At 43.6% G+C, this 239,023-nt stretch overlaps 3 protein-coding genes across 3 annotated transcripts; all 3 read left to right on the top strand.

The window, feature by feature from the left end:
• Positions 1-4,641: 4,641 nt before the first annotated feature.
• On the top strand, positions 4,642-154,390 carry KIAA1671 (KIAA1671 ortholog). The gene is made up of 13 exons (XM_030583015.1): positions 4,642-4,709; positions 35,184-35,327; positions 35,871-37,659; positions 39,267-39,360; positions 41,445-44,699; positions 45,625-45,747; positions 124,915-125,033; positions 141,970-142,225; positions 144,125-144,299; positions 148,515-148,639; positions 149,386-149,516; positions 149,671-149,753; positions 150,624-154,390. The coding sequence occupies exons 3-12, from the start codon at positions 35,924-35,926 to the stop codon at positions 149,747-149,749; spliced, it is 6,093 nt and encodes a 2,030-aa protein (XP_030438875.1). The 5' UTR covers positions 4,642-4,709; positions 35,184-35,327; positions 35,871-35,923; the 3' UTR covers positions 149,750-149,753; positions 150,624-154,390.
• A 5,117-nt stretch (positions 154,391-159,507) lies between these two features.
• On the top strand, positions 159,508-168,049 carry CRYBB3 (crystallin beta B3). Its single transcript, XM_030583017.1, has 6 exons — positions 159,508-159,542; positions 160,414-160,493; positions 162,930-163,048; positions 164,583-164,715; positions 165,531-165,673; positions 167,872-168,049. The coding sequence occupies exons 2-6, from the start codon at positions 160,419-160,421 to the stop codon at positions 168,035-168,037; spliced, it is 636 nt and encodes a 211-aa protein (XP_030438877.1). The 5' UTR covers positions 159,508-159,542; positions 160,414-160,418; the 3' UTR covers positions 168,038-168,049.
• Positions 168,050-173,155: 5,106 nt separating this feature from the next.
• CRYBB2 (crystallin beta B2) lies at positions 173,156-182,717 on the top strand. Its single transcript, XM_030582979.1, has 6 exons — positions 173,156-173,255; positions 174,732-174,800; positions 176,875-176,993; positions 180,778-180,910; positions 181,527-181,669; positions 182,386-182,717. Exons 2-6 carry the CDS (start codon positions 174,747-174,749, stop codon positions 182,552-182,554), a joined length of 618 nt encoding a protein of 205 aa, XP_030438839.1. The 5' UTR covers positions 173,156-173,255; positions 174,732-174,746; the 3' UTR covers positions 182,555-182,717.
• The last annotated feature ends 56,306 nt before the right edge of the window (positions 182,718-239,023 follow it).

The raw sequence follows: 239,023 nt of genomic DNA, 5'->3' as shown, positions 1-239,023 counted from the left end.
CAGTGAGATACCTAGCAATCCAAAACCCTAGTGTAGATAAGCCCTAAGTGAAAATATACTAATACAAATGGAAGAAATGGGAAATTGATAGTAATGAATTAAATCAGAAGCTAGGAATTGTAGAAAATTGATAATAGAAACTAAGGGATACAAGGAGAAATCTGTTGGCAGCAGAGTTAAAGACAAGGAGTTTTTAAAGTTTATTAGAAACAAATGGAATCTAACAATGGTATTGGTCCATTACTAGATAGAAATGTGGAATCATCAATAATGCAGAAAAGGCCAAAGTGTTCAATAAATATTTCTACTCCATATTTGGGAAAAAACGGATGATGTAGTCATGTCATATGATAACACTCTTTCCACTCAGCTGGTATCTCAGGAGGATGTTAAACAGCAACTACTAAAGTTAGATATTTTAAAATCAGCAGGTCCAAATAACTTGCATCCAAAAGCTTTAAAACAGCTGGCTGAAAAGCTCACTGGACCATGAATACTGGTTTTCAATAATTCTTGGAACACTGGGGATGTTCCAGAAGACTGGAAGACAGGTGATGCTGTGCTAATATTTAAAAAGAATAAATAGATGATCTGGGTAATTATAGTATTGTCAGTCTGATATCAGTCCCAGGAAAGATAATGGAGAGACTGATACAGGACTTGATTAATAAAGAATTATGGAGAGTAATAAAGTTAATGCCAATCAACATGGGTTTATGGAAAATAGACTTGATATCTATTTTTGATGAAACTACAAGTTTGTGTCATCTTTGAACTGTATCAAGGATTTTATGTTTTCTTCCAGTGTCACTGATACAAATGTTAAATAGCATAGAACAAAGAACTGGGTAGAAATATTTATTGAACACTTTGGCCTTTTCTGCATTATTATTGATTATTCCACATTTCTGTGTCCAGTTCTGGTGTCCACAATTCAAGATGGATACTGATAAATTGGAGCAGGGTCCGAGAAAAGCCACAGGAGTGATTAAAGGATTAGAAAACCTGCCTTATAGTGATATCCAGGACCTTATTTTTTAATTGTAACAAAGAAATTAGGGGGTGACTTGATTACAATTTGTATGTTCTTACATGGGGAACAAATACTTGATAAGTACTTGATGAGTGCTTCAATCTAGCAGACAAATTTTACACCTTATTCCCAGTCTGAATTTGTCTAACTTCAACTGCCAGCCACTGAATCATGTATATTGAGGGTAATTAACCACTGGAACAATTTACCAAGGGTCACGGTGGATTCTTCAGCACTGGTAACTTTTAAACCAAGATTGGATGTTTTTCTAAAAGATCTGTTCTAGGAATTATTTTGGGAAAGTTCTCTGGCCTGTGTTATATGGGAGGACAAATCAGATGATCACAACGGTCCAATCTGGTCTTTGAATCTAGTGTAATTCAGATCTGTATTTGGCCCAGTCACTGACAGGGCAGTACTTGGATCTATGGCATCTGCAATTAACCTATTTCTCCACTGCAGGGCACTAATACACTACATGAGATAAACAAGACTGGAGGAACAGATCTTTGTTGAAATAGTGTTTGATACTCCGTCACAGTTCATGTTGTCATTTTACAAGTTCATTTTGTGTGATCTCTCTTCAGGCTGTAAAGTCTGACAAAGTTGATAAAAAACCCAACAACCTGAAAACACTCATAATTTTTTGGATCTTATGTGTGGTTATTATGACATCAGAAACAAAAGTTAATTTATCAGTAAAAGGACAGGAACTAGCAGTGCCAATGATACATTGGTACATCCTAAACTGCTAAGACATGTTCTTTATTTTGATGGTAAATTCTGTATTATTTTTAAAAACCAGAAATGCACAGATTAATTAGTTCTATTATTTGTATAAGGGGTAACGTTCTCCTGAGTTGTATAGAACTTGCATATAATTGCATTGAGATTTCTGGTGAAATCATAAACCAAGGGTGCAAAGTTCAAGTGTCTGTGTCCGTTGCATGTTGCAGTATCTGCTTGCTATTGTGGTCGCCACTCTGGTATGGAATTACAGCTTTAATTTATGTACACAGGATGGGACTCAATATTTACCATGATCCAGGAATTTCAGTTAATTCCTATGAATCAAATACTCATTCCTAAAGAGGAGGGATTTATGTAAGGAGCTGGGGTACCATGAGGGGAAGGAATCCTTTTCCATATGCCACACAATGACAGTGGAACTTTGCTCTACATGAGCGACTGCACTCCACCCATGGAAGGTAGGCAAATGCTGGTGGCACTCCAGCCTGGCTCCAAAACCTCTGGGAACTGGCTCCAGCTTTGCTCATTCATGTACAAAGTAATCAGATCCTCTGAGGCAGACACCTGAACAATAATGTGATGATTTAGTTATTAACTACACCACTCCAACTGTGCTCAGGGCCCCACTGTGGTAGGTGCTGTACATACATATAGTAAAAGACAACACTTCCTGAAAGAGTCAATAATCTGAGGAGTCAAGACAGAAAGTAGTATTATCCCTATGTTACAAATAGGGAACTGAGGCACACAGAAAACCCGTGGCAGAGATGGGAGGTGAAGCGTGATCTCCTGAGGCTGAGACAAGTGCTTTAACCATAACAGCAGCCTTCCTTGTTGGGATTTAATCTGTGATTACTTGGAGTGAACCTTGCATAACACTTCAGGGTCTTGCCAGGACTTGGGATCTTCACCTTTCCACCAAAACACCAGAGCATCTCTGCAGCTGCCATTTTCCTTTGAATACAACAATGGAATATAGAGCTAAATAACACATGTGGAGGATATGTCATCCTCCGTGTTCTGAAACATTGACAGCGTGGAAGGTTAGTGACAAGCCCAAATTCTATTGTTACTATGATGTGACTTTTGTTGACATCAAAGGCATCTCACAGGAGCAAATGAGGGATGAATTTGCCTCAATGTCTTTGCTTTATGTTGGTACTCTAACAGTATAGGTACAGAGCTGTCTTGCTGAGACAAAAGGCTAACATGTCTCACTGGCCTTTCAATAGCATGCCTCTAGATCTTGAAGGTTGGACTCTCCCTTTATCTCCACATCTCAGTGCAGACATTTTCTGTTTACAGTGACTCATGACCCTATGAGTGTCACTCTGCCTCATTGCTACTTTGGACTCACCTTTTATAGAGCACCACACCTTCCTTAATGGCAGTGTCATATTTCCACCACTCCAACATTGGGTGAAATTAAAAGCTTCAGAGGGGCAGAGAAGAGCGTCATAGACACTCCTAGGGGGTATCTGAATTATTCTGGTCTGAATCCCCATGTGTGCATTCTGATTTGGGAATAACAGTGTCTTTGTTGGGTTTAATTTATACAGCTTTAAAGAGCCAGACTCCCCTGCCAGTTGTTCCTCTGCCGTTTGAGTTATGTTGGAAAGGCCTCTGTACTATAATTTGTACCACGTTATCGTAAGTGCTGCAGTGAAGGTTGCCGAAAGGTCCCTCATAAATAAAAGGCGTCACTGTAACTGATAAAGTGGGTATTCACCCAGGGCCGGCTCACTGTTTTTGCCACCCCAAGCAGCGCGCCGAATTGCTGCTGTGGACAATGGAGACAATCCGTGTGCCGTTAGGGTGGCACACGCATTTCTGCGGCGGCAACAATTCGGCGGCAGCGTCTGTCTTCAGCTGGAAGACAGAAGCTGCGCTGCCGTGGATAGCTGAACATAGAAGTTGCTGCCGAACTGCCGCCGCCGCGGAAACGCGCGTGCCGCCCTAAAGGCACACGGACTGCCCCCGCCAGCTGCGGCGGTAATTGGGCACGCTGCTTGGGGGCAAAACCACACAGACTGCCACCCCAGGCACCTGCTTGGAATGGTAGTGGCTGGAGCTGGCTCTGTATTCACCCACGAAAGCTTATGCTCCAATACTTCTGTTAGTCTAAAGTGCCACAGGACTCTCTGTCGCTTTTTACTGTGTCAAATATTCACCCGTCGGGGCTGAGGCTGCAAAACCTTGTACGCAGCATGGAACAAAACCAGCTGGCAAGCCATCAGGGCTGGGCTCTCCAGGCCTGGCTTCGGGTTTGTACAGCCCCGAGCGCGCCCTGAGCCCTGCAGTGTCCAGCTGAAACCAGACCCCCAAAACAGTAACTCCCAGCAAAGACCCAGCCCCCAGAACAGGCCCCTCAGCGTGGGCGCTTCCCCGGGGCACTGTCACAGCGTGTGCAGTGGGGGTGCTGCGAGCCATCACACCAAACCAGGGGGACCAGATGCCCCGATTCTGGGGTCTTTTTTCTTGTATAGGCTCCTATGACCCCCCCCCCCGATTTGTCACATGTGCTGTCTGGTCACCCCACGCCGCGCTGTGACCCCGGATACGATGGAAACCACGTGGCGCCAGGGGGTGCAGCAGCCCCGCCCCACACCAGGCCCCTTGAGCCAGGCAGGTCGGGGGGGACCAGCCCCCTCCCCCCTGGGCTACAGGGGGAGGGGCGCTGCCCCGCCCCGCCCCCTCCGCGGCCAAGCCCCGCCCGCCGCCGGGTGTCCGCCGGGCCCGCGGTCACCATGGTAACAGAGGCGCGTCCCTCGGTTCCTCCCGTGGGGCAGGCAGCAGGTTGGGCTGCGCGCGGGCGGGGCGGGCTCTCGGCTCCCTCCCCCCTGCGCGGCAGCAGGTTAGGCTGCGCTGTGCGCCCGCGGGAGGAGGCGCCGCGCTGGGCAGAGGAGCCCGCACACGCAGGAGGCAGGTGGGGGCTCCGCGGGGGGGCTGGGCCCTTCGGGGCTTGGACCCGCTGAGACTCGCTCTGGGGGGAGGGGCCGAGCTGTCTCAGCTCCCGCCCCCCGATGGCGCCATGGACCGGACCCCCACGGGACCCCGCCCCGCACAGGGCCGGGCACCCTGCCCCCCTGCCCCACTGACCCCCCTCCCCAGGGGCACCCTGCCCCCCCGCCCCACTGACCCCCCCTCCCCAGGGGTACCCTGCCCCCCAGATCTCTGCTCCCCAGGGGCACCCTGCCCCCCAGATCTCTGCTCCCCAGGGGCACCCTGCCCCCCCGCCTCACTGACCCTCCTCCCCAGGGGCACCCTGCCCCCCAGATCTCTGCTCCCCAGGGGCACCCTGCCCCACTGACCCCCTCCCCAGGGGCACCCTGCCCCCCCGCCTCACTGACCCCCCTCCCCAGGGGCACCCTGCCCCCCCGCCTCACTGACCCCCCTCCCCAGGGGTACCCTGCCCCCCAGATCTCTGCTCCCCAGGGGCACCCTGCCCCCCCGCCTCACTGACCCCCCTCCCCAGGGGCACCCTGCCCCCCAGATCTCTGCTCCCCAGGGGCACCCTGCCCCCTGCCTCACTGACCCCCCTCCCCAGGGGCACCCTGCCCCCCAGATCTCTGCTCCCCAGGGGCACCCTGCCCCCCCGCCTCACTGACCCTCCTCCCCAGGGGCACCCTGCCCCCCAGATCTCTGCTCCCCAGGGGCACCCTGCCCCCCTGCCCCACTGACCCCCTCCCCAGGGGCACCCTGCCCCCCCGCCTCACTGACCCCCCTCCCCAGGGGTACCCTGCCCCCCAGATCTCTGCTCCCCAGGGGCACCCTGCCCCCCCGCCTCACTGACCCTCCTCCCCAGGGGCACCCTGCCCCCCCGCCTCACTGACCCCCCTCCCCAGGGGCACCCTGCCCCCCAGATCTCTGCTCCCCAGGGGCACCCTGCCCCCCCGCCCCACTGACCCCCCTCCCCAGGGGCACCCTGCCCCCCCGCCTCACTGACCCTCCTCCCCAGGGGTACCCTGCCCCCCAGATCTCTGCTCCCCAGGGGTACCCTGCCCCCCAGATCTCTGCTCCCCAGGGGCACCCTGCCCCCCCTGCCTCACTGACCCCCCTCCCCAGGGGCACCCTGCCCCCCTGCCTCACTGACCCCCCTCCCCAGGGGCACCCTGTCCCCCCGCCTCACTGACCCTCCTCCCCAGGGGTACCCTGCCCCCCAGATCTCTGCTCCCCAGGGGTACCCTGCCCCCCAGATCTCTGCTCCCCAGGGGCACCCTGCCCCCCCGCCTCACTGACCCCCCTCCCCAGGGGCACCCTGCCCCCCCGTCTCACTGATCCTCCTCCCCAGGGGCACCCTGCCCCCCCGCCTCACTGACCCCCCTCCCCAGGGGCACCCTGCCCCCCAGATCTCTGCTCGCCCTGCCCCCCCGCCTCACTGACCCCCCTCCCCAGGGGCACCCTGCCCCCCAGATCTCTGCTCCCCAGGGGCACCCTGCCCCCCCGCCTCACTGACCCCCCTCCCCAGGGGCACCCTGCCCCCCCGCCTCACTGACCCCCCTCCCCAGGGGCACCCTGCCCCCCAGGTCTCTGCTCCCCCCTGCCCCCCCGCCTCACTGACCCTGCCCCCCAGATCTCTGCTCCCCTGGGGCACCCTGCCCCCCTGCTTCACTGACCCTCCTCCCCAGGGGCACCCTGCCCCCCAGATCTCTGCTCCCCAGGGGCACCCTGCCCCCTGCCTCACTGACCCTCCTCCCCAGGGGCACCCTGCCCCCTGCTTCACTGACCCCCCTCCCTGGAGGCACCCTGACCCCCCCCCCCGGCAGATCTCTCATCCTCAGGGGCACCCTGTCCGGGCACCCTGCCCTGCCCCCATCTCTCTGAGCCCCTCTGCCCCACCCAGGGGCCCCCTGCCCTCATTGTTTACCCTCCCTCGCCTCTCAAAAATTGCCTGGCCGTGCCCTGGGCCTCCCATGCATCCCTTCCGAGTCCCCTCGCTCTAGACAAGGCGCCTCGCTCAGGCCAGGGGGCTGTAGCAGCGCTGAGCACCCTAGCTGCAAAGGGGGCGGTGGGTACTCAGCACGTCTGAAAGTCGGGCTGCTAACTCTGGATTTAGGGGCCCAACTTCAGGTCCTCGAGTTTGAAAATGTTGGTCGGGGACTTGTTCCCAAAGTTAGATGACAGCTTCCCAGTGGGTCTGAGCTCTGCTCAGCTGGTGCTTGTAAATCGCTTTGAAGCTGTACAGCTTCTGTAGAAATCCTGAAGAGCTTTGTGTCTTTCTCTAACATTCGTGATTTGTTAAACTGATACACTGGTAACTTCTCATGCATAAAGTATTTGCATAAAGATTTATAAACTGGCTGCTTCCAGATATTTTTCTTCCCTTGTTTTGTTGTTGTTTTGGTGGTTGTTAGGGTCTTCTTTTCTGTGGGAATAATGCATCCCTTTTAATGGGATTAAACACTAAAGCTGTTCGGAAAAGTGTAACAATCTATAGTGGTAGCTACAGATTAGACTCCTACTCCCCCCTTTTCCCCTCACTGTTCCTATTTCTTTTCCCCTCATTAGTTACCTGTCAACAGGACAAGTAATTGCCTAATCTGAATATCAGCTGGGTATCTGGGTTTACATTGTTCTAACACTGGTGTGGTTTTGTTTTGTTTCCTTGCTAAAAATAAAAATTACTAAGGAAAATGTTAATGCTATAACTTCCTTCTCTACTACCTGTGTCATTCCACAGTATTTAAATCTTATTAAAGTCTCATGGGATAATTAAGAGACTGACATCCATAATTTGTTGTATAGCACTTGAGATGATTAGACTTGGTTGGACTACATTTTTAATGTCATTGTTTATTCTCTTTATTTGTAAATTTGGTGTAACCGGAAACAAGTGCAGGGCTTCATGATTCCAGTGCACTGTGGATGCAAATAGCTTGGTTTTGGCTAAATTGGTCCATGTATTTGCAATTTTAGCAGTGCTAAATTGAAATTGTAAAGGATCTGGAAGGATAGAAAAGATTTATATTTTGTCATTATTTGGTGCATCTAATATAATATACATTTATTTTATACCAGAATTGGAAAAACATGGAATAATTCATATGTGACTACAAGGACATTGTATAGCTAGGTTTATGCTGTACTTGAGCATAAGTAATCTGTTAAAAAGATCACATGGGGTCTAATCCTACTGCCATGAAGTCAGTGAAGGGCCTGCAATTGATTTTAGTGGGAGGCAAATCAGTATCTGGGTATTCTAAAGCTGCAAATTAAACATACCTGTTAAGGTGGAAGTCCAAGTCTGTGAATCCACTTTTTTCCCTGCATTATTTCTGTTCAGTTTTAGTAATGTGCCTGTGTGGATTTCATTGCAGGACTGTTACTATACTTTCTTTTTCTGAGAAGCTAAGTAATTAAATCGTGTAAACATGAGTATTGATTTGATATTTATTTCTGATGCATCATCTATGTAACTTTGACTTTTCAATATGGAGTGGAATTAAGGAAAATTGTGTTTGGCAGCATACCATCTGCCAATCTATGCCATCATGTAATGTGGTAACCAATGTGTATTCTTTTGGATTTGATTCTTCAAAGCATAATGATATAAATCTGTTGAAGATAATCAGCTGCATGTGACAATGTAAAATGTTGGGATCATGCTAAAGTAACTCTAACATATGGCTATTGATCTTCTGTCAAAACAGACTTTTTCTGTGGCCACTGTAGGCAATTTTCGTGGCAAGCAGAGGAGGTAAACAATGTTACCAGGGTAACTGTGAAGTTAGATCAGCTGCCTCAAACACACCTTTTTTACAGGAATGGATATTGTTGGTTTTTTTCCCCTTCAGAATAGATGTTTTTTCTTTATGCCATAAGACAGGGAGGTTCACACCTTTTTAAAGCAGAGTAGTTAAGATTGTTTTTCTACAGTATCCTGGGACATAGTAAAGAAGTAGACAACACAGGGAAGAAATTGCCTGATTAAAAAGATGGGAAAGTCAACTGGTAACATAATCCAGTTATTTTTCTACAATTTCTCTAAGAACTGATACTGGTTATGGTAAAACAATATTACAGGATTTGTTTTAGTGTATATTGAACTAAAATAGAAACATAAGTTGTAAAACTTTACTTATCTGGAATAAGTTAGTTGACAAAATTGCTTTTTAGACAGAAAATGTAACCTGTGACAATTGTAGGCAAAAATAGTTTTTAGAATGGGTGTTTTAAAAATGGTTTTGCCCTTCCAGAGTTCACTATGAATTAAAATTTTGTAAAGCTTGGTTCCCTACTCAAATACTTAAGGTTATCAAGTCTGTTTTCCTCTGTGGTTACCTGAGTTTACTGATTGAAGTAAATGTTTTTCCTGCTGCTCCTAGTATTAGCTATAGTAATTTACTATTGCATTCATCACATTTTTTCTTCCTGCTAAGAATATTCCAGCTACTACAGATAATATTGTCCACAACCTTCACTTTTCCATTTGTGTTATAAAAGAAGTGCAGAAGAGAGTGACTGATTTTTTATAGTTTCATTTTATTCTAGATTATTGGGGAAAATCCTGGATAGCATTATGAATAACATCATAGAAAATATTTTTTTAAAATCTACAATTCATGGGAGAGGAGCAATCAGCATACCACCTCATTTTTTATTTATAGTATATGTTTAGTAGTGATTAAAGGTCCTTGCCTGTTTGGCAACCCTGAAGACTGTAGTCCTTCCACATGATAGATACAGGCCAGAGAGTTGCCATACCTATTTCTCTCATCCTGCCTGATCTGGGCCTTCACAATAAGCTAGGTACCAACAATCCGGAAAAATCAGACCTGTAATTCTGCACAAATGGAACTCCTGTGTTGAAAGCAATATTGAAAGCTGTGTGTGTACAGGGCACAGACATTTTTACCTCTGTCAGCTATGTCTAACCCTGAAATGGGAGTTAACTCTATATGCTTGGCAGAGGGATAGCTCAGTGGTTTGAGCATTGGCCTGCTAAACCTAGCATTGTGAGTTCAATCTTTGAGGGGGCCATTTAGGGATCAGGGGGAAAAAAACCCCGAAACAAACCACCACACTGTCAGGCATAGTACTTGGTCCTGCTAGTGAAGGCAGGGGGCTGGACTCAATGACCTTTCAAGTTCCCTTCCAGCTCTATGAGATAAATATACCTCCATATATGCTTATTCTGTCCTTGGCATTTCTGTTGAAAATGCTGAAAATTATATCATCTTTTGGGATAGCTTGTTTTTTTTTTTTTTTCTGGAATAGGTGTTGTCTAAAGCTTCCAGTTCTGATTTGCCAATAACTATTCTGCAAGGAAGAATGCTATATAGAAAGGACAGTTCTTGAAAAATGTGCAAGATACCTATTAGCCAAAGGGTTATACACTACAGACGGATACGAAAAATGAGGTGCAGGAGTCTACCAGCAACCTCTAGATGGAATGTAGGTGAGAAGTCCAGGTCTCTCATCTCCCCTGCTGCTGGTAGGGCTCTGGGATTCCTGCCTGGGTGATTTCATGGACTCTGCTCCATCTGGCATATCAGCCTGGCTAGCAGATAAATTTGAACCCCATTTCTCCTCCCTGTCCTTTCACATCAGCTTGGCTGCTGAAAAGGAGCAAGGAACTTTCTCTCCCCACCCCCCAAGCCTCTTAGCTGCTGCAGTTGGGCATCATCGCTGATTTACATTTTTCTCAAGCTTTTTGTGTGGTCATTGCTCATGAATAACTTCATTGCTGCATCTTCTGGTAGCTTTCAGAAGCATCATTAGAGTAAAACTAATATGATTCTTGGCAATTTTCCTGTGGCTCATGGGTTTCTAAATAGTAATCATGAAACTTACCAGAGTTTTGATAATTTGTCTGTTAGGGATGCTTGGGAAAGCTGAGCGAGATTAAAGGCACTAAAGCTTTCTGAAGACTGAGAAATACAGTACTGTATAGTCATAGCAGAAAGTTTTTCTTTGAGCATAAGGGTTAGAATAGCATTTTTTCTAATACAGATCCCGGAGAAATTGATAGATTAGCCCTGCTCGCAAAGGAATGTTTTCCATTGGCAAAGTGAATTTTTCAGGTCAATGGAAGTCACACATTGTTTGTTAACTCTTTAAAATGTCATAAATGTCATTAGTGTGCAATAATGTAACTTTAAAATCATAGAATCATAGACTTTAAGGTCAGAAGGGACTATTATGATCATCTAGTCTGACTTCCTGCATGATGCAGGCCACAGAATCTCACCCACCCACTTCTGTATCAGACTTGTGTCTGAGCCATTGAAGTCCTCAAATCATGGTTTAAAGACTTGAAGGTGCAGAGAACCTTCCAGCAAGTGACCTATGCCCCACTCTGCAGAGGAAGGCAAAAACCGCCCAGAGCTTCTGCCAATCTGCTCTGGAGGAAGATTCCTTCCCGACCCCAAATATGGTGATCAGCTAAACCTTGAGCATGTGAGAAAGACTCACCATCCAGACACCCAGGAAAGAATTCTCTGTAGTAACTCAGATCCCACCTAATCTAACATTCCATCACAAACCATTGGGCATATTTACCACTAGTAGTCAAAAACTAATTAATTGCCAAAATTAGGCTATCCCATTATACCATCCCCTCCATAGAATTTTCATTCAGTTTATCTCAAATGCCATTGTTCTTTCCTTATTTTCAAGATGTCTTTTTATGTAGAACAGAGTTTCCTGCAGTGGGGTCTGAGAATAGACTTCTTTTGCTCACTTATGCAGGTTACATTCTTAAACCCAGAGTTTGCAAAGACTTATGCAAGTGCTTCAGTTTATGCACTTTGAGTAGTCACAATGAAGTTAATGTGTATGTAAGACTTTGCAGGATTGGGGCCATAAGAACTCATGGGCCTGGCCTGGAGTGTCTTGTCAAGATGGGTACTTTTCTCGTGTACTTTCAAGAAGCTATTGTAGAAATTGTACTTGTATTTTGCTATCTAAGGAGAACTCCTCAATTGGTGTAAATTGCTGTAGATCCACTGAAGTTCAGGAAGCTAAGACAATTTACACTGGCTGAGGATGAGACTCCTGCTGCCTGTTTCTATCATTTTTTGTTAAAAATGATTAGCTAATAACTGAAACTGTAAATCGGGTAAATACTAGTTTCCTTCTCTCCATAATTAAAATGGAATATCAAGGTAATGTTACAAGTAATTCAGAGATGTAGTGTAAATGTTTACAACAAGTTGGCAGTGTCTTTTTTTCACTTCTATAGTACTGTAAATGTACTTGATGCTTTATGAATGAATAGAGATACTTCCTGTTCTACCTGTCAGGGTGGATTTGATTTAAATCGTGGATTTAAATCACTCATCAGGAAGACTCGATTTAATCATGGATTTCTACATAAAAGTGCATTCTTGTTGTTTGTTATAACCTTAATACATATTCTTCACAACTCAGTGGTAGATTTAGGTTTCATTTTTAGAAGGTACACACTATATATTTTTAAGTGATTTATTTTGAAAACTTTTCAGATTAGTTATACAGCTTTATCAGAAAATGAATGATTGGTTATTTCATTTACCAAAGATAATTAAAGCAGATATTTATGCAGTCACTGGGAGGTGAACTATCTCCAATTCAATAGGTTAATCATTAATATTTGGAGAATTTTCTTACCATGCTGTATTAGGAGGAGAACATCACCAGGCAGACTTTTAAATTGTTTTATTTAACTAAAACAACAATGTTATATATTCTGGATTTTTTTCTTCAACAGCAAACATATATTTTAACAAAACAAGCATATGAATTTTTGAGTTTAGTTAAACATTCAAGTTTAGCATTCAAGTTTGTTTTGTTAAAATTGTTTTAAACTAAAATAGTTAAATGAAATATTTAAAAAAACAAACAAAAATTAAATAGACTGTGTCAGCCAGGTCAACATTAGAAACTTAAAATATTGGCGTCTGCAGCTAACTCAATCATCTTCACCTTCATTTTCCTGTTTGTTCATAATCTGGAAAAGAAAAACAAGCTTTTTCTGCTTTTTCAGGTCTCAAATGATTTCTCAGTTTGGAATTAATTAGTGCAGAGGAAGCTACTGCTGTTAAAAGTGAGATTATCACTTCAACAGTCTCTGAATCCAAGTGCTTAAGTGACTTCCACCAGTTCACTGGTGTGACTTTCTTTAAAACATCATCAGTAAACATATATTTCTTGAATGGTTCACCCTTAGGTTTGAAGTTTATGATAGTTGGCATTATGGAAGGATGATCCATGTCATAGCTAACCCTTTTTCTTCAGTAGTTAAGGTTTGACCCTGGTACCAAGTATTGAGAATATTTGCAAGAAAATGAGCTGGAGATAGTGTTTAAGATCTCATTCAGTTCCTTGCAAATTTCAACAGCATCTGCAATAAAACAGCTATTTCCCTGCATTTTGTTCAAGGCTACAGAAATAGGTTTCAGGGTACTCAGCATGTGTTCAACATTTCTCTTAAACCCAATGTTGAGAACTGTGGCTGTGACAGGGCCATCTATTTTTCACAATTTTATTCACAAACTGTCATCAAATTAGGCCAGTTCTTGATATAATGTTCAAAACCGTCCACTGCTGAGTTCCATCACATGTCTTGTGGGAGAGTTAGTTTGGTTCCTCCCACTTTTTTCAGAGCAGCTGCTGCAATGTGGTTGTTATGGAAGTATTTTGCAATTTCAGCATTAACCTATATTTCTGGAACACTGAAGTCTTTGGTTAGGAGGTGCATCAAATGAGCACTGCAACCGTATTTTATTAGCTTGGGACTCTCTTCTAAATTTCTTATCTTGAATACATTTGCAGCATTATCTGTGACCAAGTTGCGTACAAGATATGTTTTTTTTTCCACAGTTTGTTGTAGCTTTTACTGCTATTTCTTGTAAGTATTGTGCTATGTATGCATTTGTTACTGTCTACTCTTAAATTGATTTCCTGGGGTGGATATATAATTTGTTGGCTTGGTGTTTAATTGTTAAATAATAAACTACTGCCAGGAGAACTTATTTAAACCCTACTTTGAATCAGACAAATCTTCACAGAATGAAAGCAGAGTGTATTCAAAGGTCAGTTTGTAGATGCATGAATGAGAAGTAAAACTGCTTGGAAGTGCAAGCCCAGACATGAAGCTCTTGGTGATAGGCTGTGATTGCAGTCTTCGTTGTTACTTTTGTTTTGACACATGAGAGTGACCACACTCTGAGAATGTTGTAATATCTTGGATATTTGTTTTATATATAAGGACAATACAAAACCATGCTGTGGAAAAGCCACAAAAATCATGGATTTTTTTCTGTTGTGTCTGAGATCTAAGCTTTTTTTAATTTAAATGAAGATTCTAGCCTCTCTTGTTGCAAAGATGGTCTTCATGGTGTAAACTAGTGCATGGTTATCTTGAGTTGCAGTCAGAGAAACTGAAACAATAGCTTCAAGAGAGCTCTGAACTTCCCTCAACAACTAATTCAAATTAATCTTGAATCCTAATTGTTAACCACTTAATTGCAGGACGATGTGCGGGATACATGTGCAGATGCAGATAGATGTATATGCTGTTTCTGTTCTGTGCAGCTGGATATGCTAACTCGTCCTGCAATTTTATAAGAAATAGCTGCTGGCTCAGCACTTTCCCATTCTAGTATCAGTGAAGGAAGTTACATGAGCATGGATAGCTGGCTCTGATTTGGGTTTGGTTGCAGATGGCACATGCTCACTAGAAGAGTCAGTTGATTCAAAGTGGTGGAGAGGGAGCGGATCCCCTTAATACGTTTAACCTTTTATACAGGTTTAGAGGATACCACATACTTGGAGAGTGACCCATTGAATCCTATACTGGACTAGTAACAAACCAAATATCTAAACACTTTCTTTTGGAATGTTTCAACAGTGAATAGCAAAACAAAGTGGGGGCCTAACTGAAGTTAGTTGTTAGCTGTAACATTTCATGATGCAGCCAGGTAAGATCTGTCAGTATGACCTCAAAATCTGGTCACCAGGAGAACGTTGTTATATTTAATAGCTGAGGTGGATCTACTGGCCTAGTTTCAAATGACTCAGCCTATTATGAACTTCATGAAATGCATTTCTGTGAAAGAGGAATACAGGATTCAGTTAACTCCTCAAATCCAGTTTGCTGATCTGATTGCTTTAGACTGAGTTCTGCTTGGGCTAAACATTTGTGATACTGGAAGCTAAACTTCTAAAAGTGACTCCCTAAATTGTCTTGAGTAGTTTTAAAGGGATACTGGCAAGTTGAATAATTAAAAAAAATCCAGTTTCTGTTAGAAGACTCCTTAAATAACAGTTCTGAAGATTTTTTAAACTTCTTTGAAACTGAATTTTAACACGGGCTTTTCTGCTTTTCTTGTGATCTTTCTAAGGATCTTTTCAGCAGAGGAAACCTAACTGATCATAGGGGTGAAACTGATTAGACACAGTGATGTCAGATGCACAAACTAGGGGAAAGTATCAAAGTATGTTTCATATAATGGTTTCAGTTACAGTAATCTGAGGTGATACTTGCTAACATAATAGGTACACTATTTTCTCATATGTTAATTTTTTTTCCAAGTTGACACTGTCCCTTTTACAGTTTGAACTTGTGACCCCATGGGTAGAAACATGATCCTGTGCTGTTGAAAAGCTGGGATTCCCTGTGCCCCAGTAATACATAGCATTAATTATTTTATCAGGCAGCTGACAAGATATGGGACCTTACAATTCCAATTAACTGATTTACAGAAAAGCTACTTTAGATAGTTTATAGAGATTGTTATGCTGATGATGAGAAACCTGGCTTGTGGGATGCATATGACAAATATAATCATGTATCTGATTCCTTAAAAAAATCTTTAAAAGTATATGTATAAACAGTTTTTATTGGTATTGTTAGGAATGACATGCATAACTCACTTGGAGCTTTGATTCTAATTTCTTTTGATCATAATACAAAATTTACATTATTCTCTATAGTACATTCTCATGATCTGAAACTATTAAACAGCTAAATAACCTAGAATCCCCTCTATTGCTATTTTAAATTTATGTTAAGGTTGGGAAATTATGTTGAACATTAGTCAGTTTTTTAACCTGTCTGGAGTGTTTGTTTTAAAATGGTAGTTTGTGTCTTATGTACTGTGCATAAATCACTTTCCTCATGTGCATTGTACACTTTAATTAGGTGAGCTTCTATACATTATTTTATAACAAGCATATTAGTGTCAATTCTGTGATTATATAGGAAAAATTAGATACTCAAAAGATTCCAGAGAATTGTTTGTCTGACATAATCCAGGTTAATTTTTATAGATGTGTTTTTTGTTGATACATGCACCTAGCCATATGGGTGAAATCCTGGCTCCAACTGAAGCGATAGCAAAATTCGGATTGATTTCAGTGGACCAGGATTTCACTTGTGATATCTGTTATCAGGAGCAAGTTCAAATTTTTCATTTTTGGCTCATGATAAATCTATAATGAATTTCTCAAACCAGATACATTGAAGACTGAAAATTTCTTACACTTTGAAACAAGTTACTATATTAATTGTCTTGATTTATAATAAATTTGTTACAGCACATAGAAAAAGATTTGAAACTATAAATTTCAGAAGCTTAATCATTTGACTGGATGCATGAAACTATCAGTCTTCAGGTGTAGAAAAATGAGCATATGTTAGATGAATTACTGTAAGCATTTCATGCGTGTTACAGTTTCTGTATACCTCTCCTGCTTGTGTTCACTGCAGAGTTAATTAAAGTTACAATTTGAATGTTGCCCCTCACTTGAGTCCTGTCCGTTCACACAAACTCATAACTCGAGTGTGGTGGCGCTTTTTACTTGAGTTAGTTGGTCTGCCAGAGGGTATAGGCTATATAGCTTGAGTTTTCACAACACAAATGCTAATGCTTTCACTCTGTGCAGCTTGAGTTGGCTTGTCTACACATGAAAGTTAATCCAGAATAAGGTAGGGCATGACTTTAAAGCATATTAACAATTCCTGATTAACTCCATGTGTGAACACGCTTATTCCGAAATAAAATGCTTTGTTCCGAATTAGTTTAATCAACTTCCAAAGTGGATTAAGCTAATTCGGAATAAGAAACTTTTATTGTGGGATAAGAGTGTCCACACATGGAGTCAAAGAGGAATATATCCCCTTGTGGAGAAGTCCTTATTTTGCACTGCTTTTACTCAAGCTGCTTTTACTCAAGCTAGGCCAGTGGTAGGCAAGCTATGGTATGCGTGCTGAAGGCGGCACGCGAGCTGATTTTCAGTGGCACTCACACTGTCCAGGTCCTGGCCACCAGTCCAGGGGGCTCTACATTTTGATTTAATTTTAAATGAAGCTTCTTAAACATTTTAAAAATCTTATTTACTTTACATACGACAATAGTTTAGTTATATATCATAGACTTGTAGAAAGAGACCTTCTAAAAATGTTAAATTGTATTACCGGCATGCGAAACCTTAAATTAGAGTGAATAAATGAAGACTCGGCACACCACTTCTGAAAGGTTGCCAACCCCTGAACTAGGCTAATCAGGAGGAGTTAACGTGAGTGTAAATAACTTTGCATTGAAGACATAGCCATTGGGTAGAAAAGAGAAGTGTATATAAGAAATCAGCAGTAGAGGATTCATTTGGTTTTAACTCTTGGTTAAACAATAACAGAAGTGATATACCACTGTGACGATGCGGTTCTGGCGGGACCCAGCTGAGAGTGCCAATTCAGGACCAATTGCTCAAACAGGGCAGGCACAGCCCAAGGCTGGGGTTTTTCCACCTCTAAGGCAAACCAAACTAGCCAGACAAATATCAGAGGGTAGCCGTGTTAGTCTGGATCTGTAAAAGCAGCAAAGAATCCTGTGGCACCTTATAGACTAACAGACGTTTTGGAGCATGAGCTTTCGTGGGTGAATACCCACTTCCTCAGATGCATCTGAGGAAGTGGGTATTCACCCACGAAAGCTCATGCTCCAAAACGTCTGTTAGTCTATAAGGTGCCACAGGATTCTTGGCTGCTTTAGCCAGACAAAGATGACTTCAATTTCACCCCACTGGCTAACCACAAGTCTCACAAGCAATTTCCTTAGACACTCCAGTCTCCCAGTGTCACCACCAGTGCCACCAGTCCTGGGGATGAATGGTTATGAAAACCAACACCCCAGTAAAAGAAAAAGGTTCTCTCGATCCCAAAGGACCAAGCCCCAGACCCAGGTCAATATACACATCAGATCTTACCCACAAATCACGCTGTTGCCAATCCTTTAGAATCTAAAATCTACAGGTTTATTCATAAAAGGAAAAAGATAGAAATGAGAGCTAGAATTGGTTAAATGGAATCAATTACATACAGTAATGGCAAAGTTCTTAGTTCAGACTTGTAGCAGTGATGGAGTAAACTGCAGGTTCAAATCAAGTCTCTGGAGTACATCCCCAGCTGGGATGGGTCATTCAGTCCTTTGTGCAGAGCTTCTGTTTGTAGCAAAGTCCCTCCAGAGGTAAGAAGCAGGATTGAAGACAAAATGGAGATGAGGCCTCCGCCTTATATAGGCTTTTCCAGGTGTAAGAACACTCCTTTGTTCCTGCTGTGGAAAATTACAGCAAAATGGAGTTTGTAGTCACATGGGCCAGTTTCTGCACACCCTGCTGAGTCACAAGGCGTATCTGCCTCCTCTCGATGGGACAATTGTGTAGGTGATGGTCCTTAATGGGCCATCAAGCAGGCTAAACAGAGCTGACACCAACTTGTCTGGGATCTTTCCCAGTAACACAACTCAAGTTTGAAATACAGACAGCATACAGCCAAAATTCATAACTTCAACTACCAAAATGATACAGACAGCATAATCATAACCAGCAACCCATAACCTGGTCTTAGACACCTTATATGACCCCCTTTACATAGGATTTGGTGCCACGACAGGACCTTGGTAGCAACCCATGTTCTATATGGTCCCAGTTTATATCAATAACATCACAACCACATATGCTGCAATCCCTAGATCCAGATAGGCTACATGAGAGGTGAATGGCCAATCTTAATGCATTATCCTGTTTATTATCTGTTTAGGTATGAACTTAAAAAGAAACTTTTGCTTTTTAAATAGCTTGGCAGTTTTACATCTATCATGGAAATGTTATCTAGAAATAGCTTTCTAATATAAAAACCTCCTAGCTGCTGAGGATGAAGACTTGCCACTGTTTTGGCAAGACACATCAAAAATATATGAACATTTGAGTGTGCCGCAGCATTTAACACATGAATTGTACTTTCATTGATGCAAGCAAAGCTGCTGCTGCACACAAAGGAAACTCTTCTTGTGTGATTACTTTTTCACAATGGCTGCTTTTCTAGTCCCAGTGTTGATCAATTGTTTGCTTCTGTGCATTTCAACAAGGGGTCTTGGTTTGTATTCAGATCCACAATCTATTTCTGTTTTTGTAGATAATTGCTTCATTCCATCATGAGATGCAAATCTGAAAATATAAACTTATTCAGTTCTCAGGAATTTAAATGCCACTGTGTGTTTAGTGTCTTCAAGTTTTTTGTTAATCATCTTTCTAGTAGTGGTAATGAGTTCAAACTTTAACTGGGAATAAAGTCTCTATAGGTATTTTTACAAGTCAGTTTTTAGTGTTAATAGCTTTCAAAGGGGGGGCATAAATTGGGGCAAAATTTAGGAGGGATGTTTGTATGCCTCACACTAAGGGCTTGTCTACACTGGCACTTCACAGTGCCACAGCTTTCTTGCTCAGGGTAGACAGTGCACCACCGCTGGGAGCTTTGCCCCTCGTGGAGGTGGGGTTTTTTAGAGCACTGGGAGACCTCTCTCCCAGCGCTCTGCTGTGACCACACGACCCACGTTAAAGCGCGGCCACGGCAGCGCTTTAACATTACAAGTGTAGACTAGCCCTAAGTCAACAAAACAAGTCTTTAGAAGGATACGGCTGTCTCATTCTTAATAAATGCATTTGCAGCTGCCAATCTGTAATACATTTTACACGTGGTCTGAACTTTTGGCTAATGTAGCTAAATTTGATTTTCATGGGAACCTTCACATTTCTTCATGGAACAAAATGGACACAGATTTTGTTTTATAATTGCCTTTCATGCTCAGTCTACAGCCCAGATGGCTTGCTCTTTTCCTGGTGGATTTTACAAGAAATGCCATTTTTATGTGCTGTCAAATAACAGAACCTGGATCGTGTTAATCCTTGTTGGATATTTAATATAAATGGAGTCTTGCCGTAGGTTTCTATTAGCATTCTATTTGAGATACATTCACTAATGCCATCCTCTTCTTGCAGCACACACACTGATATATATATGAATCTTTCCTTGCTGTCATGGAGTCCCGGGCGATGCTCTGGAACTACTCCCCACCAAGCCAGTCAGGACTTTGGGGAGCCTCCTCTCCCTTGGAGCAGACTTGTTCACGGCAAGAAGCTCACATGTCTTCACCTCCTGGGTCTCTCCTTGGAGCATTCAGCATCCTCTGCCCCTCCGTGCGCTTCCCACAGCGAGTCCACCCCAGCGGGGTCCTGGGGAAGCCACCGGGTTCTGCACCCCCACTTTGCAGTCAGACGTGACTCTCAGCCAGCCAGTAAAACAGAGGTTTATTCGATGACAGGAACAGGGTCTAAAACAGAGCTTGTAGATACAGCGAACCGGACCCCTCGGCTGGGTCCATTCTGGGGGGCAGTGAGCCAGACCCCCAGGTCTCCCTTCCACCCTTGACCCCAGCCAGCTCCAGACTAACAACCCCTCCCAGCCCCTCCTCTCTCCTCAGCCCCTTTCCTGGGCCAGGAGGTCACCTGATCCCTTTGTCTCCAACACCTTCAGCTGGCACCTTTGCAGAGGAGGGGCCCAGGCCATCAGTTGCTAGGAGACAGAGTGCCAGGCATTTAGGTGCACTGGCCCTTTGCTCTGCCAGATACTTAAGAACTGCCATGGGGACACTGAGGCACCAACACAGTATTCAGAGAAAACATTAAGAACTTTCCCAGTTCGTCACACTTGCATATTACATTCAGCCTGACAGCAACAGTCACCACAAAGAATAATAGACATATTTAATGCCTTGTATGTAAACTGATGATGATATAACACACACACATTTTTATTTTACCATATTACACACGCAGAGTGTTTGTTTGACTTTGGAGGTTGGGTGGAGTCATAGAATACTTAGCTTAATATTAAATGTATATAATTTAAGAGGCTTAACAGATTAATAACAAGATGCATGTTCGTTGTATTTAAAGGTCGCTGCCCACTCCTCAGCATTCGCAGCATGTAAGTGACAGGAGTTTAAATGAATTTATCTGATTATAGTAGAACTGCAGTGTGGTTGTTACGCTTCTAAATGGAATTTTGCTTAGGAGAAAAGTGATCTTTATTCACCAAAGGTGGTGGAACGGGTTTTGCACCCAACTGACTTATTCACACTAAACTTGACTGGGCAGTGGATGTTTTTCTTGCCCTAACACTCTTCTTCAGCCTCCCCAAACCACAAGTTTCAACACAGGAGGGAACATGGTTCTGTCAATGACAGGCCAGCTTTGCAAATGCTGCTTGGTTTTGTCTGAATGATACCTTTACAAGAATGTCAGGGAAATAGGCTTGTGTGTGGTGAGCACTATGCTAATGCTGTTGTTGCACTTACCTGAGTTGCTCTTCCCTTTGCTTCTGCTGCGCTTGCAGATTCTATTTGACCCTCTGTTCCAGACTGGGAGCATTTAGGATTGGTTTCCGACAGGTGTGGAAGAACGTTCAGCAGTAAGAAACCTGCTTGTGTACTGTGTGGCAGCGGTATTTTCTTGAGGGCTGGATAAGGCAATGCTCAAATCTTGGTCAGCCAAAAGGCACTCTGTAGGGCCAAAGGGATCTTCAGGTGTTTGCTATCTAATGAAAGGACATTGATCGCTTTGTGTTGCATCAGCATCCGATCTGATTAAGCACCTGCGTAAAAGTGTACAACTGTAAGTTGAAGTGTATCAACAAAGTCTAGCTTCAGTGTGTTTAAATTAAAAGTTTCTAAATTAAATACCATTGAAGTCTGTTTATCAGAATTTCAGCTAACTGAAAATCCTGATTATCTGAACGAGCAGTGTGTTTCCCATGCTCATTTGTGTAATCAGTGTTTTTAGCCCCTTAGGGTGGAGAGAGGAAGGGGGAGTAACTGCAAGAGACAGGAGCCTCTCTAGTGCTGCTTGGGTGGAGGGAGCTGGAAGGAAGATGGGAGCTGGGAGAGGCCCAGGGCAGCTGGGGTTGACTCGCTCCAGAGCATATACTATCCCTGCTTCCTGCTGCCTGTGCCCAGCTGCTGCTCCCGCTGGGAACTCTGCTGTAGGACAACCATGCTACCTGACTCCAGCTCTGCCCTGGGCTCCCGGAAGCTCTGGCCCCTGCGCTCTAGCTGCAGTGTCCTTGTCTCTGAGTCCTGATGGGTGCCCTGAAGCCGGGGAGCCGAAGCTCCCTCCCCCTGCTTCCATATCCAAACCAGAGGATAGATTCTTCCAGGCAGAGTACTGAGTACTATGAAACTGTGCTTGAGAATTGCCCTAGACAAGCTATAGCTATTTGCCCCTTCTCATGTTCCCTGAGAAGATATCATAATATCTTCCCATACATAAAAGATGAGGAAAGTATTGGGTTTTTGTCCCTTGATGCCACTGTGTGTGATCATACCCTAATGCCCAGGCTGTTGTTAGCAGCTGCCTCACCCTGTCTCTCCATCTCCACCCTGACAGTCAACGTGTCTTATGGTATTTTCAAAACAAACCTAGGAAGAACACTCTCAGCCTGATCCCAGAGAGAAAATCAGCGTATCCATTCCTGGATAGAGAAAAGTTTCCTATTTCTATACTCACTGCCCTTCCAGGATATGATAAACACCAGACAGAAATTGGATTAAGCAGAATGAAAAGAAGTATCTTCATTCATGGTAAATCAGTTTGGTGGGCTGGGGATCCACCTCTTTGCATCTGGAAACAACAAAGCACCTTTGGCCTCTCCATATGTCATCAGGTCTCTGGATATGAGGTGATGGATGCTCTCTTGCAAAGATGGACGAGATTTTGATTTGCCTTCCCACTTTTTCCACCTCTTCTCAGGAATAATACAGAGCAGGAAGGAAAGAGTGCCAGTGATACTGCTGATGTCTGTCTGGCTGAAGAGGATGTGGTTCTCAGGCCTGATTGACGTGGTCCTTTCAATGTGCCTACCTTACAGAGGTGGTCTGTTATTGCAGAAAACCAATTCTCCATCTAGCATGAGACAAATTGAAAATAGATACTTGGATGAAGTAATTATCATTCTCATTGTCCTAGTAAGAAGTCAACAAATAGAAGTTACTGGCTGAAGGAAAGTCCATATTTTAACTGCCACGTTAAAGAAGTGGAACATAGCTTTGAATCCTGCAGGATGGCTCTAGTGTGGGTGTAAGAGAATGGCCAAGGAGAGTGGTCAAATCTCTGTGCTATAATGTTCTCAGAAGGTTCAAGAAAAGGATGTTTTGTATGAGCCCCAATGTTAAAAGTATTCCTAGGGCAGCTACTCTGATTCCAGCTTTCCAGGGTAGCATAGAACACAGACTGAGAACCTTATTTTGGTTTTGACAGCACTACCCAGATGTAGCTCCTCTGGTAGGTGTCTTCATTTTTTCCTGTCCACTGAAGCTTCCTGATAACTATCTTAAATCAGTCAAGTTTATGAAGTTTGGAAATTTCTTAGATGACACTCAGCATTGTACTCTTAATTCAGACAAGTAGTCCTCACAGCTTTCTGAGCATTCATTCCCTAAGTAAAAATTTAAGAATAATTCTTCTTTGGTTGTGCATCACATTTCAGTCCTAAGGAGCATTGACAATCACAGGACAGAGAAATCATGTCTCCTGTAATGAGATCTGCCATGTGGCCGTCAGTGCATAAATTCACCAAATTGTACATATTGGTCATCCAATCTTTAGCCATTTTTCAGCTGAAGTAGTCTTCTTGCTTCAGCGCTCAGGTGAAGGAGGATGTATAATGTTCCTTATTCTGTATGCTCACATTTAAGGATGACTTGCTTCCCTACCTGGAGGCACATTGTAATGAATCTGTGGACCTTAGTACATTGAAAAATAGGAACATTATCTATGGCCATGTCTACATCTAAAATTTTGCAGCGCTGGTTGTTACAGCTGTATTAGTACAGCTGTATAGGGCCAGCGCTGCAGAGTGGCCACACTTACAGCAACCAGCGCTGCAAGTGGTGTTAGATGTGGCCACACTGCAGCGCTGTTGGGCGGCTTCAAGGGGGGGTCGGGGAACGCGAGAGCAAACCGGGAAAGGAGACCAGCTTCGCCGCGGTTTGCTCTCGCGTTCCCCGAACCACCCTGCAAACCGCAGGGAAGGAGACCTGCTTGCTTGGGGTTCGGGGAATGAGAGAGCAAACCGGGAAAGGAGACCAGCTTCGCCGCGGTTTGCTCTCGCGTTCCCGGAGCCACCCAGCAAACCGCAGGGAAGGAGACCTGCTTGCTCGGGGTTCCGGGAACGAGAGAGCAAACCGGGAAAGGAGACCAGCTTCGCCGCGGTTTGCTCTCGCGTTCCCGGAGCCACCCAGCAAACCGCAGGGAAGGAGACCTGCTTGCTCGGGGTTCTGGGAACGAGAGAGCAAACCAGGAAAGGAGACCAGCTTCGCCGCGGTTTGCTCTCGCGTTCCCGGAGCCACCCAGCAAACCGCAGGGAAGGAGACCTGCTTGCTCGGGGTTCCGGGAACGAGAGAGCAAACCGGGAAAGGAGACCAGCTTCGCCGCGGTTTGCTCTCGCGTTCCCCAAACCACCCTGCAAACCGCAGGGAAGGAGACCTGCTTGCTCGGGATTCTGGGAACGAGAGAGCAAACCGGGAAAGGAGACCAGCTTGATTACCAGAGGCTTCCTCCTTCCACGGAGGTCAAGAAAAGCGCTGGTAAGTGTCTACATTGGATTACCAGCGCTGGATCCTCTACACCCGAGACAAAACGGGAGTACGGCCAGCGCTGCAAACAGGGAGTTGCAGCGCTGGTGGTGCCCTGCAGATGTGTACACCTTCAAAGTTGCAGCGCTGTAACTCCCTCACCAGCGCTGCAACTTTCTGATGTAGACAAGCCCTATGCAAACCTGAAAAGTTCCATTCTTGAAGTAATGAAGTCTACACACATCTTGTCAAGCCTGAAGAGAAATGGATCATCCAGGATAGAGATGGAAATTGACATTCAAAGATTCAAGTTTATTCCATTAGGAGGAAATTATCCTCATACTTTGAAGTAAGAGAAATAGTTGTTCTCTTTCCTCGAAGTACAGTTAACAATCTGTAATGTAGGAAAGTGGGATGGAATTATTCTGGGTCTGGAAGCTGTTCCAATTGGAGGGAATGTCAGGAGATAGCGTATTCTCATCCTGCATGTGACATTGCAGGTCTGGTTCTGCCTCCATGCTGCAAACAAGCTAGTGTATGTATTATAACTGATCTGTGGACCTTAACGGTACAAAGACATTTTCAGGGAAACACAGAAAAATTTTCCTATTTAAAACAATCTTTAAGTAGCAAACACAGAAAGAGAAAAGAAGATTATGGAAACCACTACAGATACTGTGCTAAATTGCTCCATGGAAGTCAAATAGCAGTTGGAAAAAACTTGAGGAGACAAACTAGATGAAGCTTAAAGGAAGGCACCATCAGAAATCATAACTTGAGTCTATGCATGAAATAATTATGGAGGAGAAAATGAGATGGTGGAAGAATATGACCTCTATGACAGGGTAGCATGCTTCTCCTCATGCTTGGGAGGAAATCCCCCTAAACATTCCCAAAGCTACCTTATTGTCTTCCTTCCACCCTGTCCTCAAAACTCTCTTTTGCCATGGTGGCTACAAAAAACTTGACAATGTTTAGGCTGCTGGTGTGCTTTACACCCCTAGCTATCGTGCTGACCAGTGTTGTCTCATGGTTTCCTTGTACTCTCTGTTGGTCTGTTTGTATTTGACTCTTGTTGTTATACTTAACTTGTAAGCGATTTGGGGCAGGGACCATCTTTTTCTCTATTTGTACAGCACCTGGCACAATAGGGTTCTCAGCCAGTGCTAGAGCTTAGGCTGTATGATAATACAAATAATAACACAGGGAAAATGTCTGTGGTGCCCTTTCAGTCTAGTTAACTACAGCAGGTGTTTTGCTTTTGAAGAGAACAGAGCAGGAATGATTTAAAAATGAACAGAAGAATGATCATGATCAGGAAGCAGGCTCTGAATAGGAGCCTTTATAGAGAGAGAAGTAAGTAATCTTGATGGATGAGTGCAGAATCTGGCCTGAAATATCTGTGACTCTAACTAGGAGAATGTAATGATTGGTATGCTGTCTCCTGGATGCTCGGGTAGGATGTGTGACAGGAGTAGAAAACTCAGGATTTACAGTTGAGATTATATTCCAATTGTTTGTGCAGGAATAAACTAGATTAGTAAAGGCAGTTTCTGTAGGATGATTTCAAGGATCTCTAAAGAATCTCTAAACATGAGTGATCTTTTCAGAGATCTTTTCATTGCCAAGCAAGATTGAAGACTGGAGATGACCGATGTTAGAGAGCAACAAATTGATGTGCTGGTTGTATAGGGGATAGGACTTTGGTTTCATAGAACACTATGTAATATCTTTGCTGAGTATTGGAGATGTTAATCTGCTCATTTAGGAAGAGTACCAGATTCTTCATTTTAAGACTGGGAGGCCTTGCTAGGCAGGCTTTAAACTAGTTAGGATGGGGTGAGGGGAGTTTTCTGTTCAACAACAACAAACCCTGACAAAAAAGACACACTGTAAACTGAAAGTATAATACAAGGCAGCAGCTGGAATTATGCAACTCAAAAAGGAGACAAATAGTGGTATAGTAAAACCTGTATAAACTAATTGAAGGATTATGGGAAATAAGAAATAGAAGTGAAACTAAATAATGGAGATTTGTAAAATTAAATCTGTTGGGATGATTTTTATAAATGGAATGTCAGCATTGATGGTGAAATCTACATGGGACAGACAGATACAGTGGGAGGAGACACTTGCATTTTTTTTGTATTATTTCATAAATGATTTCCCCCAACTTTCTAATCTTTTTTGTCTCTTAACTCTCTTGATTTGTGGATGCCCTTTTACAAGCTGTCTAAAGTATGTATTGTTTAATTACCTGTTTGGCTCATATATGCCTTTTAAGGAAAGAAAAGCTTCTCTCTCTCTCTCTCGCTCACACACACACACACACACATACACACACACACACACACACTCTCTCTCTCGGTCCAGTAAAAGATATTATCTCCCCCACCTTGTCTATCTAATATCCTGAGACCAACATGGCTACACCATTAGTGCATATTTGAAGGAAAGAGTTTGTTCTGAAGTTTAGTGTTTTTCCTTTAAATTAACTACAAATGTTTTCTTCAACAAATATTTAGTAGCTGTGATAAGCCTGGTGTAGCATAGTGGTCTCCAGATTGTGATTAATTTTACAGGCTTGATCAGATGTGCTGCACAACCTGTGTATTTAAAATGGAATATCATACTTAATTTTAAATGTTGTTGCGTTTCTGGGTCTAAGTTGGGCATTTAATGTTGCTTAGCTGTAGTGCTTTGTAGTTTTAATGTTACCTATTTAGCTATTTTACCTTTATAACTGTGGATTAGAACATTTAAATGATTAATATCCTGGGTATTAATATGTAAAGTGTGAGGGTTTATTTGGGTAAGACTCTAGTTTCATAACGATAAGTCTAGTGGAACATACACACACACAAAATGTGAATATCTGAGTGATAGTTATAAATTTGCACAGGCAGTAGCAGGGACAGATTTACAAGTGCTTGTAAAAGCTACTATTAATAGAACTGGCATGCTGTTTAACAAGACAATAATCTTGTTTTCCAGTGAGGGGAAACCTGAGGGTGGAGTAGTTCATCCTTGTAAAACTGTACCCCGCCCTTTTATTGCTGGCAAGTTCCACATAGACATATGAGAAAAATAGAGGAAAACTGAAGCTTTCAAATTGTAGAAATACTTGGAAAAATTATTAGCAAACAATATTTAGCTGGCTGCCAGTGTTTTGTGGGATTTGAAATGTGACTCTTTTTTTATAACAACCTGTTATTATATTTTTATATGTGTGGTTATATTGAACTTGGTGTTGTTGCTATACATCTGCCTTTGGGACAATCCAGGTTTTATTTATTCGTGAGCTCATTACTAGGTGCTACTACTTTGTAGGTAAAGATTTTTGGAAATGTTTTAAAATTAAGGCCAGTGCAAGAGTTACTTAATTAGCCCAATTTTTACCAGGGGAGAGATCAGAACAGCTGATAATGCCAATTTTAGTATAACTGATGTATCCTATTTCGGTGAATGAGTAATGTAATAACAACATGATTCAGGCTCAAAACTAAGTAGAAAATAATTTATATGTTTACTGACTTCATTTGAATTGCCTGATTTAACTTAATTTGTGGAATGTTTATTTTGTCTGATTGCACTAATAATTTAGGTCACATGTTGTAATAGGTTCACATTTATGGCTTTAAAATTGTCCACACATTCTTAGATTGATCTGTCTTTTGTGTCTTTCACACATCTATGGCGATTGGGCTAAATGAGAATAAACTGACCAGAACCCATCAGCAATTTGCAGGAAGTGATGTAGAAAGCAGTAAAAGGATGAGTTGCCTAAATAGAATGAGATCCTGGAGACAATATTTTTAGCATTTGCTGTCTTTAAAGTGCATGAAGAAGAAAACAACTGCTACTTGAAGAATGCTTAAGATTAATGTGTATTTAATGGTACAAGCAGCAAAGAATCCTGTGGCACCTTATAGACTAACAGACGTTTTGGAGCATGAGCTTTCGTGGGTGAATACCCACTTCCTCAGATGCAAGTGATACTTAATGGTACAAATCTTTCATAGAAATAATGAAAAAAATCTATTTCATGTTTTGTCTTTGCTCATTTGTTATGTTTGTTTTCATCAGATTAGCTTTAATGGTTACTCAGTTCTGAGAAGCTTTTTACTTTTGTCCCTTTTCATTTTGAAATATTTTCTATTATAGGAGTGACCTCCTTTCCCTGGGATTGTTATTTGATCACTCTTTCCACATCAGATCCTTACAAAAATAAGCAGGACTTATATCTGCCCTTAAATGCAGAGGCAGAATAAACCTTATACTGCTTAGAATTCCTTGTATTAAGTGCCTACTTATTCAGAAATAAGGCAGGCAGCTGGCAATAACCATATCATTCATGATGGAAAAATTCTTGTGTAGTCTTATGTTCCTATTGCCCACCAGCTGGGCACAGCGTTCCCACTAACGTAAATGAGAGTTATGTGTGAAGAGTGGTTAATATATGGCATGCCAAATGCACTTTCCTCATAATACTTCCTATGGTGCAAGGCCTTGATATGGCCCAAAGGCAGAGCTTGTAGTGTGCCAGTACATAGGTTGCCAAAACTGCTGTTGTGAGAGAATAACTGTATTTTTATTTCTAATAAGCTATGCTAAAGTGCATTTTTGAAGATAAGTTACTAATATGAAAGCATCTTACACACTGTACATTAAATCATCTAAGAGCTAGATTTATTACAGTTGCAGGTTAATTGTTTGGTTGCATTTTAATTTGTGCATCATAAAACAGTTTATAATCTGAATTCTGCCAGGATTCAGACTTCAGTTTCTTGTGTGTTTAGTGTTAACAGTTTGCATTTCCTGGCTTTGTGTTTGCTTTGGACTGGTGCTTGATAGTTGTGACAAGGGGATTAAAAAGTCACCAGAAAGAAGCAGGAACTTGAACGTGGAAGTGGAGGGTAAATATTCTGTAAAAGTTTCCTGCTTCCTGCAGCTCCCGTTGTCTGGGAACGGCAAACCGCGGCCACTGGGAGCTGCGGGCAGTTGTGCAAGTGTAAACAAATACTCTGGTGGCCCACCAGTGGATTACCTTGATGAGCTGCAGGTTGCTCATCACTGAGCTAGATAGCTTGTGGAGAGCTGTATAGTTCATGGAGGGCAATAAAGCCTTGCGAACCAAGTAAGATATTTCAAAATTAAGAAATAAACTTCAGTAAGAATCTTCTGTTTACATATATAGCAGTTTTTATTAAAAAAAATCACATGCCTGATAAACAGCTGTTGATCATGTTGCTTCTAAGCATAGGTGCCTTTTTCAACAGCTGTTTCTCATTTTTTCTAAAAATGTTTTGTACTAAGCCAAGTATCCCATCTGAGTAATAAGAATGTCAAGCCTTGGAAATTGACTTGGCTAGATGAGGTTTATTGGCTTACACAAAGATCATGTTCTTCAGCATAAAGGGAACAAAAATAATCAGAGGAGCGAAATCACAGTGTAAGAATGTTGGCCAGGAACTAGACCTAAACAACAATCAGGAGCACTATGTTCTGCATGTGTGTTCCCTTCCAATCCACCTCTCCATGTGTTCTGGTGAGGATAAGGTACTAGTCCTTTTAAGAAGCGGTAACCACCCTCACTCCCAAATAAAATACCCAGTGTATTATATATGCAATTCAGCATACATCAAACTATCAAATTGAGAGAGAGCACTGTAAAAAGACCTTTTAATGTCATACTTGGAATATTCTTTTTCAAGTTCACCCTTATTTAGGAAATTATTACCACTAAATTAACTTTAAATAATTCTGTTGGTCTTCACATAATTTTTTCAACATTTACATGTTGGAGACATATTGGTCAGACTTGGACTGTGTTTGTTAGAAAAAAGAACATGGATGATTTCACTGAGATCTGTAAGATCCTGAAAGGAACAGATTGATTCTGATAAGCTGCTTGAGATAGTTACTATTTTGAAAGCAAGAGGTCATGGACTCATCTTGAGGAAGGGACTAGCATAGCATATAAATAGTTTAGGCAGAATTTCCTCATACACAAGTATCAGAGGGGGTAGCCGTGTTAGTCTGGATCAGTAAAAAGCGGCATAGACAAGCTGGTTGGAATAGGAAACAAACTGCCAAAGTTATCGGAGTAAACTAACTTGGCTGAGAGCTGAAGACGTGTGTGGAATAGTAGGAAGTGCTGGATATAGATACAATTGGATTTTTGAGACACAATTTAAAACTGGATATATTTTATTTCCTAGTTCTCTATACTTTTTTTCCTTTCTATGTGCCCTACTTAGAGGTGTTATCTTGGTTCTTTTATCAAGTGCTAGGGATGAAACTTATCAAGTCATGGCTGAATGTGCTGTCATTTTATACGAGAGAGATCAAGTTCTTAAAGGAGGAGATTATCTCAGAATCTCACTGATATCAATGTGAAGGATTGCTACAGATCAAGGGTAGAATATGGACTTGATGTACTAGCTAAACTTTAAACTGTCATTATTTATTACATGTTCTGTACTTTGACATATTCAGCTTTACACAGTGAGAAAATGTTTTCTCCATTAGGACCAGTGTTATTTCAGCCCTATGTTTCCCTTCCTTCACAACCTTGCTTTTCTTCTTGTCCCTGTCTGTTTGCATGTGTCCTCTTTAGTTCCTTCGGCACTTTATCCACTGCAGCAACTCCATCCTTGTCCCCCTTCAACCACTGTCCTGGTGCGTGATGAAATGTCTAATGCTGTCATTTCAAGTGGTGTTACTGGATTTTTGAGTTAACACTCAAATGAAGTTAATGTGGGTAGAAGAGTTCACAGCTCTCTGTCATGGTTTCAGATTGTCTGCAGACTCAGGAAGGCAATGTTTTTTATTTACACTTCTTTTGTTACTCATTTTGCTTACACAACATTTTCAAGAGTTGCTTTGCCAAAAAAAGCATTGCATTCTGCAGAATCTAAAAATACCACATGGGTCACAAAAATATACAAAATGTGTTGTTGACTGACACCTTTGCTGTAGATACTGTCTGACTGTTGACGAAAGAGAGACAGAGAGACGACTTCACTGATGCCACTTTGTGCAGCTGGCAAGAGTCACTTTGCAGACACCTTCTGAAGAGGCAGCATTTGATGGTCTTAAGAGGAACCTAGAATTTGCAGTGACTAAATATGAACCTGCCGGCTTTGATCTGCTAAGAATGTTTAAATACACAGCTTAAAATGTCTTTAATATAAATAGAAAATGTATAGGTTACATGGTGCTACTAAAAACATTCCCATTTACTGCTGATGGCTATGTGTGTCCGCTTCACTAGCTGTAGAGTTGCCTTGTTAAGAGATAACTTGGAAATAATACTCAAGCCAGTGGTTCCCAGTCTGTGCTCCCTCCATGGGTTATGCAGGGTCTGACCCTAGAGCCAGGGCCGGAACACACCAGATGGCATTTTGGCACTTTTGCCGGACGGGGGATGTCATTTTTCTCTCAGAATGGCATGCTCCATACATTGTGTGAGAGAGGTCGTGCTGCAGGGACATCCCCACGCTGGCAGGGGTGGGGATGTTCTGGTAGTGCTGGAAATGATAGGGTCCAGCACACTTAGTAAGGTGCCAAAGGGATCCTGGGGAAAGAAGTTTGGGAATCACTGGTTAGGCTATGTCTACACCACAAGCACTACAGCAGCAGAGCTGCAATGCTGCAGCTACGCCTCTGTAGTGCTTGGAGCTTAGATGCTCCCTTTGTTGATGGAAGGGGTTTTACAATGATGTAGTTAATCCACCTCTTCCATCCACCTAGCTGGGTCCATGGTGGGGGCTCGCTGTCCGCCACCCTCACTCACTTTCACTGGGCTGGGGCAGGGAGTTGCGGTGTGGGCTCTGGGCTGGGGCTGAGGAGTTTGAAGTGTTGGAGGAGGCTTCAGGCTGAGCCTGGGGCAGGGGGTTAGGGTGCAGGAGGGAGTGCAGGGTGTGGGCTCTGGGAGGGATTTTGGGTGCAGGAAGGGGCTCAGGGCTAGGGCAGGGAGTTGGGGTGCAGGAGGGGGTGTGGGGTCTGGGAGGGAGTTTGGGTGTGGGAGGGGGCTTCGGGCTGGGATTTAGGGTTCAGGGGGAGTGAGGGCTCTGGCTGGGGGTTTGGGTTCTGGGTTGACAGGCATGTGGGCTCTGGGAGGGATTGGGGTACAGGAGGGGGCTCAGGGCTGGGGAAGGAGGTTGGGGTGTGGGAGGGGGTGAGAGATGCGGGCTTATATCAGGTGGCTCCCAGAAGCGACCAGCATGTCAGGCTCCTAGGCTTGGGGGCAGACATATGGTGCTGCATGCCACTCCCACCTGCAGGCACCGCCCCCACAGCTCTTATTGGCCACCATTCCTGGCCAAGGCGAGCAGCAGAGTCAGCATTCGGGGAAGGGGTAGTGCACAGAGACCCCCTGGCCGCCCCTGCACCTAGGAGCTGCTGCCAGATATGCTGGTTCATTCCTGGAGCCGTGCAGAGCTGGGGCAGGGAGGGAGCCTGCCTTAGCCCTGCTGCGCCAGCAACCGGACTTTGGCCTATTAAAATCTCCTGGATGGTTTTCAATAGCTACTGAGAGATTGAGGCTGATTCTGGGAGACTCCTAGCCAATCTGGGAGGGTTGGCAACCATAACTATGGCTCTCGGAGAGCAAAATTTTTCACAGCCCTGAGCAATGTAGATAGGTTGATAGCGTTTTTGAGAGTTATCTGGGCTTTAGTTATAGTAAAGTCACATTTTGATAAAAATTTGCCTTTTGAGGAAGAGCGCTCGCTTTTGTCACAGAAATGAGATTTATAATAGAAAGTAAATCGCTATAATGAGATGAGTGCAAAGCCCAATGTTTAATCCAAGGTTGAGAAAACAAACAACAGTGATAATCTGCAAACACTCATTGGAATTGGGTCTTGGTCCAGCTTTAACCCAACATCCATCCTTATGTGGTCACCACACTATTCCTATTGGTTCTCTTTGTTTCATATACTTAAAGCTTTAAAATATTGATGATAAAATAAAATATTCTTGCTTTTTACGTTCTACTGTAATTTTCAGCTTCAGTTATTGAAATCAATGAATTATTTTAAATAAATTGGAAAATTGAATCTTGTGTATTTAAGCAGAAGTCAGCTTGTTAAATTGGAAAGCTGAAGTTTTTGACTGAGGGTATGTCTACGCTAGAACTGTAAGTTGACCTACATTAGCTGACTTACAGCCACTGCAGTAATTACTGATGGTGCATGTCCACAATACCCTACTTTGGTTGGAAGTGCATGTCCTCACCAGGAGCGCTTCCACTGACCAAGAGGGGCAGTGTGGGAAGCTGAGAGCATGGTGTCTCAGCTCTGCTGGCAGCTCCCTACCAGGAGACTGGCTGCACCACAGGCTCCTCCTCCCTCTACTCCCCATTACCCATCAGGATGTGGGGAAGCTGCCCTGGGCTTCTCGTCTCCCTGTTTCCCACCGGAAATTGGGGGGAAGCTGCTCGAGGCTTCTTGCCTCCCCGTTCCCCAATGGGAACCAGTCAGCCTTGTCAATTTCATGGCTCCCTGAGCAGTTAAATTGACAAGGCTGCCTGGCTCCCAGGAGAGAAGGTGGGGTGGGGTGGAGGGACCCTCTGGGCTTCTCACCCTGGCTTCCAGCTGGGAGCAGGGTCCTGCTGGCCAGACTTCTTTCCTAGACTTCTTTCCTGGGCGTCTTGCCCCAGCTCCTAGCCAGGAGGAGGGTCCAGCTGCTCAGCTGTCCAGGAGAGGGCGGTGCAGCTGGGCTTGGCTTCCCAGCTCTCTTGTCAATTTCAGGGCAGGAGCCTGCCATGAAAGTGACAAGACAGGATTTAAGTAACACAGTGTCTACATAGACACTTCCCCCCCTAACTACACCGACACAAGCCTTATGCCGCTCTTGGAGGTGGAGTTATATGTTGATGTAGTAGGGCACTTAAGGCTTGTCTACATTACCAGCTGGATCGATAAGCAACGATCCAGTGGGGGTCGATTTATCACATCTAGTCTTTGGGGGAGGGATAGCTTAGTGGTTTGAGCATTGGCCTGCTAAACCCAGGGTTGTGAGTTCAATCCTGGAGGGGGCCATTTGGGGACTGGTCCTGCTTTGAGCAGGGGGTTGGACTAGATGATCTCCTGAGGTCCCTTCCAATACTAATAATAATCTATGATCTATGACTGCGAAGTGCTCTCCTGTTGACTCCGGCATTCCACCGGGGGAAGAGGCACAGGTGGAGTCGATAGGAGAGCACTTACCACAGTGAAGATACCACAGTAAGTAGATATGGGTACGTTGACTTCAGCTACATTATTCATGTAGCTGAAGTTGCATAACTTAGATCGATTCGCCCCCCTCTCCCCAATGTAGAGCAGGCCGTACATCAAATGGAGGAAGGCTGTAATGTAGACACTGACATAATTAAGTGGATGTAAGTTGCCTTACATGAACCTAACTGTGTAGTGTAGACCTGCCCTGAATGTACAGTATATATGCTTGCACAATATATACTCTGCCACACTAGATTCTGAATGTCCTCTGTTTATTCACAGGTCAGGTGTAGTACAGATCACTGAAGTGATTATATATGTCCATGTACTTCATGAGAGCTAAGGAAACTACTCTTCAGAATGAAAAGTGTTTCAGTTTACATGCTTCTTCAGTTACATATCTATAAGCAGACAATGCAAACTAGGGTAAGTGCTATCAAAACTTGCGGGCTTTGATGTAGAAAACATTTACTTCATATATTTTAATTGTTAGTTCTCTTAACTAGTAACAGCCAAATAAAATTTTAAGACTCTGTTCACTCTTGTGCTCGCTATCTTTTCTTTATGTTAAATATTCATTTCCATGCTAAGAAAATAAGGGTTGAGGCTGTGATATTGGAATGCAGTTCCTTTTCAATCAAGTTTCCTGATGTTAATAGTGCTGTCTGGCTGCCCTATTAGGATTAGCACTATGTTCTCTGATTTTTAGGATATCAGTTACATTACATTCTCCCTACTGTCTGAAAGCAGTTCATTTGATGTATGATGCATACTGTAAACTAGATAACTGAAGTGCCCAAATATTTAGAAATTAAAATTTAAAATTCTAACATATTTAATATTTAAAATTTAAAATTCTATTTAAAATTATTATTCTATTTATAATTCTGAATTAGAATTTGAGTGAATTTCTAGTTTGCTGTCCATGCTGACTGCATATATTAATGCTTACGTTTGCTTTTTTTATAGCTTGTTCTTCCTAATTGGATTTTTCCAGTTCTGTTGGATGTTTAACTATAGCTATGGCAACAAGAGTAGAGACCAACTCTGCTCTAGCATCCTTAACAATACCTGACTTAAATGAAATTACAAGAGAGGATAAAACACAACGCACATACATCAAACCTCTCTTGGATGCAAGTAATAAGGCTGGTCAACCTTCTAATCTTTCGACACCAATAATTCTTGAAGAAAAAAACAAATTTGGGAGCACTTGGAGACCAGCAACTATGCCTACTCCCGGATCAAGACCAAGGCTTTCTCCAAAGCCATTTTCTAAGGAGAAACCTTCAGATACTTTTGCGAATGTGAAACCTCCTGTTACTGCTCTCAAATCAAGTAACTTTGTGCCCAAGTTCTCTGTGCATGGACAGCCTACTGAAGACATGACATCTGCTAAGGTGTCAAGTGAAGATGTCCCTCTATTAGTAGATCAAAAACTAATTGAAAATGAAAGTAAAGGCAACAATGAATTAGTCACAAGTGTGGCCTTTTATTCCAGTCCCAGTAGAAATACTGTGATTCTTTTTGAAACAGCTAGCACTGAGAAATCCAAGGTAAATTTAGCACAAGGTAAAATATCTGATGAGCACAGAACACTTGGCACTATACAGACAAAAGAGTGGCAAGGTAATGCAAAGCCTGAGATGATATCTCAGCCATCAGTGACTTCCAGAAAACCTGAAGGTGGTCTGCACAGGCAAATATCTTTTTCATCAGAGCCCAAACCAGTCTCTTGGAATCCTCACCAATCTGGTGAAAAAAAACACACATGTGAAGATCCAATAGGTGAGAGAACCAATGATGTTGCAAAATATACCAACAGCGAAGTTGGCTTATTAACTGAAGTGCAACGAAAGCTAAAACAGAGACCTGTATCTGCTGTTTTTCTGGAATCATTAAAAGATCAAAAGCGTAGCAATTTGGAAGTCTCTGAAGAAAAATCTCCTACAGAGAAATCATGGGTTAGAAAACCAAGGCCTTTGTCCATGGATCTAACGGCCAAATTTGAAAATAAAGACCTTTCTCTGTGCAAGAAAACGTGTCCATCTGATGAGATTAAGGAGAATGTACCAGTAATTCACTTCACTGACATAGGCTATCAAGAACAGTCTGAAATGAGGTCTAAAACTGAAGAAATAGATTTGAATAAAGGTGATCCCCCTAAATCAAATTTGAAATGTAACAATCAGGACATTGACTTTCTTGATGTTAAAAACAAATGTAGTGAGCAAAACCAGAAAGTCTTTCCAGAAGATTTAGACCCATCGAGCCCAAATTATACGAAAGACTTGATACGGATCTCTGCAAAAGATAAAAAATTCCTTTGGGAACCTAAACAGAAATCTAAAGATGAACAAAATGAGAAAAAAATGGACAGTGTAACTAACTTAGATGGATCAGAAAAAAACAAGGAGATGGCTAATAACAAAAGCAACACAATTAAAGAGATGGAAATACTAGATCAAAAGGAAACTTCCAGAGTTTTAGCCAGTGAAAACTCTACAGATTCCTCAAAAAAAGAAAACAAGACCTTGAGGGGAAGCGTTAAAAAAAATATTTGTTTGTTTGCTGGCTCAGAAAGCAGCACTACTCCAACAGATACCGAGCCTCTCCTGGCAGTCACTGAGAGGGAAAACAGAAATGTGAACATCCAACAGAGAATCAGAGAACTGACAACAGAAAATACAGATGTTAAGCCAGGAAGCCTATGCAGATCACTCAAGTCACGACCACTTTCTGCAGACTTAACAAAGAAGTAAGTTACAGAAGAGACGTTTAATACTTTACTCTTTTCAAGTTTTCAATTAGTACAAATAAAACAAGGCAGATATCACAGTTCCTCACTTGTAATCTTCAAACATAATTTTTGTTTCCAAAGATTCAAAATATAACCTGAGTTTTCTTTTGTTTATTGAGCTCTTTTCACTTCCATTGTGTTAGTCTTACTATTTTCTTTTAGAAGTATTTTGAAAATAAAATAAATAATTTTTTGCATTTGGCACAAATTAGGGTAGACCTTTATCAGTGTCGCCTCAGTGACACTATATACTGTCAAGTTTTGCGCCAGATTGGAATTTTATTTCACCTTCATATCAAGGTTCATAGATCCGTGATTCTGCATCTTTTTCTGGAGGAAGCGGGGAAGCAGCTGAGACCTGTTACTAGTAGGGCAGGGCTTAAGTGCCCTCCAACTGATGTTTTGCCTGTTTAGAGCAGGTGGACACTGCAGAGATCTGTGGTGTAGAATACTATTTGAAATAATAAAAATAATAATAATCGTAAAGGAAACAGGGGTGTAGAGTTTTAGAAGGACATAGCAATCCCAGTTTGGCGTAGACTTTATTTTGATGAATCCGGGTACCTTTCTTCTTACTGATGAGGCCTACTTCTTTGTTGCATGGCTCTTTACATCAGGTCAGGCATTCCTCTAAGAAGTGGAAGTTAAAACTCTATAGATCTTGCTTTGCTCTCCTAAATAGAGTGCTTGTAATATTTTTGAGAGATAATATCTTAGTGGCTTTATATGCTCAAATTTTCAAGTGCTACAGTTTAACAAATAGAAATTTGAAGTACATATTCCAAGGTAAAATTTTCTTTCCAGCATAAAGTTGGATTTTTGATGATTACTGATTTGTTTTTATGTGGGGAAGTGCACTAGGGTTGGGGATGGTGTGGCGAAGTCAACACAGCTGAACCCAAGGCCAAAATCACAAAGCAATACCGGTCGAATGGTCCAGATTCTCTACAAGACAAAATGAAGTGGTTCAAATAGTCTGAGAAAAGGGCAGTATTAGGCACAAATACTTGATGTAATCAGTGCAGCATAAACTGGGGTAATTGAGGAAATCTGCCCAGGCCCAGGCTATTCACTCAGAAAATGCAAACATTGGAGACTGTCTAATTTTTCTGAAGAACTTGGTCCCCAAAGACTGCAGTGATGAGTGTGGGATAAGAGCTTGAACCAAATAGAATTTAACGTAACAGTAAAGTTTATGCAAGAGACAGTGGGAACTTCAACCCATTTTTCAGTAGTCTGCTAACTAAATTATGTCCTAAATTCTAGATCATTTTTTCCCAAGATAGAAAATAAACTATATCTAGCTTGTTAACTGTAGAGAAGGTTTGGGCTTTGTCTGCCAATAGTTCAGGCACACTTAAGCCATTGAATCAAGATAAGATTTGTGCTGTGAAATAATATGTTTTCTCCATTAGCATGTATAAGAAATTAATTGGAGCATTTTAAAATTATATGAAAAGAAATATGTCAAATATTGTACGTTTGAAAAATATGCATATTGGGCAACTAACTAAAGTTGTTTAATGTCATCTGTACTTAAAAGAAATAACAAATTTTTGCAACAGGTTTTCAAGCCCAGCATCAACCAATGAAATTAAACGAGAGAAGCCTACTGAATTGAATAGTGATGTTCCTAGTGAAACACAAGAAAATCAAAAGGTAAGAAAGTGGCACTAACAGACTTGGTCTTCCAAGCAGAATTGTATTTATAGTTTATATAGCACTATGCTGTGTCACATATGGCTATAGAACGCAACGAGTTAGAAACTGCCATTGTGAGTATTCAAAATAGCATAATCTTAATAGGCTTACCTTGGTAATTCCGTCTTTAGGCCACCCTTGTAATATACAGAAATCATGTACATGTTTGGTTAATATGTTTATGTGCAAAACTATAGACAATGACAATAGCCTTACACATATTAACTTCTTATGAAACTTCTGAAGTATCCTATATTAATTCAAGCTTTTATAATATATCATTATATTAAACATGTTTTGCATTTTCTACCAACTCCTCCTGTAACATTTAATTCTAGTGGTCTATGACAACACAGTGCTACATAAAGAATCTGTGGTGTCTTATTCTGGCCTCTTTTAAAAATTGATGAATATATACAATAACTTAGTTTCTAAGCATACTACTTAAGTTGTGCAAAATATAACTTTTTTGCTTAAAACTATAAAAACATTGTGTATATGAAGATTTAATATTGTTATTTTAGGCATCTTTTTCCTGAGTCCCTTGATGTTTGGGCATGGATCTTTTTTCTTCTTCTCTTATTTGGTCCTGGTTACAGCACAGTACTACTTTAAAGAAAAACACCAGTTTGATATAAGAGTCTAATGAGTTAATTTTGAAGAGGAGTAATTGAACAATGAACAAAAAATCCAAACTTTACTTTTCTATAACTTTTTTGGTTAATGGGAAGCTACTCTCTTCACAAGTTGACCTAAAGTAGGACTGAATAAATTTGCTTTGTCAATTAGAAAACTCAGGAAATCAGAAAGTTTAAAAGATTTATAAATAAGTTCCTCAGTATTAATTTTTTATTGAACTAAAAGTCATTGAACTAAAACTTTTTTTAAAAGGTTAACTGAAAATTTGAGAACTAATTATTTTCAATGCTTTCATAGGGCAGAAAGGCTTATTCTATTTATCATCGTGTACTTCCACAGTGAAAATTACTAAAATATTGCCTTTATTGCAATGATAACAGATACAATCACTGAATGTAGATACTGGAAGTGTCAGAGCTCCCTAAAATTGTTTTGAAAATATACATGTGCATCCCCAAATCTGTTTAACTAACTTAGTTTTTCTTTAACACTATTCCTCTTCTAACAGTGGCTCAAGTTGTGAAATGTGCTCAGAATTGCTTGCCTCCCGCAGCCAGTAGTAGCTGTTCTTCATTATTTCCTCAAACTGCAATTCCTGATTATTTTGTATTTTATTCATAGCCATTAGTAAAGTGCTCTTTGCCATAGTATCTGTCTCTCTCAAACAAGAATGAATTAATCCTTGCCACACCTTGGTGAGAGAATTATTATTTCCCTTTTTAAAAAGAAAAATTAAGGCACAGAAAGGTTGTGTGATTTGACCATGGTTACACAGGAAGTCAGTGGCAGACTTGAGGATGGAAGCCAGATCTCCTGAGTCCTATCTCGGTTGCTGAGGTAGACCATCTTTCTTTCTCCTTATTTCTTTCTACTAGCAAGTTCTGACTATCATTCATGAGCCTTCCATCCCTTACTGGTCTATACCCAAGATTCCTGAGGTCTCTTGCATGGCAGTATGGAGTACTAATCATTTATTCATTTAGCTGGCCAGTAATACTATTTCTTTTGGGAAAAGCTGGCTTTTACGATATATGGTATAAATATTTATATTCTACTGTATCTTGTGTGGCAGTGCCTTTTCTGGAGTATAACTTGACTTCAAGTAATCACTACAGATTAAAATTACCATGAAAGTCTGAATCCAGGAATTCTTCATGCGTTTAATTTTAATTTGTTATATTAAAAACAATTAAATGGTAAAAGAGTCTGATGTAAAGAAGGCTTATCCTGGGGTTTGCAAGTTTACCTTACACCAATATTTGAATCTGTTTGTTAGTTTGCTTAGGGAATTGTGTGTGTGTGTGTGTGTACTAGATACATAAATACATACTAGGTAGTACGATGTTGCAGTTCATCTATTTTTTTTTTAATCAACTTCTAACTTTTGAATTTTTTTGTTTAAGAGTAAGGAGATGAAGCCTCCTCCTGGAACAGATTGTACTGAGACCTGTGCTATTGGGAATCAGTGGAAACCACAACAGACTGTAAAAACAGCAGAGAAAGTTGGTCATATCGAAAGAAAAGGAAGCTTTCTGAGAGACAGGCAAAATTTCTCTTTGCTGGGTGAAAACTCTGTGTCAGCCACAAATAACTTTGAAAAAAAATTAAAATCCACCACTCCTGCAGAAAAGACACATTTAAAAACTGTCCGAGCCACCATGTTTGACCACAATGTCCAGAGGCATAATGTTGCTGCTGGTCACCCTGTAGTTGATCCTACTCGAAAGCTGACTAATGAATTTGAAGGCAAATATGATGTTGTGACTTTACTAGGCCATAATAGAAGATCTGGGATGGAAAAAGAATTACAAGAGAAAACTAGTTCAAAGAGAGAGGATCACAGTCAGTCTGATGTATCAGGATATGTAGCGGATGCAGAAAAACGTGGAAAAACAATTTATCTAAATGACGACAAGAAAATTGCTCATGCAGTTCCAGTGGAAAAATATTCTTCATGTGCGAAATGTGAAAAACCCACTCCTAAGCATGTAGAGGACTCTCTAATTTACCAACGAATAGAGCCAAGATATGAAATCCTTCAGACTTTTGGTAAAAGAGCACTTAGTGAAGCTATTACAGTAATTCCTGAAGATAAGGCTGTGACACTCAGAACTAGAAAATCTTCTGTGAAAGAGAAGAGAAAACCTGATGGGAACGTCTTACATGCTGATGAGCTGTGTGGGCTAGATAATAAAACTGACCCATTGAAAGAAGGTAGTTTTATTTCAGAAACTAAAGACATGTTGGAAACTTCTACCAAAAAGTTTACTTTTAAGGAACCTAAAGATACCTTCAACAGCAAATGTACTTTCCATGAACAGATAACCGAGTACAATAAAAATCAGAGCCAACTGGTATTTATAACTGAGAAATCATCTTATGCTACAAACAAGAGTAAGGATTTGGGGACAGCAAATGAAAAAATTGCACAACTGCATCCTGAAATGCAAAAAGAAAAGAATGAAATCTCTTGCACAGATAAAACAGAGAGCTCTAACATGACCAAATACTTTTCTGAGAGAGCTGGTATAAAACCAGTTAGGATAGATGGCTATGAATCCAGAGCTGACTTGGGCCAAGATGTTATTTCAGCCAGTGCCAATAAACATGGGAGTCAGATTTCAGTGCTTGGATATAGCCAATTGTATAAACCCTCCATGGACCAGCATCCTAGCACAGAAGTAATAACTGCTGATAAAGAGAAATCCAGAGTTTTGGGATTAAGGAAATATCCAGACTCAAACTGTGTAAGAAAAGATTTAGGCTTAGATGTTGCAGCCCATGAAAATGAGAGAGACAAACTCAGATTAGTAGAACCAGAAGACAAAGTCAGAAGAACCAGTAGTAGTGTTTCTGACCTTAAAATTTCAGAAAGATGGCGAAGGAAGACCTTGCCTCAGGACTCTAGCAAGCTAGAAGAAGTTGGCCCACTAACTCTAGAAAGTATTAAAAGGCTGAGTAGAATAGATTCATTGCAATTTGATGAAGGTGCAATAAAGAAAAAAAGTAAAAGAAGCAAAGATGGGATAGAATCAAAGGAGGTGAACCAAACAGTTTCAGTCAGTCCTGATGATTATTTGAAGAAGCAAGTTTCTCCTTTTGAACCAAAGGCAACCTATTTTGCAGTTACGTATCAAATTCCTGGTAAAAAAGAAAAAAGCTCTGTAAGTACTGTTAATGCAAATGAAAATAACCAAATTACTACAGTAGTTGAAAGTGCACCAGTTAATCTGAACTCTTGTTCTTCCAGAAGGTCCAAGCCTACATCCCAGCAATCCTATAAAAATGTACCGAGTACACATTGTAAAGATAAGTCCCTAGAGGAATGTGTTAACAAGCATTGGGCTAAAGAGGAAGAACAAGGTATTCTAAGTTTAAAAAAAGTATATCCAGTGCTTGGAGAGGATGATAATAGGAGGTCTTGTGAGAGAGGGCTGGATCATGCTAAAGAGAAAATTATAGATGTTGATTCTTTCCTCTTAAAACAGGGCCTGAAAAATACTATTCAAACTGATCTTAAAGGTAGTGGAGGAAAAGTCTCCTCATACCATGAGGCAAAATCCATGCAACACTTCAGGCATTCACACAACAACAGTGAACTATTTACACAAAAGAAGTTTGGGGAAGACAGTCACGATGCGTTCAGAGTAAAGACTGAAGATAGGTATAGATCTAGAGTTCTTGATATTGATGCTCTTATGGCAGAATATAGAGACGACTGCATAAAGGCCAGTGACATTCAAGAAAAAAAGGATGACCAGTTCTCTGAAGATCAGAGTATGTTTTATTGGGAGAAGTCAAAGTACAAAAAGAATGTGGCTGATAAAATTCCACACAGCTATAACTGGAAAGATTGGAAGAACTTGGATCAATCTGCTAGTATCACTAAACAAGGTATCTGTGCAGAAGAACACCGCAGGCCTGAGAATTTAACTCTACATGAAAACAGCAAAGAGAAACTGGAGTCCTGTAGCCAAGAATGGAATAAGCAAAAGTCCAAAGACAGAAAATTCAGTCCTCCCCATTGGGGAAAGCCTAGTTCACTTTCAGATAAACTTATAAATTCACCCGCTGACTCTGTTGGTACCAGAAAAATGACATTTATTATTGATGAGGATCAAGAGAACAATTTAACATCTAGGCTCCAAAGTGCAAAGTACACAAATAACAAGGTACAGCCTGCATATCCTATTAGTGTGGACCAAAAACTGGAAGTCAGTTTAACTTCTAATTTCTCCGCTGATAGTGGTGATAGTGGCGATGGCTTATTACAGAAGAAATTGTTCACAAAACAGCAGTTCACAGAGATGTCTGTGGATGATGACTGGCACAAAAATATAATGAGGATCTCTGTAAATAAGAACGAAGAGAATGTAAACAAAAACTCACATGAGAGTGACTTTTCCAATATGAAGAGCAAAGCTGAGTGGAATGACTATATATCTGATTTTGGAAATGCACTATCAGATTTAAAACGATCATACTCAGAAAAGAGCCGTCCTGCTAAAGCAAGAGGCAGTATGTCTCTGATGCAGGAAGCAAAGGAAAGAAGGGACCAGCACCAATTCAGGCAAAGCTTCCCTTTGGAAAATGAAGAAAACAGACTGAAAAAGAGGAGTGCATATCAACAAGAATCTTTCGCCCATGAAAATAAAAAGGTATTTACAAGGCAGTATTTGTTAGAGCACCTCTCATACCTGTGAAAGTGGTGAAGATATTTTGTCATGATTGCTTTCAATCTTGCTGCTTAGAGCCAGATGCTTAGCTGGTGTAAATCAGCTTTGCTCTGTAGATATTGGTACCGGTGTAAGTGTATGCCAGGTGAGGATTTGGCTTTTTGATTCTTCTTTCTTTCTCTTTAATTTCAAAAATCATAGTATTACTCCTTACAGGGAATATCTCCTTTAAGAGCCAATACTGTAGTAGATATGTAGTATTCTTTAAAAGTGGCAAATTACTTACTAACAATTTTAAACTACAGCTTTCTTTTGATGTAGAAGTATTGTTTACAAAATGAATTCTTAATGCTGTAGGCACTATTTGTTAAATCTTTATAGTCACAGCTTTATAAGTCAATAAATATAATGTGTTTTGAATCGGCATCTCAACTGGGCTGGGGTTTTTGCTTCAGTGAAGGGGAAAACTTTTTGTATAGATGAGTTGGTACTTTCCCTCCCATAGTCTCCTTTCCAGCTACTGCTTTTGTGGTCTATTCTCTAAGTGCTGGCAGAGGGAAACCTACTAAGGGTTCTCCTAACAAAAAGGAATTGATGTGCATCACATGCCCAGGCAGGAGTGCTGGAACTGGGTGTGCTGGGAGTACAGCAGCACCCGCTGGCTTGAAGTGGTTTTCATGATATACGGGGTTTACAGTTTTGTTCAATGGCTTTCAGCATCCCCACTATACAAATTGTTCCAATGTCACTGTGCCCATGGAAATGTTGCATAAATAAAGTTTTTCTGCTTCAGTTAGCCTGCCTTGTTTTGTCTGCTTTGTGAACCAACTTTGAGCTTTTATGCAGTTCTCATATTTGAAGTAAACAAACATTTTAAGTGGTATTTTTATGTACTCTTTTGAAACAGGACTCTGAAAAAGAATGGACCAAGCAGCATTCTGACAGATCAGGTGGGAAAGACTTGACTGTAGTTCCTATCCAGAGAAGAAGCCATATCTTTTATAAAGACCGAAGAGCACATAACTGGATGGTAGGCTATTGTTTCTTTGCATATTCCATTCATCATCAGTTGTCTTTTTTTTTGTGACATTGAAATACCAGCTACTCAATGTATCAGGACTTCACAGCAGTAGGAGCAAATACACTTGTAACTTCCAGTGCAAAATTTTACATCAGGGTAATGTTGTTTTTCCCATGGGGTATCTTACTGCTTTCACGTTTGTGTTAAATCATGCAATGTATGTAAAGTGCATAATTAAGTCCTTTCTAGATTTTAAAGGAGGGACACTTGGCAACTTTTACACCAATTTCTCATAAAACCTTGGATTATTTAAAAGTAAATGGATTTTTAAATTTTTTTCACCAGTTACTCTTTGTCCCTGTTTGCCTTTTACTTCTCAGCATGGACAATGAAAATCAGTTAAGTAACTTTCACTTTTGTTTGTAGCCCATTGTAATTTCACATTTTCAGTGATACAATATTGGTTTTTAAGCACCACAGTGATGTTTTTGTTCAAAACTTTTGTTGAAATTTTAAAAACAAAAGTTGTGGAAACATTTCTGTTCTTAGGTTTTTGAAACCTGTTTTTACAAAATTAATTTTTGGATCATGTTGAAGTTGAGTGTCCATTTAAAATAAAACGTTTGCATATAATGCTATGAATTTAAAATTATTGTAAAGTACATATAATGTAACGTAAAGTATCCGTGTTCATTTGTCAACCAACTCAAGAGCATGTTTTTAAGGACTACAGTGATGGGAGGAGTTTGAAGTAAGAAAGAAAATGAAAAATTAGAATACAGCAAGAAGAAAGTGCACAATGTAAAAATCCAGATAACTGCTAAATTTCTATTTCCATTGCTTCATAAATTATTGTTTTTACCAGTAAGTGACTCCTGCATTATTTTTAACATCATACAACAACTAACCCTCTAAACAGCAATGACTTATTTATTTATTTATTTATTTATTTATTTATTTATTTATTTATTTATTTATTTATAACAAACATGCTTCTTCCAGAAGTTTGACACTTGACTATCTTTTTAAATTATAACTGGCTAAAAAAAGTTGAGATGTTCTGCCTAAGGACATAACTGTGCAGTGTTTTGTTTGGCAAATGAACAGTGTGGGTTCCCATGTGCTCAGATACATCTTGCACCTATCTGCCTTTCTTGAATCATTTTCTGCAACCCTGTTGTGGGGACTTATCTACCTGCAGAACTAAGTAAAATGCCAGCTGACATGCAAAAATTAGAAATTCTGTCTTGCTAAGGTGATGAAAATAGTTTTTAATTTTGAAATTCCTCTACGTCTACTTACTCTGAACTTTGCTTTTTAATCATACCAGATGTTTAGAATTGTCCTTCATAGTTTCTTATTGTATATTAAGAATATGTTCTTTTATGTCTTTCCCTCCCTGATTCTTGATAAATTTAATTTAAAATGTCATGGAAGTTAAAAATACCCATGTTTAATAACTGGAACAAAAACAGATTGCTTTTTAAAATGAGACACTCTTTTGAAATCTGGATTAAGAAAATTAGAAATGATGTACATATGGGTACATGGTACTCAGATTCTCCATGTGGCTAGTATTTGATGTTCTCATTATTCCTGTTAAGCTTCCCAGTGTACACAAGGCCACCCACTGCCTCTTAGTACAACAAATGCAGGATCCATCAAGAAGACTGTAAATCTATCTGATTTCACCATTTTTAGGGAGCTTAACCCTCTAACTATTCTTGGTCTCTGTTATATTCTGCAAAATCATCATGCAGCCCTTAATCGTTTTTTGTATGCAGTGCTGAAACCTTTTTTTATAAAATTTAAGATCTGTTCAGTTTTTCCTTTGACTTTGGAAGTCCCTTCAGCTTCTAGCTTAGTTTCTACCTGATCAAATTGGAATTCCAGGTTATTTACATATGGGTGAAATTCACCCCATGCAGGTGGCCAGCTCAAGGCCGATATACTGTTCAAATCCTATTTAAGGCAATACCAGGATCTGAGAACTTCTGCAATAGGCTATAACCTCTGGCTGGGGTACTGAAGTAGGTGGGTAAGATTCTGTGGCCCGCAGTGTGCAGGAAGTCAAACTAGGTAACCATAATGGTCCCTTCTGGCCTTAAAGTCTGTGAGTCCAAGTTTTCTGTAGGCCTTGTGCTGGCCCTTTGCAGAGAGTTGAGTTTCATCCATATGATACCAGATTATAAAATTTTAAGCATAGGGTTGCAGTTGTGCTGGGGACGTTACCAAAATGTCAGTTTCAGAGAACAGTTCCTGAAAAAAATTGGTGTGTCCTTGTCCCATTGCTCAATCAATTTTGTGTGTTTCTCCTAATGAAAATGATTGTTCTTACATGTTTTTGCTTGACATCTTTGTTAATCTTTGTCTTAATTAAGCTGATTCACCTTTTTCCTTGTTTTTAATGTGGTATTCTTGTAATAAGATCTGTTTTAAGGGTGAAATTCTTTCTTGTCCCCCCACCAAGCCAAAGTAAACAAGCTGTTTGTCAAGATCTAAGTGCAAGTTTTGGGGGTGAATCTCCTCCTCATCTCTCCAGCTCCCAGCACCACTACTTTAGGGGCAGGCCACAGGCTAAAGCCCTTCTCTGTGCACATGATGTTGAAGGTGATCAACTACTGAATTCAGATAACAGTGGATCCAGCATCCTTCCTTTGCTCGTAAATTCAGTGCTGCTTTCTGTAGCCTACGTGCAGCTGGCACAGAAGCAACTACTGTGGCATGTAGGAGTAGCAGAGACTTGTGTTGGGATTGTTCAAGTATCTGATATCTTCTGAAATTTCTGGCTTTATGTCAGTCTCTCCGGGAGTGAGGTTTTTTACTATTCGGCTCCACCCAGAGAAGTGGTTTTAAGATCACTTTGCAGCATTACATTCTTGCCAAGTGAGCAAAAGTAGCCTTTTGATACCAAGATTGCTCTTTAAATTAAGATTATAAAAGGTATAATAAAATGTAATTACTTAGTTTATGAACTGTGATCTTGTCTACATTTCTCTTTAATGAAAAGTTGCTCATTGCAATTAAAGAGGGGAAATTTCTTGGTTAGACACATTTTGCAATTTCAGATGTCCTGGATTTTCTGTTAATAAAAATCTTAGATTTTCAAACAGTTTACTTTTCTTGAACCACATGCTATTTCTTTTTCTTCTAAGAATGTGCCTTTGCTCTGAGAAATGACTCAGTAAACATGGTATAATGAGTTCATGTTTGTTCTCAATTCCATATTAAATGTGATTAGTTCACAAACTGATTTCTAATCACCAGCCCTGCAAACTCAACATGTGATCTGAAAATGAAGCAGAGTTATTCCCTACTTGTGCTTAATTGCCTATTAGTAAAGGTTGTGCAGGCCAAATTCCACCCTAAGTGACACCTGCAAAATCCCAATGTCCTCAGTAGGCTTGCACAAGTGTAACCAATCAGAACTTAGTAAAGAATTCTGATACACAACAAGCAAAAGTCTACACAGTCTCTTATCTGTCTTGGGTCTTCAGGGCTAACAGAGTACAAACTGATTTTGGTTTTGAAGTAAGGTATAACTCAACTCTCCAGAAGCTGATCTGTTGAGTAGAGGTTCTTTTTACATTTCAGAGTAGAACTCTGCTTTAAATAATCGTATTCAGAGAATTGTAAGGACAGACCACCACCACTTCTAAAATAAGGTCTGAAAATGTTTAGTTTAATTTTTTTTTTTTGCATAAATCATCTAGACTACTAGTTGTGTCAGGAGTCACAACTGACTAAAGAATGTTTCTCCATAGTCTTACAGGGCCAAATTGTAAGTTCCTCTCTCAAGTAACCTCCCATTTAAATCAGTAGGAGTTTGTATGCTGGGCTGGTAAGGACTTCTGGGGGCCAAATCCCCAGAATATATGTTATCTGGAAATAGCATCTTAGGGTATGTTTACACTGCAGTTAGACACCTTTGGGGGGCTCACGTTAAGAGGCTGTTTAACTGTGGTGTAGATGTTCGGGCTTAGGCTGAAGCCCAGGCTCTGGGACTCTGTGAGGTGGGAGGGTCCCAGAGCTCTGGCTGAAGACTGAGCCCGAATATCTACACCACAATTAAACAGTTCTTAAACTTGAACGGGCTGGCACAGGTCAGCTGTGGGTTTTTAATTGCAGTGTAGGTATACCCATAAGGATCCTGATTACATTGTGAGGAAGGAGAAAGGTACACTTGTTCACATCCATCAGAATGGTACTTTACTTATTCGAGTATCGGGGTGGCCGCGTAAGTCTGTATCCACAGAAACAAGAAGGAGTCCAGTGACACCTTAAAGACTAACAGATTTATTTGGGCATAAGCTTTCATGGGTAAAAAACCCACTTCTTCAGATGCATCCTGTCTGTGTTGTAAAAGGCAAGCATCACTATGAACACATTGCTGGTTTGAGATACTGAATTACTTATTCAATGCAATGTGTTCGTAGTGATGCTTGCCTTTTACAACACAAACTCAAAAGCCCTTGGAATCTTTTCCCCATAAATTTCAGATGTTCCACTATAGTCTGATAAGAAAGGATTGGAAAAGTTTATAAATAACAGAGAACCCCTTGCTTGCTTTTTAAAAAAAGATAATTGAATACAACACTGGAGCTTGAAAAATAGTCTTAATTATTGAACTTGTATAGTGTCCCCTTACTGTGAAAACATTTTGCTGAGTAACTGCAAATGATGTATTGAAAAATATAAATAGCTTTTAATTCATTAAGGCAATAGACACGTGCCTTTTTGAGAAAAAGAAAGTCTGTCTCATGACCCTCTCTTTTATAATCGCATGTTTGCGTACCTACACTTTGAGGTAAAGATGTGAGGAGATCCAGGCTTTCAAAGTTATACCAAAGTTATACTTACATAGGTAAAACATGAACAAAAGCTGCTATCATTTGATATTGTGAACCATACCTGTCATCGGAAGATTAGAGCCCAGTATTCATTGGTCCTGTTTGTATAATGCCCCCCCATGTGGTGACTAAATGCATCACATCCATTCTAAGATCCTAGTTTCTTTGTGTAATTACTGGCAATGCAATGCATAGCTATGGATCACAGGGAGCTGTTTGACTTTTTTTGACCACTGAGGCAACTAAAAATCATTATCTGGATTCTTTCATGTTGTATTTTTAGTGAAGAGAAAAAGCCAAACTAAATTACTTCTAATTATGTCTTTGAAAAGGAACTTTTTAATATGAACTCCAGAAAACTAGAAAATCAAGTCTTAAATATTACAATGTGAGTCTCAAACTGAACTTTATAGAATGGGCAAGGAAGCGTCTTCAGTAATTGCTTTAGGCACTGCTTTTGAGAAGGGGGTTGAGAAGATGGTAGCTGGTATCTTAAAATGATGAGAGGTGTGGAAGGGATGGTTAGGAGGAAAGATTGCTAGGATTTTGGAAATATATATATTTAAACAAAAGCATAGGGCAAATTTTGGGCCTGCTAACCTTGGTAGCATCCTAATAGCCTTACCATTTAAACTCTTAAAACATTGGTTTTTCGGCGTAATTGGGTGAAATATAATGGTCTGTGTCAGACTAGATGGTGTACTGGTCTCTTTTAGCATTAACATTTATGAATACATTGTACATGGTTTTCACGACATTCTGCTACTGCTGCTTGAACTTGAGGAGCTTTCACTTATCTATACTAATTCGACTTCTGGACCCTCCTGAAATGAGAATCTGCAAAGGTTTTTTGTTGTACGTTAGTTTTGAACTGCAATGAATAACACAATCTCTCCAGGGTTTGTGTGTGAACCTTTTTCATCATGTCACCTCAGGCTCAAGTGCTGAGCAAATAGGTCTGCTAACTTTGTTGATAGTAACTTCTTTCTTGTTTTACTTAGCATTTCCATGTGTCTTTTCTCTCTGTGTTTTTTCAGATACTTCTCAAAACATTATTCAAGCTATAATTTTAATCTAAATCAGCTCTAGCTTCTACATTTATGGTTAGAAAGCTGTGGAATTTTTATTTGTTGATATATACATATAATGGAAAATTATTTTGTTAAAGATATTGCTGGTTACTTTTGTCTTAATTGTTTTTTTGAGTTTTTACTAGAATATATTGCTCAAATAAAGGGTGACTCTGAAGCAAAGTAATCTAATTTATGGTTCCTCTTCTCATTTGTAGTGTAAGAGGAGTAGTTTGTCTGTATTTAGAGTTTAATTTCAGCTTTGCATGTAACATAATCATTGGCAAAACAGTTAGTTGTAATCAGTGTAACTTTTGTATCTGCCTACAAATTAAGGGAAGTGATTCATGCAGGAAATTATTACTATTTAAAAAAGATTTTGTTTGTTAGAACTTCCATACTATTAAAAATAGGGAATTACAACAATGGTCCGAGTTCTACTGTTTTAATATGGAGGTGGATATTACCACATCTGAGGTAGAAGCCATACTTGAACAGCTTAATGGGACAAAATCAGAGGGCCCAGACAATCTTCATCCGAAAATATTAAAGGAACTGGCGCATGAAATTGCAAGCCCGTTAGTGAGAATTTTTAATGAATTGGTAAACTCAGGGGTTGTACCGTACGACTGGAGAATTGCTAACGTAGTTCCTATCTTTAAAAAAGGGAGAAAGAGTGATCCGAGTAACTATAGGCCTGTTAGTTTGACATCTGTAGTATGTAAGGTCTTGGAAAAAATTTTGAAGGAGAAAGTAGTTAAGGACATTGAGGTCAATGGTAATTGGGACAAATTACAACATGGTTTTACTAAAGGTAGATCGTGCCAAACCAACCTGATCTCCTTCTTTGAGAAGGTGACAGATTATTTAGACAAAGGAAATGCGGTAGACCTAATTTACCTCGATTTCAGTAAGGCATTTGACACGGTTCCATATGCGGAATTATTAGTCAAATTGGAGAAGATGGGGATCAATATGAAAATTGAAAGGTGGATAAGGAACTGGTTAAAGGGGAGACTACAACGGGTCGTACTGAAGGGTGAACTGTCAGGTTGGAAGGAGGTTACTAGTGGAGTTCCTCAAGGATCGGTTTTGGGACCAATCTTATTTAACCTTTTTATTACTGACCTTGGCACAAAAAGTGGGAATGTGCTAGTAAAGTTTGCGGATGACACGAAGCTGGGGAGTATTGCTAACACGGAGAAGGACCGGGATATCATACAGGAAGATCTGGATGACCTTGTAAACTGGAGTAATAGTAATAGGATGAAATTTAATAGTGAAAAGTGCAAGGTCATGCACTTAGGGATTAATAATAAGAATTTTAGATATACATTGGGGATGTATCAGTTGGAAGCAACAGAGGAGGAGAAGGACCTTGGGGTATTGGTAGATCACAGGATGACTATGAGCCGCCAATGTGATATAGCCGTTAAAAAAGCTAATGCGGTTTTAGGATGCATCAAGCGAGGTATTTCCAGCAAAGATAAGGAGGTGTTAGTACCGTTATATAAGGCGCTGGTGAGACCCCACCTGAAATACTGTGTGCTGTTCTGGTGTCCCATGTTTAAGAAGGATGAATTCAAACTAGAACAGGTTCAGAGAAGGGCTACTAGGACGATCCGAGGAATGGAAAACCTGTCATATGAAAGGAGACTCAAAGAGCTTGGCTTGTTTAGTCTCGCCAAAAGAAGGCTGAGGGGGGACATGCTTGCTCTTTATAAATATATCAGAGGGATTAATATTAGGGAGGGAGAGGAATTATTTAAGCTTAGTACCAATGTAGATACAAGAACAAATGAGTATAAACTGGACACTAGGAAGTTTAGACTTGAAATTAGACAAAGGTTTCTAACCATTAGAGGAGTGAAGTTCTGGAACAGCTTTCCAAGGGCAGTAGTGGGGGAAAAAGACATATCTGGCTTTAAGATTAAGCTTGATAAGTTTATGGAAGGGATGGTATGATGGGATAGCCTAATTTTGGCATTTGATCTTTGATTATCAGCAGATAAGTATGCCCAGTGGTCGGTGATGGGCTGTTGGATGGGATGGGATCTGAGTTACTGCAGAGAATTCTTTTCTGAGTGCTGGCTGGTGAGTCTTGCCCACATGCTCAGGGTTTAGCTGATCGTCATATTTGGGGTCGGGAAGGAATTTTCCTCCGGGGCAGATTGGCAGAGGCCCTGGAGGTTTTTCACCTTCCTCTGCAGCGTGGGGCCTGGGTTGCTTGCTGGTAGATTCTCTGCAGCTTGAGGTCTTCAAACCAATTTTGAGGATTTCAATAACTCAGTCCTGGGTTAGGGGTTGTTATAAAAGTGGATGGGTAGGGTTCTGTGGCCTGCCTTGTGCAGGAGATCAGACTAGATGCTCATATTGGTTCCTTCTGACCTATGAGTCTATGATTCCGGTCAGTTCATGACTTTTTTAAACTAGCTGACCCATCCCTACCTATATATTATAGTCTCAAGTAAGTGATTTCTTTAATCATTTTACTTTGGACATCAGTTTTATTGGCAAGGGACTGTAAAACCAACTATCAATTAGATAATAAAAATATAACAAGAATTCAAAGAATGACTACATATGGCCAGCCTTATTACCACTCTAGACTCCACCCAGAGCCTGCTTCTGTTTTTACAAGCACACTGAATCTAGTAGAGTTTTGGGGAATGTACTTGGGGAAGAGGGTATACATTTTGGAAATGGAATAGATGCCCTCATAGTTCAAGTTGTCATGGATATTCCTTCCAGTTCTAGTCCTAGCCACTAAAGTTCTCTCCTGTGTCCCCACTAGGGGAGTCATTTCTCCCTCCCCTTATTGTACCAGGTGTTTAACTTCAGATCTCTAGTCTCTCTTAACTGCCATTTTTCTCTCTCAGAGTGCTTGGGACCAAATGCATTTTGGATGCAGCAAGCGCAACACCTTGGGCTAAAAGAGCAGTTTGCATCAGTCTTGCAAAATCAGAAAAATTTACCAGCTCTGCCACAAAAATGTCTTTGTTTGTTCTTATGATGGTAATGAAAAAACTGGTGATATTTTACTAACCCATCCAAAAATCAAAGTGTCTGAAGCAAATAAGTGAGTAGACATTTGCCAGGCTGTCTAATACCACTCTGTGATCTCTCAACTCCACCTAGGGTGACCAGACAGGGGGTGGGAGGTAATAGGAGCCTATATAAGAAAAAGACCCAAAAATCAGAACTGTCCCTATAAAATCAGGACATCTGGCCACCCTAACTCCACCTCTCTGGATAATGAAGGAGCTTCAGTAACTCCGTTTGAAGAGGGCTTTGAAGGAAGTGTAAAGCGGAGCTGGGGGAATCCCTTCTCATGTAGGCTCCTGTCGGTTGGTTCCTCTCCCTACTTTAAAAAAGGGCATAAGACAGATATGTAGAAAATTTGTTGGGAATTAATTGCTCCTGCTCTATCTGTTCTCTGACTTCTCAGTTAAGTGGGGAGAAATGTGCTTACCTTTTACTCTTGCATTTCTAGGACTAGTGACTGAAAATGCTGATTAATAACTTCTAGGATCCAATCTTTTTTTTCCCTTTTTTGGTAGCTTTGGTTTACTGATGCTGGCAGTGATCCAGCAGTATGTAAAAGGATACATTGTGGAATCTGAGTGCCAATTTTCTCACTCAAAGGCGCATTTTTTAATATTAAAACCATGGTCTTCTCTTACCTGCATCTCATACAGCACAGGGAAAAGAAGGTCAGTTAGCAATCCAAACCACTACTGTGGCATTAATAGCATTGTATAACCTGAGCCTCTTAAACAGCATACTTTTAGTTTTTTCCCTTCAAAATAAAGTTTTTATTCTTGTGAGGAGCAATCCAAACTACTATTACTAATTCTAGGCTAAGGCTTGTGCTGTGAGTTAAATATATCAGAAAGTTCGAGCAGTTAGATGCTAATAACAAATGGTGAGTCATCTGACTTCAGTAGCTCAGCTGCTGCTTTAAAGTAGATACTACGCTTGTTAAAGGCACAGTGCTCCGTACCGTACTTTATATCCTGTTAAGCAGACCTTGTAAATTATTCAGGTTGCCTTTAATGTGTTTGGTCTGCTTTTAAGTTCTATTAGAGGAAGGGAAGCCTCACTCTCAGAGAAAACAGAAACCAACAAAGATGGTGTTGCAGTAACTATGTGATTTGAAAGAATGGAGTACTATTACTGTCCAAGTTCGTTAAAGTCGCTTCGGTATCTGTGGGTGAGTGGATTCTTTAGTTTGAACGTTTGGTGCTTAGTTTGACATTTTAATTTAATTTCCAAAAACTTCCCCTACAAATACTAAACTGTAGAGAACAGTTACTTTCCAGTCTGTCTGAAAAGTAACATTTCATGTTCTGGGAGACATCTCTGTTTATTTTATTTGAAAATGTGGTTTCTTAATTGGAAATTAAAGGATAAAATAAGACATTATATGCACTTCTAATGATTCTGCAAATGCTTTAATAACTGGATTTTACCTCTTGTTTATGTCTAATATTGAAATTATCAATGAACATAGTTTTGCTAATTGAATATTCATAAACATTCCTCTCTGCTTACTTAAAAGCTGTCTCTAAACTCCTTAAAAATATTGCTTTCAAAAACATTTTTTAGCTGCCAAGCATGGCCACTGCCCAATATTTAAACATTATGGTATGGCCGGTGCTGCTGGGTGTAGAATTGCACTTGACCATTGTATTTTAACAGGTTTCTTCCCTGTGAAGTCATTAAAGCCTAAATTCACTTTCTTGCTCTCATTAAACACCTATTCAATAAAATTTTAATAGGCTGTTTTTACTGTGGTATTCTACTTGCCCTAAATGGCTGCTTTTGCTCTTTGATTCTAACTGTTAATTGTTTTACCCTTTTACAAGTTTGAAAGTGTTTTGAATAAAAGGAGTTAATTATTGAGATAAGCCTGTTACTCAATTTCAAAGAAATGCAAATTCTAACATAACATTGAGGCTTTTTTTTAACTTATTCCAATATATTATCAAACAGACTGGTATGTTTAATCAAAGTTAGTCCCTGAAAGAATCACCTTTTTCATTTGTTTTTATAGATTAGTATACGTGGCACTGTCTTCATTAACCTAATGATGTTTTCAGCTGTAGGATCTAAATATGTTAATAAAGATGCTGATCTGTTAAACCGCTGAATGTTTGTTGCTTATTGAGTTAAACTTTGTTTAGAAATAGGCAGCAGAAAATTTGCTTCCCTCATTTAAGGTGTAATTCAGCAATCCCTTTTATATATGCCGAGTAGTAGTTGCCCACATGAGTAGCTGAGTGGGGACTACCTTTTGTAAGAAAGTGCTTTGCAACTCAATAAGGAAGTAAGGATGGCAAAAATGGACCTTTTCTGTGCGAAGCATTAATTGCAAGCTTGTTTCTGATAGGCATTGCTACACAATACAGCATTCAGACCTTCAAATATTTCTTTGGTTGAGTTGTTCAGTTGTATAATTATAGATTCTTAAAAATCAAACATTCTTTAAATTGCATGCTTAAAAAAGTTGGACGACTATAATAGGCTTTTGGAAGTAGGTGGATATCATGTATAGTTATCATTTCTGGCAAGCTAATAGATTTGTATGAATGGCTTTGCTTTGCAAATGTGTGGTGCGTGTCTCAAAATAGGGAAATAAATCTGATTTTTGGATAATCCAAATTATCCAATAATATGCTTTCATAATATGTAACCTTAGTTTGCAGTAAACCAGACCTCCATTGTATTTTCAGGATATGTCTGTGTTACCATAGATATCATGCATTATTTGTTATATATATTTTGATAGTTTATTACATTATACTCTATTAAGAACAGATATTTGATTTTTTTAAGCAAGTTTAATGTAATGTGTTTTAAGCTGATGTTTTATCAGAAAGGTCTTCCTCCTATGTAGTTTTACACACATTAATCATACAACTCTCTACACCTAGAGATGTTTTTGATTATTACTAAACATCTAATGCAGATCATGATAATTTCTCACAGTTCTTCTGCTGATGTTACAGGTGAAGGCTACTAAAGAAATAATGTGTCAGTTCTCTTTGTATATAATCAAGAGTAACTGAAGATGTCTGAATTAGTTGTCAAGCTTTTTATAGAGTTATTTAATCCATTTTAGGGAACTGATATAACTTATTCATAAGGTGACCTACTTTAAGAAGTCATAACTTTTTTATTTTTGTAATCCTTGTATAATCACATTTTTTAAAAGGTACAATCTAAGAGTTACTTGCAGTTTCTCCCAGTGCATGTGTGTATTTGGTGTAATTACTTCTGGTTAGTGGTAGAATCATCATAAATGAGTGTTCTAGGGAAGTAACAATCGTGAAATTCAGTGGGTCTAATCACTGCCTTCCTTCCCTTTTGCCATCTAACAGGAAGTTTAATTTTTAGTTATTGTTTTGGTGATGTGTGGGAAAGCTGTCAGGAATGCATTTTACATTTTTCCTGAATGTAGCGATGTCCAGGGTCACTTGGAGTACTTGGAGGAATGATTGGTGGGCCAGCCATCAAGGAATTGTTTCCAAATATACTCATGAATGTAGTAAGGTTGACAAATCTAGGTTCCTGAGAAACATAGCTGATGTGGGAGGTGGTGATCCAAAAGAGAAACATTCTCTTAAGTAAAGTAAAACCTGCTTAAGAGACCACCTCTGGAGACCACCTGTCATGAGTGACTATTTTCAGAGGCCATGGAATACCACTGCTCTCTGGTATGCACACCTTTGAAGAGAAGACCACCTCTGACAAGTGACTATTTTTCTAACTCCCATGAGTGTTTGCTCTTGGCAGGTTTCACTATACCTTAGTCCAAATCCATGTAGAGTGTTGGAGATTAAAACATGAAGTTGAGTTGGCACTCAACATGGGGCCAGTGTAGTGATTCGAGCATGTGCTCTTGACCTGTATAACTTAGGCATCGTCTATACTACAAACTTATGTTGGTATAACTACGTCACTCGGGGAGTGGATTTTCCATATTTAAACTATCTTGTTTAAACTATCCATCTTGATAAACAAAATGAATTCTATAATACTTGGGGGGGGGGGCGGGAGAGATGAAGTATAACCAAGAGTGTGTTCTGACCACCGGACCTTACAGTAATTTTCTTTTTTAAACCTTTATGTTAAGGTCTCTTCTTCAGATAGTCCCAAAGGGAGAGTCAGCTGGCTAAGGTGCATGCTTACACTGCATGTTACAATGACAGCATCTTGATACGTTAAAGAAATAAAGCTACCCAAGAGTCATTGTTCTAAAACCATAATATAGAAAAGTGCAACCCTTGTAAAATGCCATCTCTAATAGCTACGGCGACAGAGATTGCAGGTATTACTACTACTGGTATGTGTTATAAGACTAACTAAGCTGCTTTTTCATTATAGGAGGTCCACCTACATCCCTACATGTCTGTTCTCCACGCTGCTGATCTACATGTATCTGTCTCTCTCCTACCTGTCTTTTCTCTCATGTCACCCTGTCTCTTCACTTGATTTGGAAACCATTTTATCCATGCTTTAAGAAAATATCAGCTCAGCTCTATGGCAAATTCATGACCTAGCAACAGCCGTGGTATACGTATCCATAATGAGCCTCCCAAAGCATGCAATTGATCCCTTCCCCCACTAAATTTGAAGAGAAGGCTTCTCATTCCTGTAGGGATGTCTTTTTTTGTGTACATATTTACTGGCCCGACTTTGTACATGTTCCGATATTTAGATCACACTTCAAAATTAAGGTGTTCATTTGGGCTGCCTGCTGAATTTGTGGATCATTCTCCCTGTATTTGTAGCTGGTACAGTATAGAGCATATTGCCTCTGCTTAAACCTAACCTGGAATTCTCCTACAAGAGAGACAGTGTCTCTCCCTATACACAGCTGCTACCCTTGTGAGCAGAAGTCTTCCTCTGGACCTTTTTTGGTACATAAGAGAGTTGTTGGCTGAGTGTTGTCTGAGAGCCTCTTGACTTTGGAATTCACTCTCTTGTCCCTGTCCCCAACTTGTCCAGAATAGTATGAATTTGTTGACCTTCTGGGCACACTGCCTACCACATCTCTTTAAAAACCTGGGTTTTGGGAGGGGGGCAGCATTGTAAGAATTTTAAGGGTGGGGGAGATTTTATTCTTCATTTTTTTCTTGCTGGCTTATGGTTTCCTGTGTGTGCGGTTTTATTATTGTTAGCTGTACTTTTGATGGCAGGGTGACTGAAGAGATAGGAGACTCACGTTTAAGTCTAATATAAAATTATCAATATCCATATAGCAAGGAAGTATCACTGGCATTAGTAAGACAGTAGTGCCAACAGAGGTAAGCTTTCCCTCACCTAAATATGATTAAATGAAGCACTGTCATGCAGACTCAATTTTAGGAGCTGTTTAATGGCACCTGACTTTAATTTGTGTAAAATCCCTCTTCCAGCACTTAACTAGTGATTTAAAGGTGATGTGGAAGGAAGCGGAATCTTTGGAAGACATCCGAGTCATTGCTAAAAATAAAAATAGATTTTTCTGTAGAATTTAATTATTAAGCAAAACCATTTTCTGATTAGTACACAAGAGAGCGCTGTTACACTACAATAACTAATGTCATTGCTGGCAGGGTTCCACTCCTTGGAGAATTTTAATTGGAGAATTTGCATAAGTAAAAATGGAGGATCAAGCCTTTTTGCTATAATTGGGAACAATATTAAGTATAATTTCCTGTACACTTTTTGTATAAGATACAGCAAATGTGAGAGTTTTGTGTAACTCAGTGACAATTTTTACATTGAATAAGATAAATGTAAACTAGAGATGAGGAGAAAGTGTGTGTGTCTTTGTTTCTTTTTCTTTTTTCAATGTTCTAGGATTGGAAAACAAAACAAATTAAGAGCACACTTCTTATCCTGAAACAAATTTAAAAAAATGAATTATTTAACCTGATTTCAATATCTGTGTAACTTGATTTCCTCAGCTAAGACTTTGATCTAAACTTGTTTTGACTCTTTTTCTGCTTTCCCAGGCTGCTGTCTGTGCCATTAATGCTGGGAGACGGCCAAGTTCCCACTATTGTTTCTATTCTCTCAGCAAATTTGTGACTTGTTAATACAGCCAGTACATGTTTACTGTATGAAAGGAAATGGCATTTTAGAGAGCTACTTGAGTGTGGTGAAAGTAGTTCTTTGTATTAGACTCTCCTCAAAATATGACAAAAGTTCATAACGTAATGCAAAGTAGCCCTGAAAATGTAACTTCAGCCAGATCCTGGAGCCTTGAGTGAAGTTTGCAGAAGCAGGCTGGTTTATAAATAAATGAGACTGCACTTTTCACAAGACATGACAGATGTTAATAAATGTAAGATATATTCCTGTAGCTTGCTTATATAAAATTACAATTCATAATAGGTAACCAAGTACTAAACAAATTTTGTAAATACAGAATAGACATTAATGCAGCTGCATCTGAAGTAGCACATAGTATCTATTTCGTACTGCTTAACACGACTGCCTTAGAGTTGAGGAAAGGAAATAAAACGTATCCAACTGAAAATACTGGAAGAATTTCAGTAAGCAGAATAGCCTTCTAAACTGATACTGGGCCTAGACATCAGAGCAAACTATGTACTTATCCTAAAAGACACAAACTTAGTCATTTTTGAAAATGTTATCAATCTACCCCAGCCGGACGTTTTTTTCCATATGAGTCTTTCTTTAAAACATTTGTAATTATAAAACTTTCCCCAGCAATGGTGAGCATTTCGTGGGCAGAGGCTGTACATGTGTATGAGAGAGTGATACCAAATTCTTCAGCCAGATGGCGATAAAAAGTCCCACTTCTCATCTTGATATCAAGGAAGGTTTAATGCTTCTTAAATAATGCAGTTTAAAAGTGTTTTTGTTTTTTTTTTTGGCTGACTGGTTTTCAGTAATTATGTCCAAACCATCACATAACATAGCTTGTTCCAATAAAATGTACAAGATTATCTTTATCCTTCACTGCTTGAGGTTAAGCCATGATTGTGTCATAGAAATAAACACGAATTGTCAATCTTCCTTGAGGAAAGGGTAGGCTGTTTTCCAATACATTTACTATATGCACTCTGGTGCGGGTTTGCAATATGATAAACAACCAGTAGTTAAAGCTGGGCAATAAATTGTTTGAAATTTCCCTTTGAATCTGTAATTCTGTTGCTCCATGGAAAACAATTATTTGAAATAGATGGGAGGATTATGCAGGTTTCATGAGTTGTACTGGCTTTTTTTATCCGTTATTCAAGCTATAACTCTATCTGTCCAAAGGCCTGTTTAATACTTTGATGTATACCTGTGTAGGCCAGGTCCTGGCCTCAACAACATCTGCTTATCTTTCTACAGTAAGGAATCCCTTGGCATAGGGGAATTTCCAGTTGTTGTAGGGTGGACCCAGTGACTTCCAAACCACCTGCTCGCTACTTGTATTGACTGTTTATGTGGTAAAATCAGCAGTTATTTGTTTAACAGTGCATACTAACACAACAAAACACTTCAGGGCAGGAAGTGATAACCTAGATAAATCAAAACGACATGATGGAATTGTAGGGAAGCAGAGTGTAATAGTCCAAACTGGAATTTTCCCTGGATGCCAGATTTAACATCCCTTCAATTGCAAAAAAAAAAAAAAAATTGTCAAGGGATTTTTAATGACTGTTACTACATGGGCCTGAATTAGCAATAATACTTGACTCATATCAATCAACTTGAGATGATGCTACTATACTTTGAATTCCTGTCCTTCTTTAGCTTATTGAGATGGTTTGACCTTGAGCCTCTCTGTATAGCAAATCATTTTAGTAGTTTCTCCTTTTGTCTTTGTAGTTTTAAACAGAAGTAATTTATACTGCTGTTTTGTCTTTTCATTCATCATTAGCCTTTCTTGAGATGGAGGAGGAAGAGGATTGTTAATCTTAGTTCCACGTTCTGCCCTCCAAAAAACCTGCTCAGCCCCTGTTGTAATCGAGAATACTTTCGTGTAGCCAAGGGCAGAATTTGGCCTTCAGCATTCCTTTGTATAGGTTCCTTATGCAAATAGTTCTTTCAATGCCTGTAAATCTTGTATTGTATTTCTTGATGACGTGTGTTGATGATCTCAACCTGTGAGTTTTTTATAATTTCCAGCGTAGTCTCTTTATGCTGAATCAAGATGCATTAATGCAGTGTGCATTTTCTGAATAATACAAAAGGAAGACCTTGAAAATGTTCAGATCTGATTGTTTTTTCTCTTTGCAGCTTCCGACTCACTATTGTGAGGAGAGATTGGATTTACCAAAGCAAAGTACTAATATAAAAAACTCCTACCTACACAAACAGCAATAAAAACACTTGCAGATCTCTGAAACAACGTATTTCAAAATGTGAATCTAATGCTGGAGCTCTTAAATAGAAACTTTTCTGAAATTGTCCTCTGTTGCATTTACAGATCTGACATTTAAAGGAAATAAGGCCCAAAGTATCTGCTCACTAGTCTTTCTTTTGGTAATTTGCAGTGGATGCCATGCAATGATCTCACCAAGCAGGGCAATAATAAAACGGAAGTGGAACTCCTTCTGTGAAATTAGGATAACTCTAACTTAATAGAAATCTGAAAGCAAATGCAAACCCTGCTCTTCCACAGACTCCCTATATGAGTTTGGGCAAGTCACTTAGTATCTCTGTGCCTCGGTTCCCATCTGGGGATAATACCACTTTCCAAACTTGCAGGATTTTGTGACAATAAATAAATAAATTGCAAGGAGCTCAGATACTATGGTGATGGAGGCTTTTATTTTGTCTTAATTGAAATATTGTCATTTCCTTCAGATAACAAATTCACTTGACATCAGCTGTCCATATATATGCAATTTCCCTTGTTCTCCCTTTTTGATATTTGGATTTTCTCTTTTCCTTTTTCTCTCCTTTATAATAAACAGTAATAAGTCACCCAGACCAGATGGGATTCACCTAAGGGTTCTGAAGGAACTCAAATGTGAAATTGCTGGACTACTAACTGTAGTCTGTAACCTGTCATGTAAATCAGCTTCTGCACCAAATGACTAGAGGATAGCTAATGTGATGCCAATTTTTAAAAAGGGCTCCAGAGGGGACCCTGGCAATTACATTACGGGAGGCCTGACTTCAGTACTGGGCAAACTGGTTGAAACTATAGTAAAGAACAAAATTGTCAGACACATAGATTAACATAATTTGTTGGGAAATAGTCAACATGGTTTTTGTAAAGGGAAATCGTGCCTTGCCAATCTACTAGAATTCTTTGAGGGGGTCAACAAGCATGTGGACAAGAGGAATCCAGTGAATATAGTGTATTTAGATTTTCAGAAAGCCTTTGACAAGGTCCTTCACTAGAGGCTCTTAAGCAAAGTAAGCTGTCATGGGATAAGAAGGAAAGTTCTCTCATGGATTGGTAACTGGTTAAAAGATCAGAAACAAAGGGTAGGAATAAATGGTCAGTTTTCAGAATGGAGAGAGGTAAATAGTGGTGTCCCCCAGGGGCATGTATTGGGCCTAGTCCTATTTAACATATTAATAAATGATCTGGAAAAAGGGGTAATCAGTGAGGTGGCAAAATGTGCAGATGATACAAAACTGCTCATGATAGGTAAGTTCCAGGCAGACTGCGAAGATCTACAAAAGGATCTCTTAAAACTGGGTGACTGGGCAACAAAATGGCAGATGAAATTCAATGTTGATAAATGCAAAGTTAATGCACATTGGAAAACATAATCCCAACTATACATATAAAATGATGGAGTCTAAATTAGCTGTTACCACTCAAGAAAGAGATCTTGGAGTCATTGTGAATAGTTCTCTGAAAACATCCACTCAAATTTGCAGCGGCAGTCAAAAAACCGAACAGAATGTTAGGAGTCATTAAGAAAGGGATAGATAATAAGACAGAAAATATCATATTGCCTCTGTATAAATCCATGGTACGACCACATCTTGAATACTGTGTGCAGATGTGGTTGCCCCATCTCAAAAAAGATATATTGGACTTGGAAAAGGTTCCGAAACGGGCAACAAAAATTATTAGGGATATGAAATGGCTTTCATGTGAAGAGAGATTAATAAGATTGGACTTTTCAGCGTGGAAAAGAGACAACTAAGGGAGGATATGATAGAGGTCTATAAAATCATGACTGATGTGAAGAAAGTAAATAAGGAAGTGTATTTACTCCTTCACATAACACAAGAACGAGGGGTCACCAAATGAAATTAATAGGCAGCAGGTTGAAAACAAAGTTTTTTTTCCCACACAATTCACAGTCAACCTGTGGAACTCCTTGCCAGAGGATGTTGTGAAGGCCAAGACTATAACAGGGTTCAAAAAAGAACTAGATACATTCATGGAGGATAGGTCCATCAATGGCTGTTAGCCAGGATTGGCACCGATGGTGTCCCTAGCTTCTGTTTGCCAGAAACTGGGAATGGGCGACAGGGGATGGATCACTTGATGATTACGTGTTTTGTTCATTCCCTCAGGGGCACCTGGCATTGGCCACTGTTGGAAGACAGGGTGCTGGGCTAGATGGACCTTTGGTCTGACCCAGTATGGCCGTTCCTACATTCTTGTTATTACTATTGCATTTAAAAGTTTGTGAGGTTCCCCAATATACAAATAAGGCTGCTTGGTGCCTGCCTCAGAGCTTACATTTGAAATGAAGGCCGGATGCAACAAAACAGTAGAGGAATGTTTGAAGAGAGACAGGTTGACAGTGATAAGATTATGTGGATGCTGAGCAAAGACTTGTGGATGCTATAGTGGAGCAGAAATTTGAAAAGCTAACCTTTTTTTAAGTGCAAGTAGAAATAAATGCCATTGTCTCCTTCTTTTATTTTCTGTCTTTATATTTTGTAGTGTTCACATGTGTGCCAGATATGCTTCACAGAAACACTAAGACAAATCTTGGCCTCAAAGATCTCATAATTTAAACAATAGAATTAAATGAGGTTACAACATACATCAGGAAGGGTGGTGGTTGCTGGGTGGGGGTGGAGCAGAAGGCAGAGTTGCAGATCACAAAATACAGAACAAAGTGTGTGACAGCCAGAGACAGAGTATTCACAGTTGAGGGACTCCTGCTATGGAATGAACTTCCAGAGAAGATTAGATGAATCCAGAGTCTGACTGTCTTTAGGAAATGTTACAAAACTTTCCTTTTTGATAAAGCTTTTCTACCATGACCCAAATGACATTCACATTATCAGCTTTCACCTTTATTTGTTTTGCCAAAGTAAACAAATCATACCTAGAGTTAAGATAGAAATGTTTTCCAAAAATTCCATATTTTTGACATAAGTAGCCTTCCTTTATAAATGTTTACTGAAAGACACAACATTGAATGTTTTATCAAATAATACTTCATATGACAACGGCTTCCCCTTAGAATATCACATGCACAGAAATGAAACTAGATTGGAAAACCGTTTCAGAAAGTTTTGAAAAGAAAGTAGAAAAATGCTCAGGCAACAGGTTTTTTAAAAGAAAATTTTCTCATCTGTTTACAGAAATTCAATATGTAACTAAATAACAAGAAGAATGTTCTCGGATTTGTTCCCAGCCAGTTGTCAAACATCTTTGATTTCGTTTGTGCCAGCCCTTCAGTCAGGAGACCATATAACTGGTTGTGCTTTCAGGCTAGGAAATACTTTACAACTAGGTGGTTTTGCTTCCTGTTCCCAGAGACTGAGTCTAAAAATTCTCAAGTGAATTTAGTGCTGTGGTGAAGTGTTGAATTGCCAGCCGAACACTGAAATTCTGTAGTGTCGATGTACTTTGGTAACAGTTTGTCAATTAGTGTTGGTGATGGTGGATTGTTTTTGTGATGTGGACAACTTCCTGCTAAGCATTAGACTCAGATGAACCCATTTCATGTATGCTGACATGCATTTCATTAGCAACTAGGGGAGGCGGGGTGGGGAGGAAGGAGATGATTGCAGGACCCATTGTCTGACCTTTGTTTCTTGGCTAGTCCTTTTGTGAGTGTGTAACTGTAGAGGTGCACTTGTAAAATAGGAAGATGGTGATGCGTAACATTCTCTGGCTGCACATCGTTGGATCATTTTATTTTTTTTTGTAAAGATGGGGGAGGTCAGGGAGAGAAAAGTAGAAGCTCTTCAAATGTAGAAGCAGTTCTGGTGCTTGTCCATTGGAGGTCCTTTTTCACTTTTAATATTTTAACTCTTTATATTCGTAACTGTTAATCCTACTGTGACTGGTAGTGATTCTCATTGTGAGCTGAGGAGCGTTGCTGTTTTCTGTTCTTTTCTTTCCTTAATTACTATTGTCTTGCCACTCCTTGTTCCTTCTCTTATCCTCTAATTTCCAGCTGATAACCCTGTAAATATGCCTAATCACAGCGAGATATGGCAGCCAAATCTTGGGGGGTGACCACAGGAACACTGTGTTCAAAGTCACCAATGTCTGCCTTGCATTGCTCCCTGTAGTGGGGAGTTTGCTTGATGCTTTTCTTTGGCCTTGGCTACACTCACACTTTACAGCGCTGCAACTGGGGTGTGAAAAAACACCGCCCTGAGCGCTGCAAGATACAGCGCTGTAAAGCGTCAGTGTAATCAGGGCAGCAGCGCTGGGAGCGCGGCTCCCAGTGCTGCACGCTACACCCGTAAGGGATGTGGTTTACATGCAGCGCTGGGAGAGCTCTCTCCCAGCGCTGCAGCTCTGACTACATTCACACTTCGGCAGCGCTTTGAAATTCCAAATGTAGCCATACCCTTTTTTGCCTCTAGTAGGGAACTCTTCCTCTTTTGCCCCACCTCCCTCTGCTTTTTTTACACATAAATGGAACACAGTCTCAACCCACATTAAGGAGACTTCTTTGGAACTCTATCTCTTCTCCCAAAAGTAACAATTTAGTGGCCACGGTGCAAAGGATAAAACCCTCCTTCCCCTTTCACTGTACCTGAGGAATTGTGTTGATTTGGGACATTCTCCATTTCTGCCTACCCTGGGAGCAAATGATACTTGGTATTCAAATGATCTTTCCCATGTACAGAGCCGGCCTTACGGGGTAAGTAACCACCAAGGGCACTGTGGTCCCCACTCCACCTGCTGCTGTTCCATCTGTTGAGCGGCCGCCCGGTGCTTGGGGAGCAGTACTTAAAGGGTGCCAAAAGCCAGAGCGCCATTTTCCCTAAGGCAGGCCCTGTACTGTGGTGTGCTACAGAATGCCCAGTGATGGCTACGGCTAATGCCCCTAAAGTTTGGTTAATGACAGCTCCAGTCCTTATCCCATCTCCTGATGCTGGTGCCTGGTCTGAGGTGGTATTTTGTATGTGGACAAATATCTTGCCTAATAAGAACTGGACCACTTCTGATGAACAGTTAACAATCTGATGTCCTGGTTTGGGTTTGAATTGATGGTTATGAAAAGAAATATCTTGTAAGTTATTACAAATCATGTGAGCCATCAGATCCCAAATTAGTGTTCCTACACTATGATAATTCATTATATAGGATTTTATTGCTATTACGATACATTTTCCCTCAAGTGTTAGACGAAAATGCATTCTGGTAATCTGGGCAAACATTTTAAAGTATTTGAGTGTAAGCTAATGTGTACATTTTTTTAAATATAAGCCATTTCCTGTACCTTTTGAAAAGCTTTATCATCACTCTAAACTCCATTACATTCTTTTTGGGATGATAATACCTAGGGAGTATTATTGTAGTCCTCCAAATAACTATTAAAAAAAAGACCTGTAATTAGAAAGAGCTAGTTTTTTTTATATAATATTTCTCCACCTTTTCTTTTTAGCTATTTATTTGTATGAATGTGTACATGTGCAAGATTCCTAAACATTGATTCATAACTTGTTGCCAACACTCACTCTCCTAATCCACTGATCACTTAGATGCTTGCTGTAGAATATAACAATAAAAACAAACCACATGGGGGAGGATAACCAAAGCCATCAGTGGAACCTGCTGCCTCTGTTTTGTAACTGAGTGCAAAAAAAAAAAAATTGTAGGTGCATTAGTGCAGTGTATTCAGCCTCTCCCCCCCCCCGCCCCCACATTTTCAGGACAGTAAACTGGATTTAATATGTCCCAAATGGACATAATTGAAAACTAAACCCAAAAATCTAAAATCGTCAATAGGAAACTAAATAGAAATCGAAAACAAGCATTCTGTTTAAACATTACCAGAGATAACCACTATTTCAGTTTACACAAGAGATTCCATTGCAGGGAGGTGCTGAACAAAGTCCTTGCACTCGAATTCTGACCTGAAAACACCACTACTGTTCTTCTCCTCGGCCTTTCTTGAACAGGCGTTGTCACTTGTTTTATGTGGCAATTGTAGACAAGGAGATAGATAAAAATAATTTGATATGTGTCCTATTTTGTTGTATATATTTAGTGTTTGTTGCATTACAGAAAAGATCCCCTAGCTTTTGGCTGTGCTGAACTCTGTGGATTCCTTCTTGGTGTCTAAATGAACGAGGTAGTGTAAACAACTGAAGATAGGACAAACACAGGGAGAAAGACCACAGTGATAATTAGTCTAGATAGGAGGGTAAGTGAAACTGCTCTTCTTTTCTTTCAGTATAACCTGGTACACTGCAAAGGAGTCAGAATTCTGTTTGGAAAAAGAAAATAGACAAGTACAGATGCCTGAAAATGCAGGATCACAAGCAATATTTCCAGTATGTTTTAATTGCTTGGGCCTAAGTGTAGCACTTGGGCTAACTTTAACATCAAGCAAACTCAGGGTTGTGTCGGGGAAATTGACCACCAGTCAGTTGAGTTGATCAGACAGCCTGAGGCTCCTTTATTGATTAATCATAGATTACAAGCATATATGCAGGGAGAGACGACAGGACCTCTAGCAAGAGGGAAGTCGCTCTACCTTACAGCAATAATACCTGGGGTTATAAAGCTTAAAACCGCAAATTACCATATGAGCTTATACATCCGAGGATACCATATTTGGTTAATACAATTACATTTTTTAACCATCTGCAAAAACTTTTACCATTACTATACTGGTTATGAGCTAATCTGCAAGCCTGCTTTTTGCAACTTCCCCTTTATACGGGTTTTTTGTTAATGTCAGGACTTTGACACTTGGTTTTCGCCTACTTGCAGTGTCAGCAGCTATGTTTTTTAAGCAAATTTGAGGAACTTGGGCTCAAACTGCATGTTCAGCCAAGTTTATTAGAGGTTAATTTTCTGTGTGCATAAGCTGCTTAATAAACTATAGTAGCCTAGCAGTTGTTAGTTCATTTGGCAGTAATGGATGGGGTTTTTAAGGGACTTTATGTCAGTTTGACCCCTTATAGCAGCATTTTGTGTTTTAGCAGCATTAAGTAACATATTAGTAGTGTATGATATAGTTAAATCAGAAAGTGAGCCTCAGGAGGGTTAGTATAAAATTAATGTTTTTACTTTGCTATATATGTTAGTGTGATTGAGGCCTAAGGCCTTGATATGATTATTAACTTGATTAAGATCCGGCCTTTGGGCCTGGGGTTGGCTTTTTTTATTAATCCCCTTCTTTGTTTGCTGCTACTGGGCTTTCCTCAGCAGCAAACACTTTATTGAAATTTTTTTATCAGTTGAAACTTTTAACGGAGCAGGTACTTGCAGAAAGTACTGCTTCATGGCGAGGTAAAACCTTTGTTTATTCTATCAGTGAGTCATCTTAAAAAATCATGAAAGCACATCAGACTTACATTGTTAGCCATGGAGAGAACTTCTGTAATTCTACAAAGTGCCTAGTTTCCAATAATGACATGGGATTAGACCCAACAGTTGGAGACATTTATATTACTGGCATCTATAGCCTGGTAAAAACATGGTGTACTTAGCAGCAAAGAATCCTGTGGCACCTTGTAGACTAACAGAGGTTTTGGAGCATGAGCTTTCGCAGGTGAATACCTACTTCGTCAGATGCATTGTAAGGCTGCAGTGATCTGACAAAGTAGGTATTCACCCACGAAAGCTCATGCTCCAAAACCTCTGTTAGTCTATAAGGTGCCACAGGATTCTTTGGTGCTTTTACAGATTCAGACTAAGGGCTTGTCTACATCAGAAAGTTGCAGCGCTGGTGAGGGAGTTACAGCGCTGCAACTTTGAAGGTGTACACATCTGCAGGGCATCACCAGCGCTGCAACTCCCTGTTTGCAGCGCTGGCCGTACTCCCGTTTTGTCTCGGGTGTAGAGGATCCAGCGCTGGTGATCCAGCGCTGGTAATCCAATGTAGACACTTACCAGCGCTTTTCTTGACCTCCGTGGAAGGAGGAAGCCTCTGGTAATCAAGCTGATCTCCTTTCCCGGTTTGCTCTCTCGTTCCCGGAACCCCGAGCAAGCAGGTCAGGAGAACCGCTTGCTCGGCGATTCGGGGAACGAGAGAGCAAACCGGGAAAGGAGACCAGCTTTGCCGCGGTTTGCTCTCGCGTTCCCGGAGCCACCCTGCAAACCGCAGGGAAGGAGACCTGCTTGCTCGGGGTTCCGGGAACGAGAGAGCAAACCGCGGCGAAGCTGGTCTCCTTTCCCGGTTTGCTCTCCCGTTCCCCGAACCCCCCCTTGAAGCCGCCCAACAGCGCTGCAGTGTGGCCACATCTAACACCACTTGCAGCGCTGGTTGCTGTAAGTGTGGCCACTCTGCAGCGCTGGCCCTATACAGCTGTACTAATACAGCTGTAACTACCAGCGCTGCAAAATTTTAGATGTAGACATGGCCTAACACAGCAACCCCTCTGATACATGGTGTACTTACTTAGCTTGGCCAAAACAGCTTCCCCTAACCTAGAGGTTTCTGAGACTTCTTCGCAGTGGTCCTGATTTTTGTAGCCTGTCAGGTTGAGGAAAAAACAGAGCATTGGAATTAGCAAGAGACATAATAATTCTAAAAACCCTGAATAATACATCTGATATAGAAGAAAACCATCGCATGTTGACGACAGGCCCTCATTATATTACATTAACCTAGTTTTGTTCAGATTTTTTTTTAAAGCAATTTAGGCCTTTTGGTGTGGACTGAAAAATGGAACTCTTGAACGATATTTCTCCGGCAGTTCTTTCAGTTTTGCAGGTTTCACTGCTGTGAAAGGATATGTGTGCACATGTGGGGTGAGCATTCGTGGTCAGACAGGTATGAGGAACAAGAAATAAAAATGAGGCTGTGAAAGGGAAAGGAGATCTATTCACACATTTCAGACCATTTGAAAGTTTCTAAAATATTTGGAGTCTTATTTCATTTGTCAGAATACTGAGTAATTTTTAATTCATATAACGACTTAGAGTGGCAAATATTAACATTATGGGCTGTTATATGTTGTTGTTGTTGTTAATAAATCTAACCTGGGACAACTGTCAACAGTATTAACAGTTCCTTTATAAATGCAGAGTTCAAAATATCTTGTAGACATGGAAGAGCAGGAGGTCAGACTAGATGATCATAATGGTCCCTTCTGACCTTAAAATCTAAATAAAGTCTATGAGAGTGCCAAAAATAAGGGGCACCTCAGAATATCTTCACTTAAGGATTTGTTGCATACGTAACAAACTGGCTATAGTGTGCCAAATGCAAAGTGAACCAGGAGCTGTGCTGCAAAGTCTGGCACAGTGTTCTAATTGTTTTTAAATAGTCAGCAGTGTCAAAAGCAGCTGGTTAAACTAAGTACCATTACTAATTAAAGAGAACCAGAATCAGTGTGGAATGCAAGATCACTGCAGCCTTACAAGGGCAGATTTAGGTCTTGAACAGTTTCTGGAGCCAGAATGTAATGTAGTCAAAGAAACAAACAGAGCCAAGATGGCAGTGGTCTTTGCCAATATTTCAGCAAAAAATTAAGGTTTGGAGACTGGCTGATACCTTGGAAAATTCTTAAACAGTAGATAGATAATTAATAGTAAATTAATTGTTTAGCCATTGCTGTTTACCTAATTAGAGAGCTGATGGTGAAATTCTGGGTCATGACCGGGCAAACAGCAGGGGAATGGTTTTAGTTCTGACTTTACCCTTACACGTGCTACAGAAGCTGAGTATCTGAGTTCCGCCAGCCACTGAGGTTTTATATTTTTGGTATGTTTCATCGCAGGCTGTGCTGTATGCAAGCCTATTCTAATCTGACCTTCCAACTCTGTGTAAACATTAACATAATTGCCCATATTTGAAGGCGTGCAAGAACTGAGAGTTGAAAGCAGCTTTTGGAAAAATGTAATTCAAATATCTAGAATTTTGTTTGCACAGTGGGCAGAAAAAGTGGGGATTGTTATTTCTTTGCACACAGTTGTATTTGTGAGTTGTAGGTGGAATAAATGTTAATAAAAGAAAAAGGGGTATCCAACAATGTCTAAATAATATAGTCATTTGCACTACTGTGCTAATTAATCATACTCTGCTATTTAGCAGTGCATGTTCATGGAAAATGTTTTCTGGAATTGCAGACCCTTGACAAATCCAGGGTGACTTCAGCATGAGATAATCATCTTGTGCAGTACTACTTGTTGTGTTGGAACAACTCCTTACTTAGCTAAAGAGACTTCTGTACTGAAATGTTTGGAGGCTGGAAACTTGACATTCTCAGAAGATTTATAGAGTGGCAAGCATTGTACTTCACAGAAAAAGCTTTAGAGAAAGCTTGTGTAGATTGACCAAAGGGAAAGTAAACAAAGCATGCATGTAACCAAAACAATGGCTTTAATTGAGTTGGGAAGCACACATAAGGAGTTGCTAACACAAGATATTTTGGTAAGCCCTGAAACAGTAAAAACAAGTTAACATTTCTCTTCTATGTTCAGAAGATCCCTTCAGTATCAACACACTTTTATGGTATGCCATTCTCATAATTAATTCTATATATTATTAGCTTTACTGCGAAGATGTTTTCCGTCTTCTCTTACATTCTATTTTTAATATTGACCGGTGTGCTTCTTGCACATATGATGTATTTGCTTGGTTCAATGTTTTTCGTAACTTAAAAACATGAATAGTTCCCTACAATTCCAGTATGGTAAATCACAGCTTTCAAAATCCTCTTCATTTATATCTTTGAAGCTTTGTTGCATTTTGGTTGGCTGTTGTTGTGGAGTTCTTTCAAGATCAGTTGCATCTTTTTGCTAACTACAATGAGAGGGGAAAGCAATCCACATAGGAAGGTAAACACTGCCAGGATCAGTCCTGACACTGGCAGTGGCAAGTGTCGAAGGCGTTATGCTTCCACTCCATATAGTGCAGTGTAAGTTAGATGTCACTAGAATGCTCTAACCAGCATCATATTTACCCAGATACTGAAATACTCCTGCATCTGATCTGCCTGCATTAGTCCTCATTACTTATTTTTACTGGTAAAGATGAACATGCTGCTGGGAGTGAGACTGAGACCATGAATTAAACTCCAAATCATGCATTTAATTTTAAATTTAAACACAAGCATTGAGTACACTTTGTGCTCCATCTGCTGCTTGAGATTGAATTCATTTTTTCCCTCATCTTTAAAGTAGCAATAAGATACTGCTTCTACTTTAGTTTTACAGACTATTTCCACAGTTTGAAAACACCACTCTATTAAAAGACTGCCATTTCATTCTCACCGTATGTGTTTGCTTATAGATAGGAATAGATTCTTTTGTACACCAACTATTTTTAATTAAGGCTAATACGCTCGTACACATTCTCATATGTAATGATGATAGCATGAGTTATGGAAGTGTCCTGAAATAGATAAATATGACCCCGTTGTGTTCTGTGCATAAAACATTGATGAAGATAATACATTTTTATATAAACTAGAACAAAAGAGGTTCTCTGATTTTTGTTTCTAGAGAGAATCTTGTAAAATTGTTTCTACCATAATGAAAGCAGTGGAAACACCTGATACTCAAAGGAAATATGTTGAGCTTTTATGAGCTTGTACAGTACTTGCAGTTAGCTAGTAAGGTACAAGCACTAACCTGGATGTTTCTTCCCCACCAGTGAGGATGTCCTCCTGAGAATGTCCAGGGAAATTAAAGTATATTACAAATGGATAGTTAACAACACATTTTAATTATTTGAGTGAGGTGATTCACTGCAATAATTTTAATTTAACCCTGTTATTTGAGTTTGGTGTATCTTGATCATTTTAAAGCTTATTTAATAGTAATTATACAGACCTAAACACTACCAGCTGTGCAGCTAACAGACAAAATGAATTCTAGAGTATTGGAAACAGTTACATATATGCTTTAAAGCAGAGGTTCTCACTCAACCTTTTTCATTCTGAGGCCACTGCCTACATGCCATAAAAACTCCAAGGCCCATCTGTGCCACAACAACTGGTTTTCTGCATATAGAAGCTAGGGCCAGCAAGCAAGGCAGTTGCCTGGGGCCCCATTCCACAAGGGCCCCTGTGAAGCTAAATTGTTCAGGCTTTGGCCTCAGCCTCTGGGTGGGAGGGCTCAGGGCCCCAGACTTCAGATCCATGCAGTGGGGCTTTGGCTTTCTGCCATGGGCCCCAGTGTATCTAACACTGGCCATGGTTGGTGGACCCCCTAGAACCTACTTTCGCCCCCTCGGGGGCCCCAGACCTCTGGTTGAGAACCACTGCTTTAAAGGACTTTTTATAGACAGTTATAGAAGCTTCAGTTGCTTGTTCTGGGACTACTTCCTGTCAACACCTAGGTGTTTGATTAAGGCATTTACCTAGTTTTGCTTCCATTAATTACATTCTGGTAATAATTAGTTCTTGCATATGTGGGAGTAGTACACTATTATGTCTAGTAATGTGTTTATATGTGTGAAATTCCCCAGGGTGCAATGTGGACTGCTGTGTCCCCTTAACTCTTTAGGCTTTGATGCCTTGAACACTGCTTTGCTGGTGAACAGAAATCCCTCCATGTAAACTCACTCTCAGCGGAATATACAGAATCATAGAATATCAGGGTTGGAAGGGACCTCAGGAGGTCATCTAGTGCATCCCACTGCTCAAAGCAGGACTAATCCCCAGACAGATTTTTGCCTCAGGTCCCTAAATGGCCCCCTCAAGGATTGAACTCATAACCCTGAGTTTAGCAAGCCAATGCCTCAAACCACTGAGCTTTGCCATCCATGAATTACATATAGGGCGACACCAGCATACCCCCAGTCCAAGTGTTGCTGCCCCAGAAATGTGCAATCTACACTGTTCAGTGTCCTCCTGGACAGTGTAAGCTCATAGTCATGTCATTGCAACAATGGATAGTGGTTGTGCACCAGGCTTTTTGACCTAAGTAGAGATTCCTAAGAACTTCAACCAAAACACACGGCTTTAGATAAAACAATAAAACAAATTCATTAACAGGAGAAAGATAAATTTTAAGTGATTACAAATGATAAGACATAAAATTCAGAATTGGTTAAAAAGAAATAAAAGGAAAAATACGCAAGCTAATTCCTTAACTTTACTAAGGCTAATAGATTTAAAAGCAGGAAAGTAGTTTTTCTCACCAAAAGCCTAGTGCAGCCTGTTCTGGCTGGAAAACTCCCCTAGTTCAATAATGCTGCTTTTGTTTTTCAAGTGATATCGTGGCTATGAGTAGAAATGGAGGAGGAGCGGTGATGTGGAGGTGTGTCTCTTATTTTTATACTCTCCTCCTTTTTATGAGGGTTACTCTATCCCATGGTGCAGACTAACAGCCTCCCGTGTACGTGAGGTTTGAAGTGTTTCTGGGTTGAAATGTAAATTATTTATTTATACTTTCTACCCCATTGGTGGTTTGCCTGTTAAGCAAGGTAATGGCTCTTTAGCATCTTCTTGGCATGCCAGTGTGTCTTTGTCTGTGAGAAAATGGTTTGTGGGCATTACCCAGAACTAAGACATGTTTCAATAATAACCATATAGCAAAATCTCATAATTTTACATGCAGTGATGTTACATTTCAACAGGATAGTAATAATCAGCAGATTATGAGTTTTCAAATGATATCTCACAAAGCACACTTTGTACAAAGCATATCAAAACCATATAAAAGTGGTGAATATGGGATACAGGGTGTCACAATATGACACAGTTAAAGGATTCTAAATTCAGTGTTGCAGATAGACTCAAATCGGTAATGGCACTGGTTTCTAAGGACAAATGAAGTAAAATATGCATAATAGCTTAATTTTTAAAGCGTTAATATAAAACAGAATGGACCAGATTCGCTCACACAGGCAGCAGAAAGGGGCAACAGCCTGGCCACAAATGGTCAGCAGAGTTCCTCTGGCAAAGGGAGTCTCTCTGCTGGAAACTACTGAGCTGGATCTCAGTCTGTGCACCTGCCTCCTTCCCTACACTGGCAAAGATGGCTTGTCAGGGGCTTTGTGTAATTCAGCAGCGCTATGCCTGTCCTCCATTGGAGTATTGATCACTAAGTACCCTGTGTCAGTAATACAACATGGAGGTGCCCAACTGCAGTTTTAAGTTAGTTCAAAAATTCTAGCAGAACTTCAGAATTGGGGAGTTGAAGGTGTAATCAGCTCCCTGATGGGGGCTCCACTTTCCTGCACCACATAAGAGTTCTGAGGAGAGAAATTTGTCCAATATTCACCACACATTTGTACTTTAGCATTTAGACTAAACTGAATGTATAGTAATAGTGTAAGGTTCCTGCATTGTGTACAATTTACATAGTGTTGATAGTACTAAATTTTTACTGCCATAATTAAAAACTGTTTTACTTCTTACTTTCGAAATGGCAGTAATACATGTTAGTCCCTAACACTTGTGTGTGCAGTTTAAAAAGAAAATCCCAAACTTTTGGTTAGACAAAGTGTACGTACACATGTCATTTGTTTTAAAGAAAAAGCTATGTAAATATAAGAACGTTCTTTCTCTATAGGTTGAATTGTCTTTCAAAACGCAGAAATAGTATTAGACCTCTATGATGAGAACGTACTTTAAAAAACACAAACAACCCCCCCAATATTTGCTGTGTTAAGGGATGGTCTCCATGATGTGAGGGGTTTACTTTTGCTAACACAATTTCATTTTGGTTGCATCCTAAAAGTAATCAGTGTTTATGACTGGCTTTGGGAAGTCCGAGATGTAAAATATGTTAAGTGCAATAACAATGTAAGTTACTAATTATATCAGTATTAGAGTTAAGTAATAATTCTCAGTTTATACTGAGCAATGACCCTCAGACATAGAACTTTTCACTACTCTTGTGAAACCTGTACACTTACAAATATAAACTATTGCCTTCAGGAGGAATGTAAGGAGATTAGTCACACAGTAACCATAACTTTATTACTCTTCCATGCAAACCATTGTAGGAATAGCCTTGGCATCCACACAACCATGCAATTCTAGGCTCTCTTAGGGTGGCTAAATGACTAGAGTAGTGAAGTTTTTTTTCTAAAATACATGGCTGAAAAAAAAATTTAAAAGGAAGGCTGGAAGGGAAGAGACCAAGGAAAGCATATACTGCACTAAAAGGAATGAAGAATCAGCTTTTCCTGGTAGACAGAAACACTTTATTTGTAAAAGGCACCAATCACTTAGTCCTGATGCTGTCTTTATTTGCCTTTCATGCTTATGATCTAAAGTTTGATATTAGGTCCTTTATCTAATATTAAAATCATAATCTAAAATCTTAACTGATTCCTGGCAAGATGTGTACTATTGTATTACCTTATTGTATGCAAAGACAATGGAAATCCACATGGCAACACCCACTTTTCCTTTTCTGAAATTTAAAATAATCTCTAATTCTTAATGTGTTCTAAAGCTTGAACAAAATATGCGTAAAAGCAGTTGTTCTTAAAATGACTAAGATTATGTTAAGATTTTCGAATATCTTTCTTGTTAGTTAATGAAGCTCTTTCACAGAGTGATACTAGTTCAGAATATAGAAATGAAATAAAAATTCAGCCCCAAATAAGGCTGTATTATTAAGTCATTCTTCCTGGTTAACTAGGAAAGGCAGGTAAAAGAATGATTTTTGTAGTACTGATTGTCACATAGTCATGCACTAGATAGGGTAGATTTGATTTAAATCATGATTTAAATCACTACTCAGGAAGACTCGATTTAATCATGGTTTTCTGCATAAAAGTGCATTCTTGTTGGTTGTTATAGTCTTAATATATATTCTTCACAACTCAGAGATAGATCTGGTTTCATTTTTAGAAGGTACACACTATACATTTTTAAACAGTGATTTATTTTGAAAACTTTTCATATGAGTTTTACAGTTATATCAGAGAATAAATTATTGGTTATTTCATTTACTATAGGTAATTGAAGCGGATATTTATGAAGTCATTGGGAGGTGAACTATCTCCAATTCAACAGGCTAAACATTAATATTTGGAGCATTTTCTTCCCATGCTGCATTAGGAGGAGAACATCACCAGACAGACATTTAAATTGTTTTATGTGACTAAAACAACAATGTTAAGTATTCTGTTTTTTTCCCTTCAACAGCCAACATATAATATTTTAACAAAAAAGCATATGCCCCTCGCTTCTCACATTTATTTCCAGACTTCTTCTCCTTGTCCAGATCTATTCCGCCCCCAACAATCTTCTGTTCACTGAACTTTTTGAAACTTTGCACTTTTAGAGAGAGGTAAGGGATTGATTCTGTGTACACAAATTTGCAGAGGGACAAAAGAGTTGAGGTCTGTTATTTCTCACCTCTATTTATTTATTTTAAAACATTTTTGCTGTTAACAAGCATGTTACCTCTGGAGACACAAATCCACAGTTTGAGAACGGCAAAACTAAGCATCTCTGATGGTATCTTCTAGACTGAGCACTGAGTGCCATTGTGTAGATAGAAATATTAACCTAAATAATCTATACCAAAGCCCCTGGAACCCCATAAAATTGGGTCCCTAATCCATGAACTATTGGAACTCATTTACAAAACTTTTCTTAAACATTACATGAATATACTGTCTCATACTATAGAATTAGAATTTATAATCCCTATTCCATGATGAGATATCTTTGAGCTATAATACATCTTAATTAAAACGATCTTCAGATAGGTTTTTTCCTCAAAAAGCATTTTATTAAAAAAAAATCCGATTTAAATAAAAAATACTATCCCACTGTGCAACTGGCCACAGAGTGCTTTGGGAAGGGTTTGCAATGCCTCATGGGGCAGGTATAGCGTCATATGATGCAGGTTTCTCCTCCCATCCTTCCAGGGGCATCCAAGTAGATTGTCAGCTGTTTTTCAATTGAAGGGGGAACAGGGGGAAGGAGAGTGGTGTGTCTGGGATGGGGGAGACAGCAGACTGACTGATCTATCCTGAGGCAGGGTGAGAGAGACACCTTCCCACCCCTACATCAGCCCCTGACTCTGCTTGGCACATTGGTCTCTCCTGAAGCAGCCCGCTCTGCCTGCCTGCTTATGGTCCTGTGACTGGTTCTGTGATTCCCTCTGAGTTCTCCCACAGCCTTCTCATCTGCCGGGAGCAGCATCGCTCTGGGAGCTCTCCATGCTGAGGAATGTCAAAGCATTGCAGCAGTCCCGTCCCTCCCCCTCTCTGCCTCCCTGCAGCAGCAGTCTGCCTGCCGCTGTGCTCCTGTGCAGGGCACAACAGGAGCCTTCCCCGCTGATTTTCTCTTTATTCTCCCCAACTGAGCAGCACGCTCAGCTGTCAGATACTTCCAGGAACTTTAAAAGGGGAGGGGTGCATGCCAGCAGAGTGGTCATGGCAGGCATGGTGGGATACTGGGGGAAGCCAGTTATGTCGACAAAACAAACAGCAGAGTCTTCACTGACGCTTTGGGGCAAAAAGCTTAATGCCTCTTGTTGAGGTGGTTTTGTTTTGTCGGCAAAACAGCAGAGTTTTGTCACCAAAAGTAGCTTTGTAGTGTGTATACCTCCCCTGTTTTGTCGGCAAAAGGCAATTTTTGCCGACAAAACTTTGTAGTGTAAACAAGGTCTTAGTTTAGTTGTTGTTGAGTGATAATGTATTGTGAAAATCCCCATGACTGTACAGGTTTAAGACTAGAAACAGGTTGACGTGGCTGGATCCAAGTGACATGTTGAAATGCAGTCCCAATAATACGTATTTTGAAGAAGGAGAAATCCTATTTCCCCCAAAAAGTCACATTGATTCCTTTTGTGGAATTGTGTTGTGTTTTTGTTTGTTTGTTACACATTCCTCAAAGAAAGGTCGAAATAATATTTTTTTATAATTGTGAAACAGCCTGCTGGAAGCCGTGTCAGGAAAATATACAGAAGCTGCTTGTTTGTCAGTTAAATATGCATGTCATAATCTTCCTGGAAGGACTGCACCAGAGAGAGAGAGAGAGAGAGAGAGATTAAATAAAATGCTAGTTTGTGGTAGAAACAGAAAACAAGGAAACTTTAAAATTAATACACATTCCTTGTTTTAATACTTGCATCTTTCCTTTACATGGTGAATTACAGTTATGGTCTTAACTTTGAAGCCCTTGGACATGTAGTTTGTTAGTTTAATAGAACCTTAGTATTCCTTATACATAGTTATTTCTACAGTTCTTTTGAACTGATTATTCCGGAATTTCCATCCTGAGCAATAAACATTTAACTTCCCAAAGTTACATGCTGTTATTGTTGATTGTGAAAATCTGACACAAATAAACCATTACATGGACAAATTTGGGATATTTCACATACATTTGACATGGTTAGCAAAACTTGTCCCCTGTACTCTTACTGGTCTTCCAATTTTTTTCTGGAAATACAATGAAAATTAGTACACACATGACACCCTTCCTCAAACATCCAAAGGCTCTGCTGTCCTAAAGGTCACTAGATTTTTGTTTTGGTAGTTCTTGTTTTGTTTGAAAGTAGAATCTAGAGTTTCCTTGAACTGCATTTTCTAACATCTTGGAATTGATGACCTTTAAATCCTATCAGAACTAGTGTACCTCCTTTGATGTCAGGAGTTTTGAGAATCTTCAAAAATATATATGGGGACGTCAAGTGGGGAAACTTACTAAAAACTAGTATCGACTGCTAGCCATCTAAGAATAGCCGTGTCTAAGAACAGAAATTTGTGTAACACTTAACTGAACTAAACTCAAAACATGATTTCTCATCTAATTCATGTAGAAAACTATAAACCGAATAGATCTTTGAAGCTTTTCTTTGATACTGTGGGTTAATCATTATCTGTTATGAATGTTTCATATTATAAGAATGGTCATTTAAGCAAAAAGTAATTTTTTAAATTTGTGAACAAAAATAGTGTGTGGCAAATACTCCAGAATTCTTAAGATTTATAGTTCTTGCATTTATAATGTGATCTCTGTTTACAGTTTTCTGCTGCTAGGCTGCTGCATTTTAATGTACGGTAGTGTCTCTGGCAGCTTACTAAAATATCCATTCACTGAACTGTTGCTATCGCAGTTCTAGGGAAGGGTTAAAATCTGTAAGTACACGTGACATATGCAAACTATGAATCATTCCAGTAGATCTGTTCAACTCTCCTGCCTGCCCAGGCAGCAGGCAGATGCTGTTCCCTTGGTTGCCATGGCAATCCTGCCTGTACTATAATAAAGCCCAGCCCAGATCCTTCCTTAGGCAGACCTCTGCGGCTGTTTCACCTAGCTCATTGTTTTTTTCTCTAGAGGAGGAGGAGGAGGAGAGAAAGGGAAGGAACCAAGTGACTAGAATAGGATACCAAAGGCAACAGTTTTTCATCTGCTTATAGCCTCTTGAGCCTTATTCAGGGAGAATTCAGAGCATGGCAGGCTCTTGATTTGTAAGATTCAGATGGGCTTGCAGGCAGCTGTGCTAGCCAACGACATCTTCAAGAGTGTATTTCCTAGTGGTATAGAGAGAGGAGCGAAAGTGTGTAGCGACTTGTGATGGAGTGGAGAAAGTCTCTCTGCTGACTACTTGTACAGCAGTTTATCTTTCCCTGCTACATTCCTCTGTTCTGAAGCCCCTTCTAAGTGGAGAGCTGATGTCATCCAGAAGATCTCTTGGCAGGCTCTGAGCAACCAGCAAGTCCAGTCTTGAAGGCAGCAGACTTAATACAGTTCCCCTTCAGCTTCATTTTGCCTAACTATCTTGGGATTTATGTGCCTCCGGAAATGAAAATCTCCTAACATCGTTCTGAGGATTATGTGTGACCTGTGAGAAGGGGATTCTGTGATCACTGATACCTGCTTCATAGTAAAAGACCGGGATTTATTGGTCAGAAGACTGTATCACTTTGTCCAGTGAATGGATTGTATGAAAGCATCACAGATCGGTGAAACATACTGTTACCTGAAAACCTGCCAGGCCAGAAGAATAAGATTCCTTCTAGAATTCTAATATTAAAAATATACCTATATCTTGGCTTTAAAAGGAGCTGTGTTTTTTCCTGTTCTGCAGTGAGAAAGTAAGAGAACAATTCTATGCTTGTAAATAGACAAACTGTTTTCAAGTAACTATTTTCAGAAGTTAAACCTTAATTTTCTTTTGTTTACATGCTTGATACATTTAATTTTTATTTTGGTGAGGTTCTTTGGTAATTGGAAATCTGATTTGTAAGTAAGAAGAAATTCCATTTTATTTCTTTTTATTTGGGAAATACCAACCTCCACCACACATACCTTCTGTTATTTAAAAATACTGACGTCTAGTGCTATTTATTTACACTAGACTCTGTTGAAAAAATTTTTATAGCCTTTTTTTTGCAAAACAAACAGCTCTGTAAGGAGTATAGAGAATTAAAAAGAATAAATTGACATTGAATATTGATCGCCTCCTTTTTTTTCCCCCCTGGAACAATGGATTACCTTGGAGACAAACTAACAGTGGCACAAACTCACATGACCCAGTGGATGGGGACAGTGCGTAGATCCTTACAGGAGGCACTAAATTTAGTCACAACTGCAGTTGCTCATGAACGGACTAGCGGGGAGGGTGGAAGCAGAACTCCCTTCAAGCGAACCTCCTCCTTCAGGCATTTTGCATCCCGGAGCAGAGAATCATTTAGAAGGTTTTCAGTGCGGAGTCAGCAGAGATTCTCCTCCCTGAGGAAGAGGCAAGCCAGTTCAGAGCCACCAGATCTTGTAAGCAATGCCCCCTTTTTAGTTCTCCGAAGGTAGATAACTTACGATAAAAATGAAGGAAGTTTTTTCACTGCAGCATCTTGGCCGGGAACACTGATCTGTGTCATATCAGCTTTTCAGTTTAAAAATATGTTCCAAAACACTTGTAATGCTTTGGGCTTTTTCTGTAGTGCAAATAGAAATTTCCATTAACTCTTATTGGTCAAAGTTAATTTACGCAAGTTTCTGACAAAAACTAACTTTGGTGTTCTCTTAAAACATAGGACAAAGGTCTAGTCTGTAGTTGGCAGAAGTTAGTCTGAAGCTGCTTTGTATTTCGTATGCAGATTGGGAACACATTTGCCCAATGTAACTTCTTACTTAATGTGTACATTTGTTCTTTTCATTTTTAATAACAATGTTTTAGGTGAAATAATGTAGACTGGTAAAAAGAATCAAGGTGCTGTCACCTTGCAGCTAATAGTAAACCTATACTATTGTCCAATAAGGGACTAAAAGCTTGTCTATTCTTACATGATAATTAACATTTAGTATTATGAAATACAGAATGTGGGACCCACACTGGAATCTGCGGGGCATAATTTAATGAGAGCATGTGAGAATGATCTGTCTTGCTCTCCATACAGTTTGACTTTGGGCCATGTGGAACCATTTTTTGATTAAATGTCTTTTTCTTTTTGGGACTTATCTTCAGAAAATGCCCACTTTCTTGTTAAATAGCCAGCATGACAAGGTGATAAGAGAAATGCATACTGCATAGGGAAGAGCTTTTTATGCATATGAGGGGTAAGAATTCCCCAGGTCAATAAAAGCTCAATTTGAGGACAGTCTGAAGTGGTATGGGATTAGGGATCCTGCTCTTGCTCCTGCCTAGCAGATTTCTGCCAGGCTTAGCTGACAAATCACCATAAAATGTTTGGGCAAAAGTTAAACCTCTGTAGTTCATAATCTGTATCTATGCATTGTAAAGCCATAGAGTTTCAGATAGTTCCAACTGCTGTTTTCCTAGTGAACTAAAAGGAAAGGTAGTAAACCCTGCTAATTCTGGGTATGTCTGCACTACCAAATTAGGTCAAATTTATAGAAGTCATTTTTTTTTAGAAATTGTTTTTATACAGTTGGTTGTGTGTCCCCCCACACAAAATGCTCTAAGTTCATTAAGTTGGCGGACTGCGTCCACAGTACCGAAACTAGTGTCGACTTCTGGAGTGTTGCACTGTGGGTAGCTATCCCACAGTTCCTGCAGTCTCCGCTGCCCATTGGAATTCTGGGTTGAGATCCCAATGCCTGATGGGGCAAAAATGGTGTCGCGGGTAGTTCTGGGTAAATGTTGTCAGCCCCCCCCCCCCCGGTGAAAGCAATGGCAGACCATTGTTTTGCGCTTTTTTTCCTGGGTTATCTGAGCAGACGCCATACCATGGCAAGCATGGAGCCCGCTCAGCTCACCGTCACCATACATCTCCCAGGTGCTGGCAGATGTGGGACTGCATTGCTACACAGCAGCTGCTCATTGCCTTTTGGCAGCAGACAGTGCATTACGATTGGTAGCCGTCGTCGTATTCCTGGGTGCTCTTTTAGCCAACCTCGGTGAGGTCAGTCGGGGCAGACATGGGAGTGACCCATCGAGGTCATTTCCATCTTCTGCCAAGCACCCAGGAGATGATGATGGCTAGCAATCGTACTGCACCGTCTTCTGGCGAGCAGCCAGGAGATGATGATGGCTAGCAATCGTAATGCAACATCTTCTGACGAGCACCCAGGAGATGACTATGGCTAGCAGTTGTACTGCACTGTCTGCTGCCAGCCTAAGATGTAAAAGATAGATGGAGTGGATCAAAACAAGAAATTGACCTGGCAATGTGCACATCATGCTGATGAGCTCTGCATGGTCATCTGTGCTGATCAGCTCGCCACGCTGGCCAAACAGGAAATGAAATTCAAAAGTTTGCAGGCCTTTTCCTGTCTACCTGGCCAATGCATCTGAGCTGAGAGTGCTGTCCAGAGCGGTCACAATGGAGCACTCTGGGATAGCTCCTGGAGGCCAATACCATCGAATTGCGTCCACGCTACCCCAGATTTGACCCAGCAAGACCGATTTCAGCGCTGATCCCCTTGTCGGAGGTGGAGTAAAGAAATCGATTTAAAGAGCCCTTTAAGTTGAAAAAAAGGGCTTCATCGTGTAGACAGGTCCAGGCTTAAATCGAGGTAATGCTGCTAAATTCGACCTACAATCGTAGTTTAGACCACGTCTCTGATTGTTAAATGAGCGAAGTCTCTTTTAAACAATTATTTCATTGGGAAGGAATTTAATAAATGGCTACAAACATTTAAAGAATAGTTCAACAAATTTTAAAGCAAACTTCTGATTTAGGGCTTCCTTTTGCACTATTGAAAGCAAGGGAGTTTTCCCTGGATTTCAGTGGGAGCAGGATCAAGCCCTTCATTTCTAGTACCTAGATAAACTGTGAGTGGCCCTATTGTGAACTGGTTCAGAATTTTTTTTTTTTAGAAAGCAATATGCTTTCCTAAAGCCTAGAGGCATGGATAGATTTGATGGAGGCTAATTAGGATTTGTTCATTGTGTGCTTTATGTAAATCATGCATTCCTCAGAAAGGTATGGCATCTGCACACACAATCCTGCTAATATTTCATCAGCAATAAAACCTACAACACTTTATTGGACTGACTTGTTTATTTACTGTTTGGCAACTAAGCTAAAGAAACTGAAAAAGATGTGTTGTCAAAGAAGCACAAAAGCAGGAAAGAGGCAAGTTTAATTGGAAAGAAATGTAATGGGGGGAGGGGGGATGGAAGCACCTCATGGGAAATTGTGACACTACGCAATTAGAATTGTCAAAATGAAAAACAATTTTAAATTATCATGCAAAAGTGCTACAAATAGATGGATTCAGAAATAGAAAGAAATGGAGGCTGCCTCTTGCTTAACGGGTCATTTAGAAGTAACAGCAAAACTTCCCATGGCTTACAGCATAGAACATCTTCAAAGGTAGGGTGGCCTTTGAACTTACTGCTCATGCAGGCACCAGAGCCGCTTTAGGTCTGAATCCTGCAAACGTTTATGCATGTGTTTAACTTTAAGCATGTGTTTAACTTTAAGCATGTGAGTAGTTTAACTGAAATAACATCAGTATTTTCCAAAGTTAAACATTTCAGTGGTTCAGTTTAACCAAAATAGCCTAGGGATATAGGAACTTAGAATTACTGTAGAAGCTTCGTTTTATTTGTTGTCCTAAATCAATTTTAAACAAGAAAAGTCCCTACATAATGGAGTTTATATTCAGTATGATTCAGTATCTGGCAGTACTTTCACAGAAATTTTACCTTTCTCTCTGGGGCTGATATTGGGGTTTGTTTTAATAACTCCATGGAATCACTAATAGATTTTTATTAAATACCAGTGTAGTTGAAACAGTGTGTAATCCATCATAAATGGGTTGGCTGTTAATCATTTTTACAATGGTAGTGTAAGTTTGCTCTTGATACTTTTTGTAGGATGCTTTCAAATGAATGTGAAGATAACCTTTTGCTTACTAGTTTGGGAGCTAGGTGTCCACTAGCGAACGCCACCTAATTATTTCTAGGTGGAGTTGGATTCTTGTGTTCCACTGCAGTACAGTACTGGTTGAATGCTTAGTGTTGTACAAGACAGGAAGGAACTTGCAAAACTCAAGGTGAACTACGCAGCTGAAATTACAGTTGATCTAAGCATACTGAATGCCCCCCAAAGTATTTGGATGAAGTGGAAGTGGAAGACAGTTCAGTAATAATTTTTAACTTAAAAATAATGTATCCACTCCTTCCTTTTGTACCAACCCCTTCTATGAAACTCTCTGGACCTTCCTCACAGGATACCTATTCAAATAGATTACAGATCATTAGGAGATGACAGGCTGATTTGTGAAATGAACACGTGTGTTTCTTCTTGCGATGTGAGTTGCTTCGTGGTATCATTTTGAGAAATTTTAATATTTAAAGGGATTGGCAACCTTATGGCCCGTGGCGCGCCAGGGTAAGCACCCTGGCACGCTGGGCCGGTTTGTTTACCTGTCGCGTCCGCAGGTTTGGCTGATCACAGCTTCCACTGGCTGCGGTTCACTGTCCCAGGCCAATGGGGGTGGCGGGAGGCGGCAGCTAGCACATCCCTCGCCCCACGTGGTTTCCCATTGCCCCCATTGGCCTGAAGCGGCGAACCACAGCCAATGGGAGCCGTGATTGGCCAAACCTGCAGACGCGGCAGGTAAACAAACCAGCCCGTCTCCCTGGTGAGCCGCATGCCAAAGGTTGCCGATCCCTGACTTAGTGCGTCAGACTGTGTGCTTCTATTTCGTCGTTTTATTTTGCCATATTTGTCAATTATTTTATACTGAAATCAGTGATTTCTCTTTTATCTCCTATGGAACCCTGCAGCCGTGTTTTTCATGCGGAGTTTGTAACTATACTTCCATGGCCACAGATTAATGTAACAAACACTGCATGATGGGCCACATCCTCCCCAGCCATTGGGCAGCTTCACAATGCTCCAATGGTCTAATTTAAGGTTATTTGTCTCTTAAAAGATTTTCTAGCCTAGGGCAATGCACCGGTGAGGCAGTCTTAGTATTTCCTGTACTTGCCCTTTCGTGCAGCTAGTGCAGGCTATGTGGCCTAACCCTAACCTGGCACGGAGAAATCCCAGAATCAGGGAGTGGAAAGGTGACTTAAAATAACCTTCACCTACTTGGACCTTGGACCCCATGCTTCAGTTCTTGGCTTCAGCTGAGGATCAGGGCCAGTAAGTTCTTTCTTGATCTTGCAGAAGCAGATACTGGGCTGTGAGGGGGAATAACTAGAGTAAAATCTCAGGGAATAGATGCCATGATAGATCAACAAAATTGTTTTTGGTGTAAATGTTAGGTTCTTTTATTGTGAAATCTCCTTCCCGCTCTTTGGTGCTCTTTTCTTTGTTTACATCTCTTCAACATTTCAGATTTTAGTAATTTTGGCATCACTAACTTCCTGACATGAGTCAAAATCTTGACATTCTTTGCTGCCTCTAGCAGCTTGGTGGGGAGGTTCAACTACAGATTCCTCAGGAAGGAAGTCTGGAAGGAAATGGCTCATTCAAAATCTAGTTTTTTAGTTTACATGAGGGTACAAGACCTTATACAGAGCACATTGTGAGTCCAATTTGCACTTTACAGCAATCACTTCTAATCTCAAAATATTATCATTTCAGGCCTTTATTTCTAAAATAAAAACCAGAGGAATAGATGACCTCATGTCAGACCACTATTGGATAGCACGAACTTGAATCATCAGAATCTATATATAGATTTATTTATTTATTTTTATTTGGGGTGGGTGGGTGTGTGAATTGTTGTTTGTGTCAGGTCAGTCAAGTGATATAAGGCTCCCAAATACATTTTTAATTTATTATTTATATTACCATAGTGCCATAGGTGCCTCAGGCATGGAGCAGGACCCTGTTGTGTTAGACGCTGTTCAGTCACAGAACAAAAAGATGGCCTCTAAATTCCAGTCTAAGAATCCTTAAGTCTCTGTACATTTGTCATACCAAAGAGCTAGTTTATACTAAGCTATAAACAATGCAAACCACAATGCAAGATAATGATTGTAAATATACTGTTTTGGCTTTATTCAGCAGAAAGCATTTTTAAGACATTTGAGAGACGTTTTTTTCCTGTTGTACTTCTACTGTTCCACATTTAATTTTGCCGCTGAGAGTTTACATTATCCTGTGATTTGCCATGGTTTCATCCAAAGTCAAAACTATATTGGCTATGCCATATTTTATACCTCCATTATTCCTTTCCCATAAAACCTGCTGCCTCTGCCACATCTATAATTTGGTCTTTGCTTATAACAAAAGCAGCAGTCACAGGTGTATTTTTTCCTTTCTTTCCAAGCCTCTCCCACTTTGGGGGGAACACACTGGGTTGTCTATTGGGTGTTGTGAAGGCCTATACTATAACAGGGTTCGAAGGGAAGCTAGATAGGTCCATCAGTGACTATTAGCCAGGATGGGCAGAAATGGTGTCCCTAGCCTCTGTTTGCCAGAAGCTGGGATTGGGTGACAGGGCATGGATCACTTGATGTTAACCTATCTGTTCATTCCCTTTGGGGCACCTGTCAGAGGACAGGACACTAGGCTCGATGAACCATTGGTCTGACCTGGTTTGGCCATTCTTATGTTCTTAAAAATCTTGGAGGAAATGCTGACGATGTTCCTGGGCCTAAACTATGTTGCTTATGAAATGCTCCTGGGAATGTCGAAAGACACTTCCCACTTTGCAGGGATAAACAAAGCTGAGCTCCCAAAACACAGTGTAAACAAGAAGTATCTCGATTAGATCTCTCTTCTTGAACTGCATTATCTTAATTTTATATGAGATAATTTTCAAACAAAAAATAGAAGCTGCAAAACTTGGATCTTATTGTTTTGTTAATGAAGTGATTTTTATCTGTAGACATAAAATTACCCACGAGTTAACGATAATCAGCTAGTTAATTTCCTATAAGCATGATGGTAATAATAAAATGACAACTCTGTGTGTGTGTGTGTGTGTGTGTGTAAATTAAATTTTATGTATATATGTTTTGTTGGCTTGGCTGCAGATCCTGGCAAAAGTGAATAGAATTGCACTTCAGTGGCTACCTTTCCTCCCTGAGAGGTTCTGAAGATAGGTGTTGGTCTTACCTGCCCCACTGGCTCTCATATAGTGTGCCACCTTCTCGCTCAATGTGTACGTGAAGTCAGAAGGGGAGACTGAGGGTGATTTAGATTCCATTGAGAGATTTGTTGTTACTCAGTTCTTAATTTTATTTTTTTTTTAACATCCATACATTGCAGTTTCTCTGCTTTTCCCAGTACTTGGCTCAAAGTGAGACTTGAATGACAGCAAGTTTGGCTGCTGCTATGTTTGTATTAATATGTGGAAACATCTTGAGGTTTTTGCAAGGATTATACTCCCTCAGGTTAACAGTCTACAGATGCTTGTTCAACACCAACTGCTCTTAAATTTTTAGACTGTTGTGGTGACTAAGAAGCACTTTAGTTAACTAACTGTGTCTCTCTCAGCAGTTTATGGCTGGGTGCATTTCAAGATGTCTGTGGTCTTGTGGTTTGTATCCAGACAACCTTTACAGAGACTGATTAGTATCCCTCCATGCCACCTCAGAATTTGATTTACTGTTGGGCTTGAGCCAGCAGTTCTTAGACATGGGTCAGGGTATTCTTGAAAGTGACACTTCTCTGGAATTTGGTGTTCTCCTTGGTATGTCAAAGGCAGATTTTGTTGACCCTTCAGAACGCTGTATAAAGCACATCTTTTTACCTCTGTCTCCTGCCTTAGGAAAGGATAATGGTGGGATATAAATATATAAAAAAAATATGGAAATATACCTATCTCCTAGAACTGGAAGGGACCCTGAAAAGTCATTGAGTCCAGCCCCCTTCCTTCACTAGCAGGACCAAGTACTGATTTTGCCCCAGAGCCTTAAGGGGCTCCCTCAAGGATTGAACTCACAACCCTGGGTTTAGCAGGTCAATACTCAAATTGCTGAGTTATCCCCCCCCCCCCCCAAGATGTTTTTGAAGAAGTTCAGTTTATCTGACAGTGGCCCGTATGTTTTGTTAAATGTGTATGTTACCTTTGCCTTAGTTATATTTTAGCCGTATCTCCTCTGTTCCTTCACACAGTTCTTCCGTTCTGCTCCTGGGATCGTTCCTTTTTACTTAGAATTGATGTGGTCACATGCCAACTTTCTTTGTTTGAATTTAATGCTAGTGAAGTTCAGGACAGTGCTGGAAATGGAAGCCTTTCATTCATACACAGAAATAGGGTTGTTTCAAGACTTCCCCAAACAGCACTGCTAATTAATCTCAACCCTGCCCTTTAAGGACTGCCAGTAAGGGTTAATATGGTTCAGTTTCTGTCATCTGAGATTGTCTTCGTGGAGACCTATTACGTACTAGGAATTAGGTTTAGGCCAGAAATAATTTTCACATACACCAGTGAACATTCATAGATTTTGAGGCCAGAAAGGACCAGTGTGATCATCTAATCTGACCTCCTGTGGAATATAAATCATGAAACTTCTCCAAAATAATTCCTAGAACAGATCTTGTACAAAAACATCCAATCTTGAAAGTGAAAATTGTCAGTGATGGAGAATCCACACTCTGGATAGTATCTGCTTTCATATGTTACTGATCTGAGCAGAGTTTGTGTGGGTGACTTTAAAGTGAAGGCTCATACTTCATTACAAAACTCATGAGCAATCCAGTCATCCTGTGATAGACTTTGTTCAAAAATGGGCGCTGGATCTGTAAACATGTATGTGCTCTTGAATGAATGGTCATATTCTGGCCATGGATGGTCACTGGGCCAAGAGAAAACTGACATCTGTTATGTTCTTCTGTTGGATTTTTTCTTTTTCAGGAAGCCCTTTAATTACAAAATGGATGCCATTATAATTCTATTTAATTATTCCCTGACTCTTCTCCTGTATTATAAAACTCCATGGATTTTTAATTTCTGAGTTGCTATTCCAATTAACCTTCAAAATGTAATGCTTCAAATTGTTTTCTCCCCCCGATTTATAATTGAAATACTCTAGGCATCACACACAGCAGATGAGGTCTGAATGCTCACCATGAGCACCTGGATTTAGTATATTAATTTTATAATACTTTTTGTATGGAGATACAGTGGAAAAACTAGGTTTTGGAGAAAACACTACTATAGAGTTGGGGTTACTTCATGAAAATGTAGCAAGAAAATAATAGATTTTAAAATTAAAACAGAGGTAAGTGTGGAGCCAAGGTGTGTGTAACTACTAGAAATATTTCTAGGCTACTAACTTCATAAGATGCAACTGTGGCCCATGTTATCTTCTAGTTACTGCAGTATCTTTCCTAGCTACCTCTGCCAAACTTTTTGAGATTGAAGCATTAGAAAAAAAAATGTATTTATCAAATGTTAAATACATTCTTTGTGAAATCTTTATAGAATATGTGTTTAGAGACACTTCATACATTTGTTTACAATGTGAAAAAGCCTTTTAGCTCTCAAAGTGCTTAATTTTTTTTATAATTAACAGGTGGATGTATACATTTGTGAAAATGGCAAGTTCAACTAACTATTAAACATATTCCCAAAATATTGTTGAGTGGGAGCGACTGAGGCGTTTGCTGTAGTGGTGCAGTTTAAGTTGCTTCCATTTACATAAGTATTTATCATGGCCATAAAGTCACCCTTTAGTCAGACATGGGCTCCTTTTGAAACCTCAGAGTGCCAAAGAGAGCATTTGTATGTATTCTGTTTGGCTGAGAAGAATTAAATGCCTAACTCATTTTTTTCTTTTTCTATTAGTAGCTCAAAACATTCTAAACTTGTAAGATGCATGTGTGACAGGATCCCTGGGGTGCAGCCTCGGACTATGGGACTGCTGTGCCCCTTTATCTCTCCAGCCTGGGCGCTCTCTCTCAACTCTTTGCTAGTGACAAGCAGCAAACCCCTCCAGGCACTCTTATCACTCAGCATAACCGCATGTGGAGCCCCACATCCAGCTAGACTGCATGAATGCTCCCCGAGCCACTCATGAATCACACAGAGAAAGGCACCAGCTGAATCCCCCCAGTTTCCAGCACTGTACCTCAGGAATATACCATCTTTCACTGCTCAATTTATTAATTGGTTAACCACTTCATCAATGGAAAGTGCAAACCTTTGCAAACCTGAGCAAGCACCTTTATCAAACACGTCAGGCAAACTTACTGGTAAAGATAAACAGTTAAACAAATTTATTGACTACAGAAGATAGATTTCAGGTGATAATACATGATAGAAAAAAGTCAGAGTTAGTTACCAAAATAAATAAAATATAAGCACGCAGTCTAAACTCTCAACCCTATTAGACTGGGCAACATCTAGATGAAGCAGTTTTTTTCACTCCGCTGAATATTGCCGTTCATAGTACACAGATTTCACCCTTGAAACCTGGGCCAGTCTTCTCTGTTGGAGTCTTAAGTCTTCTCAGTGTCCTTGTTGCTTGCAGCATAGTTGGGGACAGGAGAAAGGTGAGGCATGGGCCCCATATCCTGTTTTAAACCCTCAGTCCACGTGCTTGGAGAACTCAAGTCCAGGCATGTCTGGGGGCATTGCTGAGTCCCCAGGTGAGGCTGAGAAGTTTATTCTTCCTGGTGTGGCCTCATGCAGGTGAGTCTCTGCATTGTAGCTCCCTTGCTGGACAATGGCTGTTGATGGGTTATTTGACACCGCACCCGGGCGTTGGTTACTTTCCTTGCTGTTGTCTCTGGGGGGCTAATATCTGGATGATTCCCCAACATACAGCATGTTTTAGTGACAACCATATAACGCAATCTCATAACTTCATATGCACTGACGATGTACTTATTTAGATAGAGCAATGACTTTCAGCTGATCATAATCTTTTCCCTGATACCGCAATGGAATGCTTTATATGCAATATCACAGTTAGTTATATACAGATGAGGAAATGGGGGTTACAAGATGCTCCCCAGGGCTGGCTGTAGGCACCAGTGTTCCAAATATGTGCTAGAGGCAGCACGCCTGCCCTTTGGAGGCGGCACTTTTTCAAGGGGCGGCACTCCATTGTGTGTTTTATTTTTTTTGCTTTGGGGGGGGCAAAAAAACCTAAAGCTGGCTCTGATGCTCCCCCAAAATATAGTATGTCACAGCATGTATCTGACTTCATGCAGTGGAATATGAAAAGGGACACTTCAGACAACTGCATATTAGAAAAAGATTCAAACTGGGTATTTTAAGTCTGGCCCGAAAGTGGCACAGGTGTACTGGGTGTGCTCCCAGCCCTGGGAAAGGCCCTCATTGTGCTCCAGCTTCCTCTGATTAGCAATGATGATAATGGAGGCAGTAAGAAGAGAGGTGGAAATTTCAACCTCCATGTCTGGAAAAAATCAACTTAGACTGGAAATTTATTCTTCCCTCTCCTCCGCTTTAAAAAAAAAAAAAGTTGTAAGTGGAGCACCATCTCCTCCTCTTTCTGTATAAAGTCTGCGTGGCACCATGGTGCTCTTAGTGCTGAGCTAGTGGATAGGTAGGAATATCACTGTTGTGGCAGCATCTGTAGAGAAGATGCATGACATAGGTCTCAGGAACGTACTGTAATCCCAGTGATGTGCACTGCGAAGTTTGGAGCATGTATGAACCATGCATGCTCTATTCCCTTTGAGTAGGGAATACTCATTAAATACATGGTTTGTTTTTAAAGAGCCATTAGCCTAGTGTTCTGTACTGAGTGACTAGAATGAGGTACGTCAGCTTGCTATGATTTAACACAAGGGAGCACTGAATTGGACGCTTTTATGTCTTCTACAGTGAAACTCTGTTTCATTTGCCGATTTACCTTTTTTTTGGGGGGGGGGGGAAAGATGCAAACTGCCTAATAAAAACAAATTGTCTTAAATTATTTATTCTGTGCATAATTACTTTATTAGGAATTATTGCTCACCTATAGTAAATATATCTGCTTACAATATTGTTTTTAATGAATTTTTATATACCAATAAAATATTCACGCAAAGAACAGTAATGAATCATTCTTGAGTTTAAAATATTTTTTGCAATAATTGACAAAAGTGGAACTTAATTTCTAAATTTGCAGAGAAACATTGCAAAGCAAAGAGGATAGCACCGCTGTAGAAAGTATGCTTTTTAGAATGAGTCAGTTGTGTGTCCTTTCTATGAAAATAAATGGACCTTAACAATGACAAATACATTTTGTCGAGTTTAATTAATGGGTGACAGGAGCCAATACGCAAGCAGTTCATGGTTTTTCATTGTTAATAACGTCTTTCTTCTGTTTATCAGGCCATGAACATAGCTTATGTAAAGTAGGACCATAAGAAAAGTAGTACCCAGGATTTCTTTTTATTAGTCTTTCTACCTCTGTTGATTGGAAGAATCAATTGGAAAACGTTTTGATTCTGTTTTTTTGAGAGCAAGCAAGCCTAGGATAGTGTTCTTAGTAATTTTAATAGGTTATTGTTACAGCATAAACATCTAATGACACTCGAACAATGAAATGTCTTTAGACTTAGTTATTAGTTAGGCTTATTTCTCTCATATTTTGAAAAAAAGCAGACAATTATGTACAATTAGCTGGGAGACCTAAACAAGGTGAATTAAATAGAAACATTAGTTGAAATACATTTTATTCTGACTGCAGTAATATTTTTGTACTGAAAATAATTTTTTCTTCTTAGTTTCGTTGAATATTTGTGCATATTACATCTGCTTATATCCTCTGCATTACTTTTGACATTCTTTCTATTTCCTCAACTTTGTGTACCTTTAGAATTTCTTTCAAGATGCTGGATTTTTATGTGTGTGTAATTTTGAAAGGAAGAACATACAGTTTATGGAATCTAAGTATTTGCTAATTAGTGTCGAGAACTTTCACTTATCACACACTTGTCAAACTTAATCCTATTTTAAGCATAAAGAGATGTCTGTCAGGAAAAAAGTGTGATCACTTAGTGTGTTTAGCTTTGTATTTGAATCATTAAGGGAAAACTCCATAACTTGAAGGTGTTGCTCCCAAACATGGGTCCTTAATGCAAGTAAACATATTTCCTTCCTAATGTTACAGTATAAAATAAGCCTGCTTAATCCAGTGAAGAGAGTGAGGGGAGTCTGTTCTCTTCTTTATGCCTACTCCAATTAGTGTTAATGAGAGCTGCACGTGCACATTTCTGGGAGAATAGACCTCTGAGTCTTTTGTGAAGGAATAATACAGTGCTATTTTGTTTGAGTTCTTTGAGATGGACACTGGTGCCTGCCCAATGCCACACAGCTCTAATCCTGCTGGGCTAGTGTTTTTCCTTCACATATGTATTTCTCCCATCCTCTACCCAGTAATGAGAGTTAGGAACTTCTGGGAGGTTGTTACTGTAACTTCTAGAGTAAATTCTCTGGGGTAAGTGATAAGACTTTTTTCAACTGAGGTGTGTTCACCTTTGGAATGCACTCCCTCTTAGAGTTTGGTAGAATACTAGTACATTAATAATACTATCACTTGTATTGTGGTAGCACATAAAGGTCCCAGTTGGGGATCAGCACCCATTGTGCTAGGCATTACACATGTTGAATGACTCATTTTTTGTTTTTTTCCTGGTTTTAGGTAATTAATGTGACTTTGACAGGGCTTCTTGCTATCTAAGATACCGGTCAACATGAATAAAAGTAACAGAATCTGTCAAAAGAATGTATCTTTGCACCAGCACTTACATACTAAAAATTGTTTTTATAATTCCGTTCGGAACTTCCTTTAATGTTTCTTCTTCTTATTATTATTATTATGTGGCATCTTCATAAGTGGAGGTTTGCAACCATGGAAGCCCATTCTGTACAACCCTCTGCTAATCTCTTTGTGGATGAACAATCCTTCTGCTCCACCCAGGATATCACATTGTCCATCCAATATCTTCTTTTTCTGCCTCACGTTCTGCCATCAACTTTCCTTTCCAGTGCCCATAAACATACATCACCTGCTGAAACTCTTAAAATGTACCCTGCAAGTTTACTCTTTCATTTCATAAGATCTCTAACTAGCATTTGCTAAGTTCCAGTCATCACCAGTACATTTAATTACTTATGTAATCTGTGCATAATATTTTCAGAATTATTCTATAACACCATAATTTAAGGAGCTTTCTTTTTTATCGATTATTTGAATGTCCATGTTTCACAGCTGTAATTTAACAGAGACCAAATAGTTTTTAAAAGTCAAAATTTAACCTTCAGATTTATGTCCCATCTCATCAAGTGTTTATTCTTCCCCTTGCTATATGGCTGTGGTGTTCATTGGAATTTTGCATGTTTTTCCTAGTGTCCTTGCATAAGACCATAGCTTTTGTCTTGTCCATATTTTTTGCCATATTCATATATTATTTCCACTAACTTCATCAGGCCTTCTGAATTAGCCAGTAGCACTGTGTTTGCTGCATAGCAAATGTTATTCACCCATTTACCATTCATCTTTAATGTTTAAAACTAGTAAAACATTAATGTTTTGAAATGCAGGTGAGCTCATGGCCTCTTCAGAGAATGAACAAATGTACCAAATTAGTAAAGCTACATATAGTGCATTAATTTACTCTAAACTCCATGCAGCGGCCACTCTAAAACTATCCAGTGTAGACTTGATGAAATTGTAAGAGATAATGCTGCCTAGAAGATCAGACTAATGCACACAAGCCAAATTTTGGTAAAGTTAAGTAACAGAATACGAATTCTTTAGAAATAATATAACTGTTGAAAAAACAAACTCAATTCTATACTGAAACATTTACCAAAGGTTGCTCTTGCTTTGTGTGTGCTGCCTTTTATTTATGGTGCCTTAAGAAATCCCAGTAATTCTGTGCTATTTAAAGTGATAATTTCCCCAGAGACAGCTACTTCCTCCCATTGCAAAGAATTGTGATTAAATTGTAGAGGAACAGTCTGCAAAAGTATTGAAGATGCAGTTAATGGAGGATAATAAATCTGTCTTAGTTTGTGGTGTTTAAACAACAATAAGATCCCCCTCTCCAATATACTTGCTGTATCTATATTTAATAAAGATCTTTACTGTCCTGGGATGAAAAGTAAAACTGATTTCTAGCACCGGACTATTAAATTCTCTCATGTGTCAAACATTTACTCTTGCTCTATTTTCCTATCCATAATTGATTTGGGGAAATATTCGAATGCTATGCTCATTTGGTTTAGACAGGTGTTTTTTATTTTATTTTATTTTATTTTTTAAGAATTGGTTTCTATTTCCTCATCACTCTCAGTACCACTCTCTACTTCTGTCTCTAGCGCTGCACTGAAATCACTTGATTTTTCTGTTAAATTGTAGGGCGTTTTCTCGGCAGGGCTAAGCAACTCCTTTTTCAGGGTATGCCTGTTGAAGACAGACAGTCTGTGTGAAGCGTTTGAAATTCATACTGATGTGGAGAGGTTCATAATACACAAATATAAGCAAATGAATAAAAAAAAAGTTGATCATACACAAATATAAGCATAATTGAAAATGTTTTAATTGGGTCCGATTCCACGTAGTTAACTAGATTTTTTATTAAACCTGAGTTCCCATGGAGTCATTTGGCCAGATCCTCTGCTGTAGCCAAGATAAGCTTGGCCCAGTAGCCAACTCCCTGATTCTCTTATTGGCCCTGATGCAGGTTAGAGCAGCAGACTCTCAAGGAGCTCTCTGCTAGCTGTGCTTAGACCAGACCTAGGAGGAAATTGGCATAGAAAAAACAGGGCTACACAGACTAGGGATTCCCCAACACAAGGGAATGCTCAGCAAAGGAAGTGCAGGTAGTTTCCACTCTGTCCATTGTAAATGGAGTGTGTGGTGGTGGGTGGAGTGGAGAATCTGCCTCACTGTTCCTGAAGGCCTCAACAGTGTTGAGCACTTTGCAGGATCGTGCCCAAATTAGAAAGGCAGTGTGGTCTAGTGGAGAAGGCACTGAACTGGGAATCAGAAAATCTGGATTCTCTGATTGATCTGCTCTTAACTGCTGTTTGAACTTGGATAAATCACTGAACTTGTCTGTTTGGATTGTAAGCTCTTTGGGGCAGAGATTCTCTCTCCTTTATGTATTTACACTGGCTAGGACAGTGGGGCATTGATCGCAGCTGGGGCCTCTAGGCACTGCTTTAATACAAATAACTAACACAGTGAAGTTTGTTAACAAAGGTGTTGTTTAGGGCTGTGGCACAGCTTGGTATTTCAGTTAAGGTGTAAATGTTCCTACCCTGGCAATACAGTATCCAGAGGTTCCCTTGCACTCAGTCATTTCACTGCGACTTGACTCTGTGCTGCAGTAACCGGTAGAAAGTTAATTTGAAGTAAAAAACTGGAACTACAGTTGATTGCACCTTTCGGTCTGGGATAAGAGCAATCTTGATCGTTCTGTATCCCTCCCAATTTCACTACACATTCCAGCTGTGATAAAGAAGACATTATAATCAAACAATGTAGCTAGTTGATGTGGTAAGAACATTGCCCAGTGAACACTTGTGTTATACTGTGAACTGTTGTAATGTTGCAAGGATATTGACAGAAGATCTGTAAGCCACTCAAGCTTTCTGTAATACTGTAGGTAGCTTTTCAATGGCTGATGTACTATGCTTTATTTGACAGTCACACCATTAAAATAAGTTGATAGGAATTAAAATGGAAAACATTTTTAAACAAAATGAATGATAGACCTTAAATGGCTGAAAGCAATAAAATGAAAGTCAAGGCTGATAATATTTAACTCACTATCTTATTTAGGTAGTCTTAGAAATCATGGCACATTGTATTGTAGAACACTTGTATATAACCCTTAACAATATTAATTTCAATTGGATTTGTTAGGAAATACAGTGCTCAAGCACAATACATTTTATCCTGCTTAAAGTTGGCTTTCATATTAACAAGGTTTTAGGAAGATTAATAAACAGCTTGATGGGGTGTACATTTTTGTTTAAAATCCAAAGGAGCAACACCACTAATAGTACAATGGTTTGAGACCATTTGATTTAAAATGTCCTATGGCACCTTATAGACTAACAGACGTTTTGGAGCATGAGCTTTCATGGGTGAATAACCACTTCGTCAGATACATGCATCTGACGAAGTGGGTATTCACCCACGAAAGCTCATGCTCCAATACGTCTGTTAGTCTATAAGGTGCCACAGGACTCTTCGCTGCTTTTACAGATCCAGACTAACACGGCTACCCCTCTGATATTTGATATAAAATGTTCAGTTAGAGCATATATCCCACACAATAAAATTAAACCATTCCGTGTTTTAAAGGGACACTAATGCAAATAAAAGCTCTTGCAATGAAGAGTAGCTACAGTGTATGTTCGTTGTCTAGCTTTCGCATCTGGGCCGTTTCCCCTGAATTCAGTTAATTAGTTGGCAGACCCCAGAAGGTTTTGCTAAGTAGTCAGACTTCTCTGTCTGACCAAGCTTCTTTCTGATCAATTCTGGGTCATCCAGTGCTTGCATGTCATCTCTTCAAGAGGTAGCCTTCTCCCTCCCTCTTTAGAACCTGTTCTACCTTCCCTCCCTCCTCCCCACTTCTTCTCAGAAAAGGGGATCTAGCAACCCCAGGGGCCCATTGTTTTTAGTAATTTAAAGTTTCAGCAGCACTGAGATCACCTCTGACTGACTGAAATATTTCAGTTTATGTTTTGGGGTTGGGGGAAGGTTTAGGGTTCTTTACTTTACTCAGGCCAGGTAGCCCCAACTGCTGACTTCTAAACATTTTATCTTACACTCAAGTCATTTTGACCTATTGGCAGAGACAAAAATTGTGACACCATTGCCATTTTGCCGGTAAATATAAGACTACCGTACTTGGATTTTACTGTGCCTTCTTTATGAAAAAATATCAGAATTCAGGTTCGTGCCTGAGTCTGTGCTATAACTCATCACAGTATGATTTGAAAAGACTGAGAAGCTAAACCAGTTACCCCTAAAAATAACTCCCATGATTTATAAAGGAAATATTGGCAGATTTTTAACACTAGCAATTCTACTGGTTATCATATGCCAGTGGGCGGAGAGAAAAAATGTGTATGGCTCTGACAGTCTTTTGGTTGCATAGCAACAATGGAACTGTAGTGGTTGATATTATAATTTGTCAGAATACTTTACACCATGGGACTTGGCTGATATTCAGTTGCATGTGGAAAAATTAACTCTTTACAGTTTTAGGGGTACTTAAATATAATAATACATCTCTTTAGGGTTTGCAATAGTTCTACACAAATATATAAAAATAAATAAAACTAAATCTTTATATTCTAAGACAGAGGCATGGGCAATTTTTATATGCCAATATTTTCACATGTTCATATCCCAAAAGTGCTCCTGAAAAGGCAGTTCCCATTTACCGCTTTAAAACTTCTGTTTCTCTGAAGTTTAACTACATCTCAGTAGGGGACTGAGTTGAGTGGAAAATTTTACAGTACTAAATCAATCTGTGTTTATTTCAATCTTTTTTGGTGGTGATGGCGGAGAGGGTCTGAATACAGCAAGTCTTTAAGTTGTTATGGGGTGTGATTTAAATTGTTTTTGTCATTGGTCTTGGTGTTTGTTTTGTTTAAAATTACGTTATTGTGCCAGCCTACTAAATCTTTAATCTGTGTCAGATTTTAATCACACCTAATGTTTTGTCTACAGTCAACCACCTCTTGAAAATTGACCTTGCCAGCAGGTAGGGGATCTTGGGGGACAACTACTGCACTGGTGGGGTGCAAAATAAACTTTATTAAGAAAATGCAAAAACAGGGAAAATTCAATAGTGAGGGGTATGGGGTTTGTTAAGGTAGACAATTGGGGAGGGGTTTCTTTTAGTAAATAGTATAGGGGGTTTCAATAGTGGGGTACAATACAGTTGGTAACCAATTAACACTGAAGTATAAACGTAACAGGTAGCTAACAATTTCTGTGTAAAGGGTGTGTCACAGCAGCATATAACCAACTAACAGTTATGGGTAAAATGTGTTAAATAACCAACAACTCTAGGTAAAAATGTGTCACAGTGGTGTAAATGTAAAATGTGAGGTGTGTCAGAGAGAAAAAGGGTAACCAATGGGGTTTTATGCTAGACTTCAGTAATACAGTCGAGGTTGGCAGCAGTAGGAGCGGGGTGAACACATGGGGGAAGGGATTAACAGAGAGAGAGAGAGAAAGGCAATGGTAGAGGAATGAGGTTGGGGGATGGGGGAAGAGGAGCACGTGGTGGAGCAGAGACCAAAGGCAGAGGTGCTGCGGAGGGAGATTTAAACTCAGGGAGACACAGAGAGCAGACAGGCTACAAGTTTAAACAGCAGAGAAACTGCAACGAGTGACTAGGGAGCTCGGGGGGAGACACGGGAAAGCTGGGGAGGGGGTTAGGGCAGCGGGAAGACAAACTTAACCACAATTATACAGAACACAACAAAATCTTATTTATGATCTAACTTAACCAAGACTACACAAATTAGCAAGTAACAGAACACAATGCAACTATTCTTTTTTAAATCTAACTTACAGAGCACAATACAAACAATTCTTTAAACCTAACTTAACCACAGCTGTACAAAATGAAATTTCAACTTATCTAGACTAAGAACCTGATTCTAATAGGTGCACCTTACACTATGCCGATTCTTTGATCGGGAGGGGGAGCAGTTCCAGAGGGCAGAGTGGTGTGTGCCCAGGGTACAGCCTCCGGGGCGTGGGGTGGTGGCTGGAGCAGTGGGGCGGCTGCAAGCCGGCGGCCCAGGATACAGTCCAGGAAGGCACAGCTTAGCAGTGGCACAGGCTTGTTTTTAGCAGCAAAGGTGCTTCGGAGCAAGAAACAGATTACAGATACAGACCAAGGAGTTAGCTTGGGTCTGTCTGCTGGGGAAACAAGGCCAGCAGCTAGGACAGGGGGAGTCTGCGAGAGGGAGTTCTTACCAATCCCCAGGACAGCAGCAAGCACAGAGGCAGGAACAGCAGTAGCATCGGAGGATGGAGAGAGGACTCGATTCACTTACATAATCAGGAGATCTCCAGGCACAAATTCGTTGTTCGTGGGAGGGGAGTTTAAAAACAGGGGTACGCTCAAAAACAAACGAGAGCGGGGAGAGGGCCCCCCAAAGACCCCTGGCTGATCAGACCAGGTGGCAAAGCAAGGACCTTCTCCGAGGTCTGATCAATAAATGTCCGGCTTTAAAAGCAAACTTAGGCAGTTTCCCACCAGTACTTTTGATTGGCTCCTCTTGATACAGGGGAGGAGAGTGTCTGTTACAGCTATCTCCCTACTCCATTTTGTTTCTTACAGCTGTCCCCATACTCCATTTTGTTTTTGTTCTCCTCCTGTGGCCGCCCCTCCCTGGCTGTTAAGTTGTTTACCAGGGCCACTGCCCTTCTCAAAGGGATGGCCACTTGTGCTGCGTGCTAGGTGGGACCACTGCCCTGTTCAAAGGGTTGGTCCTGTTATCACCTTGTTAAACCTGGGCTTTGTGTACGGTAGGCAATGTCCAGAGCTGCAAGACCTAATGTGTTTTTAAGATCCTGGGCATGAGTCATAGGCCTTATGTGCTTTTGAGTCCTGAGGTGTGAACTCACACCTGTTGTTCAGGACTCTGCCCAGACACATCTCTGTGCTCACCTGCAGTTTTTCCCTGTGTCTCCTCCCCTGTGACAGAGGGAACCTACCAGGATTACTGGCGGGAAACTGCCTGAGTCTGCCTTTAAAAACAGGCATTTTAAAAACAAACATCAGAAAGGTTCCTGCATTGCTGCTTGGTCTGATCAGCCAGGGGTTCTGGGGGGTCCTTTCTCCACTCTCATTTTATTTTTGAGTGTACCCCCGTTTTTTAAACCCCCCCCCACAAAGAACCAATTGCTGCCTGAGAGATCTCCTGATTATTGAGACCGTACCGAGCCCTCCTTGCTTCTTCTGATGTTGTTGCTGCTTCTGCCTTTGCTGCTACCTTAGGGACTGGTAAGAATCCCTCTGTGAAACTTTCTATACTTTTATTTTATTATTTTAGTTGCTGGCTCTGTTTCCCCAGCACACAGACTCAAGCTAAACCTTGGTCTGTGTCTTAAAAGCTCTCTTAAACTCCACGGCGTTTTGCTGCTAAAAATAAGTCTGTGCCGCCGCTAAGCTCTGCTCCTGTGGGCTTTGCTTCGGGGCTCACTGCTTTCAGCCATATCCACTGCTGCAGCCACCATCCCTTGGCTTCCTTGGGAGCTGTATCCTGGGCACATACTACTCTGCCCTCTATGACTTCCCCATAGCATAAGGTGCACCATAGGTTTTGCTTTTTAGTTTAATAAGTCATAGTTTGCTAAGATTGTAGCGCTTGTAAGTTTCACCTGCCTTGCTATAGTTGCTGTTTTGTTGCTCCGTATAGTTGCTTGTTATAGTTTGCTAAGAATTGTGATATTTGTTGTTTTGCCTAGTCGTTGGTTAAGATAGATTTTAAAAGAGGCATTGCCTGGTCGTATTCTGTACCTGTTTTGTTACTTTGTACAAACTGCTTGTCATTTTATATAAATTTTATTAAGTTAGACGATAGATAAGGTTTTTGCTGTTTGAATTCGTCTTCCCGCTGTCCCTATCTCTCCCTGAACTTTCCCATGTCTGTTTTTCCCCCGCTCCAAATCTCCCCCTCTGTGTAATTCCCCGTGTCTCCCTGTTGTAACCCCTTGCTGCTTCTCCCCCTGTGTAACTTCCCAAACCCTTTGCCACTTCTCTCCTTTTTTTGTGTGTGTCCCTCCAGCCCTTCCTTACACCTCTCTGCTGCCTCTCCCTGTATCCCCTGTGTTGTGCCCCTGCTTCTCCGCTGCCCCTCCCCTACCTAAGATCGCCATCACACTGCTCCGTTTGTCTTCACTCCGCTGCTCTGCAACTTCCCTGAAGTGCTCTCCACTGCTGCAACCTGTTTCTTCCCTCAGCCGTCTCCCCCATTCTCCACGTGCCTTCCCATCGCTTGCACGTTCAGCGCCCTCCCCTCTTGCTGCTCCCAGACTCCCCTTTAGTGCTCTCCAGCTGCTCTTGTCTCCCGTATGTCCAGCCTGCAGGCTCCTGAAGACTGCTCTGGGCTTCACCCTGCAGGGCTTCAGAGTCTCTCGCTGCTTGCAGCTGCACTCTCCTCTCATCAGTTGCCACTGATCGTTCACTCCCCTCCCCACTCCTGTTTCTTGACTCAGCCTTTAGGTACACTCTTGCAGATTAGCTATTACAACCTCACAAATTAAGTCATTAATTTTCTTCTATGCTGTTACATTGCATAATTTCACTTATCACTCATATTGTATCATTGCACTGTGATTCACATTTTACTTGTGGTTATAACACCCCATTGGTCGCCTCCACTTTTCTGATATACTTTGTATTTGCATTGATGCCACTGTGTTACATTGTGTATATATAGCTATTAACCACTTAATACATTCTATCTGAGATTGTTGACCATTTCATACAGAAGCTACCATTTTACTTTGCATTTCTTTTTGGTACATTTTGCATTCCACACTGTATCTAGAGTTTGTTCCTATATAAAGTTGAGTTGCTTATTGACTGTACTGTATCCCATTGTGCTGAACCCTACTTACTGCACCCCACTGTTAGAACTCCCTACACTGTTCAATCAGAAGAACCCCCTCATCATTGTCTTTTGTAAACACCCTATACACTCCATCCCATCGTATTTCATTGTTAAATTCCCACCACTTCCTTTTTCCTTTAATAAAGAAATTAATTGGCACCCCACCTGTGTGGTAATTGCTCCCCAAGTTCCCATATACCGGTGGGCAGGGACAGAGAAAAGGCAGGGAAAGGCTGCAGGTAAGCATAGGCATGCCTGGGCATGTTCTGAGCCACAGGTATGACTCATATGCTTAATTAGTTGGCCACTTCAGGTCTTGCATTTCTGGGCAGCGCCCCCCACACCGAACCCAGGTCTGAACAAAGGAGCCAAACAAAGAAGCAAGAAGCCCCCTCCCTAGGCAGAGCAATGGCTCCAGTTAGTCTGTACAAGCCATTCCTATGAATAGGGCTGTGACTTTAGTTAGCACAATGGCCTGGAGGGGCGGCCACACAGGACAAACAGAAAGGAGAAGGGAAAAAGGAATGCAGCAGGGGGACAGCTGTAACAGACAAACATGAATAATGTGTTGTAGGAGTGAAAAGGACACTGCAGTTTTTTAAATATAGTTTCCTGATTTATTTGTTTTTCCTGGTTTGTAAAATGCTTGTAAGACTTGAAAAGTTACCATGCAAATAGAAGAGGTCAGCCTGGCCAGGAAAATGCTACCTCTTCCTGAGTACCTAGTGCTGTGGGAGCCAATATGGAAGCCTTTAACCTTTGTCATCAGTGAGGTCAGCAAGAATATGCACGGTTCTGGAATTATTTATCTGTTGCTGCAGTGTTGGGGGTGTGGTGCAGAGTGTGAGTGTATGTGTGCGCATGTCTGTGTGCAGAGTGGGAGGGGAGCTTGCATACATGTGGTATGTTGCCCTAGATCGGCCACTATTTTTCAAATTAAATTTTAACACTGGATTGTTGGATTTTCTTGCCAGATCTCTAGGAAACAATTATAACAGTGGTGTTAAATTATGATAAATTCCTTGTGCACAGTACTAGCCCCTCAAATAGTGAATATATTTAAGTCATAGAATTTCTGATTCCTTGAGGGTTTGACCTTCAGCCTGCTGCATATATCTTTAGTGTGTATGTACAAAATTATCTGGATTTTAATGTCTAATATTGATTGTAAGGCCCCTCTCTTTTACACAGCTATAGTCTTATCATTTCAACTAATAGTTCTGCTACTGATCCAAAACTACAATTACATCTCAGTACTAAATAACGCACTGGCTCATTCTGTATCCCCCTCTTCTCCTCCTACCAACTCCAGAGGTAAATTAACAAAGAGATTAAAGCCTTAATGGATCACCATGGAAAATTCATGGGTGTTTGTGTACATAGAGTGGCCAGCAAAAGTGTGTGCTAGAATGTTTAACAACTGGACTTTTCAAGAGATGGTAAAGGGAAATGAACTTTGCTCCCATTGAACACCTGTGTTACTATTCTGTGATTCTCAAGGATCCTGCAGTACTTCCTTTTGTGTATGGCTAATGAAGCTTCTTCCTGATCACATACTGAGCAAGACAGATTCAAGTATGCACTCAACTGGTGCAAGATTGTGGTGGAGTTTGCCTTTGGAAAAATGAAAATAAGGTGACCATTCAGTGACTAATGTGACAAGTATCATATCTGCTGCGTTTTGCATAAGAAAGTAAAGAGGAAGCTTTTACTTTCAGTGAACAGTGGCCTATGGGAGCTATGCACAACCAACCAACCAAACACTGCTTGGCATCAGACGCATAAATGAAAAGGATTTGTTGAGGAAAAGGCAACACAGCTTTTGTAAAGGGAAATCATGCCTCACCAATCTATTAAAGTTCAGTAACTGGTTAAAAGATAGGAAACAAAAGGTAGGAATAAATGATTAGTTTTCAGAATGGAGAGAGGTAAATAGTGGTGTCCCCCAGGAGTCTGTAGTGGGACCAGTACTGGTCAATATATTCCTAAATGATCTGGAAAAAGTGGTAAACAGTGAGGGGGCAAAATTTGCAGATGATGCAAAACTACTCAAGATCGTTAAGTCCAAAGCAGACTGTGAAGAGTTACAAAGAGATCTCTCAAAACTGGGTGGCAGGGCAACAAAATGGCAGATGAAATTCAATGTTGATAAATGCGAAGTAATGCACATGGAAAACATGATCCCCACAATAGTTCTCTGAAAACATCCACTCAATGTGCAGCAGCAGTCAAAAAAGCAAACAATGTGGGGAACCATTAAGAAAGGAATAGATAATAAAACAGGAAATATCATAATGCCTATATAAATCTATGGTACATCCACCTCTTGAATACTGCATGCAGATATATTGGAATTGGAAGAGGTACAGAAAAGGGCAACAAAAATGATTGGAGTATGGAACAGCTTCCATACGAGGAAAGATTAATAAGACTGGGACTTTTCAGCTTGGAAAGAAATGACTGAGGGGGGATATGATAGAGGTCTATAAAATCATGGCTGGTATGGAGAAAGTAAATAAGGAAGTGTTATTTACTCCTTCTCATAACACAAGTGCTAGGGGTCATCCAATGAAATTAAAAGGCAGCAGGTTTAAAACCAACAAAAAAGAAAGAACTTCTTCACACAGTGCACAGTCAACCTGTGAAACTCTTTGCCAGAGAATGTTGTGAAGGCAAACATTATAACAAGATTAAAAAAGAGCTGGATAAATTCATGGAGGACAGGTCCATTAATGGCTATTAGCCAGGATGGACAGGGATGGTGTTATTAGCCTCTGTTTGCCAGAAGCTAGGAGTGGGTGACAGGGACTGGATCACTTGATGATTCCCTGTTCTGTTCATTGCCTCTGGGGCACCTGGCACTGGCCACTGTTGGAAGACAGGCTACTGGGCTAGATGGACCATTGGTCTGACCCAGTCTGTCTGGTCTTACGTTATATTTTTAAGTGGTGTGCTGCACAAATTAGAGATGTTCTACATACACATTTTAAACTGTTGGTGGGGTACTGAATCTGAGGCAGTGAAGGGAATGATATTGTAATTTTCAGTTTGTCATTTAATGTTGTTAAGATGGGCTTTTTATATATTAAAATATTATTTATTAATTATACAGTTCTCTTTGTATGGTGATTAAGTTTATGGGGGACTGAATTATTGTGGTATTAGGCTTTTCAGAAGATGCATTCATACTCTGGATAGTTTTACCGTGCACTAATGCTTGTGGAGAGGGAGTTTATGGTGGATAGTATCACTGATGTGCAGAATATAATGTGTTTGTTTTCAAGAATAAATGTTACACATACAAAGATAGCAGCAGAGGTGGTCATGGTTTTTTCCCCCATTCTGTCTGCCCTTTGAGGCGTGTATATAAATTTCGTGTGACGCCAGAAAGTAGAACTTTGACTGAGGAAAACTATATACATAAATAACACTGGTAAAATGATTGTATGCAGTGTTGTTGTAGTTGTGTTGGTCCCAGGATATTAGAGAGGTGAGGTGACTGAGGGCCAAATTCTGTTGGTAAGAGAGAAAAGCTTCCAAGCTCTCACAGAGCTCTTCAGGTCACTGGTAAAATGATACCTAAATATCCTTTGAGGTACAATAAATATACACTGTTGTATCTAGTTTGGTATTTGGGCCAGGATTTCTGTTCTAGGATTAATTTTTCTTCCAGATCTGAACCTCAGTTGCACTATTGCAATTGTGTGTTGGAGAGACAGCCAACTCTCCATTTTCACTGTAACTTTTCAGATGGACAAAGAATGTATAAATGAGTCCTTGTGGCACCGTAGAGACTAGCAAATTTATTTCGTGGGCTAAAACCCACTTCATCAGATGCATGGAATTAAAAATACAGTAAGCAGAATATATATTATAGCGCACACTATGCATCTGATGAAGTGGGTTTTAGCTCACAAAAGCTTATGCCCAAATGAATGTGTTAGTCTCCTAAGGTATCACAAGGACTCCTCGTTGTTTTTGCTGATACAAACTAACACGTGTACCACTCTGAAAAGAATGTATATGCATCTTGCATTATAAAATGGGTTCCTTTTGGTTTATGCTTTATGCTAATGGCCTGTTTTAAGGGTGGAGAATCCACTCTAATGAAACAGTCTCTAAAAAGTAGATTTACTTCTCCATCTCGATTCCTGGGTTCTTAAACAGTACTTTAATATATTATAGGATACTTTCCCACTTTCTCCATCTCTTTGATGTTTTGCAGGCCTGTAAATCAAAGGGGTCAAATGTGCAATTGGTGCACTTCTTTTGGTTTGTAAATAATACTCCTCATGTTGCCTGCACTAAACCAGGATTTTCCAGCCTTTTACAGTACCACCACCAGCATTACATACTGCACGTGGTTTTTGGCCAGAGTATGCAACAGCTAGCTTCTGATTTCTGTGTACATTAAAAAGGCTTTCCAAGAACTCATTAAGATTTCATTCTATAATTCCAGTAATAAGAAGGCAAACTGAGTTGCTCCTCTCTGGACTGATGACAAAGAGCCCATTCTGTGTATATATTTAATTGCTCCCACTAATTTTATGCCAACAGATCTTTGTTTTTAATTTTTACTGGTATTGCATCCTGTGGGTGTCATGTTGGCTGTTTGTTGTGTGTCGGTCCCTTCTGCAGTCAGATATTTTTGCCACTAACTGTGCAGATTCTGACTCATGAGATCCATCTCAATCAATATTTCGTTTATGCCATGTCTTTATTCTACATCACAGCAACAAGGTGTTTGATATTCTGTGCTTGTTTATGATGCTGTCTTTTTCCTTCAGATAGTGTCTGCTTTAGTGGCTATAGAAGAGAACTTCTTTGTGTTCCAGATTGGCAGGAGATACAGTCTGTATATCATTTTCAGGGATTGGAAATTACAATGATGATGAATCCTGGACTAGTGCCAAAACCAACATTTCTAGATGGAAGTAATAAGAGACCCAATATTATTATGAGGTCTGATATTTTGAGAAACATCCAAATTAGAAACAAATGCAAGTCTTCTTTTTACCATCTTGCTTTATTTCACTTGAATTTTGAAATGATTTTTATGATTCCTGTCATGAAAATATGTGGAGCTATAAACCAACACTTGAAGAATTCCATAATCTAAAAGCTGTGTAAAGCATTGTGTCCAACTCCACTGGTTAGACGGAGACTGTTAAAATCATATGGAGGGAAAAAAACTATTACTAGGGTGTTTTATTGGGGAGACTTTTCTTGTCCAACAAACGTTTACAAGCACTGATTTTGGACTGTCAGTCAGAAAATCCTTAATCCCTGTTCATTTCTCTTATGCATGAAAGAGAGGTTAACCGCAATAGAAGGGTCTTTCTTTTACATTTCATTTTTTTCTCCATCACAAGCACTCTGCCTGTGTAGGGATAACTGCACCTGAGGTCTCTCTACATGTGTTATCTGCAACCCTTTAGTTTTCCTTTCTGGATTCTTTAGTACAAGGATGTATAGGATGTGGACCTTAGCTTTGTTGCTTCAGTTCGTCGGGTTGATAAATCCTAACATTCTCTTCAGCAAGGAGCTTTCTGATGGCAGTTTCTAATGTCAGTAGATACACTAAAAGAACAGGAGTACTTGTGGCACCTTAGACTAACAAATCTATTTCAGCATAAGCTTTCGTGGGCTACAGCCCACTGTAGCTGCAAAAGTTGTAAGCAGTTGGGGTGAGGGGTCTGAGAGTCTCAGGAAACCTTTTTGGTCAGTGATGTTTATATACAAAAAGAAATATAATGGTTCTTTCTCTCATTTGGAGCAAGCATTTGTATTATATCCCATATTGAGAGGAGATTTACATGTCTTTTGGCAGCGGGTAAGAAAGTGAGAGATACTTTCAGTTAGGCGTATTGGGACTAAAGGATGAAAAGTGGACTTATTGCCTGTATTAGTCTGTAACTGCTACAAATGTGCAGTATTTACGTACTCTATAGACTCTTCCGTTCTTTCTCCCCGTGCATGATGTAAGGCAGCTTGCTTGTGAGTGGGAGAGTTTTTCCAGCATGCCGCCTTCTTGCATTGTGGGTATCGTCTAGACATTGCTTATGCAATAGTTCGGGGTCATTCGGTTTATTGATATGTTTTATATGGTTCTTTCTCCAAAAAAGATTATTGATGCAGAAAGTTACAATGCTGAAATATGCATGTTTGGTGTATTGGAGTACTGTGTGATTTGATGCCTTAAGATGTCAGAGGTGAAAGTTTGCATTTTAGCACAGTTAATAATTCGTAACCAAATAATTTTCTCTGTTTCTTTAAAATGTTCAGTGAGTGACATGAGGTTCTTTCTGCAGCTCATATTCTTGGTCTACAGTAATAAGTAATTCCAAGAAAAGTATTAAAGTCAAGAAAAATACATAATTAAGTATATAGTCTATTCATTTTATATAGTATTCATGCCTGAGGGCCTCTGAGCAATTAATTGAAATGTATGCATCTGTAGTTTAAAGAGAATGAATATGGTGTCTGGCTAGTATTAGAATGATTGTTATTAAAGTCAGCAGATGCCAGCAGATGCTATACTGAGTGGAGGTTGAGAGAACAGTGTTTAACGTAACTCCACACTAGTGGTATCTGAGAATAATGGCATTTTCTCCTAAATTTATAATGAAGAGAGATCTTTGATAGCTGTTGGCAAATATTGAATTTTTAATAGCTTCTTGTATGTGTCATTTCTTGTCTATAAACAAAACTGGGGGAAGTCAGAAAAAGCAAACAAACAAATGTTGGGATTCTGAGAGGTACCTAAGGACTCAGATGTCCAACTCTGATTGGAGGCCTAACTACCTCAGTCTCCCTTGGGAGATCTGAGACAAAGTTGGATCTTTTGAGGGAGATGGATGAGAGTGATAAAAATTGTGTGCACAGTGAAATAGTCAGCTAGTAAATTACTTTCTCTCAGTATTTTGGTACTTCGTGCTTCCAGACCTGCTTAGAATCTGCATGTGCCAAAGGCTCCTAAAAATGAATTATAATTACACTGAGCTTTATCAAACATCAAAAAAAATGAAGTGTATTGTTTTTTATTTATCTGTGTTAGTTTTCAGAGCATTATAATATTCTGTGTACTGTCTTCTATATATGAACTCTGGTTGGTTTTTTTTAGGGAAATGTCTTTATTTGTAATCTTTTCGGTCAGGAATGTATTGCACTGTAATTGACACATGTGGTTTCAGTGGGGATAACTCACGAGTCAGCGTTCACCAGATAAGGGCTTCGCAGTCTGGACCTAAACCTGTGTATAATGTGTAACTTTTTGTTCTGAGATGTTGAAGTCAATTTGAATTCTTGCTTTTTCCCTGCAGATAAGGTGTAGAAATGTTTCAGGATTTAGCTACTGTAGGACCCTTTACTATTACAGTAGCTAGAATACAGTAACTCCTCGCTGTAGTTATGTACTTAAATCGAAACATTGTTACACAAGTCCAATTTCCCCATAAGAATGAATGTAAATGGGGGAGGTTAGGTTCCAGGGAAATTCTTTTCGCCAGACAAAAGACATTATATACATATCCAGTATAAGTTTTAAATTATTTTAAACAAACTATTTATACTGTACTCACGAATGATGATTGTGAAGCTTGGTTGGGGCAGAGCATAGTGGGGTTGGGGTGCGGGGGCTTGCCCTACTCCGCCCGTTCAGCACTCTTGCTGGGGAGCGGAGTCAGGGGCTTGCCCGCTTCCCAGCTGGAATGCCAGGTGGGCAGAATGGGATAAGCCCCCACACCCCGACCCTGCTCCCCAGCTGGAATGCCAGGTGGGCAGAACAAGGCAAACTCCCACTCCCTGACCCCGCTCCCTGGCTGGAACACCAGGTGGGCAAAGCAGGGCAAGGCCCCAACCCCACTTCCTGGCAGGAACACCGAACGGGTAGGTGGAGCGGGGTGAGCCAAACAACCTTATAACAGAACGTTGCATGAATACTGTGTACAGATGTGGTCTCCTTATCTCAAATAAGATATACCGGCATTAGAAAAGGTTCAGAGAAGGGCAACGAAAATGAATAGGGGTTTGGAACAGATCCCATGTGAGGAGAGATTAAAGAGGTTAGGACTTTACAGTTTGGAAAAGAAGAGAGTAAGGGGGGATATGATAGAGGTATATAAAATCATGAGTGGTGTGGGGAAAGTGAATAAGGAAAAGTTATTTACTTGTTCCCATAATATAAGAACTAGGGGCCACCAAATTAAATTATGGGACAGCAGGTTTAAAACAAATAAAAGGAAGTTCTTCACACAGCACACAGTCAACCTGTGGAACTCCTTGCCTGAGGAGGTTGAGTCTAGGACTATAACAGGGTTTTAAAAGAGAGCTAGATGGAGCTTAAGTCCATTAATGGCTGTTAGCCAGGATCCGTAAGAAATAGTGTCCCTAGCCTCTGTTTGTCAGCGGGTGGAGATGGATGGCAGGAGAGAGATCATTTGATCATTACCTGTTAGGTTCATTCCCTCTGGGGCACCTGGCATTGGCCACTGTCGGCAGACAGGCTACTGGGCTGGATGGACCTCTGGTCTGACCCAGTCTGGCCTTTCTTATGTTCTTATGACTTTAAACAAGTATGTTCTCTAATAGATCAGCAACCTAATAATGAAACAATGTTAACCGGGATGACTTTAAGTGAGGAATTACTGTATTCGAAATCCACTACCATTTCACTTATTTATACCACCACATTCTCAGAGCTTAGACGGATGTTATAAAAAAAAAAAAAAGTTCAAAAGAACCATTAAAATTGTTCTCCATGTAATCTAAGTTAAAACCAAGCATTATCTTACAGTGCAAAGCACATCTTCTATGTTATCATGAGAAAGTCTAAAAACTGCAGGAACATCAAAGAGCAGATAAAATTTTAAGCCAAACTGGTGAATGTGTGTCTGTCAGTCAGTGTTCGAATTAGAAAACTGCTAAGAATTACCGAACTTTCAGAGGGCAACAAATTTAGTCAATAGACCTCATCATGTGTTGCCATTTAAATATTTAGTTGTTTTTAACTGTTCTGAACAAATATCTTCTGCTTCTCAGAAGTACTGCTTTAATATTAGATATACTTACTTGCCATTCTCTTTCTCCTTTGCACTTTTCCATTTTGTTTCCTGAGCTTCTCAGCATATGCCATTCTGTTAAGGGCACACAGGAGCTTAGAAGAAGCTTGAAACTTGAGGGCAGTAAGGGGAGAAAAACCACATGCAATATAGGGCACCAAAATATATAGAGAATTGCTCCTCAGGGCATTCTACACCAAAAAAAATTAAAAATTCTGAGCACAGTATTTTAAAATTCTGCAAAATCCAGCAAGTTTCATTTGTCAATAAATAAATGCAGAGGCTCCAGCATGGCAGTGGGGAGCACAGGCCACTGGCTGCACGAAGGTGGGAGATCACCCGTCAGCACCCCCACCCCTGGGAAATGGCCTCAGTGGTGAGGCTGCACTTGACACTGACACAGCACAAAGCCTGGACCTGGCTCAGAAACACCCTGGGGCCCTGTCCCTCTGCCCCAGGTGTAGGACAAGCAGGCTCAACCAGGCAGGATCCAAGTATGAAGGGGCTCAGTGTGGGGGGGATCCAAGTGTGAGTTGAGAGGGTTCTGTGTGGGACAGTCTGGGTGCAGGCAGCGCAAAGGGTTGGGTCTAGGTGTTGTGGGGTCTGGATACACAGAGGCTTGTTGGGTGGGGGGGTCCAGGTGCAGGGGCAATAGGACTCTGCAGAGGCTTCCAGGTGAAGGTGATTGGGGCTCAGTGGAGGGGTCTGGGTATGGGGGTCTCAGTGAGAGAATATGGGTGCTGGGGGAGTGGGGCTTCATGGGATGGGGGTCTGGGTGAAATTAGTTGGGAGTCAGTGGTGTGAGGGTCTGGATGTGGAGGCTCAGGTTGGTGCAGAGGATGGGGCTTGTCAGGGTGGGGGTTTGAGTGCAGGGAGCTCAATAGGGGGTGTTCTGAGTGAAGGGGTGGGGAGTTTGGAGGCAGGGGGTCTGGGTTCTGTGGAAACTTTATTAGCAAAGCTTATTCTTGTTTCTCTGTCAGAGAGGTTTGTTTAGTATATTGTGATGGAAAAGAGTTCCTCATACTGAATCACATGACAGCTTTACTACTGGGCTGTCATATAAATACCTGTGGAACTATATGGTGTGCTGGTAAGATTGCCATATACTGTAGTTATAGCTCCACAGTGCTTGCTCTTAATACAACTGCAACAATCCTCATGAACGCTACATTGTCGTGTGCAGAAAATGGTACAAGGTGATCAACAGTATCTGTATATTGATTACATAAGTGTTTTATTTTAACAAGCAATATGAGAACATGATTAGATTTATATAGCAAACACCAAGCAGAAAAACATCTGAGCTAGCAGGAGAAGTGGGGAGAAATGTAAGAAGAGTACTTTGTACTTGTAAACTGCTTTGAAAGCGCTACCATAAAGCGCTGGTCAAATACAGGAAAAGAGAGGAGAATTGACTTGCCCAAGGTTACAGAGCTAGTGAGTGGTGGCAGAGATTAGACCCCAGAAGTCTTAACTCAGCTGCCAAGAACATGAAGCTACAAAGATGATATTATGGTAACTGAAACACATGGTTGGCCAGGTAAAGGGGAAGTACCCTGGGCTTGTATGAAATTGCTGCAGAAGTGCCTGACATAGGACAGGAGAAGAACATTCCATGTTACTATATTTGAAAAATTAATGCATTCTTCATGACTGTGTACTTACCCTCAGCGTGAGCTGTAACAACTCATGACCGTAGTCTGCTTCATACAGTAAGGAAAGTAATTGCTATCATAATGTTATTGGATAGGCTGTGGAGGCATTTGAACAAAGCAGAGCAGGAAGCTGTTCAGTTTCATACTACATATGTGCTGAGCTGTGTGTGTTTACTGTAGACTAAAAATAGACTTTTGACTCAGTATCTAGGGATGGTGCATTGAAATAGTTGAAAATTTAGAGCAACTGTACAACCTTTTTCAACTCCTATCATGTGGTAATTCATATTACTTTGTTCAGCATTATCGCAGACCACTTCACAGGTCGCAGCGTATGGAATTGAGACACTGATACATGTGAGCATGAAGTCCTAAGGATCTGGGCTATGCAGGTCTTGCTGCTGTTCTTAGGTCTTGCGATGATGTTGATATTAATGTAAACAGAAATGGCTGACTGAAGTAAAGCTCTGAAGCTGACTCAGCAATGACCCCTCAAAGGTTACATTGGAGTGACAGACAGTTTGTTGTGACTAGGAATAGAAAAAAGGCAAACTATTTGCATGTGGAAGGCTAGGAAGAGATTGATGGCCTTGGTGGAAAGTGTCTGACAAATTATGGAAACCTTGTTTGGTAGGAGTTATGGGATGTTAGAATGTGGTATGACACTAGTTTGTAGATGCTGTAGCTTTATGGCGAGAGAGCTGGTTTTTAACATATATGAGTGATTTGGGGGTGTTCTGTGCAAGGGCAGGAGCTGTAGGGAAAACAACTTTAATATGGAAGTAGAGAGAGCGGTTATTGTGCAGCCTCATTTTGTAGAGAGAAAACAATCCTATGTAATATGTACGTGGGGGATTGTCCTCAGCAGAGTTAAAATTAGACCAGTATAGAACCAGATCCGCACTTCCTCCACAAAATGGAAAATAGCAGACTGCAAGTGAATACTTGGGTGACGAAACAGAAGATTAGAAAACTGGAAGTACGACAGTGGCATTTATGTGAAGAAATCTGAATGCTGTGGAGTGGAGATTCCTAAACTGAAGTCCATGGAGCGCTTGCTGGTAGTCTTTAGAGAGCCATCTGGTCACATGCTGCTCTCCCCTTCTTATTTCTGGCTGCTAAATTGTGTTAAGATAGATAAAAGTATGTAGGTTTCAGAGTAGCAGCCGTGTTAGTCTGTATCAGCAAAAAGAACAGGAGTACTTGTGGCACCTTAGAGACTAACAAATTTATTTGAGCATAAGCTTTCATGGGCTACAGCCCACTTCATCAGGTGCATAGAATGGAACATACAGTAAGAAGATATTTATACATACAGAGAACGTGAAAAGGTGGAAGTACCCATACCAACTGTAAGAGGCTAATTAATTAAGAGAAGCTATTATCAGCAGGGGAAAAAAACTTTTGAAGTGATAATCAAGATGGCCCATAAAAGTATTTAGTAATCTTTTGTAGCAGAGGAATTAAGCAATGTCAGTCAGTAGGATCATGAGCGGGAGGGGAAGTGTCCATAGTGCAATGTAAGGTGAGATTCACATTCTGGAAAAAGTATGGGAAACCCTGCCGTAATGTCAGGTGAATCATTATCTCAAGAGTTTAATAATGGGTTGGAACTAAGATCTGGGGACAGTGCTGACCTGTTCTGAACTAGCTGCAATCAAGCTTTTGGTTAGAATTGTTAACAGTTGTGTTTTTAAAATAAATAAGAGATATACCGTATAAATAAGATACATTCCTCTGGGTCTCCCATTTTGTCTAATCTCATCTGTATCGGGTTCTTTGATCTAAATTCCCAAGAGAGAGACTTTCTTTATTTGGCTTGTACAGTACCAAGCGCATTGTCAGTGCCAAGCGAATAATAAATAACTTGCTGTCTTCTGTTTACTGCAGCTACTCTCCATTTCCCTGCCCGCTATGTTTTTAGCAATTTGTATATTCCACGGAAGGAGAAAGACAGCTAAATGGAGCATGAGGTAGTACGCTTCCCACTCAGCTACTCACTTTTGCTTAGCTTGTCCATTTTTTCCCCCATACTGTGTGTTATGACCTGACTCCATACCCCACCCTTCTTTGGGACATGGGACTCAGTTACCCTACATGCTGAAATCAGTGTCTGAGACTCCCCATCCCCACCAGTCACTTATACATTTGCCACTAGAGTGCCACCTAGACTGCGGGCACTCCAGGCTTCTGCTTTAATCCCGTAAGGACAATGTAGCAGGACCACAAGCAACGCAGGCTTAACAGAGGATTTTTTTAGCCACAGAAACTTTACTCTTAAAGCACTGAGAGTTACAGATCTACGAAAACAAAAGTATTGATGTACCCACCCCTTGCACACTTGGATGATAACTGCCCCTCTGCAGATTTTTAACACCAAACTGGTGCCCATGGAAGGATAGCAATCTGGAGTTGCAAACCTCCAGAAAGTGTCACCCATCTCTCAGTTGTCCAGACAGCTCCCATTTGTGTCTGCACAGCAAAACGGGGGTAAGCTTGGCACACAACTCCAGGAATGTGGCTTTCCAAATCTGAATGTTCAGCTGTCATTGCTAGTGATCCCTGGTTTGCATCATGATCTGGTCCCACCATTTGCTGCTTTTTTCATCAATCCAGAGTCACCATTCAACTGTGCGCAGCTAGTCAGTAAATACATGAAGAAGTTGATCAGTTTCATTCACTGTCTGTATCATCCACCCAACCTTTGTATTCACAGTGCATGATTAGCCACTGTGGTGGTAGTTGTGGCTCCGCAAATACACAAGAATCAGATGTCCTGTCCTCAAAATAGACAAGAGAGCTCCAATGATCTGTGTGGCCTCCATGTCTTTTGTGGTCAGATGGCAGAGAGAGTAAAACTAGTGCAAAAAGAGTAGATTATGGGATAAAGCAGAGAGAACTGTGACAGTTTGGGGTCAAAGTCCCACAATCCCGTACAAGAGTGGTTGTATCCCATGGTATACTGCAAAAATTTCCCACAAGGTTGTGTGTCAGCTGATGGTGCTGGTGTATGCTGGGATGCTTATCCATGGTGCAACATATCTTGTGTTGGTACAGCCTGATTCTGTGAGGACATACAGCACTGGCAAAGGCAGCCAAATGTGAAAACATTCTGCCAAAGTAATACACTAGCTGAACTTTTGCTGGTAACATTTTCCAGTATAGACAAGTCCTAACAGGCAGAAAATCATGCAGGTCTCCTCCTCAAGGATTGTATACTGAAGGAAATGACATGGAACTGAACACTACCCTAGAAAGAAAATATGAATGTTTGTTGGTCATTTGGGATAATGAATACAAGAAGGAGCCAGCATGTCTGTACATGATACATAATTCTAGCTTCAATGGATGACTCAGTGCCACTGGGAAACAGAAGGCACTAGAGTGCTTTACTTTGGAGTAGGATGTTATAGCTGTGACTTTACATCTGTCTGCTGCAAATTCAGATATGACCCATTTCTTCCCCCTCCCCGTCCCCACAGAAGAGGATTGATTCCTTCATATTTGTCACTTATATCTAAGTCATACAACCTGCTAGCTTCCCTAGACAGTTATTTGAAAATGAGAGGTGCGAGATACAATGAAGAAAGGCAAGGATATTCAGTTAGTTCTATTACAACCCTTCTAATTCATTTCATTGTAGCTACACTTTAATCTGGTTTGTTTTTTATCAAATACCTTCTAATATCCGGCGTTATGCAACACTGCTACTTCTGGGAAAGTGTTCTGCCCTTAATTCTGCTGGGGGAATTCGCAGCTGCCTGGATTACATCCCCATTGTGTCGCTCAGGGGCAAAACTGGAACTGAGAATCTTGCCCAGTGTATGTATTAAATGCACAGTTTACTGAATAACGAGGAGTTGTGACCGCCATATAATTGAGCAAATGGTAAATCAGTGTTGTGACTTCAGCTGAAAAATAACCGGGATATCTGGTAATTTTATACCTATGTTTATAGGAACTCAGAGAAGTGCTTACTGAAAATGAATGTAAGACTTTTTTTACACTTCTTCTGCTTTCCATAAAATACCATTCGGAGTGCCTCACAAGACTAACTTGAAAGTGGGTACCTGTAGCAAGCCAATCAAATGTTAAAAGAACCCTTTGCTGTCATTTAGTACATTTACTATCCAGAATAACATTCAGTTTATATCGTATAGCTATATAGTCTTGGGCAAGTTAGTTCACCTCTCTGTGCCTCATTTTTCCACATCCAAAAATGGGGATAATTATACTTTTTTTATTAAAGCGCTTTGAGAACTATGGATGAACATTTTAGAAGAGATGGCGATTATTTATTATTTTTTACAAGCACAAACTGTTAAAATACATTATTAAGGATGCAAAGTCAAGCTCTCAGAAGTTAGGAAATGCCAGAGCTAAGGTTGCCCATGCAACCGTAATTGTGCCCTCTTGTATGCATGCATTGTGTGCTATGATAGTCTTTAATTGCATGATCACATACTATTTTTCCTGCCTTACTCAGCGTACTGGATGGATGATGCTTGCTTAATGAGCAGCTAGTCAATATTCTGATTGTTCAATGTTTGACTCTAGGTCTTAGTTATTGCGCACTATTCAAACCCTGCACGGAACACAGAATTATTAATTTCCTTATGGGCTTTACTGTGGGGCTCAGCACTAGAGTATCTGAATACTTCCCCAATGCTAATGAATTTATTTTCACAACATTCCTGAGACAGACACACAGGTGACAGCATGAAAAACTGCATCCTGAAGGATTAAAGTTTGGCAAAGTTATTAGCAACTGAAAACAGAGCCATATAAAGGGAATTTTCAGGCAACCTTAACGATCGGTGGGGCCACCAGCCCTGCCTGTTGTTATATTGCATTTATTATATAGCACAGCTTCCAAGGACGTCCATGAGAATCTTCTGTCACGCAAGGACACAAACCAATTTCTGTGCACGGCTCTGAGTGTATGGCTCACACGCAAGTGTATCTTGGGATGTGTTGATTTTTACAGGTTTTATTACAGCCATTGGCTGGTTCTAGATTGATTCCCGTAGTGCAAACATGAGGCGTTTGGACAGTATTCTTTTAATGTGAGAGAGCCAAAGGCTCACAGTTGGACTTGCATTTCTGCTGCTGCTTTTCTCTTCATGGTGACTGTGTTCTTGACTGTTCTGCAAGCAGTTATAAAACTCCTTTCCCCTCTTGTCTAATTATGCATATGTAGTACATTTTAAAATTTTCTGTGGAGACCGTTGTGTCTACACTACAGCTCCTATTGAAGTGAACCAATGTACCATTCACCTTCATAAAAGTTTTATCCTATAAAACTATTTTTCCTGCCTTTGTCAGTGTACTGTACTATTTTTATATTGGTATTTGCTGAGCATGCTCAAAAAAGTAATGACCGTGCTTACTGGTTTTTGTTCAGCAACTAATTATCCAAGTGACAGAATTCAATTGTCTGGAGATTGATTGTGGCAGGGAGAACCTTTCACTTCTACTTGTTGGTTCAAATCCTACACAGACTTTTGGTAACTGGCAATCATAACTATCATTTGGCTTTTGGTTGGCCCATGTAAAATGAGTTAGGTGGTCTTAATCCAGCTCAGACAGGTTAAGTGTCCACAACACAACTGCCACCCTCCCAACACTCAATGTTAGGTGCTAATTGGCAACTTTGGCAGTCCCTTGAGAGAGGTCAAGTACTAAATGGTCATGGAGACTGAATTATCCTTCTGCTCCTAGGGATGGCCCCTCCACATCAGCTAGTGTCATCTCAGTAAAGCTATGGTAAGAAACTGTTTCTGCTGCTCTGTGTGCTCACAGTTCTGTGGGTAGACAGAGCTTGGGGCTCCAGAGCTGTCACTCTGACACCTTTCACTGACTTGGTGGATGCTGCTGAATAATTTCTTACCCTAAGGAGCATCCATATCACTTTCCTCCTCAGGCACCTGCTCCCCTCCCTCACTTTAACAAGACAAAACACTCGTCTATGCTTTAGGGCACTTTCTGCACTGATGGAGGGAGGAACAAGATGAGTCTCTTGTTTCTAATTTCTGTGATCAAATGTTGTAGGAACAATAAATGACACACATGACTAAGAAACAGTATTCTCACTACTCTTATGGCTTCAAATTGAAAATTAACCACATGTGACATTCTCTTCCAATGCACTTGGAGATTAGACATAATGTCACAATGCAGATGTAAAATGTCAGTGTGTAATGATTCCGACACTGTGAGTTGGTGCAGAAATGAGAAGAAGAAAAAGTGGCTGAAATGACTTGTTGAGGATCACTTGGAAATGTCATTTCACATCAGACTCTATTGCTGTGTTTCACACAGTTACAAATGACTCTTGAAAAGAAAACGGCTGTTTGTTTTTAAAGACATATGGAACTAGAGTATAAAGGCTGAAGAAAACTCACTGCTGTGTGATACTGTGTACTGTTCATTTTCTCTCCTTCAGAGGATTGTTAGCTTTAAATGTTCTTGTGGATTTATAACAAAAAAGTTAAAAGCTAATAAAATAGCAATCCAATGTTTAAAAGGAATACTGGCAAGTAAATTAGACTCCAAATACAATCTATTGAAATAGCTATGATCATATGGAGGAAAGGCTATGGATTCTGAATATATTCCAAAAAATGTAGTCTGTAAAAACAATAGGTTCTTGTGTGGACCTGCACAACAAGCTTTCTGCTTCCTCATTTGACTTTGTGCAGCACTTAATTCGCAAACCTCAGTTTCTAAGCTATGCACATTCCTACTGACCCAGTCACAATGCTACTGCACAAACAAGGAGGTGGATCAAATGGAGCTCCATCAAATGATTCTGCAGCATTATAAACAAAAGTGAGGAAGAAGTGAGCAAAAGAGCAATGTTTGCTAAACAGGTGCAATTGTCAGGCAAGATAATTTTATTTCGAGGAACTTCCATAATACTTCCATACTGCCAAAATACTCCTATAGAAGAAGCTAGAAATGAGGACGAAGTACACAACTTCTGTTATTCCCTCAGTAAAGTTGTGTGTGTTTACATGCTGCCCTCCAAAAATTACTTGCTAACTATTGTTAAATAGAAGAGGCATTAACTGTAGCCATCTATCTTTGAGTTAATGAAACAAAACAAATCATTTCCTGCATCAGGCCCCAATGATTTGCCCATGAAAATAAAGCATCTTTTTCATAAAGACCTTACTAGCCTTTGGGTGTTGTGACAAAGTTCCTCCTCTACCTTGGTGGGTCCTGCGCTTTTTGGCAGGTTTTCTCATCTCAGTGGTCTTTCCCACAGTCTGGGTCAACTCCTACTGTGTCTGATCAGGAGTTGGGAGGTTTGGGGGGAACCCGGGCCTGCTCTCTACTCCGGGTTCCAGCCCAGGGCCCTGTGGATTGCAGCTGTCTATAGTGCCTCTTGTAACAGCTGCATGACAGCTACAACTCCCTGAGCTACTTCCCCATGGCCTCCTCTAAACACCTTCTTTATCCTCACCACAGGACTTTCCTCCTGGTGTCTGATTATGCTTGTGCTCCTCAGTCCTCCAGCAGCACAGCCTCTCACTCTCAGCTCCTTGTGCCTTTGTCTCCCAGCTCCTCACATGCACTTCCTCTCCTCTGGCTCCTCCCTGCCTGACTGGAGTGAGCTCCTTTTTAAACCCAGGTGCCCTGATTAGCCTGCCTTGATTGGCTGCAGATGTTCTAATCAGCTTGTCTGCCTGAATTGGTTCTAGCAGGTTCCTGATTACTCTAGTGCAGCCCCTGCTCTGGTCACTCAGGGAACAGAAGACTACTCAGCCAGTGACTAGTGTATTTGCTCTCTACTAGACTCCTGTACCCCACTGGCCTGGGTCTGTCACAGTGTTTATAGACTGAAGACATTTTACTAGTTAAACTGTGTTTCTGTGCATAAGTTTACTCTCGTTCAGCTTTAGACTTATAGATTTGAAAGCTACTGGCAGGGCCGGCACTTGCATTTAGGCGGCTTAGGCAATTGCCTAGGGCGCCAGCATTATTAGGGGGCGGCATTTTGCTGGGGGGGGGGGGCAGGCGGCTCCGGTGGAGCTTCCACAGTGGTGCCTGTGGAGGGTCCGCTGGTCTATGGCTCCGGTGGAGCTGCCGCAGTCGTGCCTGCGGACGGTCGGCTGCTCTCGCGGCTGCGGTGGACCTCCCACAGGCACGACTGCGGCAGCTCCACCGGAGCCGTGGGAGCTGCCGACCGTCCGCAGGCAGGACTGTGGAGCTGAGAGCCCAGCGTGCTGGGCTGCGAAATGGCCATGCGCCTAGGGCACTCAAACCCCTAGCTCCGGTCCTGGCTACTGGCATAAATTAACTCAGTAAACTGTTTAACCAAACTGGTAAAGGAATCATGTTAAACTTCTATTATATTGTGTTGCAGGATCAACTGAAGCAGTGCTTTGCCAGACATACCCCAGAGGCCAAGGACACCGACACACTTGTGCAAGAGGCTGACAGTCAATATGGTACCAGGAGTGAGCAGCGCCACAGTGGAGACAGGTAGGACTGAGGAAGGTTGACTGTGTTCTCCCCAGTGATTTGGATGGATATTGCATGTTGTATTTTCCCTTTTGATATGTTTTCTCTAGCTTACAATGCCGTAGACGGTTTGAGGATATGCCTCAAGTAGCCATACCTGTGCTTGCTCTGATTGAGATGGCACACTAAAAATAGAAGTATAACCACAGCAGGAAAGACTAACCATCTGAGTGCCTAACTGTGGGCTCACATTGGATAATACTTGGGGGCTGGTCCATCCTGCTGCTCTTGCCACTGCAGATATGCTTCTGCTTTTAGAAGTGATTGAGCTAGCATGGGGATGGCTACTTGAGCTGGAAATTACACCTTGTAGCTCCAGTGTAGACATGTCCTGAGATATTTTGAGACGTCCACTTACTCCTTTTTCCTTAAAATGTGAACAGTCACTGTAATAGTAGCATTATGTAGTTCCATGTTTGTGTCTGAATGACATATCTATCAAATGTGCTTGGTTTATAAGTGGAAAAGCCTCTTTTTAAAACTATCACAGCAAGCTGCAGCTGGGATCAGATATTTGAGCTGTTCCTTCTGGCTCATGCATGATCATCAGTTATATAATTCATGAATAGTAAAAATCCCGCAACTGGGACTAAATTAACAATTCTGTTCATGTATGAGCCGGAATAGGATCTAGTTTACATTCTTTGGTGACTACAGAAGGAAAAAGCAGTAAAAATATGACCTCCTTTGGTAGATAAAGCAGTTATGATTGAATTCATATAGGGAGCGGTTCTATTGAACAATATAGTGCCATTTTTATGTACTTGCTTTTCAGACCAAACCCGGACTTCAGTGTTGTAAATTAGACATATATGGAGATATACCTATCTCATAGAACTGGAAGGGACCCTGAAAGGTCATTGAGTCCAGCCCCCTGCCTTCATTAGCAGGACCAAGTACTGATTTTTGCCCCAGATCCCTCAGTGGCCCCCTGAAGGATTGAGCTCACAACCCTGGGTTTAGCAGGCCAATGCTCAAACCACCAAGCTATTCTCCTCCATTTCCCCCCATTAGATGAGTGATGACCTAGTTGTGTGGTGCGTGTGCTTCTGTCACTGTTCTTGGGGAGGTTTCACATACCATGAAATATATCCATAGATTTCATAGTGTTCAAGGCCAGAAGGGGAACCATTATATCATATAATCTGACCTCCTATATGTCACAGGCCATTAAACTTTGCCCAGATTGCCTGTACTGAGCTCAGTTACACACAAACATTTCAGTCCTCAGGAGACCACACTGTTGTGTGCCACATGCAGAGAACAGGAAAGATTGAAGTGCCACCAATGCCCATGGGCCCTGCAATGGCAGGGAATTGGTTAATGAAATATGGCCAGATATTCCTAGCAGGTGGTCCATGCCCCTACTGCAGAGAGAGGTGTAACAACTCCAGTTTGACCAGCAGGCAAATTCCTTCCCACTTGCAAAGATGACACACAAACTGGGGGAGTGATGAACACTGAAGAGGACAGATCACTGCTTCAGAGCAAACTGGATCACTTGGTAAACTGGGCACAAGCAAACAATATTGGTTTTAATATGGCTAAATGTAAATGTATGTATCTAGGAACAAAGAATGTCGACCATACTTGCATGATGGGGGACTCTACCCTAGGAAGCAGTGATACTTAAAAAGATCAGGAGCTAATCAGCTGAAATGAGCTCCCAGTGTGACTCCGGCCAGAAGAGCAAACGCGATCTGGGATGTATAAGCCGGGGAATCTCGAGTAGTAGAGAAGTTATTTGACTTCTATATTTGGCTCTGGTATGACTGCGGCTGGAATCCTGTGTCCAGTTCTGGCCTCCACAATTCAAGATGGACGTTGAAAATTGGACAGGGTCCAGAGAAGAGCCACAAGAACCATTAAAGGATTAGAAAACCTGTTTTACAGTGATAGATTCAGAGAGCTCAATCTAGTTAGCTTAACAAAGAGATAGTTAAGAAGTGACTTGATCACAGTATCTAGGTGTCTGTAAGGGGAATGAATGTTTAATAATAGGCTCTTCAATTGACCAGAGAAAGACATAACACAGTCCAATGGTTGGAAGTTGCAGCTACACAAATTGAGACTGGAAATAAGATGCAGATTTATAACAGTGAGAGTAATTAACCATTGGAGCAATTTACTAAGAATTGTGGTGGATTCTCCATCACTGACCATTTTAAAATGAAGATTGGATTTTTTTTTTTAAATCTGCTCTAAGTATTTTGGGGGAGGTCTCTGGCCTGTGTTATATAGGAGGTCAGACTAGATTGTCACAATGGTCCCTTCTGGCCTTGGAATCTATGAAACTGAAATTTGGTGATTAGTTTGACCTTGAGCATGGGAGCAAGAATCTAAGAAAGAGGATTCTGTATACCACCTCAGAGCACTGGACTAACCCATCTGGTGTCCCATCTCCATATGTGACCAATCTCTGATGCTTCAGAGGAAGACAAAGAAAACCAAACCCTAAAATACATCTGGCTAATTGTGCATTGGGAGGATAAGTGGGGGAAATGTTTTCTGACCTGGCAGGCAATGGGCTAAAGACCTGACACATGAGATTTGATTCTTTGTCTTAAGGCAGAGCTTCAAGTGGTATGAGCATATTGAGGGCAATGTATGCACTCTGTTTTCCCCCTGGCCCATGAAAGAAGGGAATGAACAGCGGGATTCTCAGGCTCCAAGGCCAGAAGGAACCCCCACGACCACTCAGTCTGACCTCACACGCACACAGGCTGTAGAAAATCTCCCAGAGGCTGGATTGAAACATAGCTTTTTAGAAAGACATCTAATTTCACTTTACAGACTGAATTGAGCTCACGTAAGGATTGCTTTCCAGTCCCTGGATTATGTCTGTAGTCCTCCTTTTAACTCTCCAGCATTTCCACATCTTTCTTGAACTGGACACAGTAGTGTTCTTACTGATGCTGTGTACAGAGGCAAGATCACTTTGCTACAGGTGTTTGATATTGTCCCTTTGATCATCCGAGGTTCACGTTAACCCTGGTGCCATGGTATTGCACTATGCTGTGCTGTGGCAATTATCTGTGATGATCCTAAGTCCTTTTCTGAGTTACAGCTTTCCAAAATAGTCTCTCATCCTTTAGTGCATTCTTGGTTTCCAGATGTATTATCTTGCAATTGGCTTTAGCAAAACACATTTATTTAGATAATGACCATTTAACATAGGGTGACCAGACGTGCCGTTTTTAAAGGGACAGTCCCATATTTAAGCCCTCCTGCAGGTGTCCCGACTTTTTCTTAAAAACAGGCAAATTGTCCTGTATTTTCTGTCTCCATCCCCCATCAGTACTGGCAGGTCCTGCTGCTGGCTGCATCCCTGCTTGCCAGCCACTTGTCCACCAGCGGTGAGTAGGGGGCTCCAGTGGTTGACGATGGGGGTGGCTGTGCAAGGCTGGTGGCGGGGCAAAGCTGTAGCACGCAGGGCTGGCCACTCGCCCCGCTGGTCCATCATCACAGCCTATGCTGTGTGCTGGCTCTCAGCCAGCAGGACACACATCTCCCCTCCCCCCCCTCCCCCCCACACACTCCGGTCCCATTTCCGGCCGACACTGGCTGCACACTGTGAGTTATGGTGACTGGTGAGTGCAGGCCGGTGCCAGGCAGCTGCCGGTTACGTGTTGCCTCTGCCTGCCACCCATTGACCCTTTACATGCTCCCCCTCTTGCCATCCTCTCCTTGCTTTGCCCCTTCACCCTCCCCAGCCCCGCTGTTTCCCCATATCCCCCCCAATGGGCTGCGTCCCACTCCCAGTGCTGTGTGAAGAACAAGCCCCTGGTCAGAGCTCTCAGCTCACCAACAGCCTGGCCGGCAGGCTCCTTCCTTCCCCCACTGCCTCAGGCTGGGCCAGCGCCCTGAGAAAGCCCAAGACCCTCTGGCCTGGGGTGCTGGCCAGGAGGAGCCAAGCCCTGCATGTGCCAAAGCCCCACACAGTGCTGGCACGGGGAAGCCTCTTCACCCCTCAGCTGAGCTCTGGAGTGACCGGGAGACGGGGCAAGGGGAGCGATTTCCAGCTTGTTTGCGTCCTGACCCTGCAGGCTCCACAGTAGCCCCCTGGGCATGAGCTTAGCTCCATCTTCACCCTCCAGCCCCCTGCCATAGGTCCTGCCCCCAGGGAGAGTGGGGCTGCTCTGTCCCCATGGCACCCTCACCTGCTGAGCCACCTCTGTGGTGGGGTTTGCTGAAGCCCCTGCAGTCAGGTTCCCTGGGCCTGGTGTGCAATGCATCCTAAGGGCTTAACCCCTTCCTGCCCGCGCTGCAGCCAGGCACAGGAGGCGGCTGGGTTATGTCAGTGGCCTGCAGCGGCCTGAAGGTGTTAGCTGCCTTCCGACACTGTGCGGGCAGGGACAAGATGCTTCCAGCCACAGGGGAGTGTGTGTGTTGAGGGGGCAAGAGATGAGCTCTGCAAAGACACAAGATAAGTAATTACTCCCCTCCTCCCCCGCCCATCCCCATGGCTGGAAGCAGCTCACATCCCTTCCCTCCTACAGAGTGCCAAAAGGCTGCTGCTGGCCACATTCTGGTGTGAACCCTGGCAGAAATCTGGGGAGGGGGATGTGACCCTGTGTACCCCGCCAAGTTGCCTTGGGAAGACGCAGTGCCAGTTACCAGGAGAGGCGGGTCCGTCTCAGGGGCCCAGCCAGACATGGAGGGCAGAGAGTGCCGGGCAGGGAGAGCTGGGTTGGTCGGTCACCCCATCGTGTGAGAGAAGTATACAGGAGTGTGTGTGTCTCACCCCTCCCTGTGTGAACCCTACAGTCTTAAAGGTAAATAAGGAGAATCCAGCTACTCAGTATTTCTTTTTAAAAGTGGATCAGTCAACTTGATGTTAATTTGAATGTTTGTACTGCATAGTTCTGATTCAGTGCCATTGAACTCGCTTGAATACGAGTAATTTTACCAGGTGTCTCGTATTCAGCATACGGAAATATGGTCACCCTAATTTAACAAGATGCTTCAAATTACTCTAGCACAAGGCACTTACATAGAAGCTGTTTTACTTGCCGCCTTTGATATAAATTCTGGTATCTATCCATACCAATTAACGATATCTAAATAAACATTCTGGAGAATAAGAAGATGATAGCTTATAACAGGCCTTTAAATCCCAAACACTCTACAGTGGTAAATGCAGTGTGTCCATTAATTGATGCTTTCAAGCGCTCTGTTCCAGTCAAAGTAGTGGTGTTATGCTGTATTAAGGTGTACCCAACCTTGGCTTATCCTGAATTTAAGTACCATAGTATGGTTATAACTGAGGTGCCCAGCAGCAAGGTTGGGTGAGTTATCAAAGTCAACTTTTCATTTTTAATACCATTTAAAGCCAGGGCCCCCGGAGTGAAAATTGTAAGCTTGCTCAGTCACCTATTTGTGTTTAGGTATTGTCTTGGTCTCAGATCTGTCTGTGGCAATATCTTAATTGCTAAACACAATGTAGAAATGACTGCTTTAACTCTGGGTCTTACTGCAGTTCTAACGTCACTTGTGTTCAGAATATGTTTTGCATCTGGGAGATGGTGCAATATAAATATTTTATGCTTGCTAAGACTGGGTAGTTTTATGGTTAAGAAGACCTGATGGGCTGACAAAATGATATGCCAACATCTAAATCTCTTCAGTAAGTTAAACTTTAATTAAGTATTGGCAGCTGCCTTCTCTGTGAAATCAGTCTCCAACAACAAAGGCATCTTCCTTTCAAATTCAAAAGCAAGACCAGTTGAACATTTATTTCAAAGCTGGGTTATGGCTGTGGTTAACTCATGATAGAAAAGGAGGCCACCTTAAAAATGCTAATTTATTTAGGCATTGAATTGTCAAGCCTTGAATGCTGGAGTGTTTTTCCTCTGCAGCAAATGTTGAGATACCCCTAAAAGGAGAGCAGGAAATGCCTTGATGGGATTCTAGGCACTTGGCTGCCCTCCCTGCTCTCCTGTAGGGTGATTCCATCATTCATTGCAGGGGGGAATGCTGATGTCCAAACTCAGGACTCAGCAGGTAAATGGAGGAGTTGATTTTTCAAATACTGGATTTGCTTAGAAGATATAAAGCTACCTGTATATTCTGTTCATGATTTAGATCTTCTTCGTATGCAGTGGAGCTGGAGGGAGGTATGTGACGGGGAGGGAATCATGGAAACTTTTGCTGTTCATCTGTTAATAGAAACGTTCAGTATTCTGGAGCCTGAGAGTTAAAAATACTCTAACCGTGCAGCTGTAAGAAAGAAATGAGGTTTCCTAGTCTTGTGGTGGCAGTCTGCTTCACACTTAATAAAAAAGCCTGTGTATCTTAAATATGAACCTTCTCTGCTCTTAAAGGGAAAGTGTTTCATCTTTAAACCGTTACCTTGCCTCATTGTTCACTGGTTTCACCCCAACCGCTCTCAACTAGCTGATTTGGGCCTTGGCCTGCTTACAGCCATCTTTGCATGTTTAATTCCACATTGTTTGTGCTCCTGAGCGATACTTGCTGTCTTGGGGCTTGTTCTGTCAATTTTTCTTGATTGTGTTTTATTTTGAATGTACTTTGCACACTCTTCCAAACGTTCAGGCTGTGTGTATATAAAACCAAACTTCACACCTTACTTTGTTTTGCAAAAACATATTGTGCACCATGTGAGTCATGAGCTAACTTGGTGGTTCTCTGTTTGGGATTTAATGGCTTTATTTAATTTCTTGGCCAGATCCCTGCCTTGCTATGCCTCTTTTAGACAGCTCCTTTGGCAGGTAGGGAATTGTGTAGTGCAGGGGCAGACAATGGTGCTGGGAGCAGGGAAAGTAGCCCTTTGATGGCTGTGGGCAAGGTGGTGTGAGCTAAAGCAACCTCCAGAGCTGCTCCAGTGTACACTGGGGACTGGCCTCCAGAGCAGCCCAGGTATGGGAAATGCAAGGAGCAAAGGCCGTCTGTGTGCATCCCCCACCCTGGTGCCTCCTGTGCTGCATCTCCTTCAGTGCTTCGCTACCCAGTGCTCCTGCAAGGAGCACGTAGTGTAAAAAGTTATTCCTGAGGAAAAAGGAGTTGCTTAAAACATAGCCATTGTGAGACTGAGGGGTGGAGAATTATGGAATGCTTGTTAAAGAACATCAGATTTGATTGGGTTGTTATGTAAATGTTGTATTTGTTTATGGAACAGGATGATGAATGGAGCTAGAAGGCTTACCCCGTTTCCTCCTCATTGTTAGAAGATCTCTGTATCTGAGGGGTGGGTTTTTTTAAAAGTGGGATGGCTGTGTGACTCCTAACCTAGCCTTAGGTGTTGTGGGAAATGTAGTTCAGTAACTTGCTAGATGTGTTGTTTCAGGCTTGTTTATTTTTATGGTTGGGTAAGCTTTTAAGACTTGAGGGTTTAAGAACAGGTTTTGTACAAAAGCATGGTGATGAGTTACCTGAGTAGTTGCATTGTATATCAATCGTTTAGCTGTAGAGAGCAGTTATAGTTATTTGGGGTTCGGGATTATGGCCAGGGCAGGGGCTGTATTCCATGGCACAATGAGATCAAATTTTGCTGCAAGAAACCCTAAATGCAGTGTTCACTTACACTCGCCCAGTGACATGACATAGCCTTCATTCCCAGGCCTGACCTCAAATATATACTGACTCCTATGAGAGACAGTTTAAAATACTCATTCACATTGGAACAATTATTATTTTTGAGAATGAGGTTTTCAGTATGTTCTCCAGGCAGTCTGGCTCCCTGGGCCATGGCTACCACAATGTTGTCTAGGTGGTCCAGCTTGGAAACTCTTGGGCAGCCAGTTTCAGCATTTCATCTCCCCAGCTCTCTGGACCTCAACTGCAATGCTAATTCTCCAGGCAGACCAGCCTGACAGCTTACGCTTCTGGCTCTTCCCACGTCCTGTCTGCAAACTGAGCTCCGGCTGCCTGGCCTAAAGGAACAATGCAGGAAGCACACACTGCAATCTCATGACCTTCTCGTAATGGGGAAAGTTGGAGAGCAAGAGGCTGCTGCTTCAGGTTGGTCCTGACAAGGCAGACAGAATCTCCATCGCTGGAGATATTTAAGAGTAGGTTAGATAAATGTCTATCGGGGATGGTCTAGACAGTATTTGGTCCTGCCATGAGGGCAGGGGACTGGACTCGATGACCTCTCGAGGTCCCTTCCAGTCCTAGAGTCTATGAGTCTATGAGAAAATAAAATGTTGGGTGCCTGGCTGCAGCAAATTGGTGAATTCTGTGTTGGTAATGCTGACATTTTTGGTATCTTAGGGAAAAAGTGGTTTTTGTGGCCGCTGAATAACAACGTAAGAGCAGCCATACTGGGTCAGACCAATGGTCTGTTTAGCCCAGTATCTTGTCTCCCAACAGTGACCAATGCCAGGTGCTTCAGAGGGAATGAACAGAACAGTTAATCATCAAGTGACCCATCTCCTGTCACCTATTCCCAGCATTTAGCAAACAGAAGCTAGGGATACTGCAGAGTATGGTTTTGCATCCCTACCCATGGAGTCCATGGGTATGTCTACACAGCAATATAACATGTGCAGCTTGCCCATGTCAGCTGACTAAGGCTTGTGGAGCTTGGGTTGTGGGGTTATGAAAATTACAGTGTAGATGTTCTGGCTCAGACTGAAGCCTCAGCTTTGGGACTCTGGAGTGGGGGAAGGTCCCATAGCCCAGGCTCCAGCCTAAGCCTGAACATCTAATCTGCAATTTTATAGCCAGGCTCTCCGCCCCCATCCTGAGCCCAAGTCAGCAGACGTAGGCCAGCTGCGGGTGTTTCATTGCAGTCTAGATATACCCCATGGGGCCCTGATTCAGATGAACAAGACAGCTCTGTAAGAGCCATTGTTTTAGTCGTTTTCGGGAATGTCTCAGCAATATTCCTGAATTGATTTATGCTCTGTTGCTGTTTTCAAGGTTATCTCCCCAAATTTAAACATTAGGAACATAATTATTTTTAATGAAGTGAAGATTCTGAAGCACAATTCTGAGGCAAGAGGGGAATTCCAAGGCAAAATCAGTAGTTGCAAAATCACAGATACACAAGGCCCTGTTTATGGATACCCTTCACTGAGAGAGGAACTAGAGATCCTCTCCCAATGGAGCTAGGCACTGCTGGAGCTAGCCTAAGAGTCTCATTTGTGATGCAGTTTAGCAGATAGTTCATTAAAATGGGTAGTGATGTTTCAATTATTCAGATTTTCTCTTCTTAAATAAAGAGAATTTTTTGTATAAACCTTCTCAGGTTCTTCAGTGAGCTATCCCAATCTTTCTTTGCAGTAATTATTTAAAAACAATAGTCTTCAGAGAGGCAAATTCAGTCTCTTTGATAAAAGAGAGACATATTAGTTACATAATGGAATTGTAATATTCTGCTTTTATGCCAGGTGACATTTTGACATTTTAGCCATTTCCTTGGACTACTGGAAAGTTTTAGAAAAGAAAAGAAACTCAATGTAATCCAATATCAGTAAGCTATAATGGCATGAATTTACCTTTTATATCCTGTAACTGAAATCTTTAAGTGGAAAATTATTTTGCACCATATGTGGCTATTTATTTGCAGTGTGTCGATGCAGAGAGTTGACTCTGACTCTTTAATATATTGCAAAGGTATTCAAGTTGAAACTGGATGTCCCCTGTATTTCTCTTCTGGACTCTGGTATTACACAATCTCCCGCACTGAGTAAAGCAGCATATTCTCTGCAGCAATTTAGAGAATTGCTGGGACTGTTTACATAGACAGACAGTGAAAATAAAATATAGAATTTCATTGCTTACATTTGTATGGTACCTGTTGTGCTTACGTTTGGGTGCACTTTGTATGAAAATGTTGGGTTTACTTTTTAGAGGAACAGGCAGTCTTTTTGAAAGGCATATACAGAATTGAGCACTGATATGGTATTTTAATAATTGTGTGATATACAGAATATGCAAGCATACAGATTTTTAGCCCAAAGAAGTTGCAATCTATTCTAAATGATACTGTAGATTTTAATTTCTGATTTGGCTCCTTTACTTAGTGTAGTGTTTGGGGAGGAAAAAAATCTACTCTGCATAATTATTCTCGTGCTCCAGTTATCTTTGTCATTTTCTTATTGATGAGCTGTGTCACAATATTTAGAATGTAATGATGTTGTAATTGTGCAGGAACTCCAAAAGGGAATCTATTCAAACGTTTGTATGAGGAAGCCATTAATTAGTTTAATCGAGTGAGAGCGACTGTATTTTCTAATACTGTTGAAGCAAAATATTTTCACTTTTCAAGGCTTCCCATGCCTACATCACTTTCAGTCCAAGGGTGTGGTATGGGAGAACTTTTCCAGAGACTTACAAATCAGAAAAGATTTTTAAATGTGTAGCTTAAATTTCCCCAAAGATGCTATGTCCCAAAATTCTCTTCGCACATTTCTGCATGCTTTTACACTCTGAATGAATCTAGAAGGCTTAAAGTTGCAGATACCAACCATCTTTCCCAATAAAGAATACTAGACAAGGTTCCCTCTGAAGCTCATTAGCACCACTTCTTAATTGGCTGGGAACAGGGCCACTATTGAGGGAAGCAAGAGACCTTTCTTCTGCTTATCTGCTGGAAACTCTGCCTGTGCAGTGCCAGCAGTCCCTGCCAACCTGGAAATTAACATGTTTGCTGTTGCTTGATAACAACTATTTTTTCCAACAGTACATTCTTGAATGTTTTCCTTTCAAGATTATCAGTGTCAATCACACCACGTACCGAGTGGTGCTCTTCAGAAATGTGCACACATATATATTTAACCACACACACGCACACAGTTTAAGATTTTTGTTTCTTAAAATAGCTTAGCTAGAAACTTCCCAAAAGCAGGTTCTTAATCATAAAGGACTCTTAGCAGAAATGAGTCTGAGCCATGGGGGCTTCTCATTTAAAAAATAAAAATAAAACAACCCCATTAGCTTTGCCATGCCATGAAACTGCTTCATTTCCACTTTTCTCCTCCGCCGTCAAATGCTGCACCAACCCTGTGTCCCACAAGGGTTATGCAAGATCACTGACTAATATAAGTCTGTCTGGATGTAGAGTGATTCCTTTGATAGCTACGTTTGGGGTTGGAGTGGGGGCGGTCTTCCAGGACTGAATGACTGCTGCTGAGGAATCACCTACAGGTCTTCAAAACCTTGGTATTTGTTTTACTAAAGTGTGTCTTTTAAAAAAGATCTGCCTTTAAAGACCTTCCTATTCCAGTTCTAGGTTCCGATGCCATCTGCTGCTCAACATGAGTAACTTCATGTCATTTGTTTTAAAAAATAATTGCTTGTTGGTGTGGGGCAGCGTGAGTGACTCACTGAAATGCCCCCAGAATAAAGTGGAGAGGTTTTTCTTTATTAGAATGATTGGAGAGGCAAAATACTCCTAATGTTGAACTGGAGTGAAAACCATTTGGAAACCCAGCGAAAGCAAAGTAGATTGAAACTCTGTAACTAGCATGGTTTTCCACAGCATGTGATGGTAGCACGTTGCCACAGTGAATCATAGGACTGGAAGGGACCTCAAGAGGTCGTCTAGTCCAGTTCCCTGCACTCATGGCAGGACTAAGTATTATATAGACCGGGGAGGGAAAACTACGGCCCGTGGGCTGGATCCGGACCGTCAGGGAAAACTACGGCCCGTGGGATTGCCAGCCCCGTGGCACAGTGGGGCTAGGGTGGGCTCCCTGCCTGCCCTGCCCCCACGCTGCTCCCGGAAGTGGCCGGCACCACGTCCCTGCAGCCCCTTGGGGAAGGGGGAGCAGAGGGCTCCGTGCATTGCCCTTGTTTGCAGACATCACCCCCCGCAGCTCCCATTGGCTGGGAATGGGGAACTACAGCTAATGGGAGCTTCGGGTGTGGAACCCACAGGTGAGGGCAGCGCGCGGCGGAGCTGACTGCACCGCCCTACCCCCAGGAGCCACTGCCGGACATGCTGGCCACTTCCAGGAGTGGTGTGGGGCCAGGGCAGGCAGGGAGCCTGTCTTAGCCCTGCTGCACTGCTGCCCGGGAGCCACCTGAGGTAAGTGGTTTTGAGCCAGAGCCCGCACCCTGAACCCCTCCTGCACCCCGCACCCACTCCCCACCCCCCTTCCCTGAGCCCCCTGCCGCATCCCTCTTGTACCCCAATTGCCTTCCCTGAGCCCCCTCCTGCACCTCACACTCTTTCTGCACCCCAACCCCTTGCCCTGTGCCCCTTCCTGCACACTCTCCCACAGCCTGCACTCCCTCCCGCACTTCAACCCCCGACCCCAGCCCTACTTTCATGGCCCTGCATACAATTTCCCCACCCAGATGTGGTCCTCTGGCCAAAAAGTTTGCCCACCCTTGATCTAGACCATCTCTGACAGGTGTTTGTTTAACATGCTCTTAAAAATCCCCAATGATGGAGATTCCAGAACCTCCCTGGACAATTTATTCCAGTGCTTAACCACCCTGACAGTTAGGAAGTTTTTCCTAATGTCCAACCTAAATCTCCCTTGCTACAATTTAAGCCCATTGCTTCTTTTCCTATTCTTGGAGGGTAAGGAGAACAATTTTACTCCCTCCTCCTTGTTACAGTCTTTTATGTACTTGAAAACTGTTATCATGTCCCCGCTCAGTCTTCTCTTCTCCAGACTAAACACACCTAATTCTTTCAAGCTTCCCTCATAGGTCATGTTCTTTAGACCTTTAATCATTTTGTTGCACTTCTCTGGACTTTGTCCAGTTTGTCTGCATCTTTCCTGAAATGTGGCACCCAGAACTGGGGACAATACTCCAGTTGAGGCCTAATCAGTGCAGAGTAGAGCAGAAGAATGACTTCTCGTGTCTTGCATACAACACTCCTGCTCATACATCCCAGAATGATGTTTGCTTTTTTTTGCAACAATGTTACACTGTTGACTCCTATTTTTAGCTTGTGGTCCACTATGACACTTTTTGCAGTACTCCTGGATGTCTGTGGCCCTTCCTCTGTGATGCTGACCTCACATTAGTGATCCACACCTTTTTAATCTTGAGGCTAGTCTTTTGTGTGCTGTACTTAGGGGATACTCTTTAAAAGAACCCAGAATCTTTAGCTAGCGCAGAATATGTCGGTACAGATCCCGAGTGGAGCGAACTGTGAGTATATATAACACGGGCATGCTGTGCCCTGCCCTGCTTATCTGCTACTCCCAAGTGTAGTTCAAGTTGTTGCTTATGACTGCTAAATTCCACAATAGTTTAGGATTTTTTTAACCTAGTGATCACCTCTGTCCCACCTTGGCAACTATGGTTCATCAGGCGAGTGTGGTTTCATTTTCTTGAGTGGTTAAACTCTTGATGGTTGCCTATCGAGGGATCAACCCTCCAGTATTTCTCTGACTAGATCGAACCTTAAATAACAAATATAATTGCAGATAGGAAAGATGAAATATAAATCCTAATGCTGTTTAAACTTAATGCCCCCCAATCACAGGATAGCGTCTTCCCACCTGCCCTGACAGCGGAAAGTCATGGAAGTGCTGACCTTTGGTCAGGACAGTGACGTAAGCAGTTCAGAATCAGAGAACATTTAATTTCACTGTGTTGCTGACAATATTTCACTTTCCTTTGAGTTAGAAGTAGCTGAAATTACTCACAGCCCAACTCTTCACTGCCCCTTTAAAGAGCTTTCTAAGTACTGTGCAAACACTATATGTACTTCCAGGGGCTTGCCTGAGACTATGAAATGAATTCCCACCAGAGCTAAGGATCATCACAAATCTCACCATCGTCCACTCTGAGTGCAGGGCACATTTCTTTCACCTTGCCTTGTCTAACATATATGGAGTGTGTGTGTGTGTGTGTGTGTGTGTGGATGGGAATGTAAAAATTCCCAAACAAAACACTCCCCTGCACATGCTTGTCACCTTGGGGAGAAGATGAGAGAACAAACACGTGACATGTTAGGCACATCATTTAATGCACTTCTGGAAAGCACTCAGATACTACCATTATGAGCACAGTATAAGAACCTCTCTAGAACAGACTAGGGCTTACTTCTCTTTGTTCATCCATATACAAATACATCATACTCAAACGAATAAGGAAAATAATGCTTTTTTTCAGCTTCGTGCTCCTGAGGCCTGTAGACAGGGCATGATCCCTCTGACTTGTTTTCTTTTCAAATGTGCTGCAGTTCCAACTCATCTGGTCTGTCCCTTTTTGAGCATCTAATGTGGACCCTGGTTCAGGATCGCCAGACAATTTGCTTAATTGTGCAGAACCTAACAACAGATACTTGTGTGGACATTTGCTGTAAACAAAATTATGCCTTGACTTGAAATTTTATATTTATCTGTATGTATTCTATTTGTGTAATTCTGATACTTGGAGCAGAAGTTCTCAAACTGTGGTCTGTGGACCCCCAATGGTACGCGAGCTCCATTCCCTCTAAGGTGGGCACCTAGGCGATTGCACATGAGAGAATGAAGGGCCACCCACCTAATTAGTGGAGCTGCGCAGGCATGGCTTCACTAATTAGGTGCCAGAACCCTGGAGAAGACGTACGTGTAAGGTGAGGTGATGGCCTTTGAAGGAATGGGGGTAGGTAGGAGGGGGCAATGGGGTGAGAAGAGGGGGTGGGGGGAATTTGGGACTTTCAGGGCTGCAGCGGCCAGAGAAAGAGGCAACTTTTCTCCAGCTCCAGGGCTGTTACTGCCGGGAAGAGGCTGCTCTCCTTCCTACCCTCAGCTCTGTGGCTGCTATGGCAGGGGAAAGAGGGAGAGACCCACCTCCTTTTCAGCTCAGGGGCTGCCTTGGAGGGGAAGAGAGGGCACATCCATCACATTAGAAACGTAAAACTACTGATATGAAAATATGAGTTGTGTGCTTTTATTTGTAGAACAAAAAAAGTTAATTGTTATAATTTTTTATATATATATGTGTGTGTAGCGCTTTTATCCAAAGTGTTTGACAGTAGTAAAATGGTACAAACAACATTTGGAAAGATGATTAAGTGGTCTGCTGAGACCCTTAGCAATTTTCAAGTGGTCCACGGGGGAAAAACATTTGAGAACCACTGACTTAGCGGATACGTCTACACAGCAGTAAAAAAAAAAAAAAAAAAAAAGTGTGTGTGTGTGTGTGTGTTCTTAACTCGGATTAGCCTACCTGCATTAGCTGGCTCAGGTTAAAATAGTAGAGAAGACATGACAGCTTGCCTTATAACTCTGATTAGCAGCTCAAGTATAACAGGGCAGCCTGGGGTTGAACCCAAGTTAAAAGCAAAGTTGCTGTGTCTTTACTGCTATTTTAAGTTCACACACATTTTTGTGCATAGACCAGTGATTCTCAACCTTTCTAGACTAGAGTACCCCTTTCAGGAGTCAGATCGTTGTTGCATACCCAAGTTTCACCTCACTTCAAAACTACTTGCTTACAAAATCAGACATACAAATATAAAAGTGTCATATGTGATGGGGCAAGGCCAGATGGCTACAGTAAAGTACTGAGGAACAGGTATGTTAGCCCCAGGCTAAACACATCCCTAGTACCATGGTAATCAAATGGCAGTTGCTCCAGGTTATCAAGGCACCTGAGGCCGATTAAGATCTTTCTGCAAGGCAGTGGAGATAGCTACATTGATTAGAACACCTGCAGCCAATCAAGGCAGGCTAATCAGGGCACCTGGGTTTAAAAAGGAGCTCACTCCAGTCAGGCGGGAAGGAGCCAGAGGAGAGGAAGCGTGTGTGAGGAGCTGGGAGCAAGAGGCACAAGGAGCGGAAACTGAGAGGGTGTGCTACTGGAGGATTGAGGAATTATCAGACAATCAAGCATTTATAGACACCAGGAGGAAGGTCCTGTGGTGAGGATAAAGAAGGTGTTGGGAGGAGGCCATGGGGAAGTAGCCCAGGGAGTTGTAGCTGTCATGCAGCTGTTACAGGAGGCCCTATAGACAGCTGCAATCCACAGGGCCCTGGGCTGGAACCTGGAGTAGAGGGCGGGCCCGGGTTCCCCTCCGAACCTCGCAACTCCTGATCAGACACAGGAGTTGACGACCCAGACTGTGGGATCCACCAGAGGGGAAGGTCACTGAGGTGAGCAAATCCGCCAATAAGCGCAGGACCCACCAAGGTAAAGGAGGAACGTTGTCACATATAGCACCCTATCACTGAAAAATTGCTTATTTTCTTAGTTTTTACTGACTTCACCAGTGCTTTTCATGAAGGCTGCTTTGAAACTAAGCAAACATCTAGATGAGTTGATGTAGCCCCTGAAAGACCTCTGAATACCCCCAGGGGTACACATACCACTGGTGCAGGTGAATCCTAAGTGAAGCCATTTGTGGTGAAAAAGTTATTACAATGAAAATGAGTCACCCTTCTCTGCTAGCCTGAAATGTCTCCAAATGATACATTTCTTACCTCTTGACGTGGTTTCAGCTTTCACTCTGAATGATTAAGGGCCACATCCTGTCTGTCGTCTATGGTGGTACAAAGACCTGGCCTTGTGGGACTGGTGCTGCTCCTTTGCAGAAAGCATGGCTGGATTTGAAGGTCCACAACCACTGTATACTGTGAAGCTTTTCCAAGTTTTATTACAGTGCAGCACTCTAGGGAGTTGTGGGGCTGGGTTGGGACCAGGGCCAATGGATCTGTGGTTTATGAATCCATCTGCCATTCTCTTCCATCACATGGGGACTGGTACAAATTTGCGGCTGCAGTTCTGGCCACAGTAGTTGCTCTGGGGCTTATGGAAGAGGACTCCTCACTTCAGCCTCAATCTGTTATTCCTATGACTCAAACCGCACACTAGTTCTAAGACTATATAGTCTGTCCCTCTTATAGATGGCTGCATACATGTTCCTGTACATGCAATACATCATGATACATTCTAAGTATGCATGGTATAAAATATACTTGCAGGTATGTTCGCTCATGCATCCTTCTGCCTCAGAGTTCATTCTCTTGTGTTGCAGCTTTGTGCCCGAGTCTCCTTCCTCAGAAAGCAATGTTGTTTCAACAAGGAAGCAGCCACCAAATAGCTGGCTGTCTTCTCTCTCTTCTCAAACGGAACCTGCCTCCATGATCGATCAGCACGATTCCTCAAAAGACCAAAGGAGCACAAGTTTGGACCGTTCCAGCACTGATATGGATTCAACTGACGGTATTGTGAGACCCCTTCCAGCAGATACCTACTCTGAGGAGAAAACCATTGACTTCTCCTTCATTGATGTAAGTCTCCATAAAGGGAAAAAGTTGTTCATTTTAAGTATGTTACCTACACTGTTAGCAAAAGGCTATGCCATGTCTTCTCCCAACTTTATAGTCAACCTTGTGCTGTGCTTCTTTATCCATTAAAGCTTCTTCAGTGACTTCTTGTGTGAAAAAGTCAAGATAAATTGCAGTGAAAGTTCTTGTGGCTGCCCTTCCTATTAAGTCTGTGTGAATTCTATTAAAAGAGACCAAAGGGACAACAGTTTGCACTTCAGTTGGTCATTTTTCAGTCTGCTCCTAGGAGATGTGCTGTGAAAAAGAGTTTAATGACTCTAGGAAATGGAAGCCATACATTTCTGAGACAACATAGTAAAGTGATACAAATTGCTAGTGCTCCACCAACGTGTGAGAAATGCAGATTAAGCTACAGAGACTGGATTTTAATACTACTTTTCTAATTGACAATTAGACCGTCTTTCTGCAGTCTTTTTAAAATCATGTTCCTAAAATGATTTTAGTTTAAAGAGAATCTTTTGAAAAATTGAGAATCCTGAATTGCACAGGAATGTTGGTAATAACAGTGCCTAGTCATGCAGATAGTTCTCCGCCTCAGCACTACACAAGAGCATTCCTACAGATAATATGGATTTCTCCTTTCACATACAGTCTCTGTGAGTTAAGAATTTATCTTGAATAAGAGTTGCTCGTCTTTTCTTATATGTTAGCCGGGGCAGATACTGTAGAAAGCTACCTATGAATTGTTACGTTCTCACTCTATACAACCCCCCCCCTTTGTTTTGTAGTAGAATTTACAGTTTTGGAGAAGGTGGAACATAGTGTTCTCAGAAGCCGCTGCAATGCATCTATTCACGTATTACTGTAGCTGACCTGAATAGCAGTAGTGTAGCTGAACAACAGACTGCGCTGTAAAATGTCTGAAGGAGGCTAACGCTTTCTCTTCCCTTAACTAAGGATAATAGTCCAGATCCTGGGCAGTGCAGTATTGTGGTGGTATCACACCTTACTGCCAGTGGATTCTGGGTGTGGGGTACCTTGTAGTGGCCCCTGCTATAGGACCATAGATCCCATCCTCCCAGCAGCTGCAAATGCCATTTCGAAACAGTGATGACTTCAAGCAGAACTGTCCAAGTCCAGAAGGCCCCTGTGCTGTTTGGATGAATGGTTAGTTTCTGAACTGAGAACTTTTAAAATTTTTGTTTTAAAATAGAAGTTTTCAGGGAAGAATGGAGGACCCAGGGCCTCTGGGAAAAGACAGTTATAATCGGCAATGAATTATATCACTAAATACAACTGCTCTGCTTTTGCTTTACTGTAATCTATTCAGTTTTCCTTTGTGCATGGAGATGGCATTGTTTTAAATAACTGATCAGCTCCTTTTTGCCAAAATACTTAACTTTCATTCTTTTTGTTGCTGGCAAACAGCTTGACATTTCTGAAGATGGGGACCAGTCAGAGCTGGGAAAATATAGCAAACTGTCAAAGAGGAGAGAGTTGCATAATCCCTTTATGGTTTTGCAAGTCCCTGCCTTCTGATTGGCTGATGGCCATTGTTACCTAGTAAGAGCACACAAATTATCATAGGTTGGTTATTGAAAAATAACTCTGCAGTGATGCAGCTCAAACATCCAGAACTAAGCAGAGTTCAGGGAACTGTCCAAATGGGAAACCACTGTAGTTCCATATCAGTTATTGTACAGCATCTTAGCACTCTGAGTAAATTCGATTTAATTGGAGTTTAAAATAACAGTGATAATAATTAAAACAAAAGGAGTCTTAATTAATCTGAAATATGGTTATGCTTAAAAATAAGACCTGCAGTAGTTATGGAATGAACCACCCTATTTTCAGGCTAATTGACATTCCCACATTTGAGGGTAACATTTTTCTTTTTAAAAGCAAACTTCTATACTGGATTCCAGTGCCCTGAAAACCCGCGTGCAGCTCAGCAAAAGGATTCGCCACCGGGCACCTAGCTCCCATTCGCTCAGGAGAAGCAGACGGATAGAGTCTGAAAACAAACTCTCGGTGATGCAGGAGACTGACAGCACTTGGATGTTTAAAGACTCCACAGGTATCCCTCTCAGTCCTGTGAAATAATTAGTCATGGTGCTGCGGGGTTGTCCTCTGTAGAATCTTTTCTCTTCTTTGAGTTAATGTCCCTGTGGGTACTCTACTATAGTTGTGTGTGTGCCTGCGCATCTTCAGTCAGAGATTTTTGTCAGCAGTATGTGCATATTCATGCTTGTGCCCTTCGCATCTTTGTGCTCCAGCCTGAAGATATACAGGGAGAGGTGGACTCCGGTTCCTTCTCAACCTGTGGCTAGAGATGTCCAATAGCTCAGCATACCTACCTTGTTTTTTTCCTCCTTGTTCCTATTATTCTATTAATGTTATTCACTCATTTTAGTTTGTTGTTTTATATTTTCTTTCCCCAGCACAAGTTCTCTGGTTCAGTGGGTCCCCCCTTTTTGTTCCATGGTCAGGGCCTCTTGCCTTTGACCCCTGTTCATTTGCCACCTTTCTTCCTTGGGCATGCCCAAAACCCTGGGCTTCAGACCCTGACAGACCTGACATAGGTCCTTTCCTTTCAACGATGGGCATTCCAGCTGACTCAGAGAGTCTCACATCCCGTCAAAGTGCAAGTCTGCTTTAGCTTCAAGAGCAGGTCCAGGAATTTGAGAGAGGCTGAAGTTGCTCCTTATCAAGCACCACTTCAGAGTCCAAATCTTCCCCTGCACCTTTCCACCCCCTCACCTATACCCTGGGGTCAGCCTCTCAGGTCGCTCCAGTGAGCAGAGATGAAGGGGCACCTTCGAAGACTTCAAAATCTACTGAAAAGAAAATACCTTGATCCCTACATGGGAGAAATTGGCCCAGAGACCAGGAAATAAGGAGAGCTGGCCTCACAGGATGGGTAATGCCGAGGCTTATAGTTCCTCTGGTATCAAGAGGTCGATACCTCCAAAAAAGGGTTCTAGCACACTGTGTACCAAGAAGTCTCTCGGCAAACGAGTGGTAGCCTCATTGGAGCCCTCCAAGCATAGCGAAGGACTCTTTGAAGAAAGGATCTTTGACCTCTTCCTTGAGCCATGGTCATAAAGGGCGTACGGACCATCCCATTCATACCCTCTCCAGTACCACTTGACACTTCTCAACCTGAGGATCAGTGTCGAAGAGCTCTGATACCGGTTGATACCGGTTGCATTTCTTTCTCAAGAGGCTCTCCAAATGTCAGTAGAGCCCAAATCCCTTCTCCTGAGGAGTGCCAAGAAGACTTTTTGCCAGTACTGATGGTACCCTCAGGTACTGGCATACTCTCTAGTGCTGCTGCAACCTCACACAAAATCTTGATCTCTGGTACCAATGTGACTGCCTGTGCCAATTTCACCATGGGTACTGACACCCTTAGCTTCTCCCAGACTCAGACATTTCCATACAGGATTCTACCACCTTTCCTGTGCTGTATCCTAAGGATGAGACCATAGGAACCAGGTGACGTCTGACCAGTCAGCCTTGGTAAAAGTATCCTGGAGGTCCCTCTCCCTTTCCTTATGTCCTGCCACTTTGGGCTTTCTGGAACCCTGGAACCCTTGGATCCTGTCTGGTGATCAGTTCTATAGAGTGTCCCCACTGGTACCCCAGAACCCTCTTCCCAAGGAAGATCCTTTAGAAGAACAAGAGCTCAGGGCAGAGGAGGAGGCACTACCCTCTAATAAATCCTCTTCCTCATGAGACAAGGCAGTTATGTCCCCTCCCCCATCCTACATGGGTAACTTCAAAGACTTCCAAGAATGGATGAAGAAGGCGGCAGAGGCTTTAACGATCCCTTGGAGGAGATACAAGAAGCACAGCACTCCCAGTGCATGGTTTACATACCTATCCTCAAAGCGAGGTAGCCTTGCCCATTAGTTATGCCCTATAGCCTCCAGCCCGTACACTATATGGCAAAAGCTAGCTACTGCCTTGCCTACATGCAAGCAGGCTGACAAGCACTATGTACCAGCCAAGGGCTCAGAGTTCCTTTTCTCCCATCTCACCCCAAACTTTCTGGTAGTCAATGCCATTAATGAGTGAAGCCTAGATCAGAGGAGGGCAAACTACGGCCCACGGGCTGGATCTGGTCCATCAGGGCTTTCAGTCCGGCCCACAGGATTGCCAGCCCCATGGCCCAGCGGGGCTAAGGCAGGCTCGCTGTCTGTCCTGGCCCTACGCTACTCCCAGAAGTGGCCGACACCACGTCCCTTTGGATACGGGGGGAGGAGGGAGCAGAGGGCTCTGTGCACTGCCCTTGCCTGAAGGCACTGTCCTCTGCAGCTCCCATTGGCTGGGAACAGGGAACCTCAGCTAATGGGAGCTTTGGGGGTGGAACCCACAAGTGAGGGCAGCGCGCGGTAGAGCCGCCTGCCCCCCTCCCCCCCCAGGAGACACTTCCAGACTTGCTGGCCACTCCGGAGCTGCTCAAGGTAAGCAGCACTGGGCAGGAGTCCACACCCCAAACCCCTCCTGCCCCTAACCCCCTGCCGTATACCTCCTGCCCTGAACCCCCTCCTACACTCTGCACCCCAACCGTTTGCCCTGATCCCTCAACCCCTTGCCCTGAGCCCCCTGCATCCCTCCTGCACCCCAACCCGCTGCCCTGAGCCCCCTGCCACACCCTGCACCCCTCCTGCACCCCAACACCCTGGCCTGAGCCCCCTGCCACACCTCTCCTGCACCCCAACCTACTGCCCTGAGCCCCTTCCTGCATATAGCACAACCTCCTACACCCCATACTCCCTCCTGCACCCCAACCCCTTACCCTCAGCCTCCAACCCCCTGCCCTGACCCCCCTGCTGCACCCCTCCTACACCCCAGCCCTCTGCCCGGAGCCCCCTGCCACACCCCACACCCCTTCTGCACCCCAACCCACTGCTCTGAACCCTCTCCTGCACCCCAACCCCCTGCCCTGAGCCCCCTGCCACATCCTGCACCCCTGTGCATCCCAAACCTCTGCCATGAGCCCCTTCATGCACCCCAACCCCTTGCCCTGAGCCCCTTCCTACATATAGCACACCTTCCCACACCCCATACTCTCTCCTGCTCCCCTACCCTGACCCCTCTGCTGCAACCCATACCCTCCTGTATCCCAACCCGCTGCCCTGCATACCCCACAGACCCTCCTGCATCCCAACCCCCCAGCGCTATATTCATGGCCCTGCTTACAATTTCCCCACCCAGATGTGGCCCTTGGGCCAAAAAGTTTGCCCCCCCAGTCTAGATCAACACCTCATAACAATGGTTTTAAGCTCTTGCACCTTCTCGGCCACAAAAGCTACTCTTTGGCTGCCCTGCAGTTCCTGGGTAGTCAGCTATCATGCCTTGATGGCAAAGTACAAGGGTATGAACTATAGCAAATATTCTTTCTTTTGCCACAAGAGCAGGACCAGTTTCAAGCCCTCGTCACCAAAGGCGATTGTCAGAGTGTATTTACAGTCTTCTATCAATCAGCTGACACAGCCTCTGGTTCTATGGTAACCACCATAGTTACGCATCGAGCTGTATGGCTGCAGTCCTCTGGACTCCCCAGGGCAGTACAGAATACAGGGAAGGATCTTAAGGCTCGATGGCTGGGAGAGAAGAGCGTATGATCAGACTAGTCTCTTCTGGTGGTTTCTGTTTGAGGCAGATGAAGAGCAAGTTGTCCCAGCTTTGCATGGTTGAGTGTGCCAGCTGCGCTGTTCTCATGTTACTAGTAACTAGCTGCACTTGCATGCACAATTAGTGATCTGACTCAATACAAAATGCAGTGTTTATTTGAAGACACTGAATCAGAAATGTTAATATTACAAAGCTGCAGCTGGTTTTGGTTCAAGCTGTGACCTTTGATGATGACTGTGCAAAGCCAAAATGTAGTAAAGTAATTTCCAAGTAAGAGGCCAGCGAATGTGAGTCAACTGAGCTGTTGTAAACTGAACTGTAACATATATGCTTTTATGATGTATAAACTGAGTAATTCAGAAGCAAGAGCTAAATTAATTTAAGTATACAGTTCTGCCCTTTTACAGCCCTAATAAACAGAGTCTCTCTACCATTCGGTATTTACAGTGTGCCCATCGCCATGGTGTGAGTGCTAAATCGTGTCAAATAACTTCCACTAAGTCTTCATGATTCTACTATGTTACATTGTTACACAGGAAGAGGGTTATGAGGTCAGGGCATGGACAGAAAATTTGCTGACCAACTTGCTTTGTTTCTATTTCAATGTCTCTGGTGTGAAATAACATCTGGTCATTGTAATTTTTGTTAGAAGAGAAATCTACAAAACAGGAAGAGTCTGATGAGGAAGAAAAAATACACAAAACAGAGAGATCCTCAGCTATGCAACCTCAGAGGCTTCCTGTTTTTCCAGGCATGGACCACTCTGTTCTCAAGGTGAAGATAGACAGATCATACTAGATTATGTCAGGGGTCCATCTAGTCCAGTATCCCATGGTTAACAGTGGCCACCATCAGATGCTGTCCAGAGGAAGGTGCAAGAATCCCAGAAAGGGCAATTTATACATTAACCCAGCGGTTCTCAAACTGTGGGTCAGGACCCCATTTTAATGGGGTCGCCAGGGCTGGCTTAGACTTGCTGGGGCCAGAGTCCGAGCCCCACCTCCCGGGGCCGAAGCCTGAGCACTTCATCCCTGGGCGGTGGGGCTCAGGTTACAGGCCCCCCCTGCCTGGAGCTGAAGTCCTTGAGCTTTGGCTTTGGTCCCACCACCGGGGAGAGAGGGGTTCGGGGAGGCTCAGGCTTTGGTCCCCCTTCCTGGGGTTGTCGGAAGGGCGTCGCAGTGCAATGAGGTTTGAACAGTTCAGAAAAGAAAAATTGATGATCTGTTAGATGGCCTAAGAAATGTATAGTGATGTTGTAAATAGCTTTTTCACTCATTGACCCTGTATTATTGACAGAAATATTGGCAGCGGTTTAGAAGGAAATTTAACTCCATAATAGTTCGTGTATGTTTTCAAAACAGCTCAGATTTATGGTAAATTCCATTATGAATTTATGCAGTTTATGGATTTCAGACTTGTGCTTTCTGCAGTTTCATAAGCCAGTGAAGTGATTTGAGTGATCAGATTGTCCTCCAAGGAAATCTAAAAGCAGCTTTTTTAAAAATAAACCTTTCTTCTAGGCTCAGCTTCGGAAAAGACAAGAGCCGGAGAGTCCTAGTGAAATAAATTCTGCACAGCTATTTAAATCCCAATTCCAGCAAGGAGCTCCTTGTGGCAGGGTACTGCCCTCTAGTGCTGAGAAGGAGAACAGGTGAGAGAGCAGTTTAAATTCCAGCAATCAGTAAATTCAGAAACAGCTGTTCATTTCCCTGCTAGGCTTCCAGAAGGATATGGCTTATTTTGTTTTTGTTTCTGTAATGAGATATTGTCAGTGTAGGATAAAGTTTATTTTGCTGTGTCCTTAGGTCAGAAGAAATGTCTCCTCAGTGGCTGAAAGAGCTGAAATCGAAGAAGAGGCAGAGCCAGCACGAGAATCAGGTTTGAGAAGGTACAGTACAGCGAAAACAGAGGTGTTATTCTGTAGGATTTTCATTTAACTGCTTTGCTGTGAAGTTCCTGTCTTTTCAGCCAAAGGAGATTCTTAGCTGAAGGAGAAATTACTATGCAGTTACCTTTAGCTCTTGCAGCCTGGCAGAAAGAATGTATGTTCGGTATTCACACCCTATTCCCACAGGGCATGGGTGAGCTTTTTCTGTGACTGGTACAGCCACATGGATGGACATGCAGCGGACAGCTCATTGCAATGCTCAAGCCCCTTAAAGCTGATTCTGATGATGTGAAACTTTGACTGGAAAATCTGTTCTGAAGATGCCTGTACACTGACTCAGCAAGCATAGAGCATACACATGTTGTGTTTAACTGTGCAATGCATGTCCAAGACAGTAGAATATTGCCATAATGAAGCAGATCAGATATCATTGACATTTACTATACAGATTATGGAGTTTCTCCCTTTCCCTTATTGTTCTGTAGCCTTAGTTACTAGCCCAGATGAAAGCAAGGCAATTCTAGGCAGGCAGTTCTTTTATAATAACATTCACCGTTCTGCTAATTTTATAACAATATGTAGAGTTCTACTACGAAGTGTTGTCATTGGTTAACGGGCAGGTTCTGCCGATAGATATTTAAACCATTGGAGCACTTGGTTTCAATGATGCTCTTAATAGTCCATATGCAATTTAATAAAACAAAATAGCATGTGACTGCTGCTGCACCAGCAACATGCAAAGAGCATCATTGATGGTGCGCACACATCCCAGAGACTTGAGAGTCCCGAGGGCAATGGGATTAGTTAAATTTATGAACAATGTCATACTGCAGCTATTCAAAGAGCTTCTGTTTTTTTCTCCCTTTTTAGACCCTGATTATGACTAGGAAAAGACATGGAAGTATAACAGAAGCCTTAACTCATCTGAACCTAAAATTCACACATCATGCTGCTGCTGTTTGCTTCCTGCCTCGACTGCTATGTGCATGGTGCCTTCCTGCTTTGTGGAGAAAGCTGCTTAATATTCAAAGACAAATACAAAGCTGTATCTTCTCAGATAGGGAAGGTAATAGTCACTTTAGAACTACTTGAAGTAAGAGATGGTGCAGTATAGGTAGCACTTCAGAAGGTCTTGCCTGAGGATAACATTTGTTCTAGGAAATACGGCGCATCAGAAAAAGTCCCCTTGCCTTCGAACAAAGATGACATCTCTGCAAAATTAAGCTATGTTCAGCAACTCAAGCATGTGAATGCTGGAAGGCGTGTCAAATGTAAAGGCTGGGGTTTGTATTTGTTTATGAAAATAACAAAATTTAAAATCATCTTTCCTGTGAACTAATAGTGGTTCATATTCAGAATGAAGTTTGTGGAAGAGAGAATGAAAGAACAAATCATGTTTACTGCCATATTAAAAAATTAAACTTGACTGATATTTTTTTAAAGGTATTTTTGATTGGCTGATGCTTGCACATGATCTGCTGATCAGGCAGATCAAGTTGATTTTTTAATTGAGCATAATGTTAATTTTTCATTCTTTAACTGGGATTGTCTGGTCTGTCAGCATGTAGTGTAATCGCATTATTAGAATGTCATATTCTTAAGACGATAAAGCAATAATGTCAACCAATTCTCTTTAAAAATAGATGTAAATGTTGTTTTTATTACTGAAAAGGAAGAGACGAGGAAGGATGTATAGTCTTGTCAATATGAGGGTTCCAGGTAATTGTTGAATGTCATTCTAGAAGCACCTCAGATTGTCCCACTGGATATTTTTATTAGTTACCTTTGTAAATATCAGTTTTAAGTGTTTATTTTTATGCTGATTTTGTGGGATAACCTAAATGCAATCTCTCACTTCTCAACTGTTTATGAAATGATCTATATATCTTACTTTAAGACCAAATGTTGGTATGTTAACAATGTAGATAATACTAACATCACAACACAGCTGTGACAGTCACATCAGAAGAGTTTTGATGTCTTTGGATCCAGATTCTGAAATTGGCAAGATTTTTTTTTAACCAAGAAGTCCATTTATAAGTAAATTACTGTATTTAAAATATGCATTAGTTACTTTATTTTCCCCAAGTGCTCTTTTCAGAAAAATCTTTAAAAAGATACACTAACAGGAAAGCGCATTCTTTAAGGTAGGCACCCCCAGGACTCCGATAAGGAGATCAGTGACATGGAAAGGAGAATTGAATCAAAGTAGATAAGCTCTTTCTATTCCACTATTCTCGTAACCTTCTGTGGCAAAGTGTTTGGGCCTGAACAGTCAGATGTGATGAAGCTGCACATAGTTGCATTGTGGGAGGAAAACACACATTCTTGTCTCCTGCCAAAAGGTTATTTAAATTAAATGTTAAAAATCAGGTACCAGCACTTGCACACATTTTCCCTTTTTCTGCTCAGCGTTTCAGAAGGCTTGTCTTATGTGGTACTACCACAACAGTGTACCTGCTAGCCAAAGGGATAACCTTTGTCTGCCACCCATCAAGTTGTTAGCTGCCATAAACCATGTGCCAACTCTTGTCATAAAGAAGTCACAAATTAGGTGATTTCACTCCCAGCCCATACTTCAGTAAATAACTGCAGTATGTCAAGAGAGATGACCAGTATGCTCTTCTCCCTTTTAATATCAGAGTTCTAACAGTAGCACCCCTTATTTTATAGAAATACAATATTTTTCCACTTCAAAATAAAAATGTCTTTGTTCAGTTCTTTGCCCGAAGAGAGGTGACAATGCCAGACACTGCTTTTACAGTTTCTTCTGCCAGGTCAGTCAATTCTCAAATATTACTGTCGAACGGAGTCACACTTCTGCCCTCTTTCATGTGGTTAACTCCCTCCTCCCCCCCCCCCCCCCGCTGCCCGTTAAGGGAAGGAGGAGAAGCTTCCAGAGGAGCGCATTTGTCCAAACTCTTAAAGAGACAATGTTGACTGCTTTTTAAAACTAGTTGTATAGGTTTTCTGCCCATTGTTTATGTGGCGTGGGACCTGTTTTTATTTTGGAAATGTAACTTTTAGGCAAGCTTTGTATTTTTCTATGCTTGTAATGCATCAGCCAGCTTGTTTTGTCGGTGGTGTACCAGATGTTCTTGCTGGTGTTGGTGTGTACAATTTGAACAGTATTAGCTGCTGGGTTTTTAGGTGTGACAGAAGAATGTTGGTCACTTTTAATTTCCCTTGCTAAGCGTGTGGGTGCCTTTTTTTTTTTTTGGTATTCAAAACCCAGATAGATTTGCTTGTGACCATAAAAACACTGAGGGAGGTTTAATTTTAGGATTGAGCAACTTCATAGTGTCTCTTTAATGATAGTCAGAGCATTTTGTCTAACACTTCCTGATGCAACAAAATGAAAGCCACAAACTCTTTAGATTGTTAGCTGCAGTGTTTTTGCTGTGCATTCTGATACACTGAGGGGATTGGTTTTGCATATTGGCAAAGCCCTTTGAGTATGTGTTTCCATTTCTTCATGGATAATGCACTGAAATGTACTGTAGTTTTACTGCTAGTGAGAAATGTTTAATCTTAAATATGTGTGACTAAAAAAAATCTTTAGGATAAAGTTGAGTGGGATAGTGGTGTTTTTTTTCCTGATCTTTTATTTCTTCGTATTGTATGTGAATTAAATATCTATTTTCTCTTGACTCCAGGTTCCCACCGTGAAATTATTGACATCATAAATATTTATTACACATATAATAACATGCTGAAAAAGTTTCTTTAGATAAATTCCATTTTAATTTCAAATAATGAATATGAAACTTTTTACTATTTTACTTTAACAATCACAGATTAAAACTTGCTGTTAATATGAGCCAGGAATGAGCTCTTACCTGCAGCATGTTCTTCATGTGTGATTTTTTTTTTTGTATTAATAACTGTTGGAAGCTATTTTAAGAGTAAGTTTTAACTCTTAAGTCACTTTTACTTGAACTCCCGTAAGTGTGATTGATGGAGATTGCTGGTGTTTGGCATTCGCCATTGAATACAAGGTGCTTTTGCAGAAGTGTTTTGTTCTTTTTATTTAAGACTGTCACAGTTTTATCTGCTCTTCATCCTACAGCTGCATTAGTAGATCAATAGTTTAAACAAGTACATGTAAATCAGGCTGGTGTATGGAACTTGGAAATACATCATTAATGCCCCTTTTTTTTTCACTGAAATTTGGAGAATCCTCCCCTAGAATTTTAATCCACTGATGTTTTAGGATCAGTACAAGTCTGTACATTTCATATTCACTGGAATCACCAGTTGGCCTTTTCTTCTCCTTTATTCGTTTTACATATTCACCTTGTTTATGGCTGTGTATCTTGAGGTTAGTACAGTATATGCGAAGTCAGTGTTTTTACTGGTTTTATATTACCTGCTGTATGCAAAGATGCTAAATTTCTGCTTTCCATTTTAATTTTTTTAACATGGTCGTGTAGGATTTAAAAACTTGCTTCTTGCTTGCACAGAGGTTTAGCTTTCCACACTCTGGTATTTTGTTTTGATCACATAGTAATTGCTCGCAAATTACCAGAAGCATTGTATATCAGAAACTGCCAGCTACTAATTCATAAATCATAGAATCATAGAATTGTAGGGACCTCGAGAGGTCATCTAGTCCAGTCCCCTGTCCTCAAGACAGGCCTAAGTATTATCTAGACCATCTCTGACAAATGATTGTCTAACCTGCTCTTAAAAACCTCCAGTGAGAGAGATTTCACAACCTCCCTAGGCAATTTGTTCCAATGCTTAACTACCCTGTGAGTTAGGAAGTTTTTCCTACTGACCAACGTAAACCTCCCATAGCTTCTTGTCCTAGCCTCAGAGGTTAACCAGTACAATTTTTCTCCCTTCTTGTAACAGTCTTTTATGCACTTGAAAACTGTTCCCGTGTCCCCTCTCAGTCTTCTCTTCTCCAGACTAAACAAATCTAATTCTTTCAGTCTTTCCTCATAGGTCATGTTCCCTAAACCTTTCATTATTTTTGTTTCTCTCCTCTGAACTTTTTCCAATTTGTGCACATATGTTTGCAAACTTTTGATCAGCAGCATTATCCATTAGTTTATAATTAATTTTACAAGTTTGCACATGTACTTAATATGCCTGCAATGTGTAAGGTAGTAAACCATGGATGTGGCTTAATGTAAAGTTGCTACATGGAGAGCCCTGCTGAACCAAAACATCACAATAATGATCAGAACAATTCTAGGATAAGTTTAATATAAATAGTTTGGAATCCTTTAAAAATCTAGGCACCCAGTGATGTTAGCTGCCTTCTTTACACTTTGTATCCTGACTATGTACAGGGCTATGCCCAATGCCATTAAAGGTGTGTAGTGGAAACTGAGTGTAATTGGCTTTTGAAGGGTCTGTCACACATTATTTGAATCTTTGGAACAAAAAAAGTTGATCAATCCAAACTTCCATTGCGCCAAATGTCCAAAATGTTACAATGCTTGTTTATTTCTAAAACACATTTCTATCATCACAGAAATGTGTTCTATAGGATAAGAGAAGGAGTTGTGTGAAGGTGTCCTGTGTAGAATAATTGGCATGAATTAGGCATGGTCTGTTTTGTAAAATATAATGGAAGTCACTGAAATGTAATTATTTGGCAGATGCAAATATGTTCAATATGGCTGTTCTGAGGGTGGTAAAAGTTCACTGCTAACTTACTGGAATTTGGTTTTCTTCGAGTAGGCCAAAAGGGTCAGTTCCATAGAATGTTAAAACTCTATCAATCTAGTTGGGCCCAGTGTCTCTTATTACCATACAAATACCTTTCCGTGTCAGTAAAGTATAAAACCCCTTCAGTCAGGCTAAGCTGTAACTGAACTGATAACTGTAACTGATCCAGACTTCTGCATTTGGACAGTGCAGGCAGGTTAAACCTTAAGAGAGAATCTGCTATCTCAGGAGGAAAAGAATGTAGTTGACAATGCTGACAATCTTTAAGTTCTTTTGCACAGGTTCATATTTAAAACATGAAACAATTTCTGCTTGGGGGTAAATGTTCTTTTCCAATATTCTTGAATTTAAGTAATACAATAAACAGTCTAAAGCAAGCCAACGTGTCCTTGTGGGGCAGGGTGTATGCTAACATGGCCTCTCGGGAATGATCTATGAATGTGGAACTCTGCACTACCTTGAAAACTCCTTTCTCTCCTGTTTGCCCTTCATACAAACCAATCCATGCTGGTTTGCCATTAGAGCATCTGTTTAACTGAAGAGACCACATTGTTCACCCTTACTCACCCCATACATAGTGGTAGGCGCTCACCTCCTTACACCCACGTCAGAGGCACTCCGATTCTGCAGTGATAAGGATCATCTAAGTCCCTGGGTGGGTAAGGCAGATTCTGTCCTGTGGCACACGTGTGATGCTCTCACTGGGTTCGACGAGATCTACACCAATATCCAAAGGCAGCGTTCGGCCTTTAAACATTAGATTAGAAAGGGTCTCAGCTGTTTCTGCGTGTTAACTCTGACCCCCCCCCTTTTTTTGTGTGTGTGCAAAGTATGTCCTCTTTTCTTAGAGCTCACAGCCCACTTCTGCCACTAAGCTTGCAAGGTGCTAACAGTGCATTGCTAATTAACCCAACCCAAGGACGAAGGGACAAGTCCAGATTTGGTGTAAGGTCTGGTCTTCACTAGGAAAAAGAGATGTTCTGAACTCAAGTTAGCTAACTTGAAGTACAGTCCTAGTAAAGACAAGGCAGTTTGTTTGTTGATTCTACTTTTAGTTACCTAGGATTTTCACTGGAGCCAAGAACACACCTTTTTCCCCCCGAGTGAAGACCAGGCTTTCCTGGTTGGCTGCAACCACATTAACATCTGTGGAGCGCTGCCTTTTACAGCGGGTTTGAGTATGGACCAATGAGCACAATATTCTGACTCCTCAGTCATCCAGGATACCAGAGTCGAAGGTTGTTTGGTCAATGCAGGCTCTTGATGACAGTGATACAGGGCAGGGAGAATGTGTGGTGAACCGTATGCGAAATATGTCAGTTCCAGGGTGATTCGAAATCCTTTCTCATAGCAATGTGCTTTCTCTGAAGCTCTTCAAACCACTGTTTGGTCTGTCCCATCCCTCAGTTGAAAATATTTTTACCAAAATGTATTGAAATGGTTTTTTCATCCTATTGATGGGATTTGGAGAGAGGGGGAAGGTTGTGTGACTTATGCATTTTCTTCTTACTATAGTGAACATGCTGACTGTATCAAGCCTGTTTAAAGGAGCTATTGTATAGATACAAACTTTTATATCATTCTGCATAGCCTTATAGAACATGTAAATATGGATCACACAATGAATACATATGTTGTGCTATAGAAAATATTTTGTACTACATAGTTTCCTAAGTAATACAGATATTCTATCTGTTGTGTATCTACTTGTATGACTATGATTCCAAGTTTAGCGTTGCCAGATATTTACAAAAGATTATATTTTCTAACAGTGTGCTGGGAGCATTTCTCAAAGGGATTAAAGAAGCTGACAGCAAGAGGAAATTGAGTTCTGTTAGGAAAGAAAAATCAGTACAATATATTATCCCTACCCTCTGATGTTTTGCAACTGCCTTATCTATGTGCATATTCCATGAACTTGGAAAATGAAGCAGGATTTTGGGACACTTTACTCATTGCAAAAATAAATGTTACCAAGAAAATGAACATATGGGAAATTACCTGTATTTTTAAAGTAAAAAAGAGAAAATTACAGTGTCTTGTTTGGTAAAAGATACAAATGAATCCCATTCCAATCCCTCCCCTCAGTGTTCTGTACAGAAGTAATTTTATATTTTACAACTAAGAGTTTTCATATCAATAGAAAAGCAGATGAACATGTGACGAGGAACTGCAATAAAAGTGAACTACAGTCAACTGCTGTCCATGGTGGATCTTTGCATGTACAAAATGTGTTGCATTCAAACAATGACAATAAATTAGAGTACAAAACTTGGATGCCAGTTGTATTTAATGGATGCTTTTGCTTTGCTAAGACATTGTAATTATCCCAGCATACCACAATTCCCGGCATAGCCATTCTTCCATTAAATCTGGTCATTGTGTAACCTCACGCACAGCCCAGTTTTACCCTTGTGTGTGAGTGCCTGTTGCCTGATATGAAGTGATATTGAAAATAGAAATGACAGAAGTACCTTTTGAAATGGTAACTTCACCTTCCCCTGCCTATTTAGATGCTAAAATAGTACAGTGACAGGCAGCAGTACAAAACTCTAAGATTTATCAGTTCCTATTAACCAACATGTGGAGTTATATTGCTATAGAAATTCTCCCTAGCCTATGTTTAAGAAGCTTGCTTCATGACCACTATCCCAGTATGCCTGCCTCGGTCATGCTTCTTGCTGTGGTATCGTTGTCTCGGACAGAAAGTTTACCAGTTCTGAGGTACATTAGTGATATTGTCGTTACCATGATGCTTCCCATTAACACAATGGAGACCCTTGGGAGACAAGCAGCAGTAGCTGCAGTAGGTGTCTTATTCCAATGCTTTTCTGTTTCCCTCTCCTATCTGACACCCTACTTCCCACGCAGGCTGATGTGACAAGGGAGTGCCCAGATTTCACACCAACTCTGCAAATAAAAATTAAAGCATCCCCCCCACCCAAGATCAGGGCACAGAATGGAGCGACTTTGGTGATTCATTTCGTTACATTTGTCTTATGAGTTGTTTTGCTGTGGATAGTTTGCCCAGCTCGAAGGCCAATAACCATGTGAGCCCCACCAGCACCTGCAGCAGAACTGCTGCTATCAGAAGTCCTGGCAGCTCCACAGACCCCAAAGAGACGGACGGTAGGGAAGGGTGTAAGGAGCAACCTGTTAACATGGGGTATTTGGGGGACTAGGTCTCTTTGGCACCATGAAGGCCTGTGTCCTTATAGCCGTGCTGGCTTTGCTCTCCATTTGAAGTGGGCTCGGACCAACCCGAGTGATGCTCAGTATTAGCCTGTGAATAGGAACATGAACTGAAGCTGCTTAGATGGAGCACACTGGTCACATGGAGCCATCGGGCTCCAGGGATCAAAAAGCCGCTGTTCTAGGTCTGTAGCATCATTTTGTGTAATGCAATCGCTGTGCTCTGCAAATAGTCTCCATGCCTTCCAGAAGTGCCTTGAGCCCCGTAATGAAAATGGGGCGGCGTTGTTCAGGCACACAGATAGACAGCCTCTACCCTGAAGAGCCTGCTATCTAATAGCCAAGATGGACAGGGCAGGAAAGTGACTGACCCAAGGCCACCCAGCAGATCAATGAGTCCCAGTCTAGTGCCCTATCCACTAGGCAACACTACCTCAAAATACCCTGCAATCCTTCTGGGTAAAGAGCCCTCACTTTACTAGAGCTACAACGGAGCCAGTGTGGGCTGGAGCCCCCAGGCCTTGCCTCGCTCTGTAGCCTGAAACATACTGTAACTATTTTGCATGAGTTTTGCCTTGCACTGTCCTTGGTTTCAGTGTAAATACATCAATAAATTGCAGAGGAGGAGTTTTCCGGAGAATCTGGCAAGGAGCAATGAGAACGTGCAGATGCAAAGTTCAATATTAATCTTTTGCAAATTGAGTGGGATATTTTTAAGGGAAAGCCAGAAGAAATTTGAATAATGTTTCCATAGTCCGCTGCAATCCCTCGCTATTGAAGTGAAACCTAATGGATGGAATTCAGGAGCCATACCTGCTGCATCAGCATCAAAATGTGCTGCCCTGTTCAGAAACAACTCATAAATAGTGCTGTCCCCTGATCCCGCTCTGTCACAACTGAAACACTCCAGAAGAGGTAATGGCAGCAGCTCTGCTTGAATTTGAATGGGTTTTTAGCAATTAACACAGGAGTTTTAGAAAAGGTCTTTTATTGTACAGGATATTTTGTTAAAATTTGGGGGAAATGATACCACAGGGTTTTAATTAACTGGGACACTAGTTGAACTCAATGTCTTTATGCTTCCTGCCCACTGGCTCCTCCAAGCCCTGTTAAATAAAAACTACTTAAAGAGGGTGGTGGGGGGAGGAAAAGTTAGCCAGCTGTGGCACATTCAAATCAGAGGCTCTGACTTCAGAAAAGACAATGAATGTATCCGTCCAGGTTCTTACGTTAGCGCTCATCACGGAAACTTCTGAGTGCCTACAAGGGGCCCAGCAATCGGACCCCACGGGTGGGCTTGTGCTTTGTTGTGCTTGTTACCGTTGGGATTGCTTTTTGCACACGAAGAGAGAGAAGCAGTAACCAGAGAGAACGGCTGAAACAACACAAAATCTGACTGAAAATAAGAGGCGGATTTTAACAGTGAGTTTAATCACCCCTCAGAATAGCTTCCCAGGGCTTTGTGATGATAGTCTCCACCATTTTCAGTCTTTGCCGAGTCTGTTTTTCTAATGCAGTCACAGGCTGTTGGGCTCCATGCAGGGATCAGTGGTTGAGAGTCTGTGACCTGTGTTATCTGGAGGCCAGATGAGATGTTCAGAATGGATCATTGAGTTTATGAATACAGTGCACAGATACGCTCCTGTCAAAATTGTGTACCCAGCCTCATGCTTGTTCTCCCAATGAAAGCCAGAAAGAGAAGCAGCAACTGTATTTTTTCATAAAATAAGGGTACAACTTTTGTCAGGGTGACAGTGTTAACGTCTTTCCATTTGGGATCTTTCAGGCACAATGACTGAACCGCAGAGTCCCCCTGAGCTGATGGCTGCTGGGGAGCATCTTGGCGAAAGAGGGGGCAATTACAAGGTATAAAAGCGATGGCCAGTCACAGACTAACGTTACATATTGCTCTGGATCACCCTCGAAACATAACTGGTCTCTGAGCGGACTCACGCTTACTAACGTGGAACGTTGTAGCTTGTGTGGCTAAAAAGCCAGCAGCCTGGAGCCTTACCAGCATAGCAGTGCTTTAGCATTACCCAGTTCTGTGCTAAATTTGGTCCTTGTGTGCCAGCTGATCTTTCCAGGCTCCAAGTGTCATGAAGTGCAACTTTGTTCTGATGAGTTACTATTAGTACCCCTGCCAAACGTGCTGCTGCTTTCTGCAGTGACTGTCAGTTCCGAAGGATCTCCTGGTAATCTATTTACTGTTGTAGGGCTTAGCTTTTATTATCTGGCTGATAAAGAGAGCAGATTCTACAGCCCAGCAGAGTTTGGCTATATTTGTCTGAAGTGTAAATCTGGAGTGGTGGTAAAGTCCCTGATGATAAATGCAAATGCCTCGCAAGTCAGTGTTTCTCCTTGGTGGTTTTTCCCTACGGTGCGAGAGGGCAGAGGTAACGGCTCTGCTTTCACAGACTCGGAATAAGGAACATCAGCTCAGCCCTTCAGCTCTTGTGTGGTGCTGCATTTCCTTTCTCCATCTTGCACTGTGCGAAGGAATAGGGCCGTGTCCTTCGGTCCCTGGGGGTTCCACATTATGCTAAAGCAATGGGTCTGTCGATGTGTGAGTGTTGTACCCGGGGTCTCCATAGGGAGTGCAGGAGTAAGAGGCACATTATGATGTGCTTGCAGCGTTAGAGTGGTAGCCCTCGGTGCAATGTCAGAAGCAGTCCTAACCCGTCCTTTGAGACAGAGACCCCACTTCCCACCAGATAGCTGTTTACACAGGGAATCAACCACTTACTAGCAGTCTGCACTGTCCCTCAATTCTACGCTCCCCTCAGCTGGAGGACACGAGTGGCAAGCACAATGCTCTGCTGCTGTTCTTGGGCAGGGAAGCTGGGAGAGAGGAATAGACCCAGGAGACTATTCAGGCTCTTGGGCTCACCTTCGCTGCAACAGCGTTCGGGAGACCGGGCTCATGGCATGGGCTCTCACTGCCCCTGGGCCTAGATTTCTGCTAATTGCTGGTGGCTTGGGCTGGAAAGAGACTCCTGGGGATGGTTCCTGGGAAAGGAATGAGCTGGCACATTTGAGGTGAGCTGTGTTGAGTTCTCAGTCTGTGGGCCCTTCTCCTGCAGTGACTCCTTTCCCAAAGGTCTGTCCAATCTTTCACACCAAGGATAGAGTGACGTCCAAAGTGAAACTCCCAATTTGCCCTGTAGAGTGTGTATGGACCCACATGTTCGTGAATGGTTCCATCGCAGAACCCTCATGCTCACCCTATGACTCTGAAATTCAGGGTTCCCAACGCCCCCAAGGCTCTGTCTGAATTTGTTACCAAATCCCAACCTGGGGAATTTGGTTTGGTTTGAGGTTTGGCTGCTGCTCAGCCCTGCAGACCCCAGGTGAAAATTAAACCCATTCTGAGCTAGTCAGGGTTAATGACCCAGGTAATAAGCTCATGGATCTACAGAGAGTGATGAGCGGGAAACTATTTACAATGAACCAGCCCCAGGGCAGGAAACCACAAACCAGAGCAGAGTCCCAGGTGAGTTGTTAGAGTGAACAGTGTGGATCTTGGGTCTTGCATTTGAATGGATGATCCTGAAGACAGGCATTCACTTTGTAGTCAGTGTTTCAGCCAAGTACAGATGAGCTATCGCGTCTTGTTGTATTCAACAGATGCTCCCTGGTCAATATTTGGCTATTAAGCTAAAACTGGAGCCATCCATCTTGCCAGAACCTGCACGTCAGAAATGAGTGATGCTGGCACTCGCCATCAGGGGAGGTGAAGCGCAAAGCACGTCCCTTCCTGCAGATGCAGTTTGTGAATTAAAACCAGTTGTTGATTAGGGTAGAAGGAATTCAGACCGGTCGTAGTGCTGCCCAGTTACCATGGAGTGTGACTCGTATGGCTCAAACCTACTGTGCGAACGGGAGTGACTCAATACTGAGCAGTTCGCTGCAGAACTAGGAACACCAGGTTCATTTGTAAGGAGAATGACTAGCAAGCAAAGGCAGAAATAGGCGACTTAGTCACCCAGCCTGCTTTGCTGGTGTGTGTGTGTGTCCGTCCGTCCGTCCAGCGGTGTTCGCGCCAGTGCCAGGCCTGGCTTTCTGGAAGGGAAATGCCATGGGCTCCCCCATGGCTGACAGAGCAGCAGGAGCAGACTTGGTGAAGCAATGGCCTGACGCGCGTGTGCTGTGACTCCTCTCTCTTCCACTTCCGCCTGCACATCGGAGCTTGTTTAGCTTGTCTGTGCCAGCCTGGCCTGTGTCCAGCTCCCCTTTCTGCTAGTGCCCGGCTTGGGCCAGGCTGCGTCAGTGGAGGGGTGAGAGCGTCGCCTCTCCTTTCAGATCACCATCTTCGAGCTGGAGAATTTCCAGGGCAAGAAGCGTGAGTTGACAGAGGAAAGTCCGAATGTGACGGAGGAAGCGCTGGAGAAAGTGGGATCGATCCAGGTAGAATCAGGCCCGTAAGTACAGAGAGAAGGCAGATGAGCCCCGCAGAGGTAGGGGGTAGTGCCCTTCAGATGCAGGAGGGGAGAGGGCAAGGCCCCCCACGGCAAAGAAAGAGGATGGGGTTTTTGCTAACGGGACCCTTGTTCTGCACCATGGAGAAGAGCCTGGGAAACACAAATCAGGTGCTGGGAAAGAAGGGACCATGGAGCCCCAGGCAGCAGGAGGCTCAGCTGGGCTGTGAAGACCCTTCCCCAAGCCCTGTGCATGAGGCTGACCCTAGGAGGCAGGGATCTGTCCTAACTCTCCTACTCAGATCTGAACCTTAGAGTTCAGAACATGAGAAGCTAGCATGAGACCTCCAAAGCTTAATTACCAGCTTAGATCTGATATTGCTGCCACCAGCCAGAAGATTAGAGTGTCTGGCTCACTCTGGTCTCCCCAAAACCTTCCCTGGGGGACCCCAAGAGTCAGATACCTTGAGTCTCACAACAAAGGGGAATAAACCATTTCCCTTCCCCCTCCTCCCCTCCAGGTGTTCCCTCCCTGGGTTCCTGGAGAGATATACAGATTCAAGCTCCGTGAATCTAAACAAAGGGATTCCACCCTCTTTACCTCCTCCCAGATTTCCCCGCCCTGGGGACCCTAGGATACTCCCTGCTTCAAGTCCTTGAAACACAAGTACCGAGAGATCTAATCTCTCTCCCCCCTCACCCAGAGGGTATGCAAAGTCAGGCTTAGTAAGTCTAACACAAAGAGATTTTCCCCCCTCCCTTCGTTTCTTAGCCTTAACCAGTGAAAAATACTCAAACAGGTCTTAAAAAGAAAGCTTTATATAAAAAGAATGAAAAAGGACATAAAAGGGTCTCTGTATCAAGGTGACAATATACAGGGTCAATTGCTTAAAAGAAAAATGAATAAACAGCCTTATTCCAAAAGAATACAATTTAACACATTCCAGCAACTACACACATGTAAATACAAAAAAAACCAATATAAACCTATTGTCTTACTATCCTTGTACTTACAACTTGGAAACAGAAGATTAGAAAGCCTGGAGATTCCTGTGATCACTCTCAGAGCCGAGAAAAGAACAGACCAAGAACAAAGGACTCACACCCAAAACTTCCCTCCACCCAGATTTGAAATGTCTTGTTTCCTGATTGGTCCTCTGGTCAGGTGTTGTTTGTTAACCCTTTCCAGGTGAAAGAGACATTAACCCTTAGCTATCTGTTTATGACAGGAGCCCCAGGCCGCAGGAGGCTCAGCTGGGCTGTGAAGACCCTTCCCCAAGCCCTGTGCATGAGGCTGACCCTAGGAGGCAGGGATCCCATGCTGTTGTGGGGTGCTCGGCTTGTTCAATTCCATCCCCCTCTGAGGCTGCCCTCGGCAGCTGGTGCCAGGGGACTCCCCAGCCCGGTGTCGGGGATGTGCTACACACCCTCTGAAAAACCCATCCCCGTCCTGAGCAGCTGGGGGAGGAGGCGGGGCAGGGTCCCCCGAAACAGGAGTCCCCACGCCCTGTGTCTGCGTACCGCCCCCTCTCTGCAGGTGGCTCGGGTTTGAACGCCAGGCCTTCTGTGGGGAACAGTTCGTGCTGGAGAAGGGAGCCTACCCGCGCTGGGACTCCTGGTCCAACAGCCACAGCAGCGACAGCTTGATGTCCGTCCGCCCACTGCTGATTGTGAGTGGAGCCGGCGCGGAGCTGGGAGGGGGATAGACCCAGAGAACCCCTTTAAGGCGAGCCAGAGGAGTGGGGCTCCCATGCGGTCCAGCAGGGAGCATGGCTGAGAATGGGCAGTGAGGGTGCACAGCAGAGGCTCAGGGTGGGGGTTCACGTTGCTCAGTGAGATGCTTCTCCTGTGAGCCCTGCCCTCGAGGGAGGACACTCCCCGGGGCTATTTCATGTCAACTTAACCCTCCCTCCCTTCTCATCCCCCACCACGGAGCCTGGGGAAGGAGCCCACATTTCCTGACTTCATTCCCCTACATAGCTCCACCCTGAGCAAGCTAAGGGGCCTGGGGCCTGCCTCCCCCCAGTGTCTTGCACGGATGGGCACGTCAGCTGGAAGGGGGGGGGCCCTTCGCACCACTGCGTTTCTTTCACCTTCAGCAGCTTTGTTCCCAGCTCCTGTCAGCAAGCGGAGCCTGGGATCCCTTGAGGTAGCACCAGGCCGGTCTGGCTCCCACCGTGACACTTCCAAACACTGCTGCGTGTGCAATTGTCTCAGCCCAGAAACAAGCCCTGGCATCTGCCAGGCTGCCCGAGCCTCCTGCTCCGTCCAGTTGGTGCCGGCTGTGTGTGGAGGCACTTCCCGTCCTCGACAGCTGGGGCAGGCAGGGTCTCTTGGGCATTCAGCCCCCAGTGATATCTCCACAAGGTGGGCAAGTGGGGGTGGCTTGGCCGGCTTTTCCATAGCAGGGGGCCATGGCAGGTCCCTGGGGAGGGGTGGCAGGGCATGGGGAGAGCAGCTTGTTTGCTGGATGTCTCCACTGCAGGACAGCCACGACCACAAAATCCACCTGTTTGAAAACGCCGGTTACAACGGGAGGAAAATGGAGATTGTAGATGACGATGTGCCAAGCCTCTGGGCTCACGGGTTCCAGGACCGCGTGGCCAGCATCAAAGCACTGAATGGAACGTAAGGGCAGAGACCTCCCGGGCCAGCCCCCAGCTCCAGGGCAGCCTGCGTGTGACGCTAGCACCAAAGTGCTGCTGTTACGCTCCCACGGCACTGGGCACGGCCTGTACACACACTGGGAGAAACGCTCTGCCCCAGAGAAGTGACGTGCTAATTACAGCCCTGATGCAGCGGGTGGGCAGAGCACAGGGTGAGGCGGGGCGGGGCGGGGCGGGGCGGGGCTGGGAACACATGGTTACACAGACTAGCACAGGTTTCAATAAATAGCCAAATAAAGACCTGCCACCCCTATCTGAGGGGCTTGGGGTGCCTGATACAAACTGTGTCCAATGCAGTGAGCAGGGGTGAAAACTCTTCCCTAACCCCCAGCAAGCCACCAATCAAACCACCCCCACCAAAGAGACGCTGGAGCAGAACTTGCCCCCTTTGCCCACCTCTGGCAGCCCGCAGGGAGGGAGCCCAACAGTGATGGCCCGGAGGCTGTACGGAGCCCCTCCTTGGGGGCATGGCTACACCCAACCTTTGCACGGCAGAACTGTCGGGGGGGGGGCGTTGCTCTACCATGCAGTCCCTAGCGTGGGTGCAGAGAGACAGATCCCAGGTGCCTAGAGCCCTTTCTCCATCCCGGAGGGGGTGGGGGCTTGCCCAGCTTTGTCTTTGTTTCGGAGTTGGCTGTGGGTGCTCCAGTGACAGGGCCAAGAGCCTGAATGAACCGACGGAAGAAGGAAAGCAGGGCCGCGTGCCCTGGGCAGGGAACTTTCCTGGCTGGGTTTGCCCCAGAGGCCAGGATCATGGTTCAGTGCTGCTCTGTACTCAGGTATTTTCACCTTGGACACCCAGACTTTGGCTGCAACATCTCAGCCCTTCCCCATCCCCAGTCCTTGCCCTGCCTGCCCGGGGTCAGGGCAGATGAGAACGCTTCACTCGGGGGGGTACATTCCACCGGTGCCCCCAGGCTGGTGTGTCTGTGAGTGTGTCACTTCCTGCCTTGCTGGAGCCTGCCCTGGGAGAGGGAAGTCCCTATGGTTCTGGTCCATGTGGGTGGGCAGGAGCTGGGGGCTGGTGCCCGTTCTCTGCTCCCTGCTGGTTCCTGGGGCATAGCGCACACACCAGACCCCCTGCCCCTTCCTTGCCGGGTATGCCACCGTCCCCTCCTGCAGCTTTGGGCACCTGCCATTCTGTGGTTGCCGTGGTCTTATTTAGCAGCTGCACCGTGACCCCCAGCCCCAGCCGGGGTGCACAGGACAGCAGGAGGCGTGCGTACACAGCGCTGCCCTGAGGACAGCCGTGGTGATTGGGGAATGGCCCTTGGCCTCCAGCTCTGCTGGGGCAGCAGCCAGTAGATGCTGCCCTTCTGTGGATGTCAAGAGCAGCCCCCACCTGAGGCGGGGGCAAGAAGGACCTGGGCTTGTATTGTAGGTCCCTGCACGAGTGGGGGGCAGCCTGCCCCGGAGCTGATCTCTCTCCTTGTCATCATTGCCACGATGGGAAATGGCTCCAGCCCATCTGGGAATGATGCTGATTCTTTTATCCCTGGCATGAGCCGCGGACATGTTCCCTGGGACAGCGCCTCTCTCTCCTGAGCAGCAGGTCCATGCAGCTTTGCTGGCCTCTGGGGGTGCCAGACTGGCTCTGAGTGGCTCTGGCAGCCAGGGAAAGGCCCGACTGATGCAGGAAGGCGGGAGGCACATGCTGCCAGGCCCTGGGTGTGCAGTGCGGTGTCTTGGGTGGCAGGATCAGGGACCGGCGCTGACGCCCCCACACTTTGCAACATGGGGTGAAATAGACTGGCCCCCAGGGCCCAGCGGCAGTGCTGGAGGGAGGCTGCAGGGAGACATCATCATCTAACCCTGCGAAGAGCAGCCCTGTCCAGGCGCCAGCTTCCCCTGTCGCTACCCCCGAGCCTGTTCCAGCCCCCTGTTAGCCTGGCTCGGCCTGGCCAGGCAGCTCAGGCATGGCAGGTCTCACACTTCCCAGAAGCTGTGTCCATGTATGGGCCCACGCTGGGGGCTGGAGCAGCACCAGCTCCGTGGCCGGGTAGAGCACAGCCATAGGGGAGGCACGGGGCGCGCACGTGAAGCAGCGGTGCCGATGGCTGGGAGCCAGGGCTGCCCCCTCTGTGCCAGCAGGCCCCTGCGCTGGGGAGCTTGCCTGGAGCTCCCATCTGCTGTGCTGAGGCTCGTCTCCCTCTCCTGCAGGTGGGTGGGCTACGAATACCCCGGCTATCGAGGCCGCCAGTACGTCTTTGAGAGGGGCGAGTACCAGCATTGGAACGAGTGGGACGCCAGTCAGCCCCAGATCCAGTCTGTGCGCCGTGTCCGGGACCAGCAGTGGCACAAACACGGCTGCTTTGAGACCCCCTGAAGGGGACCCCAGCGCCTTCGCAGCCACGCCCGAGGAAGAGGAGGACGACGTGATTTATAGCCTGCGGTTTTGTGTCAAACCTTCTCAATAAAGCTCGGAGCTGGAGGCTGCTGTGGCCTGGCTTGTTCTAGTGTTGTGTTCACAAGTCGGCCGCTGGGCGAGGGCCGTGTCATGGGGGCAGGCGCCAACGCTGCGGCTCTGAGAGCTGCCCTCCTTACCTCCTAGCATAGCACAGGGGTTCTCAGCCTAGGGAGCATGAGCACCCTGCCCAAGTGGGATGGGGGTCTGGCTAGATGTGAGGGAAGCCCAGGATGGGAAAGGCTGAGAACCACCTTCTCCCTATGCGTATTGGCCCTACAGCACAGGCTAACTGAGCTCTGTGGGGAGCTTGGCCTATGTGGGCTTCCATATGTCCTGCTGCTGCTAGTGAGCACTGGTGCTAGTGCAGCGTGCGAGTACCTATGGCCCCAGATAAATCCCTAGTGCACGTTCCCAGTCACTGAACAGTGTGAACCCCCTGGAGCACTGCCCCAGAACGTCCCTGAGGCCAGGTAAGCCGAGGCCTCCATGACATCCTAAGGGGAGTCAGAGGGGCTGTCTGGGTGGCGAGACTTTGAACTGCTCCAGCCGCAGCGTGTGCCCAACAAGAAGTCATGGAACAAAAGGGAGAAAAGAACAATCACGCATGTTGTTACATAAAGGCTGCAGGGCTCTAAAAATAACACACCTTCAGCCGCTGCTTCGCAGAGCTCACGCTGCCTGCATGCAGAACTAGATGGCAACCCGAGCTCCTCAAGGGCAGGCCAGCGGCTCCAGGGGAATGTATTGTGGGCATCCCTTCCCAGCTACTGGAACGTTGCTTTGCATGTGATATTAGAGAGAGGGGTCTGCAAAACACAGCCTAAAGAGAAACAGGCTTGCAAAGGTCATAGCAGGCACCCCTGTATTTGCCTTTTGGTCTCGCCCCACAGGGAAGGCCAGCTGTGTTAGCACAGCCCCTGAGCACAGAACAACGCTGAATTATTTGAGGGACTATAAATCAGAGTGCAGCTGCTGTGGCAGCTCATAGAGTGACTGTGCTGGGGAGGGGGCAGCCATAGTGGTGGAGATAGGAACGCGTGCGGTGTGCAAAGCTCAGTTACTGACAGTCAGCCGAGGTACCTGGCTGCAGAGAACGGAGCTATTTGCATTACAAATGATCCCAGGCTGTTTTAGGATCTGATTGCCTTGTGCAGGCTGCTTGGCTGGGGTGCACTGCCTGGGGACCTCCAGCTGGGCCAGCTGCCCAGTGTAGAACTGTTACTCTGTGAGCACCGTGTGGCATCACACCCCATATTCTTCAGAGATATTGTTATAATATGATTATGGCATAACTAAGCCATGTTTTATGCAAGATGGGTCATGTGAGGTATCATTGGAAAGGCTGATTTACTGAATATGATCATCCTATTTGTACACATGTATCATTTTTGTATCTGAAGTTAGGAATATTGTCCTTGCAGCTATTACAAATGTGTTTGCACTTGGAAAATGCCCACTAGACCGTGTACAATCAGTCTAGATTGCTGGTTGGACGGGCCACTAGGGAAAACAATAGGTCTTTGACTATGCTAATCTCCCACCTCTTGGAAAGCCTTCTTGGGGACACTGCAAACAGCCTTTGATTTATGGCTGCAAGATCATGTAGGCAAGTCACTTGATACTGGATTCCATGAATAATACTAGTACTTTCCCACTGACCAATGCTGGGAACCACGTTGGAAGACAAAGGATTCTGGCCATATGTAAAACCTATTTAAGGCAGGGGAGTGACATAATCAGGGTTTGTTCTTCACTGAATCCTCAACCAAGATGACTGCTGTAAACAACTAAGAAACAAAAACTTGTTTTTTCCTCTAAAACCAGTTTGTGGAATTCATACCAGGGGAGGGGGAAGCTGTGCATACCTTCCTCCACATTGAGGAAGGGGTGAATTTCAAGAGCTTATGCTGTGCAGTTCTCTGTGCAGTGCAAGACGATACAATTTTGGGTTTACACTCCAGAGGGAGTGTGCACCTGAGTGCTGTGCTCTTCCCACACAGAGCTGGTTTCAAAGTCTGTGTGTTTCTGCAGCTGGGTGTGTCCCTGTGTGCTGGTAAAGTGCAGTCTGACACCTGAGGGAGGGCTTGGCTGGCCTGCTTTAGCAGCGCAGTGTAAAAGGAACCCAGGCTGGTGGATCAGGCAGGCTCAGTGATACCCCCGTTCCAAGTTGCACCCTGGGGGGAGCCCGTCACACACTGGCTGCAGCAGGGTCGTGGCCCCACCTTTCAGAGCAGGGAGCTCCCTTTGGAGAGACGCGTCCAGCTGGCTGGCGGCGGAGTCCCTCAGAAGGAGAGAGGGGATGGCAGAGTGGGCACTTTCCCCTGAGATGTGGCACAGGCTCGCAATTCATCTCTCTTCTAACAGCTGGGCGGCTCCGTGCACTGGCAGTAGGAGGAGGAGCCTGCCGCCTGAGTCAGCCCAAGGCAAAGCCACCCGAAATGGTAACTTGTTGAGGGCTGTTCTGGTTCCTCCGAAATGGGCAATTTCACTGGAGCTAGAGGTTGCCAGGCAACAGCCTCACCTGGCAGGGTTCTCCACCCCACATTTCTAGCCTGACGAGAGGGCGGGTGAAGCCCGAGAGGCGCTGAGCAGCCTTGATGCGCATGGAGCGCAACGTGGCACCTCGCAGCATCACATCCGTGACCAGCCTGCGGGGCAGCAGCCAGCCTAGCATGGAAACCGCCAGCGCCACGCGGGACGACATGTGGCACCGTCGCTAACTCACCCAGGCTTGATTTAACGACAGCGACCTCTCTCTAGCAGGAGGGCACGTCTCCTCTGACTGCCAGGAGACCCACGTCTCCTGTGCAAAGCAGATTCTTTCCGGGGGCCACAGATTGCATTGAACAGACCCAGGCTACAGCAATGTGACTCACCTAGGGGCTGGGGAGAGACCCAAAGGAGGAAGGGGTTTCATCCAGAGCCGGTAACAATTCCACAGGCCTGCTAGTCACCTGCCTTCACTGCTTAGCTTGTCCCCAAGTTCTTAGCCCTGAGCTTGCATGAGGATCTGCTAGACTAATAAGCAGATTGATTTCCTGCCCCTGAGAGAAACAGGAAAGCAAATTACTATCTTGCACCCTTGTGGAGATGAAGGGCGACCACACAGGGCAACAAAAGGCTCTGACGTGTTTTGAATGATGTTGCAGCGCAAAACTCTGCTACAATATCAGTCTCTTTATCCTGTGTTTCCTTCCTCCCCATGCTTAATTTGTGTCAGGGCTGAGCCTCAGCACCTCCGGGCCGGGCAGTTCAGGGCCCTGGCACCTCCAGGCTGGGCGGTTGAGGGCCCCGGCGCCTCCAGGCTGGGCGGTTCAGGGCCTCGGCGCCTCCAGGCTGGGCGGTTCAGGGCCTCGGCGCCTCCAGGCTTGCTGCACCACTTACTAAAGTAAAAGAATTGCTTGAGCCTGGGCACCTCTTTCCTTACAAATTAAGCCCTGCTTCCTCCCCATTTCTTATTCCCCACATATTTGACTGTCCATGGCATGAGCCATTAAAAAGATGGTCAAAAATGACCTGTCTGTCCTGGGACGTGTCTTGCTAGCCCAGGCAGTTCATGAGTTACCAGATATTTAAACCACATCACGCTAGTTCCCACCCACCCCGCACCCAGTTTAGTGGCAATACCACTGACACTGTTGGCTGCTGTGCAAACCCTCTGATAGCCTTCCGGCCCACTTCTCCCGTGGCACAAAGGGCAGCACCGAGCTCCTACCGTAGGGATTTTTCTCACTGGGTGGCTAGGGCACAAGGGGCAGGGAGCTGCCTCTTTTCTTGCTCATAAGTCTTATGCTGGCATAACTCAGTCACGTTGGTGGTAGAGACGGGATTCAGGGCGTTGGGTTCTAGATGGAATCCCTGAGAAGTTTCTGTTCCCAGCACCGACACTGTTTTTGCTCACTGGCGACTTGTATCCAAACAAAGGCAGCTTTCCCGCCAGCCCTTCCAGGCTGACGTGTGCATGCAATTGCTGGGCTCTCTCTTTGTTCGGGGTGCTTGCATGGACGTGTTTATTTCCACTGACCCATCGCCTTGGCTCCATGCAGAGATGCTGAACTTCGGGAGTTGCTAGGCTGTAGTCAGAAGCTAAGAAGGACAGAGAAAACGAAGATCCTGTTACCCAGCATGAGGCATAGTTACTATGTTTCCTAGGCCGGTTAGTTATAAGAAGTGTTTTTTAAAAGAAATCAGCTGTACAGTGGCATTACAAGGGGCAGCTGCTGGAATATACTTTGCTGTAGGGCCTTCAGTCCTGAAGAATCCCAGTGTGTTTCACCAACTGTATGGCTCTAACACTGCTGAAACGCAGCCCCTCTGAGGCAGAAGGGAAAGCCACCTGTATTCTGCAGACCCGATTCTAATCTTCCTTACACAGTGGTCCTGTAGCCGTGTGACTCACTGGTGCTACTCCAGATTTACACCAGTGTCACTGAGATTAGAATCTGCTCTGTGGCTTTGTTTTGCATCCTGGCACAGAAAGCACTGGAAAGTACTAGCTCTACACGTCAGTCTCCTCTTTGTCCTAACACACAGCATGCCACAGCCATCTCTGCCCCACTCGCGTGAGCGAAATGTGGTCTCGGCGCTGTGTTTAAAGCATTACATACACAGCTTTCTCTTTCTGCTGAAATTAATGACGTTGGCAACAGTAGACATTTACTGTTTGTTTGAAAGGCCCAGCTCTTTATTGTGCACGCAGCCAGCCGACTTCAGCAATTTTTGTACTTCTAACTGTGGGGCGGGAACGTTAGTTCGTTACTGGGATAAAGTCTCTGGCTCCAACAATCCTGAAGCAGGGCTGGCTGTTGCATTCTTTGAAAGCGAGGGTCTAGGGCCTGGCCTGCATTCAGCTGATGCAAGCAAATGCTAAATCTCCTGGCCAACACGCCCAACAAAGCAGGCAGCTCCAAATGTGAAAGCTAATGAAATAATTCTACAGCTGGGGGTTTACTGAGACAATGGCTGCTGAGGATCAGCTGACCTTGGTTTTCATGGAGCTTTTATCCAGCATTCTCCCTTTGTATCATGCTTTAACTGCTTTGTAAATCGTTTTGGCACCATTCTACTGAGGCACGGTATAAATTCTGCCGCTCAGCCCCAGCCCCTTCACTGGCTCAAGAGGGTACTGGTATAACTGGTAAGAATTTTCTATTTATTGTCCTTCTTTTGGTTTTGGATTTGTTTCCACTGCAATCCAAAGCCGCACAGTCTGAAGCCTAACCTGCCGTCCGTAGCATGAATGCAATAAAGAGATGCCCAGCAATGTACGAGGGTGTACGTCCAGGAGGGTGAATAAGAGAGGATACCAATGTTTTGATCGCATACAGCGACCGTGATTTCATGACTGGTCAGGAGCCTGAGCCTTATTGAGTTGAATTTTCGCAGGTATCACTTGTTTCATGTAACTTCGAGCCTACTCAAATGTGATGGCTTTGAAAATTCCTCATGTTTGACCATTACTGGGCATGAGTTCCTTTCCGGGGAGACTGTGCTGGGCGGGGCAGAGAAGGAGGCACTGCCGCTCCATCCTGCACAGCGATTCTGTGCGCCACACACCATCTGCAGCAGCATTGGTGCCAGCTGGGGAAGCAGGGGACACGCAGTCCCGGCTGCCCTGCGGGTTAGGATCTCCCTGGGGTTTAAATTGCTGAGGTGGGTGGCGGAAAAAGCTTCGGAAACTTTAACTGCATTAGCCAAGCCTCTAAATGTTTAGGCAAAGCCCATGGGCCTTGCCCCTCCTGCATTGCTGTTAATATTGTTTGGGCCAAAATTCGAAGGGTCTCATGCAAGCTTTCTTCAGGCCAACTGCAAGTCCATTCCCTTTGATTTCACTGGGAGTTTGCCTGCGTAAGACTGGCCAGCAGCTGAAGTCCCAGCTGAATCCAATGGAGACTTGTAATGCTTGATGGTGCAAGATGCACCTGGATGGGGTTTTGGCCCCAAACCATAGCACGTCAGCGCACAGACTGTCGCCTTCCTTACTCTGCCATGGAGCCAGAGACTCATGTCTGAAGAATACAGGACTCTGGCTGATGTGGTACAAAGGCTGGAGAGTCCTACAGGGCAAAGCCAGTCCACTCCCATCCCCGCACCGGTGTCCCACTGCCCTGCCCTTGTGACTTGAAGGCGGGTTGGGTTAGAACACTTGCCGTTGTTGGGCAAGTGCTAATTATGTTTATAAAGAACCAACGATATAACAGGCACTTGCCTCCTGCCTTTCCATAGTGTCCAGAGAGCCACAGTTTGTAGCTTTTGCTCCCATCGCGATCCCTTTGCAGCTGGTTTGTGTGGTCTCTCTCCCCGCAGCGGATGAATCATTGTATTCTAGGCCAACCCAGAGCTTTAGCACAAATTCCAGCACTAGGGACTTCTTCCCAGTTCAGATGGGTGAAGGGGACCCCACACCGCTGGTCCTGCTCCACCTGGATTCAAGGGAAACCGTGCTTAGAACCCCCCAGGGTTGGTAGTTCCAGTGGGTTCCTCCTGCGTTTATTGGCCAATCAAGTGAAGGGAGCACTGGGCTGGGGGGGATGTGTGCAGGTGTACGAACCCAACCAGAATTCCGGTTATAATGATCAAGCCCAACGTTTAACTGTCTAAATTTCCCACTCAGGCTCTCAGCTTCACAATGGCGTCAGACCCTCAGATGCCAGCCTCTAAGCAACAGCAAACCAGCTCCAAGGTCAGTATGTGCTTCTCTTAACGCTGTGCAGTGAGTGCTCTGCGCACCGCCATATGGTCCCAAGAAACATAAACGAGTGTGCGGGCGCGGATCCATTCCCCCAATTCCGTGCATGCCAGGAGGCGCTCTCCTCTCTTTGAGGGACCAGGCTGGAATATGAATGGCCGAGCTGCTTAGAACGTCTTCCCCCTAGGCAGCAGCTGCTTGCCCTTGTACCTAAAAATCCCCTCTGCCTTTCATATAGCAGCTAGGAATGTTGTAGTGACCTTGCAGCTGGGAGGCTAGGCAGAGATCTCTGAGCCCCAGTGCCATCCCATAAGCGGCTGCTTAGCATGCATGGCAGCACGAAACACCATCACCTCCTCACCACCCCGAGGCTCTCCTCCAGGATGCAAGAATCCAGAGCTGTGGGACAAAACAAAGAGGATCCCCACTCCAGCTGCTCCCAGTTCAGTAGTAAGCAGCTTTCCAAGCCTTCCCCGTGTTGTTGGGGCCTCATAGTAAAGCATGAGAGCAAGTGACATATTGAACAGCCATTCCTAAGGGGGGGGGCCTCCCAAGGGAAACTCTATGAATCCTGCAAATTATCCTAGAATCAGCCAAAGCCTCTGCACGAACAGCCACAGGGCTTTGCAAACGTAATCCCTAAACCTGCCGTATGTAAGGAAATGAGACTGTGCCCCAAGATTAGCTCTCCTGGAGCCCGGACATATCCTTTGATCTGTACCCTGATGGATCTGACTTGTCAGCCCCAGGAGAAACACCAGGGAGGGAGATTTTCAGGGGGGCTGGGAGGGGATGTCAGAACTGTTCAGCGTTGCTAATTCTTGTGATTTTAGTGCAAGTCTCCTGGGGGCGTTTGGTGTTTACCTTTGAGGCCCCGGCTCCTGGAGCCTCCCAGCTCACAGGGTCCTAGAGATTGGGCTCTGGCCTGACCCCAAATGTCTACACCGCCATTATACAGCCCTTAGCCCGAGTCAGCTGCACAGGCCAACCGCCAGTGTCTAAGTGCATCTTAGAAAAGGTGGGACCTCATGTGTTAGATCGAGTCCTGTATGTGGGAGGGGGAAAGCCCTGACCTCACATTACCCTCATCTTGGGACCCAGAGACTTCGTTTGTGAACTCTGTGACATCAGGGCGACAATCCTGCTCAAGTCGACGGGTACCTTCCCCTCATTCGGGGCCTGATCCACCCCCTGCAGAAGTGGCTGGAAAGGCTGCCATTGACTTCAGTGGAGCTGACTCAGCCTTCATCCTGTTTTGGGTGCAGATACAACAGATTTTCCTCTCTCTGCTCCACTGACCCACAAACCTGTGCTGAGCCGACAGAGCCTGGCTCGCTGGATGATGGGTTAATATGTAACACCCATCCCTAAGCCCCTGTTTATTTCGCGGGGGCTTGAATTGCATTGGGAAGGAAAGGTTGCCCAGTTGGAGTGAGTTAGATCTGTGACTTGAAAGCAAATTGTTGAGGAGGCTCAGGCAAATTGAAAACCCAGACCTAGCCGATAATTTCATTGTGAAATACGGGCTCGGCACGGGGCACCTTGGTGCCAGGAGGACGTGAGCGAGTTGGGGAATTCAGAGAAGGGCAACACAAATGACTGAGGCTCATACCAAAGAGACATAGAACACTCTGCAGGGACCAAGACTGAGGAGCAGGTTCTTTGGGATAGTTTGTAACTCACAGAAATGGAAGAAACCAAAGTTCAGGATGGATCCAGAGCTATCCATGGGTATCCATGCTGGGAGTCACTTAGCCCTTTTAAAGGAGCCTGGGCCAAACACTTGAAGATGCAGGAAAGAATCTTGCCGTGGCTGAGGGACAAGGACTGAATGGACTGGTGTAAATGGTGCTTTTCCAGCTCTAACCTCCACCATCCTGGGTGTGAACAGAATTGATGGGGCTGCCAGAGTCTCTCCTCCCTACACTGATGCAGAGAAATCACAAGGGAGCATACTGTAGGGAACAGTCCTGCACTGACCCCTGTGCTCGCGGGCAGGATGGACGGCAGGGCATCACCCCCCCCCCCTTTTTAAGCTGCTGTTCTCCTCTCTCTCTCTGGGTATCAGATTGTCGTCTTTGAGCAAGAGAATTTCCAAGGTCGCTGCCATGAACTTAACTCAGCTTGTTCCAATTTGAAGGAGGCTGGAATGGAGAAAGTTGGCTCCATCCTAGTACACTCTGGACCGTACGTATCTTGCACGTGGGGCGGTGGGAATAAAAGCATGTGGGTGAGTCTGGGCCAGTAGGTGTGTCAGGCCGGGGAGGTTGTGATAGTGGCTTAGAAACAACTGTTCAGTGTAAAACAAGATCAACTGAAGAAGTAAGTTACCGAATGGAAGTCCCCCGCCCCACTGCTCCTTCTCCCCCAGGGCTTCCTCAGCCTGGAGAGGTCCCAGCAGTTGAGCCTCTGAGTGGAAGTATGGAAAGAGACCCCCTGAGCACCTCCCAGCCTGACAGATGCTGGGCCAGACTCGGCCCTCATTGGTGCCCTCGTGAACAAATTCACTCCTGTGGTCTCGCACTGGTTTTACACCAGGATTTAGCTAAGTGTCTCTTAGGGTGTGTCTACACCGCGGCTGGGCGCATGCTTGCTGGAGCAGGTAGGCAGATATGTGCTAGCTCTGCTCAAGCTAGTGGGCTAGAAACAGCAACCTAACCCGGACAGCATGGGGGCTGCTTGCACTAGGTGCCCAAGTACATACTGGAGGCTTGGGGCAGGTTTCTGCTCAGGCAGCTAACCCGAGGTGCCCCTGTGCTGCTGTGGCCATGTTGCCATGTGCGTGCACACATGCAGGAAATGCAGTATAATTGTAGCAATCAGACTTGGCTTTCCTGCTGTAGTTGGCTAAATTTACTCTGTGTTTTGCAGCGAGTAGCTTCCTGCTCTGATCATTTGTCATTTCCCTCTATGGTCGGTGGCCTGGGGCTGCACATATGACTTCAGCTGTCTGTGCTCTCCCCCCCCCTCCCCGCTGCCAGCCATAGCGAGAGTGAGACTGATATACCGGCTCGCTAGTGGGCACGAGGCTCCGTAACGTAGTTGATAAAAACCCAGTTCTCAGCACAACTCTTTGTGTAAGTCTCTTGACTGCTGCTCCGGCAAGCTCAGTCCTGGGGCCAGCGAAGTTCTAGGGCCTGGAAAATCCCACCTTCTGTGCCCAGGATTTCCTGCCCTGCAGCGGGAACTCCATTGAATATCACTGAGCTTCTGCAGTAAAGACCCCTCACTTCTTATCAGAGAGGAGGAATTCCAGGGCTCCCGAACTACCAACACCATTAAACTTGCTCCAACAACTCCATTTCCTTCCCTTGCAGGGGCAGGGAATGTGCCGTCGTTACTGCCCTGCTATTGCACAGCTCTTCAGACCCTTCTGTTTTCCTCGTTTACATACAAGCCCCCTGTGCGCTTGGGGTGGGTATCGGCTTCTCTCTCTCGGATTAGAGCCGGGCAGGGCTTTGTGAAGACAGAGGTCTCTTCGGAAAAACAACCTCACCAAAGAGCCGCACAGAGAGAGGCCTCTCCTTTGCTTTCTCCTGACAGTTCAGTCATATCCGCCCCGAACAGGAGTAATGAAGTGGAGCTACACTCTGCACAGGGCAGGCTCCTTCCCCGAGTCACTGGGAGCAGGCTCCTTCCCAAATCTGGCCCTTGGGAACAGAGGCCACCGAATGGAGATCAGTGTGATGGCTACAAAACAGGAGCACACCCACTGCTGGTGGAGCTCTGCACCCAGTGCCGCTGGCTGGCAGCTTGCTCGCTCACTGTCTCTCTGTGCCAGGAGCATACACAGGGCTCACGTGTGGGTCAGGAACAGGATCTCTCTAAATCTGCTTAACATCCCTGTTCTGGAGATCCCTGGGACAGCTCCTGTTGTGTGTGTGTGTGGCTGCTGGGCAGGCTTTGTGTTATTTGGGGAATCAGGATGCAGTGGGCTGGCTGCCAACACGTGCTCCTTGCTGGTGGTGCTGGTTCTGATGGATGCCTATGCACTGTGCCTGCCAGGATTTGGCCCATAAGTAACAATATGGAACAAGCTGCACCAATCAGCAGAGTCCCAGGTGCCTGGAATGCTTAAAAAGCAGAGAATTGCAAGCTGTACTGTACCTAGCCTTATCCCTGACTAGCCTTTTAACATAGAGAACAAGTGCACTTCAGTTTCTTGGTAACACCGTGACATGTTAGGTATTTCAAGTTCATTATTTCTACACAGCTGGAATAATAGTTCACAATGACCAGGAAATGATGTCCTCTGAACTTGCCTATATTTGCAGCTAGTCTCTTCAGTGGTCTCTCTGGCAGAGGTGTTTGTATGCTGTATGGCTCAGTATTGTCTCTGAAGTTGATATATATTTGATCTCCTTCCCAAAGTCCAGTATCTCCAAATATTCCACTGATTTCTTCCACCTTTCTCACGAGGCTTGTCATGACTGCCACACCGCCACTGAGAAAGTTGTTGGTCTTTGATCCTTTGATCCAATATACTCTGAATGCAAAGTTTTTGTCTTGTATGTTGTTTCCATGGTGAACTGGCTCATGCAGTTCAGAATCCCTCCAGGGCTAGTCAGAGCTGAGCCAGGTGATTTCAGCTCTGGGAGGGCTTGAAGGTGATTGTAAGTCCCTTTTGAGATGACTGTGATGTCAGCTCCTGAGTCAATAGTCTTGCCATGAATATTCAGTTTCATCTCCAGGCAGGTTCTGTGTCATCACAAGTGATAGATCCCAGAAACAATGAGTCAACTCCCTGACTGCTTTGGTGTGGCAAACAGCGTCAAAATGTCCATATTTCATGCATTTATTACATGATGTGCCTCTGGTTGGACATGCATCATCTCTTGGGATGCAACTTTTTCCACATCTTGTGCATGTAGACTGGAATTTGTTCCTTTTAGCCTGGATGTTCTCTGCTCACCTCAGGGGTCTTATAGTAATGGTTTTTAGCACTCAGGCTGCATCTGTTAATGGCTTCTAAGGTAGCTTCTTTTTTTTCAAGTTTGGCAAGTTGCTCTTGGTTTTGCTGTCTCACCAGCTCAGACACCTTTGCTTTCTATATACCTGGGGCTATGGTTAAAACTCTTGTCAGTTGTAGCTGCTGTGAAAGGTTTTTAACTGTTAACCCAATAACCAGCCTGTCTCTGATATTTTCATGTTTTGCATTCCCCAAAATCACAGTTTTCAGCCAATGTATGCAGAGCTCTTACAAAATATTCAACATTTTCCCTTGGTTCTTCAATTCTCTGGTGAAAATGTGCTTTCATAAACCGCATATAAAGTATGCATCAAATATAGCCAGAACCCTTTCATAGTCATCTTTGTGACTGTCTATAGTAAAGTCAAAATATTTAAATATATGCTCTGTCTGCTTCCCCATACTCTAAATTAAAAAAGATACCTCTATATCTCCAGTTTCTTTGTGGCATTTGGTAGCAATGCAAAATCTTGCAAAACATTGTTTCATCTGTCCATTATGAAGGTTTGTCTAAGCTGAAGTTCTCTGGGGCATCGGAGAGCCACAGCTTGATGAGATCCTGCAATCTTTGTTCCTTGGCTTTGCAACTGTGGTAGCTGTTTTACGTCTGTTTCTGTTCTTAGTTTACTTCTAACACCATGTCATGCTTCCGTACCTGATACAGATTGGTTACAGCGCTTGCTTATACATACCAGATGTGTTCATCATATGATCCTTTAATGTCCTGTTGAGTATAGCTAAGGTTAGCTTAAATAAGGTATTTTTACACACATTGACATTGTGACAGAACAGTATAATACTGTTTAGCGGTTAATTTCGAGAATAATGTGACACATTCAGTATATTAAATAAATATCCAGGAAGCTAATTGAGTCCTCCAGGCAAACAGCAAAAGGGGCGTTTCTCTGGCTGTCTGCTGAGGAGCTTGGGGATGGTTCAGAAATGGGAGTTTCTGGTGCCTTGCCCATCTATCTCCAATGTTTGTACTTTGTTCTTTTCCAGCTGGGTTGGCTACGAACAGGCAAACTGCAAAGGGGAGCAGTTTGTGTTTGAAAAGGGCGAGTATCCCCGCTGGGATTCCTGGACCAACAGCCGGAAGAGCGACACCATTGGTGCCCTGAGACCCATCAAAGTGGTGAGAGTACTTGTGTCAGACACCGGTCAGTATAATCTGGTCAGGCAAAGACCTGATCATGAGCCTCTTCTGGGGTCCTCTGAGATTGAGAGCTGGAGCCAAAATCCTGGACAAAACCAGCTGTTATGAACTTTAAAAAAAGGCAAGTCATTGTGTCCTCAAATGCCTGCAGCTCCCTCAGTCGCCATATTTGTGAATATACCTGTGCACAGATCTCCACTGAAAAGTTGTATGTCCATAGAAATAGGAAATGTCCTCCCAGGTCAGATCAGGCATTATCTAGGCCAGTGTCATGTCTCTGAGAGCAGTCAATGCCGGATGTTTCAGAGGAAGGGTCTGAGGGACCCCTAGAATGGACAGTTATGGGGCAACCTGCCACCAACGAAGTGTGTTGGCGAACGGCTAAGGATGATCACAATACAAGTCTGCTCACAGTCAGCATTCCACCTCCTGTGAGCAGGCAAAGCTTCTCCTGGCTAGGCTGACCTAGGCCCACTCTCTGTGCACTTGAGTTTTGTTTGGAGGCCTCAGCCAACTTCTCCGACTCCCTGATAACTTCCCTGGAAGATGCCTGGCCCCATGGCTAACACTGACCCCTCATCTCTCCTCTCTTCAGGACAGCCAGGAACACAAGATTGTCCTCTATGAAAACCCCAGCTTCACTGGCAAGAAGATTGAGATCATAGATGATGATGTGCCCAGCTTCCATGCTCATGGCTACCAGGAAAAAGTGTCATCTGTGCGCGTACAAAGTGGCACGTAAGTACCTGGGGCGGCAGGTCCACATGACCCTGTTAGGATCTGGGCACTGGAGTCTCCTTTTCCCTGCACTTGGAATCTAGGAACTGGGAGACGGAATCATTGATTGCATCAAATTCTGTCCCTAGAGCCCGAATTGTCTCCAGTTTAAGGTGTCGCCATAACAACACCCTAACCTAGGTGGTTAGACTCCAGGCACAGCTTCTGTCCTGCAGCCACCCACTCTGATGCTCAGCGCTCTGCTCTGGGCCTGGAGCTGAGCAGGAGAACACATGTTGCAAGATAGGGCTAGAGAATAAACAACCTTCCGCCCTGATGCACGGAGCCTCCTAAGGCCAATGAGGCCTGTGCGGAGGTCAAGGATCAAGTGTCCTGGCTGGATGGAGCAGGGCAGGAGGGAAGTGCCCGTGCTGGGTCAGCCCCACGGCGGTGACTCCTCTGGGCTCAGGAAGCCCTTTCACTCAGAGGCTTTGAATAAAGCTTTAATGGCCCTGAAGCAGAGGGCAGTGCTGGGTGATGCAGTGGTGCTAGTGAGGGCCCTCGGAGCACATCCCCTTGCCCCAGCCAGGCCAGGAATGGAGTTCGATTCACCACTCACAGGGCAGAGTGGGGCAGGGTTGCCTGCGTGGGCGGAGACACCGGGTGCTGTCCCGGGTGGGTTTCCTGGACGCCTGGGTTCTCCCGGTCTCTGACTTGGCTGGGCTTTCCCTTTGCAGCTGGGTAGGATACCAGTACCCCGGCTACAGAGGCTACCAGTACCTGTTTGAAAAGGGGGACTACAAGGACAGCTCAGAGTTTGGTGCCCAGCACCCCCAGATTCAATCCGTCAGGCGCATCCGGGATATGCAGTGGCATCAGCGAGGGGCCTTTCACCCCACCAACTGAAGCCCCTCCCCCCCGAGTGCTCGGAGGAGATCGAAACCAGAACCAGTTTTATGTGACCTGCTGCTGTTTCCCAATGGCCTCGCTCTCCCGCATGCCACTGCCTGACGAACGCTGCTCTGCTGCTGCTGCTGAAGCAGCTGAATAAAGCTTTGAGTTTCAAACACTCGATCGAGCCAGGCACCTTTTTCGGGGGGAGGGGGGGAGTTAAGACACTTGAAATAATTCTCTGTATTTGCACTGGGAGACGTGCTGGTGGGGGCTGCTGGTTCTGAGCTACTCAGAGCCCGTGTGCTCCTCTGAGAGTCCAGGGTGTGGAGTAGAGGACACCCCCCCACCAGGGCCGCCTGGGGGGGGAGGGCAAGTTTTTCAGGGGCCCTGGAGCGGGGTCCTTCACTTGCACGGGGGAACCCGGAAAATTCTCGTGGGGCCCGGGCTCCCAGATCTTCTTTCGCTCTGGGTCTTCGGCAGCAATTCAGCAGTGGGGGCCCCCACCACCAAAGACCCCAGGCCTCCTGAATCCTCTGGGCAGCCCTGTCCCCCACCCCCTGCACTGAGAGTCGGGTCAGTTTCCCCCCTCCCCCGGGGCAGTAGTGACTGAAAATTAAGAATAAACGGCAGGGAGCCAAAACCCCACCCCCCAGTCAGCAGGGATAAGACAGGAAACTAAGAGCTTACTGCTACTCCCTCCAGGGTCTGAGCTCCTGAATTCAATAGGAACCCTGAACGGTGGCCACAGCTTGTCCAGGACTCTGCAGATTGACCGGCCTGTGTGATACCCTCAGACTGTTCTGGTGTTTGGCCTGCCACGGTTTGGGCCTGAAAGCCCTGCCATGGGGCTCAGAGAGCTAGGTTGCTGCTGTGTTTTTGTGCATTTCAGTGGGAAGAGGGTAAGCCACCCTAGAATGACCCTGGAGCATCTTCCTGCTAGCTAGCGCCATAGATATGCAAGCCAGGGTTGGAAGACAGGCCAGATTCATCTGGGCCATTGATGTCAGGGGCTGCACAAGGGAGGAATTTTGCCCTGTCAGTCAGTTAACCTAGTAATGAAATCACATTGCATTATATAATACTATGAAATCGAGAGAACTAACCCCTGCAGTGGCTCCGTCATGAAGTGCGCCCAAGCATGGCTTTTCCTGGGAATAATGTAGAATCATCCTTGCTTGTGTTCCACAGAGATATTTCACACTCTGGATGAGGTCTCAGTTCATTCTATGTCTCTGTCTCTCTCTGTATATTAATTATTGTATGTCTGTTATCAAATGCAATAGAGCTTCTAAATAAAACAGGGGGAAGGCCTTTTTTCAGACCAATCCATTTGCCCACTTAAAGTGTAGGGATTTGAATTTCACAGCAGAATTAAGACCCACAAATAGATTCAGGATCCAGGAAATTCTTGGCAACAGTGTTATCTAAAGCAAGGAGTCTGGCATCAGGACTCCTGGGTTCTCATTCTGGGTCTGCCATTGGCCTTAGATAACTGACTTAACCAAAATACTAATTACCTACCACACCAGGGTGCTTGTGGCAGTGCCTGTAGAAGTGCAGAGGGTTGTTAATAGCAAGAGCTATAAATGCCCTCCGGAGTTCCTTCTGGACATAGTATCAGCCCAGGATGTTCTGAACTAACCCACATGCCCTGAGCGCTGTGTGGGGCAAGGCGTCGGGATAGCCAGCCCCCTGCTCCCTGGCTTTTTGTCTGATGCTTTACAAGCTCTTCGTAGGGTAACTGTTCTGTGCAGTCTTTGCTCAGGAAGCCAGATTCTCTGGGTGGCCACTGTGTGTCACCACAGCCTCACCCAATGCTGCTTAATTTGACATTACCATCTAGATGCTATTGACAGCCTGGCCCAGTTCAACACAGTGTCCCACGGTCTGGTCACCGGCGACCGAGGGTGGGATTTGGGATTTGGGTTTTACTTGCTGCCTTCCCCCAGCTGAAAGGAAAAGACAAAGAGCTGTCTGAAGCTGGGCTCCCAGCAGCAGTGTAAACGCGACGTGATTCCATTGGCCCTTGCTGTCCCTGCAGGCTGGGGGGCTAAGGGCTGGGATGGAAGGGGCTGAAGTGCCATGTGTGAGGTCGCACTATATCTGGAAGAATGGAGAACATGGTCTTTGGGGGATGATGGGGGCGAGCCGGGGGAATGGAAGGGAGCTGCTTCACATTGTTGCTGCGTTTTTACATGAACAAGTAGCAATTTCTACAAGACAGCTGTTCTGGTAAAGGAGAAATTGGGACCATGGCAAGAAAGCCCCATAGTCTAAAAAGAATTAAGGCAGCACATTCCTATAGCTTGAATTGCTCTTAAAATGCCAGAATATTCTTCTGGTAACTGGAACACAGACAGTCCCATTCAGAGGTGGTGTGAAGCCCTCCTCCCCCTTCAGCTACTCACCCCCAGTGGGCTGAAGTCTCAGTGGGTGTAATTTACACACTGAGCAGCCAGAAGGGGCTAAGTTGAAACTGATTCCATCCAGCAGTAAAATCCACCTCCTAACACCTGCAACTATTGCCGTGGCATGCAATCGTCACCCACTCACGCTTCCTTAGCCATCAGTCACATGGATGTAAGTAGCATAAAGAGGATTTAACTTACATTACTCTGAATGTGGCCCTCTGTCTCTTGAGGCGGGGGCGTGTGTGGAGGCTGCTGAGCAGACTGTCATGGTATGCTAGAGATCAGGCACTATCTCTGCATATATCCTGCACCATTCGATCTCTCAGTATCTGAGTTCCTGACATGGGCAGCAGGAGTTAAGAACTCATTCGCTGCTGTGCTTGGATCTGACTTCTGAACACATATCGTAGTCGGATTCCGGTGTTTGCCTGAGGGTTAGGTACGTTCATGGCGTGAGGGTGTTTTTAACCTGTGACAATCTGGTCAGTTATCCTCGAAGCCAAAATGTCCAGGAGTTTGGCTCCACTACTGAGACAAAATTGACCTATGAAACTTTGTGGAAGGGCCATCCCAGTGTTGGTGCAAATGTCAAATTGGTGCCTGGAACATTGTCTGAAACAGCTCAAGCCATCCTTGCATCAAGCAGCTGAAAATCGATGTTTGAGCTCTCTCTGAGTGTGCTGGCCAGGAAGCTGGGAACAGACAAGTCTTTGTTCTGAGCCCCCTGAGGGGTTGCTCTGGCAAGGCGTGGCTGTTGTACCTTCGCTTTATGCCTGATGGACATTGCAGGGTTGGCGGGTGATTACTGAGCAACTTAACAGCATCTGATTGCGTACTGGCTGTGCATGTCTTACCATCACCGCTGTGTACAGGCCCACCTACACCACGGCCAGTGACGAAGCTACAGATGGTGTTTACCAACAGCAGCAGATGATCCTTAATGAAACCCTGCTTCCAGCGAGAGGGTAGGAAAGGGGACGGCACCTGGGCAAGTACACTTAGGAAGTTTGGTAGCTGGCAGAAGAACAGGAACAAGTAGTGACTGCTGGACATGGTGTCTGCCAATGACATGGTGACTGCTGTCTTGCTCTTCCATCACCCAAAGGAGTCACAAGCACACCTGGTTCAGCCCAGATGGTTTCACAATTTTGTCTTTGTTAACAACCAGTCAGCCGGCATGGATGTACCAGTTCGTAGAGGTGCTGAACTTGGCACTGACCATTGGCGTCTGCTGACAAAACTGTACTTCTGACTTCAACAGCCAGTTAATGGGCCAAAGCTAGACTGATTCAACCAGAAGTTCCTATTAGAGCTGAGCTACAAGACAGCTTTCTGTTCCCAATGGTTCATGGCCACTGAAGCATTAGAGATGGAAGGCTCATTTTCTCTGTCATCCGATGAGGAACAGCATTGTTAGGTCACTGAAGCTATCCACTGCAACTCAGTGCTGGGGCCAAAGCCATGGACCAGTGCATCAGGAGATGCTCACAGCAATTTGAGGACTCAAACTGTAGCCTGACTTTTTTCTTAGCTCCAACATGTTGGCTGAGAGCATAAGCAAAGGCCGAATGGGTTCAGTGTCGGAATGTCATCAAGTCATTGTGGAAGAAGCTGCAGAACTCCATAGCCTTGGTTTTAACAGATTCATTGCACAGCAGTGAAACCTGCACACTGAAGAAGCAGTGGACTGACATTTTCGATTCTCGTCATCTTTATTAGCTGTTTCACATTAAGTGGCAGGAGAAGATAAGCACTGAGGACATTGTCTCCATTAGAACTGGGTAGGTGTTGATGGCTTTCTTGGTATGGGCAAATTATCAGGCGGGAAGATCAACGAATGATGAAGCACATTTACCAAGGAATGCCACTACTTTATCAAGGATTTTGTGAGCCAGAGAAGCTCTGGTGGTGCAAAAAGATCACCAATGACAGGCATAGACTGAACGTCCAACTAGACCATCTTAAGGAGCTGCATAGAGATTGATCCAGGTGGCATTTGATCTGCAAGGGGAGGTTATGTCCTGCTGGGATTTGCCATGACAATGATGATATACTGTGCAATCTTGTAGCAAAAGCCAATACATTGGGGCCTGCAAATAGCCATTCTCCTTTTAATTCTCTTATCTTGGATTGTTTTTCTTAATTCAGCAAAACATCTGTTTTGTGTGTCACAACAAAATCAGACTGTTACCCTTCTGATATCACACACACAATGAAACCACAGAGGCTGCTTGCACAGAGTCCTTCATCACCTAGTAAATTGGGTGGATCAAGAGTATTATTGCTAGAACTGGCCCCAGTCCTGCTGTCCTTCTCTGTGAGAAGGAGATTGGCTCTTAAGAGAGAGCTGAGGCCAGAATTCCCCGGTTACAGTTCTTACCAGCTCACTGTCTGCTTATTGTCACGCTGCTGAAGGGAGAGTCAGTTTATGTGTTACTGCTGCGCTGCCAGACACACAGCGAATCTGACACGGGAGCTAGACAAATACTAGCAATAACATTAGCCAGTCGAGATTTCTCACCTCCATTCCTGATTAAGTTTTCAGTTGTCTGACTGCAGCAGATAACCATCGCTTGCTGGGAGCTGTCACTGACTTGCTCAGGAAAAACTGGCTTCTACCGTCCTCTGAGTCAAGACAGGCCAATGCACAACCGAAGGGGTTTCTACATCCATCCCAGACAGCAGCTTTGGGTAAGGGACAAGGAAACGGCTCCCCCGTTTGCTTTCATTCTCGCACTCTGCTTTCCATGGCGTCTCCAGGCAGCGCCCTGGGACAGAAATGACCTTCCAGGCCCGGACCCCATGAAACCAACATGCACTAACCCGCCTCAGCCTGGTGCCCTCCCTGGCCCAGCATTTTGGAAGGGATAAGACATGAAAGCAGTGGAAGTGTCTGTCGTCTTTCAGGCTGTGAGCCCCTCAGGGCGGGGCCTGCCCCAATGCCCAGGCCCTGTGTAGCATCCAGCATGTTGTTGGTGCTTCACAAATAACAGCAAATAACTAATCGCTCCAAAGAGGCCAGCTGGGCTCCCTCCCAGGGGCTCCCCGGGGCTGGGAGACTCTGCAGTCAGGGGATCGGTGTGTCCTGAGGCCCCTCCGGCCATGCAGTCTGTGCTGCCGGGCTGGCTGGGATAGCCTCTTGGGGGGTAGAAGAAGGACCAAGCTGGGCTGACATGGGGGCTGGAGGATTTCTCATAAGAGACACCAGCAATGCGCCTGCGATTGGGACCAGAAACACGACACTGCAGCCACCTGCCCCACCAACTTCGGCAGGAGGAGTAAAGAGCTGCCCAGCCACGACTGGGACTGCAAGGGGGTGGGGGAAGGGAACAGGGTTTCTGTCGGGTGCATGTATATCCCAGCGCAGAGCCCAGCCAAAGTCTGATGCCAGGCGATGGCCAGCCAAGGAAGACACCAGTGCAGGGGGTGCAGCTGGAGGCCATAGGGCAGGCAGGGTCGACAGCTTGGCTCTTGCCTCTCCTGGGCCTAACTTGGCTGTTGTAAACTGAGATGAACTCAGCTCTTGTCACAGTTCTTCAGATCCCTTGTGCCCAAGGAGAAATGGCCTCTTCTTGCCGGGTGGCTCTGCAGGCAGTTGGCTTCCCCAGCTGGACTCAGTGTTCCCAGCGTGTGACAGCAGATGGCAAGCACTGCAGAGGCACCACTGTGGCCCTCGGCTCTTTGCGCCGTTACCACAGCTAAGCCACGTCCTTTAATGGCAGGCTGTGCTGTGTGGGGCGGGCGCTGGCGCTGGGCCCTTGGCTGCGTGCTGGAGGGACAGGCCTGCTGGGAGAGTGGGTGGCTCTCAGAGAGAAGGAGAGAAGGCACATTCCCGCTGGGACCGAGGTGGTAACAGGCACAGGAGCTGGAGGAAGGGGGAGGTGGGAGCCAAGGGATGGTGCAATGCTGTGCCTCAGAGGAGAGCAGAAATTAGCATCATTAGCATGAGGAAGGCTCTTGAGGGAGGAGAGTCTCACTTGGCTCATTCGGCTGCGTCAGGTTTCCCTGCCTGCCCCTGCTGGGATGTCTCCCTTTATTTGCATACTTGCTCTTCCCCTTCCAGCTGGAATGCAAAGTGCTGGGGGAGTCACAGGGTGGCACCTAACAAAGGGGACAGGACAGTCGCTGATCAGTCCCAACCAGGAGTCCCCTATTGTTAGCAAATCCACTGTTTCGTACTCAGCGGTGCCTTTGCTTTTCACTTGCTTATGTTTCTCTCTCCACACTGTCATGCTTGGCCTCTCTGGCCTGTCACCGTTTGCAACATAGGGGTAGTTTGTCTTCTATATTTGGGGAGGGGCAGCTCCAGTCAGGCCAATGGGGCTGTGGGGGGAAAAATTCTGCACCTGCCCAAAGCTTGCAGTTGGGGGGGGGATAATGCCCCCCCGCCTTCCCCTCCAAACTATGCCCATGATTTGCAGAGGTGAGTAACCACCACCAGCATAGTAAGCAAACAATATTAACCTTGTGAAGGGAAAAGATCCATTTGGTCCTGTCTGGTGGCTCCAGGGGCTAGTTAGCCACTTGGTGCCCTGCAGTACTTTGTCCAGGAGAGATTTACAGGGCAGCTCCCATCCCAGCCGTCGGGACACGATTCTGTAATAACTGTTGCTGTTTCTTTGTCCGACCCACTCAGTGTGTGAAGCCTTCAGGTTAGTAGCAGGGCTCATGCCCCCTGCAGCGGTTCCCCCTGTGCTCTGCTGCAGTGGATGAAAGCTCAGGGAACAGAGGGACCAGCTCTGATCACATGTTTGATTGTGACGTTTTGGCACAAACAACAGTAAAACAGGGAAATCCGGGCACATGATCCTCTACACCTCCTGTTGTTCCTTGTGTAGAATGGTCATGGGTTCCTGAGTTTTGCCCCATGTACTCACGGAGCTGTTATGTCTTGGAGCTGGTCCCCTGGTGCCTCAGAACCATTCTACCCTGTGCCAACAAACAGCTTTGGAAATGCCCAAAGGAACAGGGCAATGTCGTGAATGAATCATTGGCCAAATGTTGCTCTGAACGTCAGCTGTTCGTTCAGTCAGTTGTACGTTGGCACTTCCCTGTCTCGCTCTGGGCTTCACATGAAAAGTTGTGAATTTCTCCAAAAAGGAAGAACCAAAATTATTTCAGAGCTGACACTTTCTGCTGGAAGCGAACTCTGCAAAGTGGAGTTTTTAATGGAACTAGTGGCACAAACTCTGTTGTAGAGAGGGCTGGAGCTGGTTGCCCCAGCTTGTCTCTTTGGATATGAATTGGAGGTGCCTTTCTCACTTCAACTGGTAGAAAACAACCTTTTCCCTGAATAAATAAACTTCTGTATCCCAGCCTGCTTCTATGGTAGCACAATGGGATACAGAAATCTGCTGCTACTGCATCTCCTCTGTGTGTGAGATCAGCCACAACGATAGGAAAATAAAGAGCTGCACCGTGAACAAACTGCTCACAAGTCGAATACGCTGTGTCTGAGGCCTGGTCTACACTACATGTTTAAACCAATTTTAGCAGTGTTAAACCGATTTAACGCTGCACCCATCCACACAACGAGGCCCTTTATATCGATATAAAGGGCTCTTTAAACCGGTTTCTGTACTCCTCCCCAACAAGAGAAGTAGCGCTGAAATCGGTATTACCATATCGGATTAGGGTTAGTGTGGCTGCAAATCGACGGTATTGGCCTCCGGACGGTATCCCACAGTGTACCATTGTGACAGCTCTGGACAGCAATCTGAACTTGGATGCAGTGGCCAGGTAAACAGGAAAAGACCTGCGAAATTTTGATTTTCATTTCCTGTTTGCCCAGCGTGGAGCTTTGATCAGCACGGGTGGCAATGCAGTCCCAAATCCAAAAAGAGCTCCCGCATGGACTGTACGGGAGATACTGAATCTGATTGCTGTATGGAGAGACAAAATCGGTTCTATCAGAGCTCCGTTACAGAAGACGAAATGCCAAAGCATTTGAAAAAAATCTCCAGGCTATGATAGACAGAGGCCACAGCACAGTGCTGTGTGACAAGCGTAACAGAAAGCCAAAGAATCAAATGGACACTCATGGAGGGAGGGAGGGGGGACTGAGGACTCCAGCTATCCCACAGTCTCCAGCCGTCTCCGAAAAGTATTTGCATTCTTGGCTGAGCTCCCAATGCCTGTAGGGTCAAACACATTGTCCTGGGTGTTTCAGGGTATAGCTCATCAATTTACTCCCCCCCCACCACATGAAAGAAAGGGGAAATAAATCATTTGTTGGCTTTTTTCAATGTCACCCTATGTCTACTGCATGCTGCTGGTGGACACGGTGCTGGGGCAATGAACAGCAGCATCCTCTCCCCTCCCTTCCCCGGTGGCAGACGGTACAGTGCAGTAGGACTGGTAACCGTCCTTGTCATCAGCCTGTGAGTGCTCCTGGCTGGCCTCAGGTGAGGCTGGCTGGGGGCACCTGGGTAAAAATAGGAATGACTCCTGGTCATTCCCAGTAGATGATACAGAATGGCTGGTAACAGTCCTCATCATAGCAACTGGGGGCTGAGCTCCATCAGCCCCCTCCCTTTCATGTGTAAAGAAAAGATTCTGTACTGCCTGGACTATCATAGCAGTGGGATGCTGGGCTCCTCTCCCCCCCAACGTTTAATGTCCTGCCTGGACTATCATAGCAGCTGGAGGCTGCCTCCCCCTCATTTTATCTCACTAACAAGTCAGTGTTTCTTATTCCTGCATTCTTTATTACTTCATCACACAAATGGGGGCACATTGCAATGGTAGCCCAGGAGGGCTGGGGGAGCAGGGAAGCAACGGGTGGGGTTGTTGCAGGGGCACCCCCTAGAATGGCGTGCAGCTCATCATTTCTGTGGGATCTGACATGGAGTGTCTGTGCTCTCTGGTTCTCTGGTACACTTGCCCCATATTCTAGGCAGGACTGACTCTATTTTTAGATACCATAAAGGAGGGATTGACTCAGGAGTCATTCCCATTTTTGTCTTTGCGGCCCCGGCCGACCTCAGCCAGGGGCACCCATGACAGCAGCAGACGGTACAGAGCGACTGATAACTGTCAGCTCATCGCCAATTTACAATGACACAGCAGATGGTACAGAACAACTGATAACCATCTCTGCTATCTTGCAAAGGCAAATGAATGCTGCTGTGTAGCACTGCAGTACCGCGTCTGTTAGCAACATCCAGTAGACATACGGTGACAGTAAAAAAAAGCTGAATGGGCTCCACAGTTGCCGTGCTATGGCGTCTGCCAGGGCAATCCAGGGAAAAAGGGCTCGAAATGATTGTCTACCGTTGCTTTCCCGGAGGAAGGAATGAGTGACGACATTTACCCAGAATCACCTGCGACACTTGTTTTTGCACCATCATGCATTGGGATCTCAACCCAGAATTCCAAGGGGCGGGGGAGACTGCGGGAACTATGGGATAGCTACAGGATAGCTACCCACAGTGCAACGCTCCAGAAATTGACGCTAGCCTCGGTACGTGGACGCACACCACTGAATTAATGTGCTTAGTGTGGCCGTGTGCACTCGACTTTATACAATCTGTTTTACAAAACCGGTTTATGTAAAATCGAAATAATCCCATAGTGTAGACATACCCTGAGGGAGACTGGAAGGGAGTCGATGGACTAACTCAGAGGGGATGTTGTGAACTGGCCCTCCTTGTTCTCCGAGTCCTTTCCCTTTCGACGGACCTCCTTAGACCTGCCTGCCACCGAGTCCTAGCCGATAGTGTTTGCACACTGAGGGGCTGTTCTCCACTGCCGGTGTCCCCATCTACCCTGCATGACAACAATCACGTCCTCATCTGGCAGCCTTTGCTTCCCCTGCCACTATTCTGCTCTGTGCTGTGATGCCTTCTGCCGTCAGAGGTGCTGCAGGGCCGTGCATGCTGCTAGCTCGTCTCTCTCTGTCAGCATGCGGGCTTTTCTCCAGCCTCTTGAATTATTTAACTGATGGAGGTGGTGTGGCAGAGCTAATTAGCTGGTGGCTCCTTTGCTGCCGAGTGGCCCCAGAAGTAGCTCGTGCATACAGCAGGCCTTCTTGTTTTTTATTTTTTGTGTTAGCAGAAGCTCTCCGGGCTGCATGTGTCTCCCTCCCTGGAGCTGATCCCAGCCTGCCTGTGCACCACAATGCTCTTGTATCCGTCTGCAGCGAAAGGGGGACCTGAGCAGGGACAGCAGGGGGGTTTGCAGGGGATGTGACTGACTATGCACCCAACCCCCAGGGATTCCAGTTGCTCAGGCTTCGCGCTTTGATCTCACTGGGTCCACTCTGACCTCTCTGCTTGGGTCAGATAATGACAATGAGATGAAAACAAAGGCCCTGTCATGGCTGCCCAGTAGAGAGCTCTATTGGAGCAGGGTTAGCATCTTCAGGCCACTGCTGCCTGCCCCAGCCCAGAGCAGAGCAGGAATGGAAGGACCTGCTGATGTGGCCAGTTTTCTGGAGCCTCTGAAGCAACGGGCCTGATCGCTCCCGAAGCCTGGGACTGACTGGAAGGGAGTTACTCCTGGGGCACTGGGGTCTGTCCTGTCTACCAATGGGAGTCCGGAGCCGGAGAAGGGGTGGATGGTTGCACTGCAATTTGAGCTGCCCTTGGGGTGGGGGAGGTCTCCCTGGGCAGATCCCAACCCGTTGCTCGTGCACACCCCGCTCTGTTTGCGCAGGCTCTTTCGGCTCTCCTTGAGAGCAGTGCGTCTCCTCTCCTGGTGTTACCATGCCGCCTGCACTGCGTCAGGCTGCCTGGGGACTGGGCCTGCTGCCAGCATTGTGTTCCTCGCTGGGGCAGTGCCCCCTCCAGCTGTGGGGCACCACATGGTCCGCGGCTCCAGTTGGCTGTCGCTGGGTGACCTTGACCACGGTGGTAATGGCAGTGATGCTCCACCCAGGCTTATGTTTGGCCTCTTAAGAGTTTCCTGACCCATGACAATCACACCCACTGGAAGGAGGCAGGAACCAACTTTACTGTGTCTCCGACAAGGAGGGTGCCTGACTGGGCTAGGACTGATGCTGGCACCAGAGCAGAGCAGGGCTAGAGACCCCTGCTGTTCTCATCACCAACCCTGGGTGAACTCAGCCCTGTCCTCTCCATGGGCCAGGGGAGGAGCAGGGCACAGGCCCCAAGAGCATCCCCCCACCCTCCCCCTTCAGAGCGAGCACAAAGTGCTAATGGCTGTGAGCTTCCCAGCTCACTTCTGTGTCCCTTCCCTGGCGAGAGAGCACTCTGGCTGTGTGGCACGTTCACTGGGAATAAGGAGAGGCCAGGTCACTGCTACGCTAACGATGGTATTTGCAGGGGCTGTTGTAGGAGCAAACACTGACTGGTCTGGGATTGCAGCTTTCCGGACTCCAATGGGAACATGCTGAGCCTTGTTGCTTTTGCTCTGCATTGCTCCTCCTCACGTGCTGGTGAAGCGGAATAGAGCCAGTTCTCAAGGCACTTCTTGGTTTCTTGTAGCTCCTGGGTGAGCCCTAGCAGCTGTGTCTTGCCATCTCCCCTGTGGATGGGGCGTCCCCCTCTCCGACAGCTTGGACAGAGCTTAATCTGCTTCTTAGTCCTAGAGCTGCAGCTTTCCTTGGGGGCTGCTGCACGGTGCAGCTATGGACGCATACCTGAGATGCAGATACATCATTCCCACGCTTCCCTCCTTTATATTTTCAGCTCAGAAAATTCAGGCAAATTGACCCTGTGACCCTCATCGTGAATCCTCTGTGACCCGGCTCTGCTCTGAGCTGTGTTCCATTCCCCCAAGTCTGTCATTCCTGGCCATTCCCTCGGGCTCCCTGTCAATATTGACTAGCTGCCTCCCAGTGCCCTGAATAGCATTACTCCTGTCCCTGGGCAGCTCTCACAAATCCTCCTCACAAATAAAGAAAAGAACGCTCCTTAAGGAAATCCAGCCTGCCCAGATCTAGGCAAAGAACAAAAGCCCCTGACATCAGTTCTGCAGGTCATAATCCAGAGGTAGGTTTGTGTAACACAGAGAAGGGCGTCATCTGCCTTTCCACAGACTCTCTGAGGTGTTTAACTCCCTACTGCTGGGTCAGCGAAGCTACAATCATAAGTAGCCAAACAGAGCCTGGCTCTTCAGGGCCCATAATTCAGTGAAGCTGCATTGAAGTCAGCAGAGGAACAGTGATTTACGGAAGAGAGAATCTGGCCCACTGTCTTGGCTTTCTTCATGTCTCGTTTACACTGATCTCGCTGTTCCCTTTTTGTCCCATTCCCCTTGCCCCGCAGAGTGGACTTTTAGACACAGTTTTTAAGACCAGATTTTGCAGGAGTATATTTGATGCTCATGAAAGTGGACGTGGCTAATAAGATTGATCTGAGCCCACCCTGATGCTGACAGGCATTATGCAAGGATTCCTCACACAACTTTGCCAATGCAACTCAGGCCTGACATGCAGCCCGTCCTGCTAGTCCAGCCTGCGCCCCTTGCTCAGCCAGAGGCCTGGGCTACCTCATTTCCACTAGTCCAGACTTCTGCCGATGCACCTTGATCTTGCCCTGCAGCACCTGTTGCAGAGTTGGGACCCTGGCACAGCTGGGCCTGTGCACCCATGTTCTGGCCTGCAGTAGCCTCTGCTAGTCCTTCCTGAGTTCCTTGCGGACATAGAAACAAGCTAAAAGCTGGAAAAGTTACTCAGGCCTGTTCAGCCCTCCTAAACGGCTTTGCTTGAGTTTCCACTGAAGACTTGAGTTGGTTCTGATTTCATCCAAGCTGATTCATTCACGCCTATGATTTGCTCCTGTTGCTGCTGCAAACAAGTGGAAGAACTGAGACAGATATGTGCATTGGAGCCTTAACCTTTTAGTTGTGCCTATTTAGTAACCAGGCACATTGGGGTGATTGTTCAGTGTGCTGTGTTGAAAAGGAGCATCACTGTTGCTTTAGGCCAAGTTGTAAACCCCCTCCCCCACCACCCTGCCCAGATTTCATTGAGAAAACACAAGCACAGGCAGGCTTTCCACCAGAACATGTTCCCCCATTTGAAGTGCTGCTGCTGAGCTCACTTTCCCTCCCTTGCTGCTGTGGCCTTTCCGAAAGTGCCACCAAGCACACCTGCAGTGAGATGCTTAGTAGCTGCACACGGCCCCTGTGAAGAGGAGTTAGTTCATCCAGCTGAGGGCTCAGCAAGGCCCATGTGCACAGAAGAGCTTGTGGCGTGGGCAGAAGGAAGATGGAGCTTTAAGAAGCCTGAAGTTCAGCTGTGATGTCTGGGTCTCTGGTTCCCCGTGACGATGTACCTGGGGCATGTCACACCAGTGAGCAAAGTGAGGTACATTCACTGTCAGGCCAGGCCTGCCCCTGTTGAAATCAGTTGGATCTAAACCAATGTCGTCTTCCAGCTCTTTCACGAAGTCGCATTGGCTTCTGCCTCCAAGGACACGTTTTGCCCACTCTCCCCATTGAAAGAGAAGGGGGAATTAGGGTCCCACTGATGAAAGGCATGCCAGGATTAAGGCTTTGTAGCAAAGGGATCTCACCTTCAGCCGCTGATAGCAAGCACCTACTGCACCTGCCTCTCCTGCCTCTGTTCACTGTTGCAGGGTAAACAATGCTGCAAAAGGGCTTGTATCATGTTGTCCAAGTAACTGAGTTTCCCAAAGCTGTGGCCTGTTCTGGGTGAGGCACGTGACCATAGGAGTCGTACTGCTTCAGGACGTACCCCTCTCCCTCTGCAAAGAAGGCTCAAGCCACATGCATTGTAACAACCCCACTTACATGTCTGTCACTTGCCCGGCAATCGTGATTTCCCAGGGATCCATATTGACTCCGATGATTCCATCTGGCTTTTGATGCACCGGCCAAGGAACAAAGCCAAAACATGTTGTGCCTACTGACACATGTCACTGAGTCTCTGATCCACAGATGGGTTTTGTATATTTCCCTGGTGTGCCTCATAGTATCACTGCTTCTATTCTATTACTGGGAGGGAGACCCACTCAGAAGAGATCCCCTCACCCAGATGGCTGGGTTTTTAACCAGACGTGGATAACAAATGTTGTGCCATCTGCCCTTACCTCAGGGAATCCATTAGTTAGGGCAAGCCCACCCAGGTGGGCATAGCTTCAGGCTTTCTAGCTACAAAAAAGCTCCTCAAGGAGGTGAATTCAAGTCTGATCCACACCAGGGAAGATCAGAAAAGAACCAAGGTCTGTGACACTTGTAACTCTCCTAAAACCTCCAGGATGTCAGGTAATACACCCCCGAGTAGATACCGGACAGGGAGTGTCATCCCGCTCTGCATGCTGAAGGCTGTCTCATGGACGTTATTATGATGTTATTTGCATTGGGGTGGTAGCCAGAATCCTCAGTTAGGATCAGAGCCTTGTTACGCCAAGCATTGTGTAAACACAGTTAGGCCCGGGATTCTCTCTACAGTGCTAACAACCTGAACAGTGCCAGCAAAACCAGCAAACTCTCTTGGTTATCCACTATCATTCGAGCATGTGTCTCCCAGCGTCCAGCCCTTTACATCCTACTCACTGTCTCTATAACGTATTTCATCCAGGGCTCTTGGGTTACTGTCGCTTACTTGTTTCATGCCCACTGCTTGTGCTGTCTTCATTATTTACAGGCAAATGAGAGGGCTAGTCGGCCTGAGATTATCAGCAGTTGTTGCTTGGCTCACCCCTTGGGTGGCCACCTCAGAAGGTCTTGGGGTGGGACACAGGTTTGTCTTCTGGCTCTGCTGAGCAAGTGTCTGATCCAGACACCAGCTCACACCGATTGCCCTTTTACAGCTCTGTTGAGCCCTTTCTGTTGGCCAAAGAATCTTGGTTCTAGAGCAGGTTTAATTCATGTGACGGCAGCAGCTGGAATGGCCCTGTCAAGATCCCTGCTCGGTACATGGTGTAATTGGTATGCAAGCTGGGTCTGAGCTGTCTGCCTGGAGTCAGAAACCAGAAAATGATCTTGTATCATCATTCATCATATCTGGCTCCATGTCAGAGAATTTCAAACCAGATGTCTACTGAAGGTGCCTCCTGCATCACCTGGGGCAGGTGTGGGTGCCTGGGGCTGGTCTACATCTTCCCTGGTGACAGGTTTTGAGACTGGCTGAAGGGGCAACAGCTGTTGCATGCAATGGCTAGTTTGCTCTGTGCATTCTACTGTTTGCTTTCCACAACCCTGACATCTAGTTTACATCAACATGCAGCCAGCAGCACGCTGCCCGAGTCACCTTCCTCAAAGGCACGGCACAGGTATGGCACATTATTTGAGGTAGCAACATGTCCCAGTACATGTCTTTCAGCCTGTGGTGCTGCTTCCCGGCATTTGTTCATTGCTGCCTGGGGTTTGGCATGTGCTGGGTATCTCTAGACCCGCAGCTAGTGAGCGAGAAATCCAGGGGCCTTTGGCTGACGTAGGTGGAAAAGAATGGCTTCCACCCAATACCAGTTCCATGGGGCGAGCTCAGCTGTAGCCTTCTGCCCCAGCCCGTGAAGGAACGTCCTTCCCTGCTGCCATAGCAGTCCTGTGGGGTGTTGGTTGACACCGTGTGCCTCCTGGAGCTCCTACAAAGGGATGGCTTTTTGCAGGAGTATCTCTGGTGAGGTGCTTTCAATTATTTTCATTCTAAGGACTTCTCTGTGGAGTGTTTCTTAACTTTGCCTGGTGAATGGGACAGGTGCAGCAATCGAGTCAGCCAGTCTGTTAGGCCCAGACCCTCAGAAGTATTTAGGAGCCAAACTTCAGCGGCTGGGGCCAGGCACTGTGGCTGAAAGGTAAATGAAGAACATTTTCAGGAGGGGGCTAGGTAAAGGGCTGATGCAATTAACAAGGTGGCGCCTGGGTCTGCGAGCTTTCCCCCTCCCTAGCCACATGCAGCGTGGTTAGCAGGCCCAGCTCAGGGGAATCCTCTGCCTGAGTTAATGGCTGAAGAGTGTGTAGCCCTCTCTAGTGTAAATCGGTTTGCCAGGAGGTCCACCCCTTTGGCTCACTGGTGTGTAATGGGCCTTCGTTAGCCAATGTCTGTAACTTACCTGGGTGGAAGCTGCTAAAGACACCGCCACAGTCTGTGCATTGATGGTTGCACTTTTCCTGTTGCTGAAGCATCTTGCCTTGCTGTGGCACCGTTGCCCTCTGTGAATACTCCCTGGGCTTCAGTTCTCCATCCCCATCCTTACCCACAAGGAACGAGGGGTGGTTACCTTACCTGTCACTGGCTTGGGAGACTCAGATCAGCTTACTAGCCTCACCCATTGCTTATAACTTTGGCAGACTTGTGGACGCAGGGTATAGAGAGACTGGGGCTGAAACAGACCTTTGGGTCATATGCTGTGGACTTTTCCTTACCTTGCTCCTGCAAACTCCATCTTTTTCTCTTTACAGATGAAGCTGCAGAGGCTTCGGCACATACCTGAGGAACAGAAATTTGACAGTAGAGGACATTTCAGTCTAGCAGACAAAGGTGTAACAAGATCCAAGGGCTGGACGTTAAGCTGGACAAATTCAGACCAGAAATAAGGTGCAAAATGTTAACAATGAGGGTAATTAACCACTGGAACAATTTCCCAAGGGATGTGGTGGATTCTCCGTCACTGACCATCTTTAAATCAAGATCAGATGTGTCTCTAAAAGATCTGCCTTTGATCAACCAGGAATTAATTCAGTGAGGTCTTATTGCCAGTGCTATGAATGAGGTCAAGCAGATGATCACAATGGTCCTTTCTGGCCTTAGAATAGATGACCAATGAAGGATTCATGTACGTCTGTGTGGCTAAGCTGGAACCTTCTGTACAACAGGTCACATGTACAACACTGGGCTAGCTGCAAATGAGACTTGGACAGGAGACAGATGTGGCATCTTCCAAATCAGTGAGTTCCATCCTGACTTCCCCACAACTCGCTGCATGTTAGAATTGATAGCTTCAGGGGGAGCAACAGGGCAAATCGTGCTGCCTTCTCCAGGTTTCAGTCGTCTAGTGGAGGGATTTGCTTTTGATTGTAGTCAGGAAATTCCATAGCTGAGAGAGGTGGGGAGTCCCTAAGGCCAGGTAGCTGCAGAATTTGCTGCAGATGTCCAAAGGGCACTTTCTGCCCTTGCTTTGCTATGGTACGTGGAATGCCACTAGCCCTATGCATGGGATGTTATGTTGTGATGCAGTAGGGGCTGTCTGTGTGGGGAGTGGGAGAGCAGGGGAGGACTTTAGGGGATGGATGATGCCAGAGCCTGTAACCTGAGCTAGGTAAGGGAGGGGAAAGGTCAACACCTTTGCCCGGGAAGGGGACAAAGGAAGGGAATGGCAGGAGGGAAGCAGTTTGAGTTTGGGCTTGGGGCTGTGTGGGCGGAATTCAGGGTATCCTAGCTAGGATCCAAGCACCCTGAAAGCCCAGAAGGACTCGATGGAGGGGTCCTGACTGTGCCTGTAAGCCCTGCTGTAACCTGTGTTCCTGTTGTCCAATAAACCTTCTGTTTTACTGGCTGGCTGAGAGTCATTGTGGGTCTCAGGAAGAGGGGTGCAGGGCCGGACTCCCCCACACTCCGTGACATATGTTTAAGAGCATGTTTTGGGCAGATGTCTCTGTTTTAAAGGTGCAGCTTCTCAGAGCTAGGCTCACCAGAAACCATCACTGGGTTCCAGAGAAATGTGCATTTCAGCATCTTTTCACTCAAAAGCACAAGATCTCACTCCCATGCCTATCGTTACGATGCCATCTGCCACTCCCTGCCCCCTCCAGCTGGCGTCCTGCCTTTCCTCCGCATGTGATGGTGCCTAGCTTGGTCACAAAGCTGGTTAAAACCCTGCCCCTCACTCCCAGCCTAGGTCTCTTTGACTTTCCTCCCATTCAGTAGACTTCTCCCCACTCCCCAACCCATTCATGCTGCACCATCTGCCTGAACGGGGAGGGGATGCCAATAGAGCAGTGGCTTGTTGTCAGTAACAGCAGATACTGATGTCACACCACCTGTACATATTGCAGAAGACACACACCTCTCGCCTGTGGTGGGTGACTTCTCTATTACGCCAATACGCTCAAGGGGTAAAGCTATTCCCCAGACCCTCACATCTATTTCATTCTTTTCACCAGCCAGTCAGGACAAGAAGTGACCCTGTAACTTTAACAAACCATTATCTCCAGCCCTTCCATGGGCAAGTTTTCCAAGGTTGCCGCTTTTTCATCACATTCTGGAAGGTTCTATTGTACTTTCAGGCCCGTCAGGTGTTCAGGGGAGCTACAAGTATTTGTGACACTGTCATTGGGTGATCCCTCCCTCTGTGGCCTGTTTTGCCACTACAAATTAATCCTGGGCAACTGTTAAAATCCAAGATTTGCCAGCTGAAGAGGTGCAGGAATGGATTTTATTAGCTAACAAGAAACATGCAAGAACTGCCTGTGTAATAATTATGCAAAGATACTTGGCAGGCTCCAGAGGTCATTCTAAAGTAGTGCCCTTTCACTTACCTTTGGATTCACACATTTTATCAGCAGCATAAGCAGCAAGATGATGAAACAGAATCAAGTGCATCAAGATGTATATTTGGACTAAATAATCTATACTTCTGATTGTTTCCATTTTCCCGGTCACTTTTTTTAATAGTTTCAGTCAAAAGCACTGGCCTTTGCTTTAACCTGAAAGATGCACTAATATGAGACTGTATCTGCTGGAGGACGGATTGTATCTCTGGATGGGAAAACAAGTTTATTTAAAAAAACAGTGACAATACAAATATATTCACATAGGCTTCTATTGCCTTTATCAAAGCAGTGTCTCTTGAGCCTAAACTAACTTCATTTTTATGAGCGTTACTTTGTGCCATATGTTAAGAATCTGTGATAAATACAAAGCCCCGGTCAGAAAAGTAATCAGATGCAAGCAATAATCCTTAAAATATGAAATGTTTACTTCCAACCAAACTAGGGATAGTTTGTCTGGTGCTCAGCCTAGGCGCTTTAGACATGAAATGCAGCAGGAAACAGACCTTTTCACCAAAATGTGGTCAACTCTCACCACTGTATTGCAAGTCTCACAATATTTGGTGTTTGTCTTAAAGCTCTAGACTGTGGGATCATGGGATTATGTCAGAATCTCAGCCTTTTTTTCTTTTTCTTTTTAAAGCAACTTTCTATCCCTCCAGGTTTCAGAGAAAAACTTGAAAATGTGACTTCTATTGGCTCAAAAACCAGAAGACAGTAAAAGGAACCCAATATTTATTAGTATTTTAAAAAAAGAATGATTTTTAAGCACAAATTTGGTCACATCCCATTGCCCGTTCCTCTACCAAATAAGTAACCCTAATTGAATATCTGCTTCAGAGAGGCTCAGGGCTTGAGAGAGCAGCGAGGTTTGTTAGCTGAGCTCTGTGTGGCTGGGGAAACTGCTCATTGCCTGCCTGTGCCACGTTACCTCTGTGAGATTCATGGCCACGTTCTGGGGCCGAAAAGGAGGTGGTCAGTGCAGATTGCCATCTTGATGGTGAAATAAGAAATCCTCTCTGGGCTTGCTGCCAGTTCTCAAGAAGTCCTAATTTTTTTTCTCTCCTTAGAGATAGTGATTTGAGAAAATGAGGGGGAGAAATCCGTAGAAATCTGCGCAAGGGTTTGCAGAATATGACTCCAAACATGTTAGGGATTCTGAGACAGTAGAGAGACCACAGCTTTCGTTCTTATGGAGCAATGGGAAGGCTCAGCAAAGAATATTTGGCCATTATTAGAAACAATGTCAAAATGCCACATTGCCCTGGCAAGTGTCCAGTCACAGCTCAATTTATTTTTCATAAAATCACCTTTGTTTATGGTTCTGGGTTCATGTGAAAAGTGTTTTTCAAAGATAGTAATTTTCCATTTCATGCTTTGAATGCTGCAGCCCAAACATAGGATTAAAAACGAAAAGGAAATGAGCTATGACTAATCGCTGCCACAGCTTGGGTAGAGGACCCATTACCTCCTTTGGAGCTAGTGACACACTGAAGTACAATGTCTCCTTTCCTTTGGGTGACTGGCCAGGTCATCAGAGCATGCTGCTAATATTTATAGCCTGCTGTATTGTTAAATCCTGGCCAAAATCAGAACTAATGCCTCAGTGAGCCAAAGGACATGTGAATACGACTCTTTGCCGACAGTTTTGCTGCAGTAACAGGAACGGAGATTAATAGATTTGATGCAGGTTTTAGACTCATGTGTCAGGCTTCATTGGTTCTCTCTCTTTCCATCTTCACTCTTAGTATTAGTATTAAGGGGGTGGGGAGAGAGAGAGGGCGAGACCCTTACAATTGCCTGGCCTTATGTTAACAAATAAATGCCCAGGCAGGAGAAATGCCAATTAAAAAACATCTCCTCTTCAAAGACCAGAATTGGAAATAGCCACATGGAGACTTAATGTGATTAAAATGTATGAGAGGATTAGAAGAGCAGTGTACGGGTTTAGTGAAGCTGCTCCGGCCCCATACACTAGGGTCAGGTTTTTTTTTTGTGGTGAGGGTTCCACCCTCACCCCTCCAAACTTGTTTATGAAACAGTGAGTAGAAAAACAAAATATTTTATTAATCTGAAAAACCAGTGGTCTCTATAGGGAAATAATGAACTGACTGTGCCTCAGGACTCTGTGTTCAAGAGCCCTCCAGCACATATGACTTTCAGAGAGCTCTGATGAACCTGTTTGCTGGAAAATAAATTATTAGTCTGGCAGCGCTAGCAGCCAGGCTGTGCTTTCCTCTCTCTCCAGGCAGATTTGACAGGGAAACACCAGAGCTGAGTAAAAGGAAACTATTCCAATCAAATTCATGAATTCAGTTGTTGTTTTTAACCAAACACCAGAGTAAGATTTGACTCCCACTTCACAGACGCAGTGCTAAGCAATGACTATTGTGAGCTGTAACCTGCAATTAGTGATAGTTCATGAAGAGTCGGTGGTCATGCCTTAGAGAGAACTGGGGTATTAGCCAAGCCTATTTCACTCTTGGATGCTCAGTGCTACAGCTGGGAAGAGGATGACAAGCCTCAATATGACACTTTAGAAGGACAAAGCCAATATCCAGTGGCTGAAAGCTCACACTGGAAAAATACAAGCTGGGAATCAGGTGCAGCTTTGTAACAGGGAAATCAGTTAACTACAGAAGCAGCTTCCTGATGGACGTGGTAGAGGGCTGCATCAAACCCCACCCAACGCCCCTTTTATAGTCTGTGGGGCCAGCCGAGGCCTGGGCCCATGATTGCTGTTTATTATGTTTACTGTGGAAGTGCCAAACAAACCCAGGGCCCTATTGCACCGGGCACTGCAGAGACACCCAGACAGAGCCTCCCTCCCCAGAGAGCCTCCAGGCTAGGCAGACCGGACAGACATGGGGTGGGGGGTGATGCAGAAGAGCAAGCAGTGTGAATAAAGGGATGGCAGAAAATGGTGGCTTGGTGGCTTTTTTGGGTAGGGGTTGGGAGAGGATTAGCTAGAAGAGAGCAGAGATCTGTGACGGGCTGAGCATATGTAGGGTCTGCTGCTGAAGGCCTGTTTACACTAGCCTTCTAGTCTGAACATTTCCCACTGCTGTGGCTCCAGTGGTCGGGGATGAACCACTGTGCCGTCTAACCCTGCTCAGGGCAGGTCAGAATGACCCCGGTTGAATCATTGGTGCCCTGTCTACACTGGCGCTGTCACTGTTTGCTCCTGCCAGGAGAGGCCCTGGAGGGGGGGTTCTGGAGCCCAGTGTCGCCAGAGGAGAAGGATCCCCATTGCATTTCCTGTCCTCTACGGGGCAGGTCTCTGTAGGGGATGGTTTATCTGGCTCTGGGTTATGTACCTGAATTGGCTTTCAGATTGTTAGCTATGCCTGTCCTAGGCCTCTGGGCCTGATTCTGATCTCACTCACAGCAGATTTACACCAGTATCACTCCTTGGGAAGTCACTCCTGATCTACACTGGTGTAAGTGTGTTCAGAATCGGACCCATTACTCTTAGGGAGTGCTGTGCTTCTGTGGTATCTACCAGCTTTCAGGCGGGATAAGAAGGTTTCTAACTATCTGAGGAGCGAGATTCTGGACCAGCCTCCCAAAAGAAGCCAACAGCTTGACTCATTTTGTGATGGCACTTGACAGGATCTGATGGGGCTGCCTGCGCTAGCAGGGACTGAACGCCATGACCCAGGAAGTCCCTCACAATGCTACGTCCTGTTTAAATCCAAGTTATCGTTATCTGTGACCACAAAGATTCCCCCAGCTCTTCTCGCAGCTGTTGTGAAGCTGATCGTGGTGTCCTGGCTAAAGTCCTTTTGGAGTAACACTGCTTGAGCAAGTAATTGTGCTTTTAAAGCATCTTACCGTTCTGCTTCCACCACAGGTAGTTGTGTCTCCTGGGGGGCAGAAGGGATGCCCTGAGATGTATTTATTACACCGGATGGTCATGCGACAATCCTGTAGTCCTTGCACATGTGAAATTCCTACCGATTTTGAAGGGAGTTTTACACACACGAGGGCTGCAGCGTCAGGGCAAGGTGGGGTTCAAAGCTTTTGACTGGGATTTTCAAAAGAGCCTGAAGTAGTTAGATGCCCAAATCCCATTGAATTGGATGCCAAATTTCCCTAGGCCCCAGCTTCTGCAATCTGATCAATCTTCAGATCTCACATCTTAATCCAAACTGATCTCAAGCAAGAAAATGTCTCCTTTCCTCTGGGCAAGGAGCCAGCTTCTCCTGGACTTGCTCCCCTTACACTTCTACAGCTGGCAATTAAATCCTAACCAGAGACAGCAAACTCCTAATGACCTACTCATTGTGCTAAAACATTTTGACCTAATATTAGTGCCACTGGCGTGGTAGAAAAAATAGCAGCTGTGGCGGAGAATTGGAGTAAGGGCAGCCAATGCCATTATATAATTTTAGGCTGTGAAAATAAACTGCAGGATCTTACACTGCATGTCAACATGAAAAGGAAAGAAAAAGTCTTTCAGCAATGTAAACTCCTGGGCAGCAGAAATGCCAATTAAAGAACATCTGTTCCTCATAGTCCAGGAGGACTAGAAGTAAGCACATGGCAACTTAATGGGATTAAAATATAGCACCAGATTATATTAGTACAGCAAAGATCAGCTGCTGCGGATGTTCTTATGAAATCAGTGCAAAAGTGAAAAACAAAATTTCCCTCCTCAGGATAGAAGCAGGACATTTTTTTTTAAATGTGTTTTAGTGTCTGGATTTCATGCAACAGGTAGGGACTGGAGCCATGTGTTTTTCAATATGCTGGTAAATGTTCAGTTAAAAGATAGTTTGTGCTGAGTAGATTAAAGTGTTTTTTGGAAGAAATGTTGGTATTGGCACAGCCTGTGGGTTCCAGCAGGTCACCAATTGGCCGTAACTGGATTTCTAGAGTCCAGTAAAATGGGTCACCCAGCCCCCTCCTGCCATAGCTGTGGTGCCTGAGTGATGTCCCCAGGAAGAGAAGGTACATAACTGTGAGCAGCACATTCACTCGAGGCTTTAATAAACCTTTGGGTGAGGGAAATCCATGGAGCTGTTTGGCACATCCCGGGGTGATCCTCGCCTAGCGTCCCTCTGAGGTGCTGCTGGTGTGTCTAGGGAACTGAGCGTGCTGACTCAGCCCCTCCGCTAACATCCTTCATTTGCTTCAGCAAAGGTTAAAACAGGGCATAGCAGAAAGTGTTTGGAGAGCCATTAACGGAGAGGAAATGCAGGGGAGGGACAAGGATGAAAATCAGGGCAAAGTCAGCACCCTGTGGCATTTGGTTCCTGTCTCTCATGAGCCTTTTCTATGGTGCTTGGAAAATGACCCAACCCTGCCAGCCCGCACGCAGAGCCACTGAAATCAAGGCAAGTGCTCCTGTGAGTAGGAACCGTGAGTAGAGGCTGAATGACGGTTTTCAGGGGTGGGCCTAAGATGCTGGTACCCACCACTGCACAGTTTTTCATAGCAAAGGACAAACATATCCAGTCATCACAGACTGTGAGTTGAATAGACAACAGGAGCATTCTTTACTAATCATTAATAATAACTGCTTACTATTTTGGGATGCTCATATGTCCAAGGCCGACGTCATTTATATGTAACCTCTATTTAAGGAGTCTAGTAACAAAGCCGTATATCATAAGAACAGAACTGTTATCATAGCAACCTCCCCATCACATGATGCATTCCATCTGAAGGACAGAATTTCTTCTTGGACAGGCATGAAAATGGAACTCTGCTCATTACTGTCTTGTTGAAATATCTTGATTTAAAGGTAAATACATTCAAATTAAAATCAAATTCTTGATATAAATTCTGCCTTGAATTAGACCCCAGGCAACTCCAATGATGTAAGAGCCAATTAGGTCCCCATGACTTCTTGTTTACACCTGAGAATGTAGACTTTGCTTATTTAACCACTTCTTTATTTGCTTTTTTACATATTACAGGTGTATAGAAATGCCAGATAGGAGTCTCTTTTGGTGAGAGAAAGGAAGAGGCAAATCCTTAACCAGAATACAGATCAGGCAAGAATTTTTCTTTACATTTGTGCCAACCTTCCCCCCTTACCCCAAACTTCCTGGCTTTTGTTTTCCTGTGCAGTTAGAGCACTCAAAATATTCATAACAAACTAGATACGGGAAATGCATTATCGGAAATCCTCTTGCCACTGCTTCCCCTCAAAGCCCCCCCACCCCCAGATATGAGTTGCCTTGTCTTTACTTTTTGCGTATTTTCAGGTTAGTTTGGATGTCCCACCCTTGTATCCATCTCAAGATGTAATTGTAAGGGGGGAAATGTGAATGTGAGTGTTTCTGGTGGGGTCCTGCAGAGATTGGTTCTTGGTCCTTCCAGGTCCTTTTAATCAAATGACCTGGAAGAAAACAGAGTATCATCCCTGCTAAAATTTGCTGATGAAACACAAATGAGGGGAGTGATAAATAAGGAAGAGGCCAGGTGACTGATAGCCATGCTTACAGGATGGGGGACTTCATCTTGGGAAGCAGAGAGATTCAAGCTCAATCTCTGTAGCTTATATATGGAGATATACCTATCTCATAGAGCTGGAAGGGACCTTGAAAGGTCATGGAGTCCAGTCCCCTGCCTTTACTAGCAGGACCAAGTACTGTCCCTGACAGGACTGTGTGGCCATATGGCAGTTTCCCCCAACATTTCTGGTTCCACCTCCACCCAGTAGAAGGCCCAAGGTTGGAATACCAGGGGCTGCAAGGCAGAATTCAGGCACGATGTCAGAGCTGTGGCAGTGGCCCAACACTGGAATAGCACAGGATGCTTCGGGTCAGGATTTAGGTGTCATAGCAGAGTGGTGTATGTGAGGCCTGAAATAGCAGGGCCAGTGCAGGTCAGACTTGTGATTCACTGACAGGGCTATGTGGGGGTCCAGGACTGGAATAGTTTGGGTTGAGTGCTGCAGGTTCATTGGCTGAGCTGTGTGGGAACTCGAATGACCCATATCCAGACTCTGCTTGGCAAAGGCCTGTGCTGCTCTTGGGTCAAAGCTACAGCTTATCGATGATTTGGTTGGGGGATGCGCTATTTTCTGTACAAACACAGAAGGGATTCCAGTCCTAGCCCCTTTCATTAGCTTTGCATTCATGTGCTGCTTAGAAAGCTGAGGTGTGAAGAAAAGAAAGAGGATTGTTCTCAGTTCTATTTCCTGTCTGAGGGGGTTTGGAAAGGTTCCTGAGAACTACTTGTAAGTAAGTAGACAGGTAACAATTTTGAAAGGCTATTTGAAAAATAATGCCGTGGTGTCAGGGGGTGCTCCGAGGAGATGCATTCAGAGGTTTCTAGGGAAGAACATTAATGAAATGACTCAATTTTCTCCAGAATAATTTAGTTTGGGGGATGCTGAGGCACTTACACTGAACTCTTGCATTTCAATTTAGGTTGAGAGTCTTGGGGACCTTAGTGGAGCTGCCTGTCTGCCCTGAAACAGCTAATGACAAACTCAGGGGCACCTTTTGGAAATGTAGCTGTAGAAATCTGTGTGACATTTTGTGCATGAAGGAGTTGCCAGAGCAATGGTTTGAGCCCCTAGCCCTGTTTACTGGTGTTTCTGCATCTGCATCATCCGGTGTCGAGCACTCTCCCCGCTCACTGACTTCTCCCTTCCAGGGTGGATATTGAGTCTGAGGACTGCTTTTACTCCTCCTAGAGCATATGATGGTTCCTAAAGCCTTTGTGTATATGGGAGGGTGTGATTGCTGGCCACACAAATGAGGAGAGGTTGTACGGTGCGTTTATCCTGACCGGCCCTGAGTTTTCAGGGCAGAGAGATGATAAGCAGCTAAGACAGGGAGATTTCCAGAAGATTATGTCAGAAGGTAAAGTCCATCATCTGACTAGACAAGCCCCAAATGAGAAGGTTTATTGCAGCACCAAACGGGGGCGGGGGAGGGGAAGAGCGCTTTAACTGTTTAACTCCTTTTTAAAAATAGACCGTTCTGTCTGCTGAAGGACAGCACACTCCTCGCCATCTGACATGACACCGTATGCCGTTGCTTTGGCACAAAGGCTGCAGGAATCTCTCTCTGACCTCTCTGCTCTCCCTTGTCCCCACTCTATTTAGACTCCATGCTACCAATGGCACTAAACTGGTGTTTGGCTTTTTGATAATGATGCTTTGAATGTCAAGGTTCTGACGGTTTCACAGTGTTTGCTCAGGTGACAGGGGGCGCAGATACAGCTCTCATGGTCCTTATTCAGCCTTGCTTATATGTATTGCCCAGAGCTGGTAGAAAGCTCTGGAGACCGCATAACTGAATAGCTGTTTCTTACTTGCTTAACTCACTTGCTGGCATTTTTTTTTCAACATAGAGGGGCATTCAGCTCTCGATAGATAGCTATCATGTTTGTTCAGCAAATGCCATCCATAACATCTGACCACAAGCTCGATGGCTGGCCAAACCTTTCCCACAGCAGGATAATAGAAACAAAAGCCATGCCCTCTGGTACGGACAGTCACAGATTGTGCAATCCCTGCTTACTTGGGAGGGAGATCAATTTGCAAAAGTTGCTGCAGTACGTCTACCATATGCAGTTAGGCAGAGTTTGCAGGACTGCTGAAGTATCTGGAAGAAATTAGAGGCATTAGAGGGGAAGAAAACAAGGGGACATGGGAATAGTTATAGTAAGGCTGCAGTGCAGCAAGGCAGTTAAGCACAAACTCTGAGCTAATTATTATTGTGCAGGCGAATACAATGTAAACTAAATACATAATGACATTTCCTACTGCCTTATCTGGGAGAGAGATTTTTAATGGTTTCAACCTCCTTTATGAAAGTTTTTCCCAGCCCACATTTGCGCTAAATTTCCCCCTCACTGCATCCAGGGCATTGCATAGTACCAGTGTATAGAGTAGCTTAGGTCTGATTCAGCAAAGTACTTAAAACATGCGCTTTGCTGAACTGAGATGTGTTTACATACTTTGTTAAATCAGGGCCTAAATGGGGCCCTATGCACAGCAGTAATGTGATGTGCAAGTAAATACTCTTACAAAAATCTCACCAAGAAAAGGCAGTACGAAATTACATTGTTTAGTTTGTATAGTATAAGCCTATGCAACAATGGTAATAAATACCTTGCACTCCTCTGCCTGGTTCCAGACCATTCAATTCCCATCCTTTGCCAGCTAAGTAGATGGCACACTCTCTCCCTTTTGTATGCGACATCAGAGCTCACTGTCCAGGTTCCCTAACCAGAGGATGGCGTCTGGGTCCAGGGAGGTGAAGCATTGTACACTACCCTCCGCATGTCGAGCTGGACACATTTCTGACATGAGTTATTGTCTGCAACGCAGCCCCACAGTCACAGCGTGTGGAGGAAACCAGGCCAAGCTGGGGCATAGCTGTGCACATACTGCATGAACCAAACTCCTGAATTTACTCAGTGTGTTAGATTTGCTGTCCCATCAATGCCCCCACTCAGTAAGGATGGAGTTTCCAGCTCCCTGGCCATGTTGATCATCTGTGTATGGTAATAGGCTAGTAGTGCTCTTGTCCAAGAGCGGGGAGCTGCCGTAGCAAAGGGATGTCAAGCGATCAACGACTGTGTCACACCCAGGTGTGCACGAGAGTGCTGTGGGGATACATTAATTAATCGTTGTTTAGCTCATTTGAGAGTCTTGGAAGGAAAGTGATATATAAGTGCAAAATTATTATTCTTATTAGCCAAGTTGCAATACTAGCCTTGCTCTAGGTGAAGGAGGAGCAATTACTTGACCACTGGGGAAAGTTTGTTGTCTGTTGTGTGTCTGTTTGTGTTTGTTGTGGTGTGCTTGCTGTTCGACTGAAATATACCGTGTGGTCTGTTTGGGGGACTGTGTGCTGACCATGTGGGTGCTGAGCCTTGCGCCCTGAGAGGTTGAGAGCTTGTTAATGAGGCTTTGATCCCTAAGCCCTTTAGCCCCATCAACCCTTTACCAGGGCACGGGATTACTCAGGAAGACCAGGGCTTTAAAAGCCCCCCTCCCAAGTGACCAGGAGCGGCTAACAGGGGAGTTCTGTGAGGGAGCTCTCCAGGGAGAGAGCGAGGGGAGGCTACATACACTTACCATTCCTTAAACTTCTTTAAACTTAAGCCCAAAACACCCTCTGATAAAAACAAAACAAGACCAAAGGAACCAGCTGCAGGAGTAAAAAGGCAGAAGTCCAGCGACAGAGTGGGGACTACCCAGTTTATTGTACCCAAGGCAGCATGTATGATTAACCCCCAGGGGCAGGTGGCATATGTGTGCATTTGGTGCAAAGAGCTCCTGGCGCTCAGAGACCGTGTACAGGTTTGTGAGCATTTAAAAAAAAAAAAAAAAAAGGTTCAGCTTCAAAACTGACGCTGCAGTCCTGTTGATTTGGATGTTCATCACTTCTGAAGAGATCAGAGAACACCCAGCCATTGTGAAGGAAGGAACCCGCCCTTCAAGAACCAGCCCCTGATTCTCCTTTCACACTGATGCAATTTCACTGGGGTTTCTCCTCATGTATATGGCTGTATGTGCGAAGTAACGCAGCCGCCCGCTCTGTTCTACTGCTATGAATGAATAGTTACCAAAGGGCTAGAGGATGCAGCTATATACTTAACAGACCGAATCCTCTTAGCTGGAAGCTAGTGCAGCTAAAGCTACTGACTCCTTTTTTTAAAGCGATAAGCCCAGTATTTAACCTTCTTTGCTATATGGAAACACCATAAATAGAAACAGCATCTCAGGGAGAGCATGTTAAACAGATCTATCGATCTGACACCTTACTGACAAGGAAGAGAGAACCTCCCTCCATCAATACTTTGAGTTGTAAAGCAATTAACATTCACTCACAAGTGCTCCTTTCAAATATATGCTCAGCGTCTGGGCTGTCTGACACCCAGTGACTGAACTTTGTTTAAGGGAAATCTGACACAATTCTGAATGGACACAGAACACACTCCCTGGAAGGAATTCAAATCACTTAACATTCATTTTGTGCTCTTGGAAACTCAAACCAAATTAATGTGTCAAAGAATAATTTAGCAGGGAGTTTTTGTGTTAGTGATAACTTAGAAGAGTATTGTTTGCAGAGAGACCCCATACGACAGTGTGATGGGGGACCCTCACGTCTTGAGCGCCTCCTGCTGCTGGGTGCAGTACTGCAGGCCTTTTCCTGCTCCTGGCACCCCTGTAGGTTATCGACCTCGCTTGGTGGATCTTCAGTGGCTCAGCCCTCTGACCAGATCACTCAGTCAAAATGAACCCTGTCCAGGGTAGCAAAAATCCAACTGAACTATCTGCCCTCACCAAGGTCTTCAACCCTGGCCCTGTCCCCTTTAAATTCAGCCCTTTACTCAGGCTTCTAAATAAGCCTTGTCCCCTTTTGAGGGTTTACAGCACTGTGCATGGGGGAACCTGGGCCAGCCCACTGCTCCGAGTTCCAACCCAGGGACCCTATGAACAGCAGATAGGTACTGCTCTCTGCAATTCACTACTGCCATTTCCTTGGGCCTCTTCCCACCTGGCCCCTTTATCTTCACCTCTTGGCTTTGGCTGGATGTTCTCAGGTATTCTCTCTCCCAGCTTCAGCAAATGCAGCCAGAACCAAATTCGAGTTGTCCCCCGAGCACCTGTGGCCAGAGATGAGCCCCTGGCCCCTGCTTCTTCCAGGAACTACCCTGCTAAGGCCCTGCAGACCTTTTTATCTGAGTCTGCTGGGCTCTGATTGGCTGCTGCCGTGAGGCCTCTGTAGGCAGACCCAGAGGACCCATCTTTGCTGCTCCTTTCCTGGGGTGGGGTATAGTAAGACTCCAGCAGGGAGTCAGAGAGGTGTAATACACCCTGTCACAGACAGTCCTATAGCATGTAATAGAGAAATACACCCCTGCTAAGGAAAGGTTCAAAAGATCTACAAAAGGAGATCCATCTCTCTGAAATTCTATAGGGCTAGATCATCGCTTCCCATGGTAACCCCTCAGGCAAGGACTCCAGAGATGAGATCCCTCCCACTACATCATCCCATTAGCCCCCACTGGACAAGGCAATGGGACCTGCCTCCACATCTTGTGACCCCACTGACTCTGGCCCTAGCATCAGCCTTCTCCCCTTCTGACCATATGTGCCTTGGGTCACTTTGCTGTTGTAGCCTTTCCTCCATTCTTCATCCGTTTTTTGGGTTTCTGGGGGAGGGACTCTGCTTGTCCACAATCTGTATTGTTGGTAGATCTCCCTGCACAATGATCCTGGCTGGGGCCTTGGGTGTTACTGCAATATGAATAAATTATCATCATCATCTGCATATCAAGCTGAGAAAGGCAGTAATTAGGGCTGATAGGCGCACACTTCTTCCAAAAATACCTCTTTTATTTTAGGAGTCAGATGCTGCAGTCTTGTATGGTTCCCTGCAAGGCTTAAGTCTTGTGGAATCTGAGAGTGTTATCAGGAGCCCCCTGCTTCTCCCTTTTCTCTCTGGGTTGGAGGGAGAAGGACTAAAACAAAGACCCCTTTGATCCAGTGAGTCCTCTCCAAAGTGCAAATACACGAGACAGTTTTTTTCCACGCGGTTGGTGAATCCCTGCAGTCCTTACTCTGGATTCCAGGGGAGTTTTTAGCCTGCGTGAGGACTTGGATCCTTGGCCCTCTGGCTGTCCTTGGAAATGGCAGTGAAGGGAAAGAAGCAGATCTGCGTAGCTACCGCACAGGAGCAGACAATAACTCTCTGTAATGACAAGGGAGGCACCAGCTTCCATTTTACGGAAAGAATTTTTTCCTCCACTGAAATGAAGAAAAATACAGCCAGGTATTAAAATGAGCGATGTAGCGCATGGCTGCTGGGGCCGGCAGTGAGGCTCAGCTTTCCTTCCTATTCGGTACGCGCTCACTCAGGGGAAGGGCGTTTTCCCATCTCAATTAAAAATGCATGCACCCAGCTAGACAGCAAAGAGGGCAGTGAAGGGAGTATTGCAGAGCAAACTGCAGTCTCCCTCCATCTTTAATCTGCTGGGGAGACAGAGACGAGAGAGGCAGCTTTTCTAGACACCCCACTCTCTTTGGTTTCCGCAGGAGGAGCTTTTCTCTTGCAGGTTGCAGGCGGTAAAGTAGGGAGCCCAGATGTCTGCCTAGGGCAACAGAGCTGTGATACAGCAGCTGCATCTGCAGCCTGCTTGCACATACAGAAACACCTGGGGATTTTGCTCTATTAGTAATGTCCACTCTCTTCCCAATCAGTGGCCTCATCCCAAGGCTGAGCTACCAGGATGTGGAAGTGATTACCTTGGAGGCGAACAAACCTCGGCGCTCAATGCCATTGGCACTGTGGGGTTCAAACCCCCAGCATTGCCTCCCACAAGGCTGGCAGCAAGGCAAATATGAGCAGCCAAAGCAGTAGACCCCTCCGCAAACAGCAACAACCCATGATAGCCAAATACGACATGACATGAACTTGCTGCAAATCTCTCTAGGATATTGACGCTGATTTGAGCCACAATTTAGCAGTAGCTGGCCACTTGCCATTGTCCATTTTGGGAAGCAGGCATGGTGTGCTTGGTGGTGGTTGTTATAATTTATTATTTGTATTGGTATCGTGCATAGGAGTCCAATTAAGCAGTGTGACAAAGTCGGAATGTTCTGAACATTTTCTCTGAATACTCTGTGTGTGCCTCAGTTTCCCCTATGTATTACTGAAGTATCCAGGTGGTGGGCTAAGACTGTGTGGTCGTTGTAGAGACCCCTAGAGGGCAGATGTGACTGCCAACTGGCTGCCTGGGCACAGAGAATGTCCAACACTGTATCCTGGCAAATGATGGCCGAGCCCCCTCCTCTGCAAGGATCCAGCTGAAGGTGTTGGAGAACAAAGAGACCACATGACCTGTTTGCCCGGGAAGAAGACAAAGCCCAGACGTGGGCCAGCTGGGCTGGTGGAAACTGTCACTCTCATGGCTGGGGACTTGGGAGGAGAGCCCAGAGCTCTGGGCTCTGTATCCCTCCAAGACGGACTTTACTGAATGTCCCTGATTTCTGTGCTAACAAGCTCTGTTCTATGCTGTGTTCCCGTCGACTAATAAACCTTCTGTGTTACAGTGCTGGTTTAGAGTCACAGCTGACTGCGAAGTTGGGGTGCATGGCCTCTTTGGGGGCACGCGAGGCTTCCCCAGGTGTCCCATCCAGTGGACTCACTGCAGGAAGCTCATGGTGTGAACAGAGATCAGACCAGGAAGTGCTGAAGCCGAGCAGGCTCCTTGCCCTGATGCCAGGTGCCCTGAGGGGAAGAGTCCTGCCTGACTTCATTCAGAGCGGTTCCAGAGCACTGATACTGTGATGACGGGGACCCTGATGTTCTGTGGTTGTGGGTTCTGTGGGATCTGGGTTGTGTGTGAGCAGTGCTGCTCATGCTCAACATCCTGAAAACCATTTCTTGTAGAGACAGTCCTACCCCCTGCATATCAGTAGATTAGAAGAGTATTTCTCTGTATCTCTAGTCCCCCATATTTGCTACACGCTTCATTTGGCTTCTCCTGCTGTTTATTTCCTTGTTAATGTCATCATCATCTGCTAGTGACATTCCTTGCCAATTCTGAGGTCATGTCTCAAGTACTGACTTCAGGTAAGCAAACAGAGAAAATCTTCGAGATCGAGCTGTGTATGCAAATAGAAGTAGCATGTAAAAAGCAAGAGAAGAAAAATAATTAGAAAGCATTTCACATGTAAAGGAACCAGAATTGTTGCCAAGGAGAATATTTTAAAAGTTTCCTAGAGGCAATCGACGGTGAGTGTCAGATGGGGTGCACCAGTCACAGACTCTGTGTAATTTACTCTTGGAGAGCAGACATCGGTGCAAAATGTCAAGTGCCCTTCCTCTAGTTTGTCTTTCAGCTTAATTCATCTATCTTGGGTATATGCTGTACATTTTCAGAGCCTCCATTGCCTATAAAAGGTCCCATGATCTTTCATTGGTGTCATACATTTGTCGTGTGATCTCGCAAGGTACCATAAACTCCTTCTGGAGATGATGTCTTTAAGCTCCAGTAATCCATCATTTACCCTTCAGAAGATGATGCGACAGGAACTGAATTAGCTCTTGTCATTTCAATATCGGCACAATTCCCAGTTTTTCATCTGTCCATGAAAAGTTATCAGTGAATTAGTCAATTATGGATTTTCTTCCTTTATTAAGTTGCATGCAAGCCAGACTGTAGACCATTGTATGCTCTATAATTCCCTCTTGACTTCTGTTTGTCTAATCAGTATATACAGTGAAAGAGCTTCTTCAATACCAGCTGAGATTAGCTCCCTGATGTAATACTTAGTTTTTATTGTGGTGCCTCTAATTGTCTTTATTTGCTTTATTACACAATTAAGATTTCTGCTACGTTTCCATTATTTATGTCTTTAATACAGTTCCAGCAGGTCAGTATGAACTGAATGGCTGGATGGTACAAGAGTTTTAATATTATGCTGGTTACATTTAAACCAACAACTACAAAATTTCTAGAAAGGTTGAGGGTGAGACCTTTGCCCCTGATCTGGCCCCTTTATGCCAAGTCAAAAGGGATGGAGCAGCATAAGTGGGCCCTAAAAAAGTCCCACTTCCCCTGGGGCAGGCAGGGAGGAGAGCAGCTGCAAGGATGCCTTTTGAGACTCTCCTTGCAAGCGGTACTGTAGGGGTCAGGCCAGGAGTGGGGCTGGGAGGGCTGGGCTGGAGTAGGGCAGCTTGGGGGGCTGCCGTAAGATGTTCCATCCCCTGGTCTCTCTAAGGTACCCTTCTGGGGTCCACTTCAGCCCCAGAGCAACCCAAGAACAGGCAGGTGCAAAGGTGGCTTAAATCTGCCATCACTCTCCTGTCCCTGGACTGCTAGTTCTGGGATGTGCCTCCTGGCCCTGGTCTACACTACGAGTTTAGGTTGAATTTAGCAGCATTAGATCGATTTTACCCTGCACCTGTTCATGCGATGAAGCCATTTTTGTCGAATTACAGGGCTCTTAAAATCAATTTCTGTACTCCTCCCTGACAAGGGGATTAGCGCTGAAATCGACATCGCCAGGTTGCATTTGGGGTAGTGTGGATGCAATTCAATGGTATTGGCCTCCGGGAGCTATCCCAGAGTGCTCCATTGTGTCTGCTCTGGACAGCACTTTGAACTCAGATGCACTAGCCAGATACACAGGAAAAGCCCTGGGAATTTTTGAATTTCATTTCCTGTTTGGCCTGCATGGCAAACTCAGCTGCACAGGTGACCATGCAGTCCCCCTAGAATGCTCTTGTGCAGGGGCGGCTCCAGGCCCCAGCATGCCAAGCGTGTGCTTGGGGCGGCAAGCCTTGGGGGGCACTCTGCTGGCGCTGCGAGGGTGGCAAGCAGGGTGCCCTCAGCGGCTTGCCTGAGGGGGGTTCGCTGGTCCTGCGGCTTCGGTGGACTTCCTGCAGGCCTGCCTGCGGAGGGTCTGCTGGGCCCGCAGCTTCAGAGGACCTCCCGCAGGTCCGCCAAAGCCACGGGCCCAGCGGACCCTCTGCAGGCAAACCGCTGCAAGCAAACCCTCTGCAGGTAAACCGCTGGAGGCAGCCTGCCTGCCGTGCTTGGGGCAGCAAAATCCCTAGAGCCGCCCCTGTTTCTAGGCTCCGTCCCTGAGGTTATCACAGATTAGAAGGAGAAAAAAGTGCACTTGCGATGACATGTTTTCCGAGCTCATGCAGACCTCCGCACTGACAGGGCACAGCGTAACGCATGGAGGCATTCAGTGGCAGAGGCCAGGAAAGAATTGTGGTGTTTGTTTAACAGCAAAAGTATCATGTCTTGCTAGCCATCCTGCCCGAGCCAGGTCGCTGTGTCACATGCACTCCGCGCTGTGTCAGCCTTGGCGGGACATGACCGCTTTGTGAGCCGGAAGGCCATGGATATAGACATTGCATTAGGTAGCTCCTGAAGCTAGAGAAAACATTCCTGTGCATTCGGCAAAGTCTGTGACAAAGAAAGAGAAGCCCCGTAGTGTAGTGGTTATCACGTTCACCTAATATACAAAAGCCGTGTAGTATAGTGGTGCTCACGTTCACCTAACATGCGAAATGTCCCCAGTTTGAAACCAGGTAGAAACAGGTCACTTTCCTTTTTCTGACTCCCCTCCTGCATTTCTAGTCTTAGAATAGTGAAATTTTACTTGGAATTATGTCAGTTACGAGTTAAATAATATGGAAGCTCTCTCTAAGTTATAATCCCAGGTTCCTGACCCTTTCAGCTCCTCTGATAAATTAACATATTTGTTGGGGAGGGTCTGTGAAATTTTCATGAAGCCTTTTATAGGGACTAAATGCTGTCTAGGACTCTGAAATAATCTTAACGTTGCCCATAGAGTACAATCCTTCATTCTGGACTTGTCATTTCACAAGTTGAACTGCTCCTTACTACTGTCCAGGCTTCATGAGCCATGGGAGCAAGGGGCAGGCTGGTGTAGGTGCGACCGCACGGTGCTGCCAGCTGGGAGAGCAGCCTGAGGCAGAAGCCTCCAGCTCTGCAGGACTGAATCTCCATGAGATGAAACTTAAAGAAGAGAATGACCTGGAGTCATCCCATTCAGTGCTCTAAGAGGAGGATAGCGATGTCTGGGGCTCCGCCCGCCGGCCCCGCTCAGCCTCCCGCCACTCAGGGGCTCCGCCCGCCTGCCCCGCTCAGCCCGCCGCCGCTCAGGGGCTCCGCCCGCTGGCTCCACTCAGCCCGCCGCCGCTCTGGGGCTCCGCCCGCCGGCCCTGCTCAGCCCACCGCAGCTCTGGGGCTCTGCCTGCCGGCCCCGCTCAGCCCGCTGCCTGCATGGGGTTCCGATCATCCAGGCAGGCAGCGGGTTGAGCGGGTCCGGCGGACGGAACTCCGGAAAAAAGGAGTGAAATGATTATCTGCTGTTGCTTTCACGGAAGGAGGGAGGAAGGGGGGGGGCTGACAACATGTACCCAAAACCACACATGACAAAGTTTTTGCCCCACCAGGCATTGGCAGCTTAACCCAGAATACCAATGGGCAGCGGAGACCTTGGGAACTGTGGGATAGCTACCCACAGTGCACCACTCTGTACATCGATGCTAGCCACGGTAGTGAGGATGTACTTCTCCAACTTAATGTGCTTAGTGTGGACATACGCAAAAGACTGTATAAAATCGAATTCTAAAAAATCGACTTCTATAAAATCAATCTAATTTCATAGTGTAGACATACCCTTAGATTTTACCCCAAGTAAAAGATTTGTGGGTCACATTCTTCGGTGTGATCAAACTGCAGAGAATGCCACACAGGGTGTGTGTGTGTAAAGGTGGCTAATCTCTCCCTGATCCTGCTGCTGCTCTGTGTAGGTCAGTTCCCCTATTCAGCGTCAGAGTGGCCCGAGGGTGACTCTCATCTATGCCAGGCTGCAGTGATTACATGGCTGAAAACGCAGCTGAGGATCCGTATAGCATAGGGAGGCCCCTGCCACATCAATTTCCACCAGCCACTCTCCCTTTTCCCAGCTACCCCACCAGCGAGGAGGGTGAGGGTGAGCTCCATCAGCTCTGTGCTACCAGAAGGTCACCCTGACACTAGGCTGATTAGCCGTGGCACAGTCAGGCTGTCACAGCCAGAGTGCATGCAGCAGTTGCACTGCATTGGAGTATCTGTCTGTGCGTTCTTCTTTTACACGTCCACTAGCCAGGTCCTAGGCATGTCCTTTTTCAGAGCTGTATATCACAGGCAGCCAGCTGCCTCATCCTGTGTCGATTTTAGGGATAATGCTGTGCGCGTTGGTAAACATTTAAATTCCACTCAGACTATACTCAGGAAAGAGCCTGGAGGCCTTGGCTTAGGGACCGTAAAGGGCCAGAAGAGAAATATAACCTATGGGTAATGCAAAGATTACTCTAAACCCCATTGAGTCAGGCTGTGGAGACGTACCTGTCCACACTCTTTTCTCAGGGAAAATGTCTGCTTTACAAGCCTCTGGAAGCATTAGGTCAGTGATGGCTCTTCTAGGTACCAGGATATTTTTTGCTATAGGATGGGAAAGCACAGGGAATGAATAACTTCGAACTCCATCTTCACTGTATTGCCAGACCACTGGGGCATGGATTTTTCAGCACATAGCTGTCCTTAATTCCCATTTTACAGTTCAGTGTTTTTTAATTAATTGCATTTAATCAATGCTTTTTATGTTCAGTTATTTTGCTTGTTGCATGTTACTTGACTTAAAGCCAAACTCCTAAAAACTCTGTCAAGAAGCAATTCTAAGAGCTTGAAGTTGGATCCGACATATGGGTTAGCAATAGACCTGTCTGGAGGACGGCAATTCCATTTGGTGGCAACTTACAAGGTTTCAAAATTTCTTTTAGTTCCACACAAGGATGAAAACTGAGCTTTTTTAATGTGTTCACGAAAGAAGAATTGTGTTGAAACCATCTCCTTTTGGATCAAACCCCAAGCTCTTCGATCCAGGAAGGAAAGGGAGAGTGCTTGTATGCTGGCAGTGCAGGTTCACATCCCTGCTGCAGAGTAACTGGGGTGGAGAACAGTGTTCTGAATTAGGGATGATCCCAGCTCCCCTACATCACATGATAGTGCCGTAACCACCAGCCTATGGAGAGTGATATCTTGGGTGCTCTTTCCTTGCCTGTTGAACACTTCTGCAAAACTGAAATGTCTCAGCAAAATTTCATGTAGCTGAAAATGTTCTGACCATGTCTAGCAAGCAATTGGGATTTGCTGCTGAGAAAACCCGGTGCGCGGAACTGATTTAAAAGTGACAACCATTGCTGCTAGAGTGGATTAATTAGATTTGTGGCCCAAATTACAGAGATTCCTTTGATATCAGGTGTCTGCTTCCCTAGTTCACAAGCAAGGTGACATTCCTTGAGAGTGGAAAAAGTGCAGGATTTCTTCCATGATTAAGATGTTTACACTTCTCTTGCAACTGTGTATGTGAAAGGAAATCAAGAGAAATAAAGAGTGGAGTCTGTCTGTAAAAGTCTAGATGTCATGGTGTTGTAGCTGTGTCAGCTCTGTGTAAGCTCGAAAGCTGCTTCTTCTGCATGGATGATCGTAACTGTTAGAAAAAGTTTCCAATATGAAAATTTGAGAGAAAAATTTGCTTTCTGCAAATATTCCTTAAAGTGCGTTTTTCTTCTGTGAACACTCCAGGCAATGAAATCTGTCTCTAGCAAAAGGGACATTTACACAGTCAGACCAAATTCTCTGTTTTCACTTTTTCATTTGAGTAAATATTTCCAGATATTGCTTTCAGGCTCCAGTTGTTACATTTTCCCCCAAGGTCCTCTCCTCGTGCTCTCTTCCTTATTAGCTCTGCCTTTGCCCTCTCCCCTCCTCAAAAGTGTTCGTGGGCCAGCAAAGCATGTGTTAAAGTATGGGGGACAGAATGATCTTATCTTGTTCCTAACCAAGGAGGAGAGATTAGAAAACGGGAACAAAACCAATGGGGATTCTTTGAGATGTTTTGATTGTTATTTTAGAACTTTCTCTTCACTTGGCAGGAACATTAAGGTTAGAATCTTTTCCACCTCCAGCAGAGGAGCAAGGAACCCCAGAGTGAGACAGCTGATGCGACTTATCTGAAACATTAACTGCCATGCTGGCCCCTATGTCTCTTGTGCATATAAATACTTGACTTCAGCAGGGTATTTGGGTGCTCCCATAATATAGATATTTACTACGGCTACTAATTACTCACCTAAGAAAGGGCTTCAGGATTAAACGTGTAGTTTTATATATATCTTAATATTGAATCTAGGAGGAGAAATGATTAGAATGAATGAGAAGATGAGCCAACTGAGAAACAACTTCCAGGTGGAAAGGTTTGTTTACTTTCAAAAAGTACCTCACAAAACTCTGCCTCTTCTTTTTCTGTTAGAATTCCTAACACCTCTTTGTCTTTAATTAAACACATGAGACATTTGTTAAGAAGAGGAAGAATGGCCAGAGAGGAAGAGGCTTTATACAACAGGAGGAGGGGTACTGAAAAATCAAATAGCAGAGGGAGAGGTAGCTGTGTTAGTCTGTATCCACAAAAGCTTATGCTCAAATAAATCTGTTAGTCTTTAAGGTGCCCCCGGACGCCTTGTTGTTTTTGAAAAATCAAAGCACTCAGGAGTACTTTTAATTTGTAACGACAGTGTTAATGCCCTGAAGAAGTTAGACTTTGCCTGGAATCACTGAACCCAGAGAATTTAAACCTGCCTTGCGTGAAATCCTGATCTTTGAAGCATCACTGCATTGCAAGTGAAGCAAGAAATAACCCATGAACAGGTTAAGGGTTTAGGGAGCATTATCAAGACTTCTTGCAAAATTTATGACTCCCTGCAGGGCATAAGAAAGCTTGTAGATATGCAGTAACTGTGGAAGAAGGCTTTTTAGTAGATGCTAGAAATCGTTCTGATACAGTAATAAGGCTCATGTTAGAAAATAGTTTCAAGCATTAGAGCTTTTAACTCCTATATTCTCAAAAAATAAGACTGATGAGTAATAATAGGCACTAAGGTACCACAGTAATGGGCATGGTAAAAAAATGCTGGTAGATTCAACACATGAACATTCTTGCAAAAAATGCTTGAAGTTTCCAAGTGTCAATCTGAGTCATTTGATTAGTTGTTCTGGATCGTGGTGAGTGCAGGGTGGATGGGGTCAATAGATAATTCTGTCTGACAAGAAATGTTGCCATTTTCCACAGTAGTTAAATAAGGCATTGAGAACCTGTTCCTTACAAGTTACAGTTAAAGATTGAATTACCTCCCAGGGATCAGAGTGAGAGGAGGTAACATCCTTGTTACTTTGCGTATTCTCACAAAAAAGAAAGTATCAGCTATCCCGAATTTCCTGCTGATTACTTCTATAGAAATTTTTATGCTCATGTAAACAAGAGAATTAATTGTCATCAGAGCTATGCTTATATAGGCTACAGTATATTATATAGAGTACAGTATGTTTAACTGTTTGAAATAATTTGACTTTAGGGGGAAAAATGGGTTGGAAACTCGTGTATAGTAATGATCCCAGTCAGTTGTATTAATAAACATTTTCCATCATAAATTGCAAAATATGAAAACAATGGTTTAGGAGTCAGCTGCTCAGTTTTATATGAAGTATGATAATTAGAGAGAAATATCTCCATGCCCACTCCCATTCTGCCCCAGGGCTAATTGTATAAATTGACCAATCTGTAATCTGAAATTATGTACGCTGGGTGAATGGAACAAATACGTATTACTTAACAGGGAATCGCTGAGTTTGTGCGGAGTGACATGTTATTAATTTCCGTTAAGTCCATTAATGGCTATTAGCGAGGATGGGTAAGGAATGGTGTCCCTTGCCTCTGTTTGTCAGAGGGTGGAGATGGATGGCAGGAGAGAGATCACTTGATCATTGCCTGTTAGATCCACTCCTTCCGGGGCACCTGGCATTGGCCACTGTTGGTAGGCAGGATACTGGGCTAGCTGGACCTTTGGTCTGACCTGGTACGGCCGTTCTTATGTTCTTATGTATGTTATGTTCTTATGTTCCTTATCATGCAAGGAAGAGAAAATCTTCAGTACAGGAAGAAATAGGCAGGCATTGTCTTCGAGGAAGGTGGCACACTTTAAATACAGTGATTCAAGTCCATGCACTAAATGCCCCAGAGTGAGAACCAGGGTTGTTGTCAATAATCTTGGGGGATGATTTTGGAGAAACTCTGCCTTTGAGGCTGGCTGGAAAGGCTCTCATTGACTTCACTGGAGGTTGGATCGGGATCCGAGAGTAAGAATTTCAAAAGGACCTAAGTTCTATCTTCAAAAGTGACATAGGTGCTTAGGAGCCCAAATTGTATTGCAAGTGAATGGAATTTAGGTGCCTGAGTGCCTAAGTCATTGTTGAAAATGTGACCTAGGCTCCCAAGTCACTTGGGTGTTTTTAACATGTTACTTGTAGTGCCTGGCTATATCCTTCTCCCTCAATGAGTCATCTCAGCCACAGTGGCCCCAAAAGCCTGGTCTCAGTGACACCACGAAACACAAGCTGTTTGTCTTCACTTTCAAGGCTGGACCTAGCTCCACCCTTCCTCTCATCTTCATTCGGGTTCCCACCTCTGATCAGCCAATGATGCGAGCCTGCAACTCCCACTTGTCAAATGCTCAAACAAGCATCTTTGTGTTTTCTCGCCACTGCCCCCCACACTTGGGAGAAGCTCCCCTAAATATCAGATCTCTCCTTGAAACTCTCCTCTGCTGTGATGCCTGCAAAAAAACTTGATAACGGCAAGGCTGCTGGAGTGCTCAGCCAAGTGCCTGCCATGTTGACCGGTGTTGTCTCATTGCTTACTTGTACTCTGCTGTCTGACTGTGTCCATCTGCTGTCTCCTGTTGAATACTTCTGTTGTGAGCTCCTTGGAACAGACACAGTCTTTTCGTTCTCTGTTTGTACAGGGCCATGCACTCTGGGGTCCTGGTCCATGAGGAGGGCTCCTAGGTGCTACGATAATACAAATACTTACTACTACTACTAATTAATAATACATTGGTCTCACTCCACTGACTTCAATAAAACTATTCCCGATTCACACTAGTGTAAGTGAGAGGGGTATCAGGTCTGGCACACTTAGTATTTAAGAATGGAAACATCTTTCTTTTAGAGATATGGATATCGGCGAAGTTGCAGTGTTAATCATTGCATGCTACTCTTTGCCTCTGGCTAGCAGAGTCTAGATTGCTCCGTTTCATATATTTATTTCTATTACAGTGCAAAAGCCTTGCTATCCAGTCATAGGGGATGCAGAATGTCATCATGTCCTAGAGTCCAGTCAGTCAATGCATTAGTAGCTGTTTGCCTGTTATAGAAGAGCATTATTACTATAATGAGTGCTGATGGGTATGGACAGTTCTTTGTGGGGAAAAAACTGCAGGTGATCCTCTCCTATTCCTTCTCGGCCCTCAGCAAACACACGGCACAAACCGTCTGAATGCTAGCTACTGCTGCACAGCTAGGCATTAGTACATATGGAATGCTGATCCACCAGCCACACTTCCTGTGCTAGCTGCTTGGACAGGTCACATCAGGTTTGGCAGAGGAGGATCCAGCCTGTTGAACAGTCTCAGGAAATACTTTTTTTTTTCCTGTTGCCGTCCCTCAAAATTTGGAAAGACATCATGATTTACATCTTTTGTCAAGTGTTGCACAGAAAATGCATGCAAAAATTATGCCCCACTGATACCTCAATTCGGGACAATTCCTCAGATTTGTCACCTAAAAAGAATGGCTCAGGGTTGGGAATTTCCCTCACATCCTCAACTGTGAAGACCAATGAAAAGAGTTCATTTAGTTTCTCCGCAATGGAATTATCGTCCTTGAGTGCTCCTTTAGCACCTCGATCGTATAGTGGCCCCACTGGTTGTTTAGCAGGCTTCCTGCTTCTGATGTATTTCAATATTTGTTACTTTTTGAGTCTTTGGCTAGCTGTTCTTAAATTCTTATTTGGCCTCCTAATTATATTTTTACACTTCATCTGCCAGAGTCTATGCTCCTTTCTATTTTCCTCATGAGGATTTAACTTCTACTTTTTAAAGGATGCCTTTTTGCCTCTCACTGATTCATTTGCTTTGTTGTTTAGCCACATTGGCACTTTTTTGGTTCTTTAACTATGTTTTTTTAATTTGGGGTATACATTTAAGTTGAGCTTCTGTTATGGTGTTTTTAAAAAGTTTCCATGCAGCTTGGAGGGATTTCACTTTTGCCGCTGTATCTTTTAATGTCTGTTTCACTAACTTCCTCATTTTGTGTAGTTCCCCTATCTGAAATTAAATGCTACAGTGTTGAGCCACTGTCGTGTTTTCCCCGCCACAGGGACATTAAATTTAAATATATTATGGGCCCCATTACCAAGTGCTCCAGCTATATTCACCTCTTGGACCAGATCCTGTGCTCCAGTTAGAACTAAATCAAGAATTGCCTCTCCTCTTGTGGGTTCCAGGACTAGTTGCTCCAAGAAGCAGTCATTTAAGGTGTCAAAAAACTTCCTCTCTGCATCCTTTCCTGAGGTGACGTGTATGTAGCCAATATGGGGATAGTTGAAATCCCCTATTATTATTGAGATTTTTATTTTAATAGCCCCTTCAATCTCTCTGAGCATTTCACAGTCACTATCACCATCCTGGTAAGGTGGTCGGTAATATATCCCTACTGCTATATTCTTCTTATTAGAGCATGGAATTAGTATCCATAGAGATTCTGTGGTACAGTTTGGTTCATTTAAGATTTTTACTTCATTTGATTCTATGCTTTCTTCACATATGGCGCCACTCCCCCACCAGCATGACCTGTTCTGTCCTTCTGGTATATTTTGTACCCTGGTATTACTGTGTCCCACTGATTAGCTTCATTCCACCAAGTTTCTGTGATGCCTGTTATATCAATATCCTCATTTAATACAAGGCACTCTAGTTCACCCATCTTATTATTTAGACTTCTAGCACTGGTATAGAAGCACTTCAAACTCTGGTCACTTTTTAGCTGTCTCCCATTACATGATGTAATTGAATGAGACTTTTTTTTTCATTTGACTGTTTCTCATCAGATCCTACCTGTATGTATCATCTTCCATCCTCATCTCCTTACTAGGACATAGGGGAGGATCTATTAATGGAGATTCTCTAAGGGATGTCTCTGTCCGAACCACATGCTCCTCTGCACCTGTTGGCTTTCCCCCAGCCCTTAGTTTAAAAACTGCTCAACGGTCTTTTTAATTTTAAGTGCCAGCAATCTGGTTCCATTTTGGTTTAGGTAGAGCCCTTCCTTCCTGTAGAGGCTCCTCCTTTCCCAAAAGTTTCCCCAGTTCCTAATAAATCTAAACCCCTCCTCTCTACACCATCATCTCATCCAGGCATTGAGACCCTGCAGTTCTGCCTGTCTAACTGGCCCTGCGTGTGGAACTGGAAGCATTTCAGAGAATGTCACCATGGTGGTCCTGGGCAAAGCTGAGGCTCAAACTTCTTAATTATTATTGTACTTAACAGTTCAACCAGTGGCATTTGTAGAAAATCACTGGCATGCTTTTAATGAGATTTTACATTTGCTTCATCATTTTTGGTGTATTATTTAATTAAAATTTTTTTCATTAGGCGGAGGAGTGAAATTTAACAACCAGAGAACCCAAACCCTGAGAGAATCCTTGGCACACTGCTGGTGTAGTCCTGCCCAGCTACGGACATGTTTGATAGTCTCCTGGTTTAGGTACCTCATCCTTGGTATTTGACATTGTACAGCCTTGGAGAGAATGCAACAAAGTTAGGGAAACAAAGCTGTAACTTGAGAAGGGGCAGGAAGTTGCACGAGTTTCAACTCTGTTCTTAATCTCTGTCCCTACAAGATGCATTTCAAGTTAAACTATTACAGCACCGATGTTTGATGGTGAATGACACCCAGCTATATTTTCTAAGAAAAAATATGGTCTCATAATGGTGGCAACTTGCCACAAAAAGGCATTTGTAATTGTTCCTCATGATGCAAAGATAAAGAACATGAAATAGTCTTCCTAGAATAGTCCTTGAGACTCCTTCACAAAGTGATTCAGAAAGAAAATTGCATTAATACTTAGGGATGCAAAGTAGAGGAACTCTACGATTTCTTCAAAAGGCTGGATTTGGTGGCCACTAATATCCCATCTTTTCTAATATCTGTGATGCATAATTCAATGGAACTGAGAGCACTACCTCCCATTTTCCAATGGGTGTACGTCTGCGCTATTCCATTAAGATAATTTTAAGCTAATTAAAAATAACTTCTTAAAATGATCATTCTGTAGTCATAGACTGTGCTAAAATTTAGAGGATACATTGTAGTTTTCATACATAATAACAAAGAAATTGAATCCTTACTTTGTCTTCCCTTAAAGAAGCATTAATCAGATGGACAGAGACAGACAGACAGAAGAATCATGCAACTAGAAAGACATGCTAAACTTCATCACTCAGACACTCCCACTCATTTGTACATTGCCTCTTTAGATTACAAGCATTTGGGGGAAGGGATCTTGTCGTCTTCTGTGTCTCTAATCAACTGTTCTATTCTGTTCAGGTTATTATAACACCCCCCCCAGCCCACCCTCCATTACCGTAGTATCTGAGTGGCTTCCAGAAATGCATTAACTGATGTGACTAGCATCTGTGATGTCTGGTACTCTTTTCTCCTTTTTTCTCTCCAAGGGGAAATTGATGTGAGGCATTTTTTTTACAGTTTGTTTTAATTTTTTTGTTTGATTTCTGTTAGCACATTATTTGTGTTATGTAAATAATAATAATTAATAAATTGATACTAATAATAATACTGAACTTTTCCTCTATAAAACTTGTTCCAGGAAGAATACATTAAACAAACGGAATAACTGTCTCATTCTGTCATAGCATGTACAAAGCTGAATGTGTAAGGTTCGAGTCCCCCTACCCTCTCACCTTTTGTACCTTGAGCGATGGCTCCTGTGGGTATATCCCCCCTGGTCAATTGATAAGGGTAGGTGGGGATGTGTGTTGTTGGAGCTTCTTCTTTCCTGGCTTCTACATTTCTGATTTGTATTGATTATTACAAATAATTATCATTAATATTTACTTAGCTCTTTACATTCTCAGAGCACTTTATGGACATTCCTTGATGGATGCTCACAAACACTCAGTATGTGAGGTAGGTGAGTATTGTTTTCACTCTGTTGAATTTGATCCATGTTTTCTGACCAAACAGGGTTTTCCCTCTCAGCTTTCAATCACGTCATTATTTTCAATGCAGAAGGTGGCAAAATGTAACTTCTCTGTTTGGCAGCTTACACAGATAAAAGACCAATAATCAGAGCCCTTCTGATCAAGAGCCAAATGAAGTAATGACGGAGGGTATCTTTCTAGACATAATCTTCATGACACTCCAGCAGAGGCAGGTCTTTCATGCAGCTATCCGCTATAATCAAGTTGTTCTCTAACAGCATTTCCCACAAAGATATCTCCATGAAGAAGACTCCCAGTCATTTGCTTGCTGTCTGTGCAGTTGGCAGCAAAGTTAACAGTTGTATAATTAAAGGTAAATACTGTTTACTATCCTTTAAAGTAAAAGTATGATTCATTTCTGTACATTCATACCACTCGTAACTGTTAGAGATGTTTTCAGAGTAACATTTAGCAATAATTTCTCTAATATAAACACTCCAAAATTTTCAGTTATTTTAACATTTTATTGTACAGAGATGTGGTGAGTGTGTACTTATTATCTGAATGTCTAGAAGTCTAATAAGAATACAATAAACAATCTCGGCTGATTCTGTGCACAGTTAATGATTGCTTTGATGTAATGAATATCCAACTGAGAATATTACCAGAAAAGTCACCCTTGCCGTGACGATCTGTGCAAATGCCATTCTCTGAGGTAGAGAATTTCTAATACAAAATTAAAATTGTAAACACTATTAATTTGGTAGTGGGGGGAATACCAGATGGCAGTCAGGATTTCTTGGCTCCTGCAGATGCATGCAAAATCCTGTACTGAGTCCCACTGAGGCCATGTGCCACTTGTAAAATGATTGAATTGTATATCTCTATACTGGCATTCACACAACTGCACTGACATACTTTAATACAGATGCATCAACAATGCACAAATTTATCTTCATGCCCAGCCACAGCTAACAATTGCATACATGCATTCGTGCGTGTATGTTTGTACTCACACATTTTACTCTTCTGCACATCCATACTCATGTGCAGTGCATTTGGTTTCCATATAGGTATACATATACAGTAAGGAATATGGGGGGGAGGCTTTACAGAGTCAAGTATAGTGAATCTAACTTCACTATGGTGTATGTTAGGCCTCCATGTTCTATTTTATTTATTTATTTCAATTTCCATTGGTCCAACAAAGAGCATCCACCTGAGCTCTCAGGGTCTTTGTCAGTCTCTTAAAAATACATGCTTAAAATAAACAGACTTTATCAATTACCTCCGAATCACTGCACCCCAGAAACTACCATAAATATAACAAAAAATTAATAATCCCTCTAAGAGAAGCTGAACAAGAGTATTCCTATCACCACTACATAAGAACAGCCAATGGTCCATCTAGACCAGTATCCTGTCTACCGACAGTGGCCAATGCCAGGTGCTCCAGCATGAATGAACAGAACAGGATAGTTATTGAGTGATCAGCTGCTGTTGTTCATTCCCAGCTTCTGATAGTCGGAGGGCTTAGGGGCAGCCAAAGCATAGGATTGCATCCCTGACCATCTTGGCTAATAGCCATTGACTGACCTTTCCTTCATGAACGTATCTAATTCTTTTCTGAACCCAGTTACACTTTTGGCCTTCACAACATCCTCCAGCAATGAGTTCCACAGGTTGACTGTGTGTTGTGTGAAGAAATACTTTGTTTGTTTAAAACCTGCTGCCTATTAATTTCATTGGGTTGCCCCCTGTTTCTTGTGTTATGTGAAGGGGTAAATAGCACGTCTCTATTCAATTTCTCTACACCATTCATGATTTTATAGACTTCTATTATATCCCCCCTTAGTCTTCTCTTTTCTAAACTGAACTGTCCCAGGCTTTTAACCTTTCCTGATATGGAAGATGTTCCATATCCCTAATAATTTTTGTTGCCCTTTTTGTACCTTTGCCAACTCTAATATATCTTTTTTGAGATGAGGTGACCAAAACTGTGTGCAGTATTTGAGGTGTAGATGCACCATGAATGTATATGGTGGAGTTATGCTATTTTCTGTCTTATTATCTATCCATTTTCTAATGGTTCCCAACTTTTTTAGCTTTTTTGACCGCTGTTGCACATTGAGCAGATGTTTTCAGAGATCTATGCACGATGACTCCAAAATCTCTTTCTTGAGTGGCAATGGCTAATTTAGAACTCATCATTTAGTACGTATCGCTGGGATTATGTTTTTCAATGGCATTTCTTTGCACTTACCAACACTGAATTTCATCAGGCATTTTGTTGCCCAGTCACCCAGTCTTGTGAGATCCCTTTGCAACTCTTCTGAGCAGGGCCGGCTTTATGAACTGCGGGGCCCGATTCGAATACTCAGCAACAGTCCAGGGGTTCGGTGGCACTTTGGTGGCAGGGGGTCCACTCTGGGTCTTCCGTGGCACCGAAGAACCCCACCCCCCGCCAAAATGCCACTGAAGACCCCTGGAGTGGATCCCCCCCTCACCGAAATGCTGCTGAAGACCCCAGGAGCAGACCACCGCTGAGTGAGTAAAAAAAAAAATTAAAAAGGTGCCTAAGGCACAGGGCCCTCTTAGGCGAGGGGCCTGATTCCGGGGAATTGAGGGAATCGGCCTAAAGCCGGCCCTGCTTCTGAGTCAGCCTCAGACTTAAGTTTCTTGAGTGATTTAGTATCATCTGCAAACTTTACCACATCGTTGTTTACCCCCTTTTCCATATGATTTATGAATATCTTGAACAGTACAAGCCCCAGTACAGATCCAAGGGAAACCCCACTATTTACCACTTTCCATTGTAAAAAGTGACCATTTATTCCTACTCTTTGTTTCCTATCCTTTAACCAGTTACTGATCCATGAGAGGACCTTTCATTTTATCCCCTGACTGCTTACTTTGCTTAAGAAGGCTTTCTGAAAATCCAAGTACACTGTATCAGCTGGATCATCCTTGTCCACATGCTTGTTGACACCCTCAAAGAATTCCAACAGATTGTTGAGGCACGACTTTCCTTTACAAAGCCATGTTGTTGACTCTACACAGCAGCACCTATATTTTGTTAGTTTCAGAAAGTATAATCTGGGTTTATTTGGCTGAAATCTGCATTTACTTCAACTAATTTATTCAAGAGACATGGTGGGTAAGGTAATATCTTTTATTGGATCAACTTCCCTCACCAACAGAAGTTATACCAAAATGATGCAGAAACTAGTGTTGCATGCATTCTTAACATCTAAATTAGGTCTTGCCCTTTATAGAGATTATGGCTTTTTACTTGTAATCTATAGATGCACTAAATCATATTCCGGCATGCTGAATTCTAAGACATTTCCGTTCAGATCTCAGAATGTATCAGTATTTTTTAAAAAAAAAAAGATCAGAAAGTTCTCTTAAAACCAGGCTGACTAGGTGCAGTTTGTCTAACTGATCCGTCATCTCAAATATACTGTTCTGTGGTGCTGTGTTTCTAACATGCTATTTCTATTTTTAATATACATTTTCTGTACAACAGGTATCGGGGGTAGCCGTGTTAGTCTGTATCCACAAAAACAACGAGGAGTCCGGTGGCACTTTAAAGACTAACAGATTTATTTGGTCATAAACTTTCGTGGGTAACAAACCTCACTTCTTGAAGAAGTGAAGTTTGTTACCCACGAAAGCTTATGCCCAAATAAATCAGTGAGGTTTTTTACCCATGAAAGCTTATGCCCAAATAAATCTGCTAATCTTTAAGGTGCCACCGGACTCCTTGATGTTTTCTGTACAACAGTATGGGGTACTTTGGACAAAAAGGTAGAAAAGTTGTTTTTATTATTGTTGTAATCGCCATAATTTCACCATGTTTGCCCTTGCCCCAGGGCTGGTCTAGTCCTTTTAACTAGAGTAATTAGTTTTCATTTATAAACTTCTATTCAGATCTTGTTAATCTGGTCTTAGTGAACCCATATGGATATCCAAGAGGTTCATGCAGCAACTAATCTAATTACAGCATAAGTATATACAGAATGTACACTACCTTGCTGCAGTTAAAAATACACAAAGATCTTCCATATTGCCAAGATCTGACTGTATAACAAATATATATTCAATATTAATTGTGAAAAGAACAGCATTTCTTACAACAAGATTTGTTTTATGTTCTGTTTATTGCTATAGTGAAAGAAAGCAGCAATAAAACCTGCAAGCATTCAAAAGAAAACAAGTTGAACTTGTTTTTAACATTAGCTATTATCAAAAGTGACTTCACACAAATTTTCACAGAGAACCTTTTAAAGTGTACATGTCAAGGCTATCTAAATAATAATGGCAAAAACCACCATTTGAGAATAAAAAAAGAACTTTATGAGCCCTAAGTGGTATTGTCTTCGCCATTATTGTAATCAACATCATTTTAAGTATTTTTTCCCCTTAAAAAAAGACTTTGTACTATTAGGTGGAGGTTAATGGGTTGCTATCTGTTTTTTTCTATATATGATTACACAGGGGTTTTGATGTTTAGCAACAGTATCAAGCCAGATCAGTTATGACAAATTCATTGCTGCAGAAACTTCCCATGCTTACTGTCTTTCAGAAGAAGAGAACAAACTCTCTGAATATCTGCAGATCTTGTGGTAATGCTGAATGATAAACGGAGAAAGGGGGTTGGTGTTGAAGTAGTTAGGATTTAAATACCTGTTCTTAAAGAATCAGTATAATATCCATGGATATTCAAATATTCCCACTAAAATTGTGGATAGGGTTGAAACCTCCCCCATGAAGGCTGATACATTGGAATATGTTTTCCTATTTTACGATCTTTACCTAATTAGGCCTTGCAGATGCTCAGCTTCACGCAGGTGAGTAGTCTAACTGAGGACAATGGTTAAGCATGTGTTTAGGCTGTTTGCTGGCTTGGGGTAAGAGTGCTCAGCCCTTTTCAGGAGTGAGCCTGAGAAGCACATTTTTATGTGACACAGAACTGCTGGTATCCAGGTTAATGTTTTTGTTTACTACCTTGGTATGCTGGTATCCAGGCTGAATGGCTTTTTACCATACAGCCACAAAAACGTTAAGTCACTGACAAAGAGTTTAGAATACAAGAGATGGGTTTGGTTTGAATCTGAGGATTTACGGAAAACAAATTACAGTACTTGCCAGATCCAGCTTTCAGTGCCAGCTCAATGGATGCAGGAAAATTAAAACCCTACTTTTAAAATTGTATCTAGATTAAAAAGATCATTTAAATCATCTGATGTACAGTTTACATAGCTTTAATCAGATCATTAACTTTTATATAGATGTAGTGGGCAAGAAGGCACCTATAAAGAACTCTAAACCAGCTTAATTTAAAACTTCAAACGTGTAGCCTTTCATTTGCCAGTTGACTGACATGTTTGAAGAAATGTAGCTTAAAAGGAACAAAGTTATACTATATTTGAAAACTGCATATCTCAACTGCAGTAGGGATCCACTACATTTTAACAATGCACACAGATGAGACACTCCAGATATAATGTTTGTTCCAACATTTGAATACATATACATGTGTAAACACATTTGAAACTCACATTGTAGATAAAAATAAAAACATAGTTTATTTCAATGTGCAATAATTTAATTTTCACTTTGCACATTTATTTTAATATAAAAGAATTTCAGATATATGCATGTATTTCTATATGCAATACATCTTTTTTTCTTTTAAAATATGACAAGGATATTACAGTTACAAAAAAAATGAATGCAATTTTATAGCTGAGCTTTGTATACACACCAAAGGCAGGACATTAAAGTTATGTTTACTAATGCAAACAACATGTGCTGCCAGGGCTGGCCTTACCATGAGGCAAACTGAGGCGGTCACCTCAGGTGCCAGACTGTGTGTGTGGGGGCCACTAGGACCCAGAGTGTAGAAAATGGTGTCTGCTGCTGATGCATATGTAGTCTCTTTGCTCGAGATGCACAGAGATGGTGGAGGGCTGTGCTGGAGGAAGGAGGGCACAAGAGACATAACAGGCAGGCAGGAGAAAAGGTGAGAGGGACTACCATAAAGCAGCAGGAGCTGCAGGGAGAGAGAGGAGAAGGAGCCTCTTATGTACCTCTCCAGCACCCCCTGGACTGTTTAACACCAGCTTCTCAAGGAGCTTTCTGTTTCCTGCTGCTTCCCTGAACCCACCTGAAGAGAACAGACAGTCAGCTGAAGAAGTAGGAGCCAGTTAGGCCCTTAAGATGCTGATATCTTCCCTCACTCAGGCCCTGCTACCAGCCTGCTTATTTGTCCCTTTCAGTTGAGTGTTGAGAGCCACCCTAGCTGGCACAGAAGAGCAGTCATGAGTGAAAGAAGAAAACGCCCCTCTGGGGCAGCATTCAGAAAAAGAAAGAAAGCAAAGGAAGCTTTTCTAGCTAAGCAGGAAGGAGCTCTCCTGAGATACACAGACACAAATGTTCATGGTGAGCCTTCTGGCCCCAATGAGGATGTGAGTGGTGAGAAGATGCCTGATCTTCCAGTTAGTCAGAGTGCAGGTGACCTGGCAGCTACTGCAGCTTCCATATCTCCATCTCAAATGGATGTAACCATGCACATTCCTGAAGAAAAGGGTAGATCAGAGAAGAGTGTGGTGGAGGTGCAATAAACAGATGCTGCTGCTGAGTTTAGTTCCTTAAGTTTAGATGATCCAGGACTGTGGACCCACTTGAGCAGTAGCCCGAGGGACTTCCTTGTACTGCACGGGCCACTGCAAGTGAAAAACTTCGTGTTCCCCAAAGACAATGAAAATAGAAGTTTCCATCCAACACATTACTGGTGTGAAATCCCCAATGGTGACATAGTGGAGAGGCCATGGCTTATGTACTCAAAAACCCAGAATGCTACCTACTGTTTTTGTTGCAAACTCTTCCAGTCTAATGTTCCAGCCACATTGGGTTCTACAGGAACAAAGGACTGGAAGAATCTGGCTAGAAATCTGGCATGCCATGAGAAGGCAGCAAATCACCAGAGAGCATTCCATAGGTGGAAAGAGCTTGAGATGAGGCTAAGGTTAAAGGCCACCACAGATGATCTGCATCAAGAGAAGATTGCATGAGTCTCTTTACTGGCAAAATGTTCTGAAAAGGCTCATTGCCATTGTGATGATGTTTGCTGCCCAAAACCTAGCACTGCGTGGCACTTCACAGTCAAGATCAGCTGTATGTGCCAAACAATGGAAAATTCCTTAAAAGTGTGGAGTTGATGGCTGTGTTTCATGCTGTACTCCAGGAGCATCTAAGAAGAGTCACCACCCAAGAAATATACACACACCACTACCTTGGAAAAACAATTCAAAATGAGATCATACAGTTACTGGCAACAAAAGTCGAACAGAAGATTGTGGCAGATCTGAAGTCAGCAAGCTATTACCCTGTTATTCTGGACTGCACACCTGACATCAGTCATACGGAACAAATTACTTTAATGGTGTGTTTTGTAACAACAACAGAACCTAGTGAAAATGTCCCTGCAATGGTGACTGTCAGAAAGCATTTTCTAGAATTTATTGACATTGATGATACTATAGGAGCTGGTATGACAAATGTGCTTCTTAAAAAGCTGGAAGATACGGGAATTGTGATAGCTGACATGAGATAATGGGCTACGATAATGGTGCCAACATGAGAGGAAAGAACAGAGGAGTGCAGACCTGGATCCGAGAGTTAAACCCTCAAGCATTTTTGGCCAATGCAGTTCTCATTGATTGAACTTGGTGGTCAGTGATGCAGCATCAGCTTCTAGTGAGGCTGCTGAATTTTTTAATGTAATTCAAAGCATCTATGTATTTTTCTCTGCATCAACTCATCAATGACAAATTTTGAAGCAACATCTGGGAACATCCTCTCTGACACTGAAACCACTGAATGCCACACAATGGGAAAGTCGAGTGGAGGTGATAAAGCTATCAAACACCAAATTGGGAAGATAGATGATGCCATAGTTGCTATTATGGAGGATAATGCTATGACAGGAACTGTTTGTGGGAGAACAGTGGCAGAGGGAAATGGAATCACCAGAAACATACATAACTTCAAATTTCTGAGTGGCTTAGTGTTGTGGCATGACATACTGTTTGAAATAAATGTTGTAAGCAAGAGACTTCAAGATGTCAACCTTGATATATCTGGAGCAATGGAACAACAGGACAAAGCAAAGTCATACCTACAGTCTTACTGGTCAGATGAGGGATTTCAAAATGTTCTGAAGACTGCACAGAAGTTGGCAGAGGAACTTCACACTGAAGCTATTTTTCTCACCCATTCAGGAATATAAGAGTCACCAAAGAAGAAGACATTTTGATTATGAGGCATGGGATAATCCCATAAGAGACCCCAAACAATTCAAAATTGAATTGTTTAACCAGGTGCTAGATTGTGCAGTACAGTCAGTTGAAGAATGTTTCATGCAGCTCAAGGAACACAGCAGTATATTTGGGATGTTGTAGGATATTCCAAAACTCCTCACTATACCTGAAGAAGACCTACACCAGTAATGCGGGGCACTAGAGACAGTGTTGACACATGATGACATGCGCGATATGGATGTAAGTGATTCAGGTGATGAACTGAAAGCCCTTTCAAGATACATTTGAGCAGGATCAACTCCAAAGGCTGTCCTGGAATATATGTGCACAAATAAGATGATCACTTCTTTCCAAATACTTTTGTTGCTCTGCGCATACTTCTAACACTTCCTGTAACAGTTGCAAGTGGAGAACGCAACTTCTCCAAGTTGAAGTTAATAAAAACGCATCTATGTTCTACAATGACACAGTGGAGGCTGGTCGGCCTTGCATCCATCTCAACAGAGCATGAGGTGGCCCAGGCTGTGGGCCTTCAGCAGGAAGCAGTTCAAATCTTTGCAACCAAGAAGGCATGGAAAGCACCACTTTGATTATTCAAACAGATAAAAATGCCAGTGTTTACTATACAGACAAGAAAAGTTACATTTGCTGTTCAGGTGTTTGAAAGTTAAGTGTTACTTAAAATTTCTGAACAAGGCATTTAAGTTGTTAGGTCTTCTTTATTGGGGTAGGTAGCAGAGCAGTACCGTGAGAGGAGTAGAACAGGAAGAAAAGCACAGTTGAGACCTTTCAAAGTTTTAGCCCAAGCGAGGGGGCATGGGAGTGTCATTTGAGCCCCTCGCCTCAGGTGCCAAAATGTTGTGGGCCAGCCCTGATATGCTCATTGCACAGATATATACTATACAAAGCCAAATTCTGTCTTTGGATTTGTATGTTTAAAATCTCATTGACTTCAATGGGATTTACACATGGCTGTCTCAGAGCAAAATTTATCCCTAAAGGTGAGCTGTGAAGCAAAACCAACTAAACTACATTGTGTTTGTACCCATCATTGCTTTACTGCTTCTTTATGATGTATAAAAACAGTCTCAAGGAATTTTTTCTGCCTTTTAAAAAAACTAACATTAGAAATATCTGGTTGTGATGTTTTTGGTAGAGAACTTCAGAACTAATGGGATATTGACATCACAATGGACTGTGACACAACCTGAGCTGCTGGCTTCCTAGCCCTAAATTGCAGGAAAAGGAGATGTTTAGTCAGATTGTGTGTTAGGCCCCAATCCTGCAATCTGATGCATGGGGGTGAATCCTGCCCCCTTGCAGAGCCCCAGTGAAATCAATCTATTGTGATGTTAATATTTCATCCCTTTTTACGACTTTCAGCAAAATCCTGGGTGGTCAAGACTTGATATTCCTGATACTTCTAAGGAAAAACAAAACAAAAATCATTTGTGACTGATGGAAAACTTTATAAATCACTCTTTACTCATTATAAACTAAGGAGCAGTAAAGAACACAATTTAAATGTTTTCCTTTGGTATTTGCATAATAGATATTAATACAAAAATACTAAATGTAAATAATGACTTTAATTTCTTGACTTGTGTTAAAACCTTAATCCTAATGTATTAGTCTAGTTTCTCCTCTATCTTTCATAGTCAATGTCACTGTGTTTTATTTAGCTGTCAGCAGAGG

Source organism: Gopherus evgoodei, chromosome 13 (genome assembly GCF_007399415.2).
Source record: "Gopherus evgoodei ecotype Sinaloan lineage chromosome 13, rGopEvg1_v1.p, whole genome shotgun sequence".
Lineage (NCBI taxonomy): Eukaryota > Metazoa > Chordata > Testudines > Testudinidae > Gopherus > Gopherus evgoodei.
Note: the sequence above shows the minus strand (reverse complement) of the source record. Positions and strands in the feature narration are given on the sequence as shown.

What these genes read in the sequence shown, in the direction of transcription:
- KIAA1671 (XM_030583015.1), top strand. Translation starts at nt 35,924, where the DNA reads ATGGCAACAAGAGTAGAGACCAACTCTGCTCTAGCATCCTTAACAATA. An exon ending in AAACACAAGAAAATCAAAAG is followed by an intron (nt 39,361 to 41,444) that starts GTAAGAAAGTGG and finishes TTTTTGTTTAAG; the next exon opens with AGTAAGGAGATGAAGCCTCC. An exon ending in CAGCGCCACAGTGGAGACAG is followed by an intron (nt 125,034 to 141,969) that starts GTAGGACTGAGG and finishes CTTGTGTTGCAG; the next exon opens with CTTTGTGCCCGAGTCTCCTT.
- CRYBB2 (XM_030582979.1), top strand. Translation starts at nt 174,747, where the DNA reads ATGGCGTCAGACCCTCAGATGCCAGCCTCTAAGCAACAGCAAACCAGC. An exon ending in AACAGCAAACCAGCTCCAAG is followed by an intron (nt 174,801 to 176,874) that starts GTCAGTATGTGC and finishes TCTGGGTATCAG; the next exon opens with ATTGTCGTCTTTGAGCAAGA. An exon ending in GTGCGCGTACAAAGTGGCAC is followed by an intron (nt 181,670 to 182,385) that starts GTAAGTACCTGG and finishes TTCCCTTTGCAG; the next exon opens with CTGGGTAGGATACCAGTACC.
- CRYBB3 (XM_030583017.1), top strand. Translation starts at nt 160,419, where the DNA reads ATGACTGAACCGCAGAGTCCCCCTGAGCTGATGGCTGCTGGGGAGCAT. An exon ending in AAAGAGGGGGCAATTACAAG is followed by an intron (nt 160,494 to 162,929) that starts GTATAAAAGCGA and finishes CTCTCCTTTCAG; the next exon opens with ATCACCATCTTCGAGCTGGA. An exon ending in CCGTCCGCCCACTGCTGATT is followed by an intron (nt 164,716 to 165,530) that starts GTGAGTGGAGCC and finishes TCTCCACTGCAG; the next exon opens with GACAGCCACGACCACAAAAT.